Below are 286,276 nucleotides of genomic sequence, written 5' to 3'. Positions count from 1 at the left end.
GTTTTGTGAGATTACACCTTGTTCAACTAACTTTTTCTGACAGCATATTATTTCATTATTCACCAGGTATACATCCTGCAATGTGGTTTTTAGCGGGCTTGGATGGTGGGGCTGGGCCGCTTTCACAAAACTTTGTTGTGGTGAGTTTTCTTGACTTTCCTCGTAAGTCGTGGTGTTTTACACTCAGTGCAATTAATAAAACCGATTAAGGAGGCGGTAAATCCATTGTCAGTCCTGGGTCGAGTCACACCTAAGACCTTGTATACAGCTTCATCACTTGGCGTTCAGCATGAAGGGGATAGTGCAAAGAATGGTTGACCCGTATCAGTATAAAAGCTCGGGCGGGTTCGGCAAGTCGTATAAGTGAAGCAGCACTAAACAGCGGTGGAAATCCGTCCTGCAACAATGAGGCACATTACATGTACTCTAAGGACCCCTTCGTCGTCATATGACTGAAACATTGTGAAGTACGACTTTAAACCCCAAACAATCACTCACTCAATTAATAAAACAACAAAAAAAGGAGAAAAAAACAAAAAAAAAAAAACAAACAAAAAAACAACACCGATCACGTACGAAAAAGTTTCCGTACTAGATATGATTAACAAAGATTTTTGAAAGTGGCCCAGACTATACATGGTTTACGCGGATCTTACGAGTTTAATCAACATCTTCATATAGAATACCGTTAACCATATGCAGATCTTTAATACGTAATAGACACTAATGTGGACATTTGTGACATCCGCCCAAAGTAATTTTGGGCGTTAACGTGCCAGCGCGAAGCAATAACTTAGAGCCCTCAGCGGTCGCTGTGAGTTCAAGTCCATGCTGGCTTCTTCTCCGGCCGTACGTGCGAAGATCTGTCAGCAACCTGCGGATGGTCGTGGCTTTCCGCCTAGCTATGAATGCAATCACATAATATACGGTGGTGCGTACAACATCTACAGCATGCAAGCTTGTAATGTATGGTGGTGTGTATAATGTCTACAGCATGCAAGAGTGTGATGTACGGTGGTGTGTACAACATCTAAAGCATGTAAGGTTGTAATGTACGGTGGTGTGTACAACGTCTAAAGCATGCAAGCAGGTAATGTACTATAGTGTGTACAACGTCCACAGTATACAAGCATGTCATTTACGGTGGTGTGTACAACGTCTACAGCATGTTGGCATGCCATGTACGGTAGTGTGTATAACGTCTTCAGCAAGCATGTAATATACAATGGTGTGTACACCGCATACAGCATGTAAGCATGTAATGTATGGTGGTGTGTATAATGTCTAAAGCATGCAAGCATGTAATATATGGTGGCGTATGCAACGTCTACAACATGTGAGCATGTAATTTACGGTGCTATGTGCAACGTTTACAGCATGCAAGCTTGTCATGTACGGTGGTGTGTACAATGTCTAAAGTATGCACGCATGTAATGTACTATAGTGTGTACAACGTCCACAGCATACAAGCATGTAATGTCCGGTGGTGTGTACAACGTCTACAGCTTACAAGTATGTAATGTACTGTAGTGTGTACAACGTTTACAGCATGTAAGCATGTCATGTACATGGTAGATCATGTATTTGCTTTGCTGTGAAAACAATTCTACGTCACAGGAGGCACACACCACATATGATAATCTTGTCATCTACGTATATATATATAATTTAGGCCAATGTCAACGCATAGGCCTATGCGCCACAAGTAGGCTACTTCACCGATATCGATATAGCCCAAAACCATAGTGACATTTAATCTGTCGTAAGGTCATGATGATAACAATGCTCTTTAAGGTTATTTAAGAAAGACATCAATTCGAAGATCTAAGAATAGGTAGACCAGGTGTCTATAGATATATTGTAAAAACACGGAACATCTTCAAAGTCGAGGCCTCTGTGGCCTAGTGGTTAGTGCTAGTGCTGCATAAAGACTGAGAGGCGCCTCACCGATGCAGTGGTTGTGAGTTCAAGTACAGATCATTCTGGCTTTCACTCCAGCCGCACATTGAAGGCCTGCCTACAACCTGTGGATGGTCGTGGTTTTCCTCCGGGCCGTGCCCAATTTCTCCCACAGGGCTGGCCACCATCATGTAGGTGAAATAGTCTTGAGTGCGGTGTAAAAAACAACAATCAATTTATCAATAATCAAGTCATAAAACGATCAATGCCACTATCTTCTTTAGGTGCTTGATGAAGATATGCATGGGCAAGTAATCTAGAAACAACTAGAACACCAGTAACTGCAAACAACGTATTTGTCACTGCAGAATTCTGACGACTTATTGTAACTTTTTTCTGTTGAGCCTTGGACATGCCACTGGATATTTATTCCGCTGTTTGACGCAGATTTTAACGTGAGATTTGTCTTCTGTATCGCTAGCTGTTCTACATAGTTGTCCCCCTTCAATTGTGTGTGGTGGCTCTGAAGACAAAGTCCATTTAAGGTTAAAAATGTGACTTCGGGGCGGGAACAAGTTACATATATATCTGGTGTGGAAATATAGGAATATCTTTAAACTTTGGGGAGATATGAGTTTTACTGATAAAAGTTGGTGTTCTTTCCAACATTCTAAAATTCTAAGGGAGGGGACCCAGCATGCCCTTTATTGATGGGGCTCAGTGACGTCTATTTGGAGTTGCTGTGTGCCAATGACAGGTTCTGGTACATATGAAGGTCCAGGTTTTGACAGTCATGCTTTATGTCAAGATTTTTATAGCTACTTTTTCAGAGGTGAGCTAGGTAGGCATCCGTGGTTATAGGCTAGAACGTTTGGGGGTTATCGAGTTAAACAGTACAAAACTATGAATACGACAAGAGATCCACAACTTGTCACGTATTTGGTTTGAGGTAACATAATACCCAATTACAGGCGGATTAAAAACCTGAAATTCAGTGCATGTATGCATGCATGTATATATGTATGTTTTGGGTGTCTTGTTATGGCAGGTCATGCCGTCATAGTACTGTCTACATTGAAGTACAACCACAAACACACCAGACATGACCCCCCAACCAGTCACATTATACTGACACCTTGCCAACCAGTCCTGTTTCCTTGCTCTAACCTCTGAATGCTGAGCGCCAAGTGAAACGGCAGCGAGTACCATTTTTAAATGACCCGACCTGGGTTTTGATCCACGGTCTCCCGACTTCGCCTTAAATGGAATCACTCATCTTGCCCCATCTTTAGAGGACTGCTATATATATATATATATATATATATATATATATATATATATATATATATATATATATATATATATATCTGACGAACCTTTATGATTCGTTGAAACGAGTCTGTAGTTTACACTAGGCTGAGTTTTCACGTTTATCTTCTAGTGTATCGTCTGTAATTGGAATCATTTTATCCAAAGTTTTTGTTCACAACTCTGCATTAGCAATATCTATGGGAAATACATTGAGATGTATATGAATTCTATATGCATGCATGCAGATGTATAACCGGTAATGCATATACTCAGATAGCTACCTCTTACATGTAACAAAAAAAGATGTTTCTGAAAAGCTTCTCTTTTTTTAATTAACCTGGTGGATGTATCAGGGTTGGTATTATTTGAATTGGTAACACAGCCATCATTTTATTTGCCTGTTCCAGCGTTACACATCAGTTATCTGAACCCTAATAAATCCAATACTGTATTGTTTTATATAACAAATTGAGGTAAATATTGTATTACTGTCCATTTCTGAACTTCTAGGACAGACCTTTTCCTGAGAGAAGGCACCATCTTTTGTGAAAAATCGCATTATTAATACTCATCTGATATAATTCTTTTTAAACTGGACCTTTCCAATATTGATGGTTCTGTGAGGCAAGCCATAAATTTTGATTGCAAGCACATGATTACAAATACTTGTAAAATGCCATTGTCTTGATAAACACAACACCTGTCCGTGACAGATTGTCTTAAAACCTGATGACATCATATTCGTATATAGCATAAATGTATGACCTATAAAATCATACATGAGTATCAAATAAACAAATAAATAATTTTTAAAAAATCCTGTTGAGATCTGTGGAATGTCTGGGACATATTTGTAACTTGTATTTTAATACGCCTACACTTTTGTCCAATCCGCAAAATTAATGGCCGGTTCAATCGAAATGGTTATAACGGTAATCGTGGTCAAGAAATTATCTGCTCCTGCATATGGGCCCTAGTTCGGAGTTTTGTTGTTTTGTTTTTTTTTAGCTTTTTGCACATCCCGAATTTCCTTCCGTTAAAATGCTACTTCCGTGAAGACACAGTCCTGTTGTTATTGAAATGAATGATCGGTCCCTCTAAGGGTAAAAATCTGTTAGGTTTATATATACCCTGGGCAATATAAGTAAACCACCGTCCTTTGTCAAATTACAGACGAACTTTGCCCACTTGTCACGTAGGACTACAGGCTATACTCCCGCACCAACCCTAAAACACGTCAAAGTATATACACTACTGATATTTCGCCAGTGCGACAGACAATGGCTGTTTGCTTCCAGCTGCGCACACGTTTCTGGCAATGTACTGTATAAACATATATAGCCGTTCACAGAAAGTCTCGTGTATTGCCAATCTTAATGTTCATAGGACAAAAAAAAACCGTGGAAAGTTCACAACACGTGGAACAGAGGTGCGCAGTAGATAAGATGGGATGAAGATGACAATGAAAGGAGAGTTAAAAAATTTGCTAAAAAAACCCCCAACATACACTGACATTTCACGTGAATGAAAAAGAACAGGAATATGGTTATATGTAAATCACAGTTTTCATTGAGAGAAAATATTTGTGGCGAAAGTAAATTTGTTTTCTTGGAAGCCAAATATAAACGAAGTGTATATACAGGCGGCGTATATGGGCGACCATGTATTATATCGAATAGGCATGCATGTGTCCAGAGCTTATAGGAATAATGACCGGTGCGTCTTCGTACGCTGTATACAGTGTACATTTCTGCCAAGCGGCAATCAAGAGATCTGGACCTAATTCACTTACATAAATTGGGATGAAAAACAGCGCTTTGTAAGCATGATTTCTACATGGGCATGTGCGAATACGTATATATAGTTAACACGTAAAGTGGGGGGGGGGGAGAAATTTAAATGAATTTCATTAAGAAGCAGTTTAGTGTGGTAAATACAGGTACTCATGCAAAAATGTTCCGCTTGTAGTTAGATGACGGCGATAAGTTTGAGGAAACCGGAGTGTCCGGAGGTAAACCACGGCCCTTCGTCCTTTAGCTACCTTTCAAGTCTCCTTACTTTATGGCGCAGTTAATGAAGCCAGAGGTGGATTCGAACCTGCAACCTGATCACTCAGCGGACAAATGAGCTAAAATGAGCGTCAAAATGAGCTTTCACATATAGGTTAAGTCGACCATCGCACTATTGTCCCATCGCCCGACGATGCAATGATGCGTCCGCAAGAGAAGGCGCAACGATAGCACGTTAGCCTGAAGTGAAGGAATGATCGCCCCTTCGATTCGCAGCATCGTGTCATTGCTTCGTTCCATAGTTCTATCACTTCGCAATATCATTTCATCATTTTACACTATCGTGCAATATAGCTTCGTTCCATCTGCCTTGTACGACAAGTGGCGTTACTGATGCATTGTGGTACAAGTGTTTTATTACTAGCTCCGCTTCCTGAATGTCATGCATTGTTTGCGAACACATCTGAGGAAGTCATCTGTGAGTTTCTGATACTTGTCTTTAGTCGGAAAAAACATGATCGAAATAATGATGAAACTGACATCAGTATATATTCCCAAGCAAATAGAAAGTAACGAATTCCAAAACACACTCACCTCTATATTCCTGAATGAGTATGGAACTGTCATAATAACTCCCTGGCTTACATACATCTCTTGGCTGGGGCACAAACGCTTCGGCAATCATTGTGACATACGTTTCAAACCCAAAGGGTAGTTATATTTATTCATTTATTTGATTGGTGTTTTACGCCGTACTCAAGGATATTTTACTTATACGACGGCGGCAAGCATTATGGTGGGAGGAAACCAGACAGAGCCCGGGGGAAACCCACGACTATCCGCACGTTGCTGGCAGACTTACGGCCCACTTACGGCCGGAGAGGAAGTCAGTATAAGCTGCACTTAAACTCACAGCGACTGCATTGGTGAGAGATTCCTGGGGTCATTACGCTGCGCTAGTGCGCTAACCAACTGAGCCACGGAAGCCCCAGGGTAGTAATATGCAACTGCATGCGCTAGAGTGGAATGGAACTCACTCACTTTACATTGTACAAGTAGGGCGCATTCGGTTCGCTTCAAACGTTGTCGCATATATTCGACAGAAGTGAAGACAACCAATTTCTATGCGAGAATAGATAAAAATACGCAGATGTAAAACGTAAAATTACGTAAAATTTGGCTTATAGTCCACTTGTTTCTGTTGTGAAGCATTAACTGTGCGGGGTGCTCTTAATAGTATATAATTTTATGCAAACAATTTGCATGAATGATTGAGCTCATTTGTCGCTGCCTGTTTTTAAATGAATTTGTTGATCCAGCCGATGAAGCACATGTCCCTCAAATAAATGTTCAGATTCAAAGGCTGACTCAAAAAATTTGGCATGGCGGTTATAATTACTTAAATAAATTAATTATTTAATCTAATTAAATAATTATAAATCTCTCTGTATGACCATATCTTCATATTGTTCCTTGGCATACTATAATTGTTTTCAAAATATTATTCATTTACCAAATGTTATGAATAGCTAAGTATAATATCTTTGTATACATTATGACGAATGCAATGTGTAACTTCCTGATTTGTGATACCCCTTTGTGTTTGTGTTAGATGAAACATGGTCAAATATTGAATATTTGGATCAGGTGGGTTGCCTGTCAGGCTGTTGATTAACATCAGACACTATCTTCCCCCTGAACACCACATGTCAGGAGCAAACAGTCCATGTATAATCAGACCAAAATAGCTAAACACAAAGAAAACTAATGTGCACAGTAAATACGGTGTTTATTTGGTTACCTTATCCTCGTGAATCAGACGAAGGAAACGTCATCATGGAGGTTTCATTAAGTCTGCCATGGGGATTTCATTAAGTCTGTCATGGGGATTTCATTAAGCGATAATGGAGAAGTTTTCAAGCGTTGCGTTAAACATAATCAAAATATGGATCTAATGAAGTAGCGTATAATATTTGTTTGAAAGTGTTAGTATTATTTGGTTATTTATTTGATTTGATTGCAATACCGAAGTTAAGAATACTTGACATTGCATATATGTACCAATATATATGGACATCCTTGTGCAAGCCTCCGCAACATGCAAAGGGCCCACGGTTCCTATCAAAAATTGTTGCGGTATAATACATTGCTATATGTATATAAGCAGAAGGATTTGCGGTATAATACATTGCTATATGTATATAAGCAGAAGGATTTACGTGAACGATTGTCGTTATAGAAATAAGTGCGTCTTGATTAACCCCTGTAGTAATTAGACCTACACTTGTTTACTTATTTATTTATTTATTTCAGTGGTGTTTTACCTAACGAATCATGCAGCCAAATAACCAGGGGAGTTATAACCGCGATCATTTCATACAAATTAAACGCTTAACAGATAATTTATCACGCGCTTTCGTTGAATGTTAACATAATAAAGTTTCTGATCCCTCTTTTTGTGTGTAAACATATCAGACAAGTTTTCATAACTCTAGCTTTGATGCGACTGTTTCCTCTTCGTGCTGCGTCCGGTTTCTTATAACTGCACGCGTCATAAAGAAGTGAAACGTTGTTTCAATGTATTGAATTCTTGGATTATGGTAAACAGCTTGGAACTGTAATTGTGTTATAGCAGCCAACAAAAAGTATGACCAAAAAATGTTCCTAAATATATGTTGCCACAATTAGCTTAGCGCGGAATTCTTGACAAAAACTGGTATCAAGAGACTAGATTCGTTACACTGACATCTATTTATTCGATTGGCCGCATAGTTACACTGAATCAAACAATTCCCAGCTCAAAACTCAAGTTAAAAGATGAGGGAAAACACACGATGACGGGCCCAAGTTCCATTTCTTACAGTCAGAAGTAATGGAGTATTTACTGTACTTGGATGTGAATAATTCAAGATAAAGAATCCCCATATTTATCAATCAACTTGAGTTATAAATTGCAAGTCCTAAAATAGCCAAACTCAGAACAGAAAAGAGCTAAAATTGTGGTTAATACATTTTTCTGCAGTAAAGAATCAGTGTAGAAATTTCAATCCTGCAAGAGCAAAGCATTTTATTTGTAACTGGGTTTGAATATTTGACTTAAGTCTTAAAACGTTTGATAAATACAGGTCCAGGTGTTTCGTTTAATATTGCACTTCCGCTGTTGCAGCAATGGGAGTATTTGTAGTACTTTGTTGTGAATATCATAAGATAAGGAACTGGTGTTTCATTTAATATTGCATTTCCGCTGTTACAGAAATGGGAGTATTTGTAGTACTTTGTTGTGAATATCACATGAAAAGGAACTGGTGTTTCATTTAATATTGCATTTCCGCTGTTACAGCAATGGGAGTATTTGTAGTACTTTGTTGTGAATATCACATGAAAAGGAACTGGTGTTTCATTTAATATTGCATTTCCGCTGTTACAGCAATGGGAGTATTTGTAGTACTTTGTTGTGAATATCACATGATAAGGAACTGGTGTTTCATTTAATATTGCATTTCCGCTGTTACAGCAATGGGTGTATTTGTAGTACTTTGTTGTGAATATCACATGATAAGGAACTGGTGTTTCATTTAATATTGCATTTCCGCTGTTACAGCAATGGGAGTATTTGTAGTACTTTGTTGTGAATATCACATGATAAGGAAAAAAAATGTAAGGTCATACGTAAATAAAGTTTGTTTGCTTTGACATCAGGTGGTCTTACGACGTAGGGAGGAAATTGATGTAAAAGAAAACTATTGATTCCAGGAATGTAAGTAATTTTCTTTGCTTGGTGGATTTTTATGGTATAATCATGTTATCTATCTGACACTTTACCACTCAACTAATGGGTTTTACCAATTGTCTAGAATACTTGGTAGGTTTTTATGGTATAATCACTTTATCCATCTGACACTTTTACTGACACTCAACTAATGGGTTTTACCAATTGTCTAGATACTTGGTGGGTTTTTATGGTATAATCACGTTATCCATCTGACACTTTACCACTCAACTAATGGGTTTTACCAATTGTCGAGAATAATTGGTGGGTTTTTATGGTATAATCACTTTATCCATCTGACACTTTTACTGACACTCAACCAATGGGTTTTACCAATTGTCTAGATACTTGGTGGGTTTTTATGGTATAATCACTTTATCCATCTGACACTTTTACTGACACTCAAATAAAGGGTTTTACCAATTGTCTACAATACTTGGTGGGTTTTTATGGTATAATCACTTTATCCATCTGACACTTTTACTGACACTCAACTAAAGGGTTTTACCAATTGTCTAGATACTTGGTGGGTTTTTATGGTATAATCACTTTATCCATCTGACACTTTTACTGACACTCAACTAAAGGGTTTTACCAATTGTCTAGAATACTTGGTAGGTTTTTATGGTATGATCACGTTATCCATCTGACACTTTACCACTCAACTAATGGGTTTTACCAATTGTCGAGAATAATTGGTGGGGTTTTATGGTATAATCACTTTATCCATCTGACACTTTTACTGACACTCAACTAAAGGGTTTTACCAATTGTCTAGAATACTTGGTAGGTTTTTATGGTATGATCAGGTTATCCATCTGACACTTTACCACTCAACTAATGGGTTTTACCAATTGTCGAGAATAATTGGTGGGGTTTTATGGTATAATCACTTTATCCATCTGACACTTTTACTGACGCTCAACTAATTTCGCCACCAATTGTCTAGATACTTGGTGGGTTTTTATGGTATAATCACTTTATCCATCTGACACTTTTACTGACACTCAACTAAAGGGTTTTACCAATTGTCTAGATACTTGGTGGGTTTTTATGGTATAATCACTTTATCCATCTGACACTTTTACTGACACTCAACTAAAGGGTTTTACCAATTGTCTAGATACTTGGTGGGTTTTTTATGGTATAATCACTTTATCCATCTGACACTTTTACTGATACTCAAATAAATTGTTTTACCAATTGTCTAGAATACTTGGTGGGTTTTTATGGTATAATCAAGTTATCCATCTGACACTTTTACTGACGCACAACTAATGGGTTTAACTAATTGTCTTTGGAATACTTGGTGGGTTTTCGCGGTATATTCACGCTGTCCATCCCAAAGGTTTATTGATTCTCAAATAAGGGGTTTTACTAATTGTCTTTGGAATACTTGGTGGGTTTTGATGGGATTTTCACGATGTTCATCTCAAACATTTATTGATACTCAACTAAGGGTTTTAACAAATTGTAACAAATCGTACACTTGGTTGGCCAACGTGTATATCCACGTTTTCCATCTCATACACAACCAACAACCATTGCATTAATACGTCATATACTTAAATGTACATTTATTATATATTAAGAGTCATAACTACATAATTATTTCAATGGCATTGCATTTGAGTCTTTATGCAATAACAATACCTTTGATGCAAGTTATTGCATCATAGATGCAAAACACAGTTATACGCACAGGCCATATATGTATATATAGCTGTGAATAATTATCCATAATTAATTCCCCCCGATTTATTACGAAGGAAATATAGGTAGTTTTGAAAACTTTGATGATGATAAAAAATACGGCGATAATATGACCACCAACAAAATGCATCATCATCCAAGCTTATGAGGTTGTTTAGCATGATAGAACATGAGTAATGAATTCGCACAGAATACTGAAAACACATGTACAAATATACAACAGTTGCGCGTTGGACCGCACTCGCTTATCTCCCCTTTGAAATACTTTCCCCTCCCCTCCCCACATCAGCTATATAGCCCATGTATATTTTAGTATGTGTAAAGGTTCGTGTGTAAGTCGGCCGTGGACCAAATATGCTGGGCGGGAAGACTCCTGAGCGAATAGTCAAAGCTGTAAGTGCCACTTTCATCAGAGTCACTGTGGCTGTCATTCTCGCTCATTTCCACCCCTGAGCTAACAGTGGTTGTGGAGGAGTCTAACACTGTCGTGCTATAGCGTGATGTGGCGATTCCTCCGCACAGGAACTCGATCCAGTACGGCGAAGACCGGGGCACGTATAGACCCGTCTTACTTTTGTCTCTGTAGCGGCGCACCAACAGCGCTATCGCCAGTAATAAAGTCACTAGCACCAACGCACCGGCACCGTACGCGCCGATGATCAGTGCCAGCGTTTTAGTCTTTTCTCGAGAAGACACAGTGGCATGTCCCTCCTCAAAGTTTATCTCGGCTTCTTTACACTGCCCACTTTTTCGCTCATCTGTCTCGACGAGATAAGCCACGACACAAAAAGTATATTTCTCCTTCGTGATTAACGCAGTGACGTCATACGTCCGCACAGTGCCCTCTAGTGCCGGCCCCTCTATCAGAGTCTCGTTTCGAGAATCACCGTAATACACTCTGAATCCGGAAACCGCGTGATCATGCGACACGTTCCATGTGACTTTGACGGCGTCACTGGCATAGGAAAACACGCTCACAAATATGGCGAAATCTGGTATAGTATATCTGTCAACTTTCGAGCCGTTGTGGACGGCCAAGAGGTTGTGCAGAATCGCGTTTTGTTTGGACTTATCGTTGTATGTGCTAGACGTGTTTGCGGAATCCATATTTAAAGGCACGGTGGAGGAGATTGGGGACAGTTCGGAAATGCCCCTGGTTTGTGTTATGAGTGTTGGAAATTTCCCGGTCCTGTTCGGGAAGCTGTGTTCATTCCTGGTTGGATCGATAGTCGCACTGTCTACTGGCAGTGGTCTGCGCTGCGGAGGACCTATGTTTGTGTTTGCGTTGCCTGATGGACGATTGTTTTCCTTGTGATCCTTCCTATCTATCTTATTGGATTCCACGGGCCCTGGCTTTACAGTTGGCAGCTCTGAGAGACTTCCTTGTTGATCTGACTTGTCTTCCGTGCCTTGGTTGTCCCGATTTTTTAAACTGCTATCAGAAGTTGACCTCGTCCCGGATGTTTCATCGAGCGTATCCTCAAGCCTTGCACTGTCCTTTTTAATATCGACACCAGGCTTCAGGTTCTCATCGCTGTTAGTCTTTGCTGAAGGAATTGGCATCGTGGTATGAAGTGTCGATGTGATGTTACCTTGAACATCGTTCTTCCTTGGAAAAGCATCGGATGTGTCATCTACGCTTAGCCTGGAATTGTGTTTCTTAAAATTCCTCAGAATTTCATATGGATTTTTGATCCGACCTTCATTGTGGTCTGGAGGTGTCTGACTTGAGATCACCGAATCCTTGCTTGAGCTGTTAACATACGTTCTCCCTTCACCTGTCAAGGCAGAGTTCAGCCAATTCTTAATCATGGACATTTCACGCCAATTTGTACGGGGCTTTCCCGTGTACAGATACTTCGGTTCTGCTTCACTCTTAGAATATGGGTTTCTCGAGTCTTTCTGTTCCACTGTTTGCTTACGGGTTGATGAGCTATCAAGAGTGGAGAGTTCTTGGGTATTGTCTGTAAGAGAGCCACTGCTCTCTGTAGAGCTTGATGGAGATGACGTAACCTCGGTCAGCGATGAACCCTGCGATGAAAACGTATCAAGCGATATGCCGCTAGCTTTAGTCGTCCTGTGGTTCGAGGATTTTTTTTCGGTGTCCGTTGTTATTTTATCCGTAATCGTCATCGTCGATGTTAAAACACCCTGAGTTAGTAAGGCTGCAGTGGTCGTTCTGTTTTCTAGTTTGGTTGCTCCGATTACTTCAAGATTTGTTGTGTTCGTAGTTCGCTTCGCTTCAGAAACAAGGTGCTTAGAAAGAAGTTCCAAAATTTTGTCCCGGCTTGTTTTATGTAGCCTTCCTCCATGATAGTGAGTGTCTGTCTTATGATGGACAATGTCATTGTCTTTTTCCTTTGGTTTTAAGCTGGTTGGATTGGAAGGCCTTACCACAGATGTTGGGTCGTGTGCTGGAGTCGGAGTTGGAAACCGCGTGGGCTTTATTGGCTTTATTGACTTTGTTTCATTGAGTCGTTCGTCATTTTGCTTGACCATGTTTTTGGTCTTTGGATCAGATGTAGGCATTGGGCTTCCTGGTGTTCTGGATCGCGTGGACAATGACGACAAAGAACTTGCATCAGATATCAACTTATTCTGATTTCCATACGTCGAAGATGGTGTGATTGATGTTACAGGGGTTTGGCTCTTATGCCCAGTTGGTCCTTCCTGATTAACGCTTATACTCGTGGTACCCGAAGTAGCGGTAGCGTTTGGAATGTCAGTTTGACTGCTTTCCCTCTGTATCGAGCCCCGGGGCGATACCTCCGATTTCTGTTTTTCTCTTCCGTTACCTTTAGCTGGATTGGGTTCCCTGGAAGGTTCGACAGATGGCGGAGGTTCCGATTGTGCCGTGGTGAGAGCTTTATCGCTTAGATCCACGGCAGATGTGACTTTATTTTCGTTGTCACGATCATGAATGATCGATCCACCATTTCTGTAATTTGTTTTTAAGTCACTGTTCGACTGATTATTTGCGGAAGGGTTTCTATCACTTTCAGTATGTACAGCAGGTGTTGATAACATCGAATCAAGAGTCACAGAAGTATTTCCAATCCTAAGGACAGAAGACTCATTTTGGTACGTTGCTGTAGAAGTGACAGTGATGTCATGATCAGCTGTGAAATTTGAGACACTGGCATCTCTACCGTTACCATTGTCAGTCGTATTCCTGATGGCAGGCACGGACGAAGTTTTAGTAGTAGACGCTGTGATTACCTCAGGCAAAACGGACAAACCCTTCGTAGCTTTTCTTTCGCCACTTGTAGAGACTGGAGTTCCTTGAGTTACATACTTGACAGAGTCATTATCAAAAGTAGTACTAGCACTGCTGCTACTTGCTAGTGTGGAGGCCTTCCCTTCAGACTTGACCAGACTATCTGTGTTGTGTGTGCTGCTCTCCTCATCGAGCCTCGATCTGTACGTCACATTGTCATGAGCTTCGTCATTTGTTGTGTTGTAATATTTGGACAGACTTCTCGAGGGCATATCTGTCGTTACAGCAGACTTTGATAGATGAGTAAGTTTTACTGCGATTTCGCCGGTGGTAGAAGTTTTCACAGTTCCTGTTTCCATAGTGTTGGTGAGTCCAGTAATGTCCTTGTTACTTAAAAATTTCGTTTGTGAATTTGTGGTTCTGTTCGAGTTTACTTCTGTTATTTTCGTAGCAATTGGCGCATCAGTAGTGTTCATAGAAACAGCAATTGTGGTGTTCATCTGTTGTGATGTTACTGTGTCGCTTAAACCTGATATGGTACTAGCCACGTCTTCTTTATTATTTCGGTCACTCTGTTTATTGGAAATCACGTCCTGGTGTTCCTTGGAGTTTAACCCGTGCAAGGTAGACCTGATGCGACCTGAGGCAGCTGCAGATGTTAAATTCACGAAAGAATTGTCTATGCTGCCGTTGGTATCAACAGAATTATTCTTCTGAAGCGACTTGTTGGTGTCCTCGGTGTGACCAGAAGCGGGTAATGTACTTTGGGTTGTCAGTACAGTCGGCAAGTCGCTTGTAAGGTTTTCTGTTTCGGAATTAACAGCAACGGAAGCGGATGTGTTGACTACAGTAATTGTTGTGGTGGAAGACGAAAACACTGAACGACGTGACGCTGTTGTTGTGTCGACTTTTATCCTAACTCTTTCGCTTCTCTGACGCGGAGAGTTACTGCTGGGAAATGACGGCCGAGTAATCATCTTCCTACGACTAGAGGGGCGTCTGGAAGTCCATGTTGGCTTGGTGTACATCTTTCTCGTGGAGGACAACCATCTAGCCAGAGTGCGCTTCCGGTTTCGACTTGGCGTTGTGACTAATTTGTTAAGAGGTTGTTTGAAGCGGTGATTTCCCCTTGTCCTTGGGCGGCCTGTACGGGAACTGTCGTGTATTTTACTGGCCATCAGCTGAACTGTTCGCTGTATGATATCGTTATAAAAAGAGTCCTGATTAAAAATGGATACGTTCCCGTTAGGTAACAGCAACCGCATTTTTGGATTATCGTCTTTAACGTCACTTTTCTCAACAAATTTTATATCCAAAAGATGTGGGATGATCTTCGTGACTAGAGTGCTCTTAGTAAGTATAGGACCATGCGTAGAAGGGGGTGGGGATTTTAATTCAGTTGTGATAGGGGTGGTGACAAGCGGAACCTGCTCAGACGAAGGACACCTGTCTCTGGGTGTTCCCTCTGGACACACCATCTCGTCACCTTTCACGGCACGGAAAAGCTTCCCCGCGTGTTCTCGTGGCCCGGCGCATATCCAATTCAATGTATTTCTACTGAACGTAGAAGTTTTGCTCATTACCCATCTCTTTAGCCACAGAATTTGACAATCGCATTGCAAAGGATTCTGGTTCAGCACGATATCACGTAACTGTTCAAATTTTTCAAACACACACTCGGACAAAGTGTTAATCATGTTGTTGCTGAGAACAAGTTGGCGCAGAGACTTCTCGAGTCCTTGGAACGTTTCGGGATTTGTAATGGACTGCAGTTTGTTGCCTTGCAAATCCAGTCTGGTAAGCCGGCGTGATTTGGTGAAAACCCGAGGGAGCAGTGAGGTGATTTGGTTGTCTCTCAGAACAAGGGTTTTTAGTTCGCTAAGATCGCTTATCGCCACGAAACCGGACGCCGTGAAGCCTGACCTTTGCATGTTCAAAGTTTCTAAGCTGCCACCAAGACCCCTAAAGCTGTGTCTACTCAGCCCGTTGCCGGCGTTTGTCCTATCTAGATACAAGTGGCGCAAGCGCCGGAAACCCAGGAACGTATCTGGGGCGATGAGGTTGACGTCATTGTCGGACAGAAGTAGCACCTTGAGCTGTCGCTCAGTGCCCGCAAATGTCATCCGGTTTATCCCTTGGATTTTGTTGGATTGCAGTCCAATTAGCGTCACCCTGTTCAGGTTTTGGAACAAGCGTCGTGGAATATCTTCTATCTGGTTGTAAGCCAGTTCCAACTGGTTTAAGTTACGCAAAATTCTCAAGGCTACCAAGTCATTAGCGGTAAGACGATTGCGTTGTAACCCGAGAAACTCTAACGAAGTCTGAATCCCGTCGAAGGCCCGGGGATGAATGGAGTATATAGCGTTCGACGAGAGTTCTAAGTGACGCAGGCTAGCCATCCCCAGTAGAGACTTTTCCTCGATGGTTTTCAGCCGATTTCCTGTTAGGACCATTTTTTCCACGCTTTCTAGTCCAACGAGTGCCGTGGAAGGCACTGTCTTTAAGTTATTGCCGTAGAAATCCAAAACTTTTAACGTCTTTTCTACTCCAAGGAACGCATCTGGCTCAAAGAGTTCAATTCCACACGAAATGAGGCGTATTTCCTCGAGGGTAGAAAGAGACGAAAAGGTAGAGTTAGTCAGAACGGGCACCTTGCAGCCAATAACGTGCAGAACTTTCAACCGGTTCAGTTTATGAAGAGCTTTTAGTGGCAAGCCTTTCATGTTATAGACTTGTATGGCCAACTCTTCCAGCATATCCTCGACGCCATCGAAAGCATCTTCGTCTATGCTTGTGATGATATTCTCCGAAAGGTCAATCTTCTTCACTTTGATTCCTTTAAATGCTTGCGGTCCAAGATGCCTGATATTGTTTTTCTTTAAGGAAATCTCGTGGAAGAATAAGTCGGAGGCGATGACCGGCGGGATTCGGGTAAGGAACCTTTGTCGACAGTTCATCACCAGCCCCATGTCTCCGGACTCGCAAAGACACGAGTGAAGAGGACATCTGAAGTACAACCCGCCCTCTGACCTCATCGGGAAGATACAGAACAGAAGGAAGACCACAAATCTTGGCAATCCCATCGTTGGTTTTGGTATCTGCGACAGAGAGAAAACAACAGACATATAATAGGTGAAAGCGGTAATTTATTTAACAAAAGGAAAAATAAACAATATATAAACAGTTGTTGTATTGGTATTTAGTTATGAATCCATTTATACTTAATAACACAAGTCTGAAGTTTTATGGATAACAACTTGTTATATTTAAGGGTAGCAAACGTTTCGATGTTGGGCGTTATACCTTGGTCAAGATAATGTTAAATAAGCATACGGTGTAAGTATTTATGCTTTTTAGATCATAGTCAAACAGCTGATAATGCAGCACAGTGGATATAATATTAATAATTGGCAAAAGACAGTGAATTGTGAAAAAGGCACAAAATAATCCATGGAAAACAAGGCATAGATTTCACTCGACGTGAAAACTGTTTCGCTATTAGTATTTGTCTCCAAACGGTGCTACCTTGAAGATTCATAAAACTGCTGACATTGACCGTTATAACAGAACCTCTAACTGCTATTTAAGGAACTCTGTATCTTTTTCAATCGGTTTCTCTCCAAAATAAAAGTTGGTTTTGAATATTTACTGTCTTCTGAATAAAAGAAATCGGCACGCCGTTTTATTTATAGCGCATTTCTTAGTTCAAACTGCATCCGATACTTTTCATTGTGTGGGCTAAAGCTGTATTTTACACTATTGGTTTAATCTTCTACAGCTGTAAATAAATGAGGACAATGGAGTTTCAGTCTGTGTGTTGTAATTCTCTCTTGTAATTCTTGTCTTTAATTAAATGTTATTTGGCTCGGCAAACATTTCAGCCATAGACAGCAAACTTTTGTTGATTATACCGTATTCAAGACTGGATTATAATTTAATTACTTTATTTGATTGGTATTGCTCGAGAAGTTTTCAGTTATACATCAAGTTTCGGAGGAGAAAGGGGAAACCAGAGTGCCCGAAATAAACCATCTACCTTTGTCAGGTCCCTGATAAACTTCTTGACTTCAAGCCTTAATTACCGACACAGAGAGTGCTGGATACAAAAGGTGAACAAGGGCGTGATATAGTCGCATCGAGTCAGCCAAGCCGGCGCAGCCATTAGATTATAACATCTTTACATATTAGCTGATAACTTCTCAAGTTTCAAGCCACACTGATTACACGTACATAAGGATAATTTGTTTTCTAATAGGGTTTTCGAGTTCGAACGCTTTTATCGCAAAAGGTAAAAAAGGTCACGCAGGTCATGCTGTGACCTGTCAAAAATGTTAAGCAACTATTTTTGTAACATTTACTATAGGCGTCTGAAAAAAATGGGCAAAAACCACTGTAGAGTATATACAGACGATGAAACAAAATTGAGGAGCTGAACGTTTGTGATCTTGAGAAGTTCATATTTGCCACTGGAACATGGTGAGACAGGTGATGGGTAAATTAATGTCAACCAAGACTGCCTAACATTTTTTCACAAGTCACATGATAGAGTTGATCAGTTTTTACCTTTAACGACAAATGGGTTCGAACTCAAAACTCCCCTATTGTTTAAAATTTGACAGTGTCTTACATGGAACGCGCAGTTTTTCTTTGGGTTATACAACTACGTATAGCTTCGGAAAATGTGTGAGGTTTTAAATACCCAGAACTTTGCATTCACCGGTAAATTTTGTTTTTGTAAAAGATTAAAATAACAAAAGGAAAAGAGTCAAGGTCATGTATTTCGAGGAATTTTAAAACGTGTTTTTATACCAAGGATTATTGCATAGTTCCCATCTGTGTAAACGCTTGGTTAAAGGCCTAGCTGCTCCTAAGCCCAGAATTCCGACCAACCTTCGACTGTTTGCTGACAGGCTAAAGTATCACGCTGAACATTGCTCCGGCATTCTTCAGCCGCCAAAGAAAACTGACGAGCTTTAGCCAGGAAGATGATATACTATTGGGGCTTGCGAACAATAAAACATCCATGATAGACATCTAATTGGGGGCCTCCGTGGCTCAGTCGGTTAGCGCGCTAGCGCAGCGTAATGACCCAGGAGTCTCTCACCAATGCGGTCGCTGTGAGTTCAAGTCCAGTTCATGCTGGCTTCCTCTCCGGCCGTACGTGGGAAGGTCTGCCAGCAACCTGCGGATGGTCGTGGGTTTCCCCCGGGCTGTGCCCGGTTTCCACCCACCATAATGCTGGCCGCCGTCGTATAAGTGAAATATTCTTGAGTGCGGCGTAAAACACCAATCAAATAAATAAATAAATAAATAAATAAATAGACATCTAATTTGTGTTATCAGTGTGACACCATTATTCATTTGACAATGTTCCGATCTACGTAATATGTATACCAAAGGGATTACCGAAGGCATATACTAAAAATATTTATTGTACGTAAGACTACAGCAACTAATTTATCTATTTTAGCAAGCAAAGGTTTGGATTCCAAGAGAGACAATACTTATAGAACTAATCAAGCACATGCCACAAAACTGACGCTAACCATGTCGTTATTCTTTGCGTTTAACATTGTTAGAATGACCCAGGGAAGGTAGAATGAATGGCAGAAACACTTACATTTAGTCTTTTTAGTCCGTTCTTGACGTAAGATTTGTAATTAATTCATCTATTTATCAAATAATTAATTAAATCGAATTAAAAGTTACTTACCTGAGTGATCATCACAGGCGAAAATTTCTCTTGAAGGAGACCATTCTCCGGGCGCGAGCGTGTCGCGCTAATTTCCAGTCTTCGTGACGATTCCCGTCTCTCTGCAATGCAATAAAAGCGACATTACAAGTTTGTTGTTTTACCTGTTGTTCAAAATCTAAGTCCGTTGTGCTGCCTACACAATCATGGATTCAGAATTCATACAATTTGCACAGTTCTTCGGTAATTCTATAGACTTTAGGGACGAGTAAAGGTTGTACTTCGTGATAGACCACTGATTGCTAAAGCCCTCCAGGCACACAAAGGTTTCAATTTGTCAATCAAAACCAATTTGTGTCAAAGTAAATCGGCACAGAGCAGCTACTGCGCTTTATGTGTACGAACTTTGCGAACGGCCTGGCTTCCGTAGTACACTTGTGTGTAAAAAGCAAGAATGAAAACGTGAACATATTACAGTTAAGAAAAAAAACGTTTTTGGCTCACACCCATCTGAAAGCATGGCTTCTACGGACTGAGGGCAATTTGGCAGGATATGTACATCGCTTTCCGTTATAAGTCAACAGCGCAAGAGCCTTGTGAAGCAATTTTAAACATATATTTTCAAAATGTTTAGGTAATTTTGACAACCATAGGCTAGATTAGAAGATTTCGTCTTACATATCTTTCCAATAATGTAAAGTAACCTTACAAAGGTTAAATCCGGTTTCCTTTCACCATAATGCTGGCCGCCGTCGTATAAGTACAATATTCTCAAGTACGGCGTAAAACCAATCAAATAAATAAATAAATAAATCTTGGTATGTGTACAGCTATGTCTGTCTTAGTTGATTTCTGTGTTCCCTATGGTTCAGTATAATACACTGATGTTTTTTTTTTATAAAAATAAATTTCAAAAAAGTTATGTTTTTCTGCACAGAAAGAGGCATATCTCACCCCGACATAACGTGATTACACTGCACAAAACTCGTCATTGTATAAGGCTTCGTGGTGTAATGTAATTCGCTCTTTAGCCAACATTTGGAATCTGTCGGATAAACTGTGGAAGAATTTAAAGTATTTTGCAGTGAACACGCTATTAACAATTAACAGTTCAACATACGTGTTACTCTTCCAACTTTCTCTCAGAGAATAGTTGTTGGCATAAATTATACAAGCGTGATTATTGCCAAGATACATCTTGACATACTAGAATAGCTGAATGTCATTCCGAATGACGAATCGTCAAATGAAATGTTAATTTCCCCCAAAATACAATAGATATATTGTGAGCAAGATGTAATATTTGACAGGTGTGGGAGATCAGACTGTATGCTTACATCCAACATGCAGCGGGACAAAAAGCACTTCGGCTTGGTGTTTGGAGGCGATGCATCACATAGATACATGGTTACACTGTCTCGGAACTTTGGGGACACACACAGGGAGACGTGAAGACAACGTGGAGGCTGTTGTAGGGGTCAACTTCGCAGTAGGGATCAAAGTTTACATTTGAATGAGCGTTAATTTGCAAACAGGGACTGCGCACAAATTTAATCACGTGGTCTCTGAGTAAATCGGCATCAGTGAAGAAGGGTGAATCAAAACAGCTTGGGAGAACTGGGGTAGTTCGGGATGTCATCTTGTCAGGCCGGGGTAATGATACCCAGCAAACTATTTGCTTTGGCCGGAGCACAGGGCAGTTTCGCGCGTCACCGTGTGTGACGTACAAAGCCGACTGTTACCTGAGACACCAAGATGCTCCTGGCCGGGGGCCGGCAGGTGCGATGCAGGTTTTGGCATTGAGGAAAACATGTGGTTGACATGTGCTTAGCTGTGACTTAATAATCACCTGACAGCGATGAGATGGGGGTTCAGAGCCCGTGTGACTTGTCTTTATAGCTAAGCAATGGAATTATACAAGGGAGACGGATCATATGCCAACAGATCACAGGATTTAAGTTCGGATTTTGGAGGGGGAAAATAAATGGTGAAAACAATCGTGCGCAAGTAATGTATTCAACCTGTATTTTCGGTATTCCAGAAAATTATGCATAGCAAGTCTTCCAAGGAAAGCCTTTCAAGGAGTTAGGGCTCATTTACCATAGACCATTTAACCAATGGTAACGTCATGAAAATATCTAGACCCTATTCATAAATAAAACCAGATTTTCATTTTTTTTCTCCGAACCCTGTAGTATATAACCAATGGTGTAAAACTCAAAACAACTGAAGAGCCACAGTATCATTTATAGGTAGCTGCCTTCAAATCCAAGATTTCGAAGAACAAGAACAGATAACTTCAGATAAGCGAAGAGAGTGCATCATTTCGAAAATGGTTTCTATACGAAGAAACAATTCTTTACAACCATGAGCAAAAATGTAAATTTAAAATTTCACTGCAATGTTGAAAGATAATTTTTTTTTTAAATTGTCTGTTAAAAACTTATCCAACGTGATTTATTTCAATTCTGATCTCGCGTGGATGAGTAAAGGACGAGCTGAACTCTACACCGCTGACAGTTCCCTTTCTTTTAATATCAGTTTATTCACACAAATCATCCAGAAGTTGCCAATACATACAACTGGATTGAATTACAAAATGTCCTCATAATTGTCTCCGATAACATGTCTAGCGTGAATATTCTTATCCCCAACAAGAACTATTTTCGTGAGACAGTTGCTCATAACGAAGAAATAATAAGCAGCAGAAAACGTATCTACTTCCTGTAAAGCGGGATGCCAACATGTTTTAACGTCAGAGTCAACAAAAACTTGATTCCTTCGAAAGCTAAGATGGTTAAAGGGGCTGTACGAACGGGATATTAAGAATCCTTCAACACCCGGTGTTTGGGGGAGGTGATAACCATAATGCTTTTTGAAATCCTTATTGGATACGGAGATAAAAGCCTGGTGATTTCAACACGTGACGCGAGAGATCAACCACTGGACAATCGGCGACAAGCGATCTGACCAATCACAAGACGTGGGAATGAGGCCGCCGGACCAGCCGTTGTCCCTCGGCCTCTTGCGTGAACTCTGGCTGATGGGCAGATATTAGGACTATGGCGTGGTTTTGAACCACGTGGCTTGTCTACTCATCGCTTTAAGCTGTGGTCGAGAATTAACACCGGAGCTCGGCTATCCCCTCCTTTCCCTAGGGGAGATTCCGGTGGACCTGTCGTACAGTCAACAAACCCAAAATGAGAAACACAACAAAGCCAAAAAAAAAAACAAGTTCTCTGTTAACTTAATGGTGGTGATTCCCATCCGGAGTGCCCCCCTCATATCCAACTACAGGAAGTGCGGTTATAAGTATTGTCCATTACTGACTTAACTTTCACTTAACAAACGGCAGCGTGGTAACAGTGTCCTCTATTCACATTAAACCCTCGTGCCCACTTGAACGTGGCGAAAGCTAAGGCGGTTTAAGTCTGATTGCTTTTGCGTATACCACCAGCAGGAAAGTAGGTAAAGCCTTTCGTAAATATTCAAATCTCTGGAACCTGCTTCAGGCGCGGGTTAATACTTCTCGATGGACGACTGTTCCGCAAAGAACAACCGGTTAGCTCTGATAGCTTTATCCTCGCTACAACCCACAGTGGAACCTCACCGCTACCTGCCTACTGGCTCGCAGAACCCTTAATACACATACATTGACAGGTAACAAATTTGGCAACTGTTTCGCTAACTGTATCAGATCAATGCATCAATTTCCCCGTCTTGCTTGGAACAAATAAAATGTAAAACAAAAATAGAAAACGGCAAAAATTCAATTAGTCGAATAAAATTACGTCAAGAATAAACTGAGTTAAATATTTCATGTTTAAATGGATTTCTAGGACAAAATTAAATACTCAATGTAACCGTTGGTGAAGATGTCTCCATTGTAATATCATCAAATAATTATCTATCCAACAACATGCAACTATTAAGTAACAAATACGTCTCAACAGCTTTTCACAACACCGAAACCGAAATGTTAAAATGCCGCGTTCGACTTTCGTAAGATAAACTGTTAATACAAAGTAACAACGAAGCATCCTGGAATAAGCCACATGTCTATCATACATGATGTAGTAACTATTTGAGAACAGAAGGTATGGTGTGCTTAGTTTTCCCGCCACCCGTTATATGGTGCTTGGTAAACGTGGTAGAAATAGTTTGGCTTTCCCTGCTTTAAGCTTCCCACAGCTTCTTGTTTTTTCATTTGGCAAACTCGTATGAGGCTGAGAGTTCAAATCCGCCTGCAGGCCAGCGTCACTTACTTCATCTGGGTTATCACTGATATGGTGTGGTAAGGGATGTCCTCCATCCTCTGTCCGTCGTAAAACACCAGTCAGATAAATTCGAAGAATATGACACACACCATACAAAATATTAAGTTTGTTGTGTTGCAATGCCACATTACAGCCAACCACAAAAGAGCTGCTTTGGAGCTATGTAGTTTTTATTTATAAAAGTATAAAACTTTCTGAAGAAGTTGAAAATGTTAAAGCGTGAAACTTGCTCGGTCAGATACCACTGAGACTTGGAGTCAAATACGCTTAAGCGCGTTTTGCCGTACGTTTGTAACACGAGTCGCCTGAAAATGAGGTGTAACGGAGAGTGTGCCACTCAGGAATTTATGAACAATGTTTTTTTCTAATAAATACATCCATAATGACACCATAACCATTTTATAACGCCTCATTATAAACTACCCGACCCATATACGTTTATACAGGAACAGATATATTTAACCCTATTAAACACCAGCCCTAAATAGTATACAGTACTAAATGCACATCTAAAGCCATCAAATTTCAACATATAAACCATCTGATAATGATGAGTTCTCAGTATATCTTTCACTGCTACTCTAAATGTCTGTTATACGTGAAAACCTTCGAAACCAGAGGCCTGAGTGAGATCAGCATTCATACACAGACGCTGAGTTGCTTTTGCACTGTTGTGTTCATGCGCAGACTAAGAAAATACATGTGAAAACTTGTCTAAGAAACAAAATTCATATGAGAGTTGAGCTCGTTACTTTTTACTTTGTATTTTGTGTGTGTGTGTTCAATACTCATGATCATGCAAAGACTTGGATAGCCGAAATATAACTGTATATACATGAGGTGAAATCTAGATGACGAAATGTTTAGTCATTTAAACAGTTAAACTACCATGTGAACAACAAAGTTATCAAATGGTGGCTAGTTTATGTAACTTACTAAATAAACTAACAATCCAAGAAAAATGCTTAAAAAACTTCTATCAAAGAGTTAAATACCATGTACACTAAACATAAACTGATTGTATCAAAAGGATGGAAATGTTTTGTACCCAGCATGTAATGTGTAGTATAATAAGCATGGGATCAATATTCACTGTCTAACCAAACAATACACATAATATTTCACCCATAAAACTGGAATGAGAGGCAACAAAAGGTAACCAATAATATTTAAGAAGATTAAAAAGATTGGAATTATAATATATTTAAAAATGTATAGTTACCGTCAGCTGGCTGTGCGGAAGAGAAAGCCCCAGTTATCGGCAAGCTGTTCAGAAAGTGTGTCTTTCATCACACGGTCATTATTCTCAACAAAATCTGTTGTTTTTCTCTATATTTTCCTAGTAAGATGATTAACGCCAGCAGCCGGACGACAACAAATTCATCAAACCTCTGAGTAAAAGTGCACTAATATCGAACTGGAGGCTCTACCTTTGTTAACGTGATCGTAGATACAAGGATATTAGCACACACCAGGGTATACTATAACCTTTCGAGCTTAACACATGTGGGGCGAGATGTGTTTGGTTAAAACATTTACTAGGGTGAAAATGTTGGCTTCATTCCACGCATGTTGAGTGACACCGAGAGCTTTTGCACAGCACATCAAATTTACCAGCTTCCTTTGGCTGTCGTGAGAAAGGCGTTACGTAAGTGCTCAGCTGAGTCAAACTGATTGCCCAGAAGCTGGGATTAATTTTACCATTGTCTCGGTTCCAGTTTCTAACTGCAATAGCTGCATTATAAATCATTGAATAAACACGGGGACATGATGTAACTCCACCATTCCGCAACCGCACCCCACACACAGCACCTCCGCCGGTTTTCTCTGAGTCAACAGTTCGGTTTGGATGTTTATACCTGAACACAGCTTCACTTTGAGGCTCATCAAGTCAGATTGGTTAAAAATGTACTATTTAAAATGTATTTCTGTCTTTTTGATAAATATTCAACTGTGTGAACGGAGCGCTCAAATGAAGAATGGTTCGATGTCATAGAGCATGAGAAAAATATGTACATAGGCTGGGGGTTTTTCAAGCCAGTGCCGAGGAATCGTTTGGTGTGAGTTCGTATACAGTGTTATGACAGGGCGAGTCCATGCCGCCAGGGAGCTGCCGCCTCTGAAGTATCATACCGAAGACACCATACATGACAGCCCACCTGATTACATTATCCTAACACTAAGCCAACCAGTCCCGTTTTCTTGCTCTCACCACTCAGTGCTGAGCGCCAAACAAGTGCCATTTTCAAAGTCTTTGGTATGACACGAACTGGGTTTGATCCCAGGTCTCCCGACTTCGACGACAACGCTCTAACTACTAGGCCAACGAAGCGGTCAGTTTTCATAACAGTGATAGCCAACAAAATCTAGAATACATACTCACATAGCGCAAAAGTCCTGTGGCAAGAATACCGCATCAAGACATAATTAGATTCCTTACCTACTCTTCGAAGAGGCCGTAAGCTACATCACCAAACATATATGCCAACTCTGACCAACCCATACAACCTGGTTCTGAACTGAGCGGTACTGTAATCAGTTTCTCAGGTTGGATAGTAGGCTATGTTTGGTCATAACCATTCCTTGCCAACGAGTTCAACAAAAGCTGTGACCAAGCGGTTAACAACTGGTAACAAATCAGTTACTATACCTGGACAATGAGGTCGCTGTGAGTTCTAGTCCAGCTCATGCTGGCTTCCTCTCCGGCCGTACGTGGGAAGGTCCTCAGCAACCTGCGGATGGTCGTGGGTTTGCCCCGGGCTGCGCCCGGTTTCCACTTACCATAATGCTGGCCGCCGTCGTATAAGTGAAATGTTCTTGGGTACGGCGTAAAACACCAATCAAATAAATAAATAAAAATACTATACCTGGAACAGGTTGGTATCATGCGACCTTACATCCGAAATGGTACAGGTCAGGTGTTTGGTGCAACAAAACTGGTTGGTTCTCAACCAACCTGTACATACAAGCGGTACCAAGCTGTTGCCACTTGAAAGTTTGTGACCTGTGAAAGTTTGCCGGTGTATACACTTCACCTATATCATCACAAGGAAAACTGAGTTGATGACACAAGCTTATACAACGGCTGATGGAATGCTAGATCCATGCACCGTAATGTCTGAGGCTTAACATAATGCTGGCTTACTATAAATGAGTCACGAGGCCCTAATTAACAGGCCGATAAATCTGTCTTTTCAACTTCAGGCGAACGTTAAAGTATCTAGCCCATTTAATGTTTTCTTTCTCATGCAGTTATTTCTTTAGTTTTCATTTTTATTTCATGTATTTATTTATCTATTTATCTATTTGTTTGTTTATTTATGCTTTTTTATGTATTTACACTTTTCTCTGTAAAACATCTGTAGGAGAACGCTATCTCCGTTAACAGCAGACCGTATGCAAATTAAACCACGAATCCTAAGTATTAGAAACGCCCAGTCGAGCTGTAAGGCTTGGCCTCAGTTAGCATTATAGGTGTAAACACATTAGGGTTATCTTTTAGATTTACTGTGTACCTTGGTATAAGGGGACAATTACGCTGAACTTTGGCGGCTTTGAGTATTTTTCCACATATATACGTGAGGAGATTCACTTGGATTACCGAAGACAGATGCCCCATTCTGGGCTGGACTTTGGTTGAGTTCTGGGTGTCTCTCATCCGTCCTGAGAACCTATTCAATATTAAACCTCAACACCCTAATAATTGTTCACCGATTTCGCCCCCTCCCCCTCCCCCACAACTAGCCTTTGTTCTATTCTGTTGTAATCGCTCAGACAGCTTGCGACATAACATTGCGTTATGACAAACACTGAAAATCACATCGGCTCATTATGTCAATATTCTTTGAAGATACCGTTCTCTGGAGCGGTGTCATTGCGTGGATCTTGTCTCACCAAAGGTAAATACGAAAGACACTTAATTTCCTCTAGCGGAAGTGAAAACCATTGATTCAACAGGCCATCTCAACAATGGGGCGTCTATCTCGTCTGGATTGCGTAAGAGACTGTTACCAGTGCGGATGTCATCGGTTCCTCCCTGGTTGGTGCACATTCACAACAGAACATCGCCATTACGGATAAATCACAGAGGCATTTCTTGAGGTTGCGCATCACATTTGTTCGCATTTTTTCAACGAGCATTTAATTGTTATTTTTACATTGTCTTATACACTGGCCATTGCGCATGTCATGTTTACCTCTTCCAAATTTCCTTATAACGGTTTATAATGGCGTAAAACTTCTATAAGAAGAGAAATAAAAAAATAAATAAATACACAGAGTAAGATCTGTAGTATTAAAATTCTCCATACAATGTTCCTCAGGGGAAAACTTACTAGGTCCGCAAGCTGCTAGCAGACCTTCCCACGTACGACCGGAGACGAAACCAGCATGAAACTACTCACTGGGAGTAATTAATTCTAAGTTTACCACGGGGAAACTTAATGATATAGGTCAATCCAAGAATTAAATGACGCAATGCTTCCCAAATATAAATAGGTCAGCCTGACATGACCGTGTTAAACACTAATGACAAATATCCTATGACATAACGGAAAGGCCGCTGTTATCTCATGACTCAGTTGTAATGTGGTCGAATTTAATTAACGACAAATAAACAAATGATTCAAGGGGTCATGCAATGTCTGATTTCTTAATTGTTTGTGCAAACGCAGTATCATCACACTCAAAGTATATACAGTCACTGAAAAATTAACATTTACTGTTCTATTTGGAGGCCAAGATTGCCGAGGTGATTAGTTTGCCAGCAAGGCGGCAACGACCCCAGGTACCTCTCACCCAAGCCGTCGCTGCGAGTTCAAGTCCAGCTCATGTTGGCGTCTTCCCCTGCGGTACGTGCAAAGGGCCTTCCAGCAACCCTGCATTCGATTTTGGGTTTCCCAAGGAGATCTGCACGGTGTCCTCACACCATAATGCTGGCCGCCATCGCTTTAAGGAAATATTCTTCAGTACGGCGTTTAAATCACCAATGAAATAAATAAATACATATATACTTTTCTGTTTTCTGCAAGTTTTGTTCCATACATTGTCATCTATTAGACCGCTTTACGTATTCCTTTTATACAAACCACAATCTTAAATGTACCAAATACTCTTGGGCATGGCAAAATAGTTGCCAAGAATTCCCCTGACGAAATGTTGACCAGGAGTCAATGCACGTATTATACGTGTGTTTTCTTCGCTGTTAATTTGTGAATCATGTTACAACAATTGCACAACTTCATTGGAATGTGGACACACTACTCCAGCGTTTTCCCACTACTCCCAGCGTTTCCCCCTAACAACGACGTTCACGCTGAATCGTGTTCACACTCAAACTGCATGCCATTCTCACCTTACTGTCGCCCGCGTTTGTTTTCCACCACCTGATACAGGTTGTCATTTACACGGATTTCCAGGATATCAGGTAGAGCTTTCTGACGCTTAAGCCATAGTAAGCAGTTAAAACTCTTTAAAAAGAACATTGATGGAAACACGACGAGGCACGCTTACTTCGTGGAATTAAATTCAACGTAAATCTGTTAGCTATCAATAAAGATGGTTTTAAGACCTGGATGTGTATTGTAAACATTCTAATCAAGCGACTTATGTAAACCAATCTGTATCCGAAGACTATATCTCTATTCGCTAACATATATTTATACTATGCAGTATTACTTCGGGAAATGTTTTTCTTTGGTTAACGCTGTGAGTTCAAGTCCAGCTCATGCTGGCTTCCTCTCCGGCGGTAAGTGAGAAGGTCTGCAGCAACCTGCGGAATGTCGTGGGTTTCCCCCGGCTCTGTCCGGTTTCCTTCCACCATAATGCTGGCCGCCGTCGTATACGTGAAATATTCTTGAGCATGGCGTAAATCAAATAAATAAATTCTTTGGTTAACAGTGAGCCCTGCAGTTAGTGTCATGTCTTCACAAAGCTTTATAACCTTAGCACGTTTGTGTCAAGTGATCACCACCACACCTGTGGAGTACATGTACATTTACCTGAATCTAAGCTTCATGCCATCAGCACGTGTGTATTATTAAGTAGTCACTGCATCACGTACGTGTAGAGTACTCGTACAAGAATGGCAACGGTATGTCATCAGCACAAACGTGTCTGATTGTACCACAGATGTCCGCTATTAAGCAACTGACTGACAGGTTGTCTATATTTCTGACTGTCTGGCTGAATGACTGTTCAAATAGACAGGTTGTCTCTCTATCCGATAAACGTGGATGCTAATGCTAAATATATGACAGATGGATTAACCTTTAGACATATTTCTTGCTAATTTCCATGATTATAGGTGGCTGGCTGATTGACTAACAGAAAATAACTGTAAAAGACATACTGTTTTGGCAAAAAAATGTCATCAGTATGTTTGTGGAGCTAAGCCCACTACCTCTCTTACATAGAACTTCAATCACACAACAACAGGCACACGTCCGGTATGTGCTGAGGAACGTGCTTTTCAGGAGGATCTGTATGACGTAACAACCAGGTGCCCGATCAGGGAATGGCGGAATTTTAAGAGAAGTCCGTACTGCGGAACTCTTACGGACGGGAACCAAATGGCTGGGATTCCATTTTCAGCATTCTTGGAATAGGAATGACTGATTTTAAAACGCCAGTTTTTGGAATTGTTAGTGATTAGTGATTCTATGTCATATTTTTATACTGTTTTAAATTATCTTTTTCATAATCAAGAGAGGCACATCTGTCTCTTCAAACTAGAATAGGTAAACTAATTGTTCTTTGAAGTTACAAGTTTCATCTTGTAATTTCTAACTAAGGTCTCTACTATTGGTAAACGGAGTCATGAGTATGCAAGGATGACTGATTTGAAAATGCCAGTTTTTTGGAATTGGTAGTGGTTAGTGAACCTATGCCATATATTTATACTGTTTTAAATTGTCTTTTTCATAGTCAAGAGAGACACATCTGACCTAGTCTTTTAACTGCAATTATTTGGCTGCAAACACATTAAACTTATAAATCTTGTTTTCTGTTCTGATGAATACTGATTCACACTGTTAAGGGAAGACAAGACTTTCTAAGCTACCGTCTCGTTCATCTGTCTGCCTGGCCTTCTGCCTGTAGCTGTATCTATTAAAGCTGTTGATAAAGTAGCTAGTAACTTTTTATAAAGAGCTTCAAATTTCATGCGAAACAAAAGTGAATTATATTAAAGAGCACGGAAGATGTGATAATCGGATGAGCATCAACACTGCAGTATAATCCCCCATACACGGTAAGATGGTGTTTTAATACAAATTTTAACACATAGCATAGCATAGCAACAAATTGCTTCAAAGTCTCTACCTGCAGTCGAGGATGTGTTACTTATCCAACGAAAAACTATTGGCTGAATGTGTTGATGAAATTAGCTTCATTTATAACTAAAAGTTTGATGAGCAAAACAATGTTGGTTAGGCATAGTTTGTTATTTAACCTCTGACATCCAGTAATGTATATGCCTTAATTTTTGTCAAGTTGCTCATGTCTTAGTTATTGGACCTGATCACAAAACGATAACAGGTAACAACAATCCTACAGTTGTTGTGCGCTCAACCATTTGATTTGTTTTTATACTTAAGTCACCTGTGGGAAATCTCGGCGTTGAAAACTTTTGATGACTCTCACACAAGGGAATCGTGTCGAAATTAGTGTCATTCAAACGGAAGAACTTAAGGGTGAGAAACAAGTGGCATGTAGTACATATTAATAGAAGCCGAGTGTTGGCCACCATGAAGGAGGTTTTGGGTGTGTGGGGGTGAGATGACATCATATGCATGACCTGCACTCAGATGCTCCAATAAATGTGTACAGGTCTGTAAAAGCGCATAATCATGCGCGGAGCTGTGAAAACGACATGTTTGCTAACACTAGACACGCCAGATTCCTCCAACTGACCCGTCCTGCGGGGTTTCCTCTCGATAGAGGAGGGAGTTCGCCTCAGCCCTCTCCTGCCATGATGTGTCAGTTATTCCGTCAGGCAACATGCGCACCGCCCCACGTCTGTCTATCCACACTAGATGGCCAATAGGCGGGAAACCGCGAGGATCACAGAGGACACATCACGTGCTTTTTCTCCCCTTCACAGAATTTATTGTGGCTCCAAAGTTTATAATCTGACTGGTGTTGATGTTTTTATAAAAAATTTCGCGAGGGGAAGTTTGTTTTTGCCGCGCATACACACTGGGTTAATTGGCCGCAGCGTGGACTAACACGTTCCGTCAACTTCGCATTGCCATCGCCGAAAACACGACCCCAAATGGACGGTGCGAACTGGCAGATGAAGGGACCTTACTCATTAAGCCAGCCGCTCTTTAATATAGTCTCTGAATATTTAACCAATGTTGACAACTCCAACGGATGGGCTTCATTGGTTCAGATAAACTGACCCAAACCGCATCTTGCACTTGTTGCCAGGGATAGGTCGTGGCTGGTCACGTGGTTCGGGTGCCGGAAACAGTCCCTGGTGCCAAAAATTTTCTCTCGTGATTTTCACACGACTGTCTTCAACTAACGGCATTTTTCCAAACGCTTTACTCTTTAAACAGTTTGGCATTTCGCGATGAGGACTGTCTCGCGGAATTGAAATGAAAATATTTATGTGTATTATTGTTTGGAATGTGTTAACTTCATGGTATTGCCGGTGAAAACCAACAGAGGCGTCTACATAACTGAAAACCAAATATCACTAAATTTATCTCGAACATAACTGTCAACAATTCAAATTCAAATGAACAATCGACGTACACTAATTTGTCAGTTTTCCTCTCTGTTCACATGGTAAGGAAAAACGATATGTCTATTATAGGCTATCCCTTGAACATTCGTGAAGTGAACAGTTCAGCGCTCGAAAATCTACTGCAATTGTCTGCACTGTGAATAGTCTCTACACGTGTAAAATAAACGGCTTCTAATTTTCAAAAAGTTAACGATTACCTCCGTATCAATAGCCAAAAATGCCCTTTTCGACCTAATTATATGTATGCACCGTGACATGCTGATGACGAGAATGACACAACTGATGGAGTCAGGCGGAGAGAGGGCTCACGAAGGGAATCAGTGAGTAATTAATAATATTCATATGTTGACTAAGAACAGAAAATAAACATAGAACTACTCAAGTCTGAGTTGTCAATAGAATTACATTCAATGTTATGTCAACTGGTCTCACAGGGGCAGACATAATGTCAAGGCGGTCTCAATTTGAAATATTAAAACATTAAATTGGATTAGAAAGGAAAGGCCGATGTTTTTATCAAAAAGAATCGATAATTAACCGCATAATTTTGCTAAAGGCAGTGATTGAACCGTGCAGAAAACCGATAGCAGTCGGTGTAAGTGCAGTGAAGTTTACAAGGCGAGTTGCCAGTTGGGCGAAATCATTTAATTGGTGCATATTTGATTGAGCGTGAGTAAACTTGTTGACTCCACCTGACGCGATCAGAGGTGCACCCTAACGCAAGGATCTAACAAAACAGCCCAGGGGCACGTTAACACGCGGGGACTTCCGTCTTTGGCCGAATGGCGTGTGAGGACGATGCACAGAATTCCATACCCTGCTAACACTGCACGGCTCTTCTTAAGTGCAGTTAGAGCACGGGCCGGTTTCGGGTAGAAAGGTTGTTTGTTGGTCTACACGCGGGTATATACGTACGGTAAAACGGCTCAACACCTTACATATTTATAAGTAATTCGAAAGCAAACGAAACGCAGTTTAGCGTCCATATTTCCAAAAGGTGCAAGGATATATTTTGCATAAAAAAGTTATTTAGAAAATGGTTCTTGTGACCCAGTAATGGCTTACGAGTTTGGGAAATGACACTTATATTTGCAGTTTTTATAACCTCAAACGTACATTGTGGATGACGAGAGGTATATGAGTGTCTGTTACTAGGACTACACTGGCATTGTGTGTAATCAAAATTAGTGCTGTTTTATACGCATCACTGTTCCTTACATTGATATCGTGCTGGCTAAAACTGAGGCACTGACTTTATGAATGATGTGTACCTTGTGTTTAACGTCTTGCTTAAGATTTAAAAATCGTAAGAAAACCTGGTTTTAATTTTGTGTTTGAAATATACATACATCACTAACTTTAATGGTTGCTTCACTGTTCCGTGAATCCGACATTATTTCATGACTATGATTCCTGGCATAGAAATCAATTTGATTCTGCACTCAAAGGATACGCCACAAACTTTGTTACCTAATTCTGCTTAACTCATGGCGCTGCTGGGAAAGGTGGTGGGAGTAAGCTGTTAATTTTTTAGCACTTTACATGAACAGTTAGAATAAAATCCTAACAGAGGTCAGCTGACAATAGGGAGAATTTCAGCGGTTACGTGTGACCATTTGTCAACAACTATCACTTTCACTTTCATTGTTGCTCTGGCTTTACTCTATGTGCGGTAATTTTTGAATAAAGTAATTAACGTTTTGTTTCTTTGTGAACTTTGGTTGAATGCGAAGTGAAATGCCAATTCTAGCAATATTATGTGTTCAAAAAATACTTAGTAAGCGATATTTAGAGTATATAACCTTTACATAGGATAAGCCAGGAGAGTTACGTCATAGGTGCTTTCTTCAAGGCAAGAGTATGCATTGTTCTCATAATACAGGAGTTTACTTTCGATGCGAGGGGGAAAAATATGCTGATTAGCAATTTTTCGTAGAGCCGTAAGTATTACATTAGATTGTACAAAACTATTTCAGCGAGCTGTACTCAGTCGACTTCTTGAAAAAGCATATTCTGTAATGGCTTTGACTTGGCACGGAAACGCTGCGCCAAACAAAGAAAAGAAATCTTGCATTACTTCCTCAAAGTGTCTGTAACACGGGTCAGAGTTCATTCCAATAGATCAGGCAATTTGAATTAAGCCTGCTGCAGTTTTATATGTTTAATGAAGGAATCAATGTATAGCTGCCGGACATTCAACGGAATTCGCCGAACGAAAACATACGGCGGTCCACTGTTAGAAAACGTGTGGAGACAAACGTCAAGACAAGTCAATCGAACGACGTGTTAAATTATCACGAGAAAATTGACGCTCTCGATTAAATTATTTGGAGAGTTGCATTAGTGGCGTGCTTTTCGCACCATGACTGGTCAGTCCGATATTTGTATGTTTCACCTGAGGTTTGAATGACATACCCGGGGCGATCTAATCAAGCAGGAAACGGCAGAAGGTGTCGTCTGACCGGACAGGGAAGATGTCCCCCGGAACACAAAGCTCTTCATCACCGGTGCTGATCGGTCTCAGACTCCAGCTGCACAAGTCTACTAGTGCATAGCTAGATGTATACCTGTACATGAAGCTATGTGGCTATTGCGTCAATTCCACTTTCATAAAAAAATTGCAAATTATCAGTTCAACTAAAAATACTTTGGAATCAAATATTCTCATGTTGTGAGATATTGCCCTGGCAATGGTCATCTTGAGAAAAAGAAGTGAAAGCAGCGAAAGGATGGTAATTTATGTGACAGAGGTTGGTTTTAAAGGCGGCCGAAAGAGGTTAGGGTGAAACAACGTTACCATGGCAGACAAGCATGTGCACGAGCCTGGTAAAGATAGACTCGAAGTGGGGATCTCTTTGTGCTTTCTAGGAAGAATTAATTCGCTTTGAACTATAGGAAGGGCCATCTCTGAATGTTCAAGGCTTGAAGGGATGTGTATAATTAGTTTTTTGAAAGTTTTTCTTTTCCTCGTTACAATATATACATGTAAATATACTTAATTTCGATGTGAGAATTTCTAATTAGTTTAGTTATCCTCAGACGGGCGTATCAGACAAAATGGCGGTCTGCCCATGGCCCGTAAGACGTATCAGGTTGACAAGAGTAGGGTTTGGCAAACCGTAACCCTACAGCTGTGTATGTTGCATGCTACTGAGGTATGTTCTAGGTGTTTGTAAGACCATGACATCAGTTTTGTTTTCTATAAATCAGACCGTTTAATGCCTCCGTACTGAGGGTATCTACGAACACCTTGAACTGCAGACCTATATAGTGTATACACTAAACTGCGCTGGCTCAGTTAGTGCTTGGCTGTTATTGTGTTAGTCGTAGGCCTAATCCACAATCGTTGTTCTCTCAACGACACGTGCCAATGTTTATGTATTGGGTATTAATGGATAATCAGCAATAATCGAAAACGGCGGAGCTATTAACAATTGCCTGGTTAACTTGAATACTGCCCAAAGAAAGTCGTCAGAAACTTTTTTTTATTACAGTTAACGAAAATTATTTAATAGCTAATATTGGCATTGAGGTTAATACATGAAAAGATAGACAGGAGTAGAAAACAAAAAACAGGTTCCTTTCTCAAGTAATACATCTGCATACACTGCCTATAGTGTACACACTGAAGAAAGGGTGAATGGGGGGAGGTAGTAGGGGAATAAACATGCCCTACATGTCTCTGTGAAGCAAGTCAGGTGGTGGTGTTCCCTTACCTTCCCCAATAATCAATGGCTTTGTACCACAATCACAAATGTACACGCGTCTGCATGATTTCAAATCGGAAAATGTCCAACCATGACTTAAGACGACGATCACAAATGTATCCATTTATTTATTTATTTGATTGGTGTTATACGCCATACTCAAGAATATTTCACATATATGACGGCGGCCAGCATTATGGTAGGAGGAAACCGGGAAGAGCCCGGGGGAAACCCTCGACCATTCGTTGGTTGCAGCAAGATCTTCCCACGTAGATCACAAATGTACACACGTCTGCATCATTCAGATAGGAAAACATCTACACATGAAGTTATACCACAACCAGTTATCAGATCAGCTATTTCTGGAAGGGCCAAGCGCATGGCATGTACGAATCCATCTCCCAGTGCATGGAGAAACTATTTCAAACCTTACACAGGAAATACAAATTCTTTGTCAGAGGGCGAAGAAGATGAGAAGATATTCTTGAACACATGTAATGTCCTACAAATGAGTGAGTAGTCCACTGAAAATTCCAGGCTAAAATTATCTAATCTAATCTAACATCTAATCTGCATGTATCAAGAGTTAGAAGTACATGTTAGAAGAACTGGGATCAAACCCAGGCCGGGTCATATCAAAGACTTTAAAAACGGTACTTTTTGCTGCCTCGTTTGGCGCTCAGCACCTGAGAGATTAGAACAAAGAAACAGGCTCAGTGTCAGTATAATGCGACTGGGTGAGGTGTCATGTTGGGTGTCTTCAGCATGATAATATAGCGGCTGCAGCACTTTGTCGGCATGGACTCGCCCTGCCTCAAGAAGACAAAGTATATTTACATCTACCTAACGACTTGTCGTCACATGACTGCAAAATTGTTAAGTATGACGTAAAATCCCAAGCATACATACGCATAGTGGATTTATTTGCTTTCTCGTTTCATTTTTCATTGTCAGCAAAACATATTTTCCGTTAAATATATTTATCTGCATGTATGTTGATATGACAAATGTTTCCTTCTTCCCATCTTGGCTTTCAGAAATACAGATCTGCTCTCTTCCATTTGCTAACCTGGAACTTGCACTTTTCCAGTGTGGCGTCTTTAACATCAAATCTGTACGCTACAAAAACATGTTCAGGTGATCAGGACGCCTGTATTTTAGCTTTTCGTAACTTATCTTACCTGGATGGAATTATAGCCGCAAGGTTTAAAAGCCTACAACACCATGAGTCAACGCAGAGCAGCGACAGTAGTCGAAATCCGGCCATTTGTCAATTTGCATCAGTTATAAGTTTTATTCTAACTGGGACTAATATAACAGATTCTCGCTAATATTAAGGCTTGAACAGTAGCAGTGTTCACATGTTCAAAAAGAATTGGTCTAAAATTACTCAAAATGCTGTGGTGTCGTTTTATTCAATAAACAATAAGATGAAAACAATACATGTATGGATTTTAATGTTGAAAAAACGACAAAAATGAGAATTAACGTTTTGTCTAAGATCTTTGATTACATTGTATGTCACAACTGCAGTCGGAGTAAAAATTGTTGGAGTAAACTAACAATCCTATTCTTCCCTTGGGCATCCACTATAGCATCGGTCGCTCATGTCGGCTTGACCACTTCCCGGTTTTGTTATACCCCGCTTAACGGGGTGTAGCCTTTGATATTGATGTTCCGTTGACCAGCGGTCAGCAAACAGCTCGGACAATGTGAAGATCCGAGTGTACACAATATTAGACAAACGTGAAAAGTTTCCTTTTATTTGATATTTGTTACGGTGAACATCGGCCTTCCTCGGCCAACATTCCTCGCGTTGTCCCGTATGGTGCTGCCCACAATGGTACGTGTGCAGCCACGCTTCCAGCCCATTTACAAGGGAGGTAATCTGCCTCAGTCTAAATATCACATACATATCTGTTTGAGTAAGCCGGGCCGCGTTCGCAGGTCCGGTCAAGAGACCAGGGGATGTTCAACATATCAGGGTGGGGCGAGAATATAGGCTCATCGGAACGCTTCTCCGTGGTTAGATTAAAAATATGCCGAGATGTAAACATTTACTCAGGGTTTTGATAGGAGCAGATAATATGACAGGGTCGTCTTTATCTTCACGCTTCTCAAGGTCAGCTATACGAAATCGATAGTTCAAAATAAGCTGCATAAGGAAACGCAGAGCTCGTCTCTTATACAATGGAAAGTTCGACACGGAGCCTAATGTGTAAAGTAAACAGCACTATTTATTACTCTTTACACATCCAATTCTGTTATGATCGATAGCCTGACATTATTCCAAAGTTAAACAATCGTAAATGTCTAATTTTTATGAGGCTTCTATGGCAAAGACATCTATTCCTCAATGCCGAAAGGAATCAAAGTTGATCGATCTGCAAGATGAATCTGATCTCACCAACTACGCAACCACCAGTAATTACCAATACTCATGTACCAGTAATTACCAAGCTCTCACACACCAGCAAGATTACTCATACTTCAGTGATTACGAAATACTCGACAATTTGCAGTGACCCTATCGGATCAAAATTCTGTATAGGTCTCATGTGCACTGCATAGATTTATGAGCTTCTCAAATCATCAAATACTTGCACATTATCCCTGTTATAACGAATTTTATTTTTTGGTATAATTAGTTGTGAAAATTAACGGTATCGCCAGTGTAGATCACATAACTTTTCCTTTTTACCTCAGAGGTGAAAAAGTGATAATAAACAATCTCTGAATGAAAGTTCGACATAAATTTACCTTGAAAAGCTAAACATTCAACTTTTCATAGTATCATTTATAACAATAAATAGCTTTTGTCAATGAAGCAAAGCGTTTTGGTATCAGATAATAGCTCGACATCACTTTGGGAAAAAAAAACTTACTTCTGTCCAAGGTGCTGATATACATGAGCTTGAGGTAAGCAAAGGCCTTATTGCAAGAGACACTAGAGACATCTACAAATCAGTGGAGACACAAACGCTGGATTATCGTCTGTCAAGGAAAGGTGACAACTTCAAAGAGGTGGAATCTCCTTATTTTCACCTAACCGTGGTATGTTGTAAGTTGTCACCCCGCATGGATTAGGTGTATTACTTTACCGGCGACCTGGCTTACCATGATCTATCTCAGGGAATGGCAAAGAAAATTACGGGTTAAGGCCCTTTGGACAAGATGGCCTCTTCTTCATTCTTGAAGGCCCTTAGGTGTGTGTCGCTCTTTGCAATACCCCGGTCAGTCCGCGTAACCACTGGAACCTTATATTCTAACATGTTTACGTCAGTCACATATATACTGAGTCCAAACTTCCTTATCAAATGTTCTGGATTCCCCTTTATTATACCTAAGTTGGCTGTGTGTTGCGTACTCAGAAATGCGGCATACATTGTCCTCTGCAGGATTATGTTTGAAATTCCTGACCACAGAAAATGGGACGGACATGGGATTTAGGAAAAAGTGACAACACAGTTAACAATAGGAAATCATCATGGCGGCTCGAAGACAGTGCCATATGGTAACAAAAAGACTAGACAAGTAACGACTGCCAAACAAAAGATAAAAAATCTTACACTGCTCGTACACAAATCAGCCGCTTTAAAGCAGCCAAGTAAATAACATAAAATATGGTCAGATTTGTTAAATACACATTCTAACAACTGAAAGAGAGCAAAGTCTGAATATCAGTAGTGGATGTAGGCTTCCAACGGACACAGGGAACAGCGACCAGAGGTCTGTATTATACCGAAGGCTTACCGGGCGCTCTACCCAGGCCTTCTGTATAAAGCCCAATTAAGCTAATAATAACTCCATCCCTTCCCACGGCAGCCTGTTCCCTCACGGAGCATCCCCTCTACTTTAGCACTGTCGATTTCTTACATCCCATAGCAAATATCTACTAAGTTTAACTACGCCATTGATTAGCGTTGACCCAGTTCTGTGTCGTGTCAGTTCTTAAAATGAACATTTCGGCACAAAATTTGCAAGAACAATTTGCAAAACATCTCAAAGTTGTAAGCTACAAAAAATAAGTTTAACAAAAATAGCCGTTGTTATAAAAGAGAGTTGCTAAGAAGTTCTCAAAGATATGAACAGGGCATAAACGGTCCTTTAATGTTGCTAGTGTGGTAACAACGTCACATTTTCAGTAATTCTGTACCAGTGGAATATTGGAATCAACATCAAAAGCCGAATTTTTTACCGAATTTTGCTAAAGACATGGTGCTAGGGGGCACTTAATTTGCTACCATTTAAGCCTTTACATGAACAGTTAGAAGAGAGTCATAACTGGGGTAAATTGACAAGAGGCCATGTTTCACAGGTTACGTGTAGCTATTTGTCAACTGTACCACACTGCACATCGCTGCTCTGCTTTTACTTTCTATGCTGTGGTCTTTTACCGTGGTTTAATCAAATAATATGTTGCTCAATTCCTGTATTCGCGTTTGACACCAAGCGTATTACTCAGAGAGTTATATTGCTCGCTCCATGCTCGGTAGCTTCATCACTTGGTGGTGCTTTCCATGTCGTGTTGCATGCCGGTCCTGTCTTGTGCTGAACTGGCATCATGATGTCTCTGTCTAAATCTGCCTTGTAGGAACTGAAGTGGGGTGGGAACTGTTCTACACACAAAACTCTTGGAACTCCCAGACGTAATATAAAGAGGGTTTATGTATTGCTGAAGTAGTTAACTGTCAGCTTTTAAAATTTAATAATTGCGACTTGTTTGTCTCAAAAGGAATGATCATTTCAACCTACAAACATAAGGCGCTAACTATGCATATAAATATACCTCGTTTCTTCTGAAGTGCGTCTTACGTTATAGGTATCCTTTTATGTGGAAGATTATCGTCACCTCAAGGGTACAAAAAATCCCCAGAATATGCTTTTTATCCTTAAGAACGCCAAAATAGTTTCTGTCCATTTAACAGGGAAGATGACAGTGTGTAGGCTTCGTCCTTGGAGAAAGCTCCAGCCAATGTTATTCGCCTGCGTTTTATTGATGACAAGCCCATGGACATTGTTGAAGGGTCTGTTTTGGTGCTTAAAATATAAAATAGAAAACTTTTCTCTTTAAGACGAAAGCGTTAGATGTTTAGGATTTAGACAGCGTTTGTGTCGATCGTTACTTGGCCCAGTGCATGATCAACAACGAGAGAGTTTTCTCGCTCGATTGACACCAAGGTGAGAACGCGTTGCTCGGTTAAACTGTACACCTTTCGCATAGCATCATCACAACAAATGTTTTCTTCCCGAAATCCTCTCACAAACTTCGTCCGCTGGGTAAAGTGCCGAGCCGTCATTGTAGTCACAGAACCAGGAAACACCATCATAAAAGGCTAACAAGGGGCTCTGTTGTCACAGCCACTTGTGTATACGTATCTGGACTGCTTTACATGGCGCTAAGTATTACCGCTCTTACGACAAGGCTACCAGGACGGTTTCCACATGGCAAGGTCGCTCCAGCCATTACGTACCGCGTAAAGTTGAATGCTCATCAAACTAGTCAAGAAAAAATGTCCAGTCTAACGGGTTACCGAGTTTATGTTCATAGCCAGTGCTAGGATAACTCCTGAGCAAATAACCCTATGTACATTTGCACATAACAACTGTTACGTAGCTTTGCTTGAATGTACTACTACAAATTCTTTTCTGCCCTGTGGCCTTTGAATCCACACAACCACATTCGCTTAATTCAAATCATGGCGTTGAATCTTCTTGCAACTCATGAAGCTGTTATCAACCTCTGCAGGAGAATTCCTTACCGATATATTATCGGATTATTCAAAAGCAACTTTCAAAAACAAACTCACTAAAAAGAGTGGGGAACAAAAATAAGGTCTACATCATAACAATGTGGTTCTACACAAAGTATCTGTATTCAACCTTCATCTAATGGAATAATACTTAATATTCAGGTGCTTTGAATTATGTACTATATTATTTGTATTATTATTCAATACAGGTACAAAATAAATGACTGTGGTTTTAGGCCACGTTATAAATATTGCAAAGGTAGCATGACGATACTACGTTCAGAATATCGTAACGCCAGAATAGTAAAGTATATGGGGGACACAGATAAAGTTCCAAGCCCAGTTTCGGCAAGTTGAGCCCTAGTTCCCTGTTCAACTTACACAAACTGGGTGGGATACAGTCCTTGGGATGTATTATCAAGTTGTCTTCAAAACTTACAGGCGTCTGTAATACAGAAATAGAGGTCAAAGATTTGCCATATTGTTCTTGTGTCTCCCGTTGTATCCCGCAAAATTGCGAGATTCTACAACGATGTCAGTGGTATGGCTAACCCAAACATTCTGGGAAGGTGTCATAAGTCCGACGTTCACATCACTGGCCAAAGAGCTGTTATGAGGTAAAACATACCTTGTCCAGAGGACCGCCCTCCGGCACTCACCATCCATCAATGACGTAAAGAGAAAGATGAATGCGCAGGCTGCTCCATAGATTCTTGTCATTTCAGCAGAGCTTGACAACTGGGTTTTGGATTCAGCTTTTTTTAACTTTGTTGTAGACGTCCTTTCGAACGCTGATGAGATATATTGCATAGTTTTACGATTTGATTATCTGCCAGACAAGATATGCTTGCGGCGACAGCAAGCGCAAGGTCAGCCCATCTGATGGCAGACGGACTGGTAATTGGAATTTTGGCACTAAGCCCGCCTGGACTTGAAACATCTCCTGGGTTTCGCATCGCACCTGGAATTATTGTCATATTTTGGGCACAATTAGGCCTTTGAATAAACCCAGTCTTCAAGGTAGGGGCATTGAGACGTGTCGTGAGAAGGCTAAATTAACTGGAATATGCAGTGGGGAAGAAAGAAAGAAAAGAGCATATCGAGTGTGATATTTCTGATAGTTTTCATACTGTCCACCATGGGAAAGAGTAGAACGTAAACACGTCCCATAAGGACACTGTGGGAGGGTGAGGGGTGGGGATTAGCTAAATTGGCCAAGTATCAACGCATAGCATCGGTGTAGCACCTGTCCAGTTCCCATTGACTCTGTAATCAACGTTTAGGCGGTCTGTGACCTTGCATTGCATGTAGTAGTACACAAGGCATTTCGAATGGGGCAGTTGTATCCATACAACTGTTTATTGACTTTCACTGCTGTTATTAGTAGCACAACTGGGCAGACTTGCCAGAGAAAGGCGACTCTGGGGACAAACCATGCTTTGTCTTCACAAGGGGGAGGTGTTTTAAAGATTATTTGTCAACAGAGACAGACGTGCAGATGTCTTGACCCGGTGCCTCCTATGGTTAACACCCGGATTTGATCTCAGCCTGCAACGCCGGCTAAATCATACTGCAGCTTTATTTTTTCTCGAAATCTAGACATGTTTAGGAACCAACTACAGATATGAATAACAGAAATCATTCAGGCTTTTATGTATGACATGCATAACGTTCAGCCTTGACCTGGGTCACAGAGTGACAGGAACCTTAGGTCACCGTATATCACCCAGAAAATGTTTTACATCGCTGCTTTGTCCCTTACAACATGAATATAAAATAAAAGACTTACAGCTTAGAGAGTAAAACCTGAGCAGCTATATAATAATTTGCAAATGGTCACATGCAACCAGTGAAATACGGCCTGTTGTAAATTACCTCAGTATAGAGTTTTATTTTAACTCTTCATGTAAATGCTTAAATAGTGGCAAATCACACGCACCTTAACACCGAGGCTTGAGAAGGATTAGGTAAAAAAGCAATGATGTTAAATGAAATATTTCAGGTGTTACTGGTGTAGAATTACTTACAGACTTGTCTTTAAACTACGTTTCCTCCGTGGCTCAGTTGGTTAGCGCGGTAGCGCAGCGTACTGATCCAGGAGGCTCTCACCAATGTAGTCGCTGTGAGTTCAAGTCCAGCTCATGCTGGCATCCTCTCCAGCCGAACGTGAGAAGGTCTGCCAGCTACCTGCATCTCGTCGTGGGATTCCTCCGGGCTCTGCCCGGTTTCCTCTCACCATAATGCTGGCCGCCGTCGTATAAATGCAATATTCTTGAGTACGGCGTAATACACCAAGTAAAAAATAAATAAATACATTTTATAATTGATGCCAATTAAAAACTATTTTTAATTAAGACAAACATATTTTTAATGTCTCATACAGCTGGGTTATATTGCTTTCTTTTGGAAAATGTTAGTTGTTAGGTATCCCCACTCCTACTCGCTTACCCGCAACAGATTTAAGGATTCGAGCCAATCTGATGTTTGCGGTATAATCTTCTCTTTAACTAAGTTCCTGCAATCTACCCGCTTTCGCTTTTTTGTACTTAGGCCAATAAAGGCCAGGCAGTGTACATACAGATCGCCAAAAGATTTATGTCTTTTCGGAAAGAAGTTTGATGCAGCTAGCCAAGAGGAAAATCGCACAAGAAGTCTCTCGGCAAGCTGAGAGCCGTTCATAATCCCACCGCGGTAAGCCTGCCTCTGATGAGGTGAAGTTACAAGCCCATCCTACTGCCAAGTTTGTCCCTCGAGCCGAAATCAAATGATTCTACCTAGAATTTTGTTAGTGTGTTAAGGCTACTACTTCAACAGTTGCCCATTCTCTGCTCAAAAATATATCCTAAGGAAAAATAACTATACTTTGTCTAATGATGGTTGCTAAGGTATATTGGTTTGTTTCTCCAGCAGTGAAGATCTCTTATGTCGACAAACAACTTACACTCGTCGTCGTTTTTTTACACACACAAGAAAGGAGTTTTCCACATTCGAAGGCCACCTTTGTGAAATTGTCTTTAACAGTTTACTCAGAACTTTTCATGCGATCGGTGACAATCCCTAATAAATAGGAAGTTCCCAGGTTTGGGAGTTTTAGATGAATACTGTATCTTTATAATGGGCCAATTTCACCGCCCGAAGCTCGCCGGTAAAAAGTTCCTCGTGGTTGTCTTAACCCTGGAGGCGTGCTTTATCACAGGACTATCACATCGCGGAAGTATTGAGGCAAACAATAATACAAAGTTGCGTGTACAAAAAAATTCCTCCAAAAGAAAACTAATGCACACAAAAGACGGAAACTTCCTGTTTGTGAATGGAAAAATCATTATGACATGGTTAGAGTATGATCATCATCTAGCTTACAATAACAGAGAACTAGAAATGAAATTAACCGATTTTCTCATGGAAAAACATACAGTGGATGACTTAATCTAAAAATCAGTGCGACTGCCTTCAAGTGGACATTTGTGGCGTGCAATAGTTTACGCTAAATATGTTTAGAAGTTATCATATCCCTTTAATTCTATTTTAATACAACGTACGTCTAATGTATGTAAAAGTTTGTAGAGTATAAAGTGACAGAATTAAAGACCAACAGTCGACTTTCTTGAAATCGGAACTGTCAGAGAAATGCCCACTTGTGTTTCAAAATGCTGAAACCGCTGAAGATGCTAGTTTTTCATCCACTAATGTTAATTTGGGAATATCATCACTTAAAAAACGATTAAAGGTCTTCAAAGATTCTGGAAGAGCGACTGGTGTCAAGGCAAATGGTCAATAAACAGGGATCTTTATTACCTTATCCTCATTTGCACAACACGGGTTGACATGTTGAACGGCACAGTGGAATCTCAGACACGTTTATTTCACGCTGATCAGATGACAGTAAGTTTACCACAATCTTATCTATGTTTGGATTGAGAATGTACATCGCTAGCATATATAAAAATTAGTTCTTGAAACCTCACGCTTATGGCCTGTTTTCAAATGCAATTGCTTGTTGTGAACTGCATGTTTTGTCTGCGAATTTGCGCGCAGTGACACATCAGCCAAGAAATTAGTAACATCCGTCATTAACACTGACTAAATATTGCAAAATTATATTCAACAGACATTACAACCTGATTTCTATCAATCTCAAATGTACACGAATAACACATCTGATTACTTCTGATTCCCTGTTCGCGTCAGTTTTAAATTAAATTTAAATTAAGCTGATTAGCTAAAAAGTGATAAAAGTTAATTAAATTAAAATTTAAATACTAGTCTCCTTCCAGCGCAAGAACAGATAGACTGTAGTCAAGACAGTAAGAAACTTGGCTAATTAGACATACAGTACTGAACAACTGACACCTGGAGTATTACTTAATTTAATTTGATGAAGTAATGAAGGAATATAATATCTTAGTTAAAACAGGCATGGTATATTTCTGTCTAGAATTTACAAAGGTTTGGACTGCACTATAACACTGTAACTGCACGTGAGCCCTGATGAAGCTTTCAAAAGCACAAAGTCGTAGTCAGTTATATCACTGACCAGCTGTAGCTTTTGGGTATCTAATGTACTTTAACTCAGTTGACATTTGTCGCATCGAATGGAGTGCAAGTATGATGTCAGATGTAGAAATTGTGCTGATTTGTCTCTTCATAAGCAAACCGAATCCGATATTCAGTTACCTTTTTGCACTGCCCTGGGCTATTTTTGGAACGTGAAATAGAAGTCAACATATTTTATCTAAGGTTATGGATTACCAAAGACGAGAACCTTGTTGGAGTTATTACGAAACAGTGAAGCAAAATTCGAGAAAAGGGCCTTACCTTGCAAATCTTGGGCCTATGGAAACCTACGTAACCCTGCTCGATAGGGCCCCAGCATGAAACGCCGAGCTTCGCTGATGATGTGGTGAACGTGCTGTTTGTCGACTATTCAAATTGACAGTAACTGATCAGCCAGGTGACAGGTAACACCAAATACTAGGTTGTGGTGTTGCTGGTAGGTAGGTAGGTAGGTAAGTATGGTATTAAAGCTGGTATATGGCACCTGTTTCGGGGGTACGGTAAGGCCCCCGATATTAGACTAGTCCCTTGATTCAGCTCAGCTTGTAAGACTTTCCTTCAGCCTTCTCTGCAGCAAGTGTTTCAACCCCCTGCACTGGCAGTTCGATAAATATTGAAAGTAGGGAGCTCGCTGCAGTTGGTTGGCTTGATCGGTGGGAGCTTCCAAATGGAGTGGGGCCTGTAACGTGTTCCAATACGGGGGGAGGAGGGACTCCGTTAGCCGACTCTGTCAACTGCCAACCCTGTTTCCCCCTGCATCCCCGGGCTGTATTGATCCGCGGGGCGAAGGAGCGCGAAGAGCAAACCTCTGTCCCGTGATTTCGGCTCTGTCTTCCACGGGGTCTTGCTGGTCGGACCTTTGACACAACCCTGTCTCGATTCAGTCTTCGTCTATACACAGGCTCTCTCTCCCTCTCACACACAGACTATTGTAGACTGTGATATAGCTTTATGAGAATAGGATCTCAAAAGAAACCCTAAACGATAAATGATATCGAAAATCGGTTCGCCAGCCTCAAGCACTGGTGAGAACCTGAGCAGCTTCGGGCTTTCATTTGAACACCTATGCTGTCTGTAAACACGTCAGGTGGATTTTAAACCAGGTTGAGAGGACATGGGATGGGTTATGATCGTCAGGTCCCTAAACATTGCCTCGGTGGCTCTGATCCGGTCTTATGTATAACTATGACTCCATCTTTGCCACTGGCTACAGACTCGTTATGTCAGTGACAACCAAATCCTCTTCTCTGCATATTCATGCGTTGCACAACATTATAAGGATTTCGCAATCTCCCATATACGCAAAACAATAGGGTTGTGTCACCTCCATGAGGTGAATGTTACTCAAGTGCAGATTACGAGCTTTCTTTAATCGCTAAAAGGTAAAGTGGTGCTAACGATGGATTTGTCATCGACACAGACTATACAACTTTGGGAGAACATTCAACTTTTTAATTCAAACAGCGGGATCTCACATATGAATGTAACAACTGCGATAAGATGATTACTGTTTAAAATAAACAGTTCATTTTAATGACACAATCGTTTTTTGTTGGTGTTTTTCTAGAGCGTTAAATATTTGGTTTCCATATCGAGCCACGTTCTCAATATTACCCAGTCGCCGTCTTCGATTAGGGCCATGACAATGAAAGAAGAAATATTATTGACGGACAAGGGTGGACTATATCGAAGCAACCTGCAAACAAATTCAGACAACAGTATTACATCCTTTCCAACAGATCTAAAAACACGACTTAGTTTGTGTACTGAATCTGTGACCAGTTCCTTAAGCTTTTAAGGAACTCGGCCAATTGCTTTTTTTCGAGCGCAATTCAACAAATAGTCTTTTCCGTATCAAATGAATTTGTGAAGTTCAGAATCTCGGCTAAGAAGGAAATAAGTATGGCACGGTAATTTCGATCCGTATTGACATTAGACGCTCCAAATTAGCTCCAAATTAAAATTCCAACCCAAAGAAGCTCTTCGCTGTACAAGTTTGGAGACAATCCTAAAGTTGCCACGGAACTATAAGCTTTGTTCAAAGGTGTGGTGCAAAAAAACTGTTAGTGGTATCTATTTTATTGTCATTGTCAGATGATTCTTAAAATGTGTATAGAGTCAGTCAATTCACAAACACACATTCACAAGGCAAACCCAATCCAAAGCTGATAAAAACAGTGTTGTGTTTCAAAAAGAATCATTTCGTTTGTTGGCATCGCATGCATAGCACACAAGGTACAAACAATATTACAGATATGTGGAGTTTCAAACAAAATTTTGACACTGCCATTAGATATGTTTCAGCATGGCTTAATTCATACAAGCAGTATTGCCGGAAAATAAAGTTAGAAACAGAGTAAATCTCACGGCTTAATACATGCAAATACTAGCAAGTTATATGTTGCATAAATAACAGAACCGTGTTGATGCGCATTTTCCCCCTGAATACTTTCAGTCTAAGCTCGATGCTACATGCCAACGAATAAAATTTTATTCAATTCAGTTAAGTGTTGTCAGCTTATCGGTTCTCCCAGGCAGACATACGTGTAAACCTTTGATCATGTTAATAATAAAACAATGTTATTACACCCAAGTCCTAAATCTGCCACTTCCCATAATCTGACTTCTTTGTTCATGAAAGCATCATGTTACGGAGTCCGGTTTAAGAGGAATGGAGAAGACCACCTATGATTTCATAGCTTTCTGTCACAAATCCTTGCCGGAATATCACCTATACGGAGACTTGAAGAATAGAAACGAATGTGATCCTGGAAACTTAACATGAATTTAGAGATTTCTGTAAATACTTTAATTTAAGGACACTTAATCCGGAATATTGGACCTGATGATTAGCACTTGTCAGGGACGTTCAATTCACTTGAGCAACGAACAAAATAAGGAACACATTCCTACTTTTCTATCCTCACTATTGCTGAAGCTGAAGTGCACATAATTGTAGAATTCGAATATTTTCCCTTCATGGTAATAATAGGGCTTAGTTTGATGTCCCACAACCTTGGCTTTTCAATATCCATCCAAAGACCCAAAGGCAGTTTCGTTTTCAACAAGATAGGACAATGGAACATTTGTCGGTTACCTGTTAAAAAAAAGGTAATCGACGGCTGCATTCGATTTTATAGTGGTTTAGCAAAAAGGTTAAAAGTTTGAGAATTTAGCGAGAATTTTGTTGTGTATGGAGGAGCCGGACAAATGCCGGCTGCACAAAGACCTGTGTGTTCCGAGAAACAGCAGACGGTGCGATGCGATCTGGTATGTCAGCCATGAGTGTCGCCTCGCGGTTGAAATAGCACACCGCATGATTCCCAAATTTTTCCCTGCAATTTTCGACACGACTGAAAACCTCGTGTTGTACGTTTTCGCAGGCAACAACAATTGGAGACATTTAAATGTAAACGCTCAGATCGACTTTGACGGCTGTGTGTGAGGGGATATTGAATTCTGTAATGTGACTTTCCCCGTTACTCTCTCTTTCACCCAGGATTTGATGCAGAGACTTTCCCACTCTTCAAAAGCGCTGAAGCATAGGAGTTATTTGCGCTGTTACAATGAAACGCTCATCATGACTTCCAATCAAGTGAGCAGGGGAACAACGTGTATCTTTCCACCATATATGTAACTACCGGCAATTGACAAAACCTCATCTACATAACAAATATACATTCGCCAAAATAAATAAAATATTCATATTCACCGTAAAACCCCACCCAGTATCGCTCGTAAATTAATTATACTTCTGTCACACAGATCTTGTTACTGGTAATTTTGGTTTGGTATGTTTTTGTTGTAATTTGTCCTTGAAAAATGAATAAATGAAATGAAACAGGATTAAATTTAAATAAAATGACATGAAAACTTGAAAGGCACCAATAGTCTGTAGCTGTTTGCCTTACATTTGTACAAAGATTCGCCAAAATGCTTTTACACGAAATGTAAAGCTACAGATTTTGCAAAAGGACTCTATTTTGTGAAAGACCAGTGTATTATGTCACAATTTGACAGCGTGTAAAATGTAGGTCATGGGGGGGGGGGGGTCCCGACGAACTTGGCATCGCAATATTCCAAGATGACATTCAAAATACGGCATCCTAGGAAATGATGAAGAAATCAACATTAACCCGTTAGTCCTGAAGCTATAACCTAAACTCCAGTCCGTTGATCTCCCATCTTAATTTACATTTTTTTTCTTTATTATCCGCTGTCCAATTGTAATCCGTGGACAAGCTCTACTCGTTCAATTCTCAGGTGTTAGCAGGCGATTTCATAAAAAACTACTTTAGTGTTAGGACAAAAGCTATCAAACTGCAGCCTGAAAATTTGTCTTAAAGGTGGCAAAAGGGGATAAAATAAACAACTTCCATGCCAAATCAGATTACAATAAAGCCGCCGCCACTCTTCACGGGCACATTGCGGTTTGGCATCGCAGTTTCTCGCCTCCTCGTCGAAAGAGTTAGAGTTTGTAATTGAGTAAACGTAATCCGATTTAATTCATTCGGCACGTTTTAGGGCGTGTGTTTTGAGGAATCTTTAAACCATGACTCACGGGAATTCCGGACTTTTGGAATGAATAAATGTACAGAAAATGGAAAGGGCTCCAAGGGCGTACCAGACAGAGAGTTTGATAAGGAAGCGGATAGTATCGACAAAAACTTGATTGCTTCACTTGTACATGAAAAATATGGATAAGTCCGACGCATGGTTGCTACAGGCTGACAAAACTTATTGGTGATTGCAGAAAAGTATTTGACCAGAAAAAATACTCGACTGACGAAAACAGAGTATTGTTTGATATAGAAATAAATTCCACAAAGATAACACTTGTAAACACATCCACGATGTAATCTACATACTGACTTACACACAAGTCGAGCTGTGAGAACGCCGACTTGCCTGAGGAGAGATCAAATATCCGACGACTTTACTCCAGCTACAGTCCTCTCGAGGAACTTAGACATTTGTGAACGGCGTGTCCATTCAATATATTCCCAGCTTCGTCGTAGTAGATTCCCGGTAATCACAATTTTTATCGAGCCGTTTGTCTGATGCACAGGAATTCTGAATAAACGGATTCGGTGAAAAACAAATCTACCCAAGCCTATAACATTGTTACATGTTCAACTCGGATACGTGTCGTTCTCTCGGTGATTCGAGGAAAGGTGATCAGCTTTTTACCGTTAACACGGATACTGTATGCACTGCTGGTATTTTTCTACGTTAGATTATGACTAGGAAAATTTTGGTTGACAAAGATTGAATGGGATGTTCCTTATCAGTCTGCATGGGTGTTTGTCTACAGGTCGAGCTAGGGGCCTCATTTTGACGTCGCTGACAAGATGATCTAATGTAAACACACAATCTTGTTGTCGAAATGGATCGTGTAATCACCATAAGCTCGCTTGCGCCGACATGTTAGGGCGCGCATGCGTAAGTAGGTTTTCCACCAACACCGACTGCATATTAGAATGGAAGGCCATTTCACCATGTCAGTATCTGGGTAAAATCATACTGTTTTTCAGGATGAGGGAATTTTGTACATTGGCTGCAATGAGAAGATTCCACACAGACTTATTTAATTAAAACGATTGTTAAGAAAGAGGAGAAAGCAAACAAACCTAATGACATAAAAAGTTCTTCCTGTACCACCAACATCTTGTTAGAATTGTTAATGTTTCTTTCTTAATGCCGCTTTCTTGTAATTTTTATAATGAGATTGAAGTCGAGTGTTTTCTGTAAATTTCCTCGTTTTGGGTTGTCTAGATATGCCAGTGAAGTCGTGTATTTCAACCCTTTAAGTTCCGGCTATAGTTTTCAAAAGTGAGCTACAATTAATTACAAGTAATTACACGGTGTGAGTTCAATCCCGACCTTGGGCTAGGAATTTGTGGATTCACCCGCTTTCTGAGTTCGTATTTTGGGGCCTAGTGACAATGAAGTCACGGGCAACTCCGGTCGACTGCGCTCTTATAGGGCCTTTTACGCGAATAGTTCGTCAGTGCCTTGGCAAAGGTCAGTGGTTTAACCCGACCATTGCGGTTTCCTCCACCCATACAACTTGACGCAAAATCCTGTGTGAAAAACTCTTGAATTATTATTTAGCAACAATTAATCAATCAGTCATCCAATTATTTGTCTGCCAAAGACGAGAGTAAACAATTTCACAAAGTCAAGGCTATAACGGGTACATAAGGGTGGCAGAAACTGTTAAATGAAGTTTTTTCAGCATTCGATAAAAGAGCATGGCCATGTGATTTACATGTGACACTGAATTCCAACGCCATCATTGAATATCCAGAATTAGACACTGTCGCATACGGCACAAGTGTGGAAGAAACCAACACGAGGATCAACAAATATCGATGCTGAGATTGTGAAACCTGTTTCTTCAGCGTGTGGTTAGAAACTCAATAAAACAATGAGGTTGATAATGTGTGTATTGTTGGGCCCGGCGTTGTGACAAAAAAAACACTACTTAACGCAAATCTGTTCTCATATTTGTGGAAATAAATCATGAATTGTTAAAGTGATTATGAATTAACACATCTTTGTAGTGTAATGTTACGCTACTAATAGCGTTTGTAAGTCAAGAAGACGAAAAGTCAGTACTTTCATGCCTTCAAACTTTGTAATTGTTTTGTGTATGATCGAACCGTTTCGATCTGTTGACAGTCGTGAATTTACACTGACTGTTGGCCTTACATCAGTAGCCTAATGAAGTTCATCGACAGGTTTGTCCTGCTGATAATCCCAGGAAAGAAGGGCGAGTGTATTCCCCGGTGGTAAGCCCACGTCAGGAAGGGAGGTATAAACAGCGCCTGTCACGTTATCACCTAGAAAAGACTCCTGGGAAACGCCCCACCCCTTGAGACGATTTACTGTGGGAAAAGAGAGATTAGAGAAATAGTACAGCGACGTGTTGGATGCCTTTCCCGCAGACTGGAGAGTTTGGTCAAGGCAAATACAGCTCATTAAACAAGTCCAACTTTTAATTGTGATTAACACAAGCTAATACAAGTAGAATAAGAGCGCAGCTGAGTTGAATGTGGCCGTTTTGATATAGACATCTAGGCCTACATGCTTGTAACCAGTATCACCAAAAGTTTGCGATGATCATGGATTTGATGTGCTTTTAACCTGAAATTTATTTTTTTGACCTTAGGTATAGAAGTAACCTATGTATTATTAGTTAACATAACTATGGTGTTTATGGTATAAATGTATACTGATTCAGGTCATCTCTTTCTCATATCATTCAGCTATGACGGGTAGCAGACCGAAAAACACCCAGAAAGTATACAAAGTTACAGAAATCAGCTTTGAATACGATACCTTTCTTTATCAAAACAAAAGACAAAGAAGGACAAAAACAGTGGTATAGCACAGACAGTGCAAAATAATAGCGACATTTTACGTGTAGTATTTAGACCTTGGATTATTTATTTATTTATTTTATTTGTGTTTTACGCCGTACTCAAGAATATTGCACTTATACGACGGCGGCCAGCATTATGGTGGGCGGAAACCGGGCACAGCCCGGGGGAAACCCACGTGCATCCGCAGGCTGCTGCCAGACGTTCCCATGTACAACCGGAGATGAAACCAGCATGAGCTGGACTTGAACTCACAGCGACTTGAATTTATTTACCTTTCTCAAACAGTTCTCTTTACAATCAGTTGGGGAAGAGGATGGTGGGGGCGTGATTTTCAATTTTGGAGTTTTTCTGAACATAATTATTGAACGAAAAAGAGTGCAGTGAGACCTGCTGATATCGGAAGAGCTCTGGCACATGTGGGTGCAGTGTCACGGACACGGTCACACAAACAAAGGAGCGTCTCGAAAATGCAAACGACTTCAGTTTGACCGAGAACTAGATACATGTAAGCTGGTAACATATACTCGAAATCTCTTCCAGCGGCCTACGCGCCATTTAGCAGACCCTCAAAGACACAGGGGTAATGCTAACGAAGCCAGTCTACAGAGCACTGCCGAATCCGGAGACTACAGCCACACAGCCCTGGCTTCGTCACAAAATGCGTCTTTACACCGTTTCTAAATTTCAGATTAGTAAACCGAACAGGTGGATTCAGCCTCATGGGGGAACGAGTGCTACATTTAGCACATACGTGAAGACAGGGCATGTAAGACGACGTGTAGAGGGTTAGATAGAATGATAGAGTGACTGACTGATTGATTAAAGCATGCATATAGGTGCAATAAAGACACTCAGGATATAGCGCTGTTGTGTGTAAATCAGTGGTTATTTTTCCCACTTAGTCAAATGCACCTGGGTAAGGGGCAGTATACACTGAAAGAAAAGCTTGAGTCAACTGACTCCAAAACCTATATGCAATTGAACTAATTCTTCACGATTCAGCTGATCGGGACATACGAATCATTTTTGCGAGTTGAATTGTCTCAGTCGTGTAACTTAGACTTTTGACTCCAAACTTTTCTCCCAGTGTTTTTTATCGTGTTGGACTAGAACCCCACGTTGGAAAAATTAACAGTTGCGATCAAAGCGAAACTGAGATACATATTTCGATCACTGACAACTGATAAACTTGTATGATACACAATCTGGATACTGATTTCATCCATTCGCCTAGAGCATTCTTTACGTTTTTCATCATCAGTGCAAGCTTTTCTTTGCAAGAATTTGTCCTATCTTCGTGCTTTATATATTTTGTTAGTTCTTTGGTTGTTTGTACGTTGTTTGAACGTTGTTTTGGGAATTGTCCCAGCGATCATTGACCTGGAACATCCATTTTGGTTGACGTCTGGTACATGTTTTGACACCTAAACTAATGATTTTTTCCGTTGCTAAAAATATCCACCATTGGTAACTGAATTCCAACAAGCAAACGTCTCCCATCTGTCTTGACAACATACTTCACTGCACACATATGTCGGTATCTATATACACGGCAGTATTCACAGTTTACATATACAACTACAATCTCTTCATTAAATAAGTCATCAAATAAGAAGTCCACGTTGACAGATTCCATTTAGTTTTAATGGTTTTAATGTGAACTCTAAGGCAATTGGGTACAACATCAGCGGACAGTTAGTATATTCCGTTTGACACTTGGCAAAGTGGATTGTTAATAAACCAAGATAATGCTTCCAGTCCACTTGGGTATATACAGATACTTAGGGCAGATCTCTGTTAGCTATAAGGCTTCATTAGCTTTTATCTTCGCTGTGTGGGAACTTTTTGTCAAGGGCTTAGCATAAATGTGTCATATTGTGGTGTACGCTTTGGACACTGGCCAGTATCTTGTGGTCAGTTTACCTCAGCTGATTTACCGGGATTTAATTACTGGACAGGTAAGCTGTGTGGATGGTGAACAGGTGCTGTGGGTCCGGAATCAAAGGGTCACTGCCATGCTGACCACAGCTCCTGTTTCAGAAGATATGCAAGATAATTATCCCTTCATAACTGCAATACCCAAATACCAAACTAGCCAAAGTTTTGTGCGTGTTAGCTGTGCATAGGCGCATTGGTTTGAGACTTTCAAACAGCAAACTTTAGTTATTTACTTACTTATTAACACAGACAATGTTTCAATGAGGCTGTTCCGTCTAACTACGCATATATCTGTTGTGGAGTGCCCACTTTCACAAATATTTTTTTTTGTATTTTTTTCGTAAATCATGCCCCTTATTCTGCTTAAGCCCCGTTACCACCGAGCAGAATGCCGAACCGTTACGACATGAGATTACTATTGTATCGTGTAACAAGAGGTAAATTGGAGTGAATTTCACGACAGACATACGACAGTCATGAACACGTTGCGAAACCGTCATGTTTAAGACATTCTTTGAATTTTTTAAGGGCTACAAATCAATGGTTACGAGTTACGACGCTATCTGTCTGATTTTAAAAACCGTGGCCATGCTTCCGAAATGATTATGTTACCTTTACGATTGCAGCCGACAGCTTCGCGAATATTTTCGAAGCGTTTACGAATACTTAAGAATCTTTATGAGCTTATATCCAGTTTATTAAATTTTTGTAAATTTTTGAACTTTTTAAAATTATCACCGACATGAAAATACAACACGAATTCATTACGAACGCTCAAGAATCAATAAGAAAGACTACCAATGCAAACACGTATTAAATTACGACATCAGTTCGTAATTTACAAATTCGTAAATTCATCTGTAATTGACGAAAGCGTCACGAAACATCTGACTGATGTTCTTTTTGGAAAAGTATCCATAGTATATACTGACACTGCTCTGTCAATCGTCTTACGCAGAATAGCGGCACAACCAAAGTTGTCAACATGAAAGATAGACATGAGCCTGTCTCGGTACTGATGCTGTACATCTCACCAACTTACCAGTCGAACTAACCCTTCCGCCATTGCTGGTTACCAATTCATAGAGGGCTGATATTGATTAAATGATGTTAACTGTATGATTGCTTCCTTCGTTAATACATATCTAGAAGTTTTTATATAATGACCGAGTTTATGGCGGAGGTTCGAATCTAGGCGAATCTAAAAAGACATTTGTATAGTATCCGTCAACTTTAATGGGCGTTCAATAATAAGGGTCAATAATCGCATTGCCAATTCCCAAAGCAACGTTCGACATAAATCACTAAAAAAATAAGTATGAAGAGCCGTATTATGTTTGTTATTTTCGTGATTGCCCAAATGTTGCAGCTCTTTCCGATTCTGTAGTTGGCAGCAAATTACATAAGCAAAAGAGTTTTCAAAAAAACGCCATTAAAACACAGATTAATGTTAAATATTGCGTAAAAATAGGTGTAAGGGTATTTAGTTTTTATGAGCCTCACGTAGGAGGTGAAGGTGGAATCTATACGTGAAAAACAACGATCAACACAAACTACCAAAGAACTAACATGTAGACATGGATAGTGTCCAAGGGAAAGGCAAACCCTCAAAGCGCTTCGTCATGCTGTGCACATTGAGTGAAAATTGATAAGTCGATTTCCTAGGCATATCACCCGTTAAACGCCTTATAGCCACCCTTTAAAGTGGCCGAGGACGGAGTTGACTGGATAGGACCGTAGTGACCGCTGTAAACCACTGCCCATTTTCACAGAGCTGTAAATCAGACGCTTCATCGCATAATACACATTATATCCCCACGCTTGAACATCTGCCAGGGCAGCCAGCATGGTGAACAAGCTGTACAAGTGAACATGGGACCGGCAGGCGTTTCGTATCGCCGAGGTAACCGACGAAACTATCCAAGGAATAGATCATGATAGTTTTAAATGTTGTTTTTGCACACTGAAGATTAGGTTTATGATTGGAAGTAACTGGATTTCGTCCTTATTTTAAAGCATCTGTTTACCTTACTAAATGTCGCCGGTGATTTGCTGGTAATTAAAACTGAACTCTTAGAAGCATGGCTACTGTGTATCATGTAGCATCACACACTTGATTGAGTGGGTAACAAAAAAGTTCGCTTATGCAAAATTTAGGTTACACAAACGCAAGATTGTTACTGAATAAAACAAATTCACACTAGAAAATCAGAATAGTGATAAGTATTTAATAATAATTTATTACTCCAGATGTCATATGCTATTGGGCCCATGGGTGATACTATGTTTGGCAAAGCAATAACTAACACATTGATAGATAGACTTGGGCCAATTTACCGCGAGCAAATGGTCAAACACTGGAATGGGCTATTTGTGAATACGGTATCTCAAATCGATAGCGCTGGTCAGACTGGCCAGATGTTTGGTTAAAGCATCAACATTAATTCGAATAATCATTAAGGAACACATTTACGGGTTAAATATTCAATGATAGACAAAATGAGTCGTGGTCACTACAACCCACAATCCCTTAGTGATAGCACTATGGATTGAACATAAAATCATTTATCAGGGGAAAAAAGCTGACAATTAATGCACATCAACAGAATCTGACCATGTGGTCGGATATCACATGCTAAACATAAACTTCATGTGGTATTTAAATGTGTCTCCCAAGATAATGCATATTTTCTTATCAGCATTTTATAACTGGAAAACACTGTCATCGAAAGGCTAGGCTTTAAGGTGTGTTTCTTCGGCAATGTGGTTAAGTTAAGAGTTAATCATTACGATTGATAAAAAAAACCATCACGTATCTACCTGAGGTATTTCAAGAACAAGTACCGAAGTTCCCATCATATATTTAATTAGGGCCACTTAGATTTCAAATAATTTCATTAACAATGAAAGTCTAAATATCAAAAATGGCAAGACATAGCTTCTCGGACAACCAATAGCATGAATCATTTCATGCCAGAAGAAATAAGAACATTTTTCTGCACTAACAAAACTTCACATGACATGAAACAAGTATTCGACACAAACAAATTGGAAATGAAAATATGATAAATGAAAGAGTTCCTGGTTTCGTTATGGGCTTTTCACAGTTGAAGGCTCCCTGTCTATATAATAAATTCATTTTTATTCATTTGCCGATATTTGGTTGTCTTTTGGTAAAACTTTTGAAATCGGCAAATTGAGAACATATGACTAGGGAGATCTGTGGAGTCCAGGAAACGATGCCTTCTCCATATTTATACGGCTATACTGAGAAAGTCTGTATGCAAAGAGGATAATATTGAACGGGCGAAAGATATAAAATCAGGAAGAGATATAGTATACAGAGCCCCTGGTGACAAGAGGTCGACGATGCGGGTTAATTCTCACCTGGGAGTCCCATCAGTCACACAGCTGATAATCAAACACTGAGGCTTCACCTGTGAGCTGAATGGATAAGGAAAAAGATTCACACTTATTTACTTGTATTTAACTTTCGACTCTGTTCTCCCAGTGTTTGTTCATACCTCGCAGTAAGGTAAGAAAAAGAACACAAAAGTACAGATCAGTTCTTGTGAGGAGTGGAGGGGCACGTGGATGTTTTGGTATTCCACGACATCATCCACACTGACAGTCTACTCTCCTCCACATGGGAGCATTCTTCATTGATTGTCCATGGTAACAGCGCAAAATGCGGAAACTGTTTTGAAAATACTGGCTTTTTGTCCAGTTTATTTTTTTACAAAGACTTAGACGAGGGGCTCATGGCGTCCGTGGTACGACTGGAGAAGCAGCCATTCCAAGACTTAACCTGTCACCAGGATTTTCACACCTATGGCGGAAGTTTAACCAACTTCTGCCAAAAGCACTCGGCTGACTTCTATCCGATTAGCCAGACACCTCCGCCATATTGATTATCGTTTTTCATGCTCCAAAAAAGACACAGGCCAGATTGGATTTAATATTTGGCTTTAAAATTAAAATCAAACAACACCAGTTGACATTGTTGAATAACGACATTTCGGTAGATGACCTTTCACATAATATCAGACATGATATCACTACCCACAAAGGTTTGTCATCGATGTTTGTTTGCGGCTTCGTTGTAACCCATAAAAATTGTTTGCAATTACATAAGCTAATGTTGATCGGACTTTGGTCGAATATATTTGAGTTTTATTTACATGAACCATATTAGTTCACGATCTCCGATATGCGCTTTTAAATAAAAAGGCGGTCAAACTGAGCAATACATGTTACATCCGATCTATTATTATGTATAAGTAAGTACAACTGCTTAATGCAAATAAGCATATAGTATAGCCAGGTAACAAGTTATCGCAAATGATATCCACTATCCGCAACTCGTCTAATATTGCCGTTTTGTTTGGGTTTATTTATGGAAAATGGTGAATCATCAGAAGACAGTATTCTTTAGTGAATTCAGAATTCAGTTCTATATTTCCTACATTTGCAAAGATATAACTGTGATATAAGAAGTTATCCCTTCTTATGAAATGTCACCAACGTTTTTGCGCTTTGCTGATGAAACCTTCCATGTGAAACCGATCGAGCTTTCTTTCTTTCTTTGCTGTTAATTGATTTGAGTACGGTTAGACTCATCTCATTAAACCCTCATCGTGCAAAGTATATATAAATACGTATTTTCTTATATATACCCTTTCAGATTTATCTTCACATAGCGGTGTTTTATATGTCTGCTAATTATCCTGACAATACAGATACGTTTGATAGAGTACATATCGTCCATTACCACCACTGTTAACTGGCCATCACTGTACACTGACCCAACTGTCAGTCGAAGGCTTATGATCGAACTTTTACATCCAGCAGGCACACTCGACATTTTATCCTTTAGGAGCTTCCGTAGCTTTGATCCAAAACAGAAATCTATTAAAATTTTTCAATCATGTCTTCCGTTGACGGAGGCTTAAGACGGACATCTTTGGGATATGCCTGTTTGCAGAATGATAAACGAGCAAATAAAAATACGTAAAAATGTTCGAAACTAAATTCTACCTTCCAAAGCCTTCTGGCGACTCGCCGCTGAGCTAGGTGCACTACGTCCTACTTAACCCTTGATAGAAATCGTTTCCATAAATTGGACAATTATGTTTTGATGGGCTTTAATTAACCTAAAGTCGTAATTGTATACCCAATTTACAGTACTAAAAAAACGAAACTACATTAACAGAACCATTGATGTTAAGCAAATTGTTTGGCGTTCGGCATTTAATTCAGAATGTGGTAGCCGAGCAATTCAGAAGCGGGAGAGATGGGTACATGATACATTATGACTTGGGATACAGGAGGACATACATATCCAATCATATAGTAGGTGAGTAATTATATACTTTATGATCTAAAATCAAATATTTAACTAGTAAGATTTTTTTAATTAATATGTAAATAACTGAAAGTATACCTGCGTGAAGTTCAAAGCCTTCTCATTTTAATTTTGTCTTGGAATTTGAAAGATAATTGTTCCGAAGTTCAGAGTAAGTGGAAATGTGGGGGAAAAGTAATATACCGGTACAAAAGAATAAGTTTATGTAAAGATTTATATAAATGGAAAATTAAGTTATTAAGTTAGAATCTTATATTGTTGTCACCAATGGACGTACATATCTGTAACAAATAATCGTTGACTCAGTGCATTGGTGTGTTTCACAAGTCATTAAAATTCATGTTGAAAGTTTTGAAATATTATGAAATACTTTCAATTTTTACGTGACTTCCTTCATCCGGTTGAGGTTTCAAGAAAGCTACACGGATCAATCCTTCTATTCTGACTTGCCCAAACGCGAACCTTTTCCAGTTTGTTTTGAATGATGGGTAATCTCGTCTAATCTCGCTCAGCTGACGGTGTAAAGTCTCGTGACCCGTTGTTTGGTCTCAGACCTCTTGAGTAAGTGTAATGTAAGCTCCGTCTCGGTCACCTTCTCCCGACGCACCAAATCTGGGTCACCTCCATATGACCCCTCACAGCCTGTGTCATTGATACATTTAATGTACGCTATGGCCGCAAATCCATGTTTCGTAATTCAAACATTCCCACATTTTTACAGATAAGGTATATATTTACAATCGTGACTCCAGCGCACGGCTGTGGGTTTATTGTGAAGTTCTCAGACAAGACACTCTCTCTCCAGGAAGAGAGGTAGGTAAATCTTACCTCACAAACACGCATGCTCACGCTACCTTTAGCATCCACGTGCCGCTCACAACATTTCCATTCATTTAACCTGAAAGTATATCTATATGTTTGATTCGTATAAATACTTGTTTCTGTGTTAATAAGAATTTAGTTATCTGTTTATATCATTGCAGACGGTTGTTGATTATATACATGTGTAAGGAATGTTGTAGGAAGCTATTCACCCCACCCCCACCCCCCGACCCACACCCCCATCCAAAAAACTGAAAACCGTCATATTAATGAAATAGCAGAAATAACAGAAAGTTTTATAACTCTTGGCAAAATCTGACACGGAAGTTTTGGATCATGCAAGAGAAAAACGACATATAAAGTTATCAAGGAGAATAGTCTAATACTTTCTGATTAAAGGGTAAACCAAGAATGACGCATAACGCGATTCGTTCCACTGGCAAATATGGTAAATATATCAATGATCATTACGTGAACAATTAAGAATACATAACTCTTTACTCATTTGAACAAATAAGAATACAAAATCATATACTCTTTCCGTGAACAATTGTACTGTAAGATAACCATTACCTGAAGTTGCTGCGGATGACCGTGGGTTTCCCCGCAAAACATCAATCATATAAATAAATAAATAAATAAATAATCGTAGCCTACATATCTACGTGTTCTTATTAGGAGACATTTTTGAAATAAATGAAAAAAAGATCAGTTTATATGGCATACTTGAATACTTGACTTACCCTTCTACCATCCTTGAGGACTCCAACAGCTAGATTCCAGATCGTAGGGAAGAGACAGACCTGTACACCCAACAAAGCGACCTTGACGGCACTCGACGACTCTATCTGGGACATCTTGTATTTCCTATGCCCTAATCAAATATTTATGCAAAGTTGCGCAAGAATCTGCTTCATGCATCCAAAATAAACTGATTTTGTTCCAGTTGAGCCGGAGCCAAACCTTTGTGATGGTCTATATGTTTACTGGAGCCCTGGTTTACCTCGCATACCAGATATCATATTGTACACATGTCCATATCAGATTGCATGTCCAGTAGCTAACCAAACATGCTTATGTTCAACCAGTCAAATAAACTCATGTCAACACAGCCCATGGAAAGATAAATAGAATGTATAGAGACATGGACACCTGTAAAATAAAACAAATGATATTGATATCTAGCTCTACAAGGTAAGGATAAGATAAAATTGATCAAAATTTTATTAAAGTTATTTAACTGTATTCATTTTATTATGATTAGATATAAAATTTTGGTTTTGTTTTTGTAGAATGGTGGCCGGGGGAACACAGCTACATGTATGTACTCTATTCTTAATTTTGTCTTTGCAAAAATTGTAACGTATGTATGTAAGTATGTATGCATGCATGTGTGTATCTAGGTATGTATGCCTGTTTGATTGAATGTACATTTATGTATGCATGCATGTATGTCTGCTTAACGTTTTACCTCGTACTCAACAATTTTTCAGCCATATGACGCCGAGGGGTCATTAGGTGCGCATGTTTACATATACTGCATCTTCTTGTGACAATTCAAGTCCGTGTCGCGAAAGTGCTGCCAACTCTGAAATATATCATGCTGAAGACACCAGACATGACATCCAGTCGCATTATAGATGTACTCAATAAATGCGTTCTGGTGTTTCTTCATAGAGGATATTCTTCTTAGCGTGTATACGGTTAATGCTATAGCAAAATCCTTCACCGCATACGCTGCCTTGACAGTGTCACACCATATAGCAAATGTATGAAGATTACTGCGCGATATTGTGTGGCTGTGACACAGTGTTTCAGTTAACAATCAGATGGTATACAATTTTTACAATCGTGACTAAAAACTAATAATTTGATCAACTATAACATACAATATAGCTAGCGATATAAGCAGACCAGTTTGAAATCGAGGCAGAGTGCGCTAAATATGCTGGGTCGTTGTTTGTTAACAACAATAAACTCACGAGAGGCTTATGAACTCTATATTGCAGCCGGATGTGTATATGAATAGCACAGCCACATCAGTCATCGGCTAGTTATAGGCCCCGGCCATTCACCTTGTTTCCGTGTCCATCGGAGTCTCACAAATTCCCCGCTTTCTTGACCTCGATCAGACTCCAATATTTCACATGTGAGTGTAAATCCTTCCGACTCATCGCACGTCGCTCTGACTCCTTCCCTAAGATAAAACTTTCGAGTTTTACGCGCAAGGTGGGTTTGAGGAACGGATTCCAGATTCCCCACTACTTTTGCGAAAAATCATCTAGAGCGCTTTTCTTTTTTTTTTTTATTTGTATTGAATTCTTGGGAAGTGTTTGGATGTCTGTAAATCTGTAAGTCAGTGAGCATGTAGGTCAGCCATCATCGCATTCAGGGGACCAATCAGTAACCAGATTATAGCATTTAGTGAGTCAGTCAATCTGTCAATCAGATAGTGAATTAAAATGAGTCATCCGTCTCTAAAGTGGGGAGACCTATGGGATCGAACCCAGGTCGGGTTGTATCAAGGACTTGGTAAAAATGGTACTTATTGCTGCCTCGCTTCAGCACTGGGAGGTTAAAGCAAGGAAACGAGGCTGGGTGGCCTTGTGTCAGTATAATGTGACTGGGTGAGATTCAAGCCTATTGTCGGGGGCGGGGGGGAGCCTCCGTGGCTCAGTCGGTTAGCGCGCTAGCGCAGCGTAATGACCCAGGAGCCTCTCACCAATGTTGTCGCTGTGTGTTCAAGTCCAGCTCATGCTGGCTTCCTCTCCGGCCTTAAGTGGGAAGGTCTGCCAGCAACCTGCGGATGGTCGTGGGTTTCCCCCAGGGTGTGCCCGGTTTCCACCCACCATAATGCTGGCCGCCGTCGTATAAGTGAAATATTCTTGAGTACGACGTAAAACACCAATCAAATAAATAAATAAATAAATCAAGCCTATTGTCCTCGGCATGATACTTCAGTGGCGGCAACACTTTGACGGCATGGACTCGTCCTGCCACAAGAAGACACAGTATATGTATACAGACTTAATGACTCCTCGTCATCATATGGCTGAAAAATTGTTAAGTACGACGTAAAACCTCCAGCATTCATACACACATACAAACAGAGATCCCTTCCTTTAGAGAGCTTCCTGAATATGCCATGTTGTAAAGCACAACGGAAAAACGACATAATATGTAATGCATGTTTTAGAGACAATGTGGGCAATGAAAATAATTTGTTTGTGCCAACCCACGTGTCCGCCGGCATTTGTTCTTAACATTGGAACAGTAGCCCGATGAGACTTGGGGGTTATGGTGTTTAAATAAATGAATAAATATATGTATTTATATAGAACTTCGTGATAATTCCCTCCTCGCGTGTTCCATGGTGTAACTCAAACTGGTGCATCCTGGGTAAGTCAGGTGTCCATCACTCATACCTTGCACACAGGCTAATTGTACGAGTCTGTTTGCAATGTGATCTCTGCACAGAAGCTGTCAATAGACACGCTGGCTTGGAGCGTGGAGAAAAGTCCCTATGTCATAAACAGCGATGATCTAAGTAGTCCTCTTTTATTTAAAGCATGGAGCTGACTTCAGAGAAACTCAAAAAGTCATGTACAGTTGTTCTTGACTAACAGCCGGAATCGTGTTGCCTCACTGGCACGTTTTCTGCAGAGCGGCATGCACGGGGGTGGATGAACGGCCCTGTTGGATTTAAGACTTGCCTTCAAGACACTTACTGTCTGACATCACGACATTACTTCAACGGACTGAAGCTGTGTTAAATCAAGAACTGTTGACGGCACGATGAACCTGACTTTCAAAAAAAAAAAAAATAGCTCAGATGCGCACCAAGAATGAATTAAGATGCCGTCATCCTGAAACAGAGGATATAGCCTTTCCCATGTAACAGAAGATGATTATTCCTGCAAGAGAAGATAACCTTTCTCTGTAACAAATGATAGCCCTTACCTGTAAGTCGCCAATGATAGACACAATGTATATATCCAGATTCCATTAATCAATGACGAATCAAATTGCTAAAAAAAAGCGTTAGACAACAATAAATATTTCATTAAAAATTCGAGCGGAATCTTATTTTATCGACCAGCTAATCATTCACGAATTTCTTTCCTGATCAGAGTTATTAATTTCATTATTAATGTCTAAAACTACAAGCCATTTGTGTGTCAAACGTTTTTGATTATTGTCAATATTTATCCGCCAGTTTTCTTCTGAAAGTTGTACTGTACTGTCAAATATTTAAAGGTAATAGAAATTACCTCGTGGTACATTTATTTGTTTAATAGTAGTCTAATTCCATACCTATACTTATACCATGACGATGAGTTTAATAAGTAGGGAAACCCCAGAATGCCTGTAGTAAAATACCGACCTTTGAAAACTTATTGGCCAACTTGCCCACGTGTAACAGGCGACATATTGCTGAAACCAAGAGGTCTCCAGGAAACTTTATACAAGACCACACAAGAACCCGAGAATAATGAAAGCTGGGCATGGAAGTAGTATTGTATTTGCAAGCACATTAACCATAACGCCACGATTCGCTCCCACTTAGTGTTAGATGTGAATCCTATTTATCTATGCTCTTTACTCAGAAAAGGGAATGCCATTTGTTACTACTTTGAGGTAGGAAGTTCAAATTCAGTTCTTGTAAGTCCGGTTGCGGCTTTTCGTAGGTTTTCGGTCCGTTTAGTGCTTCCTTTTTAATAACTTAAACTCATTTCTATTTACATATATTCACTAACGTCAACTTATTAAAAAGCAAGCACTAAACGGACCGAAAACCGACGAAAAGCCGCAACCGGACTTACAAGAACTGGATTTGAACTTCTTACCTCAAAGAATCATTGCACTTTAATTCAATCGGTCAGTAATCTTTTTTTTTTCATTTGATTTAAGGTAAATTTGAAGAATAGGTCAATAAATCAATATTTTTCCTTAATTATAAAATTAATCAGATGGCAATATGATTGTTGCAATCCGAAATAATTCATGTTGTTTGATGCATTACAAGCATACATGCATTTGGAGTCTTTCGAAACGTATAACACCACCATCGCTCCTAACACTACCTGCTGAATCAAAATACAGTACATGTAAATATGGATTATTTCATTCTTTACCGAGAACTTAAGGTGAAATTTGACATTTTTAAAATTGGAATGTTTACTGAAAGCCTTGATATAAAGAATGCAAGACACATTCACTTTATGACCTTTTTGTCAGGTTGTTTGTTAATAACAACCGGGATAGGTGGCTATCTCCCGTCGGGCATAAATGGATCAAATTCCTGTTCTGGTCTCGGGCCAAAGGCTGTGGCCGAAGGCAAAGAAATGTTTTTCACCTCGGCCGTGGATTTTTGGAGATTAGAAATGAATCGGATACATTTTTACTGGACAAACACCTAACCAGTAGAATGTGTCTGCCGCGTCCGGCTGTTTGTCCCGGTCTTAAAGGTTTGACCTTCAGCTTGTAACGTCTTTGTCGGTTTGGCCTTTGAGGAGCATTCCTCTGCGCGTCCAGCAGACATGGGCAGTAGTAGGGGGTTATTTACTGACACCTAGAGGCGCGAGGGTCTGGGCCTCCGCTAGCCACACACGATAAGTGTTAGCTATGTCATGATAATTGTTCACCTTGAATTGACAAATTTACTGTCTTCTTTGAATTATTGCTCGCTAAAACTGTACAGCGTTTACAATGTAGACCAGATACAGCTGGAAGAAAAGAAGAAAAAGGAAGAAAAAGAAAATAAACTTAAATGTTTGTTGAAGTCATGGGCAAAAACTTGAGATTTGACGGAATAGAATTACAAATGGATCAATCGTAGCATCATTCCATTCCCAAGGTGGTAAAATTGACTATTTACTTGTCATCACTTTACTGGAAGTTGTTGATAGGATCTCTCTCACCTGTTCAGATAAAGGTTTGTCTGCTGGAACGTCACTTACACCTGTTTCAGTGTGGGGAAGGGTGAGAGGCAATCTTTGGAGAACGGTTCGAATAAATACAGAGGCGTTAAGCGATTATGAAAGAAAAAGGACAGTGAAAAGAAAGGCTCTGAGCGTGTCATTGTTTCTTACACAAACGCTTAGCGCTATGTTTCGAAGGAAAAAACTTATAAGATAGACCACGGTGTGAAGAAAAGCATTGACTTATCTTTTGGCTTGGTTTTGTACGTCATTGACCCGGGGCGTCCGCTCCCTTTTCTCGTCTGTAATTTGTGACCCAGCCATATAACCCCTTGCTTCTTGAGTGCAAAATTAATCAGAGAGCTAAGTTTGAAATCTGGCTTTAATCCCCGATTACCTTCACGGTTTGACCGGCATGAAAGGATTAACTTTGATAAGACAGACATGCAGCAATACACCCAGTGCGCATTTACAAGGAACATACAGGTATTATTCATATCAAAATCCACATTTCATCGTATATGTTCCCAAGCTTTGAAACCGTTGGCATTCGATGGCATAGCTTTAGGCAGCTCTCCAGTTTTTCCATCTCTCAGCCAGGTTCAACACTTTAACTGCATGAATCAATGGACAGTGAGACGAATAAAAAGACGCAGGGGTGAACTTACACTCCATCTATAACGTGCATGCAAAAATATGTCTTCTATCTTCAGTCACAGTTTACTTGTAAATCTGGTGTAACTTATATAGCAATATATAATAATAATATAATGTATAACACATAGTATAATAAAGTAGAATATATACATATATTTATTCCTTCCCTACTTTTGTTTACAGTCGGGTTTTACTGGCTGTAAACAATTTAGGGTGTTGTCTCTGTCTACTAAATTGCGAAATCGTTTCAGCAACTGGGGCTTCAGCATTCTAATTCCATGTAGATCTTAAGGTCAGAAGGTATATCGTCACGACAGGTTGTTAACACACCTGGTGACTAGACCATTCTCGAACAGGCAATTTTCAACAGCCAGTGCTTTTCTCGTTCTCAGTGCCCTGATGGCAATAAACTACTGACGGTGCCTTCTGGTGTATTTGTCGCTGCAGAGCCCCTTCCTTCCACTAATGTGACGAAAACCAAGATATAAAACTTGGTTGTTCAATTAGCGCATTCTGCTTGCCTCTACACCCATAACACTGATCGCTTTTAGTATACGTGGACAATTCTTGAGTATACCCAAGCGTTAAGCAACAATCAAATAAATAAATTACATTTCATATATTGCTATGATATGTTTGTTTGTCTTCCATCAAATGGTAGTGATATGTCTTTTCACATTTGTGATGGCTCATAACTCATGTCTTACCCGATACAGCCTACGTCTGTTCTAATTATTCTTAATATTGGAGGTGAAGTGGGTAAAGAGTAGTATCGGAAGAGGGGTGGTCGCTGTGAGTTCGAGTCCAGCCCATGTCGGCTTCCTCTCTGGCCGTACATGAGAAGGTTTCCCAGCAACCTGAGCATGGTCGTGGGTTTCCCTCGGGCTCTGCCCGGTTTTTTCTCACCTGCGTCATAAAACATTGCTGCTAGAACTTTAAAATCAGAGCTTTACAAACAAGCGTCATGCACTATTCAAAGCTCCTTAAATTTTGCCTTACACGAGAGCCATTAACTACAACTTATAATCGTAGCTTGAAAGATTTATGGTGAAATACTTCGTAAGTATATAAGTATAATTCCGCATGACGGGCCTCTAGAGGCAGTGTAAACATATTACATAATTCGACCTTGAACTTCCGAGGGTTTAATTATTCTCATATAATCCGAGATTGGAGTCTCGGAGTTTTTATGTTCGATAATTATCTGCTATATCCAGACCAAAGACCAGCATTTCCAATGAGTCAATGAACAATGAAGCAATTAAAGAACAGCAGGTTTTTAATACCAGCTATTCATTAGATCGGTCGAGTCTTTAAGTCAGGCATTTTGCCAGGTACCTGGCGAAGAACAGTGGTTTACTCCTGGGATATAGTATAATATTACATGTGTATCCCGGTTTCTCCAAACACTCTCGTTTACTCCTGGGATATAGTATAGTACTACATATATATCCCGGTTTTCTCCAAACACTCTCGTTTACTCCTGGGATATATTATATTACTACATATATATCCCGGTTTTCTCCAAACACTCTCGTTTACTCCTGGGATATATTATAGTACTACATATATATCCCGGTTTTCTCCAAATACTCTGGTATACTCCTGGGATATAGTATAGTACTACATGTATATCCTAGCTTCCTCCAAGCACTCTGGTTTACTCCTGGGATATAGTATAGTGCCACATGTATACCCCAGTTTCCTCCAAGAACTGGTTGACTTCAACAAATTTGATCCCAGTCCTATACACCAAAAACTCTTAAGTGCGGAGTTAAAGATCAAATAAAGCAATAAACTGAAATAAAGAAGAATGGAGGTGTATGTTTAAAGATTACAGATATTTTTATGAAGTATAAGCCTATTTGATGTTTTGCGTTAATTTCCTTGCGTTTTGATAAGAGCTTATCGGCACTTATTCCTTGAAAGTGGAGAAAATATAAAAATGACATTAAGTTCTGACGAAAGAGTGCAAAAAGACAGTCGTAAACGTGGTCTTCAATAATTTGTTAGCTTTTTCGTTTTAGAGAAAAGACTAAAAGAATAATTTTGTATGGTGGATATTCGGAACCACCTCTGGATATGGGTATATATTGTATATGTGTAGTAAGATTATAAATGACGACGTCACACATGCTTTATGAATATATTTGTACTAGAATTTGGCCTTTCCAGTCAACAATTGTGTTCAACCTGAATTTTGATCATATTTATATTTTAATATATTCATAAATATTTTCATAATTCAGAATAGGTTCATGTGTTTGGATAATAGCAACAAATTTACATTCAGTTAAATCTATTAGACACGCATCACATCCTTTTATAGAACACTGTCATGCAAAGGCGACATATACCAAGCGGTGTTCCCAAATACCAACCATACAAAAACAATTTGAAATAGCCTTTTCTCCTGAAAGTAAATATCGAAAAGAATATCAAAGACGATATTTGAAAATAAGTTTCCACACTCTTTCATCTGATTGTGGCATCATTTTTTTGTTTTGTTTTGTTTTTTAATGAATTCACAATCCGGACAGTTCTTGCCAAATGATTAACAGAGGCATTTTCGGCAAATGCATACATTCTTGGATCTTTTCAATGATGATTAATAAATTACTTTTAGTCATAAGTGTAAAATAGCGTTCTAACTCTACAGGAGAAAGTACAGCAGGGAGTTTGTCGATTAGCATCGAGTTCCTGGGGCCCATTTTACGAAACAGCCGTAATTTGTTCCAGACAGTACTTTCATGACAAGATTTATTGAAGAGAGGTGGCCTCTGTGGCTCAGCTGGTCAGCGCTCTAGCGCAACGTAATCACCCAGCAGCCTTTCTTCAATGCTGTCGCTTTGAGTTCAAGTCAAGTTCATGGTCATAAAGTCACGCTCTCGGGTCATAAATGGGGAGGTCTGTCAGCAACTTGTGGGCGTGGGTTTCCTCCGGGCTCTGCCCGGTTTTCTCCCACCATAATGCTTCCCGCCGTCGTATAAGTGAAATATTTTTGAGTACGGCGTAAAACACCAATCAAATAAAACAATCAAACATATTGAAGAGATATGATACCATGACAATTGCGTTTGAAGTTGCATTGCGACAGCGTTGTGAAACGGGCCCAACTAAGCGTTATACGAACTTTCTAACAGCGGTCACGCTTTAATCTTATGTCCTCCTTGAATCAATGCATCAGTCCAAATCGTGCATTTATAGCCGTCAATATATAGCCGACTCTCGATTCTTCTCTCCAGTCTTAGTAGCTGAAATCTGAAGTATCCTGCTACTTATAGTAATTAAACTTGCCTTAAGCCAGTTTACTGAAAGTGAATTTTGAATGCTAATTAAACCACATATACTACATGACCAATGTGTGTTTTGTGATACTGACACAACATTTCAAAACAAATTTTTAATAATATAAACACATGATGGGTAACGAACTGGTAAACAAAGGCAAACAACACCTTCGCAATATGAGGATGAATATTAACAGTTTAAAAGTGTAATCATTGCTTCATATCCAGTATATGGCGTGATTGACCATTAAATCCAATAGCTATAATGTATGCATCATTAAGGTGTAAATTAGTGGCGCCTTCACAGCCTCCAGCTGCAAGGTCAGTAGGTCTACATGAAACACTTGTCAAGGGTCATATCGTTTCCCCCAGGCAAGTGTGACACAAGGGGGATAACTCTCAGAAGCCACATCATAAGTGACAACACGGCTCCCTTTTGACTGTAATTTGGCCACAATTTCTAGAACATCGCTGTTCAATCAGCTGCCAGGTATATATAACCGTTATGTTAATATTTATTAATAATCCCGACTAACGGACAAGTTAACATTATGCCATGTGGTTTCGAGCTTTTTTTTCCCAAGAGGTAATTTTAAATACAGAATTAAATCAAATCCTTTTCCGTTGAGCTCTTAGCGGAAAGTTGTTAGCTTAATTTGATAAGGCGCTTTGAAGGGTAACAAATAAAAATCAATAATTTACAAGTACAGTGTGTTTGAAAAAAATAGTCGAAATCTGCAGACGTACACTTACATGTATTATATATTAAATGGGATTATTAAAGGTGGAGAAAACATAAAAATGGCATAAAGTTCAGATGAAAGAGTGCGAAAAATTATTCCTACATGCGGTCTTCGATATTTTTCCGATTTTTCTATAAGGAGAAAAAGACACTTAAAACTAATTTTTGTATGGTGGGTATTTGGGACCACCTTTTAGTATTTATAGTCTTTGTTTAATAATGTCATAAATGAGGATGTAACACAGGTTTAATAAATATCTTTGCATTAGAATTTGTTCTTTTCAGCTAACAAATGTATTAAATCTCAATCTGGATCATATTTATATTTTAATATGTTCATAAATATTATCATAATTTAGGTTAAATGCATATGTTTCGATATAAACAACGAATTTATTTTCAAATAAATTTATTAGACAAGCATCACATCCTTATTTAGAACGTTATTATGCAACAACGATAAATACCAAAAGTTGGTCCCAATACCCACCATTCAAAAATATTTTCAAATACCCTTCTCTCTTAAGAAAAAAAAATCCAAAAAAATGTTAAAGATCATATCTGCAAATAAGTTTTAACACTCTTTCATCTGATTTTGGCATCATTTTTATGTTTTCTTCTCCTTTAATGTACGGGTTTTGAGATGATACATCACGTGATAAGGTATGATATGCATATTTTTTTATACATTTTATGAATCATTACTCATTAAATAGCGATGTATAAGCTTACATGCATTAGCTGCGTGAGCTCCCATTCTTCGAAAAAACGAAGTTACGCTCAAACATTCGTATTTTTCACCGTTCTTTTTTTCTAGTTGGATTCGAACATCCGATCGCATCGGTCATGTGAACATTTGCGAGGGGTCTTAGATTGCTGGGCGGGGGGGGTGGGGATGGGGGGTGGGTGCCCATAGCTGAGTTGACTAGCGCGTTACTGAAGCGCAAATACCCAGTACCCTCTCACAAAGGCTCATGCTGGCTTCCTCTCCGGCCGTACATGGTCGCTGTGAGTTCAAGTCCAGCTCATGCTGGCTTCCTCTCCGGCCGTACGTGGGAAGGTCTTGCAGCAAGGTTTCCACGGGCTCTGTCCGGTTTCATCCCACCATAATGCTAAGTGAAATATTCTTGAGTACGGCGGAAAACACCAATCAAATAAACAAATAAATGGATTGCTAGGTCTGTTCTTTGAGGCATATGCTATTAAAGATTGTATCCTAACTCACGTTTAACTTTCTCTAATTGATAATAATATATAGCTAGATCTATATTTAGTATTTCATCTACAAGGTGCGATGAAGCCCTCGACAGATCAGCATCTCAGAGCCAAATCGGGCAAGTTTAGTTAAGTACGTTTATGTGTATTTAATGTGTTTGTATGTTAAATGTGATGTTAAATTCTAGATTGGTGACGTCTAATATATTGCACTTGACATCACTGCATATATGTTTCCTGCCTAACTCTGCTTAAACCAAGGTGCCACTGCTTGGGTATTTACCGTTCGAATAAAACCTTGACTGAAGTAAATTGACAAGATGCTGTATTTGAGCGGTTACGCGTCATAGTTTACCAGCTGCCACGCTGTTGTTGGTGCTCAGGTTTTACTTTCTATAATGTAGTCTTTCCCCACTATAGCTATTATTATTATTGCAAACAGGGGACTCTTGCTGCAGTCGCGATCAGCTGAGGTCACAGGCCCATAGCGGTTCTGGTTTCTAGAGTTAGGAGGTTTGTCAGGTTGCAGGCAAAGAATACCTGATTTACTCCGAGTACCTCGGTTTACACCTTCCTGAAAACCTGTTCGCAATAATATAGGTCAAAACTTCTTGAGTGTGTTAAAAACCATGCAATCAAATGGTTATATAATTGAAAAATTATATTCCAACTGGATTCAGGGAACGTCAACAAAATGATTTGTTGCTAATTATGAAACCTTTCAAAGCTTGTACTTTAGAGTGCAAATAAAGGAAAAGGATAGAAATAATGGTGACTATGGCAACGTGATTGCATGATCCAGTGTAAACACTGACAGAATCAAATATTTTAATACAAGGCGGACAATAACGCACCAAAAACATTTGCGATCACAATACGAGTGTTTTCATGTTGAAGCAGGCATGTGATCGATATTCATATGGCTGTGTGAGGAATGATATGGAAAGTAGTCCAATTGCCTGGTGTGGCCTCACACTTACCAAAGTAAAAGCTCATTAACACATCTCCGTGAAATCGCGCTACCGATACCATGTCTCACCTTGTGGAAAGGTGCAAAGTCCTAACGTCTTTCATCGGGGAAGCGGGGAAAGAGTATGAATACAGGCAAGGCACACAGGTTCAACCCAGGCCTTGAGCAAGGAATTTCTAGATACCCCCGCCCTCACTGTTCGTAATGCTTTGATGATAATCAACATTATGGGCGCCGTTTCAGTAATTCTGAGTTGAAGATTCTTTTTACCAGGCTCTCAGGGTTATTCGGCGCAGAAAACACTTGAGTCGAATAAATGAACATAGTGCTAAACAACAAAAACACTTAACAACCTGCGGATGGTCGTGGGTTTCCCCCGGGCTCTGCCCAGTTTCCTCCTACCATAAGGCTGGCCGCCGTCGGATAAGTGAAATATTCTTGAGTAAGGCGTAAAACACCAGTCACATAAACAATCAAATAAAAACTTAAGTAAAATTTGACATCTGACATCATGGAATACTGCTGATTTTATTCATTACATTTATTTATTTATTTATTTCGTTGAAGTTTTACGTTGTTTTCAAAAATGTTGCTTTTATGATAGCATTGAGCTTGATGTATGGATCAATACGACATCTATATATAGAGCCGTAGAAACCAGCACCGTAACAAACACGCCTTCCTTTCCAAATACAAAACCGCGGCAGAACCGGCAATAGCTGGATTTGAACAACCGACATCAATGGGTCAAAGCCTTGTCGTCTGTAGCAAGACTATCACCTTATAGACGGCTGAACAGATTACATTTATGCATGATAATTTCATGAGTATATTAACTGGGGGGATAAGTATCGACCACATTTAGATCAATCTGTCCTGAACGCAGCACATGTGGCTATCTCTAGTGGAACAGATCATATGTCCTTTATCCTGGTCGAACCTTCGCACGTGTTGGAATCTCACGTGACAGCAAGATTTGTCCCCCAGATTGTTGATGTGCCCGCTTCATTCCGTCAAAAAAAAATGATAAAGTATTGTATATATATTTATGCTGAGAACAGTACATGCTTCGGACAAAGAAAGAAGAATGTTTTGTATCTGTTGTCAATAGGCCTTCTTTGTGTTTGTGCATGAATTTCACGTGCACGAATGCCTCGCTTCTAAGCTGGAGATTCTCGTCAATTATTTACCGTTAGATGAGCATGTGACCAAAGCCATGCGGTCTAAACCATTCCACTCGATCTGGATAATGCAGGTCTTCTTCACATTAACGGAAGCTGGCATTTTATGAACACGAAACAAGTCGAAACAAGAACATAACAAAAATAAATCATAACACGCAAACGTAAATCGCGACACACTATCATACATCTAATTCGGTCATGTGGAAGCTGCATATCGTATATACCATACAACGCACTGCCAAGTTAATAGATAGACTAGATATATATAGCATTACATATTTGCTTTACAAGTCTCTACGTCACACATACAAAAATCCGTCTGTGACTTGGAAAAGTCAATGGCGTATTCGGTTTCCTCCACCCATCAGTCTTGAGTATGACATTTAATCAATCAATCTGTGCGACATTTGAAAATAGTATCATCCAAATATTCTAACTTTGCGTTACAGTCTCTCAATTTTCATGCAAAGTCACATGTTCTAAGAAAATTCTCGCCAGTGTGGCTGCGGCTTTAAATCAGTGACGTTTAATAATGCCCTGACAGAGGGCGGTGGTTTCCATCGAATTCTGTGTGGTTTCCTTCACATTATTTTTGAGAACCGTGAAACACATTCAGATAAATACATAAACACGGTGAATAAATTTCCAGGTATCTCTCTGCAGCGATTAATCTTCTGAAGTTGTACATTCAGCGAGTTGTCTTGATTGTGCAATACAGTTGAAGTATAGGGCTGCCATTGGTCATGTCACTGCTAGTTAATCCCCTTGATGTACTTCACCATGTGACTGCAGCGTCGTTAGATGAACGTAAACAGATATCTGCAGGTTTGATTTACAGCCAAGGAAATCCGAAGTGCTTCTAAGCAGGGGCGATAAAGTGTAATCACAGGAACCTCGCTAATTAATCGCACTCTAAACACAATATGGAGATAATTAAGAGGTGAGGATGTCACACACTGAGAAGAAAGTTACTGACGACGCTGTTTGAAACTCGGCTTTCGTCTTAGCCGGTCGGTATTGACTTCAGATTAGCATATCACACCCGATCAACTGTTTAACAGCACAATGCCTTTAGAGCCGTAATCATGCTAATTAATTCCTTACACCTGTTTGATGACTGAGCAGAATTTGTGTCTGTCTCCATTGTCTCTAAAAAACCAAAGAAATGATCGCAATGTTGCAGAAACAGATAAATATCTTCTTGACCTTGAATTTTCAAAGTCACTTACCGCCATCTTAATTCTAGAACCTTCTCCCGACAATGTTTGTTAATTAGTTAACCGACTGTGCGGCTATGAATAAATATATATAGGTTAGGTTATACACAGAAATGATTAAAATTGTAGCAAAACAAGGATTACTCGTTCGTAGTGAATACAACACTTATCAGTCTTTCACCCGCTAGAATACATAAGATGCGGAATCAATCCCAGCCTTTAACAAGGAATTTGGGGCCTCAGTGGCCTGGTTAGTGTGGTGGTTGTGAGATCAAATCCATGCAACTCAAGCGTGTTTCCTTTCCGGCACTGCATGGCTGCCTAGGAATGCCTGCAGCAACCTGCGGATAGTTATGGGTTACTTCCTACCATATTGCTCGTATAATTGAAATATTTTTGAGTAAGGCACAAAACACCAATGCAGTAAATCAATAAATAAATTAAGGAAGGGTTTGTGTATTCCACCACGCTCACTGGACGTGAAGCATTAGTGAAGATGTGGTACCTATTCCCACGCGACTGCTTATCGGGTCCAAGCCAGATTTATAACTATTCTCTTGTACTACACACTACCAATTTGCCCTCCAAACGCAAAGGCAGGGATCTCAATAGATTAGACAGTTTTCTACATTACTTTAGACAGGACAGGTTACCTCGGAAAACCTGACCACCATTATGTACAGGGAAATTTTTGAGTAAGGTGTAAAACCCAATCAAATAAATAAATCGAACTATTACCTTTTATTAAATATAAGTCGCGTACTCGAACTAGTCTTGGTCTTAAAATCATTTTTAAAAAGCGTTATAATGTGACCCGCAGAACTTTATTACAGATTCTACGTTCACAAACTAAGCCTCTAATTTTCGAAAGGTAATTGTTTGTGCTGTTCTGAAATAACAGCTGCCTGCAGCCTGCGGATGGTCGTGGGTTTCCCCCTGGCTCGGCCCGGTTTCTTCCCATCATAATGCTGGCCACCGTCGTATAAGTGAAACATTCTTCAGTACGGCGTAAAACATCAATCAAATAAATATATATAGATATATGAAAGTGAAAAATTCTTGATAACGGTATAAAATAACAATCAAATCGAATCCACTCATCGTATGCCACGTATATAACACAGTGACGTCAAATTCGATCTCAAAACAGTGATATACTGGAGGATCCACTGACGCATAGCTACAGTGGAAATGAACCCTAGGTTACGCCAAACACACGGAAGCAAGAAGATGGCATCAAATATCCACATATAAGTTAACAGCATTAATTTTGTTGAAATTATTCTGCATAAATAGCCTTGAAGGGCATTGTTTTGCATTACTTTATTTGGAACCGGCTTGATTAGACATCGGTAAACCAGTCAGTAACATGTAAAGATATGTCCTTGTCGCATGTATATATCAATCTGTAGGTGTGATATAGTGGTGTGATATTTTTGGAATTAATTACATCCGTGTCGTTTGTCTTAATTGCGCTGTAAACAACAAGACCTAGTGGCTGGGCTATTTTTGCACCTTTCGTAACTTAGAATATTTCATTTGATTAATGTATAACGCCGCATTTATGAGGCCTTAACGGACATTTTGGGGGAAAGAAATTGATCAGCTTAAATCCAGTTGAATTTTTGCTATTATTTCAGAACAGCACAAACAATTACCTTTCGAAAATTATAGGCTTAGTTTGTGAACGTGGAATCTGTAATAAAGTTCTGCGGGTCACATTATAACGCTTTTTTAAAATGATTTTAAGACCAAGACTAGTTCGAGTACGTGACTTATATTTAATAAAAGGTAATAGTTCGATTTATTTATTTGATTGGGTTTTACACCTTACTCATGAACATTTCACTTGTACGATGGCGGACATTATGATGGGAGGAAATCGGCCAAAGCCTTGTGGAAATCCACGCTCATCCGCATGCAGATTACTGGCAGACTTTCCCATGTACGACCCAAGTGAGGGGCCAGCATGAGATAAGCTTGAACTCACAGCGATCGCATTGATGGGTGGCTCCAGAGTTACTGCGCCGAGAGGGCACGCTAACTACTCCGCTCCGAAGACTCCGATTATGGCTGAAGGCAAGTCAATATTTGGAAGACAATGAAGTGTTCTCCCAAGAACTTCATGCACGACCAACTAAAGGGATCATGCAACTGCCCACGATTTTTAAATGAGCTGGTTCGTAATAGTCGCGAAATCCTACGAAAAATCGATGTCTTCTTGTATCCAGGGCCCCTTGTTATGTGAGTGGCCCATCATGTGAAAAGCGTGAGTGAGTGAGTGCTTGGGGTTTAACGTCGTCACGTGAAAAGATACATGTGGGATGTCGAAAAGTTGACAGACGAAACGGCCAACAGAGAGAGTTACTTAAAGAACTGTCACAGAAAATAAACTGTTTGAATAGGTTATACTCCATGAGTATGTCAGCGTTAAAAGCAATGGAAGCACTAAAATGAAGTATGTATCAGACCAAAAAAACCCTTAAAAACTGTCCAGGTAAATAGTTGGATTTATTTTTCTTTACAATTTGTTTAACCTAGGAAGCCTTTTCTGGCCACATTGGAATTAGCGATGTCACATAAGGTTTTGCCACTTGACACACATTCATCATTCAAACTGCAAATACATATAGATCTATGAATGTATTTTCTTATTTGACCTTGAAATGACTGATACCTTCAGGATCACAACAGATCACCGCTGGTCCTTTTACACAATTTTACTCCCTTAGAAAAATTTCAAAAAAAAATAAATTCAGTTATTTCCCCGGACCGTCTTTGGATGGTCTTTCATCTGATATATACATCATATTAGTGTGGCCTTTGCCTTTAAACGGTGATGCAGAACAAGCATTGAGACACATCATAGGGCCGGTGTAGACCGACAAATCATATCGTTTCATGCGTCCACTTATCAATCATGTGTGATGGATTGAACATTAAAGTATTATCCCTTCCTCTCTGTCTCTGCTTACGTCAAACCTGAGTTCAATTATTCAGGCTTAGTGCACAACCAAATACCTGAAATCTTCGTCCAACTTTGTTGTGCTAACGTGATCAAAATACAACCCCAGGGTATGCATGCAATAATTCCGCTGCCCGACATACTTTTCTGTAAAATACGCTGGCATTATGCCCCAGTCTCCCCAACCCCCTTCACCAATGTGCTGAAAATTTTGTTAATAAATTTTTCATAGATTTTCACGTGAATCACCTTGTCTCGTTATTACACGTACCTTTGATGTCTTAGTGAAAAAGTAGTCCAGTCACGAGACCGGAGCCCTGTAATACCTCTGATGTTCTAACAGGTCTTGGTTGTAATATATGTAATTCTAGTCCAGAAACCTGACCTTTGTTACCTCCCCTGTTCTAATAATATATTTATTTATTTATTTGATTGGTGTTTTACGCCGTACTCAAGAATATTTCACTTATACGACGGCGGCCAGCATTATGGTGGGTGGAAACCGGGCACAGCCCGGGGGAAACCCACCACCATCCGCAGGTTGCTGGCAGACCTTCCACATACGGCCGGAGAGGAACTTGAACTCACAGCCACCTGGCTGGACTTGAACTCACAGCCACCGCATTTGTGAGAGACTCCTAGCGCGGTAACCAATTGAGCCACGGAGGCCCCTCTAATAATATAGGGTTTAATACTGCCCATGGAGCCATTGCTCAACTTGCTGCTGTTTAACTGGCCGGGATATTCTCTAGGCAAAGGCGCTAAATTAAAGTTGAGAACCCCTAGGGAGAGCGAAACGGATTGAGCATTTCTGTGCTATGGTACACATCTGTGCTCTACTCTATTTCTGTTAGCCAGTCGCCTATATTCAGTTGACTGTGAAATCAATCATACTCGCTGCCAAAAATTGCCATTAATCAGTGACACGTAACAACCCAAGGTCTACACATTGATATTTTGAACATCCATATTATTACAATGAAAATGCAATTAGAATACGTTTTCTAATTCACAATGTTAAACTCCATGAACTTAGATACGATTGGCGGCCTAATGGTTAGATCGTCCAGCTCGAAGATGCCAGACCCGAGATCAAACCAAAGAGATTTTAAAAATGGTATTTTAAGCTGCTTGTTTGGCGCTCAGCACTGAGAGGTTAGAGCAAGGAAACCGGTGGCCCGATGTCAGTATAATGTGACTTGGTGGGGTGTCATGTGTGGTGTCAATGGCAGTAGCACTTTGGCGGTAAGGACTCACCCTGGCACAAAAAGACACAGTATATGTGCACACACCTAATGTTTTCTCGTCGTCGTTTGAGTGGAAAATTGTTAAGTACGACTTCAAACCTTAAGCATTCATTCATTCATTCATTCATTCACTTAGTTTCGCACCAAGAACACATTGCCTCGAGGTATGTTATAGTCATTTAATGCACGTTGCACGCTGGACAATGGGCGGGGAGAGTAATTTGTTTACAATGGCTGCATAAACAAGCGGTTGGAACAAACTCCACACAGTAACATAGTCTACACTACTGCGAATTGACTACCTCGCTTTAATTTAATTAACAGCCATCTCTAAATGCCAACCCCACGAAATGTGACTGAAGCAGTTTTTTCTTCTTCAGATAGTGTATAACTTTGCAATGTTATTCACACACCATCAAATATTCCGCCTGTTTGTGTTGAAGGAAATTAAAATGCACAACAAACATTTTAAGGCCAAATGTTAGGTCACGTGTGCAGGGATGAATGATGATAATGATGACACTGATACCCGTACGATGTTCGACCATATCAGTGAGGCATTCCCCCAAAAGGTTTGGTCCATAAATAGTTGACCGGTTATCGAAAACGAGGTTGTTTTGATTCAAAGAGAGATATTGGCCAACAGCCAACCTCGGAAGCAACGGCGGTGATGTGTACTTGACGCAACAATCGGGTCAGTCGAGTCAAGCATCTGGACTAAATATTGTCTTCCCTTTTATTTAATTCAAGAACATGTAGCTTTTACGTCATCCTGAAAAACTGTCTCTTTTCTATAATACATAGCTCTGAAACCTGGCTGTCTTATTCCATGAGATTTTGATTTCCTGGTGAAAGATAGTGATAGCTTCAATGCCCTGCTAAGGATGGTCGCCCCATCTATTACATGTAGCTCCGATGCCCTGATGAAGGAGGGTTCTCTCGTCTATTACACCTAGCTCCGATGTCCTGGTGAAGGGTGGTCCTCCCTTCTATTAGACCTATCTCAGATGCCTTGATAAATGATGGTCATCCCTTCCCCACATGATCCTATGATGTCCTGTTGCCTCTGATGTCCTGTTGCCTCTGACGTTCCGGTAAAAGTTAGTCCTCCCTTCAATTAAATATACCTTTGATGGCCCAGTGAAAGTTGGTCCTTCCTTCAAGTACACAGTAGGCCTAAATGCATTATTCATTTCTTTGAGTTGTCTTTTTTTTTCTTTTTCGCGTATACTCCAGAATATTTCTGTTAAATGACAACTACTGATCAGGTTTATTTGGGAGTGAATCATTGGGAAGTCTTCTAACACTGAACACAAACTGGAAATGGGTCTTCCGATTGTGGACATGGACCACCGTTCCGTTAACCGGTCAGCGAGAGGTATACAAATGTGGAACTTGACACTCTTGATTCCGTAAATAGCTGGCCGTTCTTCAGGAACGATCTCAATAAAATGGAAGGTTTACGTTATGTCGATCTCATTTTCTCACTCTTCAGCCATTCTTTTTATTTCTTGTCACAAAAGAAATCGATGGTGGTCTCGTGACTTGACATTTGCAGTGCCGCAGCAAGACAATAGACGTGACAGTGGCGATCTTCCGTGGCTGTGGCAACATGACCGTAATTGGGACATAAAGTGTCTCCTTTCACACCACTTTCTGTCCTACTGTGCAATCTGCTTACAAGAAAAAACGGAGAAATCTTGAGTGCCTAGTGTGTCAACATAGACCGGACCTTCCGTTTTAATGACGCAAAATCCAGATGGTAATCAAGAAAGGTGCAGCGTCTGACATTGAAAAACAAGGCAGTCTGGAAATATTGATTTCTTGTGAAATAGCCGCTTGAGTTGTTCATCTCCTCTTCATCCAGCCAATCACCATCGAGCATGCTTCATCAGCTCTGTATATTTAAAAACGGGAAAAGATATTGGCTGTGTGTTTGACAGTATACACTATGTAAAGCCTCGGCGATACTTGGAGGCTTCAATCAGTTAGGACTGGCAAGCGGGGAAAGACTTATATGGCATGCATGGCCTATAGAAGTAAATGTTCGCGGATTTAACCTGCCAGTGCTTCATCCAATCCTGTCAAAGATATATTGTTGTGCATCTTGCGTGAAAACAAATCTACACCACCTGGGTTTGAAGCCGAGACCATCCCTATCACAACAGACACCATCTTCATCTTTTGGCGACATGTAGATCTATAATACAGAATCTTGTCTGGATATACATTTACGATCAAAGGTGAGTGATCATCGAAAGTTAATCTTTTATTGCATGTCTGTGTGAAACATAACTTCGGAAGCCGGAAGTAACCAATTGTTTATTTATTTGTTTGATTGGTGTTTTACGCCGTACTCAAGAATATTTCACGTATAAGACCGCGGCCAGCACTATGGTGGGAGGAAACGTAACCACATGTGCCAGGCCTTTTAAATACATGCCGCGGAACGTAAAATGCAGAACGGATAACTCCCGCGATTTGAGATTGCTAATCTTTTGTCCCCTAATTGTACTTTTACAAAAGATGTGGCTTGACAACTCGAGGTAAGCGCTAATTTTGCTTTACCTATTTCTGCTCGGGTGGGGTAAGTTGCTATACGATTTAAGCATTTAGAGTTAGACTGTTAGAACAGTTAGACTGTGTGGTATATTGACAAAGGCCGGATTCCAAGATTTATTCTACTTACGAAAATGCTAAAATCGCACGACCCTAAAGCATCATGGCTTAAATATAATTAGGTAAACAAAAAGCGCATTGATATGTTAATTGCCATGTAGCAGGCGTCACTGGTTAGAATTACCCAAAATCCTGTGTTATTATCACATTTAATAGCCATGAAAGAAATGCAAAAGGGGCAAGCTTAGGGGAATCCTGGTTCATATCAGTCATTAATACAGAAACTAATGTTTTAAACCGTACCTCCATCAAACGCCTTCACTCCAAATTTCTTAAATTATACAATGAATATAATTCTGATGTCATTAAATATGGACGGGATGTCAAGAATCTGGGACCCTGCTTCATAATTGTCTCTAATTCTGATTAATAGGACTTACACACAATTGTCTGCATACAACACCTTATGTCGAGGGGTTGATGGTGGATGGAATTTAAAAGTACATCAGATCATCACAAAACATCTTTGGTGTTATGTTAGGTATTTTTCTCATGAGCAGCATTATAAGACAATCTAATAATCAACACATTTAATAGCCTGATATTATCCTACAGAGTTAGACCGGGTTCGTCCGGTGGATGTGAGTTCAAGTCCAGCTCATGCTGCCGCCTTCTCTGGCAGTACGGGGGAAGGTTTGCCATCAACCTGCGGACGGTCGTGGGTTTTCCTCCCACCATTATGATTGCCGACGTCACATAAGTACAATATTCTTGAGTACGGCGTAAAACACCAATTAAGTAAATAAATAAATACATCAGTAAATCAGCCGATGCTGTTTACCGTCTCCATTTACCTATATGAAATAAAATCCAAACGTATCAGTTGTCATTTGGGTTTATACCTCAGATTGTTTTTATTTTCTTTCCTAAGTTTATACTACAAGTCATACCATATTGAAGAGCTTAAATTGATTGTCAGTGAAAGCAATGTGGTGTTATGTATGCATATTTTTATCTACGTTTTTATCAGCAATGGGCACGTGGTGATCTACACATTAGAGAATTAGTTAGCTTCATAACAAATTACTAGTGGTGCTATATGTAAGCCTTGTGTGCACCTAGAAGCAAATCGATATTGCTGATACACAGAATTTTGGTGTGAAACTTTCACTAATGAGTCATGTAGTGGTAACATGCCAGTCTGTTGTTAGCCACATGGAACTGTCTTATTGGCCGTCTAGATTCTTTGTCATCTTTTTGTTACAAAATCCCGGTGGTTGTATTTTGAAATTCGTGTTTTGGATTACATGTGTCGTCTATATAAGGTCCGCCGTCATATACATTAGGCGAGTACAGGGTAAAACACCGATCAAATAAATAAATAAATCGTTTGTATAGGTGTTCACAGTGTTCTTGTCATATCGACGCACAATTAACACCGGCTAGGTGATGTCCGCCTCTGTAATGTTATTGGCAAAGTACAGGCTCGTCAATGCAGCTATGCTTTGGCTCTATGTTTTCTACAGCAACAACAGGCGGCGCTCATTAATCATTGCTGTAAATTGTAGACTCGTGCAGTCATGGCCCTGAGTTGAGATAGATTTAATTTTTTGTCCATATTGTTGATATAATAAGCTACCTTCCATAGGTATGAGATCGAATCAGCATGTTGCCAACTGCTCTTTTTTTTCACCAACGATAGAACCTCAATTCACTGTGCATCACACTAGGCCTACCTTCTTCCTCTGTCTACAATTTTTATTGTTATCTATTGTTTTCACTGTTCAGACAATGGGCTGCACAGTCTCCACTGCAATCAATACCCTGGACGTGAAACAGAAGAATGCAAAGAAAGCGGCCAAAAATGAAACTATAAAAGAAAAGGAAAATGGAGAAAAGGACAAGTTCGATCCAAGGCTACCTCTAACAGTTCGACAGAAGTTTAACATCACCAAATCGTGGAAAGCTATTGCCAGAAACATGGAAGTGACGGGGATCAACATGTTCGTCAGGTGGGTTGACCGTCTGATGTGGACGTTCACAAGTACATGTACACGGTTATAGTTGCATTAGCGTTTAACATTCACCACGAGAATGACTGTGATAGGCGTTTGCGTTTCACACTACCTTCTTTTATATTAGCCATTATATTATTTTGCACTGATTAACAAATATCAAGGGGCATCATCCTGGTTTAATTTTCAGAAAATATAAGCAAATCCAGTGTTTACGGCTGACATACACTTTATTTTCAGAAACAAAATGATACCCATGGCAAATTTCTGGTTAATTTTGTAAAGTACTTGTCTTAAATCAGTCGCTGTAAGCTTAATTTTTTAAATTCGTGTATGTGAATTCATTTCTGTCAATTAAGTTTTGCAATTTCATGGTTGAAAATTCTTCTTTTTTTTTTTGAAATTCATTTTATAAGAATTCTTTTGCTATAACTTGCTGAATATGATTACTTTTGCATTCCAGGTTATTTGAAACCAATGACATGGTGAGAACCTTGTTTAAACATCTGGAAGGATTTAAAAATGTCACGGATTTGAGAGAAAGCACGGCTCTGGAGAATCACGTGAAGATGGTCATGTACACGCTGGACGAGGCTATTGCCTCTCTTGACGACGTGGATTTCGTCGTGGACATGCTCACTTCTGTTGGCAAATCCCATCAACGGCTGGAGGGATTCGATCCTGAAATATTCTGGGTCAGTAAACATTTACAATCCCTATCTGATTATTATCCATATTAAAATAAAATCCGCAAGGAAATAACAACTGTCGGTATTCTGTTGTAATCAGTCAGCATAAAAATTGGAACATCTTCTTCTGCTTGTACCTTTCTTCTTTCTTCTGTTTTTGTTTACTTTGTATATACAAATATGGTAAGTTTCAGGTATGCTAATTTTACGTATATTTTTTTCAACGGACTGGACATTCTTTATGAATCTGGGTCCTCTTCGTTTCCCCAAATATATCATAAGATAAATTGTAAAGCGAAAGACAAAAGTTGCCGTCTTAGTAATAACGAAATTAGTTTGCTATACCTAGATGAAACCTTAGACCGGTTATTCAAAAGTGTATTAAAAGTTAATCCAGGCTTAAATCTTAATACTGTTCCAGCCCTAAAGCAAAACAACTGCCGCACTGAACTGCTAATATCTGACCCAGGCCTATAGCCAACTTCCCAGAGTCGCGCTCTCTCTCAAATCAGTGGCATTCTCAAATCCTCTCAAGTCTCAACGACTCTCACCATATCATTAGTTTCAAATAACCTGCAATGAAAAAAGAGTATATTCACACGTGTTAAAATACATTAGTATATGTCTATGTCTTCATAGATATCCACTTCCTTCTATTAAAATTCTAACTTTTGAAAATTAGTCTTGTGATTATTGACCTGAAGCGTCCATTTTGGTCATGTTGGTCCATTCTAGAAAATGCCATCCTAAAAGGTCAAATTTATCACAGCGTGTGGCAATGTCTGATTAATCTGTTAAGAAATCCGCTTGGAAAGAATATTTTGCTATAGCTAAAACACAGTGATTAACGAATAATCATTATGGTACAATTTTAAGAGGCCCTTTTCATCAGCGCAGATTGCAGAGATTAAAATACAAATTGTCCACGGCCTGTCGTGACGACATATACCTACCTACCCGGTAAAACAACCGCCTTAATATACATCCGGGTTCAGTGACATTTTTGATGCAGCCCTGCCTTCCTTATATCGTATATGTTCAACGATTATGTGCATTGGAGGAACTTTGCATATGATGATATCATAATCTATTGGCGTAAACACTAACTATTGTGAACAAAAAAACTAAACGCTTTATAGGTACTTTCTAAGTATTCATTTCTGATGTCAATTTATGATAAATGTCAGTATAGAGGTTACTGAATACTTCTGGGACAGTTTTTCTGATGGATGTCGCAGGTGACATGGTAAAACGACATTATCGGATCGTATACACACCTGACGAGTCAGAGCATCCTCAGCTGCTATCTTATAATGGGGATATATTAGTTTGTAAGCGTTAATCAGTGCATGTATAAAGTCTTTGCTGATTGGCGCCCTCGATGGTTCCACGATATAGAGCTTAAGAACCAGAGGTCAGCAACGTTCGAAAATAAACCTTAAAACAGAAGTTAATCCATCAACCGACGGAAGTCTTTTTCCGGCGCTGAGTCCAGTTTTATTGCTTCTAAAATGAATGATGCCGCACGATTAATGGCCACATCTTTTCCTTCAGGGATTTGTTTAATTATGAAGCAAAGCTGCATGTGTATCGTCGAATCATCAAAGTAAGCTATGCAAAAATACTTCATACTAATGACGAATCCAACGAGTTTATTGCTCAGTGTTGGCTTATTATCTTGTACCCGAATGTTAGCTTATGTATATATATGACCAATTATGGGGATGGTTCGTCAGAGATATTGTGGGCTGCATTAACGCTGATTGCAACTGCCATGGTAGCGTATGGTGGTAACGTTTGTTGCTATGGCATTTACTATCAGCTCATTCTAAGATAGCTTTGTGATACCATAAATGACACGAATGACACATCTGGTCACAGTAATTTCAAGAGTTTCTGATACGGAAAAAGAAAATTACCTCGATAGCGATAAGGATTGATTGAACCCCATACACCAGAACGGAAGGCTCTAGAAGTCCATGACAAAATATATTTTGCATGGTTGAGATAGCCACCTAATGGTCTGTTTGTTACTTGCTCAGGCTGTGGGATCTTTCCGTTGAGTTGAATGCTCGTACCTTTATTCAATCATCTACATAGGCATGGCAATTCCGTTCTTTATCACGAATCGTATACATTAATATCACATACGCTTCAGGTCCCAGTTACTGGGTTTTTGCATTGCGGTACACTCGTACCTTTATGTAATTAATTATATACTGGCGTTTAAATTAACCGTTCTATTCATCATAAATCGTATTTGTTATGTACACTGTTCCTTTTGTTTCACAGGAAATACAGCAGCCCTTTCTGATGGCGGTGAAAGAGACCTTGGAGGACCGGTATACCGCTAACATGGAGCACATATACCGCAAGGTTATAGAGTTCATTCTACAAACCTTGATTGACGGGTTCCGTGGTGAGACAACACCAGTTTCAGAGGACAAGACAAAGCCACCGCCGGACAACAGTATCTGCCAACCGGAATGATCACGGGGGCCGGGACATGCACTAAATATCAGTTCTTCGAATCATACTGCTATCAGAGAGCAGCAGCGTTAACCACGGCTTCCTGACATATCTCAGCTATTTCAGAGGGTTAGGCGGATCTAGCCAAGTTGTACAATGCGACCAATAATTGCCTTATCCTATAATGGTGAGATCTGCGTTTCCGACAGACAGGAAGTGCTGAAGTCTTATCAAAAGGTCTTAATGTTTATTGCTTCCTCGGTCTAGTTTTAGCACAATAGTGCTGCAATGTCTGGCGATTGAATACATTTTCAGATGTAAACAAAGGAATGTTGACAGCTTACTACTGTCTGATTGTGTATACAAAACAACCTTTGCTTCCTAACCAACAGTTAAACAATTTTAACCGCGTAACAGCAGGTACTCCCAGAATCAGTGGTGAAAGATATGAGGACAGTGAAATGGACTTGCTTAGGTTAAATGGGGGATCCCAAGAAGCCTAAAGCCTAGGGAAGAAAGCTGAACTGTGATATGCGGAATCACCCTTAATACCAAAGAACCTTGTACCATAAACCTTTCGATTTTTAGTCAGAATTCGAGGAACACTATTCCCTTGTCATTTTGTGCTGAAACAAAGTAGGTCCAAAACCAACAATTTGTGCTGGCAACGGTAGTCTAGTTACATAGTTGCAACAATGTAAATATTTGTCCTTTTCATAACTCGAAATTGAGTATGTAAATGTTTTCTGCCTCTGTCAGTGTATTCGATGAAATCTTGTCTAACAGGGAATAATATGGAACGTCTTCTATGGAAGGTCAGTCAAGCCAATATACCAGATATCGTACATAATGAAGTGTCTATGACTTCGTATCTGTGTGAACTAAAAAGGTACAGCTGTAGAGCCAAGTGCTATCGGGCGTCGATCAAAGGATGGACATGATGTGATGATGTATTTCTTATAATTAAAAGCTTGTGCAATTATTTAATACATGTTTTGCACTTGTTCATATGGAAACGTGTGTTCACATCGACTGATACACTAACTGAGAGTTTTGTGTTTTAAGTTAGTTCATTCCAGGTAACTGTATTGGGTCGGCTGACACGTTGCTGTGTACTTTGGCGTGTGGATGATTGGTTTAGAAATTGCTAGGTGCAAACTGGAATAATCAGTTCCATATAAGTTTGAAAATGTGATGGGTGCGTTTCTAACGCCTCTGAGTTATTCATTAACAGACAGGTTACACATGCCTAACAATGCAATCCGCTCACGTGTTAACTCTTTAATCAGGAAGGCGGCCAATCAGTATTTGTCTTTCTTTGCTCCATTTTGTTGCTCATGGAAAGTCGATTTCAACACTTACAAAACACTTATAAAAAGCATCCAGCGTAATGTGATGAAACCCAGACGACAGTGCAAGTGATAAAATCTGACTCGCACGATTCTCGTAAGGGGTACGTGTCTTTCTCGAAAACCACGTGTTTTCTCGCGAGAGATAAGGTAAAAGGTCCATCTAATACGGATAATATCTGAACAGGGTATGGGTCCAAAGCTTTTATTAGCAATGTTGAAACATTAATGTTACTCATGGTCTTATCATCAGCATGCCAATACAGTAATACAACATTGTGCCCATATAATCACATCACCAACCGATCTAGACCCCATTATGGAAATATGGCTGGAAATGTTTTAAACATTAGACAAGATATAGTGTGACCGGTGTCATTCTCGTTCGAGGAGCGCAGTTGCAAACAGTAAACATGGAGAAAAACTGGATTTCTTTTATAGTTCTCAAGAATTTGTCACTTATACAAGCATTATGTAAGCATACTCAAATCGCTGTATGCCCCTGTTGATCCCCACACGAGCACGTGGTTTTCGAATATCGGACGGTATTGGAATACAGCGCCCTCTCTGTACATTACACGCGAACGTGGATTGGAATACAGCCATTATTGGCGCTCCGTTTTACGGGTATAGGAGACAATAGTGCCGGGATACAGGTCAAATTATGCGAAATCGCGCTTCAGGACGTCAATTTTATCCAAAATCACAGATGTCACATGTCCATATGATAACATGGTAATCTTGCTCCAGAGCGTGAGTTAGCCCGACATGAATTTCACGACGGAGTTCCCGGAAATAGCTACCAACTTTATTTATTTATTTATTTGATTGGTATTTGACTGATCGCCGTACTCAAGAATATTCTACTTATACGACGGCAGGGGGGCCTCCGTGGCTCAGTTGGTTAGCGCGCTAGCACAGCGTAATGACCCAGGAGTTTCTCACCAATGCGGTCGCTGTGAGTTCAAGTCCAGCTCATGCTGGCTTCCTCTCCGGCCGTATGTGGGAAGGTCTCCTATGAACCTGCGGATGGTCGTGGGTTTCCCCGGGCTCAATCTCAAATCGCGGGAGTTATCCGTGCTGCATTTTACTTTCCGCGGCATGTATTTAAAAGTGAAATATTCTTGAGTACGGTGTAAAACACCAATGAAATAAATAAATAAAATATACGATGGCAGCTAGCATTATGGTGGGAGGAAACCGGGCAGCCGCTGGTAGACCTTCCCCCGTTCCCTCTCTGAGGAAGCCAGCATGAGCTGGACGAACTCACAGCGATCGCACTGATGAAAGCCCTTTGGGCTATTGTGCCGCGCTGGCGTCCCCCATCGGGCACAAAGGGCCTGCCACCAATAAATACGAACGAATATTCTTGCGTGCGATGTACAGATCGGTAAACAATGTTGGTTGAAAGCAAGTGATCTTCAAACAGCCTAACACTGTGCAAACGACCCAACCAACCCCGTCAATGGCTTATTCTCACGAACGAATTCTCACGAAGTGGATCTACAAACTACTCTGTCCAAAGGCCGGAGCCCGCATGCATGCATTCGCGCGGGACCTAAAACTCACCTAGTGTTCTTCGTGGTAAGGAGTTGCACACCTTACTCTCTGAGCTACACCCCGCTCGGTGTAAGATTGGACCTGTACTCCTTGACACTGTATGCTCTGCTCTCTATACTTGTTTTACAACACTCTGTACTTGTAAATCAAGAATCAACAGTAATGTTGAACAACTCCAGGTTCAGTTTTTGATGCAGGAAATGATGATGGAAAAATAAAAAAGGACACTTTCTCTACTTTTCTTTTCTGTTGTTACTTGACATTTGTGCGCTGCCTTAAGTATATATGCACAGCACGATTGCAACAGACTGATAATGCATTCGCTTCGAGATGGAGACCTGTACTGATGGAACGTAAACAAGTTTGAGGCCATCTATAGAGAGGTTCATCGATTTCATGCAACTTTTGGGGATCGTGTCAGTACCACTGTAGGTAACTGTTACAAATCGCAATTGGTACCGAGGAGCTTGTAAGGTTTGGGGTTATCTTCCTCAGCTGTTTTACACATTTTTGGTACTAAAACCAAAAAAAAGAATAAACGAGACAAAATTGTTTTGATTCACTAGCTATAAATTTTCAAAAATTTATAGATATTTCTATATTTCTATACTTCTATATTCCGCAATAACATACAACAGAAAAGAATAATGGAAACAATGCGTTCCACTTTGAAGTGTCTGGGCAGATTTTGAATCAAGGAAGCAGAACTGAAGATTCAAAGGGGTTGTCAGGAGAAAATAGGATGCAGGCATTCACAAGTCATTTCATAAGAAGTGCTTGATGGAATCAGTATTACTGTAATCTATAATAAACAACAGTTAGATAAATACCTGCTGCTTTGTTATATTAATATAATATTATACAGTCATGACGTAATACCTATTTATTCACCGTTTCTAAATGATTACTGCAACGATAATACCTGGTTTCCAACTGATTTCAAGACAGCACTTGACTTAAACATATTTCAGTCGAAAGCAGGACGGTCAAGCTTTCTAAAAAGTATCATACGTTATTATTTTAATGAGATTCCACCGAATAGCATGTAGAACAAAATGACAATATTGCACAAATGGCTAGAGTGAAAGGAGGCAGCCATCTTCAAAATTTTATGCAATCAAACACGTTGCTATCTGGTTTCGCGGCATAAGTTATGACGAAGCCTTTAGCCATTCACTCCATTAAGTGACATATGATAAAACAGAACTACCGCATAAGACATCATTTTGAACGAGTTATTTACGCGTAGCCGAATGGTCATTTCACACAGTGTTGTGGGACAGGTTTGTATCATTTAAAGACCACCACAAGCATAAAATTAGTTGATTTACAAGCCGTGTAATATTCAACGACGGTATCACAAATTATATCAGATAGCAGCAGAGCGTTTCTCCCCAGCAGACTGACACGCTGTTTAAGTTATACAAATACATTTTTGTCGTTCATGTTAGCGTTTAGCCAGCATGACGTTGCTAAATAACAAATATCAGAGTCAGTGAAAAATTCATTACGGATGTCGTAGGTTTATGGGATTGAGAAGACGGCTTCTCATCGGACAACGCTTAAAATTAATTAAATATTATAACATCTTCCCCTGAATTTATTAGAAATGAAGAATTCAAGTTTTGCCCTTTGTCTTTGTCGCATTTAAGGCAAGTTTCTTCTGTTCTGTTTTATAAAATACAGTAAAATTACTGAAACGTCGTGTTTAAGACGAGGTGCTTTAACTCGGTCAGTCTTTTATCATCTTAGAAGCCACCACTACAAAATTGAAGCATGAAATCCAGCGACAGTCGAATTCCTAGATCAGTCTAGTGATGCTTAGATTTATTTCCATTTGTGTCAGAACTGAGCTTGAATCCAGTTGCACAAGAATCCTATTGTAATTTTATAAACATTTAATAGGGATCAAAATCACCATCACAGCCCCTCCTGAGGCTACGACCTACGAACCAGGAATACCCTGGCCGTGTATCTGCAAGTTACTCGTAAACTGCATAAATGATATAGCAGGTCTACTATAGCAACAGTTCAAGCAGTAGAAGAAATATCCTTCAAATATGTCCAACTTTCGAGAAAGCTATTTATCACTTGGTCCCCTTCATCGCCGAAGTCCACAAATTCTATCTGCCATAGGCTACTGCGTAGACTATTACTCGGGAAATACCGTCGACGTTAGAGAGCTAAACGTGACGTCACCTTGCTGTCCATAATGGAGACGGGCTGATGCTGTGATAAGGCGAAGTTTTACTAAACTTTCACCGGGTAAAAAAAAAATATATGTACTTGCGGTTTAAGATAGTTTAGATGGTAGTCTTTTGGTGGACATAAACATTATTCAGCTGCTGTCTTTCACTTTAAGAAAATGGGGCGCATCACGTAATGAATTTTGGATATATTGGAGTAGAAAATGGTGACTTTCTGATAGTATGTGCCTTCTTCGAGCAACAAATATGAGGGAACATAGTTTGTAGAGGGTGTTCCTGGAGAAATCACTAAGCAATTCTTAGTGCTGTGGAATCCAAGCACTATACACGCAACGCGTGCGTCATGCCTTCTACCATCTTTACATCACTGTGACTGTTACGCGCGGTCAGATTTTCACAATTGGGATCTTGTTTACGTTTTGTTTCTGTATTACCCGTGCTTATCTCTCCTATCTTATCTTAGTTTCGTTGTTTATCGATAATGAATGTTATACATACTTCCCTTATAAGAGATCGCCAGTACACCGTTGTTTCAAGAGAGGAAGCTTTTCTATAATCATTTTACCTATCTTGTTTGGTAACATCACTTTGGCGTTGTTCTTCATTTCTCTCCAATGTTTACCAGCGGTAGCAGTGTTGTAAAGCCAGTGTAAGGCTTTTCACTGGGGAAACAGTTCATTCACATTATTCATAGCACAATGTTTGCAGCACGATGTTCACTGTGTTTTCCTTTCCGTGCTCAGGTTCCTGACGACATTGCAAGGTCCTGCGTTGTGTGGCTAAATTTACTTAACATTGTCCTCACACCACGATGTACAGTGACGTAAACAGCACACAGACGGTCCGTGAAAGCAAGTTCCTGAGACTGGAAAAGCACTTTACATGCTGTATTCGAAGCGACGATGTCCATAAATAGCGAGAAGCTGTCTGAAACGACACAGCGTTAAAGTATGAACTTCTGCAGAGAACAACAATGGCTGAAGAGGACAACTGTTCGGCATTTAAGTGTAAAAATGGACGTCATCTTCTTAATATGTTCCGTAGGATCGAACTCCATGGAGCTTTGACAGCTCTTCACAGAGACAATAATCTCCGAAATGAAAGCCAATTAAATCCGTTCTCATGCTATCATAGTGGAAATATGCCAGCATCGCAGATTGCCTGAGTTAAATGATTTTCGTTGATATCCATGACGTGTTTTCCTTTAACCCATGGACCTGTCTGGCGGCATGAATAAATCAGACTAGAGATAACACTATAGTTCGCAGAATTATGTTACGTAACAGTTAACACAAAAGACGATCGATCTTGATTTAAAATACATTCTATATAGTGTCCGTAAAACGAAATCCGTAGATTGGCCGTCTGGTAGATCTGGTGGAGGCTTGTACAGGGTGTTCCCGGAATACAGTGTTCAGCTGATTCTTCAGCGGGAACTGTATACACCTTGCAATTTTCAGAATGTTAAATGACTTACATGTATATATAAGATTACACTTTTAAACGAACGTGGTCCTTTAGGGCCATGCTTCAGTGTTACTTAATGTAACAGGGAAGAAACCAACCTCTCTCGCGAGAATCTTCGATTATTCTGTCGAGTATTTGCATCATCGGCTATTGCATGACTGAAGCTGTATGTCAACACGTGTTTAACCCGGGCAGCATGTCAAGTGCACTTGTAAATCCAAGCTTTCATTGATCCAGAAGTTTTATAAATTGATAAAACGGCTGAATAGCAATATAATAAAACGTTAATTAAAATCTTACCTTAGATGGCGTTGCGTTCTCTGTAATGTCTCATGTCGTTTTCCACATGGCGGAAACGTTTTATATACAGACAATGATGACGAACATACAGATATTATAGATAACAGAATCAATTTATGCCCAGCCTTAATGAATGGTTAAAAACGAACAACTGAGGTTTAACACCATGCATATCAGTAGAATCTCAGCTATATATTTCGAACACGTATCATTAAACGCTGATATGCAGTGCTCCTGAGGCATCAACCAAGGACGTGAAAAAGTGAGCTGGTTGAAACGACACAGGCAGTGGTGAAGTGTGAACTTTTGTCCAGACCAATAACATGATTGAAGAGCGCTTAAAGGTAAAAATGGACGTCATCTCCTTCGTATGAGCTGTTCGATGAAAGTCCATCTCGCTTTGGTTACAGGTTGACCTTGTACAGATTATTACCTTGTTCTGTAATCTCAACACTCTGCACAAAACACCTCTGATGTGAAACTGGAAGGTGCTGGAGTTGTGCCAACGCCACAGATTGCCTGGGTTGAATGATCTTTGTTGATATTCATGGTGTGTTAGCCTTTAAACCATGGTCTTTTCTGGTGGAATGAATAAATCAGACCAGAGATAACATTATAGTGAGAAGAATACTGTTACGTAACAGTTAGCACAAAAGACGACCGACCTTAAAATACGTCTTATACGTTCTATAAATACCGAGCGTCTGGTAGATCTGGTAGCCGCCTTGTGCAGAATGTTCCCGGTTTACAATGCTCAGTTGATTCTTCAGCGAGAACTGTATACACCTAGAAATTTTCATAATATATGTGTCATTTTTACGCAAGATATGAATATACTCGTAAATACCTGAAAATGTTACAAGTATATGGTTAAAAAAAATCACACTTTGTTCCAGTTTTAAACGAACGTGGTACTTTGGACCATGCTTCAGTGTTACTTGATGTAACTTGGCAGAAACCAACCTCTCTCGCGAGAATCTTCGATTTTCCTGTCGAGTGTTTTGCATCATCGGTTACTGTTTCATCTTGGCCTATTGCATGTCTGAAGTTGTATGTCAACACGTGTTTACCCGGGCAGCATGTCAAGTGCACTTGTAAATCCAAGCTTTCATCGACCCAGAAGTTTTATCAATTGATAAGACGGCTGAATAGCGGTATAATTAATATAATAATAATTATAAACGTTAATTAAAATCTTACTTTAGATGGCATGGCGTTCTCTGTGATGTTTCATGTCGTTTTCCACATGGCGGAAACGTTTTATATACAGACAATGATGACGAACACACAGATATTATAGATAACAGAATCAATTTATGTCCAGCCTTAATGAAGGGTTAAAAATGAACAACTGTGGTTTAACGTCATGCATATCAGTAGAATCTCAGCTATATATTTCGAACACGTATCATTAAGCGCTAATATACAGTGCTCCTGAGGCATCAGCGAAGGACGTTGTAATCATGTTAAATCACATTTATACAAATCTGTCGTGTTCGCAGCGACGAGGTACGTGAAAAACGAGCTGGCTGAACCGACACAGGCAGTGGTGAAGTGTGAACTTCTGTCCAAACCAGTAACATGGTTGAAGAGGACCAGTATTTAGCGCTTAAATGTAAAAATGGACGTCATCTCCTTCGTATGAGCTGTTCGATGAAAGTCCATCTGGCTTTGGTTACAGGTTGACCTTATACAGATTATTACCTTGTTCTGTAATCTCAACACTCTGCACAAAAGACCTCTGATGTGAAACTGGAAGGTGCTGGAATTGTGCCAGCGCCACAGATTGCCTGGGTTGAATGATCTTTGTTGATATTCATGGTGTGTTAGCCTTTAAACCATGGTCTTTTCTGGTGGAATGAATAAATCAGGCCAGAGATAACATTATAGTGAGAAGAATATTGTTACGTAACAGTTAACACAAAAGACGACCGACCTTAAAAATACGTCCTATACGTTCTATAAATACCAGGAGTCTGGTAGATCTGGTAGCGGCCTTATGCAGGATGTTCCCGGAATACAATGTTCAGTTGATTCTTCAGCGAGAACTGTATACACCTAGAAATTTTCATAGTATATACGTCATTTTCACGCAAGATATGAATATAGTCGTAAATACCTGAAAATGTCACAGATATATGGTTAAAAAAATCACACTTTGTTCCAGTTTTAAACGAACGTGGTCCTTTGGACCATGCTTCAGTGTTACTTAATGTAACTTGGCAGAAACCAACCTCTCTCGCGAGAATCTTCGATTTTCCTGTCGAGTGTTTTGCATCATCGGTTATTGTTTCATCTTGGCCTATTGCATGTCTGAAGTTGTATGTCAACACGTGTTAACCCGGGCAGCATGTCAAGTGCACTTGTAAATCCAAGCTTTCATCGACCCAGAAGTTTAATAAATTGATAAAACGGCTGAATAGCGGTATAATAAAACGTTCATTAAAATCTTACTTTAGATGGCATGGCGTTCTCTGTAATGTTTCATGTCGTTTTCCACATGGCGGAAACGTTTTATATACAGACAACGATGACGAACACACAGATATTATTCATAACAGAATCAATTTATGCCCAGCCTTAATGAATGGTTAAAAATGAACAACTGTGGTTTAACGTCATGCATATCAGTGGAATCTCAGCTTTATATTTTCGAACACGTATAATTAAGCGTTGACATACAGTGCGCCTGAGGCATGAACCAAGGACGTTGTAATCATGTTAAACAACATTTATACAAATCTGCCGTGTTCGTAGCGACGAGGTACGTGAAAAACGAGTTGACTGAAATGATACATGCAATGGTGAAGTGTGAACTTCTGTCCAGACCAATAATATGGTTGAAGAGGGCCAGTAGTCGGCGTTTGAATGTGAAAATGGACGTTCTCTCCCTAATATGAGCCGCAGGGTCCAGGCAGAAAAAATCTGCTCCGTTCTCAAGATTTTATGGTGAAATTATGACACGAAGCCAACACTGCCTACAGACTGCCTGAGTTCAAATTGCCATGTGTTCATGTGTTTGCCTTCAAAGCTTGGCTTTCTCTGGGGGACTGAATAAATGAGAATATAGAGTTAACATTAGAGTCAGCGCAATTGTGTTAAACCAGAAGCGACCTTGATTTAAAATACATTCCATTTTATGTGTAAAACGCAATCTAAAACCCTGCGTCTAGCAGGCATACATATCACAAAGATAACCACAATAGTGTGAAGTGTTAAGAAACAGTTATTCCAGAAGATTTAAAATACGTTCTATATGTAGTGTATATAAAGCCATATCTATGAAGATGGAGTGTCTATAACAGATCTGGTAGAGGGCATTTGTACAGAATGTTCCCAGAATGCAAAGCGCAAATGATTCTTGAAGAACAGTGTAGAGCTATAGTGGTTTCTATGCAAGTTTTTATGCAAGAGATGAATATACTTTTAAATGTATGAAACTTCAGAGTTAGGTAAGGTAACTACATGGGCAGAAATTTGCATCTACGTCTTGTACAAGAATCTTCTATTATATAAAAGTGTTTACATCATCGGTTTTTTGTTTCATTATCGACTCAGTGAAGGATTCATTTTTGCCTATTGCATGTCTGAAGTTGTTTGCCCGGCCAGCATGTCAAGTGCACACGTAAAGCCAAGGTTCCATTGATCCAGAGGTTTTATAAAACACACAAATTGCCAAAACGGATGAAGATAAAATAAAACGTTAATTAAAACGGTTTATATTCTGCGTTTTCGGTCTGTAATGCTGCATGCCGTTTTCCACATGGAGGATAGATTTTATATACAGACAATAATGACTCACATACAGATATTATTGACAGAATCAGTTTATGTCCGGCCTTCGTGAATGGTTAAAAATGAAAGACTGCAAGTATGTATACTTGAGGGTTTTACCGCGTACTTAACAATTTTTAGTTATATGACGACGAGAATGCATTAAGTGCATGCATATGCACTGTCTTCTTATGGTAGGGCAGGTTTATTCCGCCAAAGTGCTGCCACCACTGAAGTATCATGCCGAAAACACCAGACACGACAACCCACACACACAAATTATAATGACGCAGGACCAACCAATCCTGTTTCCTCTCAATAACCTCTCAATGCTTTGCGCCAAGCGAGGCAGCAACAAATACCATTTCCAATGACGTTCGTATGAACAAACCCGGGTTTAATCCCAGGTACCCAGACTTCGAGGCAAGAAAGACTGCAATCAAACCTAGGCATAACCTCATCAGAATAGAAATTATAAGACTTGGTTGTCCATCCTGTAAAATGCATTAGACAAACTCAACAGACTTTAACAAACCATACGAAACAACATAATAAATCTTTATCTAGCTTTATCGATGATTCCACATGTCTGATATTTTCCTACGCATGTTAGTTATACATCCATGCCCACAATTGTCTGTGATATATTGATACGGTCTTTGTTATCGCGAGTTTGCTGACGATGCCCCAGTTGTTCACATATTATCCACATCGCGGAGATGTCCTACCAGCCTTTAGGTAACCCTTTGTACTGTTCCAGTGAAATGTTGCCACCTGCATCTGTATAAAACCATTGTGCCCATACATGCAAGATAATATAACAGGGAAACTGAGCATGACTTCACGCAAATTTTTACTGAAGCAAATGTGTTTTGCTTAAGAAACATAGCACTATACTTTTGTACTGTTTAATTGGATTTTGTTTCCAGAAACACTCCATGTAAGACTTAGGCAAAGCACTGCAAACTTAAACTATTTACTGAATCTAGGAAGGTTCGTGAAACTGGATCCTGTACAGTAGGACACGATATATGTATGTATAAAATGACCCTAAATTACCACCGCAACTCCAGTGTTAAGAATATATACAATATTTGTAGTAGACCAGTCATATAATTTTTACATTACTGCTAACCTGGATGTCTAATAATCCTTATTCTTATATAATCTCATTAAGCCTTCCAGTCTTCCCTTGTGACTTACCAATACAGCTTTTTGAACCTAATTCTAACCTCATCAGGTCAATCTCACCAATATCAAACATACCCGGTCTGTTCCTAACTTCATCAAATCTTTCGGTCTTGTCTCAACTCACTAAAAGATGTGCAAAAATCTTATCCAACCCAGTCAAAAATTACCCGACCTAATTCCCACCTCATCAAGTCTCCCTGTCTCACCTTGCCTCACCACTATCCCTTGTTTAGCCAATAGCTGTAACCTCATCTTGGATAGGCCATGCGGTCAAAATTTTTCCCAATCAACATCGCCCTTTGGAATCTAATTTTAACCTCATCAAATCATACAGTCTGGCATTGCTTACCTCACTAAAGTCTACCTTATCCAAAAAAACTCTCAAAAGTATATCCATCCATTATTAGAAAACGTTCGAAATGTCAGTATCAACCTTACTCAAATTAACCCTAACGTCATCAAATAATCCTGTCTTATCTTACCTCACCAGTATAAAAACTTATCTTAATTAAGCTTATAAACTAGGCACCAAATCTTATCTTTCCCCACCAATATAAATGTTATGCATGAATTCTTTTCCAGTCACCCTGGAAATGGATATACTGATATGCCCTTTAGACCAAGTTTCACTCCTCATTGCCACATACACGTTAATAGCACCTCGTGAAAGGTCGGTACACTATTGATAATGGTAAACGCTGATTTCGAAACATCTTCGGTGTCATGCATTGAGTTCAGAAGAATAAAACCTAATGACCTGCCCGGGATTTCGTGCTTACATGCACGAGGCCCGTCTTCGATGATAGCGTGCAAGTTGTAATTACTTGTAACCCGATGACCCGTGTTGTAACTATAGTACTTGGTGTTGTTGTAACCATTCAGCCCTCGTCAACTCCCAGTAGACAAAAATAAAGAAAGAGAAGGATTCATATATCTGATACCGTCTATGGTGGTATATCAATGGAATTGCGACACACAAACAAAGAAGTGTTTCATTCAGCAAACACTTTAATTAGCTTTAATAGTATGCTGTTGGTCAGGTAGGCTTTACAGGATAAACCACTGTTACAATAGCTCCGTATGTACGTAAGAACAAAATCAGTGAAAGTACCGGGTTAAACCCGACATGCCTTTTAAATAGCACTTTACACTTGCAGACCTGATGCGTATTTTATAACAGAAAAAAAGTAAAAAAAAAAAAACAACAAAAAACAAAAAAGCTGCTGTGTTCTTAAATATCCGTCATGAGAATGAAATTCCTAATATTTTACCACCAGTGTGCAAGATTTATCGCCGTGAGATGAAACAATAGTAAGATCTTGGATGTTGGAGCGAAGGCGATGCAACAAACCGATATATCGTGTCTCTTATCCAACAGCATAACCAGACCGAATGACGAAGGCTGTTGGTGCCTGGAATCCCGGGCTTGCGAGGTGTCTTAGTGGGGTTTCAGTGAACTGTACATAGATCAAACGGAGATATTAGATTACATCGGCTAAGTGTGTGTCAAAGAAAAATGGAAGCAATTATCCTCATCAACAGGAAATCAGTTAAACACAATGGAATGTAAACATGCATAATAGATAGTGTGCCGGTAGCTCAAATGTAGTGCGCAGTCTGATCTCAGTGGTAGTTCGTATAGCTATTGCAGGGAAATAAATATGCGTTTGTATGCAGTTAAGTCTTGTACAAGTGATACAAGAGGATGCTTTAGCCAAAAATATATAGCGAGTACATGACATAGTTCCATAAACATAATTACATGTATTCTTTTCTTTCGAATATCGAATTGCAATGTGTGTATGTGGTTCCTGTCCTTGATATAGCTCCTTAGGCATTGCATGTCTCTGACTTTTAACGTGAGAAACTTAAATTCATGTTCTAACGGGTTTTTCCCCTGGATTTTTTGTGTGGTAGCCGCATAAGGCCATCATCGCACCATCGACGCTAACATCGTGTCACCGCTTCGTGCAATCGTGCCATCGTGCAATCGCTTCGTGTCATCGTACAATCCGGCTTATCCGGTTTCCATAGGATGTACATATACGTCTATCCTTGGATGCACTTGTAAACCCCATGCTCTGCATTTAATGGCAGACACTGACCTGAAAACAACCTTCAAATAGATACATGCTTCTGTGTACACACTGTTCAGAAGACAGGTAGAGTAATCTGCCTCATTTATGACCAAGTACAAATCATTTCTTGATCACATTGATGAACAGAGACTTAATGTTCATTCACACTACTAATTATAAGGATAGCGAACTAACATTATCTCCCTCTTCTCCATTCGGTCATGCATAAAGCCCAGACGTCCCGTATTGTGTTTAAGTACACAAGGTCAATGTTTGGTCGAGTTTAATATCATCAGATACCTGGCTAATTAATGAAAAGCCTTTCAACACACTCTGAATCTTTTCTGTAATACTAACACTAATGGTGCTATAAGCGCAGAGTAAAAGCATATAATTATCGTGAAATGCATCCCTTTGAATTTGTAACGGATCCAATGATGACATATTTATTGTCTTATACTAGATAAAAACACCAAAAGCCAGCCATGCGCGAAAGGGAACGAAGGAATAGGTCAAAAGGGCCAGAAGGATTATGCTGACATATTTCGCTCACATTTTAAATAGGGCCGGCGCAACCAGAAGCATATATACCATTTTTGCTGGTCGCTAGAATATATGGTTGAAGTAACCATTACTTCTGGCTGAAGCAACAAGAATCATTATAGTCGCAATTTCTTTGGTCGAATACAGGACAAGGTCGACACAAGCATTGTAGCAGAACAGCAATTACGTCGTTTTGGCTTAAGTACTGATCGCTTATGGATGTGGAAATTGAGATATCGATGCTTGCTGCTGTGGTTTCTCATTGGATATCAATGCTTTCTGTGGTTTCCCATTGGATATCAATGCTTACTGTGGTTTCCCATTGGATATCAATGCTTACTGTAGTATCCCATTGGCCTTATGGCCAGTTATACGCAATTTTTAAAGGGCTTGTCTAACTGTGGTAGCTGAGGCTGCTTGCACAAAGCGATCGTAGGATAGGTTGATTGTAATTAATATAGCGACACCTGTTATAAAGACATGTTGCCATGGTTGTTACAGTGAACATAGCCTACGATCGTTTTGTGCAACAGGCCCTTGAACTTTTTTCACAACGACGGCATTGGTGAGAGGCTCCTGGGTCATTGCGCCGCTCTGGCACGCTAACCAACTGAGCCACAGATATCCTAAGGTTACTTAGCGTGTATATATATATATATATATATATATATATATATATATATATATATATATATATATATATATATATATATATATATGGCATACATGTATAACTGCACATGGAAGAAAGGGAAATGGAAATGAACATTTTCTCCTCCGCATGATGACACCGATACGAAAATTGTGGAGTATGTATCAATGATCTACGAAGCTACAGGTAATTTTACCACTGTTCGACGAGCTCAAACATATGTACATTAAAGGCAATAGTAAGGAGAAAAAAAAGATGTATTTTCTAGACGACGGCACCTGTGGTATCAGCATATTTGGAGACTCTTGCTATGATGCGAAATATTGATTTCAAACTTGCTCTCGTGATCCACTAAAACAGTTGTATACAGAGTAATGAAACAAACTGCCCAACGCAAAAATCATTTTATTATATTGAACTGGAGTAGAGTCCGTGAGAGTGGAACAGACGATAATCTGGCGATACCATCAGATTACATAAGAATGGCTGAAGACTGAGTGAAACTAAACAATGCCATATACTGTCACCATTCAAGAAAGCTTTCTATATACACACTTTCCGACTGATCAATATATGTGCTGTATATACATTGATAATAATAAAAACATGAGTATCAAGTTATGTGAAAAGTATCTCAGGTAAATTTCAGCTCTCAAGCAAGTTCTATTAACCATTAGGCTAGAGGCAACCGGGATTCTTTTAAAAAAATAACTTGAAACGCATTCACAATGACTGATATCTGAATACAGCTCAAGGCATTGCAGGCCTCTTGAGCATTTCACCATGTTAGAGGCTGCTAGGCTTCTAGAGCATTTACGTCGTAAGTTGCTGTGTTTAAGTACTGGTATGATTACAGCTTTGCTGGTCCTTTCAACTAGCTGCACTTCAACATCCCGTCTTTGATCGATATACTGACATCAACACACTGCCTGCCTGTCCACATCTATAAGGTTACGTAGGCATATATATATGATACTGTATGTTGACACGCGCTGGGAAACTGGAGATGAGTGCCACCTAGTATCCATTTATTTATTTATTTATTTGATTGGTGTTTTATCCCGTACTCTAGAATATTTCACTCATACGACGGCGCCAATATTATGGTGGGGGGAAACCGGGCAGAGCCCCAGGGAAACCCACGACCATCCGATGAACTAATTCCGCACAAAGATACTGATCCACTTTAAAAACGTACCAGCAGGAATCCATGAGAATGCTATGATGGTTTGAGAATAACAACGGAAATCTCCATGGTTAGAGGTTAAGGAAGCTCAGAGATGTTGTCAGGTTTGATAGCCTTTGTGTGAGTCGTCACCAAAAACGCAACAGGGAAGAGTAATGGAAAACACATTTTTTACTGAAAAGCACGAAAAAATTATTAATTTTGTATGCAGAAATGGGGCACGAAGGGGTGGCTTTGAAAGGCTATCTGCAAGATCGATGTAGCTGCAGAATAGCACTGAGGACGCAATGCTGCTGATTGACACCTGAGGAACGGAAACGCGTCAATGCCTCGGCTGAAGTTGACCACACTACAACGAATATAGCAGCAAGGTTTGGATGTCACCACAGCACCATCACAAAACTGAACCAGCGATAACAGCGCCGAAGCCGTAGGCCTACGCCGGCGACTTTTCGCCGTTGGTTTACGTGCCCGTCTACACAGGTAAACCCGAGTCTGGCCTTAAGGCACCAAAATGCGCGTCGATAATGGTCGCTCAGATACAGACAATTGTTACTTCGACGCTGGCATGGCATTCTCTTCTCTGATGTAAAGGCGCTGTGTAGCGTGCATTGCAAACATTGGTGGTCATACCAGGTACTGACTTTGTCTTTGAACATCTGGTGTGTTTCATTTCTTCCATATTGAAATTGTACACTTCTCAATGACACTTGTCATTACTAATGCGTAACTGACGTATCTGAATGTGAATGTAATACACAGCCAACACCAAATAAAATATAGTTTAGCGTCAATTTCACGTTTTACCTCTGGTGCGTTTTCAATCCGTTTCGGTGGCTATATTTATATATACCGTCAGCAGCATAAATGTCGACCGTGATAAGGCATAAGTATATGTATATAAGGGAGTATGGCGTAAACAACCAATCAAATAAGGATTGGACCATCATATGATTAAGTGTAAATTAAAATGTCTAAAAGGGAGAAGATTAAGAAAAGGGTCAGGTAGTGGAAATCTTGTGACGACTTGAAATAGTGGGTATTTTATACACACACACACACACACACACACACACACATATATATATATATATATATATATATATATATATATATATATATATATATATATATATATATATAGCATTTCAAAATGTACAACAAACACCAAAATATAAATGATTAAATTAGACCGTGCAGCGATGTATGACTTGCGGTTGGCGCCACGAAGTGTCTACTTCGGTTACATCTTGGTTAAAGAGCGGCATATCATTTTACCTTCCCCACTTAATTTACAAGCGGTGTTCATTTTAAAACACTTAAGTGCTGTTTCAGATAAAATGTGTTGACATTTTCAATCAAAGGTCTACTGTTTTTCCTTGGACTTCCGGATTACATAAGTATACGCCTGCAAACATTGATAGCCCGTCCTATTGAGGCTAGGCCCATATGAAAGTTTAGTTTTTGTGGGATATAACAAGTTGAGATGGGGTGGCATATCCGAATATGAAAACTGGTATATTTATACTCATAATATTTTCCAGACCGACAAAGTCGTTAGAACATAGAACACATTGATTTTTTTGAATATTTAAAGATGTTAAAACCACACGACGGGATAATAAATTGCTGTGCTTTAAATGAATGTATAATTTAGTATGTGTAATTTTGACACGCTCCCCCGCGAGGCCCACTTCCGGAAAGCATGTCACCCGTGACAGCCAGAGTGGGTCTGACGGAGTGATAGTTGATGCAAAAAAAGCAGCACTATGGGTGGCGCCTTAGATTCATTCGGCAGTTTTACACGTTATTTTTTGCAAAATGAGCGATCAAACCTAGAATATTTAAGCTATGTAATGCTGATTTTCGGCGTGCAATCGTTCGTGTTGTTGCAGTATTTTCCTTCGCCGTATGGCCGCCATGGCAGTTCTGCCTGGGGATTTCTCGTCAATGGCAAGTTCGCCTGGTTCACTCAGGAACTACCCGCTTTTGCCATACCAGTCCTCCTTGTAGTGTTTGCTGACTGTCCACAGCTTGGTGCCTCATCTAACAGAATTCTTCTCGGATTATTTCTGCTGCATTATTTTCAAAGGTCTATATCAATTCTGAGTTTGATATTGTTTCTCTGTGAGATTACGGCATAACACGTACAATTTTCAACGGAAGGGAGACAATCTGTTCGTTTCCACAACACGCAGATTTGTGCAAACATGCACCCTTTTTGAGTGTGAACAAGCATGCTTAATAATGATAATAATAATAAAAAAACTGAATTATTTCAGTTGTCCAACACATGGTAACTTGGGAATAAAACTATTCAGTTGAAACTCTAATCGTGTTAATTAATTATTACTGTTATCAGAAATTAAAGTTAGCCGTAAGATTTTATGGGTTTTATAGCTTAGACTTGACAAGTACCAGTATTACAAAAAGTGACATGAACTGGCAGAAAAGATATGAAAGACGATATAGCAGTTTGAAAAAGTGACCGCCATTATATAATTCAAAGACTGATCCTGAAGGACGTAGTGTTAAATTGTGAGAATAGCCTGTACGGTAATGAAGAAATGGAATGTCTCGGTAGAATAAGCAAGAAATACGTTCATAATGCACAGGTGATGACATGTATATGTTCTTGTTTTCACAGGACATTCATCTACCCGATGCTGATTAGAGGTGGCAAACCCACGCCTTTCATCCCTTATACAATGGCCATATCGTTCTGTTGTGCCAATGGTTATTTACAAGGAAGAAGCCTCACACGGTTTGTGGCTTACCCTAAAACCTGGATGACAGAACCAAGGGTCTGGATAGGTACAGACAGAAATTCAATTTTATATCTTGTGAAACATAGTATAGTTTGTTATATCATTTAGCGTGTAAAATGTCATTTTTGTCCTTCACTTCCTCTTCCAGAAGAAAGAATTGTTGTTTTGTATGTGAATATATCAGTACATCACTTTGATTAGCATGTTGTTTTCAAAAAAAATATTTTTAAAGATTAAATAAATAACTTGTTGGAAGAAATTCCAATTTCATACAAGTGGGTTATGCGTTTGCTTGGTAAAGGGACATAACTCTAACAGCCATAACTCTGTTAGACAGCCATGCGTCTATTGGTCTGGTCTAGTTCCTAGATAGAATACTATCCATTTCCTTTGAAATTGTGTTTTCCTCACTCATTGCCATAAAACTGACCATACAAAACACCAATAATAGATATGCATTCTATCTCTGTGTTTTTTTTTTGTTTTTTTTTATTTTTTATTAGTTTTTTTTATGCTATTAGTTTTGCAGGCATGTTATTATTTTTTGTGGGAATGGGAGTGAATATACATTCAGACCACATCCTCATGAACCTTAGGAAACCAGGAGAAACGGGTTACAAGATTCCTAAAGGTATGCAGGACTTAATAAAGTCATGTTAACATGAGAGAAAAGAACACAAGTGTCATGTGGACAGATTATCACCAAAAGGTACTGTAAAGGCCTTTTTTAACTTGCCTTTCACTTTCAAGTCTTCTGGCATGACTGTGACTATCCTCATTTATTCTTCTATCAGTATCATAAGAGTACTACAGTTATTATTGAGAAGGCAATTATTATATGAAATATTAATTGATTATTGCAGGACTTTATGGTGCAGATGAAGTGTGTATTGCAAAGGATGTTACTAGTTTATTAATCCTCAGGTTTTCTATGCAGGTGGAATGTTCAGCTTTGTGTCCCGGGGCCAATTTTCTTGGAGAGGTGATAGAGTGGAGTGGCTATGCATGTGCATGCTGGAATCTCCCTGCACTGGCATTTGCCTGTTTTACCTTCCTTAAACCTTGCTCCACGTGCCATGCAACACCACAGGTAAGACTGGGAACAGTTTTTCTGAAGAAGGCCTTATTAAGGGAAACAAATTTTGTAACTTAGTTGAAGAGTTTAGGTTTTCTTCCTGTGAATTTTCAAGACATGATTATTGGGTATGATTGGTTTGATTTTGAAAATGATAGTCGCTCTTTGACAGGAATGTATGGAGTTATTAAAACCAGGTTGATATCAGAAAAGGACACTCTTTAATTAAAACTTCCCTTATTCATCAATTTGTGAAAATACAGGCTTGTCTTTTTTGATGTGTGTCTGGTCGTATGTGGAAAAGTCTGCTAGCAGCCTTCGGATTGTCATGGGCCTGTGCCTGGTTTCCTCTCATCATAATTCTGGCTGACGTAGTATAAATGAAATATTCTTGAGTACGGCGTAAAACACCAGTGATATAAATAAATTATTGACTCTGTATTGACTATATTGATATCGGCACATTATTTCTTATTCCTGTATTTTGGGGTTATTTGTTTCAGATGGTACAAGCAGGAAGTTTGAAGATTACCCCAAGGAAAGAAAAGCCATAATACCATATTTATTGTAACATTGTTAATATTTGTTAGATTTATGCTGTGAGAGGAAACAAGTGTGCATTTGCTCAATTTATAATGTTTGTTTAGTAGCTGTTGTAGTTTTTGAGAGAAAACTGAAATATTTAGTACAGACATGGTGATGTCATCAGAATACACAGAATATTCTGTGGTTTTTTTTATTTTTGGTTTTTTTTTTAAGTTTGGACATAGTGAAACTGGCAACCTGCTATGCAGTTGTGTAGACCAAATACACCGTAATATCCAGGCTTTATGGCATAAAATCTCAATCAACGAGTAATGCACTCTCTTTGGTTGCAGGGCTCGGTATCTCCATGTATCAAACATGCATAATTACTATACATATTTTAACAAGTATGTATAAATCTACATGCTTGCCCTTGACTTTTAAAGCTATCTGATTAACTATTTTATTGTATGTGTTACAATGATACTGATACACTAAATCCAGTGTAAAGTCTCAGATTGTGTGGAAAGAAGCAAGTAAGGCAAGGGAGGTAACTTAACTTGATGTGTGATACACTGATTTCAGTTTACACTGACTACAGTTAATTCCTTGGACGAATGGTACCAGCTTCACAGAATGTGACGTAACTTGGCAGTTGTAGGTTTTGTATTCATATACATTCATTGCGCACAATGGTGGTCTTTGTGAAACAGACCCATTTGCCTGACATTACCGTGTACTGTCTAGACACCTAGTTGGTTAGATTCAACAAGAATCGTCAACTTTGAGGAAGCATTTTTCAAGGGAAAGAACTCTAATTCCCTTTATGCTTTGCTACATACTGAAAGTGACCAGTGCTATTTTGATTAAGTGACGAATATGGAATAGAAACCTTCGCTCTGACTTTAACATATTCCTTCAATATAAAGTGAGGGAATTTTAACTGCTATATATACATGCAAAATGTATATGATTATTTCGTTACATAATAACATGCTATATATACATGCAAAATGTATATGATTATTTTGTTACATTTAATAAAATATATGTTATGGTCTGACTTAGTTGTACTGTTCCAACACCTGGTTGGTCAGATTCATAAGGAATTGTCAACTTTGGGGTAGCATTTTTCAATGGAAAGAACTCTGATTCCCTTAACACTTCACTACATACTGGGCAGTGATGTTTTGGTTAAGTGACGATATGAAACAGAAACCTTTCCTCTGACCTTATCGTTTTCCTTTGGTTTAAAGTGAGGGAATGTGACATTAAAAAATTTAAAATCTTTATGCAATAACATGCTGTATATACATGCAAAATGTATGTTTTATCGTTACATTTGTGACCGACCCCCGATAGCGCTGTTGGTAGGGGCATATGCTTCGGGAGGGGAGGTAGATCCAGGGTCAGTCCTGGGTCGAGTTACACGTAAGACCTTAAAAGAGGAAACTGTGACTTCCTCGCTTGGTGTTCAGCATGAAAGGGATAGTGCAACGACTGGTTGACCCGTATCAGTATAATGGCTCGGCCGGGGTGGCTTACACTCATTACATTGATGAAATGTGTGCTATAGTTTTATCTCTAGTGGGCTTACCCATAGATTATTGTCTATAGAGACTAACCCAGTCTATGGGTATACTTACAATCTGTGGGTAACCCCGCTAAAGCTGTTATTGTATGAATTAGTTGTACTTTATTGTTCCTGTTGAAAGCTTCTGATAAAATTCTGTTGTCTTGCATTATGCCTATTTCTAAGGAGCATATAGCGTAGAATGAGAGGTGTCACTGAATGCACGCAAAGTTTGCATGCTGTAGAACACAGTAAATTTTGCTGTCTGAAATCAAGCTCTTCACAGTTTATGCATTTTAAAAAAATTTCCGTTGACGAGGGGCATCAGTCATTTTTGCTTTTATGGAGTCTATGAAATCTGTGTGTTTCAAGTTCAAAAGTACCAAACAGATAATTTATGGATTATTTTGTGAATACCTCCGCAGAGATAACTATATGTCTAAACATATAGTCTATAGGCCTATAGTCTACTCTTCCTAGCCCTTATAGCAGACCATTGAATTAAATTGGAGGGGTAATTGTTAAAAAAGAAAACCCCCCAAAACCACATCTTTGTGTAAAAACACATATATTTTATGTTATAGGACCCGTTTTGTCGGTATGGAATTTAGTTCTAAACGTGTAATTACGTTAAGTTGGCCATTGTGCATGGAACGCCGCCGTGCATGTCCACACGGAACCTGTATCTGTGCAGTAGCAATAACCAAAGCAAAACCTAGTTCAAGATATATCCAGTTACATATATTTATTAGGAAATTTATATGCATGGACCGTGTAGCGAGTGAGATGCACTTGGCTCAGTGCTAACCGTTAGGTATGCAACTCCAGTACTGTTGGCACACGAGTTACGGTTCAATCCTGCTCGTGGGCCATCCTGGAATTTCTAAGGATCACAGTCCTCGACCCCGCTTTCATTGATCTGGGGTGTGTGTGTGGCGGGGGGGGGGGGGGGGGGGCGTGGTGATGGAAAGAATGAGTCTGCAGTTATCGTGGGCGAATAGGCGCAGTCTTTCTTCTGTTGCACTCTTTCTTCCGAATATCCAGTATATGCTTATATGTCATGCACACGTGGGGAAGCTCGTCTGTAATTTTTGTCATAGGCTCATGCCTTTTGCCAGGGCACTCTGGATTGCTCCACTCTTAAAACTTATCGCCATGGTATGCCCTATATAGGTGATGAAATCTTGAATATGACATAAAAGAATATCAACTAAAAGTGAACATATGATGCACTTAGGACTGGACCAGTATTCCCATCGTATACACTAACAGCTCGCATCCCACGATAACATAGTTCCACGTGTGCATGTATTTGGCTGTGTATCACATCCAGGCTGGGTTCTGTATACGAGTCGCCATAGCAGCACACGTGGAAAACAGCACATCAGAGCTACCACAGGATCTGTCTGGTGTTGGTGTCCTAGTTGCGAGAAGATACATATACACAGCAACGTTTCTTTTTTAGGTATGGGCGTAAATGAATGTACCCACGTCGCCGAGTAGTCTGTTTTTGCTCCTGTATAAGACCCTGACATAGCCTGCTGCTGCCAGCATGCTATGTGGTGTATATAGCCTTCACTGGTGTAATGATCATCATGTGCTCACACGCTATATTTATCTTTCACCCAGATTTTTGTCGTCCGATTATGTTAGCCCAGGCATGGACAGCTCTCGCTAGTTCGGCTGTATGTGGCTTTAAGTCATCCGATTTGTTTGATACCATGCAGACAAAGAAGTGCAACAATAATTAAACGAGGATTCATAAAGTATTACTTGAACACATGCTTCACCGGTTTGAGCCATTAGAATAATACAGCTATGTGCCAAATTCCACAACAGAGCAAAAACGACCATAATTTTGTCGAAAACTGACGAAAAAGTCCAAACTTTGAAGTTGACCTACAATTGTCTCGGGGAAGCATTGGTAATTAATGCTTAAATTCTCGCGAAGCCACACTGAAGTAAATTTCAGTTCAATATGACACATGGTTTTGAAAATGAAAGAGTTTGGAAAACAGGTGTACGTGGTAACCGTTTGAAAACAATTCCCAATCCGAAATAACAAAAACTGTCAAAATCTTACGGAAAATGGGCGGAACGGACCGAAACCCGAAGTTTCAATTCGCTGAGACATTTTGGGAGAAAAAATTACAGAAAACTGAAATCCAAAATACGACATAAACATGGTCATAAGCCGCAAGAAATGCGGACATGATCTATTGCCTATTAAAATTCGCGTGGGGAAAGCCAGTTTCGATTTAACACGATAAACTGTATACACTATACAATACCGAGTCAAACCTAAATTTTACGGCGTCGTCTAAAGAATTTTCCCTCGATGCCGACGACAATAAACAGACATTTGACAATGACTTGGATGTCCAGTACTCGAGGTCTTTGCCAATGACTCAGATGTCCAGTGCTCGAAGTCTTTGATAATGGCTCGGCTGTCCAGTGCCTGAGGTCTTTGCCAATGACCGGGATGTCCTGTGCTCGAGGTCTTTGCCAATGACTCAGATGTTCAGTGCTTGAGGTCTTTGCCAATGACCGGGATGTCCTGTGCTCGAGGTCTTTGCCAATGACTCGGATGTCCTGTGCTCGAGGTCTTTGCCAATGACTCGGATGTCCAGTGCTCGAAGTCTTTGATCATGGCTCGGCTGTCCAGTGCCTGAGGTCTTTGCCAATGACCGGGATGTCCTGTGCTCGAGGTCTTTGCCAATGACTCAGATGTTCAGTGCTTGAGGTCTTTGCCAATGACTCGGATGTCCAGTGCTCGAGGTCTTTGCCAATGACTGGAATGTCCAGTGCTCGAGGTCTTTGCCAATGACTCGGATGTCCAGTGCTCGAAGTCTTTGCTAATGACTCGGATGTCCACTGCTCGAGATATTTGCCAACGACTCGGATGTCCTGTGCTCGAGGTCTTTGCCAATGACTCAAATGTTCAGTCCTCGAGGTCTTTGCCAATGACTCGGATGTCCAGTGTTCGTGGTCTTTGCCAATGACTCGGATGTCCAGAGCTCGAGCTCTTCGCCAATGACTCGGATGTCTAATGCTCGAATTCAGCTTCCGCGCTAGACCGGCTCTATCTTGCCGTTATGCAGATACCTGTCGAGGTCAAGTGCATGCTCCTGTTCGGCAAAATTGACATTCATACGTAAGGTCTGTATCTGAGGTCAATCAAATGAAAAAATGTGTAAGCAGTATCTACATTGCAAGATGATGGTGTATCTCCACGATTTGACAGAATGATGCATGTAGATGTAATACACCCTTTTGGTGTAGCGGAATGCGACAGCATGCAGATAAATCGCGTCATATATGCCAATATATATACATAAAGGCATTTCTTTAGCGCAATACGTCAATTTCATCAGTAGCGCATGCAGAGAGAGCATCACACGCGCAACTGGCGAATGACCTGCGACAATCCAGCACGAAACAAGCGCGAATCCAGCACGAAACATGGTCGCGGAAGAACGACAATAATAAGTTTCATGGGCTGAGGAGACATACGCCATGCACCAACCTTTGGCAGTTGAAAAGCGAACAATCAACAGGCGTATTTTCCCGTGTAAGACACACTGGGCTATATTCGGATCGCTGTTCTCGTGTTGATCCCATGCACGCGAGAACGAGATTCCATGCTCTCTCCACATGTGCTCTTTTTACACTTACATATTCGTATCATACAGCTGGCACGACAACACTGTACTCGGGGTGCACAGTGTAATGTGGATTCGAACACGCCCACTGATCTTCACCAACATATGGTGCAGGCAAATGGTCTCCAATGAACAAATTTCATGTAAGACCACATAAATGACCTTACTAACGCTGTCGACCGCTTACTAACAGTGTCATGTAATGACGAAAATAGCGTTTTAATTATAAGTGTATAGCTCAGGTGTACGTGATTGTATGTTAAGTGTGATGACAACACCGCATTTTGAGTAATTGACTACCAGCGACGTTTGTTTTTTTTGTTTTTTTTTGATTGGTGTTTTACGCCGTACTCAAGAATATTTCACTTATACGACGGCGGCCAGCATTATGGTGGGTGGAAACCGGGCAGAGCCCGAGGGAAACCCACGACCATCCGCAGGTTCCAGCGACGTTTAATAAATTGCATTTTTTTTGTACCTAATTCTGCACGAACTATGGTGCTATGGGGTGTACAAATTGGTCCCATAGACGCATTTACATGAACAGTTAGAACAAGACCTTTACTGAGATAAATTTACAACATGCCGTATTTCACAGGTTATGTGCATGTGACCATTTGGCACTTACCACATTGTCGTCGCTGCTCTGTTTTACTCTGTAAAATCCTCTTTTAGATTCTAGCAGTTTGTATTCCAAACATCACTTATCAGAATCGATACTCACGTGTACATATAAACTATATAGGGCGATGATCACTGTGCATAAATGAGTGTAAATATGCTATATTTGTGATATTACTGGAGACCTAGTCTTTATCAATCTACATTGTCTTATGTAACAGTTATATTTTTCGAAATTCAACTATCTGGACTCCTGCATTTCGTATATAGGTTTTAACAAATATATCCCCTCCTCAACCCTGGTTTCAGAAGAGGTTGTTAATTTACACAGCTGGCTTATGCACCAACATGCATGAGAACCCGAAAAAGGGAAGCATTACGTGGATCAAGTTTCCGTTTAGGAAGTGGGCACGCCCTGTAGGCCTATATAGCGTGAACGTATGCTCTGGACAATATCATACAGTTATAGTTACGTGCACCAACCTGTACATCAGTGTAGTCAACAATGCTAGTATTATACAGACACTTTTATCTGATGGCATACATGTATACAAATGATTTACGCTGTTAATGACACTTCTACAGGTTATAACGTGTCAACTGGTGTACATGCATGGGTGAACAACAACACGGTTAATTCGCCAAACTCATAGGGAACTGCTAGCTTATATTTACGAGAAACAAACGTTGTTCAGTCCTACTTTAATTTAGTTAAGCGATTGGAGAGTATTCTGCGGTATCCAGTACTCGTATTCCATTTGAATGACATTAGAAAAGTCTGGAAGAGCCCATACTTGGCACTGACATTGATAATAATTACGCTGAGATTGCCATAGTTTGGAACTAATATCCCAAGTGATAATCGACGAGGTTCAGAGATCTCAAATGTGCCTAGAGCTGTTTGATAAGCAAATGCCAACTTGAAATGGCACAAAGTTTGTCATTATTATACATGTATACATCTGACTCTAAAGGCTCAGTACGTCTTTCTGTTCGTTTTATCTTTTCCTTGTACCGTTTTCAAAGGATTTTCATGAAACTTGACAGATGTGTGGAGGACAATAAGAAGTGTGTGAGGTTTTTTTGGTTCCGTTCATATTTTTCGAAGTTGACGCCGTTTTAAGAAAGAATTTGTGCCTGCACGAGACCTTATCAATGTCACTCCCCTTAAAGTTATCTGAAACGTGCTGGATATATGGGAACAATGACTAGTAGGCCTTGATGTACATGAGGTCTCTTTTGTTCCATTCTGTGAATTATTTTCCTAATTACCACCATTTGACGACAGATTTTGGACTTGAATAAAATGAGACCCCGTCAACGCAACTCTTGGTTCTCAGCGAATTTTATTAAAACGTGGGTTACGTATTGGGGACAACTGTCAGTATGGGTGAAGTTTCTTGGTTCAAATCCATGAATTGTTTTCCATATTACCTACGCTGAAAGTCAGAATATAGACTTATTCAACCCAAACAGTAAAGTTCTCAACCGATCTTCTTAAAACTTGGTAAATGTAAAGGTGGCAATATGTAGATTTGGGTTTGGTTTAGCAGGCCTTATTGTCAAAGTCCAATCTGGGACTAAGACCGTCTATCTTAATCCCATGTCCAGTAAACAGTGCTCGATGACTGGGAAACGCTCTGAATTTCTGATGCGGGGCCGGGGCATATGCCATGTTACTATGACTCTTGTTTGTTATGCCTATGAAACTCAAGCTGGAGTTGACCTCACGTTACACAATTCCTCAGAACACTGATACACTGCATGGGAAGTACTAGGATATGTGAGACACCTACATTGCACATATTACAACCAAAACTTCATGCAGATACCTTGTTTCACATATACACATGTAATTTGGTCAGTTTTTCAGTCAACATCGATTACAGATCAGAAATGCTCTTCATTTGACATGAAATGACTGCCATGGCGTACAGGACATGTTTAAAGAGTTGTCTTGGCCTTCAGGTTCAAGGTGTCCTCAGAAATTCAATTACGTTATGCAGTTACAGGAAAAGAAGGATAAAGTTTGCAATTTGGTTATCCAGCTGGCAGCACTTAGGGATTGGAATTTTCCGGACCTTTCCTCCTGTTAGCGCACTATAACCTAGACGTGATCTCAGAGTGGTCCCAGGTAACATAAGCAGTTCAACAATGACATTGTGTCCTTAAACAAAATAATATTCTGAGGGATGTGCACACACATAAATGTACGGGTATGGGCCATCTTGTACAAAAACATGTACCTCGTCTTTTCAGCCGTACAATGTCAACTTTCTGAAAGAAACTTCTTGTATATTGCAATAATTTTATGTTCCAACAATTTCACACTGAACACCAAGAGTATGAAAGAAGGAAACCATCAGCATTCTCCTTACTGCAGAGTAGTCTACGTACACAGACTGTTGGTTGAGAAATATTTGGATACGCCATATTCAAGGCTGCTGTGATTGGGCAGCCATGAATGTAGATTCATTTGCAGTCATTACTGCCAGATAAATGTGTGTTAATTCCTCTGCCCCTTCGCATATCAAAAGGGCAACTTTAAATGCAATTTATGCAAATTAATTTGATTTTGGAGTGAAAACTATATCCGTTGGAGTGGACAGATTCAAAGCTTCAAGACTACAATTTTATCCGTCTACACGAAATAATGCCTTGAGAATATGTTGGAAAAAACACCTTGCAAAGAGCAAGAAGGTTGAAGAATTACAGTATAAGGACATTGTACATTATTACACATGTACCCTAATTCTTCAGCCTTTTCACCTGAATATTCTGAGAGATGTAGGGAAGTAATTTCACCAAATTATACGAAGCTGGCATCTTAAGTGACAAAACAAACCATTTTCACAAAAAGTGCATGCAGAAATTCCAATGAAAAAAGTGCTTTAGATGTTGAAAAGGTTGAAGATTTACAGAAATCAATAAATAAAAACTCAACAGCTTCTACAAGGCGCCCATTAGGTTTATTATAGACTTGATTTTATTATTCTGACCTGACCAACAATGTTGACCAATAACATGTAGTACAAACAGCTAATTTTTCCATTAAGTACTGATGTACTTTTTATAAGTACTGTACTAAACATTTACAAGACTAAAGCACTCGGGACAGCTGGATGTAAATATTCATGTGTTAGCCAATAAATTTGTGTCCTGGATTTTCCCTATCACGTTTATATTTTGTTAGTGCTCATCATTAAATGTAAAAGATTTACAAATATGCGTTGAAGAATTTCCACATCATATCACATTACTTTTAATAATGCTGGTCTCCATTTTACTAATTCTAGAATATATCTATGATCTATTATTTCATTGCTGGTATTTATCACCTGTAAAATGGACTAACCTACATCGACTTTTTCAACACAACATATTTTGCTGTCAAAATAAGGATACTTATATCACTTCATGTAAACAAAAAAAAAGTAATAAAAGAAAAAAAAAATAAAGAAAAAGATTAAGCAATAATGAGTTATTAATGTCTTAATATGGCTTAAATTTTAAGCTATTCAGCAGTCAAACCAAATTCAAACCTTTCTACAATTTGATGGTTATCAGAAAACTTACAATGCAGTGAGTTCCATTCTCAAATCAACAAAGAAATCATCGAGTTCAAAAATAAGACATCTGTCATAAGACATCTATCAGCACTTCATAAATGGACATCAGTCCACTGGTTAATGTAAACACCTCAAGCAGTCCTTTTGAATGATATCTATGGTACTATTCAGAGAGATCACTAAATACAAGGTAGGTTGGTTCTTCTGCATTTCCTAGTTACATATAAATATAGCCTTTCTTTTGCACAGAAATCAAACTCGCTACTCCTCCACATGCACCTTTAGAAGAGCTGGGATTGACAGGTGAAAAAAAAAAATGTTTTTCAAACATCTAGCTATAGACTTCTGCAAACATTATGAGTCACACTGAGATACAATAAGATAAGTGATGTCATGTTCTAAAAAATCAAAAATGATTTGCAACTTGTAAGGTACAATGCAAAGTACATGTATACCTTAATTCTTGAACCATGGACAGTCTAGTCAAAACTGAAAAAAAATTTATTGCAGGTCCATGTTTTTGCCACAAAGGACATCAAAGAATGTTTCTTCATTGATCTAATCAGTAGTGCAATGGGTCAAGTTACACTTTTGTATCTTTAATAGTGTCAGTAAATGTATAACTGGTATTTGTGACATTTATGTTCAAGGCCAAAATGCTAGCATTACATTGCATAACATGAAATTTTGCATGCATGCACATACATATACATGTACTTAAATCTGGACAAAACAAAGGCTTGAGCATACATAAAACATAATCATGCACAAACATATAAAACCCACAAATTATGCATGTGGACATGCGTGTCCGATTTCTAGTTGATCTTTGTATTAAAGTAAAGCAAGAGCATAAACAAGGTTTATTTACATTAATCTTAAAATGATAGTGAAAGGCTGCCATAAAAATATACATATTGCGATAATACACATTTAATAAACCTTCAATTACACATAAATGTGTGAGTTGCCATATCTATATGCATATGTAACTATATGTAAATATGAGGCATACCACACTGCTCTTACTGACGTGCATTTTAGCTGACATCTGACAGGAAACCTCCTTTCATAATTTTATTATTATGAATTCAATGTGCAAAAAAACCTAACTGAAGACATAACAGAATTAATACTGGCTATGTTAACAGATGATGTCAGTAAAGTCAGAAAATTATTCCACTGTACTATGAAAGAAGGTGTAATGTTTTGTCTCAGTTGTCACCTAAGAAAACCATCAGGAAGATGAATTAATTCCAGTCATTTTCAGTCATCATGATTTATCTCAACTATACCTACCAACTACTGCTGTGTCATGACTAGAGTGGTCGTCAGTCAATGTGGACTAACAGATTATGGTGAAAACACCTGGCTGAGGTGGTCTGGATGGTCAGCTGATAACAGTGAGAACTGATGATTAGTACAAGATGATACACAGAGATATTGATTGACAATTACACTGACCGAATGGTCAATGTGAAAACTGACCAACATTCACACCTTATTCTGGATGGTCAGTTGATGACACACACTCAACTGGACAGCATAATACAAGAGATGTTTACAGGTCTCGTTTGGATGGAGGTATTAAATGTTTTGGCAGAATAGCTGGAAGTTCATGTCCGTCGAGTTTAATCTTTATCAGGTGATTCGCTAGAGCCCATTCGTCAGAGTCTAACATACCATCCCTATCCACATCAGCCAGCTTCCAAATCTTGCCCAGGACGTTGTTCGGCAATTTGCTGCGCACCATCTCTGCCTTGGCTGCAGCTCCAGTGATTTTACCATCGGTTGGATTGAGCTTGTCAAAGACCTCATCATATTCGTAGCGAAGTTCATTCACTACCCATTCTGCCTCATCTCGGCCTTTGTCCACGCCTTCCCCTCGGCCAATTCCAAACGGACTCTCCTCGTAGTTCTCAAATGCTCCACCTTTGACACGTTTCTCTTCAAACTGCGCCTCCTCCTCTTTCGGTATCATCTGCATCAGTCGAGCGATGTCATTGGATAACATGTCATCAACAGCTTCCAGCAGTTTGGGCTTTATTTGATGGAACTTGCTGAAGTCATGATGTTGTAGTTGTTCCTTCATTCGGGCTAAGTTAGGAAAATCACCTGGGGAAATTTGGTGATCTCTCTGAATAGTACCATAGATGTCGTTTAAGTTGTTGATAAGCTCCTTCTTTTTGCTGTCCTTCCCAAACATTGAAGGCATTTCCTTCTTGAGGGCACTGATGATGTAAGCATGGACCTGGCAGAAAAAGAGAATACAGAATACACATTAGTTATGTTCGTATGTACTTATTTATTTATTTGATTAGTGTTTTACGCCATACTCAAGAATATTTCACTTCTACGACAGCAACAGCCTTATGGTGGGAGGAAACCAGGCAAAGCGTTGCAGAAATGCAAGACCATCTGCGGATTGCTTGCAGACCTTCCCATGTACGGACAGCATGCGTTGGACTTGAACTCACAGCAACTGCTTGGGTAAGAGGCTCTTGGGTTATTAGCCACGCTGGCACACTAACCACCTTGGCAATGGAGGCCTCCTGTTCATATGTTGGAACTACATGTACAAGAACTCTGTCTAACCTGTACAATGGATGCCACTGTCATGTGGAAACAATACAACTATATTGCGCACTATTGTGGTAGATGACCTACAACACTGGCAATTCTACACCCTTTCTAAATGCATACTGTACTATGTCTAGGGTTACTATTGTGGTTAGCTACATGTAAGACAACATCTTGTAACATTAAACATCAAATTCAATCAATATCAAATTATCAATGTGGATAAACTGAATCACAAACTGTGGCCATTGTATATGCAAAATGGCTTCATCAAATTAGAGCACCAGTAGTATTAAATCAGCTACAGCTATTTTATGACCCATCCACTCAATCCTTATTTCACTGCATGAACATGTACCAGGCAGTATTTCAGTATGCATGTATATGGTCTGCTAGGCTAATACGGATTCTTTTAATTCCAGATTTAGTCCTACTCCAGACTTCAGAGCCTAGAACTATGACACAATTTCTATGTGATACATGTATATATACATATTGTACCACTTCGCGAGTCTACAGTGGTCATCAAATACTTTTAATACAAAGCCTGGCCCCAAAACCACATTCCTACAGTGTTTGTCTACCTCCAAATCTGGTGTAAAATTACTTAAGACATAGGATAAAATTCACAATACACCACACACTAGTGCGGGAGTAACAATAAGACAACCCCCTGCTGCCCGCAGAAACCTTGATCTGGCAACATTCACTTCTTCACAAAAACTGCTCTTCCAAAATTTAATATACATGTGTGATGATTCTGATTATGTTTGCAGCAAAATACATCACAGTTGTATTGTAAGAGACAAATGAAACCGGACCTGAGGCAGATGTGACTTCCATTGTTCGCAAGAAAATAATGTGCAAGATAACAGAGATATACATGTATGAGAGAATATAACTTAAGTTAAAGGAGAAACTTTTCATCACAATGGTACTTTCAGTTTCCAGAATAAGAGATCAAGTTAAGCAAGGGTTGCACACAGTGGCCAGTTGTATTGTGTTGTACAACAGCTTGAATTACAGTTGGGTTTAGCCATAAAATGTACCATATGAATACTGGTGCAAAATACACACAGCATATATGACTTAACTTTTTTATAGTGTTCCTAGTATAACTCACATGTACCATGCATGCATACCCAACGTGCCATTAACTTAATTGACATTTACCACACAGTAAAATTGCTAGTAATGAAACCTTTCCACAAGCAGACAGTGCACCATGTATAGTAATTAACAAACACAGGCTAGAGGATACACAAGCTTATAATGTGCATGTATGTACACATCATGTCAGGTGCAACATATATACTGATAGTGATACAAGGCAATTAAAGGTAACTGATCACTGCCACTTTTAATATTACTGCAATCTGAATAGTCGATTAAGATATTAAGTGCATCTGCATATAAAATGGACATGTACACATGTACAAGTACATGAGCAAAAACTGTATGTATGCAGGAGAACTCTGAAATTCTCCCAAAATTCTTAATGTATTCTGGTCATACTAATTTCACAAATATATTTGGCTGCTTACATTTCAGTTACTGCTAACATACTGAAATGTGTTTATATATAGTACGGTTTTAGGGACATGTATTGTAAGGTATGGTTCTATCACTGAGCAGTACAATGAAACAAATGAATAGGCTCAGCAGCCTTTGACACATTATGATGAAAAGAAAAAAAAAGTTGGAATAATTAAATAAAACAATTTCCTAAATGCTTTACCTAGCTATAATTGATATTGTATAAAGAAGTGCATGTATACATATTTCCTAGTAGAGGTTCATGTGGCTGTAGGCCTGAGGATTAAAACCCAGCGTGTGTTACAGATGGTGTTCTGGAGATTGTGTACTTAAGAACACCAGATGGTAATGAGCAGTCATGTTGACAGAGATTGTGTAGGAGGTTGAGCTATGTGTACAAGACAATCAATCATGATCTAGCTGAGCCAACTGAATACTGAATCTATCTACAGTACATATGGTCAAATACTGTGTACATGTGACATACTTGTATACTGGTATTCTATGTGTTACAGGTCTAACTTGTTCATCATGTACAGCATATAACCTGCAAGCACTGCATACATGGAACACAGTCGCATGTTTACTGTATACGTATGTAGACTTGAGCATGTATAACCTAACAAAATGAAAACATCAAGATACATGTATTTACCTTGACATGTATTAAGATTAACCGGGGAACTATACATATATATGACCTATGAAAACACACTCAATGCTACAATATAAAATGCGATCATAAGATGTTAATTATGTTCATTTCAAAGAATTTGAACATTTCCACACCGCCACAAAATTGCGCAGTCAGATCTCAGAGAAATTGAAACTCAAGTTGGATGAGGTCAGAGCATTGGAAACTTAGTACGGGCGAATTCAGAACAATTTGGCAGCTGGGGTTGGATGAGGTCAGAGTCATGATGAACTCGTAAAACTTATCCCTCCTGTAACAAGAAGGCCCAAAGTTACATGTATGAACTCATTTGTTCTTTCCTTTATTAAGTCACAATTATCAGTAAAACATATATGAAACACATACACAGTGCAACGTCACAGAAAAAAATGATGCATTCTACTGTCATTTGGATTTTTTGTTGTATCTTGTCCTCCAGTCACCCATTGGCAAGTCAGGTTGGAGGTCAAGCAGCTGGCAACTGGTGTTAAATGAGGTCAGAGCAACTGGTGAATGGTTGGAGGCGGTCGGACATGTCGAGAGAAAATGGCAACTGAAGTTGGATGCGCAGGCCTCTCACACATAAATTAATACAAACAAAAAATAAAATGGCCAAAGGCTACAAAATCTTCAAGCTGTTGCCCCTGCAATGAATATACACTAAGGAGTTAAAGTGTTCAATGAACCTGCATGTACTGTTCATGTACATATGTGTAGGTGCTATTTGTATCCTGGTACATGTAGCTATTGCCGTGTTTCAGTACATGTGTTTCAGTCCATCCCTTTACAAGTAACATTTCCTTTGACCCCTATTCACCTCAATAGAGCTTTTGATACTTACACGTCCATACAAGTTATAAGCATTTTGCCCTTAAAAATAGTGAAGAAATAAATGACGGTTTTGACACTGTCACATTAAAACTTGTACATACAGAGAAATCTGGTTTTCCTCTTACAACCATTGTTATAATTCTTAGAAAGATGAACGTTTCAATTTGCTTTTCAGTTTTGAAAAGTGGTGCTGCTACTCTTCTAATTCGGCACAGCATTATGATGTAAAACAGCTGCAGGTAGTCACTATGAGTTAGGACAAATTTCAACTGGAAAGTGCAGACATGACTTATACCTGTACATACAAACACACTATCCATTTATATTTATCTTCCCAAACCTGAGAATGATATACATTATTTACTGACAACCCAACCATATATAAAAAGGCAACTGCTTCTTCATGGCTCTCTATTTTTGTCTTTTTTTAGTCAGCCAACTAAAAATTCATACAAATTAATCTAGATGAAAGTATGGGTTTCATCAATAAATCAAAATCTATTTTTATCTTCAAAAAAACATTCAACAGCTGTCAGCACAACAATGCTATATTAAAACATGTAGGTATGGCTATGTCTGAGTCACCAGCACATGGAGCATCATGCATGCATGTGTCAACCACAGAATTGAGACACAGCCCCGCCCTGTCCAACTGACACCGATGCCCAAAAGCAAATACAGCACACCTGTGTGAGCAAATATACTATCTTCAAGTCTTACTCTGGACATTCCTCTACCCTGACTTTACAGCCACTGACATACATGTACCTTCTGTCCTGTAGTTTAGTACACTTGAATACTAACTACCTACTGTATCTATCCACTACATGGCCAAGTACATGTACTAAAAGCAATAGTGACACAGGTCTCTCGGCTTGACACTTAAAATACCAGCCAATGGATGTATACACAATATGGAATATTAATCTGTAAAGTAGAACTACATTTTAGTGCTCAGGTTTAGAATATATTTGCCCCTGTCCTACTGAAATGAATCCTTTCAATAGCAAGTTCCAATATCGATACAAACAGCCAACTTGAACTTGGAAGAATGATTCAATCATTTTCATCACATTTACTTTACCCTTGGCCAAGTGAATACCTTCTGACACTAATCTGTTCCAGTCACACAAGATGTTCACAGGAGTAGGGGGTGAAATATTACTTAGTCCTGTCTTAGGGGTCACTTAACCATAACGAGAATGTTTCTACAAGCCAAGATATTTTCTAGTCTTGAATAAGTTTCTTATGCTGTGTTCATGAATTTGAAATAAATAAGGGGTCAATCTGCTACAAAAATTTATTAATCATGGGGCCAATATCGACAAACCTACAAAGCATTTGACCTTTAGAACGCCCTTGTAAATTTCATGATTAAAGAGAACCTGAAATAACATTCTGTAAGAGCAACTAATATCAGAGCCTTGCTATCAATCTGGCAAGCTGGAATTCTAACATACCTCCAAAACATTTAAAACATATGGAACATGGTGCAACACATGCACGCCTAGCAAATGCGTTATCGAGAATTTTGAGATCAAATGGCCTCAATATTTCCTAACAGTATGTACATGTACAGCCGTTCGTTCTCAGACACTGGACAAGTCTTGCCTGCTGTGCGTAAGTTTGGTGAATTGAACATGGTACGCTATATTTTATTTCTTAATTAGCACACTGTGACATGTGTACATACATTGGATGGTGTACCAGCTTCGCGACAGTATGATCGATTTGGGCTTACATAGTGCACCTTTCAATTCGTACACTTCACCCAAATGTGGGTCCAGTTTCAAGGTGGAGGAAACCATTGAAACCTTGAAATATTGATCCTAAAGCTCCAGCTAAGTGAAATTTGGACTCAACAAATGTCACTGGTCACAGTCAGCCACTGCACAACAGCTTATGACATCCACCAAGAAACACCACTTAGCCAATAATAGCCATTCCCTGTCTATACTGGCAGCAAAGATCTCAAGGACAAAGACTTAGAGGAACTGTCTCCCTCTCAATTTTGGCTGAAAATAAAAAACATTATGAACACCATGCGTCACCAATTACACATGTACTGTTGTACTTTTATACCTTTGCTAATCGTGCCCTCTTGATCAAATCATTCAACTTCCTCAACGCAGCATTTCTGGGAAGGGCTTGAATATCGTGGAACAAATCTTGTTCTTCTAATTCAAAGAGTCTTCTGTTCATGTCATACTGCAAGGGCTGGTCCCAAAATGATCCAATGTAAACTCGTGCAACTTCTGGAGTATTAAGCACTTTGCCCAAGGACCACATCAGAGCACCATAAACACGCATCAACTGCTGATGATCAACCATATCAGCTTTGTTTAGCACAATCCGTATCTTATCATCGTATCCTTTAATGGCTTCAATGGCTCGTCTAAACTCATCAGAGATGTCCAGCTTGTGAGCATCGAAGAGTAAAATGATGCGGTCAACACGTTCTGCAAACCATTCCAAAACTCCTGCAAAATCATAGCCTCTGTCAACTCTCTGTTTCTCTCCTGAGAGAATACCCGGTGTATCAATGATGGACAGACTATTTATCACAGGGTTATTTAACTGGGAGCATTGGAAACGGTTGAGAAAGGCGTTACCAAACTTTGTCAGCGGTCGGAACTGTTTCTTTGTGTCAACAACCAAAGCGTTCCCAGGAATGACACCTTCTTGTTCACTATACATGACAGCTATAAACCGATCGGTCGTCGGCTCGGGGCCAATTCGTATTCCTGGAAAATCTTGTTCCAGAAGATATCTGATGAAAGTGGTTTTCCCCGTGGAATACTGACCGATAAGCAAAACCATGGGTTTGGCATCAAAATCTGGATCGTCAAGGGGCGGTGAGTGAAAATCGTGAAATTTGTAGAACTCTTCCAATGGATGAAGTTTGGACCGATACAGTCTTTTCAACCCGTCGACGACACTGTCGTACACTTCGGGCTCCCTTCGTCTCCTATCATCTCCCGATAGCCACCGCTTCATCTTGACAGTCGTGCAACACTCGGTTTGCTAAAATCGTTCTATCATAAGATCAGGCGACCGGCTTCTCCACTACACACCCAGGGAAAATGGCGGAAAATGACATCAACGCCACAGAGCGCATGCCCAGTACACGTGACCTTTGACATTGCCTGGAAACACGTGGCCGTTTACGTCACCCAATGTTTTGATTCTGGCAGATGGACAGAACACATCCGATCTTGAACTGCTAGAGTAAGTCTCCGATTTTGGCCAAACTGTCAGAAAACATCGTCCGCAAGGTATGTTTTTATGAATTATTGAACTCATATTATGATTTCCATTAATTTCATTGGTCTCTGTTTAAGTATTTCGCATTTTTTCCCAATTTCTCTGCATAAACAGCGACGAAAAATTTCATTTCTGAAACCAAGATGGCCGCTCGTATGCTGTAATACATTTCCTGGTACAGTGACTCAGTCTGGGTTGTTAGGATAGAATGTTTACGGTGACACGGTGGAGTTTACCGTCATGAAGTGGTCATGGGCAGGTTTAATACATTGCTCATAGTTTTACGTTTATGCTTGAACGGTAAGATGAAAAGAATTTTCCAGGCAAAGTGTCGCGTTTGAAATTCACTCTTATTTCTCCCCCTCTTCTTCGCTGACAGTGTTGAACTGTCAAAGTAAACATTGTTTCTCAGCACCTTTAAATGATCACTGTGTGCCCTACATGCTGTTGACATACAGCTGTTCAGCAGTGAAGTCAATGCTCGGTGTTTAGATCGATTATTTATTTTTTTTTTTTTGTCTTCTATACATATGTGTATATGTTTTCAGCTTGAGTAGACCTAAATTCTAATTTCTGTACCCAGTTAAGATAAAAATATTAAAAAAACTAGTTCAAGCTAAACACTGTTTTTTAATGGTTCACATTGTTCTTTTGGGCAGGAAACTATATGGCTTTAATCATACTAGAGAGATACATGTATATGAACACACACACACACACATATATATATATATATATATATATATATATATATATATATATGATATATAGATGAAAAACGTAATCAGAAACAAGTGTTTGTAACTTTTGTTTTCAGGTGTAACTCATTTTAATCGTCGCCATGGGACGTATATTCTTGAGTCACCTGGGGGGAACCAGACTGTTTTCCTGTGCCAGTTGTGACACGCCTCTCACCAATAGAGCTGAACTGATCTCTACACGCTTCACAGGTCAGTCCTAGCTGCTTCTTCTCAGTGTCTGGTTAAGATAAGGTACCTGTATAAAGAGGAATACTTGTATCCTGGAAAAGTATTAACCTCTGTTGGCTTGTCATCTTGGTCAGTAGGGTTGAATTACAGGTTGAACTTTTGTGTAAGGTCATAGTTTCCATGTTAAAGAATGCTTGTCGTATGAAGATGTGTTGTGCTCCATAGTTTATCAAGGAATGAGTTGAAGATTTTCACCGATTAATAACAGTGTATGTTTTGCACAGTGGGTAAATAGACCCAGGCATGGCGTCTTCAAGACCATGATTGAGTCTGACACCATCATATAGATATTGCATGTGACAGAGTAAAACAGTTTGATATACCAGCTCTCATACACAGCATACAGTATAATTCTTTTATTCCATGCATGTCTCTGCTTTCCTTATGCTTCATACACCAGAAAAACTATAAACATATGCAGAGGAAGAAGAGTTGCAGTCAAAAATAAATGTGATGTAGCTGGGTGTAGTGTGCTACATTGCGTTTGTCATACAGAAGACATCAGTGGGTGTAACTGTACAAATTGCTGAAACCTGTGTGCTGCGCATGCGATGAGGAGAAGCTTGAAGTATAATAAGTTGTAGTGTGTACAGCTGCATTGGTTCTTTCCCATATTTTAAGCACATGTATGGAGCAACATGAATGTGACACAGGACAGTGTGATGTTCATTATGGCAGCTTCATTGGCCTTACTGTTACTGGGACATAAATACTAGCCACTGAAAGCAGGATAATTATTGAACCAGTTCTAGAGCAGTACAATGTAGCCTTGAGTGTCAGGGGGAAAATTCAATTATGGTAACAGATCAATAATGTCACCCACCATGGTATATCCATTATCAGAATACTCTCCAGCCATAGCCTGATAGTGTCCACCTGCACCACTGGAAAAGTGTGTACCACATACAGAAATAATAGTTTTGTATTTTGAAAGACAAATAAAGGTAGAAAATATTACTGCAGTTTTTCAGTAAGATGTCATTCTACCTGCCAAACAAACCTTAGTAGATGAATAGAACGTTCGGAATGACAGCAGATAAACTGCGGTCTACAAGGAGTCATCGCAAAGCTTTATAAAATGTCTTCTACCATCAGGTATCTAAGTGAAGTAAAGTGGAGGGAAAGCCTGGAGATAGTAAATGTGGGATTCAAACAAGTGATCTTCTTGGACAAAACTACAGAATTTCACATAAAGTTTAACATTTTTCTATTGACAGATTTTGATTGCTTCATCCACCTAGGGTCACATGTGATTTTTATTTGAAGTTTGCTCAATTTCTAATCAGAAAATTTTACGTATTGGCATAAAAAGTGTTATGTTTAACCAGTTGATTAACCATGCTAACATGAACGTTAACATCTTGGAGTGGGCTGCCATTTTGGACACGAACTACTTTAGGATCATTTTAAGACCTGTATGTGCATTTTCACACCTAACCTTAAGCTGAAATACTGTAGTCATCTTCTAAAAAGATAATATTTAATTACGTTAATGCCACCCTGCCCCAGTATTGCATATCAAATGATAAGGCCTGTAGGTTATGGTGCCTTTCTGAAATAGAATTGTTCTTGAAGAGGCGGAATATTTTTGGACAACCTATGATCTGTATAATCTTGTTGTGATTTCAGGAGCCACAGGCCGAGCATTTCTCTTCAACCGAGTGGTCAATCTAAACTACAGTGAAGTTCAGGACAGAGTCATGTTGACTGGCAGGCACATGGTCAGAGATGTCTGCTGTAAAAACTGCGATGCCAAGCTGGGATGGATTTACGAGTTTGCTACAGAGGATAACCAGAAGTACAAGGAAGGGCGAGTAATCCTGGAGCGCGCTCTTGTGACGGAGAGTGAAGGTTTTGAGGAACATGTTGGTGAAGACCGGAACTGACTGAGATTTTGGTTCTGTTTATTAAACTGAACGTAGCTCTGAAACTATGTGTCCCATGTGTGAGGTATACATGCAGTGTGTACATGTATATGCACATGTTTGACAGCAGGTAGGCATGTCAGTATGCAGTATCAGCATTTCATGCCATGGAATGTTGTTGTGTTCGTCATGGTGTACATTCTGTTCTCATGAAAGTACACAGATTTGAATTGTCACACATTGTCATCTGCAATGTGGCGATGGAAGAAAAAAACTGGTCGCTGATCATAGAAATATGAATACGCAGAATCAGCATTTTCTCGCCGTGTTTGGTTGTATTCATTGTTCTTTTCATCGGCCTTGAAAGAGTAGAGATTAGAGTTGTTACACATTGTGGCATACAGACTGAGAAAAAAAATGAATCTTCATGTACTGATTGCAGGCATGTGAATATGTATTACTAACAGTTTCATGCCATATCTTTTTGTATTCATACTGAGGTACAGTTACTCTGATACGAAAGAGAACAGATTTGAGTTGTTACTCTTTGTGGTCTGTAGTGTGGCGGAAAAATGAAGTTGTTCATGGCTGACGTGAATATGAAATATCAGCATTTTCATGCCTTGCCTGTCATGTTCATGATATAAAACACTCATAAATACTTACGAAAGGCAGATTTGAATTGTTACATTGTTGATGGGAAAGAAAAGAGAAACTGAAGTTACAGATGGCAAAGATGCCTCATTGCTGAAGTAAAGAGAAACAATTAATGCATTACATACATGCAGATGTATAGATTTTCTTCTGAAATGATTTGTTATTAGTGATATAACACAATTGGAAGTCTTGTTTGTGATCTCTAAAGGAAGGCGATGTAGTGAACAGAAATCATCAGTTAAGAGTGCTGTTTAATGTCGGGGCATTATAATTTATTATTATATGAGCAGGTTGAACCTGGGAATGTCAGCGGGACACCTGCGGATGGCCATGGGCTTCCCTGCTAAACTCTGGGCAGTTTCCACCCTGCTGGCTGCTGTGACATGTTCTTGAGTAGGAGATAAAGCAATATTCAGGTACATAAATTTCATGAAGCCCTAGGGTGTTACTGGGGAAGGCCTGTTTCAATATTGATGGAATAATAGTAGTAGTCTGTGGAAGTTCAGAATATGAGGGTGTACATGCCACTACTTGGATATGGCAGCTGTAGGTCTACATGCATTGATTATATGCATTGATTATGCATATCTCCATATTCATATTTATCCTTGTACAAAGTGAATGATGTCACTTAATTGTCAGAAGGTGAGCTCAAGCCCTAGTGTTCAGTACAATATGCAGCTGTAGAGGGAAGCTCTCCAAGTGAGAGTATGGAGGTGTTGCCTGCAAGCCAACTGAATAGATACACCCACTATCTCATACTCCAGAGCAGGGTTTGATGATAGTAGTATTGTCTAGACAGAAGGGATGGGTGACATGAATTTAGCTTTCTATTTACCTGGCATAGCACAGCCTACCTGTTGTGATGTGTGGTCAAGCTCAAATTCTGTCAGTGTCTTACAACATATATATCTGCAGTGTTAGCTGTATGTCACATTACTCTAGACAGCAACTTGTTTGTTGTGTTATTAAAGTTAGACTATGAGCTCAGCTGTGTGGCCAACAGTTCTGTTTGCTGCATGTATTTTATGGTGAAAACTATTGAAATACTTGTCTGTTAATTATAATCATATTGTAGACAAATAATGCTCCCTGCACATGTATACTGTGAATGTGTGTACTATAATGGTATGAAACAAAGATACAGAGAGACTGCAGTACATGAGGTATTTAAAAGTAAGTCAGAGTGCTTCATAATGCCGTAGAAACATGTTTTTGTTTTATCTTTAGATCTCATTAGTACATGTATTTTTCACACATTTTATTGAAATGGTAACCTTACTACACATATTGTAATGTACACCCTGATCTTATTTTCTGATTTTTGACACACCTGGTCTGCTTTTTTTAGCCAATATACATCTAATAGTACTAGGAATAATTAGTTTCTTTTTTTTCACATGATTAGTCCAACTAATGAACAATAGATATAAACATATACCTTTACTTTTCCCCAAAACTGGGAGAGAGATGCAATTCTTGGCTTTCAGCACTACTAATATGTCCTAAAAATTAGAAGAATTAGAGTATCATCAAATTACATAAGTGCATGGCTGTATCAGTTTGATATATGTACGTACTATTTTGTACTTCCGATTTTAGCAGGAAGTCTAATATACTAATTATAAGTCTAATTATACTTTTATTTGCTGTAATATAGTACCAGATGGTATGTAGTCCTGGCTAAGAGCTCCATACAGTCTTTTATAAGCTAACACAACATATTCACTGTAAAAAAAAAAAAGTACTTTACCATTACCATGCTTAAACATTGAGATACATTTACATGTATTGACAGAAATTCAGTCTTCTATTAAAGGTTTTAGCAATCACATTGAAGAACCAGCATTCAGTTTGTAAGCTTGATATTCATATCATGTATTATTTTTAGATTACAAAGATCCTCTTGCTTTTAAAGTATTAAAGCCAGAATCTTATTTTGACCACTTAGGGCCTATATATACATTATGTGCCTCCAAATCCGTCCTGGTTACCAAAAAAAAAAATTAATACAAGACTAAAACATTACACTGGCACTTTTTAGACATACAGTAAAGGGAAAGAAAATGAACCTAATTATCAAGAATTTGCTATTCCGTAAACTTACCATATGTCCTTTAATTGTGATTTTAAATGGTTTTAGCAGTAACTGGTACTTCCACATGTGGCATTTTTGAAGATAAAACAGTTGATACATGTAGCAGGTAACAGTTTTATCATATACATGCATATAAGTATGCATATAATGTGAAATTAATGCTTGCGCCCACTGAGGATTTACCTGGACAAGATTTGATATTTTCTCGGCAAGTGTAGTGTTTGACACCCAACCATATTGTGTGTGTTCAAGCAGATATGCTTGGATAGGCCTAGTTGGCAATACCAGTATATATCTTTGCCTCTTGTTCATGGACAGAATGCAGAAAGATCTGTAAGAATTGCATATGTAGGTTCTGAATTTGTGATGTATGCTTGACATATCATTTGCAAATTAATATCTGCAGTCATTCTAAATGTACATCACCAACGGCAATTTTCTTATGAATCTTCTCATATCCAGGCAAATCGATACAGGCAGAGGAGATTACCATGCTTTAATTTATTCACAGTAACATACATGTACCATGAGTCAACCCTGGTCCATCCACCTGTGAAGTGGCAGCTGTGGTACTTTCGCTTTTTATGTTTCTAAGCTGCACTACAGAGACCAAAACAGTGGAGAATCAGCTGACTGTTTATCATCTGTGCACCCATTGTAAGTGTTGATCTGCCAGGTAGATGTGCACCCATTGTAAGTGTTGATCTGCCAGGTAGATGCACATATGTATACTGAGATACAATATTCTGTAAATATAGCAAATTCAAGCAAAGAACCAGTGCTTCAGTGCTTAGTGTTGTAACTACATTTACTTACATTATACATATGTTTTGCATTTTTTGGACTAAAGGGAGATAACCCTTTCTCTCCTGGAATGTTCTTTCAGCCAAAATTTTTGTGCTTTTGTTAATTAGATTTGAAATATTTATGTATTGTTGGCTATTTTTCTGCAGATCAGAACTTGATGTATGAAGGTTTTTGCTCCAATCTCAAAGGAAGAAAACTGTCAGGCTAAGTTTTTGTTACTATAAGGATAAAAGTGAAAGGTATCATTAAAACTGTATCTGAAGACTAAAAAAGAAATTGCCATCTGTTGCCATTTTTGCTATATTCATTGTTGTGTGGAATTACATTAATGATATCAGTATCAGTATCACTCTTTGTATTCCAGGTAGATTTGTTTATATTTTTAAGGCCTTATTTACCCTGTATATTAAAAAAAAAGGTTGAAATTAAAAACATGCAGTACAATTTGTCATGTGCTTGTGTTTGTTACATATAGATCTTATAATGGTTCATTAGCAAATGAAATCAAATAGCACTCCTCTTATATTTTAAACACCTATGCTCATCTATCACCCAAGATATGGGTTCAATCCAATTCTGGGTCAGGGAATTTTAAAGGAGAAGAGAACTTTAATACCAAACAAAAACCATTGAAAAGAGTATGCATTTTCTCGCAGGTGCATGCCATGAAAAAAATCTAATATATACCTCAAGCTGATAAATTATAAATAAAGTCAGCACCAAAATCCGCTGTGGGCAACTCCATTTTGCCTAAGAACTAGTCATGAAGTCTTCTGTGTTAGGAGAATTGCCATCGGAAACTGCCGAAGTGCAGTTCGTACATTTCCGGTAGAACTCTTCTTCCCAGAAGGTAGTGAACAGTACAGTTCGTTTTCCACTTCACAATCGGGACACTGGAATGTTGGACGTAGGTCCGAGTTGACACGAACAAGCAGGCAGTTTTAACAACTCTCGTTGCGCTGAGAGCAAGACGCCCCCAGCATAAATTTCAGGGTTTTAAAGATGGAGGACGCGATGGACTTGGTGATTCATGCCAGCTTTGCCGTTTTCAGGCTTTATGTGTATGGCAAGGAAAAATCGCAGAATTATTCAGCAGACACCAGCAGATAGAAAAAAATGTGCTCTTTTCAGCCTACAGTGTCATAATTTTAAGTTTTCTTCTCCTTTAATGGTGCCAGTGCTTACTTGATGGCAAAAGGTGGACAGAATTCATTGTTATCTTGCATGAATTTTGCTAGAAAACTTTCTTGTGATGGAAACTTCTCAAGTAACTTGTCAAAACTTTGATGGCTTCATTCCACCGATTCCTGGCTCTCCAGTTTCTTCCAGTCATACAACTGGTCACCCTTGTATAAGTGAAAACTTCTAGAGTATGGTGATTAAAGAACTACTGAATAAATAAATAAATACATGCACAGGATAGCAAGGGACTTGCTCATTGCCAAATTCTAGCACTAACCAAAGCTAACAGGCTGTTGCTCTAGGTTACTCCACCTGCAACCCATGAATTAAAATATAGTCTGCAATACAATGGTATATCTCAAATAAACGTAACACATGAATTTAATCTACAGTGTGTTTAATGAAAAATTGTTGACCAATAAATTAGACAGTGAAACCACCAGAAGTTAGATTCAAACATATGACCTTATTGATCAACAGACCTATGATGCGTGTGTGCATTTTCTCAGCCTCCCATCACCATGCTGGCCGCTGCCGTCGTCGTATAAGTGAAATTTTCTTGAGTATGGTGTAAAACCCAAATCAAATAAATAAATTTTCTCAGTAATAGTCCTAAAGTGCATGTATTCAGATGGTGCATCAGTAGGAGCTGGCTGTTCCACTGGTCTTTAATGCTGCTGCACTGAAGTATTAATTATTTCACTTGTTAACATGTTACTCAGGAGTTCTTCACATATAACACGTGTCAGCATTGCGTATCTTTTCATTTATTAATTGGACTGGTGATGTACACAGTCTTCAAGAATGTTTCACTCGTGTGAAGGCAGTAAAGTTTATGAGTGGGGGAAACCAAACAAGTAAGGTATACACGTATACATAAACTCATAAAGGCATAACAAGAGGTACACAAAATTACTGTAACATACAGCATTTATTTAATATGAAATATACAAATTGTTCCAGTATCGATGGGTAAGGTGCACACAAAAGTTATGTCCCTTGCCTGTTTAACAGACCCTAGCATGACTGAAATTGTAAAAAATGAAGAAAGAACCAAATGTGAAATTGTGAAAACAAAGAAAGAACCGAATAAGGAAAAACAACAAAATGACAAAGAAAAATGAAACAAGAAGAAAACATTAAGTAGGGCATAAAGTTCACTAACAACCCTACAATAAACAGAACTTTGTTTCAATCAAACTACTTCATACCATCAGTTTCTTTAGAACACAATGCTGAAGTACATGCAGATGTTGTCGTGATTCAAACTACAAAAAAATACAAATGTGATCAAAGACTGTAAAATGTACCAATGAAACATTTATCACAACAGAAACAGTTAAGTAACATTTAATACTAAATAACTGTTTTCCAGCGTTCATACAGGTATATGAAAATGAAATTCAAGGAGTTTTTCATCATTTTCAAGGCTAGTTTAAACATACCATGGTGCAAATTATAGACTTTGTTTTAAGTCTGAATTATAGATGCTTCAATTTGCATGCATGTATACTGAAGAGTACGCTTGCTTTTGCAAGAAATATCTGCCCTTCACCTCTGTAATGTGACACATTCTTTGACCCGGCCTTGGCTCAGTAGCAAAATGAACGCTTCCTCTGAGTCAGTATTTTTTTTAGCTAGTCACTTTAGCCACTCATCAGACATTGTAGTAAATACTATTTTTCTTTAGCCATACATCCTAAGCGGCCATGACTCTCTTAGGTCTCATTCTGTAATTCGTTTTTATCTGCCTTCATGTAGTTTGGTCTCTTCCATCAATATCTGGAGTTTATCAAACGTTACATTTAGAACAATTACCCTCAAAATAATGGACCTATGCTTGGCAGCATGGTTTTGTTTTTTGAAAAAAAAAACATCAGTCCTTTTTTCACCCTATATGTAGGATCCTAGTAAAATGTAATTTTCTCTATCAGAAAAAATTGTTACGAAATTGATTTGTAAATTCAGTTTACTTTAATGCAACATTATGATCAGTACATTGGAGTAACACAGTCTGAGAAGAGAAAACCAGACGGCATCCACATTTATGTAATGGCACATATTCTGAAACATTTAATTTACTTCAGATCCAAAAAAAGTTTATTAAGAGGAAAAGTTGAAATTTTTCATGGGGTGTAACTCTACCTTGATTTATTTCCCTTGATATTTTTTTTTTTTTTTTTTTACAATTGGCGATGAAAGGCATTCCCCAAAATGCCAGGATTCCCATTCGTTATTTAACAAAAATGATTTCAAGCTTTATTTAATGTAAGTCAACTTGCAACAATGCTGAACCCCCTTTCAGATTTCTGTCAAGTAATCGCCATACAACTTTCGTACGAAAAATTGCAAAAATCTGCTAAAAACCCAAGAAAACTCTCATGGTAGATTTTGTATACCGTTTGTATTTTTTCTTAAGTAAATAAGTTTGTCGCCCAAAACATTCGCATTTTTTCCAAATTTTATCGCCATTTCAAAAATTGTTCTAAATCTGCGACAATGGCGAGTGCCAGCAAAAGCTCTGATTATAGGAGAATTATCAACGAGTTCCCGATATATAGACTCGGCGGTCAGCAGACAATATTTAAGTTCAGGACAAACTAAGATTTTCAAATAGTTTCCAGGAGTATTTTTCTTTTTTAAGGACTTTCAAGTACTTGAAAATGAAATTGTATTTTTCAAGCACTTTCAAGGCGTTTCAAGGACTGTGCGCACCCTGTTTTCATACTGCCAAACAAAAAAAAAAAAAGAAAAAAAAAATACAGGTACATCTGTAACACAAAGTTAGTCCAGCACAAAGTTTTTTTATACTCCCCTGTGTGTTCAGTTTTGTTTGTAAACAAAAGTTTAATCATGAACAGAAATTCACCATCATAACTTTGGTGTAATAAACAGATGCTTAGGCACAAGAATCTGCAAGATCTAATTAAATGCATTCTGGTGAAGACAAGATTACAAGCCTGCAATGTGGACTTGCACTATATGTATAACTGTATATGTACAACTCTGTGAGCGTCCTGCCTAAACTTATTTGGTAGATGCCACATCAGTTTATTTGGAGGAGTTAAAATATTTGCTCCTGTAAAGATGGAATACTTCGCTTCCTCAACAGAAATGGATAAAAGTGACTGTAACACAATGTAAAGTGAAAGTGGAAAGATGTTGACAGTGGATACACAGTATGGTTTACAAATTCTGTTCTTTCTGGCTTTGATTCAACTCTGTTTAAGGTTCTCATTCATTTTGAAAAGAGTGAATACCAGGTGTAATAAAATCCCATTTTATATACGCACAGCTGAATGAGTTACAAACCAGTTTTACTTTACAGCAGAGCACACTACTAATGGGTTAAATTAACTATACATACAGACATACCTGCTTATTGTACAACTTAGACCAGATTAGACCTCAATATTGTCTATTCTTAAGGTACCATTTATCACAGGCATGTCAGATTCAAGATAACAATAAAATAAACAAAAATTCTAAAGTTTGTTTATCATTTAACAACTCCTAAAAGCAGAATTGGTCCTAAGAAATAAACATTTTTGGTACTGTTGAAACCCATCATTGCAAAATAAAACACTCATGGAGATAATTTCCTTTGTTCAGGAACATATAAAGGATACTTTCTGGTAAGTGACAATACAACTACACACATCCATTGGTCAAACATCAACACGTCTTTGGTACATTGGCGTCAGACAAGTACATGAAAATAGTTACCATCCTTGGAATCATGTTTGGCAAATACATATGACAAACCCTGTCGTCTTGAGGACACAGGCTTTAAGTGATACTCCGCCATACATGTATACCTATATCTACATAAAACACTGGACTTTGATGAAATAAAAACAAGTTATCAACAAAGCACTTTCTTGAATTTTCTGTGAACCCCCCCCCCCCCCCCCCCAAAAAAAAAAACAAAAAAACTTTAAAGTCTATACAACTGGGATATTGATAACAAATCACTTTACGGAATACGAACTGAATGGAGAAAAGCACAAGTTAACATACAAACACTATTTACAAGATGTAAATATGTCGATACAAGTATATTTAGCACAATAAAGCTATCATATATAATCATAGTAATCAAAGGAACGATTCAGAAGAAAATGGAGTTTTTCATCTTTTTTGCCTGAGGCAGTGAAAAGTAGTACAAGTAATTGTGCACAAGGGTCAAACATTGCCATTGTCTTGCTACAATACAATTTTAAACTCTTTGTTAAAAGGTCAACCGGAACCATGAGAGGAACCCTGTGTCGAAAGTTTGTGAAAATTGTCCCTGGGATTTATACTATGGAAGCTATTTCATCAAAAAAATTTGATGGAAGACACTGGAAGGTACAAATGGCAGTTGGAAATTATTTACTGTTTGTTCAAAATACAAAATGGAAGAGTGAATATTCTTAGTGGATATTCATTGTCACAATACTGGAAGAAATAGTCAAAATTTAAGATGCATAAAAAATACATACATTTTGACACAGCCACTAGGATACAAGTTTATCAAAATATTCTGTTTATATTGAGAAAATCACAAGCCACTTATAAGCGAGAGTGATCCAATTAAACAGGGGAGAGAACTCTGGCTAAATGTAAAGCTTTCATACACAACCACCACTTTAGCATGCACCAATATATTAATTTATATAGATTCACTCAGACAGCCGACATTAATAGTGTTAATTCCTTTGCTGGTCCACAAACAGTTCTTCATCTACCACAATGAACACAGATGGTGTAACTAAAACAAATTCCCAGAGGCTTGATCACATCTGGACACAGGAATGAGGAAAATTGATCCCTTGTTTTTCATTGGTCGGCTTGGAATTTGTTGATCAGCTGACGTACCCAGCCTTTCATGGTGGTCAGTGTTGGTATATCAGTGTCCAGCTGGTCCAGCCTTCCTGCTGACCGTGTCATCTTAACCCCAGCTTCCTGACCGGGGTATCCACGGCTGTAGCGGATAGTGAAGCCTGGATCCTCACGATCAACACTAGAGCGGCTGGATCCCAACGATCGATGGAACTCGCGCAGTGGTCGAGATAATCCCTCTATCTCCTCCTCAAAATTCTGACTGCGACGATGGTACTGAGCACTCTCCTGTAAACTTCTCAGTTTTTCTTGAATGGTGCGCCCTGGCTCTCTGCGCCTAACATCCAGCACCTCAGGCTGTTTGGGACGCGCTCGCTCCTCTAGCTGTTGGACAACTTCCCGAATAGACTTGCGAGGTGGGGACAAGGCTGTGGGTGGGACAGCATAGTTAGAGGTGGAGTCCATGTCACTGTATACTGCAGAGTCTCGGAATACATTGTCCTCAGGTTCTTCAAGAGCGCGCGAGAAACGACGCTCATAAATACTGTCTGTGGAGGAGTCGAGCGAACAACAAGAGCTCCGCCTTCCCGAGGAGGGGGAGAGTGGCGTGTCAGTGGCAGACACACTGCTCTGTATGGACACAGCTGAGTCGGACTGCTGGATTGTGTTTGAAGGGAAATCTATCTTGTAGGGAGGCTCTGGAGATCTTTCTTTGGCAAAGTCTAAAGAATGTACAGATGTCGTTTCACTACATGTTTCATTATCACTGTTCAGGTTCGGAGGTGCTGTCAGTTGCCTGGGAAGAGACCGCACTTTGGGCTCTGCAGCGCCTGCAAAGGCTGCTAACCTTGACCCTAGTGCAGGACTGCCCAGTTCTCGCTTACGAAGTACTGCAGCGTAGTTACTTTCCTTTTCAGGGGTGGAGCTCTCCACTTTCTTTGGCATGACAGTACGAGGTGCCGAGGTTTGTTCTCGGGAGTTGTAGATCTTTGTTAGGTGGGAGACAAATCCGGAGGGTTTCTGTTCAGCTAGGGCCTGGGGTTTATACCTCGCGTTAAAAGCTGACTGATATTGTCCCGTTGACATACTCCTGGATGGATTATAGGAGTTGATATTTGGTAATTGCCGGCGAGCTGTCAGCCATGATGTTAGGTGACTCAATTTGGAGCGCAATGTTTTCGGTCCTGATTCTGATTCTGATGCACTTTGGAGAGAGAGGGAATCTTGAGAGGATTTAAATTTGTTCAAACTGCTGGTGGAAGAAGACAGTGATTCACGACTCCTCGACATAAAATTTCCCCCTGAGCTGAAGGAATCACGACTCTTTTGAGACCAACTATCACTGTTCCTATCAAATTTAAAGTCATTATTTCTATCACTAGGCAGCTTGAAGTCACCAGTTCTATCACTAGGCAGTTTGAAGTCGCCATTTCTAACACTAGGCAGTTTGAAGTCACCATTCCTATCACTAGGCAGTTTGGAGTCGCCATTCCTATCACTAGGCAGTTTAAAGTCGCCATTTCTCTCCCTTAGTAACTTAAAGTTGCCATTTCTCTCACTGCGTGACTTGTTTGCACCACTTCTATCAGCATGCAGCTTCAAACAACCACTTTTATCATGTGACTGTTTGAAGTCTGAAGCAAAATTTGATGGAAACTTCACAGTACTGGACAAATGACCTTTCAAAGGCTGATGTCTCGCTGCATACTTTTCCATTTCTTCAACCATTTTCTGCGGGTCTTCTGTAGATTCAGATTTATCCCTTGATTTGTCCATTTTGAACTTTGATTTCCAGGCATGAGGTAAATACAAGGAAGACTGCGTTTTGGTGGACTGTTTTTTGGACTCTGGCAATGATTTGTCAGAGACTTTGTCGGCACTCGCTTTGCAGTCTTTGTGGAGTGCTGCATACTGATTCAGCTTGTCTGCTGTGAAGGCATTCCTTGGGGGTGTACCATACTGCACAATGACCTTTCTCTGTTCAAGGTCATACTTATCTGTGGCTCCCACAGCCGTTACATAGCCTGGGTATTTCACGGCAGCCTTCGACCCTCGTTGACTCAGATCATGTTTCTCAAGCACCTGAAGTTTGTTAAACTGTTTTACCAGGGAAGATGCAATTCTGTTTGAATACACGAACCAATCAAAATTTTCTTTGCTCATACTGCAGGCAGTGTCAGCATCACAAAGTGGAAAGCTAAAGCTCTTCCCTATAGGATGATGATGTCGTGTTTTTTGTGAACAAGAGACAGAGTAGTCACCCTTGGTAACCTCGGTCTCTGCCACCACACTGGTAGCCTGTCGCACCCATGGATCAGCCAGTTTCGGGTCTGGGGAAGGAACTTTGGGTTCAGGACTAAGCACCTGCACAGGGTCAGCAAATTCATCAGGGGGTGGGACAACAGCAGGTGAGCTTCCCTCCTCTATACCCTCTTCCTCCTCCTCAACAGTTATTGAACTGCTGCTCCAGCGTTTGTTGAGGTTGTCATAGCTACTGGATCTGGACACAGACAGCTGGTTGTCTTTGGGGCATTCCACATTCTGGTAAATCAGATCACTGCGCTGTGCGCTGGAGCCGTCGCCTGTCAGGCACTCGGCGCTTTTCGAGGTCTCGCTGTGTGTCAATGCTGACAGATGGGACTGTGATGTCACAGGGACACCCTGATCAGGTTTTAATTGAACCATGACGTAATCTGGTTCATCCACGTCAGCATTCAGCGACGGCATGCTGGTGACACGGGCACCGTAGTTAAGGTTCGAGAAATCATCTGCAGCACCAGCACTGTCACCGTTGTTGTTGTTACACACCAAGTTAACATAAACATCGTCGTCAAGGGTTTCTTCATCAGTGCTGACCTCCATCGACTCTCCAGATGACTCATCATGGTCATTGATTTCTATTGATCTCACAGGGTTCATCCGAGTTGCTATTTTGAAGCTCTTTGCCCTCCTGACCATATTAGGGTCTGCATTAGGATCTGCAAATGTCAGCTCACTAGCCAAACTGTCCGTGTCACCGACTTCTCTGCCATCTGAGCTATGTGACTCTCTTCCATTCCCATTAGATGGCAGTTTGCTCCGTGGCAAAGTGTGGCTCCCCGACACTGACAGGTTGTCCATGCTGCGACTGCCTGATAGGGACTTGTTACTCTGAAACACAAACATATTAACATCTTAATCAATGATTAGGGATTAATGCTAAATTGGCAGTATTTCATTTATTTTTTTCATCTCATTGGTGTTTTACGCTGTACTAAAGAATATTTACCAATACAAGGGTGGCCAGCATCATGATTCCAGGGTAAACCCACAGCCATCTGCAGGTTGCTGGCAGACCTTGTCATAACCTAAACTCACCTGGCAGTATTTCAATCATACCCTGGATACCTCTTTTATTCAAGCTAAACCACAAACACCTGTTAACGAATAACGTTGATGTCATGACGTGCTTTCACTCAAAGCTAATCCCGACTCCATCTAGCAAATGTCAGTAAAACTGTACAGAACAATATTGTTTGAACTATCACATTCAATCAACACTGGGGAGCCTGTGTGGCTCAGTTGGTTCGCGCGCTAGCGCAGCGTAATAACCCAGGAGCTTCTCACCAATGCAATCACTGTGAGTTCAAGTCCAGCTCATGCTGGCTTCCTCTTTGGCCATACGTGGGAAGGTCGTCCAGCAACCTGCGGATGGTCGTGGGATTACCCCGGCCTCTCCCCGGTTTCCTCCCACCATAATGATGGCCCCCGTCGTATAAGCGAAATATTCTTGGGTACAGCGTAAAACACCAATCAAATAAATAAATATATAAATCAATCAACATTGCTAACACAAGCTGTTTGAGACATCAGTACACAGTTCTATCTCACTGAATACTTCTACCTACAGTAACAGCGATATTCTATTTCATATCTTGATTTCAATTCCTCCCGAGGCCCTTTCTCCTGCACTATCCAAGAATCTGTAATAATACCCTAATTCCCTAACCTTTTCACAAGGAAAAAAGGTAAAACAGCAACCTTTTGTGCAATTTTTGTGCAATTTTTGTGCAATTTAAGCACATTTTTCAGTCTACGCAAGACCGATGCCCTCAGAATATGCTTGAACAGAAACCTTACAAACATGTGAATAGGTTGAGGAATTACAGTTTACATGCGCTTTTGTGACCTTACCTGTCTGGTCAAAGATCTTCCGCCACTACTTGTCACAGCTGCGGTCTGAACAGGAGTGTTCACAGGGGCCTGTGAACCAATCACATAATTTACATATAATATCATCTTACAGCAATTACCATGGTACAGGGTATTTGTATTACTATATCTTCCAGCATTACTAATAACTACTTCAACCAGGGTTTAAACAAGACTGATTTTACGGGCTAACAAGCTGCTCATCTCCCTTCATCATGTTAACTACTGCAAGAAACGGATTATACAACAAAAGATTTTAAAAGGTTTAAAAGAAATGTACTTACCAATCTGGGTGGAGTATTGTCACTCTGAAAAAAGTGAAATAAGAAAAACAATTAAATTATTTAACACTTTAATGCTATTCAGTACAAAACTAATTGCTATAAACAGTTGTTCTGATTACGCCGCAGACAGTTCAACTTATGCTCATGAGCAAAGATGATTATAATTTCCCATTATCTGCCAATCGAAAAACATTATTGTGGTTGCCTCCAATGCTTGAATGTACACTTGTTACTCTGGAAATCTTCCGATTACTTACTGTTAATGTTTCGCCATGAATCACATCTTTCATGTGTTTACTTGTTTCATTTCAGTCAGAATTAAAGCCAATATTAAAAACACTTCAATGATATGAGGGGTGTGGGTGGGAGGAGGTCAGTTTTAAGGATGGAGAAAGCACCTGCTTTGCCAAGTAACAACAGGTAATGGATTTGAGTACAAGAGCAAAATATCATGTGAAAATGTGAACTAGTACATACCTTTCTGTGAGCTATTTTGCGAGGTGAAAGGAAAAAAAAAAGTAGAAAAAAATGTCAGTGATATCATAAGTAACTTTTATTTCAAAGTATTATTATATGTACATTTTTTCAACAAAATTTTTAAAAAATTATTTCAAAGAAAATTTAAGTCTAAATTCAGTAAACTGAGCCACCATTAATACACACAAAGTTCAGCCAATTAAAAATTAACAAACATGATAGAAGTTGTATTATCTTTCTTACCTTTCTTCAATTTGACTAAATCTGGAAAAAAACAAATAAAAATGTATGAAATTATTACTGTCTGACAAAAACTAACAAGAACACAGAAATGATCATTTTTGCCTCACAGGGGAGAAAACTCATCACACCCAGAACAGGCAAATTAACTACATATAGTAATAGTCTCACTTGGCAATAAAATATTATGTCTGACACACAAACAAAAAACCAAATCTGGACTTTCATTTAAGACTAATGAGAAACTTCACCAGTTAAATCCAGCTACATGTACACATGCTACAGCTTACCCATTATGTTAGCTGATTTTCGTCTCGGTCTTTTCTTGTCTCCTTGATCTGGACTTAGACCTTGGTTATTAAGCTCCTCCTCTGAAAAGAGAAGTATGTAGAGAATAAGGTTCATGTTGGAATCTGGACCATCAATGTGAGATCGTTCTTGGTTCAGTGCTTCTTCTTCTTCTACCTTGTCGCATGTTTGCGCGATATTTACTCAAGAATAATCTGAAGGCATCACTCTGCATTGACTGACAGGATTACCCTTTTGTGAAGCTCTGAAATATGCCAGCCCAACCAATATAGTTTTGTCTCAATAATACTGGATGTCCCTCTTTCAGTGCGAAAAAGTTGAGGACATAGGGTATGATGGAAACATGGAGTTTTCACAAAATTTTTACTATTTATATGTATTTCATGTTCAGGCAATTTCTGAATCAGTCAAAAACACCCCTTGCTGCAGCATAAGCCACGCAAACATACTGAAACATGGAAAATGTCTGTGAAGGTTTACAGAAGTAAGGGAGGTAACTCTTCTAACCTTCTGCTCTTGTTCTGCCCAGCCCCATCACTAAACTCTTCACTTTGTCCGGTATTCTACCCTTATAGCTCTCCAGAATCAGACGTTTGATTTCTTGGCACCATTTTCTCTTCATCTCAATGCTGTGTGCCTAAAAATGCATACAAGTGTTAATAGTAACACAAAATCTTGTGGTAGCATTTGATTCGACATGTAGGAGCTTAAACAACAAACTGTTCGAGATGGAAAACAAAAAGGAATTTTTCAGCATGATCAAAACATTCCAAAACCTGAGCTTGATCTGTAGGTTGTCAAGATGAAGCCATGAACCAAAATTCAACTTAATGCAATGAACAGTTTTAAAAAGAAAAAGTCTGAAGAATTGATTTTTCCCTCAACGATACAGAACTAATAATTAAAGTGTATAAACAGCCCAAAAATTTGATTTGAAAACTTAATTTGATGTTTCAGCATTTTGATAATTTTACTTTTCATCTTCAGGAAACAAAAAAAATATTTGTTGAAACTATCCTGAAGATCACAAATAAAATTTTGTCAAGATATTGCAATGTCAAATATGGGACTTCTCAGTCTTTTTGGAATATTTATGCTTTTGTACGACTTTACAAAAGCAAATGTTTAGAATTAGGGGCTACTGATGAACATACCTGTAATGTATACTGTAGTTTTGTGTTGTCAAAAGGAATGACATGAAAACTGTGAGGCTCCTTGGGTATGCTCTCCACTAACATCAGGTTAGAACACTTGAGTGTGGAAAAAAAAAATGAAATGTCTCATGTTAAAATCACTGTCTCCTGGTTAACACAAACAGCTGTGTCACTGGCTGCACCAATTATGACCATGTAGCAAATTATACAGGTAACTTTAAAAAGCTACTTTGGTGTCAAAACATCTGTGTCTTAAAAACAAGGTGAATTGATAAAGGCTGGGATAATCTGAATTGCTTTCCTAAATTGTGAAAATATTGCAGACCTCCCCCACGAACACATGACATCATCAATCGCTGACGTATATCCACAAATGACGCTGCCCTTTCAAATGCTCTTGACGTCATCCCAGCATAAATGCCTTACTCAACATCACATCTGCCTGATTCGTGGTCATACAGGAAATACTATCACCTCACATCAGGAAAATTTTAAGGACACAGCCGAAGATTTTGTTTTTCAAGGAATCTTCAGTTATGTGGGTTAAATAGTGTTATTCATCCAAACCCTATAAAAACATAGTGTTAGCCTTCCTCCGTAGGATTTCTTTCATATCACTGTAATATTTCTATGCAATTTGTATTCTGACCAGAGTGGCACTTTAATGTAAATCATCAATACTTATCAGCATCAGTATTTCACTTCAAGACAAAGAAAACACTAAAGTGTCATATATGCTAGATGAAAGGGCCAGTGAACACTATCCAGGATTTACTTTTTTTAGATTTTTTCCATCTGACTGAAATGTTTTCTTTTCTTTCCAAACATCAGATTCTACGGTGGTCTGTAGGGACCCAGAAAGTATCAGTGGCATCTCATCTTTATTTTATGCTTGAAATAGTTCATTTCAAGATCCAGTTGCTCAAAACCTTCATATATCTATATCTACATGTATATGCATTTTGACTGATGACATCAAGCAACCCATTTGTGTTATGTGATAATAACCAGATGTGATGTCACTGGTCCCAATGTAGTCAAAAAGGACTTGTAAATGCATTTTGCTGAAATAAAAAAAATCTAAAATATAAAGTGAACTATTTTAATGTGTTTAAAGGTCTTTCGTCTGACACATACTTCACATTAGTGTGTGTGTGTGTGTGTGTTTTTTTTTTTTTTTTTCCTTTCACCTGCAATGTGATCAGAGAATTCTACAGGTAACAAACAAAATATGTACATAATACACAACATTTTGCATATTGCCTGTTCCAATGAGAAATCAAAAAAGGAAGGAAAGAAAAAAAAGGATCACAAAATGCATTCCAGGGATTTTTGAGTATTGGGCACGAGGGAAACATGTGAAACAAAGAGCATCTGGAGACTATTGCAATGCTTACATATATCAGCATCAACGATATTTGTTAAGTATTAAGCTGTATGAACTAATGGGTATGTCTTCTATCTTCTGAGGGCACATTTAAGCTGCCCCTAGCCACTTAAGATGGAGTAAGGAGTGGTGAAGTGGGGTCATGTGCATGAGATCACAGACAGTTGTGGATGTCAGCCATTCCAGAGGTCACCAGAGGTCAACCAAACAGGGGATTCCCCAGAGGGTTGGAGAGGACCATGCAACCCAGAAGAGAAGGTTATCTGTGTGTTACAGCTTGTCGACACCCACAGCCCCGCCCTGAGGCAGGAGCCAGGCAGATGGTAACAGACTAAACACACAGAGCTGAGGCAGGGGAGGAGGGGGAGCACAACACAGCCCTGTATTAACCTTAACATCTGAGGGGCAAGAGTAAACTGTGATCTCAGCAGGCTGATACTCAGCCACAGCCACAGCCACAAACAAGAACATTTTTATCTCCTGTTGAAATAAGACACCTTCAGAGGCTCAGAAGACAAGGTGTATGTAACAAAATGTTTTCTTTACAATTATGGGTAAAAAATGTTGATCTTAAAAAATGAAAGTGGGTAGTGTCCACACCAAACTGTCTAGATACAAAGGTCCAGAGACATGGTGCTTATATGGGCACAGCCAGAAAATGTACAGAAAGGGACATGACAATACTCCTTGGCCTTCAGGGGATGAGGTGTAAAAGCATCCTTGCATCTGAATGCATGGTTTCTGCAGATAGGTCTGCATGTGCACCTTGCATACAGCCTGAGATCTGCTTACACAGTTTACATAGCCTGGTTAACACTGAGCCTGGCGGGAGGGTAGGGAGAAGGTATACAAACTCAGCCAGCCCTCCCAGCAGCCCCCCTCCTGGCCCCCAGTGAGTCATCCTTCACTGGTAACAATTACACCACACAGAGACATGATTTAACAATTACCCTGCACTAAAACGGCTTGTCCTCCAGCCCTGGACAACATTTTTCAGTGCCCTGATGTAATACTTCACAGATGCAGACTGCTAAACATCCTACATGTATATGCATGAAACCATTTAACCTAACCGGAGAGGTACAAAATACCTGGTCCCTTGTGCATCTGTTGTTCTGATCTACATAAAACGTTCTGCATTTCCCAAAAAATTCTCCACTAACAAATACCTTACAGCATTAGGTTATTCCTAAAATATCTGCCAGGTTATTTCCACAAAATCAGAATGTATTCATTTATGACAAGTTCAAATCCTGCGATTTTCAATGCAATAATGAGAACATCCAGAAGTAATAAAATAGACATCCCAGAAGAACAAAACCACAATAGTGCTGATATGTCAAATGACCCTTAAGCCTGTTATAGATTGCTAGCTTAATACTTTCCTGAAATGACTTACAGATTCACAGTGTGTAAAGCTTCATTTATAGCTATCACCGTTGTGATAAACAGAAAGAAAACCTATGTCAATTGAGACATTGATAATCTACTTACATTACCTCATGACATCCCCTTCTTTGTTGTGATGAGTCAACTGTTTGACAAACCACACAAGAACTTGCATGGCCTTTAACATGAGGGTTTACATGCTATTTAAACAATATTTTGTTCCTTCCATGGTGTGTCCTTCTTGCCAGCCAATCCCAAAGCAGACATATTGACTGTACTGCCTCACTGGAATGCCAGTGAAGATGCCAAGCATGACACCCCACCCAGCGACAGTAGAAATTACACTAGGGTTGATCAGTATTTGGCATACTGTATTTCGTCTTAAGCATACCATTTTTCATGTAAACCATTTTGTTTCAATCTGATTAATTCTTCCACTCTTGCATTCTTCTTAAAAGTTTTTTGTAAAACCTTAACTGTTGGCATCAAAAAGTATAATTTTAGGGGCATCACGTGCTTCTGAAAATTCATTTTTATACGCTAAACTTTAGATAAATTACTGTCTTTATGCTGAGTATCAAACCATTGAAGAATCAAGATTCCCAGTTTTACATGTTTCCCACACGTGACGCTCATGCTCTACCAATCAACAATCCGTTTGGTCACCAAAATTTGTCCCCAGTTAAATGTAAGAAAACCACAACTCACCAATATGACAACTTTACAGCTAAATGTGCCTTCCTCTTTCCTTTTGGTAATCAGTATTCCTTTCTCGAACAAAAACACAGATCTTGATGCCTTTGCTCCAAGTAATCGAAAACTGCCCTAAAACACATATTTACACAAATTATTTATTTCTTTGATTGGTGTTCGCCAAATTATAGGCAAGATATATAAGAGTGCATTTAAGTGTACACTGGGATGTCTTTTTCAAATCAGTCATAAAATATTTCTTTCAAACAGAGAAAATTACCATATGCTTTACCTTTATAAAATCACAATTTTATCCACATTTGTAGTATTTCCTTACTTAACATGTAAAAGGTGATGAAAAGATACATTTACTTCAAACAAAAACACCAAGGCCTTTCATTTCTGTATACATGTTGTATTTAGCCTTGTACGTGACATTTTTTCTTTTCTTTTAGACATATCCATCTCTCTATGTTACATTAGTTTTGCTTTTTATTATGAAACTATCTCCATTAAGCCAGTTGGGTCTATATCATTAATCTATTATCTTTTATCACTTATCTGTTGGCCTTGTATGAAATGATAAAAAAGTCTTTAAAAATCTACAAGAGAATCCTGGTTGGTGAGAGGTTTAATGCAACTGTTATACAGTTTCATCATACAAAGAGATCAAAGATGCCAGGTTTACCTCCAGTACAAGCTCCCCTAGGGTAGAGAGGTCTGGCCCGTCAGCGTAATCCTCCAGCTGACTTTGTACCTCCTGAACACGTACTGCATGCTCATGACGCCGCTTCATCTCGTTGATGTGGTGTGCCATGTGTGTCATGTGACCTAGAGCTGTCGTCAATGTGTCATACCCTGGCAGATCACTCTCATAGTGCTTCACAATGTTCTGGTCAATGAAAAATGACCGGGTACAGTTTTTTTTGTTATTCTATCAATTTAACATACTTGACAATATAACTTCTCATTCTGACAACACTAAACCATCGACCTTTGGAATGCAACATAAAAACTTCCCCAAATCTGATGCCCAGATTGTTACTTAAAGTGTAGGCCATGTTGGTAAAAGGCACATGTGATGTCAGACTGTCTAAACAGGCCAGAGCATTGTAACGGCTGTACTCCAAGCTGAAGATGGTGAACAATCATACAGAAAATGCGGTCTTGGTCCAATGACAACCCTTACAGAAATGAGGTGTAAACCTCATGGGGTGTATATGGGGTGTACACCTTATGTACACCTTAGTGTGAGGTGTAGATGAGGGGTGCACCTCATCTGCAGGTATATCATCTGAGGTGTACTGTATCTCAAGTATACCCTAGCCATGTGACTATACCTCAGATGTACCTCACAAACTTTTTAAAAAATCAACACTTAAAACACTTACAAATTTGGAGAGTTTTGATTATAATTTAGGGGTTATGCACCTCAGGTACACCTCGCACACTTTCTTAAAGTTTTAAAACAAAAGATGAGATTTAGACATTTAACTTAATGTTTTGGGGCACAAGAAAAGATGTTCACTACATAAATATAAGCCTCTTTCAGTGCTTAACTATTGACTAATCACAGAGCACGGATATATTTGCCCCTGATTTTCCAAGATGGCTGTCCTGAATAATGTGCACATGTTTGGGCATCAGATATGTTACACCCCACTGGTACATATCAAATGTACCTCAAGTATACCTCCAGTACACCATATAAGGGTAAGGGAAACCATGACAAAAAACAGCTTGGAAATTCAAAATCCATTTTACCATTTTCACTAGGCATTATTCTTTATTTACCTTTGCCTGATATGTTGTAATCATGGAAAATTTGTGTCTCTTAACAACAATGTGCTGGAGCCAGGGAAATATTCATCACATTTCTGTGATGTGTTTCATCACAAAGAGGTCATTTTTATAAAATCTTTAGTATGACCAAACTGACAACAAGGTCAAACACTTACCACGTGTATTGATCCATGTAAGGTGCTCATATAAACAAACCAAAGCTTCAGTACCACCTAATCATCTTGCCAACATACCTGTAACAGAAGGTGATATTTGAGGATTCTCTGCACTGGTTTCAGCAGGTATGCTCCCAGGGGAAGACCGTGGCCCAGGGCAGCCTGCCAGCTTTTGAACTTCTCTGCCAAGGTTGGCTGCATCATGCACTTTGTCAGCACTTCCATTGACCTGTAGGCAAAAAAACAGATCCTTATCAACTAAGGGCGAGTTTTAAAATGAGACAAAATGGATTTTATTCAAAACAGGATTATTTATAATTACACAGTTGTTTCAATGTAAATAAAATATGAGGAACCATACCCGACAAACGATTTGCGTAAAGGTAAAACTAGCTCTGAATTCGTGCCTATGACCTCTAGGGCAAAACTATTAGCACAAATTCAACTAATTCCTTTGCTATTAGAATATAGCCCAAATAATTATCTTTCAAAAAATATCAGCCTTGTTCGCACATGCTACAGTTTAAAATTAGTAATAAAGTTCCTAAAATTTATTAAGTGGGTCGCATTTCAAGGTAAAGACATACATGTATCTTAACCATTTCTAAATAGTACAGGTACGCATATGACATTTACCGAAAGGCAGTAATTTGAGGCATTCTTCATTAATGCACAGATAGTGATTTGATTTGCAAATATGTTTTGGGGGGGATTTTCTTATTGTCTAAAATCATTTGGTATAGCCCCTTTAAGGGAGATAACTGGTGCATATAGGCTATTTGATGGAATACTGATTTGAGTGAACTGTTGCATTCCTTGGACTGGACAACTGATGCAGTACTTGGGGCAATGCATGCAACTTTTGCGGTGTGTACACACATGCAGTATACATACTTCAATAATATTAAATCATGTAGTACTTCTACTGGATGGCAAGCCACAGGGCAGTACTCACGCTGGATAACTGGTGCAGTACTCAGTGTATATGTCAAAGCCTTCATTCTTCTCCACAAAACAGCGAGCCACCTCCACTGGATCCTCTCCGCAGTCATCCAACTCAGCCAATAGACTTCTGCATGAATGACGAAATACGTTAGCATGTATGTGGAATTTCTGACCCTATACACGTAACTGGACATGCAATGAGCCAAAATACAAGATGGAAACTTATGTGTTTCAAATTCACTTCAAGTTCCATGGTTTAGATTTAAAGATCAGCTTCCAAATCCATGTGATAACAGGTATTAGTTGTAAAGATAGGTATGTCAATAATGAATATATGGCTATGGGAGGAGGAAAAGGGTGATGTTTACTAAGCAAACATTAATGACAACATCTAGGCATTCCAAAGTGAAAAGCTGTTTCCTCCAAATCAATCAAACTGTTTGCAATCCTTTCTTTCTAGAGAAAAGTTCTCCAGTTCTTGCACCCAAAGAGAGGTTATTTGTCTTACTTGTTAAATTCGTATATTTCTTTTAAATTCCCGAATAGCTTGTTTGCGTCCTGTTGGCTGATGTCCTCACACAGCTTGATGTGTTTCATGTAACCCTGCATGAAAAGAATAAAAACATACAACAAACTTTGGTTCTCACCTTGCAATCATTATACCCAAATAAATGAAACTGTTTAGAATGTCAATGATGATGCTTTGACTACTACTTGTGTATGCAAAACAACACTGCAAAGCTGGATGATGACTAAATGATATGAACATTTAGTACTACGGCATTTGCATTTTAACAAACGCATACCAAAGCCAAGACAAAAAGACAGAAACTGATTTCCTTTCCCGTACTACATGGGACGGTCTGCGAGCACCCTGCAGATGGCAGGGGGTTTCCCCAGGGTTTGCTAGGTTTCCTCCCACCATAACCAGGAGGAAGCCATGTGTCGGGTCATGAAACACACATGCCTGGAGAAATCACTGAATAACATTTAATTCACTAGTGTGAAGACCATGTACAGTATACCAGTTTATCAAATTTACAACATATTCAAGGAAAATTCCAAGATAACTTTTTATAACATAAAGGAAATGGGAAGAACTCCACTAACCTGCTAACAGGAAATCATATACATGCAGACAATACATACATGTATGGCTGGGATGTGACTAAAGAAACCATACACAGAATGTGTGCACAGCCATAAGGCTGTCTGCCCAAAAGTTGGTCTGATCATAGGGCATAAATGTACTTGAATGTTTATGTTGCTTGCATGGCATGTACAACTAACTGAAAAAATCTTCTGTGAGGACAAAATGGTTGTTACCAGTAAATGTCTAAATGAAATAAATATAACCATGAAAGTTTATTTCCCTAATTCCTCAACCATTTCGCATTTGAAAAAAATATTCAGTGCAATTTAAGTCCATTTTTAATTTGTTTTGGGAGTTAAAACAACATTGGTAAGATTGGCCAATTCCAGGGTTTCATAAAATGTATAGTTTTATTAGTCAACATACAATGACGCTTTCAGAATGTGCTTGAATAAACACCTTGCAAACATGCGAAAATGTGGAAGAATTACAGTATTTATTTATTTATTTGTTTGGTGTTTTACACGGTACTCAAGAATATTTCATTTATATGAAAGCAGCCAGCACTGTGGTGGGAGGAGAAAGTTTATTGCAACTGGCAAATAAACAGCTGAAACATGTAACACTCTTTGTACTTACAACTACCTACACTGTACAATGGAAACATCAACTTTATATCTTTCTATTATGTTATACTTTACATTTAAATAAACTGCCAAGATTTACTTTCCGGTTGGGGCGCTTTCCTCAGATGCTTAAAGTAAAACCCAGTTCAATCACAAAATGCCAAACCACTTTATCATACCTCTAAAATCTCCTTAAGGCTGTGAACGTAAGTTTTTTCCGTTTCCACAATTTCGGAGGCGACCCGTTGAGCATATGACACATAATATGTGGAGTCTCTGGAGAGAACAGGGGAATTTAAGGAACCATTGGAGTTTCTGTCCGTCACTTTGGTCAACGAGGAAGAATCAGTTCTCCCCAGAGATGGAGCTCCTGAATTGTTATTGTTACTCAGTTTGAGCGAGTACGTCGATTGCACAGTTTCACAGCCTGGGGAGTTGTCCCCCTTGTCATCGGAATATGTAGAAGAGTTTAGGCTAACATCGTCATTGGAGCCCGTAGAGCTCTGAGGGCTATACACCTTAACAATCGGTAGAGATGCAGCCGCTTCCGAAAAATTGATATGCTCATAATAGTGGTCATCCTCGTGATTTGGATCCTGGGACCCCGCCCAGTCTTCACATACATCTACATGTAGGTCATCCTTGCTGATTTCCCCCATGTGAGAGTCTGTAAGAGCCAGCAGGGTTGGTTTACCACCTGTCGCTGTTGTTGTAGTCCCATCGTATTCCCCAAGGTTGGGTCGTTTGGAGCGAAACTGCATGGGTTGCGATGCTGAGGAAGAGGATGAAGTGGACCCCACGCTCAGTGGGCGTTTTAGCCCTGCCCCAGAGGATGCGTCTGTCGTATCCATTGTTTCAGAAAGACGTTTTTCCTCGTCTGCCAAAAGTTTTACGTTGGTATTTTGCTCAGGGCTGACTTCAGCAGGGAAGTCTTCATGGCTGCCATTGTGGAGGGTAGACTGGCTGCCATTGGCTGTTATCTTGTCATACATGGACAGAAGGGAAGGAGTCAAATCCACTGAGGACCCTGGAATTACAACAACAGCAACACAATGTTAAACAGATTGGACAAAATGGGGCAGATTTCCTTTCAGTTTTACAAAAATAAAAAAAAAAGTTAAAAAAAAGAAAAAAAAGTTGAATTCTTTGCCATATAAACTGCACACCAATGAGTTTCAGAACTCCTGAAAACATTCAACCATGCAGAGAATGGAAGGAGGGGGACATCAATCCTTTGTTTTCATAAATTCCACCGCATGTTGCATGAAGGCTATTAACTCAAGCTGAAAGAAAGATGGAGATAATTGATAACCATTCAGTTACCTCTATGATGGGATTGACGACCATGAAGGAATTTGGTTGGTACAATAAAGAGGTTTTCAAAAAAATCCCTCCACATCACTGTACGTTTCTCACAAACAGATCAGTAAGTATTATTAAACTGATACACAAAAGTCACCCCAATATATCCTACATGGTGACATCATGAGATATAATTACCAATTACAGAGGAAAATTAGCACCTCAAACAAGGAAATACATGTTAACTTTTCCAATTTCTATATCTACATCAAAAACACACTTTATAGGGCGAGAGATTAAAACAAAATGATTGGTTTTTGTGAAGATACACATATACGTAGCAGGAAATGACTGATTATGACTGAAAGCCACTTGGGAAATACTGAAGCCATAACTGGGTGAGAGCAGGAAATGCACAGACGTCACAAACTGGGAAATTTCAGTGCGATAACTCCAAGTTTACTTCATGTAACTAAAAACACTATCACCAGTTATAGTCATTTTACACTTCTGAATCTATTATTAACTAACTGATAATTTATTGATACATAATTGCCACTGAAAGTGATTACAAAATGCGAAAGTAGACATCCTGTTCATACAGACCTATGCACATGTACAAAGCTAGTTGTGGAAGACTTAACAAGACTTATACGTACCATTTGGAAAATACATGTACCAGAAAATACATGTAAATTAACACAAAACATCTACTGTGCCAGATATATAGGTATACACTAAATGCCTACAATACACATGTACTCTAGCTGTTTAGCCTACCGCCCCAATTCTTCAACCTTCTAACCCCCAACGTGACCAATGCTTTGAAATACTCTGAGAGAACTATGCAAGTAATTTGTACAGTTTTATGAAGCTTGCATCTTTCATAAAATAAATCATCTTTCATTCATAACTCTAGGCATAAATTCCACTCAAAAAAAGTAATTTAGAGGCTGAAAAGGTAGAAAATTTACAGGATATACACAGTATGCTTTATACTTGTGTACCATGTGCCAGAAAATACATGTACATGCAACACCAACGGTTTATATAATGTTTACAACAGCTTTTAATGGAACTTGTGACTTAACCAACAAAGATTAGTGGATTTCTACAAGAAAACATCAGTTTACTCACCACCCATTAAAAGTAACCTGCTTACATTGTAGACATATTTCATATTTATCACAAATACCCATCAGTACATGTACATTTATGCCAAAGGTCTTCCTCACATACATGTAAATACATGCACCATGAATACATCGAACTGCTCAAGTACATGACATGTACCATGTAATTACATGTTTAAACTGAAAGGATACGGACATGTAGTACCAGGTATGCAAAAATGAAAGGTGAAGTGGCATACAGGATAAAAAGTTGTTATGAGCCAGACTTCTAAATGGTGTAGAGATATATATAGGTGACAGCAGTGTCATAATAATGGATGGGTTGACAGTCTACTTCACCACATTCACAAATATCTGCCGCTATATTGGCTATGCCTCAAACATAGTGTACCCTTTTCAACCGCCTCTGTATGACCGATATTTTGAAACATTCTGAGAGAAATATGGAATGTAGGGAAATAATTTGCACAGTTTTTTGAAGTTTGCATATTTAGTGAGACAAACAAATCATTTTTGGTGTCATTTTCATAATAATTATATGCATAAATTCCACTTAAAAAAGAGCTTTAGAGAAATCGAAAAAGTTGATGATTTTGGGTACATGTATGTGGACCAGATTCTTCAGTGTTCAGAATGTAAGCCCTTGACAATCCAACACAAAAACATGCCCAATACTTTTCACGTTAGCCAATGCTTTCACCTACCGTGTGATCTAAAAAGAATTCCAACAGTTCAAGTTTGGTTTAATAATTATCCACATTCCAACAGAGAAACACATTTAGCATGAACCATTAGGAAAGCCACTGCCACTTTTAGAATAAACTAATATTTATGTAACTGCAAATAAATATATATAGTACACCAATGTATGTATGTCACAGTAAAACCCCTCAAAATATGAGACATATCAACAGGAAATCAACAGGAAAAACAGCGTTCATAATGTGAATCAAATCACATAAACATAACTCCGACACTGACAATCTCACAGACCCAATTCACATACTTACATCACTTAGCCATAGTAGACAAACTCACAAGTCACCCATATTAAGTATACTTGTACATCGTCAGAGGTAGACGGGCAGTAGACACGTGAGGTGATAAATTTTCATTCTGTACGTGTCTCTAAGTGGAGTAGCTGTAGCCTTCCCTGTCTGCACTGATGACATGTGTCAGGGCACGAGTGACAATTGCTGGGGATAACAACATCTCAATATGCCCTAAATATGCCTACAATGAGTTTCTCCTCTAATAACCCTCATGCTATATGCATGTATTATCAACTACTGGTTAACACCATCATTACAAGGATGATGAATCAACTGGTGCATCGCATTTCACATCTCTCCTCAACTATGACCTGTCCTCATAACATAGAAACAGGTGTGATTTTCTATTTTCACAAAGTCTCTTCTATTTACACTATAAGAAATATGGCTTAAAGGGATGCAGAATCCATGCTGATTGGCTGTCGGTGGAGATAGGGTTTCTTGGGTTAAATCCTGCAGCCTTGGTCAAGCTTGAATAACTTTGCCATACCTAAAATTCAGCTTAGGCTAGCCTCAACGTAGACTTACCTATCTCTCACACCAATCATTCAGAATCGATTCTTCATCCCTTTAACACTGCTTTAACAGTATTTCCATACTGTGAGTGGTATTATCCATAATGTAACAATTCATTCGGAAAGGCTGTATCTTTGATCACAACACTTTTTAATAATTTGATTCACTGCCAATGTATTTCTCCGAAATGTTTCAAGATTAATATCTTTTCTAAAGTAACCTTTCTATATTGATATGCAAACCAGCCTGTCCTTGTCAAGGACACAGGAAAATTACAGAACATACAAGACACATATACATGAGTGTACGTAGCTGCAGTGCAGAGCTGGAAATATCACATTCACCTGTCACGGAAGACGTCCACAGGTGGTTTGTTGTATCGTGCTGCACCTGTAGAAATTGGGTGGAGCCAACAGATTACGGAATGCTCATTCGTACCTGTCTAAGTTTACACACACACACACACACATGCACACCTTACTTTGCACAAAGGCGCAGGCGTACGTGTAATGGCAGATATCACAAAGTTAATTACATCACATTTTTTTTCAGGTTTCATTTATTGGCAACCTAAACAATGGCAGAATACAGCAGAGGTAAAACTTTCATAAACTGTATAGAGTGAAATCATGGGTGTTTAATACACGACACGCGGTCAACCAGTCAGACCGTGTCATGTATATGTTTTCAGCTCGATGAGCTAAGCACTAATATCAGAATGCTAAAGTGCTTCAATATTAAGTACAAAGAAACACAAAACAATGACTGTGCCACATTTTTTGCTCAACTTCTGCTCGTGTATAAATAAATGTATAAGCAAGCATAAGTTCATATAACCAATGTTCTACTGCAACAGCATAAAATTATTTACCTGTTCTTTATAACAGTGCGAGCATTTGCTTATGTGATGATGACACACCACAGATAAATAGATGTCTTTAATGCCTTTTCATTGTTTACATGTAAGTTCTTTTTGCAACTGATTGGTATGCAAGGCAAGAACTCAGCAAGCAATTCAATTCCCCTTTCTTTCCCCTACGCATTGTTTATGTTGATTACCTAAAAACTGATATCTTAAAAAGTGATTTAATTAACTTGAAGACATTTGTAATTGCACCAGTACCTGTGTGTGTAAGTCTTTGTTTGACTCGTCAGCCACCCTTATTTTCAGGAGTGAAATCAAATAACAAGTAGAACACATCATGAGGAATAAATTTCCACCCCAAATCAGATCTCTGTGTTCATTCACACTGGACTGCCACAATTTCGTCAGTCAACATCTCACCTTTATTTAACCCAAGGTGGCTAACCATCTTTACATTTGCTTAGGAAACCATTTGCTTAGAAAATCTGTACCAATTGTCAGAGAATCTCTCCAACCTTTGTTAACAAGCTAACTAGTTTCATACATTTTAATGAGTTTATACAGCAGGGCATCATACGGTTGACCTGAGGTTGACCCATTATTCATGGGACACAGGGTGAAGATTTTTCTTCGCCCATCACCCCATGGTAAATAAAACATTTACACCTGGGTGCCATCTATGCCCTTAGGCCTCCCTGGGGACACAGATGTTGAGAGCACTTTACCAATTGATATAGATTCCATGTGTACACTTCTACAACACCATGTACTTTGGCTTGGCAAAATTAATTATTGGTTATCTTTTTCATACCCTCACCACCCCCCACCCCCCCCCCCCCCCCCCCCACACTTCCCCCCTGGCTACCAATCTCCAAGTTAAAAATGAAAGTCGGTAAACAAATGTTCTGATTTGGACACAGACTGCAGGTGGTCTGGCTCATATAAATGTACATTAAAGATCACACCTTAAATAACAGATAAAATTCTCCTACATACAGCCTTTTCTAGGTACTAATGTTTAACCCACATGGGTTTTGTTAATTACGCATTATGTAAATAGTGTAAATGTTTTCTCACTGACTGTATATTGACAACAGCTGAAATCTTACCACACCAGCTTTATTTTCAGACATCAAACAGAAATGTTTATCCCCTCAAAACAGTTTCTCTTTCAGATAAGTGAGATTATCCACAGCTTACATAAAACTCAGAACACACAGCAACTTGTCTACATTCAGTTTTCATCGTCTACATTCAGTTTTCATCGTCTACATTCACTGTGTGTATACTGTCTTTCAAATAAAAGTGATATTGTTTTGATACACAAGAAAGCATCTGTTACTACTATTTTAATTAGGTTTCACTGCACCATTGCAGAGCACGAATGACTAACACATGAAAGCTTCACTGATATGTGGCTAAACGACAATAAGGCTCAAAGTTAATAATGAACATGCGAACTTACAAAATAAAGGGCATCTTTACGTAATATATCTAACGCATGTGCCAGTTTTCGACTCTGTATATACAGTGTGCGCTAGTTCCTCAAGCTTTTCGCAAATAAAAGAGTAACTTTCACAAAAGAGCAACGCACATTTTGGAGGCAAAACTAGTTGTGTTGGATTGGCCACTGTCTGGGCTTCACAAGAAGTATAATTTTATCAGTGAACACAGAAAATGCCTTCACAATAGGCTCAAATAAACACCTTGCAAACATGTGAAAAGGTTGAAGAATTACAGGCAGTAGTTAAATGTAAGTGAGACACAAGCGCAAACATACATGTATGTATAAACACGTATTCAACAAGCCATGCCGCAGGTGGCTTGTGCTGGTATACATACACATACATGAATGATGGATATGCTTCTATGATGACAGTGGAACTAATTACAGGTAGAGCTCTGTTCACTCTGAGAGCAGTATTTATCACCTGGATAGATAGAAATTGTACATTTGAGATAAATAAATTATGATGTTATCACAGACCTGAAATCAAAATTCTGAAAATTCCTGTAATTAATCCAAGAATTCATAATGAAATACAGCATTTAAATCAGAAAAATGAATGGGTGAATCAACTGTATATTGAAGATATTTCTCAGCAGAAGTTCTAAAGAATTATATGGTTCATTAACATAAGAAACTTCTAAGAATCATCTTGAAAAACTGGTCTGAATTAAATGCCTTCCTAGTAATACACTGTGCAGGGTACATATATAGACATGAACCAAACGATCTAACAATGAAGAGGGAAACATGTCAAAGTTTCACAAACATTTACACTCCACTTGATACTGAGATGGTATCATTGATTAGCAGTCTCCATTACAATGATCACAGCAAGGTGGGTGTAGGGGATAGAATGACCCCAGGCTGGAGGGGTCATGGGGTCACTGAGATCAGCAGTCAGAGGTAACAGCCACCAGATATGGGCCAGGTCCCAATGGGTTGGACCTCTGGAGACACCCTCCAACAGGTGCTGCCTGGACCTGGCCTGCACAGGGTCTCAAATTGTCAACATTAGACTCCTGGATGCTCTAAGCTAAAACTTCACTTAGCTGGAACATTTCAGACATATGTAGAATGAACAATGGTTTGGCCTGCTAGACATTATTCTCACCAACTGGCACCATATACGACATGTATATGTGTCCATAATGAGCATTAACAGAGTTGAATTTCAATGACAAACTTCAATAGAATACAAAAATGATCCATAACTATTCCATTCTCGCAGTAGTAAGCCTGAGCAATACCACTGTCCAACACTCGAGATTTTTAAATAACATCATACCACCTTTGATGGGTCTCCTAACATGCACATCTGAACACATGATAGCGAAATTCCCACTCCCAAACTCCCACAGGCTTTATACAAGATGAACGCTGTTCACTATAGGTGCACTATATTAGATTAATTAGAAATACCAGTTCATATGAAACAGGTACAAGCATGGATTCTAGTCTTGCTAAAATTTTATCAGTAGCTATACATCTGTAAGAAAAATTATAAAAAGATCTGCTTTTATGTACAGTACAATTTGAATAAAATATGTTTATGTTAATAATTACCTACGACGAAAATATAAGTACTGGTAATGTTACGGTCAACTAAATTTCAATGTGATCAGCCAAGAGGAAAATCTAACAACCTACCAAAGAACTCCCTCCATATTAAAGAATTCCAGTTCCTGTCGGAATTTCGACAACTGTCCGTGCGCAATTCAGGGTCCGATACATCCGACTTGGATTCCATCGTGTCCATCTCCATGGAAACCGACGGCACTTCCATTTGTATCATTCTGGCGATAGTGTCTAACTTCTCCGCCAGACAAACTCAAGGTGCATTACAGTAATTAACTTCAATGCATTGACCATACAGCGAATATGGAGGGATCAAAAGTCATTGACAAACTAGGGTTTTGACAACACTCCAGGCTGTAGTAAAATCCCTCGTGGCTGTGTTAGCCTATACACATATGTGAACACTGAGCGTGTAAGGAGGATCTGAGAGTGGCGTGGGAGGACTTCCCCTCTCCAATCACACATACATGTACATCACAGACACTACAGGCTAGAAGCAGGTTCCTCCACACACTGCATGGACACACACAGCCTTTTTTTATACAGGTCAACACCAGATGCCTTTTGTCTTCTGTCACAGGCATATATACACATGTACATGTATAAGATGGCACTGCAGGCAAATTTATTGTCCATCAGCAAAGCCAGTAAGCCAGTCTGAAATACTGCCACATTTACAGTACATCTCCTGCACAGCTGGCCACTTCAAATGACCAGTGACCACTGCATGTCCAGCATGAGCCCCCCAGGTAAACACTCAGCCCAGCTGTCCACTCTGGCTGCCTATCACCAGTCCTGGCTGACCAGTGATCACTGTCCACTGTGTTTGCCTTAGCCTGTAGAGCTGACCACATGTGCCCCTGCAGTAGCTAAGCCTGACAAATCAGCCTAAATCCTGTCTCTCACACATACATCTCATGAAAACAAAGCCGGGGTAAACCCACAGGTGTAACATTACTAGCATTCCTCTTCAAGTGTGTAATGGTGACAAAATGCTTTTTCAGGTAACAAACTTTCCAGAGCCTGGATCTTCTGATGCTTCAGGGATAAACAAGGCAGGATCTAGAAATTAATCTCTCAGCTACAAAAGTCTGGATTCACTCAGAGTGTTGTGCACTGTTTGCTCCACCTGATCTGGCTACATCAAAGGCTAGTGACGATGTGGCGTCCCTCAGGTAGACAAAAACAACAGCCACAGGTGAACTGCACAAATTACATGTGCATATCAAAGAAAGCAGTCATGGGTGAAAAGCACATGTGCTAATTGGCAAGGTGGTCTGCCTTGCTTTTGTTTCTCAATCAAGAACCTGAGGCACACATTAAAACTTGAAGGAGTTATTCCTTAATTACAGGTACGTCGGAAGCTCTTACTTCACCACTGCAAGATCAGTATATGGTAACCCCAAGCTGAACTCACAAAAGAAGTGAACATTGGTCTGAATGTGTCCTGCTAGCTCCAGGAAGCTCTCTAACCTCCGAGGCTAAAATAACTCAAGACACCCCAACATAACAATTCAGCTCAAGAACTATGTGATATCCTCACATTTTCTACTACATCTGCTTGTGATCTGTTGCTCCATGCCAGCCTCTATTCCGGCTTCCCCAAGCTTCCCTCCCCTTCTTCTGTCTTAGCTTCTAAACACCAAACAGCAGCCCTAGACCCCCCACCCCCTCCCCATCCCCTCCCCATCCACTACCTAAGGGCACAACTGACTCCTTTTATACAGGCCTACATGTAGGTGAGTTGTTTAACATTACACAATCCTGATAAATTACCCTTATCAACAGCCCATTGTTTGCCAAGTTTGTTTGCCCTCATTTTACCCCCCTTAACACCCGGACTTGAGGCAGTGGTTCATTACACTGTGGAAATAATTTATACCAAGACTATAGTTCACCCAGACGTTTTAGATTACCTTGAAGTAATTATTACCTTGGCACTATCTTCATGGCTCCAGATATACATGACCTGACCGTTGAGATATCAATGTGCCAAGGTGTTAAATATATATTCACATTTTAACAACTTGGAAAACAAGGGAAAAGATCAAAGAACTGAGAAATGCTTACAATCATCAGGTAGTTCATTTTCTGCATGATAAAAGTAGGATAATTATTCATATCATGGTGTTTTCTTTTTTCCTCTTGTCTTGGAGATGTTTTTAGAACCAGTCTGATTGTGGTGTTAATGGACACATTTTCAGCAATAAACCACATGAATGAGGTCAGTATGACCGTGTCAGTTTTGTAGGTAAACATGGCTTTAGGGTGTGTGAAGACGGGACAGTTGGCTGATAACTGAGTATCAAACAACCTCTTAATAACCCCAGAGATGACCATAGACAGCTATAAGTTACCAATGATACATGTATACATTGCCCAGGGATCTTGCTGGCTAAGTGATTAAAAGTGCTTTTTCTGTTATCCACCATACCCGCACTAGCAAGTTTATTCGTATAGCAGTAGCTTTCTGTCAGGAAAATTGTTATTTTGTTGAGAAATGGTTTCTAAACTTTGAATGTATGAAAACAAATTTGATTTTTGCTCAACCAGCACAGACATAAACTTAAAGTGACACTATAACATATCAATGGTTCCAATTTTCACTCCCATTTCCTGTGTAAAAGATATGTGTATCTTCATAAATGTAATCAATGGTTCACATCAATACACATCACTAGGTCTCATACACTGTATACAACTGGCCCACATCATCAAGCTCCTATGAGAAATTAGTCACCACATGTAATAAAGAGATGGTCATGCCATGAGAACATGTATGAAGTACACGTACTGTATTTCCATGGGGATTGTGACAAGTCTATCAATAAAACACAGTACACATGTATGTAGACGGAACTATGGTTACATCTGATAGTGAATCACAATATAATGATAGCGATGTATTTATACTGAACTGTTTCAATTTCCTCTTCAAAGCAATAACCTTAACGCCATACCACAGATGAGTAACCACTGATGACAGATGGTTAATTTGGGGTGGTAATTTATGTCCTTACACACACATGTATATAGTACCATCCAGTGATGAGCCATACCAGGGATTCTCCATGCTTGATGACCCTCTAAGTGGAACAATTTGATTACAAGGACTGTCTGGGTTAGGACAGCCAAGACTGGCCCTCCCCCCTGGTCTGCTATCTCAACTGGGGCAGGGAGCTGAAGTGTTGATTGACCACCAGGGTTTGATTATCCTACACCAGATGACCCTGAAAACAATAAAGAGCTAGCGGGTGGCCTACACTGACTGAGGGTCTACTTTTGAACATGTGGAGGGAGAAAAGGTGTAGTGTGTTAGACCTAGGTTTATCTTCTGCAGGGTTGTAAATTTTGCTGTAATTAACATGGAAAGTCAGTAAGACCCATTGTTAAGTCCTTAGTCATTCCCATGGGTCAGTGCATGGGGTTTATCCAGACAGACAGTGTTTCCTCCCCAAGACCTTGTCTCAGAAAAGGAACAAAGATCTTTTTAGTTTAATTTATTTGGACCATACCCCTAACAATATAATGTGAGTCTATACAAAAATATCATGGATACCACATTAATTTTATGATTTTAATATATGTATTTTGGGAATACAACTGTTTTTTTTTTCATAAATATATGTTGTTGTTGTTTTTTTCATATGAAGACGTCATTCTGTCTGACATTACAAAACAAACTCAGTCATAAATATGTGTTTTCATACCAAGTAAACCACACAGGAAGTTGTTAACAGTAAATTTCCTGTCCTTGTGAAACAAGGGGAGACAATCAGAATATCCGTCATTCACATATAATGAAATTACCAACTTCCTCTTCTCCTTAAAGCTATCTTGTTTTCTAAACTCCTGACAGTCCCTTTGGTCACAAATGTAGACTAAGTTTACACTCGCTGGTGAACAATACAAAGACCCTACGCAAGTCCTTTGACTGACGAACTTCCCTTAATTTCCAGGCTACTTGAGAGCGTCCTAATAATATGACCCCATCCTGAAACTTGGGGACATAATCTTGTGCCAACATTCTACTCAAAGCTACATGTTATTGTCTGACAGAATAAACTAGGAATCATCTTTATTTGAAAACTGTCTAATATAATCGTTAACATCGTTTCACTCTCAAATCATTGTTCTTACCCATAACAGAAAATGTAGTTTCAATGTCTTTCAAAGACCTAACAGTTCAGGTTTTCCAGCATTTTCATGGACTGTTCAGTGTAAGAACATGCATGTACATAGCTTCATGTAGTTCATTCCATCCACTTATATATCAATCTGTTTTAAAGGCCTTGCGTATATATTCAGCAAAATCCTTACAAAACACACATGTATATGTGTACAAGGATATTTCAAGGGGCAGTTGGAATGATAACAAAAAGGCAGGAGAAGCCCCATAAAAGTACATGAAAAACCATGCACTGCAGTACATCCACATGTACATAATAGCTCATAAAAATCCCTGATGTACGATGTAACTGTTTCGTCCATGTTTGGATCACCACGACATGTATGAAATACTGCTATTGTGGAATCGAAGCTTAATCATTCATTTCAACTGTCTGTGCATTAGGCACCTCTTACTTTTTATTCAAGAAAGGGACAATCTCTAATTATAGGATAACTTATATCTGTGTACATGGAACTGAAACAATTATGACTATTCATATTTCAGTACATATCTATTTACATATATAGAGTAAATTTGAATTACTTGAACGAAGAAGCCTTTTCTACATATATTTCTATAGAGGTGCATGTTGTCACAGCTGAAATATATGAAAAAACGAAACTTGCATTTACTTGTACATTCACCCTCAGGATTTTGTGGAGTTACTTGAATGCTTTTGGATGTGGTTCTGCCTAAAGGATTTGTTGAACCATGTAAGCATACAGTCCAAGCTTAACCATCCACATGAAAAACTTGGCACCTGCACTTGCACACAGCAGGTACACACACACATATGCTGAAAAGATGGACATCAAGAGAGACATGCAATCCTTCCCTCGCAGTCAACATGGTTGGTATGAGTATAGCCATAAAGGATGATGGTATATCAAAGACAACAGGGATTTGATCTCCCAGAGAGAATAAACAACAGGAAATGACTTCTCATCTGGAAGAAAGGCATCTAACCCCAGAAAACTGTCCTCCACACTATCTACAGAGTCAGCATTAACTTACCAGAATTGTTTCCTCTTTCTACATGCAAAAAAAAAAAAGACAACTCAATTTGGCAGTTTCAAAGTTCAATGTTTAAGATACAAACAATCTTAGGGGTTATCAAAAATGACGTTAATTCATCAGTCCACAAGGAATAATGCCCTTCAAACATGCCTAAATGAACACCATGTTATGCATGTAACAGGAGAAAAGCGGAGACGCGAGAGTAGACCCTTGAAAAAACAGTGACTGCCAGCACTTTTATGTTTACCTTACACCTTAACATATGTTCCAACTCTAAGAAAAAAATTGAACTTTTTTCCTAGTACATCTCTTTTAATCAGATTTCACCAGCCCAAGACACATGGTGTGTATGGAAGCACATGTAAAGCACATCTACGGCCACAGATGCACCAACTGTAACAATTCTCCATCATTTCCTGACAATCCAGGAAGCACTGTTACTTTGTACGCGTGCTATACTTCGTATGAAGATTAGAACTTCTCAAGGGACACATTTTGCTAGATTCTGATTGATTCATCCACTTTATGGGCCAATTAAGAGATTTATTTTGGTTGATGTGTGATAAGAAAAACTTAAATGTTTGCATCAAAAGTATCATTTTAAAGGCATTATATGCTTCTGAAAGTGAGACCGAAATTTGACTACAGTAATTTATATCTTCAGTTTCAGGCATCAGCTAAAACACACTTATTTCTACCCACAACTTTAATGGTCCTAACGCATCCACTGATACGTCCTTAAAGTACCCGACTAATCTCTTAACATACAATTCCGAATGCAAATGACATCATAGGATGAATGTAATATTTCCAATTTAAGACATTTCTGATTTTGGCAAAAGTTGTTGAACAACTGTTCTTAAAAAAGTGATCTTTTCCTACTAGTGGACAAAATGACATCAACTTACTGTAGTGAAAATTATGGTAATCATTCTTCCCCCCCTAACGATGATCTTGAGGCCAAGTAAAAAAGGCCATTTGCGGAGCCTGTTGGGAGGTGCCTGTGAAGGCTAAAGAGCACTACAGAGCACTAGCAGAGCATGCAGGATAAGGCACGGAGGTTAGGGTGACTATTTGTGGTTCATGACCAGCCTGACATTCCTCCATATGACATTCACACATGTGCTTTATTTCATACATATACTTACATATGGCCGCACTGAGCTGTTCCACAGTGAAATCCATGGAGATTCTAAACTTAGGCCGGTTCATCTTGACAACTTCTCTAACCTTTCACCGGCCAGAAAAAATCATCCCCTAAAGGTCCATAACTAGCTGTTTTCAATCACAAGTTCCACATTGGCTCACAAGTTCTTCTGTCAGTTCAAATAAGCCGTCAAGAAATCTTTGCCTTTTCCACCATCGAAACCAAGAAAAAGTTTTTATCTTGCAAATATTAAAGCTTTTGTACTGTATTCTCGATGTAGCCCTGTTATGTTGCCTTTGCCATCAGATCACTGAAATAACAGCTTAATCATACGTATGCGGGCATAAACATATAGTTTTCCTCACAAAGTCGAAAAAAAGTCACTTAGAGTGAAGTTTTTGCACCTCCTTAATAAATCCAGGTCTTACAGGTAAACAGTGTTCCTCCCCTGTGCTTACTTGGCCAGTGTCTCCTTCCCTCTGAGCGCTCTTATTCTGCTCTTCCCTAGCCAGCCCTTCTCCCTAACTACCAGCACCTCCCCTGCTTCCTCAGGACACACTGTAAACCCTGTCAGAGTCGCCCCTGTCTCCCTCTCTCAGCTTAGCCTGACCACATGGCTAAAGCATAGGGGAGATCACATAGCCCCATCACCCCTCTCCAAGCAGGCCACACTTAATACACCTTCACTTACACATCTTCCCCACAAGCCTGGGCCTCACTAAAACCACAGGAATTTGTACAATGATCTTCAGTGTTTCAGTTTAGCACCTAAGAATTCCTGTGGATGGACCAGTGGGTGAGTAAAGATGATAAGAATCCGGATCTTTCACACAGTAAAACTGGAAACTCTGAGATCTGGTAAGGACATTCTGTATAGGATTAACAACGAGGTATGTTATGGCGTACAAACCCATATAATACCTTGATATAATTGACATTTTACCTATTCTTCCTTGTACAGTTATGCATTATAATGACACATGACAATGATGCATGTTTAATGAGCATTGCAATTAAGGCTGCTTAAATCCAGCCAGGTCAATATGTCCGAAACAAAAATATCTCAAACTCACAAACAAAGGGGAACTGTTGTGTATTTGGTAATTTAACAATTAATTTGTTGCTAAACAAATGGGAAAGTGACAGTTACATGTATAAGTAAAGATTAAGTGGATTCAGGACATGTTCCTATGTAACGCCATGTTACATGCTGTGTTGTCTACAGCCTATTCACAAAGATACACTTTGCCTTTAATTATCACATATCCTGAAAAAGGCATATATAAAACTTGCTCGAAATTCTGAAACATCGGATATGCAATCTGACAGTTTGTTTAGAGTGCTTTTATCATCAAGCTAACGTTAAACTAGTGGACAAACAAGATTCCTCTCTTAGTTTACAAACTGTATTACTGTATTTGGCCTAAATATGAGAGTTCTATTCAGCTTAGAAAGATGTTTTCAGGCTTTTGTTTTGAAAGTTTGTTACTGAGAAAATTTGTTTCAGTTTTATTCAGTTCAAGTTTTATTATTATGACCTTTATTTGCTCCCTTAAATGATTTTTTTCCAGCTAATTTACAGTGCAAAAATACTGTATTTTACCTAACATGTATTTTGTTATGATGCACTTGTATAATTAAGGACATAAAGCCCTTAAAATAACTTTTGATGCCATCACTTAAGTTTTTCTGATAAGAAATTATTTATTAATTATTATCCCTGTAAGGTGGATGAATTGATCAGAATACATGTACTACACAAATGGTCTCTTTATTTGAAATGCTGTAGATGATACAATCTCAGATTCTTGAAATAATATGAGAGAAATTCCACTTATATGACTGTGATGTAAGTGTGTTGAACATAAATAAAAGCACATGTATGAACAGGTCACCTGTACAGTGTATGCTGGGAGCATCACATCCATCTGATCAGGGTGACAGCCTATTATTAAAATGTCAAATAAAGTGGGTTATCTTACAGTTTGTCAGTCTAAATGAGTCTTTGTAATTATCAACCTACTTTCAGGTCATTAAAACATTCATAACAGGCGGAAGTTACAGCAGGGCAATAATTTGAAAGTTTTGCTATCGATGTCCTGATCGAAACATGCATAAAGTTAACTGTAGTGTGAGCACAACATGTGCGTTCGTGTATAAATGATGCTAGCTTCAGATGTCAAGATGAAAAACACGCTTCTTGTCCTGAAAGAAATCTGTATTGCTTTGCTCAAACAATGAAACCATTAGAACTGGTGATAAATTTTCCTTAATTAAAGAGAGGTGGTGAACATAGTTTATGAAATACCGGTATATTAGACACATGACTAAATTCACCATGCCATAAATTCAGAATCTATTAAAAGCAAGACCTTTCATCTTCCTACAAGACATGATTATTATGCATATATCTAATGGTACAATAAATAATCAAAGTAACTCCAAAGAAATTCATTCATTTCAGAGTTACTAAGCTTATTTATTATGCGAAGCTAGTGCATGTATGCATAGATATACAAGATATGTCTAAGTGTTCGGTCTGGGGAACAGACAGACAGACAGACAGACATGGATGCAATAAGTAAAAGGTGATGGTTCTACGATAATCCCTCCAAACTCGAGAGATTTTAAAACGAATGTACCAAAAGGAGTCATACTAACAGAAGGGAATGTATGTAAATAAACAGGGAATATACATGATAAAACCTTATACCAAATATAGCTAAACAGCAAAAACTGGATGAACACACATACATGTACATGTAAACCAAGTTAGTATTTAGCGTGGCCTTGTCCAGGCCCTGTGGCATATGTTTTCTCTTCCTTCTCCCCCTTCCTCTACAAACATATACTCTACATGTGTATTTACCCCTCGGCTTCTCCACTCACATAGCATGATGGACAGCTGCAGAGACAGAAATAAGGCATCCCACACCAACTATTTATTTCCTTTAATATTTTATTCTTGATGTATTTATTATTTTTCTCCCTATGGTGGCTTGAAATTTGCTATAAAATGGTCTTGGCATGTTTCAGAATGTCATACATGAAAAGGAAGAAAAAAAAAGTATATATAAACATAACATTTCTGCCCTGTTTATAGTTTGAACATGTACATGCTTAATATACAGCAAAGCTGGTAGGATTTACATGTATGTTGTAAGAACAAATTTTTATATTATCCTCACACTGTCACAATTTGTCAAAAATCTCACTTCACAACAAAACACAACGGTGGCTTCCACAGGATACTGTATGAAAACAAAGTGGCCAGTTGTTAACAAACTAGAAGGGCTGCCCAGGACAGCTCACATAAACAGAAAGGTGAAATTCTATAACAGTAAGCTTGCCTATCAGGAGGTATCTGGGTGTATCAATAGTGCGTTCTGTCAACACAACCTTCTTGGAAGCATTTGGGAGCTGCAGAGCCCTGTAGTCACATTCCCCAATGATAAGTCACTGGTTTCTCCACTGAACTTGACTCTCAAAAGCTGCAGGTATTATACCTAGAGGTTGCCTCTGTAGGGCAAGACATATTGTTATCTCTGATGGGAATAAAAATAAAAATTCTTATCAAGACTAGTGATTTTGATGTGTGAGAGTTCTATCTTCTCTGCAGTGATTATTTGATTTATTTATTTGATTGGTGTTTTACGCCATACTCAAGAATATTTCACTTATAATATGACAGATGCAAGCATTTATGGTGAGAGGACATTGGGTAAAGCCCGGTGGAAACCCACAACCATCCACAGATTGCTGACAGACTGTTGGAGAGGAAGCCAACATGAGCTGGACCTGAATTCAGGGAGGCCGCATTAGTGGCACACTAACAAATTCAGCCATGCAGTGATTAAAAAATAATGTCCTATTTTGCTACTAACCATTTGCCTCATTTTTTACAAGATTTATTACAAAGAATGCACATGATAGCACAGATGACAAAACTTCCAGATTGTAAAACATAGAGAATAGCAGGAAAAGAAATTAGCAACTTAAGACACAGAAAAAAAGTATGCCTTCCTAGTATGTGTATTTATTCAAATACTTATATTTTAAATGATGTATTTTGAAGGGCTTCCATAATTCCTTACAGACATGTATAGTCTATCAGAACTAGGTGATTCGACATTCCTTCTTTTCAGAATTAATGAAGCACCAGGAAAATGGATAAACACTGACAAAATTCCTATAAAGTAAAACATTTTGACTGGCTTCCAACAATTCCCTAGAAAAAAAAAGTATCAAAACTTGGTAATTCCATGTTTTTCATGCGAGTTATTCATTGCCTACAGGGCTTTGTATGAAGGTAAGGATATGCATACAGGCAGTGCATGACCAAAACAATAAACTTAACATTTTAGGATGTCTTTGACCATTTTTAGCAATTCTATTCCATTTTTTTGAAGGCTTAATGCATGGTTACACAATTGCACACAGGCACACATGTGCAGAGTTCCAGATAATCCAGACAGTGTAGACTCAGTCTGAACACAGTCACCACATCAGTACATTTTTCCGTAACATCCCAGTCATCTACAAACCGCAGCATGTTTCACATATCCCATGAAGGGAGTTGTCAGGCAGCTTACATATCCATTCCTACCATCATCAAACAGTGATATCATTCCACCAAACAGAACTGTTAATAATGTTTGCTTTTCTAAGCCGAACACAATGCAGCAGTTGTCAAAGAAAACAAATTGTCAGTCTGTTGCTTCTGTACATGTTAACACCCTGTCATTCGTATGTCTGAACCTCAACAATCGTGCTGCATGACCCAAACATCTGGATAGAAGATCACACTAAATATACTTGTATGTAAGAAATATAGTTGTAGGCTTTCAAACAACAACATAGAAAGGTTTGGATACAGATCTATGTAAAGTACTAACTACTTGTACAGATATCCCAGTTGAACAAGGAAAAGACAGATGTAAATGTTTATATCAAAAGCTGTCTGATTGTCTGACTGATTCAAGACAATTCTGCGGAATCGACACTCTGTATGCATGGATTGGTCAACATGAATAGCTTAGTCAACTTTTTGATTCTCAGATCAATCAGTTTTAAAAATATATGCAACAAACACAAAATCATTCAAAGTTTAGGGATTACTTGGGGTCCCAAAATTCTGATCTACAATCCCCTTTGACGTGTTGAAAAATGCCCTGGATCAGGCCATGGTGCCAGTAGGTTGTATACTGACAATACCAAAGTAATTCCTTCATTCTTTAACTGCTCACTGAATGGCAGTATTACTGCAGTTCGCATTATAGATTCTAACTATATCAGTGAAAAAAAAACAAAAAAACAGCTACATGAGTTAATACATTATACACACTCAGTGGAAATTATGACAACTGTTTTCACACCAATTAACGATATTAATATTTAAATCATTCTTTCTAAATGAAAATGTAAAATCTAACAACAAAGATTTGACAAAAACCAATGTGATTTAGTTTGGAAACAGTAATTCTCTCCATAGTAAGTTACTATCAACCATACTACTGGCTTCCTCTCCGGCCGTACGTGGGAAGATCTTCCAGCAACCTGCGGATGGTCGTGGGTTTCCTCCGGGCTCTACCCGGTTTCCTCCCACCATAATGCTGGCCGCCGTCGTATAAGTGAAATATTCTTGAGTACGGCGTAAAACACCAATCAATCAAATAAATAAATCAACCATACTACTTTAGTCAGACAGGTCTTTAAAATCACTGGCATGTTGGTACATCTCTTTTCACGAAGTGCAGTAAATTGAGAATAAAAAAAGTAATAAGAAAAAACAAAAAGAAGGATGTCAAAACACTGATACGCTTTAGTATCAGTATTTAGTGCCTTTTTAATCAAAACTTCTCCAGGTAAAAATGTGCACGTGAGAATCACAACTGGTGGAAGGCAAATGTTGCCAGATGTTGATGTTGTATGATGTAGTATACATGTATATGGAGATTGTTGAGTATAGGTTAACATGGCTGTGTTATACAGCCCCTCCCCAGTTCCTCTTCCTCCCACTCCCCCCTCTAACTTCCCCTCCCCACTCAGTGGGGTCAGATAGCATGTCACACCACACAACCACATCTGACAAGCCCCCTTGCATATGTCTGTTAGCACCAGTCCACATAAAATCTCTAATTATTTTGCTCAGTTTTAGAATGTATATATTTATAAGGTATGCTTGTGGTTTTGGATTTTTCAGTCATGTAACAACAAAGAGTCATTAGGCACTCAGTTTCAGAAAAAAAGGGCCTTCACTGTACTAATGTTGTTGTTATAATTTGTTTTTTACATAACTTATTTACAACATTTCCTTGAAAACAGCCAATTATACAATATTATACAATTCTGTATTTTATATACTGGTAATATACAACTGTACATGCACGGAGCATTTGTCTGACTTCATCGTCTAAAAAAGGCAAGAACACCTACACGTAACTTTCACTGTTACATGTACATCATAAATATGCAAAATAATCCAAACATGTGTTCATCACTGTACTCACTATATTTGGTCAATGAAGGATAAAACATATAACTTGGTCACCCACAGAAGATGTACTTGAACATACTTAGCACTCATTAGTCATCTTGAATGTACCAGACATAACTGTCCCACAAACCACAGTTCAAGCTCTGACCTTAAGCCACTGAAATAATGGATTATTCATGCTCAGGTACTGAGTAATTCAATTCAAATCCTGTGGGTTTTCTAATCACATCCCTGATTTCCTTTTTTAACCTTTCTGTAAATGCACTTGTTACATGTAAGGATCCACTCACATGCTGCAGCTATTACTCAACTGACAAAGTGTAGGACAAGTTCACCGCAACCTACAGGGGTGTCAGGCAGGAGCATGGTCTGGCATATCCTCCTCTCATCACCCCTTTAACTGCCAGACCAGATGTTTGAACTTGACCCCACAGATCTAAGGTCAGACATCATCTTCATTCTGAACCATGTCCTATATCAATAAATTGTCTGCCCTTGATTGGCCTCCTTGGTAATGGAGAGTTAAAAAGCTCTTCAGCTCTGTCAACTAGTCCATAATTAAAGAGACAATGATGTGTGAAATCATTTTTCCTGGTGAAATATCCTTTAAGAAACGTATCACTCTTTAAAAGAAGAAATAGCTATATTTACAGTGTATAAATAGATCACTGACTTGGTATCAATGTCATATCACCTCACATAAAACAAAAAGTGACAAGTTCAAGTATATATCTTAATAAAATCACTATGCTTTAGCAAAAGTGTGAAATTAAATGCTTAAATGCAATGAAGTTACAAGTATATAACACAGCTCAAAGTGACTGTTGCGACAAGTATAACAAGAGTTTCAATACTGACTGTAACAACTTTCTCACACCTGCACAAACAACTTTTTTATCTTTTTTTCTTCTGTTATTAATGAATTAATATGAACAATGTGAATTTTGTTACATCACACTGTAGTAACCTTTAAACCGCATGAAATGTACGCATGCAAATATCCAAAAAAATGTTACACATACAATACAAGCTCTGTCCTGACTTACATGCACTGTCAAATGGACAGGTTGTCTAACAGGCATAAAAAATAGGTTAGGCTTATCACACAGTTAGTGTGTCTGAACAAAACATAGATATATAAACCTAAATTTTTATAGGCAAGGTGCTAGATATATATAAGTGAATACAAATAACACTGTCATATCTATGTCCCTATTGCCACGATATGGCTGAAATATTGCCGATGTGGCGTTAAACCATAATCATTCCTTCTATGTCCCTATGTAGGACAATGTATACATGTACAAAGGGACACAACTGAAAGGGGAGAGAGTTAAAATGGCATTACATAATTAGGCCAATTAAAGGAATGTCTTTAAAACAAGAATCTTCCACTTACTGTATACTACAGATATGTCTAACTACATGAACATGTAGGCAGTGAGTCATATAAGTACCACCTGCTAGGTCACATTTGTATCAATGCACAAGAACAGACCGAGCTTACACCATGTACCGTCACTACGCTGGGATGATTTCCCAAGCTACTCATATTATTTTGTTTATTTATTTATCTAAATGTAAATATATATGCAGGATTCATGTGCAACCACACTGACTTCATGATATACACTCCCCTAGTACTTCTACTTGTAACATCTATCTGCATGCATAGAGGACATAAATCTCAAGCATCAAACATATGGGTGTAAATACACTCATTACTATATACAACTAGTGACAGTATAAACATATCAATGTAAACACAGGCTAAGGCCAGTTTTTATCATCAGGGTAATGTACCTCTGCAAATGTCGCGTCCCCATCCTGGTCGTTCGTGTTTAATGCATTCATGATGTCCCTTCATTACAGCCCAGAGATACCTGACGGCTCGATAGGCATGCTAATCAGACCAGTTGTACATATATATAGATAAGCTTACATACTAGCAGTCACTGGAATGTATAGTTGTTTTACTGAAAACACATGTAAAGTACTGTCTTATCAGTGAGCTGGAATTCTAATCAGGACATACCTGAGTATCTTACCTGTACGGTTAACGACAGCCACACCTACAGAATAACAACCTACGCAGGTCTACAAATGAAGAGGACGACATCATGGCATGTTTTAACACTACCCTGAACTGATAAAACATCACAATCTTACATCACCAGTCCAACATCTGCATAACAGGATCCACATAGCTTGGAAACCCAGGTTATTCCTAATACTTTTTTGTAGTTCACTAAATCACTAGAAACAAAATACGTTATAAATTATCCTATTGAAATGTCTTTGTGATTAATTTACTTATTTGATTGGTGTTTAATGCAGTATTCAAGAACATATCACTTGCTAAATATCAATTTTGGGGTTAACGAAAACTGGAGTGCCCGAAGTAAACCACTAGTCTTTGGCAAGTGGCTGACAAACTTTCCCACATGACACACACAAAGCAAAATCAAAGGTGCATGTCATGTTGTTGAAAGGCCAATGCAGCATGACCATGCACCAACTGATCAACTTCACAATCCCTGCAAATTTTTATTTTATTTGATTGGTGTATACCCCATACCCCAGATTATTTCACTTACACGACGGCAACCAGCTTTATGGTGGGAGGAAACCTAACAGAGCCCAAGGGGAAACCAATGACCATCCGCAGGTTGCTGGCAGGCCTTCCCACATATATGATATATGTGCAGCCTGAAGACGAGGCAGCATGAGCTGGACTTGAACTCCCAGTGAACACATTGGTCAGCCAGAGGGTTACAAATATTTGAGGCAGGGATCATTGACTTCATGTAACATAACCACTCAAGGACAAAAGCCCACTTTCATAAAACTCAGGTCAATCAAATCAAGTTTTGGCAACTTCTTCTCGAACATCATACATTGCTTTATAGTGCAATAACCTAGACAACTTTCACAAAAAGTTATGAGAAGTATGATTTTGAAAGTTTTTCAAAAGGGGTCAAGCACTTTATACACTTGGGCCCTGCCCCTGCTTTTCTGTTATTTTTAAGTGTCAAAAAGCAAGTTGAAAATGTTGAACTACTATACAACATATCTGACTAAAATTAGTACATAATGCTATATTTACAGAACCAACATATGCATTTCACATACTTCATATGTGAGATGAGAAAAATATTTACTTACTTCCTCCGCATATGGCTACATGTAACTTCCCAGACGAAGGCTATATACATACTGCTTTTACACACATGTAGTGCAGCACAAGTAAGGCCTGAGTTTTTCTATACAAGAGTTCTATTGACACAGACTCTCAAGCTATGTGACAGTCTTAGATAACAGTGAACAGGGTTGATCCACAGTGTACCTGCTTTCTCTCAGGTCCATAATGACAGGCCTGTGGTTAAGGACAAACCCACACAAGCCTGTGGTCACTTTGGCTGGGCGTTATTTAGTGAAAATACCACATCACATGTATGTCAAACAAGGTGTTAAAAATTATGATTCACATAAGCTGAGTCAGTTTAGTCATGTCCACAGATAATTTTAAAGGTACAACGAAATGTACATGTAGGTTCATTATATTAAGCTAACTTAATCTAATTATCAGCCTTAAACCTGCCACACATGCGATTAATATTGCATCTAACAGTTGTACAGGTACATGTACCTGTTTATACCCAAGGTCATCTACCAAACTGTCAGCTTATCATGAAACTACATCTACTGGTCCAGTCTACAGCCATATACATGATGGATGACTTACAACACAGCCTCATTTTTGTGTTCAATAAATAACAGCTGTTTATGTAGATGTATATATCTGAAAATACAGAAAGATTTGTATTAACAAAATTTTTCGTCAGAAAATGAAGATTATGTTTATACAATCCCAGACAAAGATGTAGCTGAGATACATGTATATGAACAAGAAAGCATTACATATAACTTTTTTACAGATGGAAAATACTTCTTAGATAACAAAAGACTGATAATCTTATCCTTAAATTTTAACTACAGCTGTGGTCATCATTGTTCAGCTCACCTATGTAAGAGCACAGAGTTTAATAAACAAAAACCAAAAAAAAACAACAACTTTTGAACAACAATATTTCTGCACACACATGTACAGTCATAACTACACTGTATGTTAAAGTAAAGGTCGTGCAGAACAATATATATTCCTGTGAACTGATCAAAACAGAGATGCAGAGAAAGTGCGTGCTGCAATATCACACCAGTGGTTTTCACATCAAGTTGCCAAAATATGGCACCTCAGTAAAGCATTCCATACCCCAGATCCTGTTGATATGACAGTATTGTTCCAGGAGAATATAGGTACTTCAGCAGTCCATCCTACAAACAGGGCACTTGATGTGTGAAGGCATTTTAACGTGAATAACATATTGAGCAAACAGTGCAGGTATTGTAAACTTTGAGCTGTCCTTGAGCAGACATTTCTTCACAGCCATTCAACAGGTGTAAATATAGGTGCAAGAGCATAGGGTGCAGAAGTATGTGGTCAGGTAGACTTAAATCTATGGTAATAATGAGTAAGATGTTCATATTGAAGTGCCTATCCATGAACAAATTTCTTTTGATAAATATTACTTCGAATAACAATTACCATGAGGCATCCTATTCAGTGTTAAGCTAAACCAGCGAATGGCAAACAATATATACTTCAACCAAAGGTTATTATGTGCAAACTGACACACACATTTATCACGCTAAATTAAACATACATATTATGTTTCATGGATCTTTTTCATGGGATAAAAGATCAGCTATAAATCATTCTAAAAAACTTACCCAATCTTTGACAATTCCTTATGAGCGTGCACAGTTATTTAAGCAATATCAGGTGGGTAAATGTTCCTCTCTATGCTAAGTTCAGAAACAGCCAGGTAGACATAGGTAAAGCTGTGGTTAACTCAGTTCACCTGTCATTAGGACCAGACAGGTAACTGAGGTAAGATGTGTTTCTCCAGGTCTTCACAGGTAAAATGCAAGGGTATTTCATTGATGTACATTTAACAAGTACAAAGAATGTATGTACCAAACGTGCCTAGGGTAGAACAGGGACATGCTGTAAACCGGGCTGAACGGAGAAACATAATACACTTGAATGATCACTAAGTAAAACACATTGCTTGTGTCAGAAGCTTAAGAGCTTTCCATTGAGGTCTTCCTCAATACCAGGGCACAATAGTACAAAGACAGCCCCAGGAGCCTCTCCCCACACCATGGAACAATGACCCCTGCTGACCAAAACCCCCCTAAAACTGGGCAACATATTCTGCATGTGCCTGGGTAACTGCCTTACCTGATTTCACTCAGGTACCTCCATTTACCTGTCTCAGGTAAGATAATGCTCCACAGGTGAGGCTGATATACATATCACCACACCTGACTGACCAAACTAACACACTGGTTTCCACAGTAACGTCTTTTTTTTTTTTTGGACAGGTAGAAAATTAGGGTTAGAATTCAAGCTGGTAACAAAGCACCAGACACTAATACCTATATGGTAACAAGAGCAGCGCAAAAAACTAACTGCACGCTTACATAAATACAGTATCATGACTAGACACTCATTACCACAAAAAGGTTGACAGACGCCCCAAAATTCAGACAACATTCTCACATAATACATGTTCATATTCTCCAATTTTAAGCAGGCCTACTTTTATTTCGAAAAAAAAAAAAAACAAAACAAAAAAAAACAAACATGAGTAAGAATTCTATTTAACGAAACTTGAAAATATATGGAGAGACTATATTCTTCAACATAAAAACTAATTAAACAAATAATCACAAATTAGTGGATCACAAACGAAAAGAATGGTCTACAGCTGAAGTAGAACAATAGTATCATCAAAGTGTTCCAGAGTTGACATGTAGTGATATATCACAAAACCATTAAAACCAACACAACAAATGTAGGTAAAAACGTTTAATCCACAATAACAGACAAGGGCTTGCTTCAGGGTAGATTATAAATTAATAATTAACTAAACCACTACAAAAGCTCAGGTCAATTACAGAAACCAGAGTCCCACTCATAAACTGTTTCCAAACTACTCACAGCCGATCAAAGCTCTCTTTACATTAACCTGAGTGAAAATACACATGTATATGTACAAGAAAATACAGGCCACACTGTCTGTCTCCCTGTCAGTCTCTAATTGCCATGAATTGTAGACAGGTATAATCATTATAAAACCATAAAAGCTAAAGTCATGAACATCAATGATAAATGAGACACTTACACGTAGATCAGGGAACAGTCATGATAAACGAGATCCATACGTGAACAGGATTCATAGGAAAGGCCACATCTCGAAAAAAAATTTAAGGTTCTGATCCCAAACTTTAAAGGCAACATTGTGACCTTGCATAAAGAAAGTTTATGAAATGTAATTCAAAATGATACTTTCAGAAAGAAAAGTTATATGTATGAAAATTAATCTGTCTATTAGTAACTAAACCACCCTATTTTTTTCAATTAATATGTCTGTTTAAATACAAGTTGATCAGACTAGGCGCCAGAACAGTTTTCCAAAGCTAAAATGGCCTTAGGTATGGCCCTGATAGGATACACATCTGTAAACATCCATGATACATGGGATACATATGCGAATATCCATGATACATGGGATACATATACGAATATCCATGATACACGAGATACACATGTGAATATCCATGACACATGAGATACACATGTGAATATCCATGACACATGAGATACACATGTGAATATCCATGATACATGAGATACATATGTGAATATCCATGATACATGGGATACATATGTGAATATCCATGATGCATGGGATACATATGTGAATATCCATGATACATGAGATACACATGTGAATATCCATGACACATGAGATACACATGTGAATATCCATGATACATGGGATACATATGCGAATATCCATGATACATGGGATACATATGCGAATATCCATGATACACGAGATACACATGTGAATATCCATAACACATGAGATACACATGTGAATATCCATGATACATGGGATACATATGTGAATATCCATGATACATGAGATACACATGTGAATATCCATGATACATGAGATACACATGTGAATATCCGTGATACATGGGATACATGTGAATATCCATGATACATGGGATACATATGTGAATATCCATGATACATGGGGATACATATGTGGATATCCATGATACATGGGATACATATGTGAATATCCATGATACATGGGATACATATGTGGATATCCATGATACATGAGATACCTATCTATAAACACCCATGACACATGGGATATATGTCTGAACATTCATGATTCATGAGATACATACATAACATACCATCATGGGATACAGGCTGAGATGTGGGAGTACATATGCAAACACACTAGCTTATCAGTGGATACATACATGTATGTAAACGTCCATGACACAGAACATGGGATACATACATAAACATTCGTGAAATCTTCTCGATACACTTTTATCCTGATCGCTACCCACATCTAGGTTTTTACATTTTGGGCTGACTGCAAGTTTCAAAAACACTATTAGACATATAGGAAATCAAAGTCAAAAGGAATTTTTAGATTAAAAAAAAATACACCATAAAATATCTTATTCATTGGTCTGGCTCAATTCTTGTATGACCTTTAATACTGACAATAACTGACATAGATTCACTACATGTGGATCTACTGACATAAAAAAACATTACCTAAATGACGACTTTTTTGTTCAAGTTGAAATAGAACCATTTTGACAGCACATATATAATGTATGTTGACTTGCATGTGTGAGGTCTTCCATGCACATGTGGGCTATAAGAATCCACCTTTCATTCAGAATCTAAAATTTTATTTACGCCTGGCCTATCTCATAAGGTCTAGAATGGCAGACATTTTCACACGAATTCAGACAAATTTTAAAGAGAAGTTATTAGCAAGAAAGATAGACCAGGAAACCTTTCAACTACGCTGTATATACAAGTACTACAGATTAGCGTGAAAGATTTCTATTTCTAATTTGTTTATGTATACTTTTATAAACACTATATACAAATCCATGCTTGTCGATAAAATATGAACACAAATCTGTCTAAACTCAACCGGACACATACCAAAAAGGTGAAGCTATCTTTTCTTCACATACCTCATAATTTAGTCATTTTTTGTACATGTACTGTGCTTTAAATGGAGACTCCTTTGAAAAGGGGAATATTCTTATAGAATATTTCCTGGCTGGAGAAAATTGTACTTGGCTTACATTACCGTGATTTACAATGTATTAAAAACAATATATGTCCTTTATATAATGGCAGTCAGATTAGCTGGATGACAGAGAGAAACCACACGTCTGACAAATCTCCAGAGTTTCACAAGAGGCAATTCAGCACAATGAACCTCCTTGGTCATAGCAGTCCAGTGAGGAAGGTTACTAGAGAGGAGCAACCTGCTGATGGCCATGGGTTTCTCTGGGGCCTGCCTTGTTTCCTCCCACCATAAAGCTGGCTACTGTCATATAAAGCCCCATCCAGACTATCCAACATCACTCAACTTTTGTTGACCCAAAAAGAGTCAACTTGAACTTTAGTCAACAAGTTGAGTCGTGTTGAGTAATCTGGACAGGTTCTTCAAATCCGTTCAACAACACTCAACACCATCCAACTTTAATGAATTGGAAATGTGCATCTGTATTTTTTGTCAACAAGTTTACTGAAGCTGAGTGAATGTAGTCAATCAGCGGGCGTGTAGCAATAACGTGACCGTCTGAAGGCACGTGACCTGGGCAAAATGACGACAAAAGGTGAAAGAGAGAAACTGGTCTCACGATGAAATAGTTTCGTTGATGCAGGTGTATGGCCATGGCAATAAGCTTCTTGCAATTTGTCACTGTGTCTCATACACTAGAGAGAAAGATGGAGTTTTTCCTCCAATTTATCGAAAGTTTGGTAAAAAGCACAGTTCTACACACAGCAACAGTGTTGAACAATGTTAACATATCTGATCTGTAGTCTGGACGGGATACTCAACTTACTTCAACAGCATTCAACTTGAAGTCGAACGATGTTGGATAGTTTGGAAGGGGCTTAAAGAAGAAAACTGAAAAACATGACACTACAGACTGAAAAGAGCACATTTTTTTCTATCTAGTGGTGCCTGCTACATAATCTTGCGATTTTTTCTCGCCATACTCAAAAAGCCTGAAAACTGCAAAGCTGGCATAAATCACCAAGTCCATCACGTCTTCCATCTTTAACAACCTGTACTTTATGGTGGGGGTGTGTTGCCTCTCAGCAACTGAGAGTCGTTAAAACTGCCGGCTTGTTTGTGTAAACTCGGAACCTACATCCAACATTCTGGTTTCCCGATCGTCAAGCGGAAAACAAACAGTTCTGTTCGCTACCTTCTGGGAAGAAGAGTTATACCGGAAATGTACGAACTGCACTTCGGCGGTTTCCAATGGCAATTCTCCTCCTAACACAGAAGATTTCAGGACTAGTTCTCAGGCAAAATGGAGTTGCCCACAGGGGATTTTGGTGTTAACTTTATTTACAATTTATTAACTTGAGATACATTTTTTCTTTTATGGCATGGTTCTGCAAGTAAAAGCATACTCTTTTCAATGGTATTTGATCGATATCTGAATTTTCTTCTCCTTTAAGTGAAGTATTCTACAGTACGGCGTACAACACCAATTAATTAAATGAATACCTAAGTAGTAAATCCTAAATAAGTGCCTTGTCACTTTAGTTGACAGTAAGAAGTACAGGTGCTTATAATCAAACCTACAAACTATTCACTGTTCATTATGTTGTAACACGATGAACAATGGGTCTTAAATGAAGCGTGTCACATGCTACAGTAAGTCTTTACATGTCATTATAAGATGTAAAGCCCTTTTGGCACGCTATTCAAATCTGGTGTACACGTTACTGTAGCTGTTTAAAAGACATTAACGTCTGCTTTACAACAGCCTGAGCGGTTAATTAACAAGGATTACATTAATGTCATGACTGATCTCCTTTACACATTATGCAAAATAAAACTCATTAAAAAAAATTTCTAATGTCATGGGATATGCCAAGTACTATCTATTACATTGATGAACATGTATACAAGTAATGTATTGGACAGGTCAGTCAGAAATCATAGTAATAATGCAAATGTGTTACATTTCCAGCAATTAAAATAAAACGAAATTACATTCATATACTTGAAAGGTTACTAACACAGTCACTGTACTATCTATTGTGAGGAAAAAAGAAAGTAAATGTAACATTCATGTAAGATGCCACTTACTAACATAATTTATTTAATTTCAGCCATTGAAACATAAAATTGCTGTAAAACCGCCATTTTTTTATAACATACATGTACTACATTAAAACTTCCCTAAATTTAAAGAGAGCTCATATATGCACACTCAGGCAGACAGACAGATGTCTGTAGCATTAGGTTTTAAACCCAGACAACAATAGCTGTGGAGCAGCATTTTGCTGTTTTTGGCCAGTTTCTACCTTATCAGAGTTATTTGACAGGTTCAAGTACCTAGTACCCTGGCCTACATTGTGGACTGGTTCAAAGCTATACCTAGGCCTACACTGAATGCGGTTTTGCTTTTGTTTGTTTGTTTTTTTTTTATTTTATTGCTGTGTTAAGCATCATGCCCTCAATAAGTACTTGAGTCCACCTAAGGAATTTAACTTGACAAGACAGATAAGGAAATACCATGAGTGTCTTGTATATCGGAGATAAGATTCCTGTGTAAAAAAAAAGCACTGAGCAGGTGCTTTTTGTCAGGGAGTGAAGGTATGTATATACCACATACAATGTACTGCAAGAAAACTTCTCCACACAGTACCCGCAACCTGAACCTATACCAGTGCCAGAGAGGAATCATCTCTACATACACATGACCAGTGTATATATATACATGTATGGAGTTACGAATATAAAACATGTTGGATTTTGAAGATAAAATGCCAGAGATAATAACACAGCACATTATCTAACAAAACAGCCTATCAAATCAAGATCATAGCACTTGATATAACAAAACAGCCTATCAATTCAATATTGGAGATACAGCTCTGATTATACCCATGAGGAAATTAGGCCTGCTTTAAATATTGCAAATCACAATAAACATATGAACAAGCACTGATGAGAGTAAATACATGCACATGTATGAGTAATACCAACAAATGGACAAAACAAACAATGTAATAAAGGGAGGTAACTGTTATCATAATGACCAGACTCTCCAGCTTATACACATGTAGGGAGATAAGCTAAGAGCAAATAATCAACATGCAAATCATGATTTGGGCAGCTAGGACTCAAATTAGTACTTGTACAGTAATAGGAACATGGGCACTGAGCACCAGAATCACGAGTCTAATGGAAGTGTGACTTACCTAGAGGGATCCTGGCTGAGGTGGCTGGGACAGACCTGGGCCTTCGTCTCTCCACCCTGACCGTGTGCTGTCCCCGGTTCTCGGAGCCTACACGACATGGGCTCTGCAACACCAAATATATATGTGTACATTTACATGTAATAGCTTATCACTTCTACACAGGGACTTCACAAAACTAAGCAGGGTACATATACAGGTACCTATACACTTTTATTCCAATAAAAAAAAAGTGTTAAATAATAAAGGCAACTATATATGCCACATGGATGTATTTTTCCAAGATGTGATAATTTTCATCATAAATGTGTGTTAAATACTGCACTGTGCAACAGGCACACGTGGGACTAAGCTGTTCTCAAATATATTTTACCTGTACGTCTGTTCATTTAAAAAATCTATATACTGTATGTATGTTAGGCAACAAGGATGTACATCTACATGTGCATATGTAATGTATCTGGACAGGTGATGTAATAATTAATACCTATCTATTCATTTATTATCAAATTGACAAACATTGGATAGTTGTTAAATAAGACAGCTCCCTGTGCTCTTGTTCCACTTTTTCCACAAGAAGCCCGGTCAACTAAAGGGAGACAACCCGCTTTCCTGGAGCTGGCTCATAAAACAGTGAATTCACTCCTTCCCAATAACTTCAATCACAAATATCTACATGTATATTCTAGGACATATTTAAAACTACCAACGTATAAGTAAATGACGTAAATTATTGAACATGTGAATATTTACTTCATATGTAAGCTGACATATGTCACAGAACATCTCACACTTCGGACAGTGAGTTCGTATCTGTAAATTGCTTCAGCAAAGATCACACGAGAATTAGATTTATATCCAGAATCATTTCAAGAATATTACATGCAAACCTTACCTCAACAATGAAATCATTCATTGATTAAATAAACATTTCAACAACGGTCTGAGCATGACAGGGCAATAAACCTTGAAACAATCAGTTAAGGCCTTATTTTTATTTGACTGGTCGTTTATAGGCTTGTAGTCTACAATGCATGAGCCTGACATACATGTAGCTGAGCAATGGTACTTGCATTTGCTAATTAATACTAGTACCAAACTAATTCAGAGTGTGGGTAGTGTAAACCTGAGCTAAATCACTGTCCCCCTTGATGCTGAAATTAATATTCCTAGTTTAAACACTGTGCATTTACAGGTCAGGCATTACCACGGGGAATGAGGTCAGGGAGGTCACTGACAGCTTGTTGTTCTGCATGCATGACTTCATACTCTAACTATGCTGCACTGACAGCTGATGAGTTAATATTTCAAATTAGATGAAAGGGCATTTTAGCTGGGTAATTATGCGAAAGCAATTTTTGCTTCAGTTTGGATTCTTTTTTTTTTGGATTTTTTTTTTTAATATACCAGTACAGATGTACACAATATAGTGATTGTATTCCTGGGCTATAGCCTGTAGACACAGCATGATGCTACATGTTTACACCAGGGCAGATATGTAAATGAATAGTCTGCACTCTCATATGTTTACGGAAGTAAAGATAACAGAATGAAGTCACAGCATGCGATGTGTACTGGAATGCCTTCAGGGAAACCGCCATCTACTGATACAATCATAACATTCTTTACAACAGTAATTCAATATCTTTATAGTAGGTGAGGTAACATACATTTCAAAGATCTGTATATGATAGTCATACTGTATGAATATTTTTTTGTTACACTCTAAAACTGGAAATGTTTTAGAAACAAAATTACTCAAAACGTTGCATGTAAGGATCAGAGGTCCTAGTTAAGCCCTGTATACTTAGTTTTTCAGAACATCCATCAAAACTTTCTCACTGAAGCAATACCTGTATTGCCTAAGAATATAATTAGTCTGCCTGTACATGCCTACAACTACTCTCTGTTTCCTAATGTTGTATGGCCAAATTAATCAGGAGGTTTATCAAATCAAATAGTGAAAGAACACAGAAGAAATAGAGACACAATTTGCACTCAAAATAAAAAGAAATTCCCCACTATATAGTAGTGGCTGGAGCTGCATGTAGATTTGAACTCATCATGAAGCAAAGTAGCGCAATAATACTGCATGCCAATGCAGGTACTTTTATCTATATTTTCCTAATATTAAGTAATACAGAATTTTCTTTTTCATTTCTTCACTGTATTTACGATTTTGTTATTATAAATTATGATTTATTATTTGTTCACATGAATGAACACGTGTCTGCTCAAGGTTAAACTAATGTTCCGACATTAACGCTGTCCAATACAAGAAATGACAGACTTGCATAAAATATGTGTACCTGTAAATGATTTTAACAACTATAAATGTATACCTGTGCACATGCCCATACACAGGTGAATTAATAAGCTCAATACATACCAGATCTAATATCTGTTTCTTAGATCTTCATTCAGACTGAATCCAATCAATCAAAAGACAAATATATCCCTTATACATGTACCTGCATAAAGTCTATCCCCACTGTCAGGCTATACATGTGTACATGCATGTCCAAGTGCCTTTCCTGTTTAAAAATTAAATTATTTACCTGTAAGTATGTCTGCCCTATATATGTCACCCCTCCTTCCCTATCCCTTATGGATCCCCAGCACATCCTCTATCAATACTGTTGACCACATACTAATACCTGTAGTATGTAATCCCCTCCCCCCCCCCCCCCCCACCACCACCTCCAACCAGCCAGGCTTAAGATAATCCTGTACCCCCTAATCCTGTCCCTGTCACCTAATGTATCAGATAATAAAGCTTCCTCCTGTTCACACATCCTGGGTTTTGTCAGAAATTCATCTGCATCTAAAACCTGTAGTTCCACTAATGTGCTTTACAGAAAAACTTTACCACTCACAGTACAGGTATCTCCCACAGTTAAGCATTTTAAACAAATTACTATAGACACATGTATTTTACTACAGTGACAATACATACACATACAACATGTACCCGTACATACCAAAATAAAATATGAAACTATAGGGGTATACATTCAAAGGTAAGTGAATAAGGCATGTCAGTCTCAAGGTAAACTAAATCTTCAATCTTTTCAACCACTAGAGCACTTTTTTCAGTGGAATTTATTCATACAATTATTATCAAAATGATGCTAAAAATGATTTGTCCATGTCATTAAAGATGCAAGTTTCATAAATCTGTGCGAATTATTTCTCTACGCCACAAACAGTTTTTTAAGAATGTACCAAAATATTGGTTGCAAAATGAGTTGAAAAGCTGGAGTTTAGTGCGTAATGTCTGTTGTATTTGCAGGTGTAATAATAATAATGAGACAGATAGTGAGTGACTGGCTAGTCCCAGGATAAAGTAAGAAATCTGAGAAAAACAAAAGTTACCAGCATATATGGTAGGTTTTCAACTTTCAAAAAGAAAAACAGTACCATTAACTTAGCTTTAGTTCCTGTTGACATATATTGACAGATATTTCTTTTTTCACGAGATACATGTAATGTACACTTGTAGTCCTATCCACAACAAGCATCCTGGAAGTACAAATATTATATCCTGAGAGAAATATATGTACCCTTCTGGTTTGAGCTATCAGAAAAAAAGCTCTGTAAAACAAAATAAAAAGTCAGAATTTTGTTCAAAATGGACAAATTGGCCCAAAAATCCAAATTTGTCTTGAAACTTGGTGAAGCCATTTGAGAAGTTTCAAGTTAGAGTAATCAACCGCTTTGAGGAAAAGTGGGGAAACTGCACAAAAAACAACCATTATTTTATAGACCAGAACACACTTGTCCAAACTTACACTGGACACATGTTATGCTGGACCCATGTACAAATATCAAGTTTCAATTCGGTATGACGAACCGTTTTGAAAACTGTCTGAAGAAAAAAAAAAGATTTGTGATGAACTGACAGTGAGACTAATGTACTTGTGACTGACTGACCGACCAGGTGTAAACCATAAGTCCCCTCCAGTACTAGTTCCCCATACCAGTACTAAAAATGCATTTGATACAAAACATATCAGCCTTTCTACAGTTCAAGCTTTGATATGTCCTGACATTTACTGTACGGAATTTGCATGAGTTCATTTTATTACTCCTATTTGTTAACTTCATGCAACTGATGACAGATCTATCTTTTTTCTAAGTGAAGTTACCTCCACACCCATACAGGAAGGGTTATTTAACCTACATAGTGTACATGTAATTCTCATGAAGGAAAAAAAACTGTAAAAAGAGCCATTATGTAAATACAGAAAAATGCGAAAACTTTACAGCATGCACACAGACAGAGTAATTTGCCTGTCCCTGTTTGCCCACCACTGCAAGTACAAGAAGGAAAGTGCTTTTTGAGGCAAGAGGTCAGCAGTATACAGTAAAGGTACAAAGTCTAAATACTGCATACATATATGATAACATCTATAAACATGTGCAGGAGAAGTATCTATAGCCTACTGAAGTTTATATCTCATGACTGTGCATAAATTAGGGCGTTGTATCAAATATAATATCCAAATAAATCATTGGATACACAATACAGATAGATGTAGTAAATACAAATGAATGGATCTCAACAGCAATTAAGTAAAACAAATTTATCTGGCTGGTTAGTAATAATTAATCTACATACAAATTTGCCTTGATCCATCTCAGATCAATTAGCCTGTCATACACATTAAATCCTTAAAGGTGTACCCCTTTTCATTAATACATGTATCAGACCTACTTCTCTTTTACATCACACTGATATCAAAAATACATGTAGTATATATAAATATATAAAATATCTTTTAAAATTATTTCAATAAATCTATATAACAGTCATCTTCCATTCATACTATCAATCTCCAGTGTTGGGTTACACTTTTTGAAATACTTATGGTAAAGTTAAATTTAAGAAAAGAGAATGCTTGAACTTTCTCCTACATATTAAACTGTACTGCTGGTGCTTAATTATCATTGACAATAAATCTAACAATTAAACAATATCTGAACTCTTCCACTCCTTAAATTTCAAAATGGAACTCATTATTACTTTATACACAATATTTTTTTTTTTTGTTTTTAAATGAAAAAGGAAAAATACAGTCTCATTGTGTTCAGTTTTAGGGGATAACTAGAAAATTCATGTATGACAAAGACTGGTGAACAAATACCCGGTTTACATGGCTTAAAATGCTTCACGCTGTCTGCGGGTATGAACTCTCAGCTACCACAAGTATGCTATGATGTAATCTCATTATATTCCTCCTGACTTGGCACAGAGTGATAAGCTAATCCCATTGTCATGCTAGCCTTCTAAGCTACTTGTAGTCAGCAACTGTAATTATATGCATCATTAACTTCACAGCTCAGTATTAATACATTCTGGTGACAATGTTAACATGAAGTTCAATTATATTACTGGTATGTGTTTAAAAGAGGGCTGAAAGAGACAACGGGCAGTTTAAATACAAATCACACTATACCTGCTCATGTATACAATGTATCCTAAAATTAAGAGCTAGTTGTTTGATTAACCCTAGTTATTAATCAAGGAACAAATCCTGTGTTTATTAATAATTCACACTACCCTAAAAGTGTGAAGAGTCTTCCTAGTTAATTCTGATTATATGCCAAAACTGGACAAGGTCACAGTATGCCATGCCAGATCAGATTAACTTTGTTTTCTCATTGATTTAAGCTAGAATTTACAGCTCTTCAGAACGTGTTTGATGTAAATTAAATAGAGGAACTGAATTTGTGCGAGTCATAGCTTGAAATTTCATGCACTTGTAGATGGGTATTCATAAGTACCCTAATTCCTCAATATTCTCTTTATGCACCTTTTTTTCACAGATTTTGGATGTATTTTGGAGACTACATTGGTTGGGTTATAATTTTATCAGTCTACACAGAATAACACCCTGAGAATATGCTTAGATATAAAACATCTTGGAAACATGTAAATCAGTTGAGGAATCACGGTACTGCCTTTCTATAACAGGCTTTTACAGGGGGAAGTAAATTTATTTCTACAACGCTTCATCAACACTACTACAAGTAACTTTCTTGTAGCATTTTCTTTATATAAGTATTTTGCCTTCACAGCTAGATCATTGTAACTAACATAATTCGGGGTGGAAAAAAATGAAACATCAGACTGTCCTCAGTAAGTTCATGATTTCCCAATTTTCTATTTATGACAGCGGAATGTACAGATACATCAAAATTACATAGTGAAGTAGTCATACTATCCGACGAGGAATTACAGCACTTAACGTAATATGAAGGCAGCAGAAAATACACAGGGATGTATTGAAATTGTCAGTGTTCAAGCAGGTAGGCTGTACAGAAATTTTTTGAATGAAAATTCAACAGCTATTAATCAATGGGCAACCCCCGTGCAGGAAGTAAAGGTCTTCCTGATAGGGACACTGAATGCTCCGCGCTCTCAGACAGAAGGTTGTTCAAGCCGTACACCTCACCATCACCACAAAAGCAAACGGATCAAGTACATGACCATCCTGCACAGTCACATGTTCATCCAATCAGTTCCTGTTGCCACACCTTGGTGACGCAGTTACCGGGGGAAAAAAATTTCGTAGAAATAAAATTAGCATACTCAGGCTATAATTATTTGCAAAGACTCCATATCACACAAAGTCATTATGTCATTTTGTTTCTGGACAATTTTCAATTTCAGGTCTATTATTAGTTATCAGATGTGCACATAACAGGTGCACGTACATTGACATTCTCACGTCAGCTAACACATGCAGGGTGCAGCCATCAAGACACTTTCAAAACTGCCCACAGTGAAACCTTTATTTTCCACACCTTCAGGAATGTACATGTACACTACTTAAGAAATAGATATACGTGTCTGTCATTATGTAGACCATTGTGTGGATTTAGAAAGTGCAATAATATTCTAGCATATAATTTCTACACACAAAATGTAACTTCATCATTGTGATAATAAGCAGATCTAATAAGCTATTTTCACCTCACGTTTACCTATGTTGGCTAGTGCGTAATTCCATTGTACTCAAACATGCATATTTACACATAAATGTTCATGTATAGTTGTGGTACTACATTTCGTATATATATATATATATATATATATATATATATATATATATATATTTCAGTGTCTACTTGACAATGTACACATACAGTACACTTAATTTGGTAACATTTCACACAGAGTGGCAAGTATAAGCCGGTACTCATACTTTCATATACTACTAATTAAGCATAATGGCGTTAATGACCTAATCTGCACCCAGAGTTGTCTTTTTCAACAGAAACATTTAGCACTTGATATATACACCATGCATGAATACAATGTACCCGTGGATTTACTGTTTGAACTGATACCACAAACATCTTTGATCCTTGACTTTGTTCATCACAGTATATTAGTTCAAATTTTTATGGCTACAACTGTCTAACAAACATTAGATGTTACCGCCCATAGCCCAATAGCAAGCATTTGAATTAACCTCAAACAGTCTCTGTGGAATTGGTTTCTAATCTAGCACCAATGGCAGGTGGACATGAAAAAGTGCACTTTAGTGTTGAAGTACTAGTAGATGTACCGGTACCATAATCATCAATTATCATGTTAACATTCTATGGAGATTTGCATTGATTCAAGCAGCATGCTTGCCACATCAGCAATGTACTAGCTGGTCTGCTATACCTATACAACATCAGCAATGTACTAGCTGGGACTAATATAACTATCCATCATCAGCAATGCACTAGCTGGGACTAATATAACTATCCATCATCAGCAATGTACTATGTGGGACTAATATAAGTATCCAGCATCAGCAATGTACTAGCTGGGACTAATATAACTATCCAACATCAGCAATCTACTAGCTGGGACTAATATAACTATCCAACATCAGCAATGTACTATGTGGGACTAATATAACTATTCAACATCAGCAATGTACTAGCTGGGACTAATATAAGTATCCAACATCAGCAATGTGCTAGGTAGGTCTAATATAACTATGCAACATCAGCAATGCACTAGCTGGGACTAATATATCTATCCAACATCAGCAGTGTACTAGCTGAGACTAATATAACTGTAATATTAGTCCCAGGCACATGTACTAGTGAGTGTATGTGGGACGGTCTTGCAGTAACCTGCAGATGGTCATGGGTTTACTCTGGGCCTCGTCCGGTTTTCTCTCACCATAATGCTGGCCGCCATCGTATAAGTGAAATATTCTTGAGTACAGCATAAAACACCAATCAAATAAATAAATAACTACTAGTCAGTGTGTGTATATACAAATAAGACAATGAACTTGAATTAAAGAGAAAAGGTTACATATTTTACATACTTTTCCCTTTCACGGCTGACTGTAGGTTGCATATTCTAATGTATGCAAATTTAATACATGATAATTATCCCTCAAACGCACTTTAACAAAGATGTGCTTCCTTGTTAGATAAGACAGCATCTATAAAGATATTACATTTAAATGAAGTTTGTAAAGGAAATATGATGACATTTGATATCTGCACAAACTGTATAATCTTGAGCAGAGGTAACTCTCCCTTTGCTGTGTTACTGTATGATGCATGTTGTGGCTGTATATTACCTTTTATTGTACCTATATATACTACATGTTTTGCTATTTAGTGGGCCAGGTAAAACAGGATTAGCACAGCATAAACCTAGTTCAACTTGCACCTACTGTAACCCAGTTCATGTGTACATGACAGTATATCATTACATCAGTACTGGGGAATTACTGTGTTCTTATTGCACAGTAGTACAGTGTACTTCACATACACCACTAATAAGGTATATGTATTTTAAGGGCAGCCATGCATAGAAGTGGAAATGTTAGGTTTAAATTTCTAATTCAATCTTTCCAAGGACATTTTTAAAAAAAAAAAAGTGTGCATTTCTAAAAATTTTAAATACATTTTAATACTGTTCAATTAGAATTGTTTATCAAATTGTGTTGTGAGAGATTTTATTTTCTTCTATTTTGAATACAATTAACATTCAACTAGCATCATGAGCCACAATCATATAAAATTTGAAAAACATCGTCCATTACTGCTACGCCCATTACAGAGAACAGCTTTATGCTACGAGTCAAAAAAAGACTGCCAAAAGACAACACGTGCACTGAGAAAATTGTCCCACATACATACATATGTATGGAGTTGGAAGGTAAAAATGCCCTCTCTGGAGCACATATAAAGACCCTATATTAATATTTTTGATGTCAACACTTTTTTCTGATAAAAAATTAATCAAACCTTACAAAAAAAACTCATAGGCAGTCCTCTTTATAGATGAATATATCAATGAGAGTCAAGCAAACTGTGCCACTTGAAAAATGTTGAACTTCAGTATAAAACAGTATTTTAATGTTCATCAAAATATTCTGTAAATGTAAAATATCTTCTGTGTTTTCATAGAGCACATAAACCACTGTCCATAAAGTGTATACAAAGTGCGTTCAAAGCCAAGAAGCTGTTTCCAGTTCCGTGTCATGCTCCCTGAACAACAGCAATTCATCTTAACAATGAGGCTGTATAAAGTGTCCCGGATACACAAAATATTTGTCAACTGTTCACAATTGACAAGAATGCTTCTCTCAAGCCGGCCTTACCTGGTCTTTCTTCCAATTGTAGCCTCGTCTGCGGATGGCTTGGCGACGTGTCAGAGGTAAATTTCCTGTGTCCGCTGCCATTTTACCCTCCATGTGTTATGCCTCTCTGTGGACACTTACATACAGGAGCAATGCCACAGGCAGCTCATGAACCATATTCCACATGTACTTCTAATGGCAACTGGCATCATGCCATTCACAATGCAACAAGCTTAGTTTTCCCCACACTGTATTAAACTGAAATCCATGTACATGTAACTCCTTTGTTTTTCCCCCAGAGAAAGTGAAACCAGCACAAATCACAGGTCACCTAATTCTGTTAAGGTGTTTTTTACTTTTTTTTAGATACCTGCCAGACAAGTCTGTAAACAAGCCAGCTACATGCAGCTAGGCTTCCTTGAAAACAGACATTAGTGACTTCAAGGAAATTTGTAAAGTAATTAGAACATGACAATTAAGCACTGGCTGCGTCACTGTGAAAGAAAGAACGAGACCTTACAAAGAAAGATCAATCACAGCTGTATACACTTGTAACAGGTAAAACTCCACCAAGAAGAACAATCCTTAATTACAGGTAACTTCCAGGTGTCGCTCAGGTAATCAGTTTTTTCATTCAAGCTTATACTGGTAACACTGATGTTGGCAGTGACATAACCTGAACTGTGTTTTCTCAGGCCACATTTCTAGGTTAAAGTTTATATACCTCCAGCAAAGTTGTCACTTTCTGAGTCACAGCAGATACAGATTCTCCTACAAAACACACCTCATTATTCACATAACAATATGTCCAGTAGTTCACATGGTAAGCTCCTCCAGAGGAACATAAAAGACAAAAAGTAGTTTGTCTAGGATTTCCTTTCTGTATCAACTCAAACAGGAGAGAGTATGTAGTGTTAGGTTAAGGTCCGTCTCAGTTCTTGGCGGGCTTGGCTTCACGGCGTGGGAGTGGAGATTTCTCTGTGCTTGTGAGTGTGCTGACACTGTCTATATCCCTGTCAAACAGAACATCTTCCTGTACTGGCGAGCAGCCGTCAGCTTTGTCAAACCACAGCGGGGAACTTGAGGACACAACAAGCTACCTGTCAACACAGTGCACACTGTGGACAACGGCTGCAGCAGTAGCCCTCTCTACCTAATTCTGCCACTGCTAGCAGATATCCCAGTTAATCACCCCTAATGGGAGGTGCTGAACTGAATGCCCATCCCTGTCAAGGCTGGGCAAAATCACTCCCTTATACTGGGTCATGCTAACGCTCATAATCTTCAACATTATCTAACCTGTTATGTTCATAACATGACATCAGCGGTCTGCAGAAGCAACGCGAAGGTCTACCAGCAAAATTCATCACAACCAGCCCATATTTTTGAGACAACACTTTTCATTCACTGACAACATTCTTGGCTTCCTTACAAACATATCACAGCGTCCATATTGAAAGGTAAAATTCAAAAAGAAATCCTTTTCTATTGGATATGACCTATATTTTCCAGGAGACTAAGCAAGCTTGTCTTTCTCCATGCAGAGCAAAGGTGGACAGTAGCTGGAGAATATGTGATCAGTTCTGCTGAATATAAGCTCAGCTCATGGCACACCCAAAGATAGCTGGCCTGATAAAAATAGCTAGCACACATGATTGTTAAGTAATAAGACAACAGCCTGCCATATGTGGCTATCCCCTGAGTCAAGTTTTTACGCCTGATAATTCCATCCTCTTTATACAGTGTTGTTGAGCTTCTCTGACAGTAGCCACGAGCTCCAAAATCTCCAGTGAATATTTCTATTCTCTTCCTGAAAAAAAACCAAAGACAAGAAAAAAAAAAAAGAAAAGGAAGCTAATTTTGATTTTCAGGGTTCCTGTATCACCCAGATCAACGGGCTATAGATAACGGAGAAGTACCCTACAAAAACCTGTCAGGCCTAACAAAGTATGTATGCCCAGAAATAGATAAAGAGATGTTCTTTGTGAATGAAAAACTGCTTTTTAAAAATTCTCCCCAGAAAGGGACCGCCGTCTGTTGAGAATGCAGAGGTCAGAGACAGATCAGAGGGACATGTACATTGTATTATAATATGTATGCTGAGCACGTTGTCAGCTATAGGGCTCTATCACATATGGTGTCCAGATAATCATACAAGATCTCACCAGTGAATCATACTATTGTTTTAAGCCAGTCACACAGTCGCTCACAAAACGCCCTTCATCTTGTACTCCTGTTTGCAGAGCAGAAAACCATCTTAATCCACAAGATCAACCCTGTATATATGTGATCTACATCATGTAGTCCTGAATCTTTCACTTTGCCAACATTTCTGCTGGTTTTTTCTCATGACTTTCACAAGTACAACCCAAGGATGAAATTATGATAGCACTTCCAGCGTTGACATAAGCTTGAACATATTTACACTTACATATTTGAAATAAATCCGCTACAAAACACAGGCAGACGTGTGAAAAGATAAATTCATTTATCTATTTATTTGATTGGTGTTTTATGCCGTACTCAAGAATATTTTACTTATACAACGGTGACCAGCATTATGGTGAGAGGAAACTGAGAAAAGGTAAATTTATATGAGCATGCTAACATACTACAGTACTAATTTAAGGTCTTCTGTAATCCATTTTTTTTTCAATGCATAGTCTCTTTAAATTAAGGTTTCATTCATTCCTTCATTTATTTTTTTTCTTACAAAAATGCTGCCCACACTATGCACTGTTAGTCTAGTGGGAATAATATATATCAGTGAATGGATTTTTCTGTGCATTGAAAAGAAAACCATCGCTGAAAAAAACAGTAGTGAGAATACATGTATATTTTGAGAAATGAAGACACGACTGTGTATAAAGCAGGCAATGTAACAATATCATTTCACGGTCAAATGAACACTCATGTCCCATGCACACAAAAGACAATTGCAAAAAATGTTGTGACCGGCTAATTATTCTCCCAAAATTAATGAGTGTTCAGCGCATTTTGCTGTCCCTTCAACAACATAAATGGTCCTGTAGGTATTACAAGTATGCACAGAAAACCATAGTCTAACTGATGAATTTATGACCATCCTCCTGGAGATATGTACACATGTATACACAAGCTTCTATAATGATACGCCTGGGTTGTCTCCCACAAAATGCCTCCCTGCCCACTCATTTGCATACGTGTACATATGTGTACACATGTGCATTTTACAGGCTTAGAAGTATCCCTGTTTAGCTACAAGTGTGTGGATTTCTCTGATATCTGATTAATTACATGTAGCTATTTGGAAAAGGATAATGAACTCATTAATTCTAATCAAGCAGTACCTCAGCCCACTTCAAAATATGTAGGAAATTAAAAATGGTTTTTTAATGCATTTCCTTCATTGATTCACTTTATACCATTATATATTTATGTGCTGCTATTTCTTTCACAAAAAAAAAAAAAAACTTATACGACTAAAACAAAAAAACAAGGACTTAAAAAGAGGTAATAAGCATGAAATTAGAACAACTAATGAGTCCAAATGCCCAAAACATCAACAGCAAACTACTTCAGACATTATTTTCTTTAAAAAAATAGCCACCATACATTAATGGGTCATTTCAAGTTCTTAAAGCACACATGTATGTGAATGAATATACCCTAAATATAACATATCGTTAACTATTAAATTTTATTGATGTAATGCGTATTTGAATAGAGTCTATGCGGCCTGGCAATACAGCAAAGACTGGCAGTTTAATACAAATCAGTGATATAGAGGTGTGCAGTCCACATGTACTGTGCAAGAGGAGATAACAAACAGCAGTTATCATATCTTTTATAATCTACACAAGTTGAGTTGATAAATCAGATATTTCTTTCCTTTTACATTTACTGAAAAGTAAATTCATGTTCCCTAATTCATCAAGATTTTCACACATATATGAAGGAGCAACTTTCAGTGCAATTTATGAAGATTTTTAATTCAATTTTAGACAAAACTACATTGGTTGGATTGGCCAGTGTCAGGGCTTCACAAAAAGTATAATTTTATCAGTCAACACCGAATAATACCTTCAGAATACAATTGAATAAACACCTTGCAAACATGTGAAAAGGTTGAAGAATTACAGTACATGTACAATTTCATCTGTCTACAGCTACCATGTGTATGTGAGCATAGATTAAATTTTTTATATATGTGTGTATACATGTACAAAATCATGACAAGGTCGTATGAGAGATAACAGTATCAAATCAAGGAAGAAAAGGAGATAAGACTGATGAAATCACCATGCTTCACCATACAAAATGAAATTACATGTAGGGCTAGAGGCTATAAAATCAAGATTTTTGACAGTATACCAGCACTTACATATTATTTTACTGTGATAGGTTTGTTTGCTTTAGGTTTAATGTTGCATTGAGCTTGTTTTGCCCACATTACAATCGTGCTGCCTTGTACCTGGCCACCACTAGGCTAATGCTTACACCTTCATCAAGGGGCCTCTGTCTCTCTGTTGGTTAGCGCGCTAGCGCAGCGTGATGACCCAGAAGCCTCTCACCAATGCGGTCGATGTGATTCCAAGCCCAGCTCATGCTGGCTTCCTAGCCGGCCTGGGATGGTCTGCAGCAACCTGTGGATGGTTGTGGGTTTCCTCCAACCATAATGCTGGCTGCCGTCGTATAAGTGGAATATTCTTGAGTACGGCATAAAATACCAATCATACAGTTCTGCATACAGTTCTGATTGTCATGTGATACATGTAGTACTGTGCACATGTAGCCACATGTACATGTAAGAGGGCCCAGAAATTAAAATCATAGCAAGACCACACAGTCTGGGTGAAGCATGCTTCTTTCTGTTTGCTTGCTAAATTTCTTTTCACTCTTATAAAATCACTCCTTTTGAAGCATGTGACAATTTTCCTTCTTCTGTAGAAACATACAAAAAAATTTCATGTGAATTCCAAAGTTCAGCTGAAACTTTTAGCAAATGAAAAGTTTTAGTGCATGCCTTAATACTATGATGAGTATTTACCTTAAATCCATGCAAAAGGAATAGTTCAACAGCAACTTACATCAAGATGGTCACAGATCTGATGGTAAGACAATTTGCACCGAATTCTACATCCATTCTACACAAGAAACAAAAACAAGACAATCATGTTGATAAAAGTTGGCAAGACAGCATTTTTATTACAGTTCTCAGAACAACACTGGTATATTAGCATGAAACCGAGGAGACAAAATTTTCCCATTCTAATTCTTCAAACTAAGCGAGTAAAAAGGTAAGAAATGTTAACCCTGGGATAAATTAATGGAATATATTTGAGGTGCATTCTTCACAAAGTGCATTTCTGTATAAACGATGCCTGGCAAACTATTGACGGTTTACTCATCCCTGTTCACAATGGTTTTCCTCACCTATAAAACCAAATCTTCCAATACATTTATACACATGTATAATACTAGTAACTGAGACAATTCTTGAGCATGGCATCAACCAACCATCATGTAAATAAATATAACATTTCACCTAACCAGGAAGAGTTTGTTCCACAAGATGAACATAGTTCCTCACGTGTACAGCAAACTGCCATCTGCTGCTTGGCTGTCATGTCCACTAGTTACAGTTTCGAGCCACCATTCATTGCAGCGAAATTGCCAAGCACTGAGTTTGATTATTTCACATGAGTTAATGAAAATAGCGGAATTAACAGAGTAACAATAATTTCAAATACAACTAATGCCACTGAATGCTTCAGATGCATAGTATGTTACTTTATATGAAATTCTGCGCCAATACATATTTGTGTGACTGTTTATGTCACTCTAGATGAAGAAGCATGTCCAGTTTGTGTTATGGTTTTTACATGGTTTTGATTTTAAGTTTATCAGAAGACTTGATTCATCACAGCCGATGATGAAATACTGGAATGATTTATCAGGTAAATGCAGGAATACAACGTGTTTCAAACTGAAGCCAAGCAGTGATATTTTAGCCACAAATATCAGGTCAAAGCGCCCTCTAACAAGAATGCCTTCTACCTAAACACCCTCTAACTAAAACGTCAGGGGTCCATGGCGTGTGCAGTTGATGGTCTACAACGACAACACAGGTCAGTCACCAAGCACTGCGTATGCGTCCGTAACTGTGTAATCTTCGTCAGAAATATCAAGTCCACAACAGATCGTGTTCATTTCTCCATACAACAATATTTACATGCAACCAGTTTAGAAAGTTTAAAGTCCAGAAATAATTTTAAAATGTGTATTTTACAAAAGCAGCATTAATAGGCCATATATACGTACAACACATATAGAATCCATACAGTGTTATCGCAGGCATACATGCACATCGAAGTCCATGCTGCCAGCTTAAACATTCATTATATATAGAGGGCGTTTAGGTGGAGGGCATTTTGGCTAGATCACGTTCTGACTGTAATTCTAGCCACAAAGGCGCACACCAACTTAGGTATTTTTCTTTTATTCGTGTTTTGAAACTGCCACGTGGTTTGTGGAGTTAAGTGGTCAAACGAGCCTAATACCCGAGTAATGCCACTCACTGACAAAAAATCGAGTTAAACACGGCTTCACGTTTGCTACTTTGTTCTGTTTTGAGATCGCATCTGTGCAGATTACATTAGCAGAACGTTGGTTGCATTTTCCTTGACATTTCGCCACAAAAAGTGCTAAAACAACTATGAAAACTTACTCAAAACCTGTCAATCACAAGTGTTAAAACACCCGCTACAAAACTACAACCATTTCCTGGTGATGGGAATTCTGGGAGCTGTCTTCTCGGGGAACTACCTTCCGTAAGGTGGCGCTGCAAAGTAGGTCAAATGTAAAACCAGTGTGACATTTTACAACTTTCTGTAAATTACACCTTTTCGTTAATCCATTTCAAAAATCTGGATAAAAGTTCGTGATATAAACTTGTATGCTCGCGTTGTACATCGAAAATTAAGAGTGCCAAGGCTGAACATAGATGCAATAGTTGACGGTACGAAGAGATTTGTCCATTGTTGTTGTTGTAGTCAACAGTAAAGAGACGGCGGTGATCCGTGGATAAACTAGGTATCCAAGCGTTTAACAGTTATTTGCTGAAATACTTTACCCGTACTGCGTGCACAGCCAGTTTAATTCTTCATAGACGTATACAGTTCGTGGAACAGATTTTATTGATGCTTTGTAGTGCATATTTTTGTGACGTAAACTGATGGAAGCGCATCGGATGAACATAGTCCGAGATTTCTCAGACGTTAGGTTTGGCGAAATGGTCCCATATTAACATCAGAGTGCATCCCATTTAAAAACCTGATGCAGTTGCCATGGCAGTTGCTGTGGCTGTCTGTCATGGCATTCGAGACAAAATTTACCCATTACATGCGTCTCCATGGCCTGAACTTTGCAGAGAATTATGTTCCTTACCTTTTCGTCTGTCGATTTATGGAATGCATCATGTTGATCTTTTATTCACTAGGCCATGTGGGCCCGCCATTCGTTGGTGATGCTAAGTAACTTGCTATACTGTCAGCATCGACATATTTGACTAGGGCAGGTAACTTAATCAGGTTTTTAAATAGAGCCTGCTCTGAAAAAAATATTGCCAAACCCAATGTCAGAGGAATCAGAAGATGCTAAATCATTTGAAATTTGAAAACAGCTCTGTATCAAACCTGAAGCGTCTGCGATCAAAAACCAGTCTCCAGTAAATCTTGTTCACTGTTATGTTACTCGAGAGGCAACATATTTGCCGGTGTTCTTCTTGCTGGTAGTGATCTCACTTTAATTGCAGTATATCATGATAATTTATTTGCTGTAATATTCTTTCTCATGTAGTATAATCGGTATAAACATGAAAACTGCTGAACATATATTTCTGTCATGAAATTACTTAATTCTGTTCTTTAAAACGAGTGAAAGGCAGAGTCATCTTTTTATATGGGCTATATGTGAATTTCAACCAGCTAAAAATTTTCCATAGTACACATCGGTTGGTAGCTCAGGAATAAAATTATAGGTTGACATTTTTTCTTTGCAGCTCAAGCTCTATGCTGATTAAAGCAAAGCGTGATGTGAGGTTCCGAGACAAATGTTCAGACAAGTGAGGGAGAAGTTTGCCTCATCAAACTTTGCTCTTTTACTGTTGGGATTTTCACATTGTTTCAAGTTCAATATGGCTTGGCGATCAAGCGGAAATTCAAACATAAATTTGGTTGAAAATCTTCAGCGTAAGTGAATTGATTTCTGGATGTTTCCTTTTGGTGTTTACACAAAGGCAGATGTGTTTTGGAATACATTTTCCATTGTCTCATCTCCTACCAGTGTGCATTGGTGAAGATTGATGTGGACACACAGGATTCAGCTAAATGTGGTTCCCAAAGCTCTGATTGGTGGGAGTTCCTTCATAGTGATGTCGGGGCCTCCATGGCCGAAGGGGGTAGATTGCCAGCAGGGTGCGATTACCTAGGAGCCTCCCACCAATGCGGTTGATGTGAATTTAAGTCCAGCTCATGTTGGCTTCCTCTTGTCGGGTCGAACGTGAGGAGCTCTGCCAGCAACCTGCAGATGGTCGTGGGTTTCCCCTGGGCTCTGGCCCTCACCATAATGTTGGCTGCTGTCACATATTTGAAATATTTTTGAGTACGATGTAGAACACCAATGAAGTAAATAAATAAATCATAATGATGTGATAGTATGTCATTACTTCCTGTATATCTCTGGAAGTCCGTGTTTTGCAAACCAGTCATAATCCAGTTGAGTTATGCAGAACGGAACTCTGTCTTGCTTATTAACTTTGCATAACTAAACAGAATTGAATCAAATAAAATCAAATTTCTCAAACATATGCATGTGGACTGAAATCAGAGTTCATCGAAGTTGATTTATAAGCAGATTTGGTGTGTCCACAACCATATTCAGTGCAAACTGATGCTCAGTGAGGCACATTGTGTTTTGATGTGTCAGTGGTATTAGTTTCCGTCACTTCTATAAAGTGTTTTTCGTCATTGACCAAAATGTATTTGAAACTTAAATTTTTACAGTAAGGAAAAAATGAAAAACTTCTGCTTGACGTGATCTATTTTCTTCCAACATGATGTGTTTTTATGCAGCCACCACATGTTGAATTTTGCAGGCAATGGTATTATAAAAAACCCAGCTGTGGCCAATGCAATGAAGGCTGTAGATCGAGCTCACTTCAGTAGAGCTAATCCATATGCAGATTCCCCTCAGAGCATTGGGTATGCAGTAACCATCAGTGCTCCCCACATGGTGAGTGTTTTAAACTTCACTGTCCAGTATTAAACCATGTCCACCTTAGGGGATCAGCATAAAGGAATTTCAGTGGTCGAGGTGCGCCAGCGCGGCACAATGAACATGGAGTCTCTTGCCAATGCGGCAGCTGTGTGTTCCATCTCATGCTGGCTTGCGTCTGACAGCAACCTGCGGACGGTCAAGGGTTTCCTCTGGGCTCTGCCAGATTTCATCCCACCTTAGTGCTGGTTGTCGTCACATAGGTGAAATATTCTTGACCACGACCGAAAACACCATTCAAAGAAATAAATAAATAAACGAACTTTGTGGGATCCTTTTTCTTCCAGGAAGGTCTGCATCAGCCTGCAGATAGTCATGGGTTTCCACCAGGCTCTGCCTGGTTTTCTCCTACCATAATGCTGGCCTAACATCAGACTAATTCATGTACTACAACAGTTTGTGAAAGAGACAAGAAGAACTAGATCTTTTCTCACTTACGAATATTGCATGAAGAAAAAAAAAGAGGTGTGAAATGAGCATCCATTTTCTTAATTTTTGTGCATGTTTACTTGGTGTTTATGTAGGGATATTTTGAGCACAACTTTATTTTGGTACACAAATAAAAACAGTCCTCTTTGTGATGCACTGAACTTGGTAGCTCGGGTCAGTGTAGTTCTAGTTATTTAGGTGTCTATGTTGAAATTTGCCCTGCTGTATGTAAAAAGGTTGTAGCATGGAGTAGAAAGCTTTGTCCTGACTGGCCAGACTACTGGCACTTGAAAGTGTTCTTGGCACATTGAAAGTCATAGTGTTAACGTAGCTTAGTAGGTCCATTGTTTCCGAGCCTTCTTCAAACAAGCTCTGTAAAACCTACATAATTTTGAATAGAGTGGGAAACACAAGTCAAATGAAAAATTGTGTGCTTATAGTGGTTTCTTTTTTTTTGTTTTAATGAGGAAGTCTGCAAGATGCCAGTCAACTAAAAGATTAGAATTTTCCCAATGGTTGTGTCAGTTTTCACATTAGCTAAAGTACATGTATTTCAGTTGTAATTTTTCAGATGAATCACATTATCGGTGTTTTACATGTATGTAATTGTAGCATGCACATGCTCTGGAACTGCTATCAGAACAGCTGAAGGAAGGAGGGAAAGCTTTAGATGTTGGATCTGGAAGTGGATACCTTACAGCCTGTATGGCTATAATGGTGGGTGACATGCTAGGATTTAGTCCTTGCCCATCTGTTACTGTACATTGTAGAACCTTCATTTCCGATCAAAGTTGGCAGACTCACTAATATAAAGGAAGAGGCCAGTACTCAGAAAGTGTCAGAGTACAGCCTTTTTATGCCTATTGAACAAATTAATGAATAAACATAATACTGTATAGGGGCCTCCGTGGCTCAGTTGGTTAGCGGGCTAACACAGCATAATGATGCAGGAGTCTCTCACCAAAACGGTTGCTGTGAGTTCAAGTCCAGCTCATGCTGGCTGCCGTACATGGGGAGATCTGCCAGCAACCTGCGGATGGTCTTGGGTTCCCCCCAGGCTATGCCTGGTTTCCTCCCACCATAATGCTGGCCGTCGTCGTATAAGTGAAATATTCTTGAGTACGTCGTAAAACACCAATGAAATAAATAAATAAATAATACTGTATAGCTCTTCTATTTTTTCTTTCACAAAGGTAGGAGAAAGCGGAAAAGCTGTTGGTATTGATCACATCCCTGAACTTGTTGAGGGGTCATTGGTTAACTTAAGGAAAGACCCCTCTATACAGAGACTTGTTGAGAGTGGACGAGTTAAGATGGTGGTTGGTGACGGTAGGAAAGGTTACTTAGAAGAAGCACCTTATGATGCAATCCACGTAGGAGCAGCTGCACCGGAAATGCCAGAAGCAGTATGTACTGCTGTGTGCTATGTCTATTAAAGATCAAGTTAAAAATTTATTGCTGAAGTATTATTGTGTTGAGCTGCCTAAAGCCTTTCTTGGGGCATAGTATTAGTCCTATGCAAATAAGCAAGCGAGTTTGTCAGGCCATATGTTGGTTTCTAGGTAGAACATTTCGACAACAGAGTGACGTGTGATCACAAAACCTTCTAAAAAAAGCAATGGCTCCTTTTGATTTCTTTATGGCGCATTGTACATTTTCTTGGCTTACCCTCTCTCCCAAAGGTTCAAAGGCTGGTGGTGTTGGCTACATGTGTAGATGATTAATACTGTCATAGGATTCAGTACTTTCAAAACATTTATTCTGTTATGTTTGTTGACTTTAATATATGCATTTCAGTATCCGTATGTTAGTTTGCATTTTAAGTTCTTGATATGTTCCTGTCTTCTTACATCCACAGTTGATTGAGCAGTTAAAGCCAGGAGGTAGGCTGATTATTCCTGTAGGTCCAGCGGGAGCCAATCAGAACCTGAAGCAAGTGGACAAGTTGATGGACGGGTCAATAGAAACAACCACGCTGATGGGTGTGATCTATGTACCGCTGACAAGCAAAGACAAGCAGTGGCCCAGGTGGAGATAACTCTGCGCTAACCTTGCATGGTGTTTGCCTCCCCTTGTAAGGTGCTTTATGAAAACTGCCTTCTTTGCATGACTGGTGTGTTTAGGAGTGTTTTGTCTTCACATATAATTAAGCGTTCTGGGCCTCAGGATTTGTGCAAGGCTTTGGCAGTGAAAATTCTTTAACACATTCATGTGCATTTATAAAATACTGAGAGAGAATGTATAACAAAGGGAATTCTGTCAGGCAAATTATTTTTGACCTTCAATAATTGATACCCCACTGTAAAATCAACTTATCTCATAAGCTCTGGTGAACACAAATTCTACAAATCTACTGGTTTAGGATTTCATACATGAATTTATTGCTTTAATTTGTGTTGCCAAATTCAATTAGATTATGATTAATTTCAGTTGACCAAATCACTTAGTGAAATTAAATAAAGCCTCATACATATAGACATTAGATTGTGGTTTGACTATTTAGCACGCCACTTCAATGGATCTATTCACATTTCTCAGTCTTGGTTATGGAACTTCACTTCCCAGCCGAATGTGACAGACATTTACCAAAACAAACCAGAGTCATGTTCCCAACCACTGTTGTGGCACATCCTAGCTCATCATATTAAATCAGTGCGTGGCAGATTTCAGCCTTACTTACAGCCCTCCCTCTTCTCGATCTTTTGGTGGTCTTATTGATACAAGAATTCTTTTTGACCTTTTCTTTAGTGTTTTGTTTGTTTCACAGTTTTGGTTGAAGAAATTAGAAATGACATTAAATTTCCCCCCACCTTGACCTTTATTTAAATATGGAAATTGTGGAAATCACTCATTCATGTGCATATGGGAACAGTCAAAAATATAATACAATTAATAAATAGCGTATTGATGTACGTGTATTGTGATAGATTCAGAATTTTTCTTAAATATTTTGAGGTTCTGGCATCAGATTTAATTACACAGGCATAATAATATTGTTGACATTTGTGCTTGCCCCAAACTAATTCTCCTTAAGCATATGAAAGTCACTTTTAAGATCCTTTTTTTTTTTCAGGTCAAAGCAAGAGCTCTAAGGAAGTTGGGGAGATGGCCTACAGTTAATACATTACCTGTGGCTTTATTCTAGTTGTGGGCTTAAACAGGAGGTATTATGTAGCTATCCTGGTGTGCAGCACTTTGTACTGTGCAGTATCCACAGTTATCTGTATATGGAATGTTGTACCTATGTCTAATGGACACTTGGAGAGTGCACCACAGCTGCTGTATAGATATACTATTCATGAAAATAACAGGGTTCCAGGAACAAAGAGTTAGTTTCAAAAGACAGCTTATATTTGTTTTCCCTATATTACGACCATTGCGTCCTTGATTCTAGGAGGCTGACTGTAACTGTACATGTAATATACATTACCCTACAGTGTATTTCAGTAACATACTTGTCTTATGAAAGAAAATCAAGGGTGGTGGTTGTGGTGAGGAGTGAGGGCGGGTGGGGTTGGCATGGAGACTGTCACTGTGTTACATGTATGATGGTGATCATATGGTACTTTTTTCAGGACACAAACGTGAGGTTTGAAATTATTAATAGACCTTCCCATATAAATCCATGGCTACTCATAGCAAGGCATTGTCATCAAAGACCTGACTACTAGAAGTTTCATGAACTGCTGATGCATTTTACTATTTCTGTTCATTATTTCACACAGAGCTGAAAGTATTTCTCATGTGTAGAAAATGGATGCCCCACATACACATGGAGATGAGATTATAATAGAATGTGTAGTATGGGAAAGGTGCTTCTTAAACATGTTGCTTTCCAGAACATGTAGTTTTCCTTGTGCACATTTTCTTAATCATCTGGCCCCGCGATCACAAAGCGATCTTAGACTTAAGTCAAAACTTCAGTTATTAAAATTTCGTATGTTCCTTTCGGTTATTTTGGCTGAAATGGCTTGTACAATAACTTACCCAGAGTTTACACTGTCAACCAATATTTGGGTCTGGTGACATCGAAAATGACAATTCTAAAGTGATTAGAAACTTTGACTTAAGTCTTGTGTTGTGATTGTTTTGTGATCTCATGGCCTGGTGTTTAGTAATACGTTATTTCTGTCTATTTTTTTGTTACGTATATGATAGAGATTTACGCTGATATCAACCTGAGGAGGTAGACCTATGGTGCTAAAGTACTTGTATAATGTACTTGTGTTGAGAATTGGGTGTTTTTCCTTTCCCTACAAGTTGACTAGAGTGTTTGCTAGGGCTGTCCTCTGAAGATGCCAAGGTGTTTGACATGTCTTGATAGTCTTAAGAAAACTGCTCTGGTACTCTTCCCTTTGTTTACTCCATTACTTGTTGATGTTAAAGAGTTTCAGAAATTTGTACCAACATAATGAACTATGCCCTCTGTATTATTAATGCAAATTAGAAATTAAGAAATCTTTAATTTCATTTGGGTTGTTTCATCTCAAAACAGCTATTTCTTTTGGATAAAACATAGGACAACTGCACACAATACAAAATTGCGCCTCCACTATATCTCTGTCTGCCCTGTGTACAACTTGAAGTCTATATTAATGTTGACGTGAATAGAGTAGTGTGAAAAGAGTATGCTTTTCGTTAGTTTAACTACAGGTTGATTGTAGACTACAGCTGTTCATACTTGTAGCTACACATACATCATGTATATTGTCCTAAATGTAGGTCTACCATGGCTGGAAACAGACCTATGTGTGGTGACAGGTTGATGTGCTCTGTATTTCAGACATAAAGATAATGTCATACAAAACAGCTGTACCATAATGCTGCTTTAGATGGATATAGAAGCTCAAAGGATTCATTCTGTCAGTATGGTGCACAAATTGATAAGGATTCCACCTCCCTACCAAGGGGAGTAACCAAATGATCAGCAAAGCCATCAACTGAAATTATTGAGAACAGTCAGTATATGATAATGATACTGTATCGTGTAATGTCATAAAATGTGATGTCAGTCTTTCTTCGTTGGTTTACAAGGTTGGCTTTTGTTAGCATTGGGTTAGTGATTTTGGTATCCGGTACATTTTTCAAGATGTTGACGTGAAAATCTGGCCATGTTAAATGCTTCCCTTTTGTACTATTTGGTTCTTTCACCCATTTTACTGTACATAGCTTTTAACTCCTGTTCAGTAACATCAAAGTTGTGTATCTTCAAGCCAAGTTCTAAATGGTCGCTGTGAATTGTGTTTGGCAATTTTCGGAAAACGCACAAAAAGAAACAAGTTACTGTTTTGATTACAGAGTAAATATATCAAAACAGTGAAGGAGAAAAATGGTCAGATATTTAAGTTAATGAATATTAATGCAGCTGGTGAGTTTGAATAGGTTGTGTTTATTAGTAAACATGTATCATAATGATGTCAATGTCTAAATTTGCCATGCATTAAGCAGATTATGTGTCCACTGAAAATAAACAAGTGCCATGTGACAAGCAACTCTTTGATTGGTTGTTGTGAAAGTCAGTAGAAACAATTCATTTTCTTTCTGTCCTGAAAATGGTACAATTTTAACCATATTTAGCCACGATAGGGCCAAGAAAAAGCATCGTTATAAAGTATAAGAAACTCTTATATCACATGAAAGAACTGAAACTCGTGATCTTTTAATGGAACCTTAGCTGATTGAACCTCTCATATTTTTATCTTACCATAATTACTTGTTAACGAAGAAGTTGGATTGATCGAATGAGGTCTGTTCACCATTACCTTACTTCTAATCCCTAATGTACAGTGTGTTCTGACAATGACAGCATCATGCAATCAGTTCTGTTGAATATTTTCATCCGTCACGTGCTACTGTGATACAGTCAAAACCCTACTTTGCTTTTCACTTAAACTACTATTGCCAACCTGCTTAAAGTGCTGAAATGCTTGTACATGTATAATTTAATGGTATGTATTCTTGCGGCATTTTTGTTGATGTTATTTGTACTCTGTTATTATTTCAATAAACATGAAATACAATTTGAAAGTGTCAACTCTGTGCTTGGGACCCTAGTGACAATAAGCGAACAGAAATTGTAGGGCCATTTGCCCGATCTTACATTTGACAGAGATCACTGGACTTCCACTAGTATGGGGTTGAAGTTTTAGGGGCCCGTTTCACAAAACGCATGTAATGTTATCTACACTGAACTTCCTTAGCGACCAGTACTGTAGGTATTAGTTGCCATGTTAGTTATGTGAACATAACGCTACATGTGCTTTATGAAATGGGCAATAGCTTCCTCCAGCCCATCTTCCCCAGACAAGTGATGTATTTCTTTGGGTTTTTTTTAATTTGATTAGTGTTTTACGCTGTACTCAAGAATATTTCACTCATACAAGGGTGACCAGCATCATGGCGGGAAAAAACCAGGCAGAGCCCAAGGGAAACCCATGACTATCTTCAGCTTCACACCATATAGACTTGAGGAACCATACCATTACCATGCCTCTAGCCATAAATACTTACATGGTATAGGTGAAATATTCTTTGTGTATGGTAATAAATAACAATCAAACTGTTAGCTGACAGATGGGTTGAAACTTACAGTCCCCAAAAGACGATACGGGACTAAATACTGTCACTCTTCAGTATGCTTTTTGAATAAACTAGCCTCAGATGTTAAACGTCAGAGAGGATTAAAATCTAACTCAAAGAGAAAAACTGTGTGATGATAAGACTTTATTCCAACACAAACAATGGCATCTATACATGTATGTGGGAAATGAGAAGTTTGTTGAGACCTTTGCTAACACGCACTGGCTAGCACTCCAGAGAAATCGGTTCATGGGGCATTGGTTCCAAAAATCACACAAATGTATTTTACCCCTCAAATGACCAGTTTCCTAAAGTGAAGGCAAACTTTTAAAGTCTCTAAATTATGTACCTATACCCTTATTTCTCAATGTTTCACTATAAAAATGGTACATTCATATGCAGTTTTATGTTATGAGAAAACTGCAACCCAAACTGTTTCTGCTTTGGTACAGAAAATCAAAGCACTTTACTTCTGTTAAAAGTGTAATTAAATATTTCTCAGAAATGTTCCTAATTATACAGTTGGGAAGCATGCCACTACAACCTCGAATTAGCAACAGCTGCGACATCCTTCACAAATGTTGCTGTTGTCTTGCGCTCAAGGCAACTCATTGAGTTAATGACCCATGTTTGAAGATAGGATGTCAAACAATCAGCTGACAGACAGAGCAACTTAACAGCGCTGTTCGCCTCGCTAAAAAAAGGGGCAGCTATAAAGACTAGGTTTATCCTTTTTTTAGTCAATGAGCCCTTTCTTGGGTGTTCATTGTGAAAAGCTGGTTCTTCAATGAAGTGACGTCGCTTTACCATGTGATAGCAACGTCAACTTTAAAATTCCCCACAAAGGTTAAGAATCAAACCCACTTATGTATCGTTTACTCATCTCTCATTTCTTGAATTCTCTGAGTGCAATGCTTTACATGATCTAAAATATCAGTTACAAAATGTTCAAGTTGAAAAAGCTTTCTTGTACTGAATTTAACAGGATTTCAATACACAGGTTGGAAAGAAAAACCTGATTTATGTTGTACATACCCTAATTCATCAACCTTTTCAACAGCACCTGCTACCAATATTTTGAAACATTCTGAGAGAACTATGAAGTGTAGAGAAATAATTTGCACAATCTTATGAAGCTTGCGTCTTTAACGACACAGACAAATCATTTTAGTGTAATTTTCATAATAACTGTAGGAATAAATTCAACTGTAAAAAAAGCGCTTCAGAGGTTGAAAAGGTTGAAGATTTACAGTAAACAGTTTTATTGTATGTATTTCCCTTTCTCAACACAAGTCTCTAGTATACAGTATTTACTGTAATCACAAAACTGTTGATGAAACACGTTCAGGTATTAAGATATGGGATGTGAGTCAGTAATGATGCGTATGTACAAATTAAGAAGAAAACTGTCCCAATGACACACTAGAACTTGAACTCTTTGTATTTCTTGGCCGATCGACTTGTGTCTTGTGACTGCTTTTTCCTTTTCTGAAAAGAGAAAAATTATAAATGGTCACTGCACAAATCAACCATTTACAGTGAAAGCTGCCACGAAAAGCTGCTGTAACAATATGGCCTACCTGTGATTCACAATCTACTGACAATGATTGTGGCATGAAGTTTAAGGATGAAATCATGCTTTTGAGCAAGATTTACAGGTCATCAGAAAGGCTCGTGTTCATGTCATTTCCATAATTTTAAGGAAAATAACATTTTGAAACAAGATTTCATTTGACATTAACTGCATCCTATCGCTTGAAATGTACCAGCATGTTTCCACAACGAATCGACTCTACATCACCACCCAACCACAGTGACGGATTCAATCTCACGATTTTTCAATTCAGCAGCCCCTATTTATCTTTCCACAATGTTAACAAAACAAACTTTTCTGCTCCACTCTTCTCAACCACAAATCAATTCCAATTGGATTTATCATTTTTACTCAAATTTATTTGAACATTCACATTGTACAGGTTCCTGTCTTGCCACAAGATGGCTGAAATATTGCTGGTGTGGAGTTAACTGTTCGTTCATTCATTCGTGCTGTTTCTAAATAATGTCCAATAAATCCACTCCTCTCAACCACAACGATCAAAGATGAAAAATGAGAACTGCCTCACCTTTTGCTTAGCTGCATGTTCTGCCACCATGTCTGTTAAGTCTTCCTTCTCTAGCTGCGACTGTTGTTCTCTCACCGTCTGGTCGTACTTAGCCTGCATGGCCGCTGTGTCCATGTCCAACTCGTCAGGGTTCAGTGCCACTTCCACGCCCTCTGCTGGCATCTTGTCTCCAAGGCGACGAGGAGCACCCTGAAAAAACACAACGGAATTTGGTTCATGTAAGACTCTGTTTCTTCCAGTTTAACTCGGCCCAAAAGTTATAAAATAGAAAATAATTCAGTAGAAACACGACAAAAAATGCAGTTCCATAATACTACGGCGCACAAGCAAGTCTCATTGGAGTCAACTGCTGTGGAAAAAAGTCTGGACAAGAAATCAGTATTTCAAGTTAGAGCGTACAAAATTTGTCAAACATGGTCAAAGAAGTTGTCAAAGTACAAAAAAGACACTCACGGTAGCAGCTGCAATATCATAAATATGAGCAGAACCCATCATAGCCCCTCCCACGTTTGTTTTCTTCTCTGGCAGTACAGTGTATAGAGCCGGTGTGTCCCCACCCTGGTCCATGGCATCTTCAATACGTCTCTTTCTTAACTCGATCATGTCCGGTGTTTCCACACCCACTGGTATAGAGGTCATACCACTTGGGGTCACCAACCTACACAAAACAAAGATATCACATAAATTTACATGGAGTCTGGCCATTACAGTCGTACTATACCACAATGTAACTTGCAGGCAGTTCAGTACATTTTTTTGTCCTAAATTGGAATTTATAAAGCACATATATTCTATTACATAGACTATGCCCATCTAGAAACCACGGGTCGTATTAGAAAATTTTTTGATGGGTGCACTAGATTTACAAAATGGTTACACAGGTAATATTTTTGAGGTGCAGTGGCTAAAGGGTGCACCCATTCACCTTTAATTTCGAACTGCGGAACCTACCAAGGAAGTCAGTTATTAGTAGTTGTCTCCCATAAGTTTCCCATAAGAAGGATTAATTTACCTGTTTTTTTCAAGGCCAAGACAAGTGTTTTTCAATTACCTGACCAATAACTTTTTTTTTACCAGCAGAAGACAAATCAGAAAACAAACCAGGTGTGCTATGGTTTGTGTTACCATGTGTCAGGCTTACCCCTCTCCTGCTGGTGTGATCAACCCTGTGGCCTGGTCACCTTCCTCCTCTGATTCCTCCTCCGACGAGGATTCCTCAGACTCTGACTCCGACTCCAATTCTCCCCACTGAGTCTTGTCCAGCTCCTCCTTCTCTGCTGGGGTCTGGAGCAACACCAACAACATTAATAACTGAGGTTATGGATACAAGTGCAAAATCAACATTTTGACATTAATCACAAATGTTATGGCGGACAAAAAAAATGCATCAGGAGACATTAATAATAGGAGTGATCCACCCTAAACATTCTAAATTAAAACCAGTCACGCAGAAAGTGTTTATCTACTGGTGGCCAGCATTATGGTGGAAGGAAACCGGGCAGAGCTTGGGAGAAACCCACAACCATCCGCAGGTTGCTGGGCTTGAAGCAACTCCATTGGTCAGAGGCTCACTTAGAGTGAGAACTGTTCCGCCACACACATGATTTGCCATGCATAGATGAGACGAAAAAATCAAACATAGGTGTGACATTCACTTGTTTCACGAGGGTAACTCACCTGTAAATCTACTCCTTGTGTGCCAAACACATCCCCATACAGAGGTTTACCTGTCTCATCCACAGGAGGTTTACCCCAGCCTCCAGCATGGTAACCAAAAGCACAATTCTGATGGGGAAAACAGAAGACAAAGTTAAAAAAAACTCAAGCTACTACATGTAACTTGATCAGCTACTGTATTAGATATATTTATATTTATTTCAGACATATTTTATGTACGTATATATGTATGCTTAGGGTTATGCTTAACAATTTTTTAGGTCATATAACAATGAGGAGTTATCAGCTGTACCTTCACTATGTCTTCTGGTGGCAGGGTGAGTCCATGTACCTTTGGAGTTTCCTGCCTTACTCAAGAACAATTCATTCCAATGGATGACTGTGGTTAATCCTTGGAGGATGTAACAAATCTCAATACTTAAAGCTGCGACCAAACCGGAGAGAGCTTTACTTCTGGCTTAACGCTAAAGGTATCAATAGCAGAGCGTATCTACACTTTCTCAGTTACTACTAGCAAACTTAAAGGGGTTGTTAGTATCTTATACTGAACAATCTATCCCCATTATAACACACCTAAGTGAAAGAGAATACAGGTTGACTTACCTCAGGGATGGGAGCATTCAGACCAGGTATTTTAAGATTAGGATACGAAGGTGGTGGACCATACCTTTGCATGGCAATAAGCCAGGGAGGGGGAACAGTGCTCTGTAAGAAAGGAGATGTATTGAATGACAAATAGTTACATCTTACACAATGTTGACTTTCCAGTTCCAAAAGTTTTCTCGCAACTTTGGGACCAAACTGTACAAGAAACATGTAGTTATTATCATCTACTTATTGCTACGCGCTGCTAAAGAGTACAAATCAAAGAAATTTACATACTCATTCATTATAAATAAGTACATGTAGAAAGGAATAAAGTTTGTTTTCAAGTTCTTAAGACTTTCATGCAAGCTGTTAAATGCCAGAAAATTAATATGCCACTTACCGCCCCCACAGGCATTCCCAGGGCTGTCTTCAAATCATCTGAAAGATTCCCCGGCTTTTTCTCCTTCAATTTTGTCTCAAACTCTTTGCCCTGAGAACAGAGCACCAGAACAAAGACATTTATTGAAATAATCTATGTACCACATGTTAATTACAACCTATGCAGTTTCCTCCATCCATGGTATACATAAACCAAAATGTTTTTGTAATCAGATGAGCACTGGAGTGATTTCTTGACATGGAATCTTGATGTCATCCAGATGCAATTACATTCCCTGAGCATGAAGTACATGCATACATAACTCTCACTTTATATACACATGTATGTTAGATGAAAGATCACTTGTGCAGGAAAAAATTTTTTTTTCAAAATGCATATTGCCGCACGGAATCAAACTATTTCAAACCAAAAATATGGATGACATCACTGAGACCTATTGTTCCCAACAGACCAACATAGAATCCAATGTTTTAAAGTAAAATGTTTTACTTGGCTGGAAAATTCAAATAAAAAAGTCAATCATTTTTCCAGTCACAGTGCTTTATATATACTTCATTTTGGTGTTACTTGATGATGACGTCCTCAGCCAGGGATCTTCTAACACTTCAACTTCATTTCATAATTAATAATAATAAATGTGGACAACAAAACTCCCAAAGTTATTGAGCTGAGAGATGTAAATGTAAAATATTATATGTTATATTACTTCACACATTTTTTATTTCAACAAACCTCATAATAGAGATCCCCATGAATAGTCATTTTTGGTTTGGTTTGCCATTTAAAGAATGCATCATGAAGTTTCTGATAATCAATGTCAATCTTCCCAAGTTTGGGCCGAACTTTCTCCCTCATCTTTGCCTTCATTGTCTTCTGGTCCTCCTGCACACATAATAAGAACATTTTCATTAAAGTTCCATCAATACATTTTCATTAAGGTTCCATCGACACGCAAAGACACTTTATAGTTTAACTCTACCAGCCTGTAATGTCAAATCAGTGGTTTCTAAATCACGGCCAACTAGAAAAAGTTAATATTCAGTGAAAATATTGTTTTCTAGTTAAAAATCTACCACAAGATATTCAGCATATAAATGCTACCGTAAATCACATAGAATTTAACCAATAGTTTCTGGCCATAAAGTTTAGCCAATCTGAGTTGCCGGAGGAGATGACAGGGGAGAGTGACCAGTCCCCAGTGACAATCTGACTTCTGGGCCTTGCCACATGGGGTAAACTCTCCAGGTATGGACTGAGAGAAGGACAATTATACACTCACTAGTCCAGCTAGACCCTCACTGAAATGTTGTTGGTTGTGCGTAACAAGCAATTGATCTGTTCTCAAGGTTGTGTCCGTCGTTCGTCAGGAAAAAAAAAAAAAATTTTGTGAAGACCTGTGAAATAACTAACTCCCTGTTGGTTACTTCCACACAGTCTGAGTTGGGAGTGGCATGACATGAGATATTAGACTCCCCTTCCCCTCTAATTAAACTTCATAAAGGCTTAGGCTGGTAATCCGCACCGCATGGGGGTCAACTACAGGGCTTAACAGTGAGACTTAGGTGGTCGGATCGAGTCTCTGCTGTGACCATACCCAGAGTTGTGTGAAAGGCTGGAATCAGCCATGATATCAACATAACTCAGCTGTTTACATCTGAATACTCAATAGGTTATAGCTTGGCACCTCCTCCTCTTTCAAATTTTCATACAATGAATGCCATTGTTAGATCATCAAAGCCTACACTGGTAAGATGTGATCACGAGTTCTGATTCAAACAAACTGCGTGAAAATGGATTTTCTTACAACAATAAAGGCAAACCTGTAAAGCTGAACCTAATCGTGGTAAGTTGGAGCAGAGAAGTGTTGCATTTATATTTGTAACTAGCTTCTGAAACACATATTCACATTTCAATGATGACTTGAAAGACCTGTTCTTTGTTACCGGTCCACCGTCTGACCTCAATCTGCCTGTTTTGTCATGACACACTCTCACAGATCATACATGTAACATGCATTCTGGTAGAAGATATGTAGAGATGGTAAGCCTACCAGTGCTAATATTTATTTATTTTTTATTTATTTATTTGATTGGTGTTTTACACTGTACTCAAGAATATTTCACTTATATGACAGTGGCCAGCATTACGGTGGGGGGAAACTGAGCAGAGCCTGGTGGGAAACCAACGACCATCGGCAGGTTGCTGACAGACCTTCCCACTTATGGCCAGAGAGTACTAATATTTTGTTGCTCACTGAAGCACTTTGGCACAGCTCACTCGGCACACCATACATGCATGCATTCAAAATATTTTGAATGGATTTCAAGGTAAAAAGCCCTCTATGCATATTTTTCATATTACATGAATACCATTTCATGTAACTCTGGCTTGGATTTTCCACTACACAGCTCATAATCGTGCTGCCATACAAACAGGATTATGAAAAAAGAAAAAAAATCTGAGATCTTCACCCTCTAATCTGTAAGTTATTGTATATCTATCCATAAATCTTACCTGTTGAAACCAGCCGGCTCAATTCACCAATATATAGACAAGATATGCTAAAGCAAATCTGCCACCAAAACCCAAAACACCTAAACAATTCAGTCTCACCTTATCTTGTAGAGCCTGCCTCATCTCCATGATACCTGTGGCCTGAATATACTCTGGTAGTTCAAAAGGAGGTTTCTCTATACCTCTCTTGCCCTGTAGGTACTTTCTCTTGAAACACCAATGTCGCGGGACAGGCACTGTGTTACGGGTGGCCTAAAAGAAATATCTGATTTATTTGACTGCTGTTTTGACACTATACTCAAGAATTTTTCAATAGTAGCATAAGTTGGGTTTTATGGGAGGAAGAAATCAGAGTTGCCAGGCCACTCAGCCTGGACACACTCCCCTTGACAGTAATAACTGTAACTAAGTTAGGCGTGACCTAAAACAAATAACTGTAAATAAGTTATGCATGACCTAACACAAATAACTGTAACTAACTTACGTGTGATCTAAAACAAATAACTGTCACTAGGTTACACATGACGTATAACAAATAACTGTAACTAAGTTAGGCATGACCTAAAACAAATAACTGTAACTAAGTTACACGTGACCTAAAACAAACAACTGTAACATTAACAGATAGGTAAGAACACCATGAATATCTGACCTAGTGCACACTGGGAAAATTGGGATGAACAAACAGGTAATCAATGTATCAAATCTTTCAGTATGTGTCAGATTTGAGCTTGGGGAAATGCTTATCAAAGCAGTTCAGGGCCTTTTCCAGGAGTTAAGCCTTGTTGATAAGACTATTATGACCGTTTTGGTAGTATCTTTAACCACTCAACCATTATAAGACTATGAACATGTGAAACTTTATGATATGAAAAATGTGTATTGCCAATTTTATAGCTCTTATTCCACAAAGTACATGACTTGTAGTGGATGTTCTTATATTTCTTTGTTCAGATGGGAGTGGAGGGGGGGTGGGAGTGGAGGGAGTGGGGTATTGGGGAGATTACCTTGAGGTGAACCAGTAGACGTGGATCTTGTGCTGTAACATCATGCATCTCCACAACATCCGGACGTGTTACCAGCTGTCAAACAAACGAGGTCAGAAGCATAAATTGAGTGGCAAAGGATGAATGCCCTTTTTACATCACCAACAAATGTTGGATGAAAATTCATATCCTTTTGAATTGTCTTGTCATGTCAGTGATTATTATCAAAGTTTATTTCAACTACTGTAGACCCAATCCACACTTAGGTTGCTCAATTCTAAAAGTTCTCTTGATCTTTCAGAAGGAAGATTGACATTCTCCTGGAAAATGCACGTCTCTGCACCAAAAGTCATACCTTATTTGCCTCTAAAAATGCCCTAGGATGGGTACACTATCAGTGGAATTAAAGTATTGGTGTTTTGGACAGTACATGGCAACGTTCACACTGTGTGATGTGTCTTTACAGTGATATTTGTCAAATGCTACAAGTCATAACAAAAATCATTTGTACTGTTGGCTGGACTTGAAACTTACAGCCACCGCACTTACTAAAGGCTCCCGAGTCATTACACCACACTGGCATGCTATCCACGGAGGCCACGGAGGCCTCGGTTTGTCGGTAAAAGACCTAAATTTTCACCATGACTAAATTGCATAAGTTTACCTGATTCTGAGGGTTCTGTTGATGTTACAAAGGTATTTTAGCTTCGTTTGGAAGGCAGGATGATACTCTAATTGGAAAAATGTAAATATCAGCACCAAACGTAACACTTTATGTCATGAATTGTCTCTAAAAATGATATTTCTGGGCGAAATTTTAGTCACTTCCTGCATATGCTGTTCGTTCAGAGCACGAGACAAGAGAACATCCCACCTGTTTTAACTCGGCAACACTTAATCTTGTTAGCTTCTTCAACTTCTTTTTGGACATCTTCGGCTTCTCCTCCTCAACTGGCGGGAGCTGGAAAAGACAAGAGACAGATACTACCATTTGCAAACATTTATTGTAGTAGGAAGTAATCACGTCAAGTGTGATTTCATTGATAGGAGTCATTTATCGGTAACTTATCTTAAAACAGCACAGCCAGGCTAAACATACCCTTCAGGAAAAACAAATGGCATTCGCTAATGATGTTGACGTTCTCATGGCTTGGAAAAAAGACATAAAAAGTGGACACAAAGTACATAGCATTAGCTGTTCACTATAAAAACCTTGGCACTCAACCATAGCTCTATGCCTCAAAGCTGTCAGGCCTACTTGTGTATCCTCCTTTCATTGTGACAATGATAATATTCTGTCACTTATGTATCGGCCACTGGGTCAAGGTCTAGAGGACACCGAGAACCACAAATCATCATGCATGACACACTTCTGCAAACAAGTGCAGACGAAGCCGGATTTGAAACAGGATAAACACCAGTGGACTCTCCCAGAATAAAGTTGATTCACGCCACAGATCAAAGAATCCCTTTGTCACTGAGTGAGATAATTTAAGCACATAGCACCATTCTTGCAAATGGACATGTACAAGACCCAGGCATTGGGATTTAAGATTGTACTGAAGAATATGATGGTTCATTTCATGGGTGGAGTAAACTTTGAGAATCGGAAAGCTTGGATAAAACCACAGAACTTTGGCTGGTCACTTTGCGAATTTTTCCACACGAGAGCAAGCTCAATATGTACCATATTCAACCGTAACAGCCCTATTAGATTTATGCAACATATTAGATTTATGCAACATATTATTCCCAGAAATTCCTAAAAAATAGTTGTGGAAGGATGTGACTGAAACAACACCATGTGTGTCTTAGCGACTGAAATACAAGCATCTTGACTAACTAACATCATCATCATCATCATTCTCCATTTCTGGCTCATCAGCCAGTATCCCTCGGGACTTGACAGGCTCCGCTTGTTTCTCCTCTCGCTTTTCATCTGCCGCACTTCTCACCGGTAACTTTTCTGGTTCTGTAAGCTGACAACCACAAAAGAAATAATTTCAATTAGCACAACTGTAAACTATATATTTAAAAAAAATTGTTTTTCATAACTTGTTACATAATAATGTGCACGCAAATTTAGATACTCATGACACATGTACATCATGATTTCATACACAAGTAATCTCACCTTCACAAACAGATTTAATATATCTGGAGACAGTCAAGCATCGAAAAATGCATTAATACATATCTACATGTATACAGATTTTGAGTTAATCAGGTTCAGCGTTGACTTTTGTCCAGATGTCTGACACATTTCAGCAACTTCTTACCTTAAATGCTTCAAATATTTTAGCAAATGTGTAATAGTTAGGGTCAGTTGGCTCCAAATCCAGTTGCTCCTGTACATACCTGAAATTAGACATTATTTGTTGATAACAGACTTCAGTTATAAATTTTTTTTACAAACTTCTCAACATTCTGACATCGCAAAAAATATAAGTAAAACATCATCATGTTGAATATGATGTCTTCAGATTCAAAACACAAAGAACCTTAAATAGTTCATCTTCCATTATTTATTCATTTTAACAGTTGATTGTCATATAATGCCATAGTCATGGGTCAATGTCATGTGTGGAAGAAACCAGTGCCCAGGATAAACCACCAACCCTTTGGCAAGGTACCAAAGAACTTTCCCACCCGTGATATACAGATTTCCAACCATATTGGTGGAAGACGTGGTCTTAGAGGAACGCTAGATAGCCATATAGCCATATAGGCATCATCATCAAGGCCCAATGAACTGTGCGAGTGGAGGTGAAATAAAAAACAGACAGCAAGTTTAAATCATTCATCTACAACTGTGTAACCAGCCTTACTCCACTTCTACACGGCTATCCTCTTTTTCTTTTAATGGAGTCACCTCCTCTTGCTTTTGGAAGCGATTCTTTTTTGCCTTCTTCTTTTTCTTCTTACGGCGCTTATTCTTGGACTGAAAGAGACGGTTTTGTTATCAACAACATGTGGATTTTCCTTTTAGTGATCAGAATAGTCAGCACCAATTTGGATCAAGTCATTTCTTAATGTACACCAAGAAACTTAAATGAAAAAATGAATGAATGAATGATTAGTACTACCAAAGCAAGCTATAAATAAAATACATGAACATGATGCATGTAAAATAGATGGATATCAAATTCAACACTACTGATGTCAAACTCAAATAAATCCACGATAAAAAACTGCAACACAGATTCAAACAGCTGGAAATACACTATTACACATTATTAATCAGAACACCTCTGAAACAACCTTAAATTTCATGAAGCACTGAGCTCTCCACCTGACATATGTTTTCATGGTGATATAAATCTGTCAATCTCACCTCCTTGTCTGTGGGTGTGGTTTTGGCTGGCTCTTCCTCTTCCTCTTTCTCCATGGTAACTTCCTCCTCCTCATCATCATCATCATCAGCATCTCTAAGAGGAGCTGTGCAAACAAAAAGTTAACGTTGTGATGAAAGCATTCTATCTTAAGACTTTAGTGCACACAACTCCTGACAAACAGTGTTGTACCTATACAAAATTACTGGCCCTGATAGCACAGTTGGTAGAGCATCCACTTTGGGAGCGGTAGATCCAGGGTCAATCCTGGTTCGAGTCACACCTAAGACCTTAAAAGAGGAAGTTGTAATTTCTTGCTTGGCGTTCAGCATGAAGGGGATAGTGCAACAACTGGTTGACCCGTATCAGCGTAATGGGTCAGGCAGGCGTCTTACTTGCCTTCGGTAAGCTGTCTCAGTGAAGCAGCACTAGATAAAAGAGCGGTGGAATTCCGTCCTACAACAAGGAGGCACATTACATGTACTCTAAGGATTCCTTCGTCGTCATATGACTAAAAAATTGTTAAGTGCAACATTAAACCCCTAGCACTCACTGACCCTATACAAAATTAATTATCCTACAAAATAAATACGGATACTGCAATGAACTCCTTACTAGAATCACAATGTATTTCGGATTCTATTATTCATACAGTCTGTTTGTATGCTTAACAGACATTTGCATGTACTATTACTTCAATATTACAATTTTCATAACCATATTTCTTTATAATTTCTTTTAGCATATGAAGTTCTGTAAGTTCCATTCTAACCAGAAACTATTCATTAATTACTCTAATTAGAACGATTAGACAGAACGATTCTACCACACAATACTCAAATATGCATCATAAACACTGAGAAGTGTGATTAAGAATAACACCTTAAAAACCATTTATGCAATATACAGTTATAATACAGCACATAAAACCAGAACCAGCATGTCTAAAATTCTAGTATAAACTAGTCTTGATCCAGGTCATATCCCTTCATCTAAACCATCCAATACAACCAATACAGAACAACATGAAAGTAGCGGACAATTGCTCACTTACACGACTGGTCCATTGCATCCTCGGCTGACACACCCACTTGCTGAGCTCTCACATCCTTAAAAGCCAAAACTTTTTCCAGTGCCTGTGGAAGCCGGATTTCCTTGCCCTGAGGACCCCTACTATCTTGGTTTTGCTGTCTCTCCACAGCTTCATTTTTCAATGGTCTGTCTGGCACTTTACCCCTGTCTCCAGGCACTGGTGGGCGATCACTCATTTGAGGAGGCCTGTCTCCCATCACTGGAGGTCCGCCCATCATAGGTGGCCTGTCTCCCATCATAGGTGGCCTGTCTCCCATCATAGGTGGCCTATCTCCCATATGTTGCGGCCTGTCTCCCATATGTGGTGGCCTATCACCCATCATAGGTCTATCTCCTATTTGAGGTGGCCTATCATTCATCATTGGCGGTCTATCTCCCATTTGAGGTGGCCTATCACCCATATGAGGGGGCCTATCATTCATCTGAGGAGGTCTATCACCCATCTGGGGTGGCCTATCACCCATATGAGGTGGCCTTTCTCCCATATGTGGTGGCCTATCTCCCATATGTGGTGGCCTATCTCCCATATGAGGTGGCCTTTCTCCCATCATTGGTGGCCTATCACCCATTTGAGGTGGCCTATCACCCATCTGCGGGGGTCTTTCTCCCATATGCAGTGGTCTTTCGCCCATTTGTGGAGGCCTATTTTCCATCATTGGCGACCTTTCCACCATCATCTGAAAGATCCAGAAGATACTTACACATCGCAGTATTTCATACTCAAATATATTAAAAATCTCAAAGCAGATTTCACTGCAATCGCTGTGAGTTCAAGTCCAGTTCATGCTGGCTTCCTCTCTGGCCGTACATGGGAAGGTCTGCCACCAACCTACGGATGGTCATGGGTTTCCCCCGAGATCTGTTTGGTTTCTTCCCACCTAATGTTGGCCGTCGTCGTGTAAGTGAAATATTCATGAGTATGGCGTAAAACACCAATCACATAAATAAATAGAAGTTACCCAGATATTACAATTCTCCAAAGATTTCAATCGGGTAATCAACTCATAACTAATACTACTAGAAAATACTCAGACTTTATAGTTCCCATAAAGGTTTTTCATTCACTCACCTCTCTCCCCTCAGCAAAGCTGGGTTGGGGTGGCGGTGGACCTTGTGGAGGGGTAGGTGGTTCTGTTGTCTGTAGAGACATCAGTGGAGGCGGGGGACCTGGGGTCAGACTGACAGGGGAGGGGGTTGAAGTGGGGAGGGACATGAGGGGCAAAGGGGCTGATGGGGGAACAGGTTGAGGGGGTTGCTGGGGAGGCATAGGTTGAAAGGCTGGAGGCTGAGGTGCCTGGATAAGGTTAGGGGGCTGAGCGCCGAACTGCAGGCCATCTGAAACGTGTACAACTGTCACCTGTCCAGGTACCCCTCTCATCTGCTCTGGGGGTTCGGGAACGCTCACAGGTTGTGGAGCTTCAGCTGGCACAGGCATGAGGGGTGTTGTGATTATCTGCTGGGGAGGCTGGGGCACCATCTGCGGGGGCGGGACAATCTGTACCTGCTGGGGAAGGGGAGGCACCGCCTGAGGGGTGAGAGGGGTAGTGAGCACCTGCTGCGCCTGGATAAGCTGGGGCTGCTGAGGTGCAGCCAGGATCTGCACGGTTTGAGGCTGTGCTGTAGGGGGAATGGGCGCAACGCCTAGTGGGATGGATGCTGGCTGAGGATGTGGATGGGCCGGTGCCTGGGCAATAAACTGAGGTGGAGGCCCCTGCGGTCCACTTGCTCCTACAAAACATGACATAACCAACATAATCATTAGGGATGAACTGCCTTCACTGATACAAAACTTGCCATTTTTTACTAATTAGTACCAGTACAGCAGCGTTCATGAAAAATTGCATGAAATTATTGATCATTTACTACATTTATATATACATGTATAATTTGACAAATTCTTCAGAATCTAACAGTTTTCACCACAGCAGTCTGTTTTAAAAGAACAGAAACCTGTGCAGTGTGAGGGAAACCACCATTGAAGTACCTGAAAAAGCAACAGCTGACCCATTAGAAGAAAGAAGGAAGAAGGAAAAGCTAGAGGGATCAAACAGAGGTTAAATCTGAACAAGCATTATCAATGGTCACAACTTAGCAACCTCAATTTTAAGGCATATGGCACATAGGCTAGCTGGTTAAGGCATTGACGGCCTAGAGACTGACAGATCAATTAAATGTTATAATTTAGCATCATTTTTCTTCCAAACACTTCAAGATAATCAAACTCAACAGTATGCTGACTGTTCTATACATGACATAACATTGTTTTTAAAGCAGACCATCTGAGGTTTTTTACACTATTTTTAAATAAAAGTTAAAATGTGTGACATTTCTCTCAATACCAGAAAGAAGTATAGAATTAACAATGGATTAACTTCATACAAGAGAAATTGTAGGACACACCTTGAAACTGATGAATACCACCAGTCTCTTCTCTCTGACGCTCAATTATCGCCAGCTGTTGTTGTTGTAACAGCTCTACCTCTTTCAACCTCAAGGCCTCTTGTTGTTGTCGTTCTGCTAAAATCTACAAAATAAATCCATTTTCATTTCATTCTTGTGTTATCCCACACTAAAAATTTTTTTTCCATTTATATGATGGTGTTAAGTCTTTTGGGTGGAATAAACCAGTGTGTCCAAGATAAACCACTGACCTTTGGGAAGTTAATGACAGACTTTTACATCTGTAACGTACAAACTTGCAGGCCACATTAGTGGGAGACCAATTGTTTTCAACAACTGCAAGAAAGCACAAAGTGCGCAAACACACACCTTAATAAGCGCGCTATGTCGCAATTCCTAAACAGAAGCAATTTCACAACAGATGTCACATTTCCCATATAGGACTTATACTCAGTCTTCCACTCAGGGCCATAGTTAAGTGATTAGCAAATGTTAAAACATAGGAGGCCCAGCATAAAAACATTCCTCAGACAGAACTTACAGACTTGCCTAGCCGCAGCAAATTAAATCAATCTGCCTGATTTCCTTCAATCACGTCCTGCAAGCCATACTTTATGCAAGATTGGGGGCCTCCGTGGCTCAGTTGGTTAGCGTGCTAGCACAGCGTAATGACCCAGGAGTTTCTCACCAATGCGGTCGCTGTGAGTTCAAGTCCAGCTCATGCTGGCTTCCTCTCCGGTCGTAAGTGGGAAGGTCTGTCAGCAACCTGCAGATGGTCATGGGTTTCCCCCGGGCTCTGCCCGGTTTCCTCCCACCATAATGCTGGCCGCCGTCATATAAGTGAAATATTCTTGAGTACGGCGTAAAACACCAATCAAATAAATAAATTTATGCAAGACTGAATGCACTGATGCCAACATAACATAACTGGACATATTCAACGTGGACCATGAGTGACTTTGGTAAGTAATTATGATTCACCCGTTGTTGTTCTTTCTCAGCCAATATCATCTGTTGTTGTTTGGCCACTCTTTCTTTCTCTTGAGCTTCTTGCTGAGCTAGCATTATCTGCTGCTGCCAGCCAAGGGCTTCTTTCTCTTGGTCCTTCTTTAACTCTTCTTGTTCTATCATCTGTTTCTGGATTTCAACTTTCATTCTGAGATTAGCATCATCGTCCTGAAGCAAAGTTGGAGGAAATGACAAAAATCAAACTGCTAGGCCAATGACAAAATTCCAAATCAAATTCTTGGGTTTTGACAGAAAATGACGCGGTAGAAATTACTTCAGCGAGTCAAGCATTAATATTTTGTCTTCTCTAATACACTTTAAAAAAAGTTGTTATCTTACAAAAGAAAACATATCTGTTCTCAAATGTAGCAGTGGTATTTCATGTATTGTATCATATTTCACCTCAAGTTTGACGTTTTTGAGATGACAAATCTTGCTTGATTCTGATTAAATCGTTCACATTATAGTGCCATTAAAGAGATTTTGTGAAAAAGTGTGATTTTTGAAAGGCCTTTATAGGCTTCTAACATACTTTATGCACTTTAACATAACAAACTTTATGTGAAATACAGTATATTGGTTATATCTTATAATTTACAGGGTTAATTTTGTTTAAAGGAGAAGAAAACTTTAAAAAATGACACAGCAGGATGAAAAGGGCAGATTTTTTTTTTCTATCTGGTGGTGCCTCCTGCATAATTTTGCGATTTTTCCTCGCCGTACACGTAAAGCCTGAAAATGGCAAAGCTGGCATAACTCGCCCAGTCCATTACGTCCTCCGTCTTTAACACCCTGTAATTTATTCTGGGGGTGTGTTGCCTTTCCGCCAGTGAGAGTCGTTAAAACTGCCGACTTGTTTGTGTAAACTTGGAACCATTCCCGTTTCCCAATCGTTAAGTTGAAAACAAACTGTACTGTTTGTTGTCTTCTGGGAAGAAGAGTTCTACTGGAAATGTATGAACTGCACTTCGGCTGTTTCCGATGGCAATTCTCCTCCTAACACAGAAGACTTCAGGACTAGTTCTCAGGCAAAATGGAGTCACCTATAGCAGATTTTGGTGCTGACTTTATAATTTTATCAACTTGAGGTACATACTAGAATCTTTTTATGGCATGCACCTGCGAGGAAATGTATACTCTTTTCAATGGTATCTGACTGACATTTAAATTTTCTTCTCCTTTAAAGTAGCCTACTTTCAGCCTACAGGTGCTGAGATTACTACAATAATACTGGGACTGGAATGATATACCAGCATGTCAAATAATATAAAATATCACAGTTACATTTATATATATACATATTTAGTGAAGAAAAACAGTTGAGGAACAAACCTCCATAAGTTGCTGAGGTGCCACAGAGGATGGTGGATCCCCTACCATGGGTGGGGGTGGGGGTGGGGGTGGAGTAGGGTCCGCAGCAGGGGCAGGCTTGACTGGAACATCAGGCTCCTCAGCAGGTTCTGTCTGTTAAGACAATTAAAATACTCCATTATTCACAAACAGCACCCTTGCCCTCCTCAACATAGTTTACAAGAACCTGGAATATTCATTTATTGCAAAAAAAAAAGAATATTATCTGATTGGTGTTTTACTCCATATTGAAGAAAATTTCACTCACACAATGACAATTAGCATTGTGGTGGGAGGAAACCAGGCTACCCATGAGCATCAGTAGGTTGCTCCCAGGCCTTTCCATGTACTAAAAAAAAAGAAGGCCAGCAAGAGTCACGGCGATTCTTTGAGAAGCTCCTGAGTCAGTGTGCAATCTAGCCGCTTTACCCCACATGACAGAATTACATGAGTAATCAGTTGGTTAGGGCGCTGGCGCATCATAATGACTCCGTAGCCTTTCACCAATGCGGTCGCTGTAAGTTCAAGTCCAGCTCAAGCTAGCCTCCATTTCCGGCTGTGAGTGGGAAGGTCTGTCAGCAACCTGTGGAATCTCGTGGGTTTCCCCTGTGCCCTGCCCAGTTTCTTCCCACCATAATGCTGGCCGCCATAGTATAAGTGAAATATTCTTAAGTACGGCATAAAACACCAATTAAATAGATCAAAAAATAAACAAATAATACTTCACTACCAATACCAATGATTTACTTATTATATTACTTCTCTGATTGATGTTTACCTCCAAGTTAGGACCAGTAAGTGATATGAATGAGGTTTTGCATTACCACACTTCCACAACTCTACATGGCCAAAATAACAGATTCATGATTACACTGTATTCATACCAGCATACGAAAGGGACGAAAGGTACAAGTATATATCCTTAATCATCTGTACATTGGTTTCACAAACTGAACGTACCTGTTCAGGTGCTTTAGGCTCAGCAGGTTCTTCAGCTGGTGTTTCTGCTGGTTCAGCGGTTTCCTCTTCAGCGGCCGCCTCAGCTGACAGAAATAAGGCATTCAGACTGACGGACTGATTGATTGATTGTTTGAGTGATTGACATAGCGCAATACTTACGAATTTTTGCACACATTCTGACCATACAATACTGAAAAATATTATGTAATATACATATACAGGCAAACATTATGTCAGTTAAAAAGAAGACAACAAATAATATATATGTAACTTTAATCACTGTGAATGAGTAAAAAAAACACAGAACTGAACAGTTGTAATCATGTCTTCACACATGCTAGGTCACTCTATAATTCAACTTTTAATCTGGAATTTTCATTATTTAAACGAAATATGACAACATGGCAGTGCTTTTGATTTTGATGACCTACACTGTACATGTTCTGCTTACTTTTAAATGCAATATCTCAGTCGTACAACATTACAAAAGTCAAATAGGTATGCTTTTTAAGCTGTGGAAGGGATACATCATTAATACATATTATATATACATTTGATCTGGTCTTTTCCTTTTCCTTCTCAAGATTAATCCCTTGAGAAACATCAGGTACAATTTCATGCAAAAAATGAATCGTGAATGTGATATCAGTTATTAAAGATTTTCAAGTTCATTAATTTGCATTTACAAATGAATATTCAAACAAATCTTACCCATAGCATTGGCCTGCTGTTCTTTTTCCTGGTAAAATAAGTTAAAGAGTTATGTATAATGTATACATTTACAGAAATACAAAAACATAAAACACCTGTACAATCATAAACTTTAAGTTCATAATCTAACACGCTAATTTCCATAAAACAAACATAATACAGTAATGATAATAATAATGATAATAATCAAGTTTCTAGACAAACCCAGTGTACTTTAGAGTGCAGAATATGTGATAATCTGACAGTTAAACATCAACAGGGCTGCACCAAATTACCTCCCTTGAGAGAAGTAGCATGAGCTGGTTGACCTATCTTTAAGGCACATTTTAAGCCAGGCTAAACAATAATTCAAAGGTAAATTACAAGCTGTAACACTACAAATGTTTGTAAGCGACTATGATAAAAAAAAAAAAAAACATGAAATGCTCATACAGTAAACCACATAACTTTAACAAGTGGCTGACAAACTTCATGACATCAAGCCGAAAATAAAATTTCACTGTTACAGTTAGCTAAACAGGTACCAGTAATGGAATAAGTCTTACCAATGCAACATAATGGGCACGGAGCCTTTTCACCAGATCTGCCTTCAAACCTACAAAGACAAAAGCAAAATGCTACCATTTGAAAGATAAACACATTGAGGATGTTGTATTTTCTTGTTTATTTAAGCCTGGTTACACTTTAGTCCACTTGAACTTAGGCATATTAGACTGAGAAGTGTAATTTTAAAACTGAATGTTTTATCAGACATGACCTTTTCACAGGAATTATGCCTGCCTGTAAGAGGAATGGTGATACACAAGAGGAGGAAGTCATCATTACCATAGATACTCAAAAGCATTATTAATCTTTTTATGTATAGAAAAAGATGTTTTCAGGCAATACACAGTATTTCATTTGCACCTAGACCAAAGCTTTTCTTTCAATGGGTCTACTATCTTTGAAGGATAAAACAACACACAATGACACAAAAGGCATTCTCATCTGGCTTAAAAACACAACCAGTTAGTTTTAAATCGCTAGATTATTCCTACTTCAGCCAAGCATTCTTTCTGAAGCTAAAGTGGGTGCATAACATCATTCAGAGAAGAGTACCAATTGTCATGTGAAGTGGTATCCAACAGACAGTTCTTGTTTAAGAGTATTTTCGGACATGATGCCTCTGCACCTTCACCAAAAGTATCAGCCTAACATCTGTATTTTGGACTATCCAGAAGACTCACAAACCCTCGGACCAGATAACAGCCAAACAAACCAGCCTCGAGCTGTAGGTGAACATGTAACCTGCACTGGACAAGTGACCCAGACAACACCATCATAGACAAAAGCAATGCCATTTTAGCGTCCGAGATCGCTATGCCATTAGGTTTGGTAAGCCATGGCATTAGGTTTAGTAAGCCAAGGATTGGCCCAAACAAATGTCTGAGTGTGCATTTTCAAGAATATTTCACTTATACAACTTAGGCCAGCATTATGGCGGGAGGAAACCGGGCAGAGCCCACGGGAAACTCATCACCATCTGCAGGCTGCTGGCAGACCTTTCCATGAATGGCCGGAGAGGAAGTCAGCATGAGCTGGATTTGAAAGCGTAAAGGTGTCTGCAAACTTAAGGCTATGGAGACAAACCTGATGTAGATTATCCAACCTATACAAAGGAGATAACTACTGACACTTTTAGCATATTTCTACGTGCTTAATCTTTTCTTCAATTTTGTTTAATATTTTTTACAATTAGCCAGAATGCGTGTCAAAAGGTCTAACTTGCCTAATAGTGGCAGTGGTAATTGTATGCATGATTCCCCTCACTGTGAGGAGTATGCATTCAAACATGGCGGTTGGAGTCGGAATTTATCAAGCTTCCACTTTAGCTTCATGCTTGTGTGGATTTACTAGTGATGACACCTGGGAATATCTACCTGGAATTGATAGCTGAGACTACTGTGATTATGGACAGACAATTTATTTGATGCCCAGCAGTAGTATACTGAAGCCAGTAAGGGAAGTACAGAGATGTACAAGGTAAGCTTGTGGAAGAACACAGGGCTGTGATTGTATACGTAATCAGAGCTCTACAGCGCTACATACGTCCCTCCTCGATTCAGAATAGATGTCCTGCTTCATCGTGGAGTAGTGGGATGGCAGCATTCGCCTCAGATTTGTATGCCGTGATAACCTTCATGGCTATAATAAATCTATTCTAAATCGAGTAGGCACATATGATAGCAGTGTGGTGGATGCAGAAAGCAGGTCTTTAGGTTGGCGTCTTGTAATTGCGCAAGATATGTTTGATAACACAGACAATTGGACCTTCATTGAGTACAAAATTAACATTGTAAGCTTCGCAACTCCAATGATGCTAGGCCAGTATAAGAAAAGAAGTTGGAGTCTTTCTGGACTATATAAAGGGGACTGTTCATTCAATGTCTAGATTTCGTCAATCTCTCAATTTCATCAAATACAGCACTTTATTCAACAGTAACAAAAGTTTTCCAGATTTCACCCGTTTGATTTTGTGAAACAATCTTTGTTTCTTCAAACTCCCAAATGTAACATACCCACTGGAATCATAAAAAAAATATGACGCTACGTACAACAGTCGCACACACATGCGTATGCAACAACAACAGCTTTTTCTTATAATTTCCCACACACGTACCACATCCTGTGCTTACCTGATGTGCTAAGTCCAAAAGCAGACAAACGCTCCTTCAAGTCTACAACTCGCAGTTTCTGCAAGGCCGTGGGACTGGGAACAGGATCCATTATTGTGAATCCTTGAGACAAAAACAGAAAATCAACCAAGTCCCGGCGAAAGCAGTGGGACAACTCTTTAAAAATCTAACTTCTTATTTATGGATATGGACTTTCGCAGAAAATGTGGTTATTGCATATTTAAATCCAAACGACTTTAATATGACAAAAAACAGATATTTTAAAGCGTTACTGGTAATACTGACTTCGGTAAAACGTGTTCTATTTAATTTTTGTGCGTATATGTATGTCCTTTTTCAGAAATAACACAGTCTGACATTTTAATTCACCGATTGCTCAACGTGTTCTGTGAAATGGAAACAAGGGGATCGCAGGTTTCAACACATGTTAATTCCAGTTTATTCAAACTAACAGGCTGGTAAGGTTATTTCGATATGTTAATTGATTAATCTGGACTTTTGAAATTGATCTTAATTTGTTTCTCCGGCTTTTCAGTCATAGTAATACAGGTCATCTTTCTTTTCTCTGTTCAAACTCGCATTCGCTGTAACAGTGCCCACGCCAAATTATGACAGTGGGCACTTCCGATCTTATTTTTCGGTTCCCATCGATTTTAAACTTAACTACAAGTAGTAAATCGAGATAGAAGAAATTAGAAAATTTCATACACACTGTCACAGTTTTCATTACGTTTGTGTCAAAGTAACCAATCATTTGGGCCACGAGTTAGAACCCACAACACGATTATTTGTTTCCACACGGAAAATTCTTTCCATCCCTTTCTATATCTCAGCTTTTATTATGTTTGTGGATAGTTCAGTAACCAACAGAGCAGTTGAGACTAATTTTGCCAGTGATATTGACGATCATGGCGCAGAATTAACAATTTGGGTGATGAAATCAGATGCAATGTGAAAAGACTTACCGGTAGTGAAAAATGTAGCTGAATCCGCAAGAGTGTGTTTTGACAATTTCTCTTTTGAAATATAGTTGTACATTTTGTGTACATTTTTAAAAGTAATACTCCTAGGTCTTTGATGTAAACTTGGAACATTTTACAATATTTAAAGAAAAGCAAATGAAGGAAGTCCAAACATATACTTGTATAATTAGAAGATAAACAATGACATTAATGTTTCATTTATTGACGAGCCATGGTGTTAATTTAGTAAGAATTTTTATTCCTCATGCTGGTTTTTACTTTGCAGTAATTTTTGTCAGACGTAAAGATGTCGAAGGCTACAAAGAGGAAACATGTTGCCCAAGAGGTACTTGAGGAGTTTGTCATGCCTACAGAGAACCAAAGTGTGGTTAAGGTGAGTCATGATGAATAACAAAGACGTCATTCATGGTGTTTTTTGTCCAACTGTTCATATACGAGTTGAGATTTTTGTACTTTATTCTCATTGTTGGTAAGTTTTGCATTAACGTATAACGTTAGTGACTATGGAAAAGTAAATTATCCACATGGTAACACCAGCTGGTGGTTTCACAGTGAAGGCATGTACAGTACTGCATTTATATGGCCAATGAGGTTGTTTGTTAAGCATCAATCAAATAAATAAATGAACAAATGTAAGTATATGAACATAGCTGTTATCATCCCGTGTGTGCGAAAGAAAATTTGACCAATATAAATAACATGTGCCTGTATATCTACCTTATCTGTGATTCGGTGTTAGAAACCTGAGTTCTAAACATGCTATATGTACCTTCCACAAAAGTTTTTTCCACCTAAAAATCGTTGTTGTGAATTAAATGCAGTTAGTATTTTATATAATTACCCAGAATGACATGTCAAACAAAGAGCAAAGAATTATATTTCTTGAGTGTTTCTGCATATTGGTATGATATGAAACCTGCACATATTTATGTACTAAGTATTATTTATTTGGGTTTTCGGTTTTAGGTGGTCGCTAGCAAGGGGAATAATCTTCATGAAGTAGAGATATCAAGTGGTGATAAGTTCCTCGTCAGCATGCCAACAAAGTTCCGTAAAAACATTTGGATTAAAAGAGGTAGGTGCTCATAAGACTGTAATTTTTATTGCACCAGTTAATGATAATAAGCAAATGTTTTATTGAAACAGAAAGCCTTTAAACTTCAGTACATTGCAGAAAAAATACCATGATAAATGAGAAAAAAACCAATATTTTCCATTAAAAAACAAAGAAACATAACACAAATGACAGGTTATGGATGTCTCATTATGATTCAGTTTCAAGTAATTTTTCATAAATTTCAGATTATTCTAAATTTCTTAAATGAATGAAATTTGAAAATTCTTGGTATTCGTTTTGGTCGTAATAAAACTTGCTGGTACATGTTATGATAAGAGTGAGTAAGTGACATGTTTCACTGTTTTTCAGGAAGTTTTGTCATTGTTGACCCGATAGAAGAGGGCGATAAAGTGAAAGGGGAGATAACTGCTATTCTCTACAAGGAGCAGATTAAATACCTAAAGGAAGAAGGAAAATGGTAACCTTACTGAATAACATAATTTACATGTATTTATAAAACTTCTTTAAATTTGGTCAATGTTCTGCATTGTCCTGAATATATATTCATGAAGGTACAAAATACGGTTTGGAGGCCAGCAAAAATTTACTTATCAGGTACCTGATAACCTTCTCAAGTGGATTGAACCTCATCAGTGAAGAGCTACACGTAGTGATCTCAGTGAGAGTACTCTAGACTTCTCACACTACAAAATGTTAAAAGCATATCTTCGAGCGGCCATGCAAAAACACTTTTTTGTTGAATAAATGCTGCAAAAACTTTTGAAAACGCACAACTGACATGTGACAAACCACCTGTGGAGCTGAAAGATGTTCATTATGAAAGGAACAAACCACAGAGAATATTGTAATGATCAAGAATACATTTTTATCACTCACAAAAGTTGTGTTTCTCTCCATATTTTTTTATTATTCTTTTTCGCTTGAATTATGTGAAAGTTTTGACAACTTCTTTGTTATGCCTTTTTAAGATGTGTCAGCACATACATTGTCATGTGTTTTTCCTGGACAGGCCCAAAGAATTTGATGACAAGACTGATGATGTAAGCCGAAAAGATGCAATGATAGATGATGACATGTTACCCCCGTCTGATGACAGTGGTGATGAAGGGCTATCGAATGTGATAGCCAACCCAAACCGTGCTCCTGTGGCAGTTGAATCAACAGACTCGGAGGAATCTGAGGATGAGGAAACATGATATAGTCAGCGTATTCCATGTGTGACACATCTGACGGACTCATTGTCTGCATGAACAGCTTGATCAGAGTGGAAACAGTTGGTACGCTGTCTACATGTGATTCAATCTGCTTATTCCATGTGTGACACATCTGACGGACTCATTGTCTGCATGAACAGCTTCTGAGGGATCAGAGTGGAAACAGTTGGTACGCTGTCTACATGTGATACAATCTGCTTATTCCATGTGTGACACATCTGACGGACTCATTGTCTGCATGAACAGCTTGATCAGAGTGGAAACAGTTGGTACACTGTCTACATGTGATACAATCTGCGTATTCCATGTGTGACACATCTGACGGACTCATTGTCTGCATGAACAACTTGATCAGAGTGGAAACAGTTGGTACACTGTCTACATGTGATACAATCTGCTTATTCCATGTGTGGACACATCTGACGGACTCATTGTCTGCATGAACAGCTTCTGAGGGATCAGAGTGGAAACAGTTGGTACGCTGTCTACATGTGATACAATCTGCTTATTCCATGTGTGACACATCTGACGGACTCATTGTCTGCATGAACAGCTTGATCAGAGTGGAAACAGTTGGTACACTGTCTACATGTGATACAATCTGCGTATTCCATGTGTGACACATCTGACGGACTCATTGTTTGCATGAACAGCTTCTGAGGAATCAGATGATAACAATTGATAAACTGTCTGCACCTGATACAGTGTTACATTGTTGTGTGATTATGAAGTTGGTTACATTATGATTACATTATGAAGCTGGGAACAGATACACAAATCACTGTCATTCAGGATACACCGGTACATTGTTGTGTGATACAGTGTTACATTGTTGTGTGATTATGAAGTTAGTTACATTTTGAAGCTGGGAACAGATACACAAATCACTGTCATCACTGTCAAATGGGTTTCTTCAAGCCCGGTTTCCTCCCACCTTAATACTGATTGCCGTCATAGAAGTGAAATTTTCTTGAGTATGGTACAAAACACCAGTGAAAGAAATAAGTAGACCCGAAGCTTCATAGCACACTAGCACACTTTCATAATATTTGTACCATCTATATACATACAAGTAAGGAATCAGATAATAATATGTGGTTTACTATTTGATATATTACACGGCATGCTCATCTATTCACCCCAAGGGCCCTATACTGCTTAAAATACTAGCTAAACACCATGACCCAGAAGCCTCTCACCAATGTGATCACTGTGAGTTCAAATCCAGCTGGGGCCTCCGTGGCTCAGTTGGTTAGCGCGCTAGCACAACGTAATGACCCAGGAGTCTCTCACCAATGCGGTCGCTGTGAGTTCAAGTCCAGCTCATGCTGGCTTCCTCTCCGGCAGTAAGTGGGAAGGTCTGCCAACAACCTGCAGATGGCTGTGGGTTTCCCCCGGGCTCTGCCCGGTTTCCTCCCACCATAATGCTGGCCGCCATTGTATAAGAGAAATATTCTTGAGTACGGCATAAAACACCAATCAAATAAGTAAATAAATAAATCAAATCCAGCTCAAACTGGCTTCCTGTCCACTCATATGTAAGAAGGTCTCCCAACAACTTGCTGAATGTTGTGGGTTTTTTCGCAACCACAATGCTGGTCGTCGTGTATGGGAAATATTCTTGAGTACGGCACAAAACGCCAATCAAATAAATTAATAAATAAATCTAATGAAAACCCTGGGTTTCACTGCATCACTGACTATACACCAAGAATGAAGATGCCAAAGGTTATGGTTACCAGGGCTCGGTTGTTCGAAAGTGTCTGAAGATATAGCCCAAAATTAATTGCGTTACAGTATGTAGTAAATATGAACTAAATATCCTGCTGTGCCATTTGGTCTCTGTACAGCTGTATTGGTTGCTGGGTTCTGTTACCATTGTAAAGATGTAATATGATTTAATACCAGTATTAACGTAATACACGTTTGAACATCCAGGTCCAGGCACTATGTGAAGCACTGTGATAGCTTGCTTTCACCTACAGTAGCAAGGTGTCTCCTTCAATCAGGACTTCGTGTAGCCAATGAATAAAGCCTCATTCCTTCATGAATAGATTTTATTTGAATCTACAAGTAACTACTTCTGGATGACATTCAGACTTCTACAAGTTCTGAAAGGTTAGAACACTTGGTTGTTATTCCTTGATATGGGGTTTAGGATGTGGTCTAACATATAAAAAGCAAACAGTGAAAACAAACTTGTTGAAGGAAAAAGTCTGAATTTGATCGCTAAGCTGGTCCCATGTTCCCAGTATATTAACCGAGGTCATTTCTGAAAACAACCAACCATTGGCAGAAACTATGCTTAAAAAAGATGGCTTTGGAAATATAAAATATTCCTCAAATGATTATATTGTTTCTCATTTTTTGGCATATCTGTTTTGATTTTCTATGTGTTTTTTTTTTTTTTTTTTAAATTTCCTCCAAACATAAACGCCGACTGCTGTTTGTCATCATATGGGGTCATTCCATTGAAGTACCTTTGCCCAGGCAATAACAGTTCAGGTCATATAAGTGAAGTATTTTCTCATAAGAACAACACACAAATAAAAAACATACCATGGTTATAGATCCAACTTTTATTCCACGTTTCCTTTGAAAGACAACAGAAGAGCATTCATTGCTTGTAAGATAGTAACAGAGTTTTATTTCACAATACCTCTGACTCAAAATACATATATGTTGACAAACAAGAGCCCCAAGCCTACATTCAGGAAACAGAAGGCAGGGGGACATCTTGATGTAAGTCTTGCATTGCAGGACCACACAGTATACATACAAGGAAATGGACTTGTCACAGAAATGTTTTCAAAAAGTTTTTGGTACAAGCCAGAAAAAGTTGCCACAGGTATAAAGGTTTTACATGGCTGAATCATTATGCCTTTTCCAATGATTAGGGACAACAAAGGTGACCTGTTCTCAAAATAAGACACTTTACTTTAGGACTGTGAGGTAGATCTTTCACATGATCTTTTTCAAATGTTTCATATTATTTCAGGTCATGATCAAAGCTGCACAAACTTAAAGCAGTTTTAGTTACAACAATAAGAGCTCCATAACAATCTGGTGAACACTGGACAAAAATAGAGGTTCTTCCTATGATGAATAAATATGTAGTACAAAAACTTATGTCTGTTATCCACAGGCAAAGCCTGTCCTCTGAACCTGTAAGGAAGTGGAATAATTAAGTTCAATCAATCACATCAGAGGTGAGATTCATGGTCACATGACATCCACAGCTTCATCCCATCAACTTCTCAGAAATCTTGAATGTTCACCTGTACAATATTACTCCATAATTTGACACACTTGCTCCTAATCCACAAAAGATTAATAATGTTTATTACCCATGGCACTGTTGAGGTCAAACGCGATACAATCTTAGGTCAGATTTGGTGGCTTCTTCCTACGCCCAGATGCAGTTCTCCATAGCTCCTCCATAGTACTACCTATTTCAACCTGTTTGGTGTTTGTCCATTTAGGTTCCATATTCTAGGAAGTGGAGTGATTATTGTAATTAAATAACAAGTCTCATGTGTCCTTGGGTTTGATTTCTCCGAACTAAGACAGGTTATCAGATAGCCTTGAAATTAAGAATAGGTGTTCCTTTAAATCTAGTTAGCAACAAGTCAGTATATGGAGCAGCTACTACGTACATGTAGGACTCTAGTGAGATTGTATGTAAACTGTCATTAACCGAAAGGACTTTTAAAGTGTTCTTCTTGAACGATAACTCTTCCTCATTGTAAACAAGCGCATTCAGAAATGACCAGCACATTATTTCCAACACAATCCTGAACTTCATACAAGGCAAGAACATCCAGCTAGTCACCCAAAGTGCCATACTAGTACAATATAAATTTTCATATCCATTTTGACAATTGGATAAAAAAATGTTTTCTCATTTTAATATGACAAAGTGCTGCTTGCTTCTTTAAATTCTTTCTTTATAGCCCACAAAACAGCAAATACATTTACCAACGGGTAACTGAAAACTATGAAGTCTCTGTTAATGGGTAGGAAACTAGATTAGTTAAAAACTGAATGCTGACCATTCTATTTGCAAACAGTATTGTTTTAATGGTACTTCTCTACTTTTTCAATGACAAGTGAGAAAAGACCAATGGCGAAAAAAGAAACCTATCTTTGAAATCTTGAGAATAATAAGAAGCAGGGAGCTGACTGAAATCTTGCTAAGCGACAAATCACACTGTGTGTGTAGATATAGCTATGCACAGCATACCATAATGAGGTTCAACAGCCCTCTTGCAAAGGGAAGCAAATCTTGTAACTGAAGTAATCTTTGTGTCATCTACACAAATGTACATCATTATTATTGTCAGTAGAGTTAGTGACAAACTGCTGGTCCTTTATGGAGGGCTTGTATTTCTTTCATAATACATGTATATGCGAAAGGCTTGCAATCTTACAATGGAATGAAAACTACAATGTATGTACACGTTCAGAAACCAGACACTTTATGCATTCAAAAAAGGCAACACCATCAACTTTCCCCGATTCACTTGGAAAACGAAAAAAAACAAACTTGACATAGCCATACCCAAATATGAAACAGTATCGATGAAACTCGCTGATAATGGTATAAACCATGACAAAATTATAAGTACACACATTACAGCTTACTGCCCCCACCCCCAACTTCAAAAAAAAAAAAAACAATGATTTTTCTACATATTGTGCAATGCAACGAAATCCGTTGTTTTATCAAAATAAGGATGTTGCAATAACCATAGGCAATTCATGGTAAAATTCACAGGTTAATGTATTTACATGTATGCTCTTGAGTTTTCTTTTAATATTATACACAAAGAATATATACATTGTAGTAATCCATATGTATTTTGAATATTTACAGTGGTTTTCTCACTTGTTTAAAATAAATAGACCTTGGATTTACCTTAGGAATTAGCATGGTAACAAAAAAAAAAAAAGAAAACTTAAAGCAGTAATTTTCCCAAACCCTGGACTAGCAGTAGACTTAATAACATCAGCACAAAGCACAACCTTGGGAATTCAAGCAAATGATTCATGAAAAATTAACCATGCAGCTTAGAAACATATATTCTGTCAAAGAAAAATCTGCAACAGTTACATTTTGTTGAGAACTATCATCTGCAACTAAAACTTAACATGCATAATGTATTTTTGTGAGATATTAATTGGCATGGTGTATTTGTTTTGATTTAGCACATAAGCATCTAAGAATAACCAAATCTTGCCGGATTGAATAGCGTCCACCAAATTTTATCTAGCAAAGGTGAAACATTATTGTAAATGAAAAAAATGGACATTCAATGATAACTACATACCATCTGTAAGGTATTACTGAACAGACAAACTTCCCTTGAGATTTGCTATTAACTCCTAGTCATTCACAATGTCATTTTCAACCATGTATCTTACAACAGCATATTATATCCGTTGAAGAAATAAAAAGGCTACACAAATTCAGCAGGACCAGAAATCTGATAAGACAATTTATAAATATCAGATGTGACTGATAGGAAAAATAATAACATAAGACCTGATAGTGGAGCACTAAAGCTGTGAAAAGTTGTGGATGAAGATTGTCATCCAAAAAAAAAGGATGTCCATCTCTGTCTTCACAGACAGGCCAATCACTAGAGTGGTCAAACATTACCACTTTTACGATGTGGAATATGACTTGACAACTGAATTTTGTCATTTTACCGAATCCTGTCATCTTCCTACAAATCTTGACGCAGAAGTACACGGTCACATTCCACATATTAGTAACAGTCTGAGTCTAGCCAGTGTGGTGTAATCAAATATTCCACATGTCCAGCGAAATGTCTGACGGGGTGCCACAGTAAAAAAAACACTTCACCATTCCGCATCTCCAGTAGCTTTTTGAAAAACATAGTCTCTGCTGTTCAGGTTCATTATACCATCCTTCAGATGAAATTTCCATTTGCTTTTACTTCTGTTTATCTGAGAAAAGATATGAAACCAAGAATGATGTTTTGTATTTCAGTGGTGTTTCATGCCATACTTAAAACATATACTTATATCACTGCATTCAGATATAATTTAAAATACAATGTACAATCATAATTAAGAGTGAGGAAAACTTTATCCAGTCCAACTAAAACCACAATTTACCTCATACCAGATAACTTTCTAATCTTTACCTAAACTGCAGATAAGACAGGCAGCATTTTACTCTCACCTTATCATACTGACACACCACCACATTGTCTGTGTCAAACAAATCACCTGGGTCTTCATCACTGACATCATCTTCTGAGTTTAAAGGCTCCTGTGAACCAATGATATGTGCAAAAATCAAGTAACAATGTCTTGTTTCAGATCGAATTTAATCCTTCCCACAGCAATGCATTGCGAAAAAATTTTACAAACAAAACTGCATGTCACCATTGTCAGATGGCATCTATTTATTTATTAATTTGATAGGTTTTTCACACCATACTCAACAATATTTTACTTATACAACAACAGCTAGCATTACAGTGGGAGGAAACCGGCTGGAGCCCTCTGGAAACACAGAACCATTGGCAGGTTGCTGGCAAACCTTCTCACTTACAATCGAAGCGGTTGGCATGAGGCGGACTTGAACTCATAGCAATCACATTGGTGAGATGCTCCTGGGTCATTGCACCGCACTGGCATGCAGGCTCCTGGGTCATTGCACCGTGCTGGCACACTAAGCACGCCACCACCCTGATCGAAGTCAAGAAAAACTCAGCATTTCACGTAGACTATTAAGCTGACACCTACAGCCACCATTAAATATATTTCAGTGATGTGACAATGTTTTTCTCATGTAAGGTCCATCATAATGTTGTCATATCAACACTGAAAAAAGTTGTAATATACTGCTAACTGGCTACACATAATTGGTCCAGCATTATCAGAATATTACGTATTCTGCAAGTCTTTAGACTCGACCTGACCATTTGGTGAAGTCAATCTGTCATCAACAAGGTCAATTTGACCTGACCATTTGGTGAAGTCAATCTGTCATCAACAAGGTTAATTCAGATTTAACGTTCTCTTCATCTTTATGTTTATTTCTTTTACATTTTCCTTTTCATTTATTTTCAGCACAATTCAGAGTTACCTCCTCCTCCCCTTGGAACTCGTTATCCTCCTCATTCTGTTCCTCTTCATGATCATCGTCATTGTCATCATTGTCAAAATCCTCCTCCTCCTCAGAACTCGTGTCTCCGGCACCATCCAGTTGCACTATGTTCTGCTGATGCTGTGGTTACAACAGAATCACATGTCAGCAGGCATAGTCAATAACCAACATGTACCAACAGGGTTCAAAGTTAACTGGTTACATATGCAACTAAAATTTTTATTTGTGCTACCAGGATATATATTATATGTGCACTACGATATCATCATTCACACGACCATGGTGTGTATATATATATATATATTTTCTCCATAATTACGGTATATTTGTTTCCAAAATATAGTAAAATGTTTTTGAACATTGAGAGCTGTTTGACTTGTGCAATGTTTGCCTTGGAATTCCAGACGAAGTTTCAGACCAGTTAACAACAACAACACTGTAAAATTAAGCCTTGAAGGCATAAACTAGTCGTGTAAGTGGCACTCAAAGGAGTTTTCTTCATATTCTCTGATCTTAGATCATAGGAATCATAATCATAATGCCTCAGGCAGGTGTGGTAAATGTACTTGTTCAACGAATATTTTATCTTAGCAAACCGGTGAGTTGGAGGTCCAAACATGGATATCAAACGGGTGTTGTGACGCGAGTGCTACAATGGCAATGCATCAACTTATGGCTCGGATATATTTTGAAACAAACTACGTACGTTTTGTTGTTTGTTACAAACAGAACAGTACAAGTTATTTATGTTAATTTCCATCTGTAGTGTTAACTTAGGATGAATTAAAAGTAAATCATTCACTTTCATGAATTTTATATACCAACAACTTCACTGCTAGAATAGGGGCAAACTGAAAATTCGGGCCCTAAATAAATACAATAGACTGCCTAGGCGAACTCGTAAGCTGAAAAAGACTGATGCTATTGAAGATCTCTTGACACATCTACAACTGAACGTTTTTACATTTTGTTGCCTTGTCATGTTATGACATGCTACATGCTTTAACAGACAAGATCCCACTTCTCATACTTTCATGCCTCAAAAACTAATTTTGCATTCACATTTCAGAGCTGGCCTATTAGATATCGCTTCAGAACTTGCACCTAAAAATATTACCTGTCCACCAAAAAGTGCAAAGTTAAGTGTACAGTGCCACTGAGCGAAAAAGCAAACTTTGAGCCCTGACCAAATGTACACCCATAGTTTACAGTAACTGAGTTACAGCAACACACATGTAATTACATACAGTAAAGAAGATGTCCCGGGAAATTTCTGCTTATCTGTTTTAATATCATTATCAGACAATGACATAAACAATTTCTAGAATATTTGCTAACAATTACCATGTTTTCACTGAAAAGTCATAAAACACAGCCACAAACTTTGCTCACTGTGTTGTACAGAGAAAAGGAATTGCTTTTTGCTGCTCTTTTACATTATAGTGTTACTAAATCACACAGCATGAATCTACACTCTTCCACATCACTGCACTATATTAGATAACAAATGATAGTATCATTACACTGATATGAAGTCAGAACCGACATTACACACAAAATTCTGCAGCCTTTGTTATTTGTATAATTTTCCAAGAAATTAGATTTTTATTTAGCCCCTCTCACTAGCCCCCAAATAAATCTTAAATTCCAGCTAAACCTGGAGAGCTTTTGTATTTATATATTATATTTGATAATAAAATCCTATTTTGCCTCGTTATTTACTCCACACAGCTGTAGTTCACAAGGTTACCTGTGGTTGTTGTGCGATCTGGACCTGCTGGGCTGGCTGGGCCTGTAGGTGAGCTGTGGTTAATGCGGCTGGCTGAGCCAGATTAATAGAGGACATGACCTGAGGCTGACCTGCTGCCCCTGGAGGGAGACCAGGCATCACATGGATGTACTGACTCGCACCTGGAAACGTACATGTTTACAAGAATGGCCTGTCGTTTGAAACTCATCACATCCGAATATCAAAATGTTGGCTCAGAAAGTTTCTGATGCAGTATTTTAAGTTACATAATAATATTGGCTTACTGAATTTTTAACACCAAAATGATTTTTACTGATTCATTCTGAATAAAGCCTTGAAAGGGTCATACAGGGTCATATCTAGAGCCAAGATAAACAAAATTATGATGGTTTACCAATAAAAAGTTAAGGTTTCATACAAATTTCTTTCATTCACAGACTTAAAAGTTCTCAGAAAGCATCATTTTGAGTTGCATTTTATAATATTTCTTTATGCACAGTCACAATGTTGCCATAAAATTTTGGGATCAGAGCCTTAAATGTTATTTTTTTGATATGGTCTTTACATGAATAATTCCAAAACTACATAGAAAATTTACCTGTATGCTGTAAAGTTATCCCCCCTGCTGTTAATGCAGCCAGCTGTTGTTGGAAAATCCCAGCTGGTAAAGCCATAGTTGCTGCCCCAGCAGCTCCACTCTGTGGAATCAATTTAAAAACAAAAATTCTTTTCTTAACTAGTGGTGTTTTAAGTGTTACTCGCAATTTTGTCCTACTTAAAGGACCATATGACTATGCCACTACACATGTAGAGTATAGCGGCACTTCCTCAGTCAGCTTTAGAGTGATATAAAACAAAATTTCAGCAAATATGTCATATCCTAAACGAAACTTCACTTGAGTTTTTAAAGAAATCTATTTTACAACACTAAAGACAAATCCCACTTAGCTTACTGATGCTTCACAGAAAATCTGGGTTCATGTATCTCAACACAAACTATTGTCAAGATAACACTGGTATCAATAAGCCACAGTTTTCAGTTCAATGGGGAAGACTCAAACCCATTGAATAGATGTAGCATAATTGTACTCACAAGTTCTGCTGATGATATCTGGAGAGGAACATGCTGTATCTGTTGCGGAATTGTTGACGCTGTCACAGCTGGACAAAGAGATGTATCACAAATGAAAGTTACCAAAAGTGAAAATAAAAATCATACATACAGTTCATGTTGCAATGGATTCAGTTCACACAACAAAATCCTGTCAATGAAAGGTTGAAGTTTAACCTGAAAGCTTACACTGTAAATGTACTAACATATGTTAGTTTTAAATAATTATGACACTAGATTCCTAGTTTCCTGCTTGGTAGGTACTGGACAACAGTCAACATGTGTAAAATTGAGGCACAAGTACCTCACAAACAGTGAGGTGTAAGACAGCCATAGATATCCCACAAACCTGGCTCTGGGAAAAGCACCTCACCAAGCATATATACCTCACAAACAGTGCATAGGTGTAAGGCTGAGGTGTAGGACAGCCATAGATATCATACAAACCTGGCTCTGGGAAAAGCACCTCAGCAGGCATATGTACCTTACAAGCAGTGAACAGGTGTAAGGCTGAGGTGTAAGACATTCAGACAGATATCATACAAACCTGGTTGAACGGGCTGAGCTAGCTGATGATGTTGCTGCATCATGAATGTGGTTGGCAGTATGGGCTCAGGCTCTGCGCTTACTGTCTCAAATGCTTTGGCCTGCTTAAGTTTGGACACCCATAACTGTAACAAATTACAACACATTAGATGATCTGTAGCTCTGCAATGTACTGAAGAGATTAAATGCATAAAAGAGGTGGAAACGTTGAAGTAAATGAGACCTGGCTTGTGAGAAGGGGCAAGTAATCACTCTTTACACTCCATTAACTCACAATGTTGGTCATAATTTAATAATAGCAACATAATTTGTAAAATAGTTCAATAACAGTGTTTTGTTAGAAATCTATGATTAGCCATTTTCCTGGTGTCAAATTATGACAGTTTTAAACACAGAAACACTGCCATGTTAAACCATAGCTAAGTACTACTACTGTGTCGTTAATCAGCGACATCATTGTGCACTGGCATGTCATTCTGTTGTCATAATGACGTCACTTAAAAAGCAGCACCTGTTTGAGTTCCTCCAGAACCTGGTCATCCACCTGCTCATCCTGGAAGGACTCCCTTACATTGGTAATGACATCCTCCACTACAGACATGTACAGCTTCGGCTACAACATTCACATATATACACAGTTTAACAACTGTAAAACAACATTTAACATCAAAAAACATTTAGGCCGACATCACAATGACACTGACACAAAGAATATCACGGCTTAAAACAACAATAATTTGGCATAGCAAGCCAACTTAAAAAAAAAAAACCTAAAAACAAAATCGCAGGTCAAGCATGAGATGTGAATGTTTGGACAACTATAAGTTCTACTTTCTAATGTATGGTGGTGGCATGATAATAGAGGTTCCATTCTCTACAGCTTTAGAGTGAATTTAAATGCCCATTTCGTTCCGCAAAGTGCTTTTTTGGAACTCAGTGATTAACCGTTGAATTAGGCAAGTATCACAAATTGTTGAAAACAGATCTCAACATTTAATTTAATTAAACTACTGAATTAGCAAGCCATGTTTAAAAATTGTAGGTCAACTGCTATTTCAACTGCTAAAAATTTATAACTGGAAAAAAGTTGCAGGCCTCAGGAAATTTTCTAATTCGAGCCCTGAATATGCATTACTGAAAAACTCACCTTCCTGCAATATATAGTAAAACAATATCATTAAAGGTAACACTTTTATAATACACATGTAGAACAAATTAGATTCTAAAACATCCCAGTTAAATAAAATGAAACATTCATACATCAAAGTCAGTCATTCTATGCCAATAAGCCGAGTTGGGATTTCAGGAATCTCGCGAGTTCAAGCAGGTTGAGATGATACAGTGTGGGGGCTCTTGCGAATGAACGTGCCCAAAAGGCGTGATTTTATGGCAGCTCTTAATGGCATTGTTTGGCTGACAGACGCGGCTATGCGAAATGCATATTCAGCTTAGCAAATTCTGTAAAATCTCGCCTTTTAACTGTATTAGTCTGCAAGTGCCCCAACCCTGTCTCATCCATATCTGCGTGAACTCATGGGACTGCTGAGATGCCAACTCGGCTTATTCATTTCATTTCAGAGGTATTGTGGTTGGCAGCAGGAGATACTAGTAAAAGTGTTAATATTAGGAAGCTGGTAAATGAATTACACTCTCGTGATGATATAGGTGTCCCCATGTATCATCCCTAGTAGATCCTCACAAGCATGAAACTGGTCGAAGCTAGATAAATCCATGTCATCCACCGCCATGTTTGAATGCATGCTCTCCACAGTCCATATAAGGGATATAACTTCTGACACTACTAGCAATTAGCATATTTTGTATATCTTGTTTAATCTTCACCTTAATTGTTGAGAAATTTTTTAGTGATCAATGTTGATTATGGGTTCCCTCTAGGTCAGTACTTGTGCGAATGATCCTAAATAATTAGCCCGTGTGTGTCAAAAGGTCACTAGTCCAGTAATAGTAGTGGCAGTGATTCCCCTGACTGTGAGGAGTATGCATTCAAAGACTGTGGTTGGAGTTCAAATTTATTCAGTTTCCACCAGTTCCATGCTTGTCAGGATTTACTAGGGATGACACATGGGGACATCTATCTGGAATCGATAGCTATGAGTACGGACAGACACATTATTTGGCGGCCCACAGTAGTGTATTGATGTGTTGAAAGTAAGCTAATGGATCAAGACAGGGCTGTGATAGTATACGTAATCACTGCCATACAGAGCTATTTTGTGGAAAGACATTTACATAGGCCTGCCTTTTTGTCGATCCTTTTTATTTCGTTGAATAAAATATTTTTTAAAACTAAAATTTCACTTTTCTGCAGTCAGTGGAAACTGTACTAGAAGAGCATCGCAGCGATGGAACTACTTGATGACATATAAAATATGGACAAAGGTAAGCCACCAAAACAAGCTTTGTTCACCATTTCAGTTCAACATTTTCGTAACTTTTCATTTCAGATCGGAACATGAGGAAGATGAGAATTCCAGCAGCTATTTATAAATGCATACAAGTATGTCTTCCCTTCTCTTTCCCCTCTGATGTCATTTTACACCGACAGATTTCAATTTTGCATCACTGCACGTGGACTTATATAAGATTGAAAGTATGAAATAAGCAAGAGCAAATGAGCAGCCTCTTAAATTTATGACATACATGGGGCCTGAGGCTAGTGACGGGTTAAAATGTTACTGTTTAAATATCTTATTTGAAAATTATCACCGCTTTACATTCAGCACGTTACCGCCCAAAATCTTACATGCAATCCTATCTTTTTTCTTTACCTCCATTTGTCTCTAAATTTTATTTGATGCCGAACAAGTACAAATCTGTTAGACGTGGCCACAGATCTGCAATAATTTTTTTTTATTTGCCAGTGGACATGCAACATGCTTCACATAGTCATGCAAAAAAATCATGCATATCACACAGGATTATGAAAATCTGTTATGTAATACTTCGCCATAAATGTACGTGGTAACTTGAAAGTCCTTGCGACTCCACTTCAAACATACTACATACACGTAAAACTTGGGCCTGAACTGCATGAAAAACTGAGAACAGTGGTAGACGATATGACCGGTCATTCAATCATCCAACATGGCCAAGTGCTCGATTTACGTCGGCTCATAAAGGCGCTCACATATTTTTCACTTTTAACCCCACCACAGTCTAATTATCGTACTCTTTAACAAATCTTACTGTCAACTCACCACTGTACTTTGTGAAGCCATTTGGCCTCGAGTATCTGGAGACGTAGAGACGTCAGAAAATTTGAGATTTACAGACGTAGTTTTCCAAAATGCGGGCTTCTCCGAAGCCGACGAAACACAGCCACTGTCGTCCTTATATACTGGAATACAGCCCCGTTTCTCCTAGAGGGGGGTCGATCAATTGAGCCAATTGACAATGTCCCTATGTAATGAACACTTCTCGCGTGATTCTGCGTGATGTAAACAAACACATGTGCTCCATCGCAGTCAAGTGCAACCATCCATTTAACGCGTTTAACCGCAGTACTGTTTCGTGAAACTGACTCTAAAACGAACCAATGCGTTTTAGTACACTTATCTTATTAACGTATTATCTTTCGTCAAGAATGTATTTAATATTACGCTAAAGGGAAATTTGTAGTACAAAAATCTGCCAAGTTTGTGGATACATCCTTGGATTAAGTTAAACGTCGATCTTAATCACAGATATATTAAATACTGCATTAAAAAGTTCGCACGAAGGCTTTGTAATTGGCCGTCTTAAATTCATCGTGAGAAGAATAATGACTTCTTCAGTTTGCATGTCACATGTCAAGGATATGATGTTTATAATTTGTTGATTATTACTTCCCTTCAACCGTAATGAACTGGCCCTGATAGCACAGTTGGTAGAGCGTCCACTTCGGGAGCGGTAGATCCAGGGTCAATCCTGGGTCGAGTCACACCTAAGACCTTAAAAGAGGAAGTTGTAATTTCTTCCTTGGCGTTCAGCATGAAGGGGATAGTGCAACGACTGGCTGACCCGTATCAGTATAACGGCTCGGGCGGCGCGGCTTGCTTGCCTTCTTCACTCTAAGGACTATTGGTCGCCATATGACTGAAAAAAATTGTTAAGTACGAGGTTCATTCACTCACTGATATATTTCCATGACACAAGTATGTTAAATCAGATATATATATATATATATATATATAATCTAGGCCATTGCAGACGTGGGTTCATTCCCAGTCTCTGACACGGAACTTTTGAGATTTCGCTGTTTCCATTGTCCTCGGGGTTTTGATGGTCTGAAGGAGAGTGAAAGCCAGCTTGGCGGTTAATATTCATGTCCTATATATAGAGAGAAAAATTGTCAAGTTTGGCGTTAAAGAACAATCAAATGGAAAAAAGAATCAGTTAAAATAACATTATGAAAGTTTTAATGATACATCCACGTATAAATGGTCGTCCACCTATAGAGATTCATCAGTTACCTGGTGAGGCACGGGTGTATTTTTTGGGCCCTGCCGGCCACTTAGGGGTTCACCATTCACCTTTGGTGTACGGGGGTATTATCCAGGCTCTTCCCTCCAGATATATTTAAAGCCCGAACTTTGCCCTAATTGTGAAATATTCTTAAGTACGATGTTAAATACACATCAAATAAAAACATTAACTAAGATAAACTCACAAGATTTGATTTCACTCTCTATGCTGTCTTGCATACTGCAGTGTCCTTCTTAAATTCAAATTCTACATTGTAGTTGCTTTCGATAATGATGAATATTTTAGATATATTACTGCTCCACTCTATATCATTTTAGTTGGGATTTGAAACTCTTGTCATGAAGGTTAACTGAACGCATGGAGCAAAACTAGCCAGTGGTGTGATTATACATTTTCCCACGCAGTGGTGATTCGGATTAAAGCGGGATTAACCATTGTTCTCTTAAACCACGTGAGTAGTAAGTTACCAGTATTCGCAGAAATCATCATAGAATATAGGTAGGAATAAAAAAATGTAAACTGCATATAGCTACGAGCAAAATGACTTCAGTGAGTTTACTGTAATAACAAATGGTGTAATTTTACAGTCAAATTTGCTGGCAGTTTGCGCTACAGTGCATTTTATACAGATAAACAGCTCTCTTCTAACTATAAATTTACAACCAATTTACGTAATTACATAAGAAAGGTGCACATGCACAACATCGTCTTATTGTATTTTTACCGCCAAAGTGCTGTAAAGGTATAAACCAGTATCAATCCAATATACTCCAATATTCACCAATATTACGTGAATTTTTAGCTGAAATAAGCGTACATGATTCAATGGTAAGTCAATATTGTAAACCCATGAAACATGCAAGTAGTTGTGTTTGTGTGGTACATTTTGTATATGTGCGGTACTTTTTGTATATGTTTGTCTGGTACGTTTTGTATGTGTTTGTCTGGTACGTTTTGTAATGTAGGCTTGTGTGGTACGTTCTACTTCATTTTATCACTGAAACAGTTTTAGATCCTGCAGCGTCTCTGTTATTAACGGGAAGACAGCCAAGCTGTTAAAGGATTTCTAAAGTGGGAGGCGTTCAGTTCTTAACATGATAGGAAGACACCTTAGATTTAAAAGTTTGGAATTTTCTCAATACAGGAGGTCACCATCAGCGTGGCGTTCAGTTGAGGAAGCGCTGTGTATGTAATGTGTCAGTTTTAGGACAGACTATTCCTTATGTCGGTCGTCATGACCAAATTGATGTTGCAAGGGAAGGTAAACAACAAATAAACTATTTGCATTGCCACAAGAAGCGGCATATGTACACACACCTCCTCGTCATATCCCAAAAATTATTAAGTCCGAGGCAAAACCATAAACATACATATACACACACATGTTTAAGACCACATAAAAGGTCCTTTGACAAAGCCCTGATAACGTCACATGCGTAAGGGTCTGGCCATATTATTGAATGCAATGTCAAATAAGAGCAATGGTAGCAACCAATAACAGGTCAGCGGATAAATGCAAACATTCCGCAGAACCTAATGAAAAAAGAGTGTCTTAAAGGACATGTGCTTATTTAAATTTCTTAACTGACACAACATAAACCAAGCGCAAGTTATAGCAATGGTTGGTCTTGATGTTGAAATGAAATGAAGATAACATTTTTACAAATGCGTGTTATTTACAAACACATAAAACAAACTACGAATTCTAAGCATATGGTGAAAAACTTTATTGTATATGATATTTTATGGGATCATTTGAGCCAGGTTACCAAAGTAACCATTTGTCGTATAGATAAAGATCGGCGCTGTTGAAATCCCGATTACAAGTGGGAACTTTTAGAATACAACAATCAACATTCACGTAGCTGATACCCTCTGGAAGTTGGAATGTTTCCCGCCATTTTCTGCGTTTGACGTCATAGTATTCCACTGTTCTGACGTCATGGTCTTTCGAAAAATTTTTACCTCCAATAAGATAAATTTGTTTACCTGAAAATGAAAACATAAAAATGAAAAGTCACATTTGGTACAGCTTTCCGGACATGGAATACACTTGTGTAAACCATGAAGGTGTGTTCCAGGTCATAATTGCAAGACACAATTACTAAAAAAATCAAAACACCGGGTCTTATACCAAGAAATCTTTCAGGAATAATTATGTGAGTGAGTGAGTGAGTGCTTGGGGTTTAACGTCGTACTCAACAATTTTTCAGTCATATGACGACGAAGGAATCCTTAGGGTGCACGTACGTGTAATGTGCCTCCTCGTTGCAGGACGGATTTCCACCGCTCTTTTATTTAGTGCTGCTTCATTAAGACGACTTATCGAAGGCAAGCAAGCCGCCCCGCCCGAGCCATTATACTGATACGGGTCAACCAGTCGTTGCACTATCCCCTTCATGCTGAACGCCAAGCGAGGAAGTTACAACTTCCTCTTTTAAAGTCTTAGATGTGACTCGATCAAGGATTGATCCTGGACCTACCGGTCCCGGGAATAATTATGTAAAAATATAAATACCAAATGAAGCTGGTAACATGTAAAAGAGATCGAGCCATGCATATTTTTCAGTGATGCAGGGAAGACAGCCAAAATGTTATACGTAGGCATGATAGCCAAATCAAATTTCGAACACGTAATCAGTGAATAAATTCCATGTTGAATACAAATATAACCTCTATATAGCCGCGGGGTGGGGGTGGGATGGGTGGGGGTGTTGTAATATTTATTTATTTGATTGGTATTTTACTCCGTACTCAAGAATATTTCACTTATATGACGGCGGCCAGCATTATGGTGGGTGGACACTGGCTAAGAAAAGTGAGATAACGCGTTTCAAAAACCCGACGGTATGTTAGTCTTATGCTGCGTATAGAAGCTAGTTGAACACACTTCATCGCAGTAAGCAATTTATCTTAGATTAGCTTGGCAGTTGCCGTCTCAGAGGTAACTTTTCATGAATCTTGTATGAAGGCGCTGTTCTGTAAACATATCACTATCAATAACTAATTTCCTTTTCAAAGGACTTGATTCATTGTATTAAAAATGTTAGACGATTAAAGATTATAGACGTTCTTATAAGGAGCAGAATGTAACTGTGCTATGAATGGGAATTGATGACGACATCCTGTCGGGGATTCCTATTTAAGTTTTGCATTAAGAAGCCGAATTTCTCCGGTTATACGTGTGACCATTTACCAACTATCCTACTGTCGTCACTGCTCTTGTTTTACTCCTTACGGTGCAGCCTATTGTACTTGACCAGAGTGCCTTCTGGTCGAGTCTGCTGTTGGACGAAGAGTCCCCGAGACCTGGTCCCTTTACCTTGTTTTCATGTTAATATTAATTAAATGTAATGCCGAAATCACAGCATTTTGAGTAATCATAGACCAGTGACGTATAAAAAAAATTGCAATTAACATAAAGGTATTTGTTTTAACTTGTTTTGGTTCTAGCATGGTACCAGGGGCTGTACAAGTTACTACTTTTTAAGCATTTAAATGAACAGTTAGAATAAAACTCAAATTGAGGTAAATTGACAGGAGGCCTGCTTTCACCGTGTGACCATTTGGTAAATATAACACTGTCTTCGGTGCTTTATTTTTACTTTCCATGCTGTAGCCCTTTTTATTATTACCACACAAACGTCCACAACATGGTCCCACAAGGCACCAGCCTTTTCCAATAATTATAGATGAGAACACTTGTGCACATTACTACGAACAAGGGGGTTAACTCTTAACACCATGCCGAATTTTCCAGCACTATAACACGACGCCTCCACTGCGCAGGAGTAGCGATTTACACATTTAAACTACACACCTCAGGTGAACGAAAATGGTCACAGTAAGATTCAATTACTCGATCCCCTCTCGTGTAAATGAGGAATTTCTTGCAAAAGTAATAGTATCTTGGGAGTTATCAATGGAAATAAATCCATTAGTTGTATAAGGCGATGTCTTGACGATTGTAAATAAACGAGATGTCCATACTGGCACTTAACACATTACCTAGCACTATTTGTCCTGCATTGCTTCGCGGATGAAACATATTTGGGTGTGATTTGTCCCAGCAAGGATCGTGTTTACTCAGCACTCTTTTACGACAGTCAAAACTGCACACTTTAGCCTCGTCCTTTTCCTTGAAATTGTCTTGGTCGAATCCTCTTCCTGAAAAAAAACAAAAAAACATATCGAATAAAACATATACATCTAGTACAAAATAAACCTGCGTCTCAAATTTTTCAGGATACTTACATCATACAGATTTTTCATAAACAAGTTTCATAAACTAGAAAGTGCCCATTCTAACGCACATCTGTTTAAGGAAGGCTAATTCGTCATTTGACATTCATATTTTACCTTTTAATAGGCCTTTATCTTTTGTGTGCAAATCTGTATATCTTATTGGATAGGAGACATCCATTTGTCACTATTTTTAGGACTTTGGTGTCAACAAGTGGTGGACAAAGCTTGCTTGAAGAGTCCTCCACCAAAAATTATGTGCACGTCTAAACCACACACTGCGAAAGTTCGTCAGTAACCTGCCTAAGGTCGGTGGTTTAAATCGAGCTCTCCAGTTATCGCCACCATGTAACTAACCGCCATATAATACATAAAAATTCTTGCAAATGGCGTTAAACAACAGTTATGTAAGAAATAAATCTCATCGTATACATGTAACAGATATATATACCACAGCATACCTATTCGCGAAACCGTGCAATCTTCCAGAGCAGAATTGAACCATATAATAAATAATCCTACCTCCAAAGAAGAAGATGTGTCTTCCACCGATGGGAACCATAGTATGCTTCTCTCTCTCCTGGGGAAGTTCAATATCTGTGATCGGGTCCGACCAGGCATCCACGTCAAAGTCATAAACACTACAAAATAAGAACAACAGTCAAGCTGATTTAATAGTATACATGTTTTGATAGAGGCACTGTATGGACAACAATATAATCGCCATTGAAACTTCAACATAAAATTGTAGAAAAATTTATGTACAGTGGACTTGTACCGAAATGCTAATATAATAAGTAGTTAGAATAAAACGCTAACTAAGGTAAATTGACAAGAGGCCTTATTTCACCGGTTATACGTGTGACCATTTGCCAGATATCACACTGTCGTCGCTGGTATGCTCTTACTTTATATGTTGTACGTCTTTAATTGTATTATACCATAGCAATGTTGACAAACAGCACACTGAACTTATACCATAACAATATTGACATATTGGAGAATTACATACATATATGATTTAACATGCCATAACATTGTTGACAAATTAATTGAAGCACAATGGATCTACATCATACTAGTGTCAACATATTGCAGCAAACTGAACTCAGTATTGCTATACGATACTGAATAACACCAAGTTTATACCATACCATTATTGTCAAAGTAATATTACAAAGTAAAGCTACTAAAGCCAGAACAGCGACGACAGTGGTAAATTACCACACGTAACCGGTGATACACGGCCTTTAAAATTTACATTGGCTCGGATTATTCTTACTGTTCATGCAAATTAAACACCTCCTAGTATCGTGGTTTATGTAGATTTAAGTAGAAAAAAATGCACTGATGTTAATTGCAATTGAGTAACCGTCTGTGGTCTAGAAATTACTTAAAATACAAAGCTGTCATCACATTTAACATACAAAACAATTAAATGTTAAACGTTAAACTTTTGATGCCTATTAACATATTCTCAGACCGAAACACAGGCAATGTTAGTAAGAGAACTCTTACAGGAAGACGGCGGAACACTGGTGTTTGATCTTCCTGATGCCCCCGGAGATGTAGAGCCTGTTTCTTACCACGCAGCTGGCGTGGTCGACCCTGGGGGACGGGAGGGAGCACGCCTCCGACCACTCGTCCTTCAGAGGCTCGTAATACTCCACAGTGTCCGTCACATGACCTCCGGACACCTCTCCCCCTATAATATTGATTATTGATAAGATTGATTTAAAATTAAGTATTCGACAGATGGACTTTACTCATTCATTTATCACCCCATGCATTTATTCATTCATGTCCAGCTCCCGATGTTTTGGCTGCCCCTATAAGTCAAGAGAGTCGTTAGGTACTTAACAAAAGGCGGTGCCCATTTTCTTCGAACCCATTCAGACAAATCTTTCAACTTGAAACAAGTTCTTCATTCATCCATTAGTCTACCCATCTATTTTTTACAACATTGTGTAAATCTGTCATTTCTTTAAGCAGCACATATTATCAAGTGGAGCCTATACATGTTGGTCTGACTTTTTTATTAATGAACCATGCAACATTTTATATTAGGGGAATTTTGAAGTATTAGTACATGAATCAAGTTGTGGAGATGTGTTTGTTTCTTTGCTTATTATTTCCTTTTTGGGGGAGAAGATACTTAAGTTTATTATGGATTTTATAAATAGCAAAATGACGTACCCACACAATATATCTTCTTGTCTAATATATCTGCACTGAAACGCGTTCTGGCTAATGACATCGGTCGGCATCGAGTCCAGTTACTGCTGTATGGATCGTATTTCCATACTGTGTTTACGTATTCACCAGTATTCCAGCGTTTCCCACCAAGAACATATAGACAATTGCCCAACACAACAGTCTTGTAGCCGACCAAATCGTTCACAGGAAACAGCTCAATGGAATTCACTTTTGGGAAAAGTCTCTTTTTGGTCCATGGGTCTATCATCAGATATGGTACTTTCGAACTTCCGGTGGTTTTGTTGAACATCAGAACGTACTCCAAACATTTCTGTCCGGACCTTGGCCTCGTCATCAGATCCATTCCTCGCGTGGGTTACTAAGCAACGTCCTACCCCAGCCACTCAGTGTTTGGAATACAGGTTTCCATCAAACCTGTACAGGACATATAAAATTTAAGTTATAATTTGTTGATATAGGTATATTTTTGGCCGTGATCCAAAGTGTGGCACTATACAGAATTCCATGTCCTCTGTGTCTGGGATATCTTATATCTGTACAAAAAACTAAAATGAAAATACAGTGGATTGTATCATCTTCTCTGTCATTGCCCATATCACAGGAAGGCATAGAAATTTTATATAATTTTGACATTCTACATTCTACAAGACATTCTATGAAATAATTTGACATTTTATTTTCCATACACCTTAAATATGAACGTATTGAATTTGATTTTTGAGGGGTTAGAATGTTGGCGAGAATTTGGAAAGTTCCATGGTAGAGCCTTCCGAGTCCGTTCTAAAAATGTCTACCCAGCCAAATATAAACACAAATCTAAAATAGGAGTTAAAAAATGAACATCATTGACCTATGTTACTGTCCAGAATAGAATAGAACAAATGATATTAATCTGTGGCTCTATTATTCGCAATGACCAATCATTATGTTCGCTCCTCAGCTTTATCCAATCAAGTGAGGCTATAGAAAATGAAACAGAAATCATATAGCACAGGTGTCATATAGCACAGGTGCAGGGGGTTGTTATTCGATAACAACCCCCTCCTCCTTCTGCAATCTACCCAGCTTCATAAAAAAAATGCCTAGTAGGCAATCTCGTTTATACACAAGTAAGCATATTAGCTCCGTAACACATGGCATTTTATCAGGTGGCCCGAAGCCTTAAAAAATAGCGCATCACATACCAGTGACAGGTAATACGTGTCACTGCAAACTGTACGCAGTTTCAAACCTGTAGGCTACATAGGCCTAGGTCTATACGTCAGTAATAAATGAATTAGGATACTGCATGAAAATACAGGTATAAGTCAAGTCATAAAACATTTTACCATCTGTGCTAACCAGGGCTTTCACTTTGCTGGGCGATGTACACCACTATTACTTTTGACTAATATGGTCGTGAGTTCGATTCCAGCTCTCTCTGTATATGGCTCAGCTCGATTTTGTTTCTATAAGTTAAGCTGATTGTCGTCGTATGAGTGAAAGGTCCAAACAGCGCATACAAATATTGCTTTATTCGGTGGAACTGGTGAAGCTGTCATTATATATTACTAGAATTTCCATGAACTTAATATATGAGCCTACCACGAAGGACAACAACTAAAGAGGTTTTGGTGGTCAGTAATCTTGAGTATATTGTTGTGCTATATGGTCCCGTTGTTGTACTGTGTGATTGTGTTATTGTGTTGTGGTGTTTGCCGTGGAGCGTTGGTCAAAATAGTGTGATCAATATGAAATGTTGGTCAAAACGGTGTAATAAGGTTTGTCGTGAATTATGTGTTTCTCACAACACTTAGACAGATTTTTATGTGTTAACGTAGAGTTACTTACGCGAAAACACATCACATATCATGACTTCATATTCATATACATCGTTTCGCTCTATTAATTTCTTTACATTGCCTTTTCCAGTAAACCTATCAACGTGTGTGGGAATCTCTGACATTCTTTTTTTTTCTGATTAGAATACCGTTATTTCCTTTATTTCTTCAAACTGCTACAAGTATACCTGGTACTAGTATATCGTTTGGTATTGTGCAATTAGTCACCTAGAGGACAGAGTCAATAAGGATTCAAAATTTTCCCCGTGTCCGGTTTCTGTTAACTTTAGGATGACCAAGCAATTTTTCGATTGTTTCCAGGTTCAGAATTTTTGGATACCCAGCTGATTTAATAAAACATGTATTCATGACGTCGTCTAGGCCTATACATGACTATGCATGTGAGTAGGTTGGTCTCCTCACATAAAGCCACGAGTTCGAATCTTCCACTGGTGGTTTTGTTCATTATAGCCATATTTAATTTAAGTTGTATTCAGAGACTTTCAGCCAGGGAAGTTCGAATGTATAGTGCATTTTGTTAGTAGTGTTTTACATAGCAGTGTGATATACTCAGACAATGGAAGGCGTGGTATATAAAGGGTTAGGTCAATGTGTGTAATGACCTATGGGGTGAGTTGAAAAACTCGGAGATGTAGCCCTACACCTTTACTGCGGCTAAGCAAATGCAGCTTTTACATTACCGCGTGTTTAGCACATACTTTTGCTCTCAATGCTAGTAATTAGTTGTTCTAATCTACGCAATAACAACAAATATCAACGTGGTTGGTCATCGCTATACATATAACATTTGCATATATGAGTCAGTCCATAGAACGTGATGATCTGGTGCCATGAGTCTATAACCGTAAGTGAATCAGAGTTGACATCGCCAGAGCAATGCTGTCTGGTTCATTATACATTACGTATTGACAGCCTTGTAGTCTGTAGTCTAAAAGCTATAATTACATCTAGAAATTTCATGGAAACTCTTTTGGTGAATTTTGTATTCGAGGATTCAAATATATATATTGACTCTTTTTTCGTTCCGATACATTTTCTAAATTTCATTTATTTGTTTATTTGTTGTTGTTTTTCTTTTGTTACTTATTATATAGTGGTGCTAAGCAATAATCAGATAAATTAACATATTCATTCATTTATCATTTTATTAATTATTTATTTATTAATTGAAGACCACAAATGTTATATTGCATTGCGCTTCTACACGACAGCCTGGTTTACTGTTATATAAAATAAGACTTTAAATTAATTAAAACAAATCTAGTTATTTAAATAACATACCTTTCACGAATTTGAATAATAAATTAAAAATAATTTTTAAATAATAATAATAAATGTAATGTCCATTATCCACCTCACCAAGGAAAGTCAGACAGGTGGGTTTTTAATCCATGCATCCATACGAAATTGAAAACGCCACTTATATATCTTTCTACGAAAATATACTTTCTACTTTTATATATATATATATATATATATATATATATATATATATATATATATATATATATATATATATATATATATATATATATATATATATATATATATATATATATATATACTTTAGGAGTATATATAGGAGTTTAGGAGTATACTGGATTACCCTACAGCACAACAACTTCTGTTTGTTTTCATCAAACTACAGGGTTTCCCTGTAACCTCCATTTCCTCACCCGCATAGCGGAATCCGGTTTTAATTGCCATCGGAATTTTCGGCGGTCTGATACAGATGTTGGTGTACTCATGTAAACAATCGATTACTATTTCTGAAATATATGTGGTAAGCATACCAAAGTTTTCTGTTTCAGTTTTTCCTTGATCCCATCCGTTCACCGATTGTCTTATATCATAATGTAATACTTATATTGGAGTGTTTGAGCCACATGTATAGGTACTATCACATCGAAATTATGTGTAACGGTACACCAATCCCAGATTCTATGTAGGCGCCTATGACTGGGCAAAAATGATCTCATCCTTCAAAATGTGTTATATTATGATATGGCCCTATTCAGTTTTGTTGGTCAAGCGAGAGAAAAAGAAGAGGGTGCAAATATGCTGTTTTTCCGGGTTCACCTCACGTCTTATAACTTACATCCCTGTGAACTGGTACAAATACCTAGTTCTCAGGCATGTAAGGTGTGTCTATGTATACATGCACACGCACTCTTTTGGAGACAAGAGTGTACTGATGGTTAAAATATTACAATCAACATAACGAAAAAAAGTGAAAATGTGGCAGACTTAAATGTAACCATGCATATCACTCGTTTATCATTATACAAATAAACATAACGAATTTAATACATGTAAGTATTAAATACATGAGTATTATGTATAAGTTTTATTATATATAAAGTATATAACTTCGTTACTAACTCTAACTTATACAAACTGTATATACGTAGTCTTGTTGTCCGATGACTTGAACTGAAAAAATCATGTGTTTTTATAATAGGTCTTTGATAATGAAAACGTATACAATAGTTATTTCCATAAAGGCTTTGACTCACAGAAATGTCAATATACATGCTAAAAACATATATATATATTTAACACACTTGTTCAACTGTATCACGTATTATATACGGCTCAAACACAGCCTGCATGATACTTTTATTTACATCGATTCATCACAAAGATGAATGTTCTGACACACATATACATGTACATTAGAGCAATTGCGAGATCAAATCAGTCACCGTCGACACGATGACTGAGTCACGCCATGCAAATATGTAGTCACTATACTTGACTTGGTATACCGGTACTTGATTTGACCTAATATTTCAACCATGACTAAGGTACTCATTTTGCCTGATTCGGAGAGTTCTATTCATTTAAGAAAGATGTTTCAAGGTTAGTTTGGAATTTTTACAGGTCGGAGTTCATCCTATACTGAAATATATACAGCAGCATGGAAAAGTGAAATTTGTAACCTTTTTATTTGCCTCTAAAAATACATTTTTTTCATGCGAATTTTTAGTAAAAATAGAATATAAAGTATTTTTGGCATATTATACGAATGGGTCCATTGTACGAGCTACACACACACTCACAGCATCCTCTGCATGTTAAGTATCAAATTCAAATTAATCTATATACATGTAGCTACAGGCGATATATATCCGGTTCAGTTTTAGTATTTTCGATCTGTTTACAGTAACAGTCCAAATAAAATCATAGCTAAGAATTAATTAACCTATCAAACTATTATTATTATTATTATTATTATTGGTTAGGTGGCAATGAATTATAGTGATTTCTCACTTCAAGTAACTAAATCATTAATTACATCGTAGTTTTAAGCACTAGGCTATCTCACCTGCTGGCCACAATGAAAATATATCAATATATTGTTCAATATATATTGATTGAATATGTATTGAATATTATTCAACCTGGCCAATAAGGTCGCAGGATCGAATACGGCTCTTGCTCGGGTTAGGGAGATTTTCAGGTACCTGTCGAAGGGTTTTTGTTCACATTGGGCATTCCACAAATAAATTTCACTGCCTTTAAACTATTATGAGTCCAATGATTCTTAAGTACTACGTTTGACAAAAAAAGAAATAAATACGCCAATACTATATGCAAGGAAATGCCTTCGTACAGCAGTGATACCGACATTAACTAATCGATCAAGAGGCAAATTTAACAAACGTAGGTTTGATCCAAGACACCAGAAAGGAATGATCAGTATGCCAATCCACAACGTATACAAAACAAGTGTATGCAATTATCTCTGATCTGCGTTATATGTTCTGAAGGCATTGCTTTTGTGTATCATTTACCCACATCAGTATATTAACAAAACAGGCTAAACACGCACTCATTTGTAAACCGCCGTGTAACGGCTCATGCAAGTGTTGATGTGAGTTTTAATACCATATAGGTCCAAGTATGTGTTCTTATAACACAAGGTCTGAGTAGGTCTATATGTATTTGATTATTATATATAAAGTCATTGTTATATATAAATTCGACGTCAACTTTAAAAAAAAGACATTTACGTTAAAATACACTCCTAAAATATGCAATGAAACCGTGTCGTATATATACAAGATAAACATGAATTTCCCAGTGGTTCTACTCACCCATATACCACCCTCAGCTCTAACAAATCATCCAGACTGAAGAAACCATAAATAATTAAACCACGCCAGGCACAAAGAAGAACAGTACGTTAAATATGATCTATACACGGTATATGCACTTACCGTTATCAACATATACTATAGTGTATAGGCCTGAACCTGGCTCTTTACGGTATCGTGCACAACGCGGACAAACTGGGACGGACAACTGCTGATTATGTCAGTTGCTAGGATTAATGCATTAATCCATGGGTTAATACGATAATCCAGAATCAAAAGTACTTATCCAGATTCCATTCAATTAGACTGATCGCTTACTGTTTTCCCACAGGTAAATCGGAGATATTTGACATGAACGATTATGAGGTTAGCTTAAATAAGTCAAAAACAAATACTGTCCTTTAGATATAAAATCAATATAGGTAAATGAGTATCCCTAAATCATGGCTGTGGAAACAGACCTTTGCAGAATCGTTAAAGATGCTTGTGTTCCAATCGCTATGACAGAGCTACATGTATTGGAGGTACACACGCGCCTTGAGTGACATGCATATAGCTGGGAAAGCTGGTGTAAGTTACCCGTTCACTACGGTTTCGTCCGTTCATAAAACTGACTATCATTATACAATTGATAAGTATAACGTTAAAAACCTTTAAAAAAAATACGAAGCAATAAATCAATAAGTACATTATGAATGACCACAATATACCGTTTTATATTGCTTAATACTGTTTTATATTGCTTAATATTATTAATTAATATTATTATATCATTAATTTATTTATTTATTTGATTGGTGTTTTACGCCGTACACAAGAATATTTCACTTATACGACGGCGGCCAGCATTATGGTGGGAGGAAACCGGGCAGAGACGGCCATCCGCAGGTTGCTGAAAGACTTCCTCACTTACGGCGGAGAGAAAGCCAGCATGAGCTGGACTTGAACTCACAGCGACAGCATTGATGAGAGGCTCCTGGGTCCTTACGCTGTGCTAGCGCGCTCACCAACTGAGCCACGAAGGCCCCAGCTGGATTTGAACTCACAGTGATCACACTGGTGAGAGGCTTCTGGGTCATGGTGTTTAGCTAGTATTTTAAGCAGTATAGGGCCCTTGGGGTGAATAGATGAGCATGCCCTGTAAATATATCAAATAGTAAACCACATATTATTATCTGATTCCTTACTTGTATGTATATAGATGGTACAAATGTTATGAAAGTGTGTTAGTATGCTATGAAGCTTCATTGCTTAATATATGCAGAATTATGGAATAACCAATCATACATGGCATTGTCCTGCGTACATACAAGTGAAACAAAACGGAAAAACCCAAAGGCTTGACATTATTTAGTCATATTCATTTTGAGTTAAATTTTAGGGGTGTTTTGATTCCATAAACTGTCTGTATCCCAAATCGGATAACACATGATGTGGTATCTACGGCATCTGCACTGTTCGTTCATATTCCATGGTCCTTTGGGACATTACATGCTCTGAAGTTGATTAAACAAGCACGATGGAGAGTTGCATGTATATACATGTAATTACAGACCCAGAGGACACGAAAACAGCTTCGAATAGTCGGCTTAAAACTAGCTTGACGCGAAAACCGGAAGGGCATCGCACATGGCCTTTATTTTTTCACTTATCACATAAATCGTATGGTAAATCTCATGAGGACACATTTCATGATTTAACAGAAATTTTGGACATTCCCAAACATAGAGATAAAAACGTTTTCCAGTCATGAAATACATGCAGCAGTAGTATGTATGCATATGTATATATTTTGGCGTTATGCTTCGAAAATATTTCTTCTAAGCGCCGGTTTGAATCATTCTACACATAATATTTTATTTATTTTATTTTATTTGATTGGTGTTTCACGCCGTACTCAAGAATATTTCACTTACACGACGGCGACCAGCATTATGGTGGGAGGAACCGGGCAGAGCCGAGGGTGGTGGTGGGGGCACGACCATCCGCAGGTTGCTGTCAGACCTTTCCAATTACGGCCGGTGAGAAAGCCAGCATGAGCTGGACTTGAACTCACAGTGACCACATGTGAGCAGCTTCTGGGTCATTGCGCTGAGCTAGCGTGCTAACCAACCGAGTCACGTAGGCCCCCTCTACATATAATACAGTATAAACGCGCACCAGAATATACAGATTTAAGTCATCTAGAAGTTTCATTGTCACACATATATAGGTCACATCATGCAAGGTTAAATTAGTACGTAAACACGAGAGCGCGTATAGGCTACATTTATCTACATTGGTTTCTTCTCAATTCACTGAACAAACAAAAGAGAAACCAGAATGCTGGTATATCATTTCGTAGCTGATGTCAACCGTTGTATCCAATCTGACACAATGGTTGACAAAGTCCTAATAAAACTAATTGGTTCAGTGAATACGAACAGGATTTTGATTATTTCTTTTCAACATCTTTAAGCACTTAAAAAAAGGATATTATCATAACAGAAGAATGTTTTGGGTCGGTTTCCTCCTACGTGAACACGTAATGACGAATGGTCGCCACTCATCCGGTTCATAATAAGACTGTGGTCAGACAACCCTAAGTGTATAACCACACGGGTATATGGTGACACAGTCTCTCCTCTCTCACTGTTACACACCTATCCCGACCGTACATGTACAAATTACCGTTCTAGAAAATTCGCAACAATTCTCTTAAAACAAATACATGTTAAATATAATTCTTTGCAAAGCAAACGCGATATATGTGTATAATATATCAGACTGAAAATGTCTTAATATAGATCGACCTATATATTTGTAGCGTTAAATGTTCTGTAACATACGCTAAACAGACATCCCCGTTATGTGTCCGGTTTCTTCCTGCTTGTCACCGTTGTGTAAGTGAAATATTTTTGAGTACGGAGAAAAACAACAATCAAATAAATAAGTAAATAAAACAAAGAATAAAGAAATTGTGAATAAATCTATAATTGTGTCTGTATACCTTACTGAGGTAAATCGACAATGCTTGACCATTTGCCAAGCATCACGCTATCGTCGTCTCTCTGGTTTAACCTCTAATGCTGATCTGGGCCCATTTCACGAAGCTCTCTTAACGTTAGAAGAGCTCGCAAATACCATGACAATGTAATGGCCACAGTACTGATTGTCGTAGTAGTTAGGTGAACGTAACGTTAAGAATGCTTCGTGAAACCGGGCCGTAGTCTTTAATATACATACAGTATATATCATATTACCAGTAGATCTCGATTGTTTATGCATGTAAATTTAGTAGACCAAATTAATTGTGTGAATCCTTTTATAGGTATTTATTATGCATGTAAATTTAGTCGACCAAAATAATTGTGTGAATCCTTTTATAGGTATTGCACTTCAACCTTTATATATTGGCGATCCTAAGCTGTTCAGTGCACGATTCACCTGAGTAACCAGGACACTAATTTCTAAAATAGCCGCGTTAGGGTAACAAAGATTCACGACATTTAATACTTAAAGCACGCACAAGCATATAACCAGCATAAGACAGCATCGTGCCTAAAGAAGAACGCAGGAGTTCGTGGTGTCGCTATCTGAACGATTTTATACATTATATTATGATTAAATTAAGTCTCTCCAGACAGTTAACAGAGTGGTTGAATAAAAGTACAATGAAACATTTCAGTAGTTTTAATAGAAATTCAGAACGTGCCCTGTCAAAGGTGACGATGGGAGAAAGCGGACAATATAGAAAATCTGTACAGAATCCTGAACCTTCATTTTATATGCCCACTAAGGTGCATGTTACTCCAATAAAATTCAGCAAAAATAGATTAAGGGCAATGCAACACAGTCGGCTGTGTCTGTACTGGGGTGAAATGGGTATAGAGAATATATACAGAATTATAACAGTAGCATAGTTCTTTTTTTTTTTTTTTTTTTTTTTTTTTGGTGTACGCTTTGATTCGTTTAAACACATAAACCACTATGTATACAGCCTAAGCTAAAGGTTGAGCCATAAGCATAACGGTGTCTGCCATGGGGTTTGAAACGGACATTCCACTAACCCCAGAACCATTACATCACGTTCACCCCCGGGGGCATCTGAGACTGCTTATTGACTTCATGACTTAAAATGTACTCCTGTGGTCATCGCCCAGAGCCGTTTAGGAAGTATAGGTGTTCATGCCGGATCAGACAGCTGGTCATTGCAACATATACAGTTAGCTAAGGGAGTGTAAACCAGTGTTAAACAATATAAGCTAACAATAATAATAAGCTTTCTCGTACATAATTAGAATGTATTTAGTATATTATATATACAAATATTATAGACTTTCAATGCTATGCTTTGCAGCTTTTCTACCCACACACATGCACTTACAAGCCCTCGTCGATCTTGGGCGCCATTATTTGTGCGGTTTTAATTTCGTGGTGTTGGTTGAGGTAGGGTGTTGGGCATGGAGGGCCATTCTCTCAGGCAGGGGTGGGGACAAGACCAGTCAGCCAGGTGCAAATCTAACAAAGAAATTTACCGCCCAGTTGTCCCCACAATTAAAACAGGATGACTCACGTCGCCATAATAATCAGTGTGCACAGTATTGGTCATACAAACAAAGCTATCGTTCTGATCATACGCTAAAATCACACTTTTATGTCCTGTACAGTCCGCGTGAGAACCCTTTCTCAAACTATTATAATAGTTGTGTTTATTTGTGCCATGGTATTTGTTTTCCTTTTAAGTTTAGTGAAACGCATAAGCATACACCCGGGGCTACACATAGCTCTTGAATACTAAACCATGATACATCACAGCAAGCACGTGCAAATTTCACTGCATTTACACGTCATGCATGAGTAAGGGTTTAATAGTGTAAACGACTCGTGACTCTTCGGTCAAGTTCGACACAGTCTCATACCTTTCCGGATGACTCGTACTTCTAGACTTTCAGATGTCCATATGACTATATATGACTCAAAGTCGAAACCTTCCCATTTAAAACCCTTCTACCACAATCATTCAATGATTAATACAAGTGTCCTTTTTTATATACTTATAATGTGCGATAGAATGTTTTGGTTACATTTTTCAAATATGAAAGGACATGTTGGTATAACTATATGCCGCTTCAAATGAATTTCTCGGTATATTTTTTTCCCGAGAGTGGCATTTCTTACACAAGCTGACATTGATATATTTATCTAAGTGTTAATACGCTGAACAAGACTGATAGAGTAACAGTCAGTGCTTACAGTGGCCGTGTTGCTATCATAGAAACATTATCACCTTATCTTCCTTTACACCTTTACACCATATCTTATCGCATGGCCACCCCTTTTGAATTTAGGAAGTCTAAATCGGCCAAAATGTGCCATAAACATTTGACATTAATACAGAGTTTTAGAGTAAGACATTGGCTTTTCCTTCTTTAAAGAAATTAAGACATATTCTTAACAATAAATGTATATTGCCTATTCTTTCTAAAAAAACAAATAAATGAAAAAAAATAAAAAGGCAAATTACTACCTGTATATGCCTAAATGCAGTCAAATTGTGTTGACGTATGTGCTGGGGTGTGTAAGTTGCTACTTTTAAAACATTTATAAGAACACTAAGAAAAAAACCCTATAACCGAGGTAAACTGACACGATGTCGGATTTCACTGGTTACGAGTGACCATTTGCCGACTATCAACATCACTGTTGTCGCTGCTCTGGTTATTCTGTAGGCTTCTAAAACGCCCATGCTCTATTTCCTCTGAAACAGATGGTTCAACGTGATGTACAGTATTGTGTCAAACAGAATATGCAGGTTTGACACGATGCCACATCCTCCCCAATCACAACATATTTTACAAAAAAATAGCATCACACATATTCAATAAATAATTATATAAACAGTTTCACGTGAGTCGTATTTCACATTTTGCTGATCGATACCAGCTGTGGCTATATAGCGTCCCGTGAAAGTAGGGTTCAAGTCCAGTTCATGCTGGCTTCCTCTCCGGCCGTACATGGGAAGGTCTGTAAGTTACCTGCGGATGGTCGTGGGTTTCCCCCGGGCTCTGCCCGGTTTCCTCCCACTAAAATGCTGGCTGCCGTCGTATAAGTGAAATATTCTTGAGTACAGCGTAAAACACCAATCAAATAAATAAATGAATATACCATCTACATCAGCGGAAGAAATCTCAAGTAGCTTAATCATTTCAGACTTATTACTATGTTATGCTCGATTACTTTAGTGCTTTGCCGAGAAAACTTTTTTAATTCTTTGATTTTCAGCTGTAGAAATACCATCTAGTGTAAGCCAGCGGAGGCATAAAACTGCATGAATTCTGTCTGGTAGGCGTGTATTTTATGTGTCTATTCTACCAATAATGTCACAAATCAAATCTCACGTGCATACTTTCTTTCATTGCTCTGACGTGGCTGTTATCTAATACCACCACTTATAATTTCTAAAACTTTATTATAGCTGGTTATAACTTTGCTACTATTTATACTTTTATATGAACACTTGGAATAAAACTCCAGGTTATAACTGAGGTAGAATGAGAAGAGCCTGGATTTCACCGGTTTTAGTATGACAATTTGCCAACAACCACAGTGTCGTCGCTGCTATGATTTGAATCTCTTTGCTGTAGTCAGTACAAAGTATTTTTCCAGAAAATCTTTGTCTACTGAACTTTGGCACATGAACCGTTAGATAAATTAATCACGTGTTACTGTGATTCGGCATTTAGGTAGAGCCTGCCAACTGCTTTTATACAGGTCAAAGACTGTCAACAGAGCTTGGTCAATCACTGAGTGTTCGTACATGATAATTCAGTGTTCGACAAATAAGTGAATGGCCTGTTTAATTACTTGGACTTAAAATTGTCGTGTACAGTGACAGTGTGTTCATCAAAGTAGTGCATATCGTTCCAACGGGATATACAATCCTTCAAGTATACGTCTGACTCGATGGACTGACTGACTCAGTGGTGTTTTTTTTTAATAAATTACTTTTTTTTGGATTACAATTTTTAATTTTTTTTTTTAATATAGGTCAGATGATAGATTTATTTATAATCTCCTATGTGATTATTCCTGATGTCGACTGTGAAATATTGAAGCAAAACTGTGTACCGCCTGAATGTTGATCGTGACATCCACATCCCAAGCAAGCAAACGTATTCAATAAATCCCTATCTGAGGTAAACTGACAAGAGGCCGTATTCCACCGGTTACGTGTTACAATTTGCCCGCAGTCACACTATCATGACTGCTCTAGATTTTTTCTCTATGCTGTACGTCTTAATTATATAACACCCCAAGCAGGAGAGCGTGTTCATATGATGACCGAAATAATGTTGAACGTGACATAACATCCCAAGCAAGCAAACCTATTCATAAAATGGCCGAAATAATGTTGAACCTGGCATCACATCCCAAGCAAGCAAACCTATTCATAAAATGACCGAAATAATGTTGAACGTGACATAACATCCCAAGCAAGCAAACCTATTCATAAAATGACCGAAATAATGTTGAACCTGGCATCACATCCCAAGCAAGCAAACATATTCTATGATGATCGAAATGATGTTGAAAATGACTTCAAACGACAAACGATGAATGAAAAAAAAAATCTGAAAACGATGTTAAATCCCAAGAAAACATATACAAACGTATTCATATGATGACAGAAAAAATAATGCTTGATAGCCACGTTACATTATACGCAGCCAAACTAACGCATTTATATAACGACTGAAATAATACCGAAAGCAAACTTAAGCTCTTCGTATAGAAACAAACAACCGTGAAGTCATATACATGTACATGGATATAAACAGTCGTGTCACAGACTACCGCTAAAGCTTTATCACTGTAAGCTCGTTGTAATCCATATCAGTTAAGCCTAGCGTACACTTATGTGTTAGGTTTTTATTTAATCCCCAAAGATATGGTGTGTAGTACTTCAGTACTAATACATATAAGTTGTGTGTGATTCTGTATCTGATTACCTCCCACGGGTCGGGTACGTGATTGCGGCATGCTGGGGCATTACTCGGTCATCACCAATCACAGTATATTTTACACCTTACATAAGCTTGCTCCCCCCCCCCCCCCCACCCCAACCCCCGAGACCACCAGCTACTGGTAACTTAATCTTTGACATGTGACTAGAAGCTCGTGCGTGACTCAGCATAAACCTGTAACGGACCACTGTGCATTATACTGTCATTATCGTCACTTATACATTCGATCATATATATAGCTTATGTGATCAAGGTTCTGTCGTTACAAAGCAGACAAAGATGGGCAGTACAGCCATATAACGCTCGCATTATATTATTATTATGAATTGTGTGGTCATGTTTGAATGACTACATAAACTGTTATTTGAAGTGACGTTTACATAGCATCCAATTACTGATCGAAGGAAATCTTTTATATAATTAAAACAGTTAATTTTGTTCGTTTTAGTTAATTTAACAATAATATACTTATTTAATTAGCATTTTATTTACCTTTTCACTTACACGATGGCTGCCAGTATAATATTTGTGAAAGAAACCGGAGTGCTCGGAGAAAACATTTGACCTTTGACAAGTTATAGGAAACGGTCAAAATGTGTAAGACGACGAAACCGTGGCTAACCCTAGAGAATCTTTTAATTGTAAAAGTAACCTAGTCTCTTTAAACCAGACCGTCCTAACCTACCGGTCATTACGGCTACGGTTCTCTGCATGAGGAGAATAAAAAGTAACCGTGCATATAACCCATTCGAAAGCTTCATGTGTATAAGTGGATGAAATAGTGATGAAAGAATATGCAAGAAAGTGACCGCCGAACCCTTTCGAAACTTCCATGTGTTTGAGTGGAAGAAACCCTGCCTGACAGTTGGATACTTCCATGTGTGTTGAGTGGAAGAAACCCTGCCTGACCAATTGGAAACCTCTATGTGTGTTGAGTGGAAGAAACCCTGCCTGACATTTGGAAACCTTCATGTGTGTTGAGTGGAAGAAACCCTGCCTGACAGTTGGAAACCTCGAAGTGTTTGAGTGGGCAAATATGTGAGGAAGAAACCGTGCCTATTCCTGGAGTAACAATTGAGAGTGTCAGACAAAATAACAATGAAAAACGTGCCTAATGCATGGGGAAACCTTCTAGTGTGTTAGAAGGAACATTTCCAAACAGGGGACTCATTAAGTCCATGCAGCTTAGTGACCAACTGGCGTAGTCACGGACAGTATAGCTAACTGAGGTAAACAGACGAGAGACCGGGTTTCACCAAGAACGCGTGACCATTTGCCAAAGTTCACTGTCGTCGCTGTTATGGTTTTACTCTCCATGCTCTAGTCTTTCACATTCTTTTACCTTAAACTATTAGAATATTGTCTTCCCGTATATACAAACCTTTGATAAAGTATCTATAACTTAATGGTATAATATATAACACGGATCCACGTTAGCTTAGGAGACAATGGCTGCTATAGTGATCTATTATAAGGACTGACAAATGAAGTTGCAGCACCTGCTGGTGAAGATGGAGCTTTTAGTTAGTAGGTGTGTAAGAAACATTATGAGGTTCGACGATATTTTCTTTAAGTTTGGAGAGAAAAACCTAACCAAATAAATAATTTATGAATCTAATAGTTAGGGTAGATCCAGACGCGGCTATTTTGACCATGGGTTATGTAACGAAGAAATTATTGAAATGGGCATATGTCTGAAACATGTCGTATAACGGCCGTCAACCCATAAGGACGTTCCACGTCAATAATGGCAAGGCTAAATCCCAAAAGGACCTATAACACAAATCACCAACCAACTAATACAGATTATAAAGCACGAAAATAGGACGGGATCATGCACAGAGAAGCAGTCAACAGTTTTCAGCGATGTTGGAAAGACACAAGGTATGTTCTAGGCCCTTGAGTGAAATCAGTATTCAAATCGCGTACAATGTTAGAATATAAGTTGTCGATAACAAAGTGTGTATCTCATTTACGATTTTTTTTTACAAATGTACATATATCAAACGTGAACTAATTCAACACGATGATTATACTTCCCCTGTCCCCGGATTACGCGGAATTTGACACAATCCTGAAGCGCCATTCTGGACGCCCTGTGCCATATTTACTTGCAAGAGAATTATACTCACTGTATAACATAGTAAACATAAGAAAGTAAAGGCGTTTGAGGGAATAACCTTGACACATGAATTTTTGCAGCAATAAAGTGTGACGTTGATTGTAATCGTCACATAACATAAAAGATCTAACAAATGCAAGCAGGCGAGATACGTACACGCCATATGTAAGACCCTATTTCTGTCCAAGTAAGGGCAATTTACAATGTCAAAATTGAAACTGTCCCACTTGTCGTAAAGTCTGCGAGAGAGGAAAACGTTTTGGACATGGCATATGTATATTTCGGAGTTGTAAATATGACATGATTGTTGTTTTTTTTTTTATAAATGCTACAGAGTACGCGCGCAGTGGACAAAATGCATTCTAGGTGTCTGGAAAACATTCTATGCATGACACGATGTCGTTGTCATCTTAGCTGCAGTGATTTGCCTCCCGTGTATTATCCATGTCATTGTTCATTTCAGCGGGCCGACATGTGTTATTATCAGTCACTGTATTAGTCACCGGCAGGTGTTGTTTGTTCTGCACTCAGCTTGGTTTAAGCTTACAAACTGTGCTGCCATACGACACATGGCCTCTGGCTGGCGACTTTTTGTGAAACGAAACCAGGTCAAACCGGTCTACATGGATCATAGACGTAAATAAAACTTTAATGCTTACTAAACTAGGTCAAGTGCTTCAGTAAAATTTCAAGAAACTTCGTTCGATGTAAACAAGGACAAAACATCGTTATCACATGGTTAACACATGCTACAGTACGTAAACAATTATCGGAGCAGGCGTTTAAGAAGGCAACTGTCGACTGACTTTACAAGGGTCTATTTCTTTACCATTGAAGACAACCGCGTTACACAAAAATATCACATTATTCGTTTTAAAAATAAACCACACTGTATAAGAAACTCTACCCGAACGCTCTCTGTTCAGTATATATACCATTGTGTCTATTAATAGACTGGGTGCTATTTTGGGCAGCCCATGTTCTATTTTTGTGTGTCTTTACAGGAATAAACAAAGGTGAATGGAGGAATATGATAGTCAACACTTCCTTCACGTGCTGGCAAAGTTTCGATATAGGCGTATATGTTGTCGATGTATGTCAGAGCAAGCATCAGTCAGACTGCACGTGATGTTTATGCTAAATATGGTTTGACTGATTGCAGAAGTCCACCTGCTTACCTGTTTTCCTATTTATTTATTTATTTTATTGGTGTTTTACGCTTTACTCAAGAATATTTCACTTTTATTCTTGGCGTCGGCCAGCATTATGGTGGGAGAAAACCGGGCTGAGCCCAGGAGAAACCCACGACCATCCGTAGGTTGATGGCAGACCTTCCCACGTATACATGTTTCTTAAGTTTTCAATGGAATTGTCAATGTGTAAGTCCAGGCCAGTCTTTCAAACATACGCAGAGTCTGAAGTGCCCCGTATAAACCTACGCCTTCTGTCAGGTATGTGACTTACAGCTGCTGCTGAACCCGCCAGAGCTGGATTCCAACTCGCTACCTTGTTGATGGTCAGGGACGTATTCGCTGTGACGTGAACAACGTACAGATATTATATACTCTATGATGCAATAAAACGGCAGAGAGTAAAACCATATCAACGACCATACATATAGTCGCAAATGGTCAACCGTAACCGGTTAGGATTTTATTCTTACTGTTATGCACGTGCTTAAATTTTAATCATATTACACGTTTCTTATCACCTATAGTCTGAAAAATACGTACAGGTTTATAATACTGCATGTAATACTGCACCAAGCCAATTTTGAATGTGTATATAGCTGTAGTTACTGTCCCATACCTGGGTGAAGAAAAGCCTCTTGTGTGTTACTCACGTTTATAGATATATATATTTATTTATATGATATTTAAACCAGTCGTGAGTCCTTCATTTTCTTTCCATTGGCACGGTATGGCTGAGATATTGCCGGTGGGGCGTTAAGCCATAATCATTCATTCATTTTGTTTCCTTATTTACTCGATTGGCTTTCATCACCGTGCTTTTTTACTGAAAGTTTCACCTAATATGGAGAAAGTTAGATTTATGGGTGGAGGAAACTTGTAGAGTATTCGGAGGCAAACCTCATGGTTTATTTATTTATTTCATCGGTGTTTCACGCCCTACTAGAATGTTTCACTTATACACGACCGCGGCCAGCATTATGGTGGGAGGAAAGCGGACAGAGCCCGTAGGAAACTCACGACCATGCGCAGGTTACTGGCAGCCCTTTCCATGTACGCCTCCTGGTTTAAAGCCGCAGTCGAACCAGCACCATCTGGATTTGAACCTGCGACCTGATATATCAGGAACGAGTCGACAGAGACAAGAACAAGGCCAGATGCATGTCGTCCCGACACGCGATTTCGTGGTACTCACACTATCGTATCAATGCAAAAGAACGCAAAATTTTGAACACGAGATCGATTGAATCGTGTGAATCAAAATGCGGTAAGCAGTCTGCTTATAATGTAGACTGAAGTATGTTCAGCAGTAGTTTTTTCTATGAAAGGCGTCGCTTCTTCTGTTCTTGTGCTCAAAGTGTTATTCCATGTAAAACTCATGAGGGCGTGCTATAGCGGAATGAACCAGTCGGGTCCCGTTTGCTTTTTGTATACATTGCATATATATGTAGTCCCCAATATACCCTTAGGGAATATATCACATCAAACTAGTTTTGATAGCCTTCATCTGTAGTTTCTGTCCCATGCAGAGCGTTTGTACACATGAATGAATAGGCCTACCTCTCCTGACTCATTCACGTTTTAAATATATCATACAGTATGATGTGCGTACATAATGAGGTATACATACGATGCTCGATACCGCATCAGGCTGGTTTTGAATGGCGCACATCTGCATTTTTGCCCCATGCATGCATGTGGATTACACATATACATGGAGAACACTCATGAGTGAATCACGTTGAATATATAGTGTGTATTATATATGTGAAGCTCCCAGACATGTATTCATGGGGTTGTTACGGCTTCAATTATGCAAGCTTTGAAGCGTGTATACATCAGATTCTTTAGACTGTGTGCATATCTTCTGACGCACATGCATAATCCAGGTGCATATATGTGCTATGCATTTTTGTACAGACAGCCCTTTTCACGTATTAAAGTTAATATATGTACGTTGATGAGCTATACAATTTATGGCATGACCACCGACTACCCCAACCCCCAAACCCCTATACAAGTCTCCCAACTTTCATCAACACATGCCCTATACACATATTTCCCTGTTATGAGGTGCAGGTGTATATATTTTAGTGAAATATTAATTGCACCCAGCTATCTATATTACGACTTTTAACAGTTAATGATTTGCCCCCGTGCCAATTGTCAGACAGATTTGAACCTGTGCATATTAGCTTTTAGAATATTTCACAGAAAGTCGAAATTAACAATCCCCCATCAGCTGTTAAATACTGGTGTTCACACGCCATGCATATATTGGTTTATATAATAATTAAAAGCCCGTATATGACATCAAACAGGCGACACAACGTTGCAAAAATAAAAACACGAATCATCTAACTGAAATCTGTATAATTTTCGATAAATGTTTCCAGGTAATCTGGGAAAAACTTTAAACTCTATAAAATTACCGTTGCATTATTGATTTTAACCTGGTATATTGTGTATCCTATCACCAACAAAATCGACTTCCGTGGAACGAGGGACGTACATTTACACACATTTATGGAAATAAAATATATACATGTATAACTGTATATTGGTACCAGACTATATTTGATCTGGGATTGTCAAACCCAGGTTTGAATTTCAAATTTGCAAGACTTGTTCGATTAACAATTAGAAACTGAGATGGTGAATATTAAATACTGCAGATTCTATGGATGACATAATTTATTCTCTATACCGTGACGTTTCGGTGTAGACAATGCAGTAAAAAGACTACAGGAGTAAAACCTGAGCAGTGGCGACAATGTCATACCTGACAAATGATCACAAGTAACCCGTGAAATCCACCTTGTATCTGTTTAATGAGCATGAAAAATGTTTGGCCGAATTTGGAGTGCAATTATTATACTTAATATAGGCTAGCCCACGATTGACGATGACTACACGAGGAAAGCCAGTTTCAATCGCCCGGTCTGTGACATCATTTATTGATTTATTTTATTTATTTGATTGGTGTTTTACGCCTTACACAAGAGTCCTGGTGGAAACCCATGACCATGCAAGAAGCCAGCATAAGCTGGACTTAAACTCAGAGCGATCGCATTGGTGAAAGACTCCTGGGTCATTGCGCTGCGCTAGCGCGCTAACCAACTGAGCCACACAGCCCCCCCAACCCCCACCCCCCCACCCCGTGACATCGTAGAGGTGTCAATATCTATACGCGTGCGTTCGTAATACATACATCGGCATGGAGTGTATATACACGTAGCCCCTCCTTGCCACGCCTATATCTTTGTACATGGACGACAACCATCCACACTATTCACCTGAGAAAAAGACGTCGCTCGCGACAAATCTGTTCGTCTGAACAAATATTGCGATATACTGATCAGTCAATACATAATACAGATCTTTATTTCAACTCACTGTCAAGCAACACTACGTGTTAACATATGGTATACATGAATGTGGCTTTAAAACGTTTTGCGTTGGACAATGTATTGCGCAATGCCACGTGATAATTAGACATGCAGTAAAATGTGAAGGGTCAAAGAAAATACGGCTATTTAAATATAACTGAGAGGCATACAGGCGAAAAAAGGATATGCGAATCTGTCATGTTGGTATATTTGTGTGAGATGGGTGGGAGATTAATTTGTTTGGCGAAGAGACTAAGCCGTGGACTAAGCGAAGCTCGGGTTAAATTTTGTGACAGGTTGTCCAAATGACCATGATTTAATGGATCATCTGATATTTGATTCAGTGTAGCAAGGTAAAGATGTCGTTATCGTCTCTCAAAACAACAAAATTCATACTGTCAATCTTTGACAGTGTAGACTGAATTTGTCGAATAAATGATCACATCAGAACGTTTTGGAAGTGTAACTTACCATTTTAGATTCATAATGATGATGTACACGACGAAACCAAAGCGTGTAGAATAACGACGTCAATAACACATGCACCCAAAGCATAGCTTAAATCTCGACTAAGTCCGCTTGATGTATGCTTGTCTAGTTCTATACTGATCCTAGTGATTATGTTAAAGAACATTCATAACACATGAACAAATAATCACCTGTTTTTTTTTTCCAGATTTTCTTTACTTTTTTATTTATTTATTTTGGTTGGTGATTGCGACCTATAAGTCTCTTTGACCGTCACTCCTTTGACGTGTATCATACGTGTGGAAACATTTTCTGCGTTAAAAAGCCCCTATAGGCTATATTTTGGTACACATTAGGAAGTAAATGTAGAAAACTTTAACTCGAAGTTTTATTGTGCTTTTCGAAATCGAAAAGACCACGTGCATGAAGTCTAAAATTTTTCACTGGAAATAGGGACTCCCTGGCTCTTTCTGAGTTCGATCTCATAACTCCGATATACAGATTGCAAATATACAGTGGCCACCATGGACACTTTCGGTATAATATTCAAGTATGTATAAGGCAACCCAAAAACTAGCATTGTATACACACTACACGTGATGTAAGCGTGTGTACAAGACACACGGAAGTGGTAGTGGATTGCATATATAGGTGACGTGAACATGTAATTTGGGTGACGTACATCACATTTCTCATATCACATAGCATTGTAATTGTTGTTTTCACAAGTATGGCAATAGACCGTTGACATCAGGAACTGGAGTTTTGTTTCAGGATTTCACAAATGTGTACAGGCATACACAGAGTATGGGTTAGTCCCTGTCTAATTATCTCAGAGAAAGATACAATGCATATGAGTGAGGATGTGAAAAGCGTCGGCTATATAATACGTACCGGATAGAACTTCACCTTCATGACAATGCAAATCACATTCCAACGTGCGATCTGATGGTCAAGTGTAGTGAGTGTAGTGATATATATATATATATATATAGTATTCAAGAATATTTCACTTACATACGACGGCGGCCAGAATATACTGTATGGTCGGAGGAAAGCGGCTATAGCCCGGCGGAAACCCACGACAATCGGCCCTTAGATAATTAACTGGTGATTGATGTGAAAAATCTACTTGTAAAGCAAAAATTGGAGTTTATATTTCGTTGATGTCGCAGAACATATGCATTTAGAGACAACGGAAGAGGAGTCTGAGTTTCTTGTTTTTACACGAATGGGGGATGTCCTGGGTTCAGATATATATACAGCTTAAAGCCAGCCTAGAGGTTGTTTATTATTGCAGTAAAACGGGCACAAGAACACTTTCTATACATTGAGGATTAATTGATTGATTGATTGATCAAGAATTATTCACTTATCTGAAGATGGTCAGGTCTAAGGTTAGAGGAAATAAGGACGCCTAGTTGGAGTAAACCACCGGCCTTCGACAGGAACCTGACAAACTTCTAAAAGCCACAGCCGAAACCGCAGCAATAGCTGGATTCGAACACGAGACTGCATTAATAAATGTTCTAATATACGTATAACAGATGTCGAGACTTGTTTTGCAACAGCATATATTCGTGTACGTAGGCCTATATCAAATATTCGTGGCTTGGTCACTATTGGCAATACAGTCTTATACATGAATTGTATTTACTGAATACGTTATATGTATATGGTCGTAGAAAGAATACAGATCATTCTGCTGTGGGTGCAGGATGACATGATCATCGTCATTATTATTCGTCACTGTGAAGCGGAATTCATGATTATGTCAGATCGGGAAAAAATATTAAATGACTACCATGGAGGTTGGAAAACAGAGTCATAAATAAATATGTTAAAATCCTAATGGTAAAAGAATGGCCGTTACAAATGATGTAGGGGTTGGGTAAATCTACAGGCGTATATGGTGTAGTATAGACTTGGACCTAAATATATGTCGTTGTGTATGTCTATAAATACACATACACAATTACAATTAAATGACCAGATCATCGTATGACTGTAATATTACAACATTTTATGGCATTATGATCACGGAAGGACCGTACATTACAGATACAGACTACATCCGTGCGGTGGGCCTAAACGCCATCAAGCTATCAGGGGTAGCGGACTCTTCTAAAATTAAAACAATTACACAATGTTTTTCACGTTCAAATTGTTTCTAAACAAAGAATAATGTGCTCAATTTGTTTTTTGTCAGTTTATTTTTGTTCTAAATCGATGTAATCACTACTTCCTCACACCTTTTATATGTCCATCTGTTAAAAGCAAAACATTATATACTTCCCTCTTTGCAAAATGTAAAACATCCGCAAGAGAAATACGTGATCAAAAACGTTCATGCACAGAGAACAGTGGCAATCTTTTCCTCTCTATAGCTCCAACGTTCAACTGACCCAGAGTTTAGATTGTAAACAAGTCCATCTGCCTACTTACATAAATATAACTCTGCCATAGAGCAGGCGGAAAATCCCAGCTAAATTAATGAAAAGATCGGCGATAAACACCTCGCCCAGGTAAGCCGTGATATCGATTGCGCGACAGTGAGTCTTCAGTCAGTCTCGATGTACAGGAGTGGGTTTGTTATATCGGTCAGGTTGCCGGAAAACTCCGATGTCGCCCGAATGTTAATCAGCAGTAAACGTCACCTTCGGCAGAGCTCTGCTGGCCTATTTTTAGCCGGAAAATGACATCACCCTTTGAGTGACGTAGCTGGAGCATGTATTTATTTGGCTGCGAGCATATGGGAGGTTTTCAATAGGTTAGTCATCGCTGAGAGCTCGGAGCGTTCAGAAGTGAGTGCGTACATCGCAGAACGACTACACATTCACAACACGTCAGATGTACTGAGAGCTAGCTGACTGATTGGAAGCTTGTGCGTTAGTCAGCCACGTATAAAAGCCCGGTGTTACAAAAGCCGGCCTTTATTCCGGACTGGGATCGACAGCTTGTAAGTACCGTCGATGTCCCTCCAACACTTGTAACGTGTATGTGGGTGAGAGTGGATTTCTCATTGGAGAGGAGCACAGATTGTGTGAATTCGAGGAGCTAGTTTTATTCTGTATCGCCTGTGATAAGACGGCGACTCTTCCTGTACCAATGCCGGAGTCGGTGGAAATCTTGTCCCCTCATACCCATGATACTATCCACGGTACCTTACCGAGGAGGAGGGCAGTGGGCTTAAAACTTAACCTGGACTCTCTCGGGGCGCTGGAAGACAGAATGCCCAAAAGGTGTAAGCTGGAGGACCTGGCTGTTCCATACACCGCCCCTATCAGTACCTCAATGGCACCCCCAGCGGCAGTTCGGGTGATGTCCCCATCAGAGTTGTCCACGCGTTTGTCAAAGTCCAAGCAGACAGTTTTACTTTTGGACTGCCGAACATTTCTAGCCTTCAACAATTGTCATATTCAGGGAGCCATAAACGTGAACTGTACTGATCGCCTCAACAGACGGCGATTACAGCAAGGCAAAGTGAACCTTCTCGATCTTGTTTCCACGAAAGACGGCAAAGACATGTTCAGGAAGAGAATGGTCAAGGAAATTGTTGTGTACGATGACCATACGGACGATCTTACCAAAGTGTCTTCAGATAACGCCATGCATCTCGTTCTCACGGCGCTTCTACGGGAGGGCAAAGATGCTTACGTGTTAAAAGGTAAGCTAAGCTTCACGAGCCACATTGACATCCATTTTCCTAATGGAGTTTAATATTAAAGTTATAAAACTTTATATTATTGTATATTAACAGCGATATGTTAAGTAACTTAATTTGTTACCCGTAACAAAAACTTATTTGACGTTTTGTTTTTCCTATACTGCTATACGTAACGGGCCAAATTGATATCCATTTTCAGAATAAAATGGAGTTTAATATGGAAAGTACTGAACTTTATATAATTCTATATTAACTGTGATATTTTACCTCTCTTATAATGTGCCACGATTATCGAAATAAACTCATGAATGGGTTTTTTATTTTTTTTATTTTTTTGGCATACTGCGTATATATTGGTCACTACTAATCTAATTGCACGTGACTCAGAATACATGATGACAACGCTGTTCCAATCCCTATAGCCTCGGTTGACCAGTCACTTGTTTGTTTGTTTGTTAACCGTTATTTCATATCGGTTCAGTGCTTTATATATTTAGAAGGGCAATTAGTGAACCTCTGAATCAAGCTAAGTTTTAGTCACCTTTACGCTGTGACAGCTAGCGCAGAGTTCACGGCTCGTGAAGTCAGCAGTTCACAAGACAGGCGGTGAGTCATCCCACCAGCACAGCTGACCCATGTACACACGTATAGCTTTCTACACAAGTCTATAACTCTCAACCAATATTTGCCGTGCCAACGGATCCACCTTCTAGTCTCATCTGCCGGTATTATTTTTACATATAGCTAATAGTGTATATAACAGAAAAGGGAGAGAGTTGAAGAAAAACAAAACAGGAAAGGAAACGAGAAAATAATGAGGTTAGCAAAAAAGGACAGTGGATCAAAGCTGTGGCTCATGAGCCTGATAAAGAGCTGGCTGAAGACGTCACTCAAGTTTGCTGACAAATCTCAATCGCGTGTTATGTTTTAAACGTGTGTCAGTGGCCACTATTTTTTTTGTCTCTATATAACCACCGCAATTAATGACGTTTTATTGAGGATAAAGTGGCTATATAACGAAGACCATCAATCAAAATAGTATCATGAGAGCTGGTCATGAAATATAATACAGCTCCCTCGAGTGCTTAACTGGTAAGTAATCAGTCTAAAGCAACTCACTGTGATGAATTAACCATCGTTCCATGATTTAGCGTGAAGACCACGGTCATCAGATATGCAATACATATTTATTATCCCTCGTGCTGAGCATATATGCTGCCCACTGTTTGGATGAACTCTAGCGGGGCCT

The 286,276-nt window shown here is 38.8% G+C and overlaps 11 protein-coding genes across 13 annotated transcripts in view; 6 read left to right on the top strand and 5 right to left on the bottom strand.

Moving 5' to 3' along the window:
• The first annotated feature begins 85,984 nt into the window (after positions 1-85,984).
• LOC135467093 (neuroglobin-like) lies at positions 85,985-90,337 on the top strand. The gene is made up of 3 exons (XM_064744853.1): positions 85,985-86,205; positions 86,672-86,903; positions 89,190-90,337. The coding sequence occupies exons 1-3, from the start codon at positions 85,985-85,987 to the stop codon at positions 89,385-89,387; spliced, it is 651 nt and encodes a 216-aa protein (XP_064600923.1). The 3' UTR covers positions 89,388-90,337.
• Positions 90,338-107,424: 17,087 nt separating this feature from the next.
• Positions 107,425-110,311, top strand: LOC135468709 (3-oxo-5-alpha-steroid 4-dehydrogenase 1-like). Its single transcript, XM_064747104.1, is given in 6 exon segments — positions 107,425-107,765; positions 108,321-108,487; positions 108,971-109,072; positions 109,379-109,401; positions 109,403-109,531; positions 110,020-110,311. Coding segments are annotated over 6 exon segments (795 nt in total). The 5' UTR covers positions 107,425-107,442; the 3' UTR covers positions 110,071-110,311.
• Positions 110,312-120,478: 10,167 nt separating this feature from the next.
• On the bottom strand, positions 120,479-128,150 carry LOC135466851 (EH domain-containing protein 3-like). Its single transcript, XM_064744594.1, has 2 exons — positions 127,169-128,150; positions 120,479-121,717 (listed from the first exon to the last, which is right to left on the bottom strand). Exons 1-2 carry the CDS (start codon positions 128,081-128,083, stop codon positions 121,028-121,030), a joined length of 1,605 nt encoding a protein of 534 aa, XP_064600664.1. The 5' UTR covers positions 128,084-128,150; the 3' UTR covers positions 120,479-121,027.
• Positions 128,151-128,265: 115 nt separating this feature from the next.
• On the top strand, positions 128,266-133,470 carry LOC135466555 (protein yippee-like 5). The gene is made up of 3 exons (XM_064744105.1): positions 128,266-128,361; positions 129,168-129,300; positions 130,969-133,470. Exons 2-3 carry the CDS (start codon positions 129,192-129,194, stop codon positions 131,223-131,225), a joined length of 366 nt encoding a protein of 121 aa, XP_064600175.1. The 5' UTR covers positions 128,266-128,361; positions 129,168-129,191; the 3' UTR covers positions 131,226-133,470.
• A 6,404-nt stretch (positions 133,471-139,874) lies between these two features.
• Positions 139,875-198,471, bottom strand: LOC135467092 (uncharacterized). Its single transcript, XM_064744852.1, has 16 exons — positions 197,357-198,471; positions 187,728-187,830; positions 155,698-156,545; positions 154,308-154,402; positions 153,810-153,926; positions 152,933-153,083; positions 151,585-151,788; positions 150,912-151,028; positions 147,428-147,523; positions 146,781-146,910; positions 146,255-146,335; positions 145,968-145,988; positions 145,725-145,735; positions 145,248-145,298; positions 144,946-145,014; positions 139,875-143,922 (listed from the first exon to the last, which is right to left on the bottom strand). The coding sequence occupies exons 1-16, from the start codon at positions 197,447-197,449 to the stop codon at positions 140,770-140,772; spliced, it is 5,340 nt and encodes a 1,779-aa protein (XP_064600922.1). The 5' UTR covers positions 197,450-198,471; the 3' UTR covers positions 139,875-140,769.
• A 5,703-nt stretch (positions 198,472-204,174) lies between these two features.
• On the top strand, positions 204,175-210,551 carry LOC135469227 (protein-L-isoaspartate(D-aspartate) O-methyltransferase-like). Of its 3 annotated transcripts, none has more exons than XM_064747808.1 (7): positions 204,175-204,409; positions 205,377-205,566; positions 206,472-206,608; positions 207,692-207,796; positions 208,273-208,485; positions 208,938-209,107; positions 210,153-210,551. In XM_064747808.1, exons 2-7 carry the CDS (start codon positions 205,428-205,430, stop codon positions 210,169-210,171), a joined length of 783 nt encoding a protein of 260 aa, XP_064603878.1. In that variant the 5' UTR covers positions 204,175-204,409; positions 205,377-205,427; the 3' UTR covers positions 210,172-210,551. The 3 variants fall into 3 exon arrangements, with proteins under 3 accessions (XP_064603878.1, XP_064603880.1, XP_064603879.1); XM_064747810.1 differs by having other exon boundaries at positions 208,938-209,153; XM_064747809.1 differs by having other exon boundaries at positions 208,938-209,158.
• A 3,235-nt stretch (positions 210,552-213,786) lies between these two features.
• On the bottom strand, positions 213,787-235,605 carry LOC135466499 (splicing factor 3B subunit 2-like). The gene is made up of 24 exons (XM_064744017.1): positions 235,475-235,605; positions 233,345-233,394; positions 232,800-232,827; positions 232,089-232,171; positions 231,111-231,242; positions 229,752-229,946; positions 228,771-228,894; positions 227,440-228,098; positions 226,333-227,047; positions 225,281-225,384; positions 224,775-224,887; positions 224,226-224,304; positions 223,794-223,925; positions 222,821-222,907; positions 221,968-222,042; positions 221,060-221,212; positions 219,179-219,328; positions 218,447-218,536; positions 218,062-218,163; positions 217,459-217,566; positions 216,923-217,065; positions 216,235-216,439; positions 215,782-215,970; positions 213,787-215,146 (listed from the first exon to the last, which is right to left on the bottom strand). The coding sequence occupies exons 1-24, from the start codon at positions 235,563-235,565 to the stop codon at positions 215,081-215,083; spliced, it is 3,873 nt and encodes a 1,290-aa protein (XP_064600087.1). The 5' UTR covers positions 235,566-235,605; the 3' UTR covers positions 213,787-215,080.
• A 232-nt stretch (positions 235,606-235,837) lies between these two features.
• Positions 235,838-241,097, top strand: LOC135468483 (probable RNA-binding protein EIF1AD). The gene is made up of 5 exons (XM_064746765.1): positions 235,838-235,932; positions 236,723-236,830; positions 237,424-237,532; positions 237,884-237,992; positions 238,545-241,097. Exons 2-5 carry the CDS (start codon positions 236,744-236,746, stop codon positions 238,729-238,731), a joined length of 492 nt encoding a protein of 163 aa, XP_064602835.1. The 5' UTR covers positions 235,838-235,932; positions 236,723-236,743; the 3' UTR covers positions 238,732-241,097.
• Positions 241,098-244,473: 3,376 nt separating this feature from the next.
• Positions 244,474-252,633, bottom strand: LOC135467647 (transcription initiation factor IIA subunit 1-like). The gene is made up of 9 exons (XM_064745439.1): positions 252,519-252,633; positions 249,812-249,913; positions 249,302-249,425; positions 248,737-248,804; positions 248,242-248,341; positions 247,644-247,804; positions 245,873-246,013; positions 244,961-245,050; positions 244,474-244,722 (listed from the first exon to the last, which is right to left on the bottom strand). Exons 1-9 carry the CDS (start codon positions 252,537-252,539, stop codon positions 244,615-244,617), a joined length of 915 nt encoding a protein of 304 aa, XP_064601509.1. The 5' UTR covers positions 252,540-252,633; the 3' UTR covers positions 244,474-244,614.
• A 2,917-nt stretch (positions 252,634-255,550) lies between these two features.
• On the bottom strand, positions 255,551-260,587 carry LOC135467090 (kelch-like protein 9). The gene is made up of 5 exons (XM_064744851.1): positions 260,224-260,587; positions 259,546-259,732; positions 258,550-258,668; positions 257,794-257,952; positions 255,551-255,774 (listed from the first exon to the last, which is right to left on the bottom strand). The coding sequence occupies exons 1-5, from the start codon at positions 260,585-260,587 to the stop codon at positions 255,551-255,553; spliced, it is 1,053 nt and encodes a 350-aa protein (XP_064600921.1).
• A 23,569-nt stretch (positions 260,588-284,156) lies between these two features.
• The window catches only part of LOC135467885 (dual specificity protein phosphatase 10-like), a 7,972-nt gene continuing 5,852 nt past the window's right edge, over positions 284,157-286,276 (top strand). Inside the window, exon 1 of the mRNA XM_064745797.1 lies at positions 284,157-285,027. Coding sequence (XP_064601867.1) covers positions 284,469-285,027 — 559 coding nt within the window. The 5' untranslated portion in view covers positions 284,157-284,468. The remainder of the gene's footprint in view (positions 285,028-286,276) is intronic.

Source organism: Liolophura sinensis, chromosome 6, assembly GCF_032854445.1.
Source record: "Liolophura sinensis isolate JHLJ2023 chromosome 6, CUHK_Ljap_v2, whole genome shotgun sequence".
In the NCBI taxonomy this organism is placed as follows: Eukaryota; Metazoa; Mollusca; class Polyplacophora; order Chitonida; family Chitonidae; genus Liolophura; species Liolophura sinensis.
The sequence above is the reverse complement of the archived record's forward strand: the minus strand, read 5'-3'. Positions and strand labels throughout refer to the sequence as shown.

Coding starts and splice junctions, on each gene's coding strand:
- LOC135467093 (XM_064744853.1), top strand. CDS start 85,985: ATGGGCTGCACAGTCTCCACTGCAATCAATACCCTGGACGTGAAACAG. Junction 86,206..86,671: donor GGGATCAACATGTTCGTCAG/GTGGGTTGACCG, acceptor TTTGCATTCCAG/GTTATTTGAAACCAATGACA. Junction 86,904..89,189: donor TCGATCCTGAAATATTCTGG/GTCAGTAAACAT, acceptor TTTGTTTCACAG/GAAATACAGCAGCCCTTTCT.
- LOC135466851 (XM_064744594.1), bottom strand. CDS start 128,083: ATGAAGCGGTGGCTATCGGGAGATGATAGGAGACGAAGGGAGCCCGAA. Junction 121,718..127,168: donor AGAGGGCACGATTAGCAAAG/GTATAAAAGTAC, acceptor TTTTTCTGCCAG/GTCCATGCTTACATCATCAG.
- LOC135466555 (XM_064744105.1), top strand. CDS start 129,192: ATGGGACGTATATTCTTGAGTCACCTGGGGGGAACCAGACTGTTTTCC. Junction 129,301..130,968: donor GATCTCTACACGCTTCACAG/GTCAGTCCTAGC, acceptor TTGTGATTTCAG/GAGCCACAGGCCGAGCATTT.
- LOC135467092 (XM_064744852.1), bottom strand. CDS start 197,449: ATGGAGGGTAAAATGGCAGCGGACACAGGAAATTTACCTCTGACACGT. Junction 151,029..151,584: donor TAGGGGAGCTTGTACTGGAG/GTAAACCTGGCA, acceptor TATGTGTTTTAG/GGCAGTTTTCGATTACTTGG. Junction 146,336..146,780: donor GGGCAGAACAAGAGCAGAAG/GTTAGAAGAGTT, acceptor TTCTCTTTTCAG/AGGAGGAGCTTAATAACCAA.
- LOC135469227 (XM_064747808.1), top strand. CDS start 205,428: ATGTTCAGACAAGTGAGGGAGAAGTTTGCCTCATCAAACTTTGCTCTT. Junction 205,567..206,471: donor TTTGGTTGAAAATCTTCAGC/GTAAGTGAATTG, acceptor TGAATTTTGCAG/GCAATGGTATTATAAAAAAC. Junction 206,609..207,691: donor CCATCAGTGCTCCCCACATG/GTGAGTGTTTTA, acceptor ATGTAATTGTAG/CATGCACATGCTCTGGAACT.
- LOC135466499 (XM_064744017.1), bottom strand. CDS start 235,565: ATGGATCCTGTTCCCAGTCCCACGGCCTTGCAGAAACTGCGAGTTGTA. Junction 233,395..235,474: donor TTTTGGACTTAGCACATCAG/GTAAGCACAGGA, acceptor TTGTCTTTGTAG/GTTTGAAGGCAGATCTGGTG. Junction 222,908..223,793: donor AGAATGATGATGATGATGAT/GTTAGTTAGTCA, acceptor TGTCTTTTCCAG/CTCCCGCCAGTTGAGGAGGA.
- LOC135468483 (XM_064746765.1), top strand. CDS start 236,744: ATGTCGAAGGCTACAAAGAGGAAACATGTTGCCCAAGAGGTACTTGAG. Junction 237,533..237,883: donor AAACATTTGGATTAAAAGAG/GTAGGTGCTCAT, acceptor ACTGTTTTTCAG/GAAGTTTTGTCATTGTTGAC. Junction 237,993..238,544: donor CTAAAGGAAGAAGGAAAATG/GTAACCTTACTG, acceptor TTTCCTGGACAG/GCCCAAAGAATTTGATGACA.
- LOC135467647 (XM_064745439.1), bottom strand. CDS start 252,539: ATGGCTTCACAAAGTACAGTG. Junction 249,426..249,811: donor TTCTGGAGGAACTCAAACAG/GTGCTGCTTTTT, acceptor AATTTGTTACAG/TTATGGGTGTCCAAACTTAA. Junction 244,723..244,960: donor TGGTGTGTCAGTATGATAAG/GTGAGAGTAAAA, acceptor ATCTTTTCTCAG/ATAAACAGAAGTAAAAGCAA.
- LOC135467090 (XM_064744851.1), bottom strand. CDS start 260,587: ATGGATCTGATGACGAGGCCAAGGTCCGGACAGAAATGTTTGGAGTAC. Junction 257,953..258,549: donor ACACATCTTCTTCTTTGGAG/GTAGGATTATTT, acceptor GTTTTTTTTCAG/GAAGAGGATTCGACCAAGAC. Junction 255,775..257,793: donor TGCAGGACAAATAGTGCTAG/GTAATGTGTTAA, acceptor TTTCATTTTCAG/GTAAACAAATTTATCTTATT.